At 39.2% G+C, this 238504-nt stretch overlaps 7 protein-coding genes and 1 pseudogene across 20 annotated transcripts; 1 reads left to right on the top strand and 7 right to left on the bottom strand.

Annotated features, from left to right (window-relative positions):
- Positions 1-6356: 6356 nt before the first annotated feature.
- LOC127644882 (uncharacterized) lies at positions 6357-32427 on the bottom strand. Its single transcript, XM_052128306.1, has 16 exons — positions 32002-32427; positions 29456-29535; positions 29267-29363; positions 29081-29173; positions 28438-28511; positions 27023-27232; positions 26693-26855; positions 23314-24258; positions 17575-17657; positions 16959-17168; positions 16664-16826; positions 16467-16559; positions 14774-14815; positions 10013-10080; positions 7977-8023; positions 6357-7711 (listed from the first exon to the last, which is right to left on the bottom strand). The coding sequence occupies exons 1-16, from the start codon at positions 32084-32086 to the stop codon at positions 7666-7668; spliced, it is 2499 nt and encodes an 832-aa protein (XP_051984266.1). The 5' UTR covers positions 32087-32427; the 3' UTR covers positions 6357-7665.
- A 1963-nt stretch (positions 32428-34390) lies between these two features.
- On the bottom strand, positions 34391-40479 carry LOC127644901 (gastrula zinc finger protein XlCGF57.1-like). Its single transcript, XM_052128338.1, has 3 exons — positions 40436-40479; positions 38688-38957; positions 34391-37354 (listed from the first exon to the last, which is right to left on the bottom strand). The coding sequence occupies exons 2-3, from the start codon at positions 38770-38772 to the stop codon at positions 36189-36191; spliced, it is 1251 nt and encodes a 416-aa protein (XP_051984298.1). The 5' UTR covers positions 38773-38957; positions 40436-40479; the 3' UTR covers positions 34391-36188.
- Positions 40480-55350: 14871 nt separating this feature from the next.
- LOC127644891 (gastrula zinc finger protein XlCGF57.1-like) lies at positions 55351-171462 on the bottom strand. 8 transcript variants are annotated; one of them, XM_052128320.1, is made up of 4 exons: positions 171366-171429; positions 81479-81995; positions 75306-75559; positions 72849-75035 (listed from the first exon to the last, which is right to left on the bottom strand). In XM_052128320.1, exons 3-4 carry the CDS (start codon positions 75388-75390, stop codon positions 73663-73665), a joined length of 1458 nt encoding a protein of 485 aa, XP_051984280.1. In that variant the 5' UTR covers positions 75391-75559; positions 81479-81995; positions 171366-171429; the 3' UTR covers positions 72849-73662. The 8 variants fall into 8 exon arrangements, with proteins under 8 accessions (XP_051984283.1, XP_051984284.1, XP_051984286.1 ...); XM_052128321.1 differs by lacking the exon at positions 171366-171429 and adding an exon at positions 103968-104031; XM_052128319.1 differs by lacking the exon at positions 171366-171429 and adding an exon at positions 84554-84641.
- Positions 95846-143957, bottom strand: LOC127645043 (oocyte zinc finger protein XlCOF6-like). The gene is made up of 5 exons (XM_052128558.1): positions 143865-143957; positions 139548-139784; positions 138169-139284; positions 98005-98217; positions 95846-97733 (listed from the first exon to the last, which is right to left on the bottom strand). The coding sequence occupies exons 2-5, from the start codon at positions 139630-139632 to the stop codon at positions 96529-96531; spliced, it is 2619 nt and encodes an 872-aa protein (XP_051984518.1). The 5' UTR covers positions 139633-139784; positions 143865-143957; the 3' UTR covers positions 95846-96528.
- A 4909-nt stretch (positions 171463-176371) lies between the features above and the next one.
- LOC127644902 (gastrula zinc finger protein XlCGF57.1-like) lies at positions 176372-180143 on the bottom strand. The gene is made up of 3 exons (XM_052128339.1): positions 180047-180143; positions 178142-178414; positions 176372-177844 (listed from the first exon to the last, which is right to left on the bottom strand). Exons 2-3 carry the CDS (start codon positions 178236-178238, stop codon positions 176751-176753), a joined length of 1191 nt encoding a protein of 396 aa, XP_051984299.1. The 5' UTR covers positions 178239-178414; positions 180047-180143; the 3' UTR covers positions 176372-176750.
- Positions 180144-185848: 5705 nt separating this feature from the next.
- Positions 185849-199386, bottom strand: LOC127644927 (gastrula zinc finger protein XlCGF49.1-like). The gene is made up of 4 exons (XM_052128383.1): positions 199284-199386; positions 198086-198440; positions 191044-191284; positions 185849-189070 (listed from the first exon to the last, which is right to left on the bottom strand). The coding sequence occupies exons 3-4, from the start codon at positions 191129-191131 to the stop codon at positions 188334-188336; spliced, it is 825 nt and encodes a 274-aa protein (XP_051984343.1). The 5' UTR covers positions 191132-191284; positions 198086-198440; positions 199284-199386; the 3' UTR covers positions 185849-188333.
- Positions 199387-203303: 3917 nt separating this feature from the next.
- Positions 203304-220727, bottom strand: LOC127644913 (gastrula zinc finger protein XlCGF8.2DB-like). Of its 7 annotated transcripts, none has more exons than XR_007970742.1 (6): positions 220685-220727; positions 219410-219582; positions 218551-218824; positions 214504-218305; positions 205672-205777; positions 205071-205172 (listed from the first exon to the last, which is right to left on the bottom strand). XR_007970742.1 is itself a non-coding variant. In XM_052128361.1 (4 exons), the coding sequence occupies exons 3-4, from the start codon at positions 205075-205077 to the stop codon at positions 203464-203466; spliced, it is 1032 nt and encodes a 343-aa protein (XP_051984321.1). In that variant the 5' UTR covers positions 205078-205172; positions 205672-205777; positions 214504-217545; the 3' UTR covers positions 203304-203463. The 7 variants fall into 7 exon arrangements, 5 of the variants coding, with proteins under 5 accessions (XP_051984321.1, XP_051984323.1, XP_051984324.1 ...); XR_007970743.1 differs by lacking the exon at positions 220685-220727 and adding an exon at positions 220544-220584; XM_052128361.1 differs by lacking the exons at positions 218551-218824; positions 219410-219582; positions 220685-220727 and adding an exon at positions 203304-204467 and having other exon boundaries at positions 205050-205172; positions 214504-217545.
- A 4734-nt stretch (positions 220728-225461) lies between these two features.
- On the top strand, positions 225462-232190 carry LOC127644922 (gastrula zinc finger protein XlCGF8.2DB-like; annotated as a pseudogene).
- The last annotated feature ends 6314 nt before the right edge of the window (positions 232191-238504 follow it).

The following is a 238504-nucleotide window of genomic DNA, read 5'->3' as shown; positions in this document are numbered from 1 at the left end:
AGACTGCAGCAGGTAGTTTAATTTTTGAATACAATAAATTATTAACCTTCCTAATCATCAATAAATGTAATGAAGCCCACCTGCCCACATCACTCGAAAACCATTTTATTAAAGGGTCCAAATTAACCAACTAAATCACACAATTATGCTGGGAATAAAATACCCAAATACTTAATGCCCTGTTTGGGCCACTGAAAGGCACCTGGCTGAAACGCCATTATCAGGCAGAGGCAAATCTTCAGATTTAGACCAATTAACTCTGTATCCTGAGAGACTTTAGAAAAGGAATTAATAATTCTGTGGAGGCAAGACATAGATGTAGTAGAGGAATAATAATTTATCATCAGCGTAAAGCAAAATCTTATGAGCCACACCTACCGCCACCACCCCCAGAAAATCATCCTCCTTTGTAATTGCAACTGCTGATGTTTCCAGGGCAAGACAGAACAATAACGGGAAAAGAGGGCAACCCTGCCTGGTGCCCCTATACAGTACAGAGTAAAATAATCTGAAATTAATCCATTTGTTTGTACCGCCTCTACCGGTGTCTATAAAGTAACTTAATCCATCCAATAAATGTATTCCCAAACCTGTATATTTCCAAAATCTTAAAAAGATAATCCCATTCTACCATATCAAACACTTTTCGGCATCAAGTGAGATTGGACCAGGCCAAGTGCCTGGTCATTCGCCACTGACCACATGATATTGATAAAACGCCTAATGTTATCAGAAGAGCTACGGCCCCAAATAAATCACACCTGATCTATATGTATATGAGATGTCATAACTTAATCGGTTAGCCAAAATTTTTGTCAATATTTTAATGTCTAGCTGGATGAGGGAAATTGGATGGTAACTCTTAACACTCGCTGGATCTATGTCCTTTCTAAGAATAAGACTGATCCGGGCTTGTGTCATTGGTTGGCAGAAGATTTCCATACTTCTGTGCTAACCAACTGGCCCCCATCTTCACTCAGATCTTCAATAGATCACTGGAGCAGTGTGAAGTCCCATGTTGCTTCAAACTCTCAATTATTATCCCTGTCCCTAAGAAACCAAAAATCACAGGACTTAATGACCACCAACGATCCCTCTGTCAAGCTCCTGAAGTTTGCAGGTGACACCACTGTCATCGGCCTCATCTGAGATGACGATGAGTCTGCATACAGACAGGAGGTTGAACGGCTGGCTGAACTGTTGCCTTCTGGCCGACAAGCACCAGAACTGTCAGGTACAGGAACAGTTTTTTCCTTCAGGCTATCCATCTCATGAACAGATAAAACTGACCCATTGAGCAATAATTATGTGCAATACACAGTTAAGTCTATTTATGTGTCTGAGTGTATGTACGTATATGTATAATTGTTTATTTTTATTAATATTTTTTTATTTATTTTTTATTTACCTATGTCTTGGTGCAGTTTTTGTATTGCTGTACACTGGAAGCTCCTGTCACCAAAACAAATTATTTGTATGTGTAAGCAAACTTGTCAATAAAGCTCATTCTGATTCTGATGTTTTGCGTGTTAGTTATTAATAATTTCGACATATATGATGATGTCTGCATTTACACTCGTTTACATTTACAAGAGAGAAATAAAACATACTTTTAAGCTCTTCAGCATGAAAACGTTCTAACGGTGCAGTTTTCAGTGTGCGTCGTCCGGTGTCAAGTGTCAACATATACGAAATATAAATATAGGATTATAAAATAATGTCAATTTTTCCAGCCTGTTGTATTAGTATTTATTGATCACCCCTTATTTATTTTAGATACAGTTCTTATATATTGTTATTTACACAAGGCAAATGTACTATTTATTAAATCTACTTTTATTATGTATCATATTTTAATGGGGGATTTAATTTATTACAGCTGACAGTTACGTGAACAAACAAGGTTTGAACATCAACCGCAGTGAGATAAAACTTAAATTCACGGATTTTTAACACTTCTGTGTACAAATTTGAAGACTGTTTATGGGTTAAATACAGGTAATCGTCAAATTATGTGACTACACATAACTTTATGGAGAGTTTACGAACTACTAGTTAAGTCTTGCCTTAAGAACAGGCGGTGCAACCAAATTAAGCACTTTTTACCTCCTAACTTACGTGAGAATTTACACACAGCTGGTGAAAACATGATGAAACTAAATACAGATGATCTTATTTTGACTCAAACATTATTGGCTGCTGTAGATAGACATCAAAAATTATTCAGATGAAGCAGGAAAAGGAAAGCAGAAAGGAGCGATGAGTTTGAGGGAGGGAAGACCTGAAAAACAAACTAAATGTGCATTTCCAATGTTGCTCTATGGTTGTTTGTGTGCTCTAGATTGCTAGCGTGTGGCGGGGCAGTTGCCAGGATAATACTTAAAGACTGCTTGCTACCCCGAGTCAAATAAGTCAACCTTTATGACATTCAGACCAGGAAATATGAGCACTGTGATCACTTTGCAATGTTAACTCTATGGTATTTTTTGGTCTGATTCTTTTCACCTGCCAAGCAAACATTGTACCCCCGATTGCTTATAAAAGCCATAGAACACTTCTCCTGACTAAGCCGGTCGATTTGACACCTCATTCATGGTTGTTCAACAAATGTTGCGAGTTAGACAATTTAAATACAGAAAATTCTATGCGAGGATTTTTGGAAAATCTGAGATAATGAACCACAGTTCATGCTGATGACAGAATACAAAGTTATTATGGTTTTATAAATATTAATGACCAGATCTATACTACAGCTGGGTGTTTTTGTACTTCATTGTTTCACAGAAGTTAAGTCTCCACTTTCCTCATTAATAAACTCCATCTTTACAACAGTGTATTCATGTACAAGTTGCTGTTGTACCCGGAGTTATTCCAGCTTGTCTGAATCCAGAATGGCATTAATTCACTGTTAATTAACATCTTTTAAAATGTTTTGATGTATTTACTTTTTACTCAAGAGGACAAAGAAAATCATTTTCTAAAATTCAGTTTAGAAAACATGCACCAAGTTGTTAGAAATGAGTGTAAATGTTCAAGGAAGGGAGGGAAAGGAGGACACAGGAAACTACATATTGGTGATGTTACTTCTGACGAGAGCTGCCAGAAGTGATCTCTCTCATTTTCTGAATTTTCCTCTACTCAAATACAAACTCACACACACATGCACAAACAAATTACCTCATTACTCCAGTAAAGTCCCAGAGTAAAGCATGGATGAACCAGACTTGTGGAGGTCCACAATTTATTTCTGATGTCTTGGCTGATTTCTTTTCATTTTCCCAAGATGTCAAGCAAAGAGCCACTGAGTTTGAAGGTTGGCCTTCAAATACATCTACAGGTACACCTCCAATTCAGTACCCCTCTTATCAGAAGCTAATTGTCTAAAGGATTTACATAATTTTCTGGAATTTTCCAAGCTGCTTAAAGGTACAGTTAACTTCTGACCCATTGGAATTGTGATATAGTCAGTTAAAAGTGAAACAATCTGCCTGTAAACAATTGTTGCACAAAGTAGATGTCCTAAAAGTCTTGCCAAAACTATAGTTTGCGAATATGAAATCTGTGGGGTGGTTAAAATGAGTTTTAATGACTTCAACCTAAGTGTATATAAACTTCTGACTTCATCTGTATATAGCTCTGTAAAAAATTAAAAGACCACTCCAAATGTTTCTTAAATCAGCAGCTCTACATGTATGGCAGTCATTCTATTCCAGTGTCCATTGAAGTCCTGCTTGAATTTTGAGCCAGGAGTGGCATAAGTAAAATCATTAGTATTGTGTTGTTTAAAAATGAATATGAACTTGTTTTCTTTGCATTATACGAGGTCTGAAAACACAGCATATTTTTTGTTATTTTGACCAGTTGCCATTTTCTGCAAATAAATGCTCTAAATGACAATATTTTATTTGGAATTTGGGAGAAAGGTTGTCATATATATATATATATATATATATATATATATATATATATATATATATATATATATGAAATCTTGTGAAGAGCTGACCGGGGGAACTCTTGCAGTGACTTAAATGAAGCGTTTCCCCTGAGCGCTTCGCCGTACTAGCAGCGGCTACAGCCGGCATACAGCCCATGTTCGCTAGAGCAAGACACCTTGTAAGAGCTGCCAGTACGCAATAATCGCTGAAGGTACAGTGGCGTCATATAATTGGATTCAAGCAAAAGTTCATGAAGTTATATGCATTAAGAGTTCTGGTAGACACCCAACCAGGTATTGGCCAGAGCACCTAAAGGGATAGTTCACCCAAGAATGAAGGTTTTCTTATCATTTACTCATACCATCCCAGATGTGTTTAACTTTCTTTCTTCAGCAGAACACAAACAAAGATTTTTCGAAGAATATCTGAGCTCTGTTGGACCATACAATGCAAGGAAATGGTGATCAGACCTTTGTAGGTTCAAAAATCACATAAAGGAAACATAAAAGTAATTCATATGACTCCAGTGGTTAAATCAATATCTTCAGAAGTGATATATTAGGTGTGGGTGAGAAACAGAACAATATGTAAGTCCTTTTTTACACTAAATCTCCACTTTCAGATGTTAAAGTGAAACTAAACAGGCACCACATGTGACTTTCAGATGTAGAAGTAAAAATGAAAGTGGAGATCATCATTTGTGCTTTGCAGAAGAAAGAAAGTCATACACATCTGGGTTGGCATGAGGGTGAGTAAATTATGAGAGAATTTTTGTTTTGGGGTGAACTATCCCTTTAAGGACAAATAAGAACACTGTTTCTATTTATTTTCGGATTATTTTATCAGAAACAATTTCTTTACTGATTATTTTGTCATGTTTTGGCTTAATTTTGTTGTGCTGTAGCTTATTTCAGTTGTACTGTGGTTTACCCATTGTGTTCTGGCTTATTTCTGTGTGTTTTCAGCTTTTATTTGAAGCTAATATGGTTGTTATGCATATTTCGGCCACCATACAAAACCACCCTCTAGCATGTTTCTCGATGCACGCATCAAATAAGCCCAGGGCAGCCTCATGAGGCAGACGCCATGGTCAATATTTTGGTATTATTACATGTTTGATAGCAATGTTTTATTATAAATTAGGGCTGTTGATTTAACGCGTTAATTCAGGGCGATTAATTTGACAAACAATAACACGTTAAAAAAATTTATGTAATGAATCGCAATGCCCCCGAAAGTAATAAGGAAGATTCCTGAGGAATGCAAGCTTGTAGTACCACCTGTTTACTCCAGAGGGCAGTAAGTGAAACTTCAGCTGTACGGGCAATACGCAGTTTATATAGTGAACAAAACAACCCACAACACAAACATGCGTTACATTCTTGCGTTCAAAACACTTGAAGGAGTGCAAATGCGAACTAAGGGATCTCAAGATGTGTTTAAAGATTGAGTATTAAACTATATTTAACTTGACACAATGACCTAAACATTTTATTTTTATGACGCAACGCACCCGAGATGCTACACAAGCATGTCTGACGAATGTGTACATTGATGTGTCCTTAAACAAGCCCTCATAATAAATCTCCAACTGATTGACAAATTCACTTGTGAAATGGATTACTGTGAACTATATACCAATGATTGACTTATGATCAACAATATGGTAGTAAACAATACATTGTATTCTAAAACCGCTTTTTGTATTGTCTTATCAATGATTAACTCTTCTGTCACAAGAATGTAATGCATATTAATTATTTTTAATATATATATATATATATGTTTAATATCAAGTTAAATATAGTTTAATACTCAATCTTTAAACACATCTTGAGATCCCTTAGTTCGCATTTGCGCTCCTTCATGTGTTTTGAACGCAAGAACATCTGTGTTGTGGGTTGTTTTGTTCACTGTATAGACTGTGTGTTGCTCATACAGCTGAAGTTTCACTTACTGCCCTCTGGAGTAAACAGGTGGTACTACAAGCTTGCATTTCTCAGGAATGTTCCTTATTATGGTCCGTGGGCATTGCGATTAATTGCTTTAATTTTTTTAACACATTATTTTTTGTAAAATGAATCACACTGAATTAACGTGTTAAATTGACAGCCCTAATATATATATATATATATATATATATATATATATATATATATATATATATATATATATATATATAATTTTAAAATGTTTAAAGATAACTATGTATAATTATTTAATTATTATATATTGAGTTATTGTTATATGAGGGGCTTTCTCAGCAAATATTTGTAAATGCGATTAATCACGATTAATTAATCAGGACACCATGTAATTAATTCGATTAAAAATTTTAATCGATTGACAGCCCTATTATAAATATATACGTGTAGTTACTTTATACAATCATATCAATATTTTAGATCCTCTATTCCAACCTCATTCTTAAACCTAACCAATTATCAACAACATAAAACGTTACATAGACAGGTAAATTTAGTCACATAAATTTGATTTGCAATACACTATTTTGTAGATATTTTTAAGCACCCACCCCATGCCTAAACCTAACAAATTCTAAGCAATGTAACAAAAAGATCAAAGTAAAGTCACAATAATTTATATATATAAAAAAAGAAAGTATACAAAAGCACTATAATTGCATTACAAAACATGTGTTAGCTTTGTGTGAGCAACAGAGTGAAACTGAAGGCTTTATTCGCTGAATATCATCCCCTCTATGAAGGAAGTGACATCTAAAGACATCTAAAATACTGCTCATTCAAAATATAAATCCAAACTTGAGCTCGTCACAATTGGTCACAAGACACGTGAAAGCCAAATGCATTTTACACTGCTGATGTCAAACCTGTGTTATAATTCTGGTGTCAGAATATGTGTGGGATGTGTTACAGCAGACATCAGGTTATCGTTAAATAAAAACTTAATTTTAGGTCTGTTCTTCACACAAAGCGATAGTAAAACTAAAAACACACCCAGACGAAATAGGTCACTTGAACTAAAAGTAGAATAATGTGAAGATATTCATTCTAATAGTATTAGACTATTACTCATAACTTTGTGCACATTTCACAATTGTTTTGCAGACAAATTGAACCTAACATTGACATCTCAGTCTGTATACTATTCCTTAAAATCTGTCAGTCTGATTAAAATTTTTGTGAAATCCGACTACAGACATAGATAATGCGATTGTAACTTGGCTTTGTCCAGAATTTATACAGGTTAATCGTAATTGTGTCATTTTCAAGAACAAGTCATTTACGTAACACCATTCCAATAGGTATCAAACTTTTTAATATTTAACACACTTTATATTTTGATAATTCAAATGTCTATTTTTCTGTGGTTTTTAAATGGACGACTATTTATAAGAATGTGTCTTTTATCATGTGTATTTTCTGCTTCATTCATTCCCTGTATTGCGAAGCAAATACAGCAAAATAAATTATGAAATTGGTAATTTCCCTGGAAATATATTTTCCCTGTCAAAAGAGACTGATAAATAATTTCTGCATCAAGTTCCAAAACCAACAAATCATTGGTTCAAAAAAATCCAGTCCTTACTTTAAACCTTGCAATCATGTAAACAACTCCTACTTTGTTCCCAACAGTGAGTTTATTGTTACAAACTATGTTATGACAGTCAATGAAATGAAAAAGACACAAATTCACAGTTTTAAGTGTGTCTGTAAGTGTGTGTATGTGTAGCCTTAGTTATAAGTTACAGGTTGTCCTCTAACTCCCATGAGTCACTCCACTTTAGGCCGCTGGAAAAAAAGAGGGAAACATTCAACATTCAGATTTACACATACAATCAATATACATTTAATTAGGGTAACAATTTACAATGAGTTGCATAGCAATGCAAATATTGCATTCATGAAAATATAAAAGTATGCCGTGTTTATTGTAGGCCACAGACTGGATAAAAAAATGCAGACTACAGGTGAAAAAAGGATAATGTTAAAAAATGTATCTCATTAACTTTATAAGGGACATTATATGGAAAAAAAATTCAAATAATTCACTCACCAACCAGGGCAAGGAGCCCATCTAATCAGCACCTCACACTCACCGTCCTTGAAAATGAAATCAACATGTCACAAAATAATCCAGCTAAAAGAACATTCCTATCCTCTTTAGCTACAGCAACACAAGGCTTTGAGGGTGTGAAATCGTTTCAGACAACGCAATGGACAGGATATGATGTCATGCTCAAGGGCTTCTGGTTTGAATAAATCACAAGTAACTAATACTATAGTATTCCAATAGAAATGTGCTGCTTTGAAATATATATTATGTGTATTTAACCAAAAGGTCAGTATGTGACGTTTCCATCTTTTATTGGCCACATATCGTCTTGTCATCACAGGTCAGAGTTCATCAAACTTGAATCCTTTGTTTGGAATACTTTTTTAATTCTATTATTGTAGTTCATTACCTCATTCAAGACATATGAAGTCTTTGTACTTTTGTCAAATTTTCAAACACTTTTTTTTCTTCAGATTAAAGTTTGTACTGTTGTGATTTACCTCAGAGTTGGTTGGATTAGTATATCTCTTATAATGCTTTAATGAAGGAAGGATTTTTTTGAAATCTCTAAACCAAAAATGAATGGGAAATATGCCTCCAGAACCAAGATGGCTGAAAAAGTGCTGCGCTCTATTCTTGACGTTGACGTCTTTCATTCTGTCTCTCTTCATTTCTGTCCAATTTAATACCCAGACTGCCTAGCTATATGCGTAGACCAAAGATTTAAATGGATAGTTCACCCAAAAATGAAAATTCTCTCATCGTTTACTCACCCTCATGATATCCCAGGTGTGTATGACTTTCTTTAGCAGAACACATTTGAAGAAAAATATGTCAGCTCAGTAGGTCCTTAAAATGCAAGTCGATGGTGATCTGACTTTTGAAGCTCCAAAAAGAACAGACAGTCAGCAAAAGCGTAATCGATACGACTCCAGCGGTTAAATTAACGTTCTTCTAAAGCGGCACGATCACTTTTGCCGAGAAAAATATAAAAATTTAAGTACTTTTTTAACTCTAAATCATTGCTTCCAGTCAGCAGCAGCATGCGCGTGTGATGTACGTGAGACATGTGAGAACTGAGGCATGATCGGAAGAGCAGCGCTGTTTACAAATGAGTAGGAGGAACCCTGTACAGTAGCTTTGTAGGTTTTGGTTTACATCAGTATTTGAATCTGTTTCTTTACTCACAATGTTGTGTTTGTGTGCTTATGCTGGATGTTTCAACTGACTGGAGAATGTAAGATTAGGTTTATAACATGGCAAAACGAATACGTCACACGAGAGACTGCGTGAACTCAGCGCTCTCATGAAGCTTACTGGAAGAGATGGTTTATAGTTCAAAAGTACTTAAATATTGATAGATTTTTACTCCAAAAGCGACCATATCACTTTAGAAGACATCACATTTAACCACTTTGACATTTATGCTGACTGTCTGTGATATTTTACCTTCAAAAGTCGGATCACCATCCCCTTGAACTTCTGAGCTAAGATATTTTTCTATTTTTCTTCTAATGTGTTTTGGTGAAGTAAGAAAGTCATACACATCTGGGATATCATGAGGATGAGTAAATTATGAGAGAATTCCAATTTTTGGGTGAACTATCCCTTTAAAAGCAAACCTACTTTCATGCCATGGTGAAAGCTTTTATCAGGTCATGTATGCACTGTTTCAACTATAGACTCTTAAACTGAAAATCCTAACAGTTTCTACATTTAGTAGAAGAAAAAAAAACTTTTTAAAATAGCTTTCAAATAGAAATCACATTTGAAACAATAAGCAATATTTCCTTCCAAGTGTTTTTTTTTTTGAACTCATATCCAGGGTAGCACTGCACACATGTCTTCCTGACCTGAGACACCCAGTTCAGCTTTGCTAAAAACTAAAAAAGTCAGGTGTGCTTGAATTCATAAAATGTGTAGTGCTGTGGGTCTCCAGGAATGTAGCTCAGGACAACTATCACTATTCAACAATAGTCACCTTTATACTGTGGAATTCCTGATTATAACTGATTAATCTCAACTTTGTATTTTACCTGTCTTATTCTTTTTTCTAGAATTTCTTCATAGGGAAAGACATCCATTGCCGGATGCACCGTGCAATCTGCAAGATTGAGAAAAAGAAAAACATATTACCCACAACTAATTAACATCAGCTTATACCATTAGTTAGGAATAGGGAGACTGTTTTACATTTTTACATAATGACCTTAAGGTAGTAAACTTCTCTAGGTAGTAAACATGTACTGTATAAATTAGCTAATATAGTGTATAGTTCCCTATCTGTTAGTGAGAATTGGTGTGTGGGATTTGCATGCCACTCCTCCAGACATACAGGTATAAGAGAAGTGCCGTTGCAAACAAACACTCAGATTTCTTCTTCAGAGCCGAGCGGGCATATTCACAGAGCTGAATTCCTCCTGGTGTTCCATTCATCTCTCTCTCTGAAAGGCTGTTGGATCTCCGGCGCATTACAGCGGTTCTGATGATTTTGGTAACATTGCGGTCACGACTTTCTCTCGTAAGAGGGAAAGCCACTCTAGCGGCTCTCTGACTCGGTCCTCCTACCCACCGGTAGGAGGAGGGGTCGGTTAGCACTGGGTGCGATTTGGGGACTTCAATGGGAGCTTCTCTGCCGGGAAATTCCCATTCCCCAGCACGCTCGTTTGCCCCAGTGAATTCCACGATGTGACTGCCGGCTCATCTCAAACAAGCGTTCACAATGTCTCGCACCCCTGTCTGTTTGTTGCCCCGTCGTGAGGCCCTGCCCGCTGGTATGTCAGACACAATTTTTCCCCCTCATGTGGGGCTTGGGGGCATGGCTCGCACTCCCCAACCCCCGTGATGGCAGATCACAACTGTCCGACTCGGCTACGTGATTCAGTTCGCTAGGCGCCCCCCAGGTCCAGCGGCGTCCGCTTCACTAAGGTGAGAGGCGAGAACGCCAATGCTCTGTGTGCAGAGATCACCTCCCTCCAACAGAAGGATACGATAGTGCCTATCCCTCCAGCCAAGGTGAAGAAGGGGTCTTACAGCCCCTAATTCATCGTACTCAAAAAAGGCGGCGGGTTGCGATCAATCTTGGACCTGTGAGACTGAATCAGGCTTTGCACAGACTCCTGACGAAGATGCTGATGCAGAAACGCATCTTAGTGAGCGTCCGCCATAAAGGTTGGTTCATGGCGGTAGACCTGAAGGACGCATACTTCCATACCAGTACGAGGTCCTCCCCCTTGGTCTGTCCCTGTCACCTCGTGCCTTCACGAAGGTCGCAGAGACAGCCCTTGCCCCGTTAAGGGAAGTGGGCTTCCGCATTCTCAACTATCTCGACGACTGGCTACTTCTAGCTCACTCGTGGGACACGTTGTGTGCACACAGGGACCTGGTGCTTTGGCACCTCAGCCGGCTGTGGCTTTGGGTCAACTGGGAAAAGAGCAAGCTCCCCCCGGATCAGAGCATCTCTTTCTCAGTTTGGAGTTAGACTCAGTCTCAATGACAGCATGCCTCACTAACAAGCATGCGCAGCCAGTGCTGAACTGTCTGTATACACTCAGACAGAATGCAACGGTCCCACTGAAACCCTTTCATATGCTCCTGGGGCATATGGCGTCCTCAGCGACGATTACGCCACTCGAGTTGATGAATATGAGACCACCTCAGCACTGGCCTCAGACCCGAGTCGAGAGACCTAGCGACCCCTGGCCATATCTAGCATCCCTACGGGCAGGAGTTCCCCTAGGCAAGTTCTCCAGGCACGTCGTGGTTACAACAGATGCCTCCCAGTGTGGCGAGGGTGCCATGTGCAACGGGAACGCTGTTGCTGGCCCTTGGACCGGCACGCAACTGTGTTGGCACATCAACTACCTCGAGTTGACGCTGTACTACTTGCCCCGAGGAGGCTATTGCTGTTGATCCAGGGCAAGCATGTGTTGGTCCGGACAGACAGCACTCGTTGTATGTCACAACTCGCCTGTCGTCTCCTCCTCTGGCTCCGAGCCACTCACATCCCGGGCCACCTCAACAGCACAGCGGACGTGCTGTCGCAGCAGGTCACGCTCAGGGGAGTGTGGAGACTCCACCCTCAGGCAGTCCAGCTGATTTGGAGTCGATTCGGCCAAGCACAGGTAGTCCTGTTCGCTTCCCCAGAATCCTCCCACTGTCCGCTCTGGTACTCTCTGGCTGAGGCTCCCCTCGGCACAGATGCCCTGGCGCACAGCTGGCCCCTGGGGCTACGCAAGAGCGCGTTTCCCCCCAGTGAGCCTACTTGCACAGAAGTTGTGCAATGTCAGGGAGGACAAAGACCAGATCCTTCTAGTGGCCCCTCATTGGCCCCCTCATTGACTTGGTTCTTGGACCTCATGCTCCTCACAACAGCCCCCCCCACCCCCTCCGGCAAATTCCCCTGAGGAAGGACCTTCATCCTCAGGGACGGGGCACCATCTGGAACCCGTGACCAGACCTCTGGAATCTCCAAGCCTGGCCCTTGGATGGGATGCGGAAGACTTAAGTGGTAGACATGGTCACTCAGGCCTGTTGACCTGAAGTGGCGTCTGTTCGCTAAGTGGTGTTCTACCTGATGCGAAGACCCCCAGAGATGCGCAGTCGGATCAGTGCTTTATTTTCTGCAGGAGAGGTTAGAGGGATGGCTGTCCCCCTCCACCTTAAATGTGTGTAGCCGCTACATCAGCACATCACGATGCAGTAGAAGGTAAGTATTTCAGGATGCATGACTTGATCCTCGGGTTCCTGAGAGGTGCGAGGGGGTTAAAATACCATGCCAAGCATGTGCCGCCCCCTGCTGGCCTGCAAGCCTACTCTACCAGGGGTGTTGCAGCTACTTGGGCGTTGTCCCCGGGTGCCTCTATAGCAGACATCTGTAGAGCTGTGGGCTGGACAACACTTAATACCTTTGCAAGGTTCTATAACCTCAGGGTTGAGCCAGTTTCATCCCGTGTGTTATCAGGTGACACAAACAGGTAAGTTTGTGTCAGCTGGCCAGGTGTGCCACTTGCACATAGCACCTTTCCCCTCCCTTGAGATGAAAATGTGCGCTCATCTCTCAGCTGCGTTCGCAAAAAAGTGTGAACCCTGGACGTTCTTCCTCTTTAGTTCGTTAAGCCCTAGCCTTAGGCTCGCCGCCACCCCTGTATGTGCGTCACTTTGGCCCCCGTACTGTGGTAAGTGCTCTACATGTGCTGGTTGTCTCCTTAGGTAACCCCGTGTGATGTATATTCCACAAAATGGTTTCCTCGATGGTAAACCGCATCTTCCTTGGGCAGACGGCCCTCTGTCCTTAGTCACCGTGTTTGTAGTAACTCCTCCACTCCTTGGGTAGGACCTACCACGGTGCCTCCCGTGCTTCTGCTCCGACCCGGTAAGATCATGTGTTGTATTCCACTTAGAAGTCCCCACCCACTTCTCAGGGCCAGGTGTGGTCTCCGCGGTGTCCTCCTCTTTGGAGGGACACCCCTCAAGACCTTATATGGCCCCAGCTGAACAATTTGTTCCTTTTTCTTGGGCAGAATAATAGAGAGAAGGCTACGGCTGGGCCAGACAGTCCTTAAACTTCTGAGCAGTTAGCCGCTCCCCGGGGTGTAGGGGACCACTTCATGCCTGCCAGTGTGTTGGGGTAGTTATGCAATGGATTGCTGTGCTGGCTACGAGGCACACAGAGTTCTGCCCATCTCGCACCGCGAGTCTGCATAACCCGGTTCAGCTCTTGTGGCGTTTTCCATTGGGAACCCTAGTGTCAACTCATCGACACAACGTTGAGTGAGTGACAGATAGGGAACGTCTCAGTTACTGATGTAACCTCCATTCCCTGATGGAGGGAATGAGACGTTGTGTCCCTCTTGCCACAATACTGAACCTACCTCTGAAATGGTCGGGTTTTTGGCTCGGCTCCTCAGAGTGAAACCTGAGTGTGTGTTTGCAATGGCACGCCTTTTATACCCCTTTGTCCGGGGGAGTGGCATGCAAATCCCACACGCCAATACTCATTGGCCTTTTCTAAAAAATCAGAGATGACTGCGCTCCCAAGGATGACCCCTAGTGTCAACTCATCAACACAACGTATCGTTCCTTCCATCAGGGTATGCAGGTTACATCAGTAACCATGATGTTATGTGAAATGGATAGTTCACCACAAAATGCATAGGGGTGTGTACATTTTTTATTTGGGTGAACTATTGATTTCAAGGAAATATATTGAGAGCATATTGAGAGCAGGTTTGATACCAAATATTTGTCACGATTACTGGTAACTATGAGGAAAACAACAACAACCACCAGTAATTATATTTATTGGTGCTACCTTTAAAGGTGCTGTAAGTGATTTAAGCATTCTGAAGCTTTTTAGCCAAGCCCCTCATTCCAAAACCCTGCACTCTAAATTGAGTGAGTGAGTAACAGCAGCACTGTTTGTTCCTGTTGCAGTCAATTCAACATGGCACAATAGTGCCCTCAACTGACAAACATTATGAATTACAGCCTCAATAATCTGCTTTAAATACACCACTGTGAGTACAAGCAAAATTATTGATGAAAAGCATCAACCACTGACACATTTTTGTTTGCTGTTCAAAGTCTACAGCTGCAGCTTTAAGTGGTTCAAAATTCCAGCATTAAATTCTAGAGGTTATTTATTATAAAGCTTAGGTATTAAGTAATCGTTATTTCAAGTAAAACAGGCCCAAAGATTACAAGTCACTTTCAGTTAGACCATAATGGTATACTCACAGAATATATGGACACTTACTTAGACACAATACTTCTACACACACAAATACAAAAAGTACCTTTGTATGAAACAAGTTTTTCACTTTCCTCCTGTTGTGCATCTAGTTGAAGACATAAAAGAGTATTGTGTCAAAAACTTGTACAAATTTGTCACTAAAGCACATTGATTTCAAAAGCACAAAGACTACTTAAAGCTGTTGGTTTCATTTTACTTTTAACGAAAAAGAAAACTTTTGTCTTCATTTGTATTAAATGAACAAAAACTACAACAATCAAAACAATACCAGCAGTGAGCCAATCACTAAATCAAGGCTGGTAAAACAGCCATTTTAACCTTAGCAATGTGATCTCAGTGACTACCACAGTGGATGGTAAAGTCTTCGGATAGCATAGGGATGTTCACTTCTGAACGGAACGCACCCTCAATCAAAGCAACAGCGGAAGGTGCTTCATTCATACTGATTTTAAATGATTAACGTTACTAACGGTAACACAAATATTATTACAAAAATGTGGACGATGTTTTTCAGTGGCTGGAAGCTCCCTGGACACCTCTAACTAACGGAAATCAAAGTGTTTAGATCTATGAAAAAGCTACGGAAAATGGACACATGAAACGCTTCAGTGAAGCAAGAGTTTGATACGTGCAGTAATAACTGCTGTAACACACATCTTATCTCTGGTTGGTGAATAACATTTATGTACAATAATTACAGTTTGATAGGTTGAGGTCTAAAATTGACTACAGATCGTTTGAAGCTGCGGAACTATTACATTTAGTCATTTAGCAGACGCTTTTATCCTAATTAGGAATAGGAAATATTTGTGAACATCTGAACAACAATACAGTTTCATTGCCTCTCTCGAGTAGACGCTCAGTATTAGCAGCAAATCTGGATAAGTCACTTCAGGTTAATGTTTGATGTTATTTGAGGAAAATATGTTATCTCAGAGCCTTATATAAAGTATCTGTTGATGATACCGGAAGTGCTGCAGGAATAGTTGTGTTCTAATTCTTTGTTATTGTTAACATGCTTGAAATGGTCTATACTATGTGTCATTATCATGGCCCCTTTTTTTACCTAAAAAAACTTACTGTATAGTTGCTTTGTTTTTATTGCCTCTTACTAATGAAAATGTAATATTTCCACATTCATTAAAGGAATTTCCCATGTTCAATATAGTTATATCCAATTTTACAACTTCATTGCCATGATGACATAACAACTGATTTAAACAACTTAACAAGTTTTAAAGAAGAATTAATGTAAGTGCATTTATAAAATTATAAGTTTCACATTTCTGCCTTTAAACCCTCCAAAAATTGGCCCCATAGAAAGTCTCACTGTAACCAAGATTTTTGCTTTTATACGTTTAAAACTTTAAAATGTTTTTTAAAGAAAAGGAAGAATATGTTGAAATAAATTTTTGTGGTAATCAACACTGTGGCACAAAGGCTTTGGATTGAGCTTAACTTGTATTGAACCAGGAATATTCCTTTAAGATAAATAAACAAGATCAATTGATTATATGTTAATTGTCTCATATACCTGGATGTTGAAAATGACACAAAACATGGCACAACTGTAACTATATATACTTAATCAGGTAACTGTTCTGCTATTCTCCACTGCATATGAATATACAGTACAGTAGGTGTATATTGTGTCCAGGTAACACCACATACAAAAAAAAAGCCTCCTGTATCATAACATGTTTAAATTATGAGCTGTTTCTCTGAACATAACATACCTTTGGATATAATCAGATTGGGGAGTGTAGAGCAGAGAGACGAGGTGACGGGTTGCTGGACAGCCGGTAGCTCTGCGGTTCGTAACTGGGCGGCTAATAATAATGTACAGTGTCATATTTTTATAAATCAAAACAAGTAATTAGTCTCTCATTTGTGTTCTCTTAATTTGCAAATCAATTACAGCCTTTTGTCTTACCATTTATCAGCCCAACAAAAATCCGCCGTATGACAATCAGTGCCTCTTTACACTGTGGGAGGTCAAATGTGATGGGACACAGGCACTCTGCCACAGTCTTGGACCCTCTTTTCCTACCCAACAAGAAGAGAGGGTACATGCCAACCTGTTGCCACTTGTGAAGCTGAAAGACAGAGCGTCAAACAGGGTTTAAATATATTTATATTCAAGACAATTGGTCTAAGAAGTGGTGAAGCCCTTTCAAAATAAATGACAACATAAATTGACAATGCAAGTGACTTCTGTGATGTCTTACCAGGAGATTTGTTTCATCAAATAATTTACTTATTGACCCATTCTCTCGCTGAGTACTGGCCCACGTCGCATCATATTTTTTCATTTTGTTTTGAAGCTTTTGTTTCATAGGCTGTGCCACCCCACATGCCCTGCAAACCTTGGTAGCAACACCAAAGGACATGTTGCAGTTTATGCAGTTTTTCATGCTCACTTTGATCGAATCCATTTTCTAAAAGAGATGAAAAAAAAAAAGTGGACAAGTAGATTAATGTGTGGTGTAATTAAAAAAGTTGTCATTGACACTAACTGAGGCTGTGGACAGTGTTGCCTATCCATATTATCTAGACCCAGATCACAATGTTGACTGGGTAAAACAACATTAGCTAGCTAACAATTATCAAGATGTTATGATGATGATCAGTAATGGTAACATTATTAGCTACCCGTGTAACAACCCAATGGTCATGTCAGCATTAAAATATTGTGGAAATCCACAGTCCTTGAAATGATCTTGGAAATATTGACCAATTGATTTCATATAGCGATCTAGCTTTTAAGTAGATTTTGGCTGTGCAAGTAAAAATTAGAACTACTGGCTCGACAGTACAAGCAGAAAAGGTCTATATTGTTGAGACCTGTTCATCATCAGGTTTCCGACACTGACGTTTCTCCTCCTCTTCATTCAGCTCTTGATTTTCCTCTCTCACTTCCATTAGGTCTAAAACGAACAAAACATATTGTTATAAATCAATGCAAGAGGGACAAAATACCATGTTCTTCATAAAGAAAGCACAACAACCCATGTAATTTCTGAGACTTGACAAGAAACATTGCCAACATATTCTTTTATAGTTCTACCGAGCATCTTTGAGAGTGTATTCACTTCACATCATTTTCTGGTTTATTGGCTCTGCTAATAAACACAGATGTGCCAAAACAGTCAATGTACCCTATTATCGTGACCGTGCAAGGCACAGCGCAACAACGTGGACTTTGTCTTATCCCATTTTCGTGGGAGCACTAAATCTAAGCACAATTTTCATGCCAACGCAACGCGTAAGTGACCGTACGTGCAAAGAGTGGGTGTATTGCATATTAATGTAGTGGCGAAAAGTGCAATTTGCTATGATGTCTAAAATGCAAGTCTAAATTTGGCTAAAAGTATAAAATAATTTCCTGCATTTGCAGTTTGGGAATTCCACAAGCAGATTCTATTACGTTAAGCTCAACTGATAGCATTTGTGACATAACGTTGATCATTGAAAATGCACAGGTTGTATTGGCAGAGCACAGGAGTTAGCATTCTTGTCAGAGGACAAACGCATTTGGTAATTCTTCATCTGCTCTTCAACCAGGCAGTCAATGCTCAGCCACCAGTACAGTTCTCAAAGATGCTGTTTTGTACGCACACAATTCTTTGTTGGCCTTTGTGAGCCAGCTTCACTAAAGTATGCCACAGTTAGATATGAACAACGAGATGTGCACCTTTGAATACATAATCAATCTGCACACTCAGTTCGTCAAGTAGTTGAAGATATGGGCGCAGACTCACATCCACCACAGCCAAAGAGGAAGGCCAACTGGGAGTGATATGTACACCTAATGCACTCAGTTCAGAATGGGAAGCAAAAGCAGGAGACAGAAACTCAGGAGGAGGCAGAGCGGTCATAGCAAGGGACAAAAATGCAATAAGTTGGCATCAGAACAGTCCTCATCAGGACCAGGCAGACGGGAGACAGTCGGCAGTGTTCTGTGACCCAGGCTGGTAAACAACATTACAAATATAGCACATCAGTTGCATTGCCAAGCTTGCAATGGGGCAGACCTTTTGGAGATGGGGCATGAGTTTAATTTAATTACACGCCATAAGGCCAAGAATATGCAGTGTTGTTTTACTGAAATGTGATTTAGATTTGTGTATTATCCCAGAGAATAACATTTGGCAGTCCCTATAAAATGGTTGTCAGCATTTTCTGGAATGCTGAGGGCACTGAGGCCAACCCATATGGTACCCGGTAGAATCTAAATAGGACCTCATGAGTCATGAAGGCAGTAAGATTGTGGCTCTCTTCGTGTGTTTGGAGCTTAAAAGCAGCACTCTTCATTCTCTTCTCGTAACATTCTCTTAACTGTTCCTCGATGTGGATAGCTGTTTGTAATAACACCCTTGTTGGGCACTCACAAACCTACACACTTAAGTATGCATCCTGAATTTTCTGCACAACAACAACTGAGGAGACCTCTGGTGAGGCCACCCTCTCGATGATGTCTAATGATAGTCCCATGATACGGCACCCCTGGAGCAGATAGGGTCAACGGCCTTGCTCAAGGGCCCAACATTGGCATCTTGGCAGTATAGGGGCCTTCTGGTCAGTAACCCAGAGCCTTAATCGCTGAGCCACCATTGCCACATTAGGAAGGTGTTTTATAGATCCACAGCCCTAACATGCACAGGCCGAAGTAGATGGTGAAACAAAAGTTTCTGAAGATGTTTTTAAAGAACCTGGCGAGGTTGCTGGGGACAGAACGATTGCCAGAAATTGACTTTGCGTGCTCACCAGCAACTTCTGTTTGATTGGCAAAGGTAATGGCCAAAAGGTAAATTAGTATCTAGCAGCAAACTTGAATGAATCCGGTATCTGGTCACGTTCTCTACCAGCTGATCACACAGCATTTCGTCAAGTCGCATGTAGTTGCTAAGTCGGCAGCAATATAAAGTGCTATTGTTCCCCAGGGTGCATAAACATGTGTCTTGAAAGTGTGGCACTCAGCCACTAACTGTCGAGGAGCAAAGTGTGATATCATTGCTGATATTGTAGCCTAGATTGCCTTTTCTTGGTTTGGTAAGGAATAAAATAATCAATGGACTTCGGTCCCCACGCAATGAAGAAGCAGTCACACCAGCCATCTTCCAGTCATAAGTACCTCATCACTTATTTGTTTTGTTGAAGTAATGTAGAGCCTAAAGAAAGGAACTTTAAGAATGGAATAATTGAGGATGCACCCTAGGTGTGCATTATTTTTCAATAATTCAATGGGCCGGAGTCAATGATCCCGCTTATATCACGGTTAACACACCTTAACCCTTGTGCAACCTTCAGGAAATTTTTCTCTTTTTCATTTTAGTTCCTATGAATACTACAACTATAATACACTGTGCAAACAAAATATTTACACACAGGACCTTTTGGACAAAAATGTCCCCATTGAAAACCATTAAAACTGCAATATTTGAAGATATTATGCTTTCATTCCGTAGCTCTGGCTTCAAAATTTCAAATATTTATATTTTCCACCAGATGGCACTATTTTTCTCATGTTTAGCCTATGGAGCAAATACATGCTTTTTTCCTATTTTCTGTTTGCTTTCTAATAGAGCACTGCAGGCCAATTGAATAAATGATACAGCTAAAACATTTCGACACTGATATTTTTGTCCTCTTAAGGACCTCTGTGTAATGTTTTTTTATTGACGCATAAGGGTTAAGACATCTTTCAGAATTTTCTCAAGACATTTTCTGGTTTTCGCCCATAAAATGCTCTTGTTAGTGAAACATCTTTCTTTCGCCAGAGATTCAGCATCTTGTTTTGATACAGCCCCTGCCTGTGTTGCTAGTTCAAAAAAACGTACTTTAGAACTGAGACTTGCGCTGCTTTACTGAAGCTTTTACTAGAGTAGCAAGATGTGTGTGTGTGTGTGAGTGAGCGAGAGAGAGAGAGAGAGATAAACTCAGAAACTGAGAGAGATCACGTGTGGGATTACCTTTGTTTGCTGCAGATCTTGTCAGAAGTAACATCACTTCAAATCACCAAGATGTACGTTTAAGCATACTTCTCAGCAGCAGCGTGAAAATGTAACGATTCTTGTATATAGCTTTTCTGTTGTAAACCTTAACAACTCTTTACAACCCTACTGAGATGCAGATGTATGCTGACAAAAAGGCTCTGCCACTTGTGAGTATGTGTGCGCATATATATGTGTGTGTGCCCATGTGTGTGAGTGTGGGTTAGAGCAAAAGTGGGGAGGGGGAGGGTGATATTTCAGATATTTCAGATAATATAAAACTGCTATATTAATCAAGTCACTGGAGTGTGTTTATGTCTCTATGTGTGTGTTTGTGTGTGTATGTCAGTGTGAGTGTGGGTGAGACAAGAGTGACAGAGAGAAAGAGGGAGCGCTTTGACAGAAATGTAAGTCAATTTAGGAAATTATAGACACTGATTGTAATTCTTGTCCAATTTACTTTGTATTTTGTCTTTGTTTTATATGGTTATTTTGCTGTGGTAGCCTGTATGGCTCTTATCTATGGTGAAGTGATATGGAACCATTACAGTTGAAGTCAGAAGTTTACATACACCTTAGCCAAATACATTTTTAAAAAAAAATCACAATTCCTGAAAATAATAGAAAACATTCCCTCCCTTAGGACAGTTAGGATCCTTCATTTTAAGAATGCAAAATGTCACATAGAGATAATTATTTATTTCAGCTTTTATTCCTTTCATAACATTCCCAGTGGGTCAGAAGTTTACATACACTTTGTTAGTATTTGGCAGCATTGACTTAATTTTTTTTTATCTTGGGTCAAATATTTTGGGAGGCCTTTCAAAAGCTTCTCACAATAAGTTGCTGGAATTTTGGCCCATTCCTCCAGACAGAACTGGTGTAACTGAGTCAGGTTTGTAGGCCTCCTTGCTCTTTTTCAGTTCTGCCCACACATTTTCATCGGACATTAGATTGAGGTCAGAGCTTTGTGATAGCCACTCCAATACCTTGAATTTGTTGTTCTTAAGCCATTTTGCCACAACATTGGAGGTATTCTTGGGGTCATTGTCCATTTGGAAGACCCATTTGTAACCAAGCTTTAACTTCCTGGCTGATATCTTGAGATGTTGCTTCAATATACACATAATTTCCTTCCTCGTAATGCCATCTATTTTGTGAAGTGCACCAGTCCCTCCTGCAGCAAAGCACACCCAAAACATGATGCTGCCACCCCCATGCTTTAAGGTTGGGATGGTGTTCTCCGGTTTGCAAGCCTCACCCTTTTTCCACCACACATAACAATGGTCATTATGGCCAAACAGTGAAATTTTTATTTCATCAGCCCAGAGGACATTTCTCCAAAAAGTAAGATCTTTGTACCCATTTGCACTTGCAAACTGTAGTCTGGCTTTTTTATGGTCGTTTTGGAGCAGTGGCTCCTTCCTTGCTGAGCAGGCTTTCAGGTTATGTTGATATAGGACTCGTTTTACTGTGGATATAGATACTTGTCTACATGTTTCCTCCAGCATCTTCACAAGGTCCTTAGCTGTTGTTCTGGGATTGATTTGCACTTTTTGTACCAAACTATGTTCATCTCTAAGAGACAGAATGCATCTCCTTCCTGAGCAGAATGATGGCTGCATGGTCCCATTGTGTTTATACTTGCGTACTATTGCTTGCACAGATGGACATGGTACCTTCAGGCATTTGGAAATTGCTTCCAAGGATGAACTAGATTTGTGGAGGTCCACAATTTTCTTTCTGAGATCTTGGCTGATTTCTTATGATTTTCCCAAGATGTCAAGCAAAGAGCCACTGAGTTAGAAGTTAGGCCTTAAAATACACCCATAGGTACACCTCCAATTCAGTACCCCTCTTATCAGAAGCTAATTGGCTATTTGTCTAAACGTTTGACATAATTTTCTGGAATTTTCCGAGCTGCTTAATGGTACAGTTAACTTAGTGTATGTAAACTTCTGACCCACTGGAATTGTGAGATAGTCAATTTAAAGAGAAACAATATGTCAGTAAACAAGTTGATGTCCTATACGAATTCCCAAAACATCATTTGCTAATATTAAATCTGTGGAGTGGTTAAAAAATGAACCTAAGTGTATGTAAACTTCTGACTTCAAAGACCTGGACCTACTTCATAGCCGTACGTTTACTAAAAAATAATTGCACACATTATCAACCAATCAGAAGCATTCAACAGACCCGTGGTATAATAACTAAGATAGATCAGAATAAGTAGTAAAAAACATACAAACGTACTGGCTGTTCAAACTCAAAACACAATTTTTTATTAAATACTGTTAAAGTTTAGCAATAAGCAAAATAATATTCACACACTTTACACACCTGTATACTCACAATTTTAATTCTATACTATTTAATACAGAACCTCAGAAGTTACAGTAGTGTCTCCATAAGTTCTGCACATTCATTCACAAATATTTTTCACACACTTTAGATACATGTATACTCTCTATTCCAATTCTGTTCTCTATTTTCTGTAGGTGTGTATTGTGTCCAGGTAACATAATGGTAAAAAACAAGCATACTTTATCATAAAATTACATGTTATTTTATTCTGAACATAACATACCTTTGTAGGGAGTCACAGTGGGGAGTGTAGAGCAGAGAGACTGGTCCACTGGTGGCTGGGTTGTAGACTGGGCGACTAGTGGCTGAGCAGAAGACTGGGCCACTGGCGGCTGGGCTGAAGACATGGTCACTGGTGGCTGTGCCAGAGACTGGCCGACTAGTGGCTGGGCAGAAGACTGGGCCACTGGTGGCTGGGCAGAAGACTGGGACACTGGTGGCTGGGCAGAAGACTGGGCCACTGGTGGCTGGGCTGAAGACTTGGTCACTGATGGCTGTGCCGGAGACTGGGCGACTAGTGGCTGGGCAGAAGGCTGGGCCACTCGTGGCTGAGCCGAAAACTGGACAATGGGTGGCTGGGCAGAGGACAGGGTCACTGGTGGCTGGGCCAAAGACTGGGCGACAGGTGGCATGGCAGAAGTCTTGGTCACTCGTGGCTGAGCTGAATACTGGGCGACAAGTGGCTTGGCAGAAGACTGGATCACTGGGGGCTGGGCCAAAGACTTAAAAACAGGTCGCTGGGCAGATGACTGGGTCACTCGTGGCTGAGTCCAAAACTTGGCAACGGGTGGCTGGGCAGAAGACTGAGTCACACGTGGCTTAGCCAAAAATTGGGCAATGGGTGAATGGGCAGAAGAATGTGTCACTGGTGGTTGGGCCAAAGAATGGGCGACAGGTAGCTTGACAGAAGACTGGGTCACTGGTTTCTGGGCTATAGGCTTAGCGATGGGTGACTGGGCTGCCAGTGGCTGGGCAGAATACTGGGTCAGTTGTGGCTGGGCTAAAGACTTAGTGACTTGTGGCTGGGCAGCCGGTTGCTGGGCAGAATACTGGGTCACTGGTGGCTGTACCGAAGACTGAGTGACTGGTGGCTGTACCGAAGACTCAGTGACTGATGGCTGGGCAGTTGGTGGCTGGGCAACTGGTGACAGGGTCGGTGAGTGGGCCGCTAGTAATGATTAGTAAATAATGTAAGTGTGATATTATAATATCACCAAAAACAGGTAATCAGTCTCTCATTTGTGTTTTCTTAAAGGGGTCATGACACGAGGAATACAATTTTCTTTTGACATACACGAGGTCATTGTACAATAAAAAACATACTGAAAGTTTCATAACTTAAAACTTCCTCCTTAATGAGTAAGTTCACCCAAAAATTAAAATTCTCTAATGATTTACTTGCCTTTAAGCAATGTGTAGGATTTTCCATCTTCAACAGAACAACTGAAGATTTTGATGAGCAGATTTCAGCTCAGTTTTTCCAGACAATGCATGTCATCAGGCTTCTGGCTGTCTGATGATCCAAAAGGCACATTTAGGCAGCATAAAAGCAATTCACACGACTCCAGTCAATCAATTAATGTCTTCTGTAGCAAACTGGTAGGTTGTTGAAAGAAACAAATCAATAATTAAAATGTTAATTATTGATTTAATCAAATAATTAACTAACACTCACGTGACGTTAGTTTCTCTGTTGTATAGAATTTGTCATTCCGCTTCACTGATGTGTTTCAATTTTTTTAAGTTAATAAAGTTTTAATTATCAATTGATTTTTTTCACAAACCTAACAATTTGGTCCAGAAGTCAATAACTGATCAACTGAAGTTGTAAGAATTACATTTATGCTGCATAAATATGCCTTTCGGACCATCAAACAGCCAGCAGCCTAATGGCACCCATTTACAGTACATGCATTGTATGGACAAACTGAGCTGAAACCTGCTTATATAATCTCATCTTTGGTTCTGCTGAAGAAGGTAAGAAGGTACATATCTGGGATGGCTTAAAGGTAAGTAAATCATGACAGAATTTTTATTTTTGGGTGAACTAACCCTTTAATAGAAAAAGAGCATTTATTTAAACCAGGCTGTTGAAACATCCCTTTTGGAATTTGTGGAACTTGTGAAATCACAAGGACTAAATATATCTGCATATGACTGCCTCTTCAGCAAGACATCAGTGCCTTTTTTTGGTCATTACACCCAGCCATTGGTGCTCACTGCTCAGTCTGTAACAGTTGAAGATTCGTCCAAAGGAGACTTACACAGGACACCTTCATGTGCCTATCTGGATTTAAATATTTTTCTACACTAGATGACCGGCTTTGACCATCATCATGCATGTCAAGTAAGATCTCTTAAAAGGAGCACCCCATTATGTTACATTCAGCTGTGCTGTTTCTTGCTGTTTTGAAGGCGTCCTGGACCATTTTTATACCCATCTGTGCTATCTTTGTTGGTCTTTTGTAAACATGCACTACAGGAACGTCTTTAACCATATCAATGCATTTCTGGCAACGTGTGCCGCATTTTAAGACAGGTACAAGGGCAAATTTAAAAGATGAGTCTCATTCTGCTGCTGCCACTGGGAGAAACACATGCAGTCCTGTGTGTAAACAAGCACAGAAGATGTGAGATGTTCTCCTGTGAAGACCAGAATCTTTGCTTTGGCCTGTTGAAACCGGTTTAAGCACCAAACATCACCATGGACTGTAATACGTTTGCATAATCAGAACATTTCTATGTGGATTGTATGATTTTGGCTCATACCAGAGTGACAAGTCACAATATGATTTAAGCTTTGCAAAGGAACTGAAAGATGCAGCAGTTAAACTCTACCAGACCAGCGAGTTAACCGTTTTATTCACGAATGTTTCAAATGTCATGACAGTTTGATAGTTGCTGTGCTTGAGTTAACATTTTGATACATTCAGATGACGTGTTGAGTGTATGTTATGCGTTAACCCTGAAATGTAGATTTATAAATTATAATGTAAAGTTTGTTCATTTTCTTTCAAATGAGTTTCAAATATGGCTGTATTTGAGGGACTGCATGGTTAGCCAATCATAACAGTGGGCGCTTCCACTGAAGTTTTAAAGGGCCAGAGAGCTGAAAACTGTGCGTTCCGGACAGATGGCCAGAGACAGGGTGGAATATTATTGTATATTAATTAAGTAATTATTTAACTTTACTGACATATAAGTGGACCTCAGGGAACATAATAAAATAAAAAAAATAGTATGTTATGACCCCTTTAAGGTGCAGTCACATTTACCTTTGTATGTTGAAATTCTGCAGGCGAAATATACAGTCATCTCAATGGGAATCCACGCAATCGTAAATTTCGATGGACTTCGCAAATTTTGTATGAAGTTCAAGTTTGGTGAATTCTGACATGTTGAACAATAGAAAGTTGCTTGGTTTGGCATTGAGGCAGTTCTTCATACACAACTATACTGAATATTCACAATAGATATACTTTTAACGGCAAGCTTTCACGTTCCCTCAACATCCGCCCACACCTTCTTCTCTGGAATTTCGCCATGCTAAGGTAAATGTGACAGCATTTCAAATACAGACCAATTATTTCTATTTGTCTCACCATTTATCAGCCCAACAAAAATCTGCCGTATAGTGTGCTGTGCCTCCTTACACTGGGGATGGTTAAAAGTGATGGGACACAGGCACTCTGCCACAGTCTTGGACCCTCTTTTCCTACCCAACAAGAACAGAGGGTACATGCCAACCTGTTGCCACTTGTGAAGCTGAAAGACAGAGTTGCAAAAGACTTTTACATTTCATGGCTGCTCAGATTTGTTTCATAATATTGAAGAATTAATCAATGCTACAATAATTCAAGAAAATTGGTGGTGAAGCCCTTTCATAATAAATGACACCACCAATTGGGGAGGTAACTTCTGTGATGTCTTACCAGCAGATTTGTTTCATCAAATAATTTACTTATTGACCGGTTCTCTCGCTGAGTACTGGCCCACGTCGCATCATATTTTTTAATTTTGTTTTGAAGCTTTTGTTTCATAGGCTGTGCCACCCCACATGCCCTGCAAACCTTGGTGGCAACACCAAAGGACATGTTGCAGTTTATGCAGTTTTTCATGCTCACTTTGATCGAATCCATTTTCTAAAAGAGATGAAAGAGAAAAGATGAAATTAGTTGAATGAGAGGTGTAGTGTTATTACCAAATGCTGTCATTGACACTAACTGAGGCTGTGGACAGTGATGCCTATCCATATTATCTAGACCCAGATCAGAATGTTGACTGGGTAATATAACAAATTTGCAATTTAATATTACATTTACGTTTATAATTATGTTCCATTTTTGTTAATACCGTTATGTGAATGTGTGGTGGATGCTGGGTCTTGAGTTTTTGCCTCTTAATTACTTGACATAAGGCCAAAATTGGTGTAAAAAACGTGGGATGTTCCGACTATTACGGAGCAACTGGCAACCCAAGCTAGACCCCGATCAGAATGTTGGTTAGGTAAGATAACTTTCGTTAGCTAACCATTATCAAGATCGTGTGATGATCAGCTATGTTAACATTACTGTGGCATGGGGGGCGTGGTTGTGTGTCGGTCTGCGGGAGAGAGAGAGAGCGGTAAGGCTTGTCACCTGGTTTGTAATTACCTCTAACACCTGTGTCTTGTTATAGTGATACGGAGAGAGACATTTAAGGGACGCCAAGTGTCGAGAGCAAGAGAGAGAGTGTCCCGAAAGCCTCCACCGGCTTTTCTCCGTTTGAACTACTGTATGGGCGCCGGCCACGGGGCGTGCTCAACGTCATACGGGAAGCTTGGGAGGAAGGACCTTCGGATAGCAAAAACCAAATTCAATACGTTCTTGACCTTCGAGCAAAACTCCACACTTTCTGGACACTCTCTCTCTCGCTCTCGACACTTGGCGTCCCTTAAATGTCTCTCTCCGTATCACTATAACAAGACACAGGTGTTAGAGGTAATTACAAACCAGGTGACAAGCCTTACCACTCTCTCTCTCCCGCAGACTGCCACACGACCACGCCCCCCATGCCACAATTACATTTGCATTTTTGAATTGAGCTATTTCTATCTTTTCAATTAAAATGCCATTCTCTTTGAAATCAGAGGTTTATGCTCAGCTTTTAACATCAAAACCTAAACAGTTATGTACATTTGCACAATCTTGACAAGTCTGTATAACTCTGGTAAAGGTTAAACGTGACATCCAACGTGAAATCGATGAAATGGGCAAATATCTACGAGTTGATCATTTTTTTCTTAAGCTGCTAGAACATGCATGCAAACACATTCAGTGTGAAAAGAACAAATATTTTCTGTTGAGACCTGTTCGTCATCAGGTTTCTGGCGTTTCTCCTCTTCATTCAGTTCTTGACTTTCCTCTTTCACTTTCATCAGCTCTAAAATGAGCATACAAAATTGTCAAGAATCAATTCAAGAGGGAAAAAATACCACCTACCTCACAGAAGTTTTAAAAATTTGCTATTCGCAGTCAACCATGTTTAACTTATTAAATGAATATATTCCTCTTTGTATGCAACTCTTGAAGATTACAGACACTATAGTGAGATTAAGATTGTCGGATTAGAATATTTCTGTTTGTTATAAGACGTATTTCAGCCTAAATTTAATGCACTTGCATACTGCACCACAAGTGAAGACACTTAACAGCCATGTGTGCTTAATATGATCAGCAATTGCCTTCTATTCTCTATAGTCAGCAAGATTGCAGACATGCAAGCTTTTATATAAAACAGACACAATTGATATTTCTTATGGGGACACTGGTGATTAAATAGTCTTTTGGAAGGAGCGACAATTCTTGTGTGTTCCTGACATATTGCATTAAGAGAAATAATTAATATTTTACTACAAGTTATTCAGGGAAAAACGTTCATTCAATTTTTAAACAAATTTGAAATGCCCATTTATGCTCTTTTATGTTTATGTAACTATTTGGTAGTCCTACCATGTCCTGGCACACTTTTACTTTCATGCAACATCTCCTGACATGGGAATTCATCCTCTGATCCACAGGAGGAGGTGGGTCTGGGGTTTGGATCTACAATAAATAATCAGAAAATAACACAAGGACATACTAAAAAACAAAACAAAATAGACAGACTTAAGGTAAAATAAAATACAATTAACCTACTTTTTGTCTTCCTCTTAAATTGTGCCACAATATTGCCTTTTTCATCTCTCTCTCTCCAAAACACAGCGGTTGCTTGACTTCTTCTCTTTTTGATTTTCTGTGTGAAAGAACAGCACAAAACTGTTGCTTTATCATGCACAGAGGTATGCAGTCCAATGACAGATGACATATTGTAGTAGTGCACAACACCTTTGGTTGCTGGGCCTCGAACTCTTCTGCCAGATCTTGTCCGTCCATCAACAGTGTGTCCAGATATTCATCCGCCATAGCTTTACAACACACACATGAGCAACGATTATCCCATTACAATATTTGACTAGTAATTAGCTACATTACTATGCTAAATGTATGATGTTTCATATTTGAAATTGTTATCCCAGGGTCACTCTTAACTGGTTTCAAAGTGGGTGAAAAACAGATCAATATTGAAGTTCTTTTTAAATATAAATTCTCCTCCCTGCCCAGTATTGGGTGATATGCAAAAAGAATATGAATTGTATTGTGTGTACTGACAGAGCTGAAATATTCTTTTAAAGATATTTGTTTGTGTTCAGCAGGTTAGGGTGAATAAATAATGAGAGATTTATCATTTTTGGGAGACCTATCCCTTTAAAGTCTAAATATATATATATTTTCTCACATTTTAGTACAACAGTAAAGTCATCAAAACTATGGAATAAAATAAATGGAACTATGGGAATTAAGTTGTGACTAAACAAAATCAATCAAAACTGTTATATTTTAGCATATTCAGAGTAGTCATCCTTTGACTAGAATTTGCAGTGATTTACTCTTGACATTTTCTCAACCAACTTCTTGAGGTTTCACCCTGGGATGCTTTATAAACAACATTGATGGAGTTCCCATCTATGTTGGGCACTTATTGGCTGCTTTTCTTTATTATTTGGTCCAAGTCATCCATTTCAAAAACTGTTTTTAATTACATTTTAGTTTTATAATGAAATAAAAGAATAGGTGGCACAATTATATTTTTGTCCACAAAAGTAATTTCAAACATTTAAGCATACGCCTTCAGATCAAAAGATTTTTAAGATCATGAGAAACATTTCAGTCAAGTGTTTCAAAACTTTTGACAGGTAGTGTACATATACACACTGGCAGCCAAAAGTTTGGAATAATGTACAGATTTTGCTGTTTTGGAAAGAAATTTGAACTTTTATTCACCAAAGTGTCATTCAGCTGATCACAATGTATAGTCATGAAATGTGCAGCAATGACAGCTTTGCAAATCCTTGGCATTCCAGCTGTCATTTTTTCCAGATACTCCACACTTCCTGTAGCACTTGCCATAGATGTGGCTGTCTTGTCGGGCACTTCTCAAGCACCTTACAGTCTCGCTAATTCCACAAAATCTCAATGGGGTTAAGATCCATAACACTCTTTTCCAATTATCTGTTGTCCAATATCTGTGTTTCTTTGCCCACTCTAACCTTTTCTTTTTGTTTTTCTGTTTCAAAAGTGTCTTTTTCTTTGCAATTCTTCCCAGAAGTCCTCCTGAGTCTTCTCTTTACTGTTGTACATGAAACTGGTGTTGAGCGGGTAGAATTCAATGAAGCTGTCAGCGGAGGACATACAAGTCCATTTCTCAAACTAGAGACTCTGATGTACTTATCCTCTTGTTTAGTTGCACATCTGGTCTTCCACATCTCTTTCTGTCCTTGTTAGAGCCAGTTGTCCTTTGTCTTTGAAGACTGTAGTGTACACCTTTGTATGAAATCTTCAGTTTTTTGGCTATTTCAAGCTCTATATACTATAGTCTTCATACCTCAAAACAATGATTGACTGATGAGTTTCTAGAGAAAGCTATTTCTTTTTTGCCATTTTTGACCTAATATTGACCTTAAGACATGCCAGTCTATTGCATACATATACTTTGTTATCAGTTGAATGACACTTTGGTAAAGTATCGGAATTAGAAGTGCACAGTGACGATTTGTTTTATTTTTCTTAAATCACAAAAGCAATGAAACAAATGTTGTTTTAATCTAATAAATATTTGCAACATAATTGCAAATCTTCTCATGAGACAAAGATAAAATAAAAGAGAGGACCCATTTAGACCCTCAAAAACTGTATGAAGTTTGTCAAATCATTAAAATATCAAAACACTTTGTTAATGTCATATGGAGTAACCATGAGATAACTTTCTTGACTCAAATAGTCGAGATATATGTTAAAAAAAAAAAAAAAAAAATTATATATATATATATATAATTTTTTTTATTATTATTTTTTAAATGTTCGTAAACTCTCGTGTATTAAATGTGCAAGGAAAGTATTTTATAAGCTTTACTAGATGGTTACAATGCAATACATTTTTGGTCACACCGTCACATCAGTGTAAAAAATACTTTGTGTTTCTACAATTTCATTTAGTTCAACTCTTCTCAGTAGATTCAATGCAAACTGGTTAAAAGACCAAACCCAGAGGAGCGTAAGAAAGTGACGGGCTGAATTAGGTCATTATTTGGGTCACGGGACAACTCCCACGTCCTCGAATGAAATATGCATGTATTTTATATTACGCACCCGCACACTTAAATAACGTCTTTTATTATCGGCCGAGATGTGCGTTTTTCATTAAATGCAGTCGGACAGTCCGCGAACACGTAACCCACCGAAAGCATCTCTTGGCGAGCCTTTTTTGGTGCACTAATCCTAAAGATTCGGTTCACTTGGATGAATCAAAAGCCCAAAAATGTATTGACACCAACCTCTTTTTCTCTCAGCTTCTTCACTTTTTATTCTGCATGGTTGTGTAATACTGACGTCTTCACTTTCCTCTTTAATAAACTCCATCTTTACAATAGCTTATCACGGAGATCTCAGCGGTTTCAAATGGACATTCTCCTCTTTATCCGTGAACTCTTCTTGTCACATTTAAGATGTTGGGAATAATCAATGGAATGCAAAAGAAATGCAAAGTAAATCACTCTGTTGTTCATGTGTGGATGCGATTTACGCACAGAAAATACACTTAAAATGCTGCGCCGTCAACTATCGCCACATCACATTTGACATTACCATATAATTTTTTTTATAATAATCTACATTAATAATTTCACATTAGTAACGCAAGATGATTTCAGTTTAATATACGGCGTACAAAAACAACAACACAAAAAATTACTTATGGCGCAGCTCTTATGACGTTAAAACAACGGCGCTCTTCGTATCTTCATAATAAAAGTCATTTAAACACGCTGTTTTAAATAAGATAAAAATGCAGAGGATGTAATAATAACTATATATATATATATATATATATATATATATATATATATATATATATATATATATATATAAGCTGTCAGGAGATTTGTCAGTGCAAAGCTTTCCTTAAAGTCCTCTAGCTCTATATAATGACAAAAATAGAAACAATACATATTTATATTTCCAGCTTAGTGTTTACATTTAAATAACATGGAACTATTTTAAACCCTGATAGTACAGGTACATCACCAAGCAGTCCTTTGGATGTGTTTACACAAGACGTGTATTTTTAGGTTGTTTGCTCATCTGCAATAAGTTTCCTCTAAGATTTCAATAAGACAATCAGCAGATGTCTTTGAGATGTTATGATTAAGAATGTTTGTAAATCTGATCTTTTTAAGATGTTTAGCAGATGTTAATTAGAATGTTACACTTTCCAGATTAAACACTCTTAAACAGACGTCTCGGATATGTAAGTGTACTGTCTGGGAAAGTATTATGTACTGATGAGTGGGCTTGGACTGCTTCACCTGTAAACGTTTTGAGTCCTGGAAATCTGTAGTTGAACAAACTGCTCTTAAAGGGATAGATCACCCCAAAATCAAAATTCAGTCATTGTTTAAGCATGCCTGTGTTGTTATAACCCCATATGACTTTCTTTCTATTTCTTAACACAATAGGAGATGTGAAAAATACTGTGCTCAGTGATGTCACACAATTGCCGTTTATGTTGACCACCTCTTCACGCTTCAAAAGGACACAAAAGTATAATTCAGAAGTCTAATAAATGATTCCATTATTTCACGATTGTTATGAAAGCACAGGATGAAGTTTGGTGAGAAACAAACCAAAATCTCATATATTATTTAGTGAAAATGTTGACCGACCATTGCTCTCCTCTGCACGTTCATGAGACTGCACGAGAGCAGTATAAGTTGGGCCGCTCAAGCCCAAAACCGTTTGGTTGATCTAAAAACAGTGATATATATAATAGAACACAAACCAGTCACCATAAAGTGCCATTGTATGACATCACTGAGAATTTTGTTTTTTTTACCATTTCTCCCTTTGTGTTAAGAAAATGAAAGTCATATGGGGTGATGCAAGTGACTAGACTCATTTAAACATTTATATATTTTATACCTTTGCTTATTGATATTATACAAGCATATCCATGTATTCACATTTATGTATTCAACAGTAGTCAGTGCACATTCCTGTAACCAGCTATAATGCATTGTCACTGCATATGTTATTCTTGTATTCCTTTGTTTATGCATGTATGCTCATGGGCTGAGGCCTCACATGTTCAATGTATGTGCTAGGGAATTATTCCACGTTTCTCCTCTATCCTTATAAGGGATTGTAGCATTGCTGTACCAATGTTCCCATGGGAAACTGTAACTTGTGTGCAGCAATGTATATACTTTCAGACTTTTAGTATATGGATAGGTTGCCTTTTTGACCCAATGGGGGTTCAGAGCAGGTGGCAGAGCTTTGCTAAATTTTTAATTGTTATCTTCTCGGGTTTATTTATTGTAAAAGTATAGTACCACCACTGACATATAGGTGGCGCTCTTTCTAGATAAAATGTTACTAAAAAAGCTTGTGCTCAGCATAAGCCTTTATCAATGTTCATGTTTATAATCAAAAGGGAGGTGTGCTGTATACTCTACTATACTCTACTGGGTCTTTTTGGACCCAAACAAAATGTTCTTGCCAAAACCGAAGTATACTTTAGATTTCAAATATTTCCTCTGGTATTTCTGCTGAAATGATGGCAAAGCTGCCTTTATTCAAACTTTAACATGAACAGGATTTCAATAGATTCAATTAATTAATCATGATTTACAATTCATTTTGTTTTCAAGAACTATATATAGTCTTCAATAAAAACAGTTTTTAAAAGGGAGTTAATTTTTTTTATTTTCTCCCAATTTGGAATGCCTAATTCCCAATGCTCGAGGATGAATCTCATTTGCCTCCATGTCTGACACCGTCAGTCTGCGCATCTTATCGTGTGGCTTGTTGAAAACATTACCATGGAGATATAGCGTGTGTGGGGCTTCATGCTATTCTCCTTGGCATCCATGCGCAACTCACCACCCCCTCCATCGAGAGAGAACCCCATTATACCGACCACGAGGAGGTTACCCCATGTGACTCTACCCTCCCTAGCAACCGGGCCAATTTGGTTGCTTAGGAGACCTGGCTGGAGTCACTCAGCATGCCCTGGATTCGAACTTACGACTCCAGGTGTTTTAATTAAAATAAAAAATATTATATCAGTTTACATGTTGTCCAATTTCAATTATTATTGTAAAGGGATTAATGGAAAGGAGGAGGCAAGAACCGGCTTGAAAATATAAATAATATTTTAATTATAAACTGAATCAAAAAAGACAAACACACACACAGCTGTCCGTAAATCTCTCTCTCTATTGCACTGCCGTCTTCGGTCAGCCTTAAGGGTTAATTAGCCTGATTAGGAGCCAGGTGGGCAGAATCACTACCCGGCCCCGCCCTACAATTATATTATAGATTTTTAACTAATTTTAAATTAAATAAGAAATATAATATCAGTTTATATGTTGTCCATCTTGATTTTTAGATAAAATCAAGTTTAATTAATATATTACAGCTTTTTAACAACTTTTTAATGTCTTGAGAACCCTTGGAAGTTTGCTGAGGCCCCCATATGGACCCCCGGTTGAAAGTTATTTCCATATTCAACAATAAACAACCACACATACAAGCGTGACTGGTTTTTGCAAACAAACGCACACATTTGGAATACTGGAATAGCATTATATCCTATATTATGCTTTAAGGTTGATAGAAATTGTGTACTGGTGAAGTTTCAAACACCATATCACTCCTTTTAGGATCTTTTACAAAATACAAATACAACATTTTAGTGTTGTCTTCAGTACCAAGTTGATAAAAAAAAAAAAAAAATCACGATACCAGTGTTTCTGTAGTATCGGTAGTGCACAGACTCAATCTGACACAAATTCAAAGCTTTTGTGCTTCAGTGATATCACTGGGGCATGTAGTGAATTGTTTATCTGGTGAAGTGAAGCTTCTGTCGAAACATGCGTCAAAATAAAAGCTCACATCAAAATAAAAGCATGATTCAAAATAAAAGCTAGATGCCTGCAATTGAAGAAATACTTTTACTATGCTTAACTGTATAGCTAAATGTAATATTCAATGTAGTAATATAAAAAATAATAATAAAAAGCAATATAACACACGGAAGTGTGCTGTTGTACTGAATAAAACTTTGTTAAAAAATGCAATGATATGTTGCAAAGTAATTGTTCTATTTTCACTTGTTAAAAGTTTTACAAATTAATTTAATTAGACACCATTTTAATTATGAAAATAAATTAAACTTTATAACAGGTAATTTTGGCCGTATTTAAAAACACATAGCAATGCATCCTTAATCGAGAAACACTTGAAGGAAACAATCCATATCTTTTCATTCATTATTTACATTAAAATGTAACTTTAAATAGGCTAAAGGAGTGTGTTAAATAACACATTACCACATTAGCATATTTTTGCTGTGGTATCGAAACTGGCATCGAGAACCGTGAAATTTCTCCAGTATGAGTAACCACTACTGAAATGTTGGTATCGTAACAAACCTACAATCTTATATACAAAGTTGATGAGATTCTCAAGAAAAAGTTTGTAGTGACAACTTTGGGCAATGCTTCTTTAAATGTCTCAGTAGAGTACCCGATGTGCTGAAACTCATCTCACATAAAGTGCAGTGGTACGGCCTCTCTCCACTATGCAATCTTTCATGTATTTTCAGGGTTCCTAAAGTAGCAAAACTCTTCCCACATGGCAGGCAGTGGTATGGCTTCTCTCCAGTATGAACTCTCTCATGGGTTTTCAGGGTTCCTAAAGCAGTGAAACTCTTTCCACAATGTGAGCACATGTAACGTTTTTCTCCAGTATGGGTTCTTTGGTGCAGTTTCAAAGAGCTAACTCGAAGAAAAGCTTTACCACACTCTGAGCACACATGAGCTTTCACGCTGAGATGTATCTTCTGGTGCTCTTTAAAGTAGGCCAGCTGAGAAAAACTCTTTCCACAAACAGAACACAAGTACGGCTTTTCATTTGCATGAATTGTCAGGTGTCTTTTTAGTTCAGATGCAAACATAAAAGTTTGACTACACTGATCACAGTTAAATGGCTTTTCTCCAGCGTGATAGCGCAGATGAACTTTGAGATGTGACGCCCGAGTGAAACTCTTGCCACACTGAGAACAATGGTGTATTTTCTCTCCTGAATGAATTTTCATATGACTGTTTAGTGCACTTTGATGTATGAAACTCAGCCCACACTGAGGGCATGTGAAAGGCCTCTCTCCAGAGTGAATTCTCATGTGATCCTTCAGGTGTTCATTTCTTGTAAAACTCTTTCTACAATGAAGGCATGTGAAAGGCCTCTCTCCAGAGTGAGCTCTTAGGTGTCTTATAAGGCTTCCATGTTGAAAAAAACTCTTTCCACACTGAAGACATGCGAAAGAGCTCTCTCCATCGTGAATTCGTCTGTGATCCTTAAGGCATCTCTTTTGCCTGAAACTCTTTCCACATTGAAGGCATGTAAAAGGCTTCTCTCCAGAGTGAATTGTGATGTGATTCTTAAGGTTTATGCTACGTGTGAAACTCCTTCCACATTGAGGGCAGTGGTGACAATTTTTGGCCTTTGTTCCTTCCAAACTTCTTTGTGAGAAATTGCAACTATACAATTTTTCTCCAGTAGTGAAATCAAGAGGTTTCTGATACCGATGTCCGTCCTCCACTTCATTCAGTTCTTGACTTTCCTCTTTCACTTCCAAGTCAAAAACGAAAGAAGAAGAAAAAGTGAACCCCACATTAATGGCAGAAAGCAGAGTATCTCAGATCTGTAGGTCCATAAAATGCAAGTGAATGGTGACCAGACCTTTTTAGCTCCAAATATCACATGTATTTAGTTTCCTGAAGATGTGGATGTAAACACTGAAGTCATGTGGGATTACTTTTAATTTTCCTTTGTGATTTTTGGAGCTTTCTTGCATTGTTAGGACCACTCCATAACAAAGTTCCATCAAATTAAATTGGGTAATCTTCAATCAAATAAAAACTAAATATTTTAATAATTTTTTTATTCATTTCATTTTATTACATATTACGCAATTCAATCCGATGGAATTTTGCATAAATCTTACAAATAGGCAACAAATATTTTTTTTGAGTGGTCCAGTTAATCAGGTCACTGATAAATCAATAAATGCATAAAAATGCACCCATGTTACAGTTTGTTTTTTAATGACTTAAAATGGATTCATGCCAATCTCTCCTATAAAAAATTGGTTATTTGATAGTTCCCAATCTTTTATAACTAAAGCCATCCGATCTAGTGAACTGCCTGATGCTTTGTCTAGTGAACTGCCTGATGCTTTGTTACTTATTGAGTTACTTATTGTTCCTTAGTCGTCTTGACAAGAATCAAGGCCTCTTGCTATTACAAATATTTGGTCCAACTGCGATCATTGGGTGATTCTCATGAAACCTGTCAAGAAAATGTCCTCAGATTTAACCCCAAATAAATAAATACCTTTGAAATTAGATCTTACTTGAAGAACATCAAGCCACAATTTTGGACCATTCATTGTTTTCCATTGTGACGTTATTTTAAGGACACTTAAGCACATTAGTTATCATTACTGTAATGCGTCTGGGTGGTTTGCGTTTAGGATTCCCATGTATTCAATGATTCCAACTGATGGTCTTGAAATAGGCTTCAATTTCTTTATGCAAAATAACATTTTTGTTATTTGTTTCTTTTGAGATTCCATGACATTTTCTTTACAGATTTCAAGAGAATGACACCATTTGTGATCAATATGCACTTTCATAAGCAATATGTTCCTCTTTCTACAGCAGTATGCATTTTATGAGCTCTCGAAACCTCACGTTGTGTTCTGTGTACCTGAACAAAATACATTTCAAAATTCACTGTACTTTCACATTTCTTTCAAACCAAACATTTGGGTCAACACAAGCTAAAGCTTATGCTTAAGGTTTATTAAATGCTTATTTGTAATGTGTTTTAACTTGAACTGTTGCTACAATGAAGAGAAAATAATTAAATTGTTAATTACAATAATGCGTACAATAAATACCTCTTTCTTCCTTATTTCCTTCTTTATTCATTATGCATGGTTCTGGATTACCAATGTCCTCACTCTTCTCTTTAATAACATCCATCACTACAACAGTGTGTCAGACTAATTTCAGTTGTTACAGCTGGAGTTATTCCTGCTTGTTGGAATCTGAGTGTCCTTGACATGAAGGTTGAGGAAAATAATCACAGCATTTATTGGTCAACTGCTGTGGGAGTGGCTGCACTGCAGGGGTGAATCATGATGAATATTGTGATATGGAGTCAATATCTGCCAAAATAAAATAAAAAACAAGTACCAAATTTGTACATAAGCACCATAAAACATTTTTTTTTATTTGCTTAACAGTAATAAAATACTTAACCATAACAGGTCATACCACCGATTTCCTCATTTATATTTTATTCAAGGTTTTTTGGCATATTCTATGTGTTCTAGGTGGCTGCAAGGTGACTGCACTCTAGACATAATTAAAAGAACTACAGTAGATATGACTTGCACTCAAGTAATAATAAAATCATCATCATCTTTTTAAGATTTGTACATTTTAATTTCATAACAAAATGGCACACAACTGAACTGAGTAAGCTTTAACAAAATAGAATGGGGAAAAAACCTAAACATTTTTATTTAGTTTAGTAGAATTTAGTTAAAAATTACACAATTAAATTTGATGAAATTTAGATCAATATTTTTTTTTACTATAATCTCCACTTTCACTTCTATGTTCTGGTGGGGAAGTGACACTCACTTTCCCATTCAGCCACCTTCTGGCTGAGGCTGGTCAAAGCTGGAGATTTCCAGATACAAAGGACTTAAATATTAATCCGTTTCACCCCTATGTGTATCATATCACTTCAGAAAATATAGATTTAACCACTTGAGTCTTTTGGATTACTTTTATGCTGCTTTTATGTGATTTTTGGACCTTCTGAGTTCTGGTCACCATTCACTTTCATTGTGAGGACATACAGATATTCTCCTAAAAATCTTAATTTCTGCCCTGCTGAAGAAAGTAAGTCATACACATCTGGGATGGAATGAGGGCGAGTAAATGATAAGATAACTTTCATTTTTGGGTGAACTATCCCTTTAAATTCTAGACACTGGAATTCCCTAAAATCCTAGAAACAGCACTACAGCACTGAGGAGCACAATTATAAATGCAGATGTTCTAACACTTATTTTATTTTTTTGTCTTGTTACACAAACAATTTCTTTGTGTAATAGTTTTATTATTTTTGTGTGTGCTCGTGCTGTGAGGTGGACCCCGGGGGTCATAATCATTTTCCTCCAGTAGCCCACCACTCAACCAACCAATTCATTATTTGTGTCACATATACTTTCGATACTAAAGGACATTTAATAACAGTTATTTTAATACTTCAACTTGGTTCTTTTCCTCATTTTATTTTAGGCTACATTTTACTTGAGTCAATGTACATCTAAGTTTCTGAAGTTTATTTGTTTGATTTTACGTACTACAGGATATAAAAAAATAAAAGGCCGAGTTCTGCATGTTATGTATCTTTGAATCGGATTATGATAATAGTAGAAGTTCTTCTATTTAACGGATTATCTGAGACATATTTCAATCAAATAGAAATTACATTCGTATCTCGTTTAAGTCGGAACATTAACAGATTATTAGGCTACATGTAAACATAGTACTTTTGTACTTTTTTTTAGAAACGTTTTGCAACGTCTGTTTACCCACATTAAAAGCTGAAATGCTCAAAAACACAAACCTTTCCACAGCCGATGTTTACAACAACATCGCGGCGCAGCTCTTATGACGCAGAGGTTCGGAGATTCAAAATAAAAGTCCTCTTACACGGCCAAAAAGCCTATTCAGCATAATGTGCATATAGATTCAGCCACTATATTTTGTATTTTTGAGGCTTGTGAAGTATTAACTTTGGTTTCACCTTCAAATGTTACTACTTCATTTACATTTACATTTACATTTAGCAGATGCATTTATCCAAAGCTTTAGTGATTCATTTGAATGAGGCAATAACATTAGAATTGCTGCTGGAAAACAAAAATAAAAAAATGTGTTATTGTTGCTTATTGCATGGCTCTCTGGAATACTTGATTCTGATTGGTCAATGGTGCTGTAACAGGTTCAGGATGGACAATGAGTAGACAGTCATCTGTGGGCCTGGCCACGCCCTTCTCCTCATCACAGGTGCCATCCAGTGGTCAGATATTGCTCTGTAACCATCGCACATCCAGGGATTTAGACATTTCAGACCGCTTTTCCGGTTTCTGCGAGACATCTCTCCTGCTTCTCACCTCACTGTGCAATCTCTACAAGTAAGCTAATTAAGTAATTTACGCTCAAATCAATGCTTCATTGTTTCAAAATATTATTGATATATATTAATATTAATATTATTTTTTTTTTTGTACTTTGTAATTGTGGTGAAAAAGTATTGTAGCGAAGTTGAATACTTCATTTTTAATCAACTCAAGTAAAAGTAAAACTACTATTATTTATTTATACTTAAAAAAGTAGAAAAATGTGACAAATGTACTCAAGTACTGTAATGAGAGTAGTTGTAATTTGTTACTTTCCACCTCTGCAAATAATACACATGATACATTTTTAAAATACACATCATCATTCTTACTGAAATATTTCGTAATTTGGAATTCTTTTCTGCATTAAATGGTAACATGTATAGATTTATATTTAGTCTATTAAAGTGAATCTTTAGACTTTATTAACAACTGTAAAAGATTTAAGTAAAAGGTTTAAATTTGTTTAGATTTTTTTAAATTTTTTTTTTAAAGATTGTCTACATAAACATAACCACATTAATGAGGAGCCCTCCATGGTCTTACCTGTGGTAATGGCCGTTTCATTACAAATATCACTGTTAAACAAGGATAGAACAATTATCAACTTACAATCAAAAATGCATTAGAGTTTAACAAATTAACTAATAACATTCTTCTCTCAATTCTTCTTCTTCACTAACAAGAATATATATTATCATCTTATGGAACCCAGATCAGTTCAATTCTGTACTGTACATAAAGAAATGCACACATTTCCAGACTTGTTCAATTGGTCACTCTATTTATTATCTGAAAACATAAATTAGACATGCTGTCAATTATATTAACCTACAGTGCCTTCTTTTAGCTGGTGGTCATGTAATTCAATGAAAAGATCCTTTCTGATACTCAGCCTCCTCTACTCCATTTGGAGCTTTATATCTATTATAGATATAGATCATAATAAAGATAGTAGAGATATCTGTTTAAATCTGCCTTTCAATATGGAGCTTTTACAGCTTCCTTTACAACTAGGAAGAGATGAGAGTAATTTGTATTTGTATAGCACTTTTCACAATACACATTTTTTCAAAGCAGCTTTATAGAACATCATGCCTTAATGTATTAAAGCTCCCAGGGATCAAGCTAAAGTAACTGTAGCAAGTAAAACATCTCTTTCAATATTATTTAGTGGTGAAAAAAAACTAGAGAGTAACCTGACCTCTGGTTTTACAATATGTACACCGATCAGCCACAACATTAAAACCACCTGCCTAATATCATGTAGTTCCCCCTCATGCCACCAAAACAGTGCCAACCTGGATCTCAGAATAGCATTCTGAGCTCCTATTCTTCTTACCACAATTGTACAGAGCGGTTATCTGAGTTACTGTATTCTTTGTCAGTTCGAACCAGTCTGGCTATTCTCTGTTGAACTCTCTCATCAACAAGGCATTTCCATCTGTAGAACATCCTCACTGAATGTTTTTTTGTTTTTGGCACCATTCGGAGTATATTCTAGAGACTGTTATGTGTGTAAATCCCAGGAGATCAGCAGTTACAGAAATACTCAAACCAGCCCATCTGGCACCAACAGTATTTCTGTTGAGTGTTTCTGATCTCCTATATAATACTATACAAAATGTACAGAAATATACAAAAGTTGAATTTGTTTATGCCAATGCACAGGCCCAAAATATCAACAGTTGTAATTAAGGTTCAGCTAGAACAAACACTCTCAAACACTATCTCTACCAAAATTGTATATAAAAAGGAGCCCTCTTATATAGCATGTGGCTCCTCCCCTATTTGGAATCAACCATTAATGAAAAAACGATTAACTGTACCAGGTTTTATACAGACAAGGTTTGGCGGATACAACATGTAGGTATGTATGACCAATAAAAAACCTAAACCTTGTACAGATTGTATTTTATGGCTAATCAGTGAAATGCTATAATGTTATGGACAGGGATTACGTTTGGAGTTAAACAGATGTGAAAATAAATGAAACATTGATCACAGATTCATACAAGCCATTTAACAGCAGTTAACAAACAATAAAAAGCAGAACATGATGCAAACACAAATCTGCATATACTTGATGTTATTTTGATGCCGGCAATCAGACTGTGAGTGTGCAGCTATGATATGTATGTGTGTTTATTATGCATGCATACGGGCACGATATCAGTCTCTTTTTCAAAGTCTCTTGTCACACTGCTCATTCGTGACATTTAACCTCCCTTCTCCAGACACCTCATGAGGTGTCCTCGAGAGGTAATCTGCTGTGCAATTTAAATAACCAGTTATTACAGTACCTCAAAGTCAAAAGGTTCTATGGCTAAAAACCTGGTGATGCAGGCATTAGTGTCCCTCATACGGCCCAGCCAGGCCAATGCCCGATGATCAGTCTCAAGTCTACATTTTTGCCCAAACAGGTAGTATTTAAGGGAGTCCAGTGACCACTTAATTCCCAGGCACTCTTTCTCCATGATGAAACCAGGTCGCGGGGGGAAGAGTTTCTTTATGATTTGCAATTGGCTTAAGCTGTCCTTGCTCTATCTGTAGCAATACTGCCCCAATGCCATGTTCTGATACATCGGCCTCTACAGTAAAAGAGTACTTGAAATCCGGACATTGCAGAATGGGCTCCCTACACAAACATACTGGAAAGCCCTTTCACAGTTCAGTTTATATTATTAGGTTAGTCCTTTTTGGTTAAATCCATTAGGACAATCCAAATCTGCATGACAGCCTCAGTTACCAGTCAGTTTCTTTAAATTTGTATTTTTTTTAAATAATAAAATTGAACTCAGCACCACTTCTATACACGATGGTGTTTGTAAGAAAAGTACCCATTTCCAGTTTAATGTGTGCCTTTCAATGCTGACCATTCTTTTTGTCAGTTGGTATCTTTAGTCAATTGTTATCGGATTAATGCCTACATTATAACTACAGCACCTGATGTAGATATACTGGAAATTGACAAATTGATGCCCGAACAAATTTACAGAGCAGATAGTGAGTCTTGAGGATCAGACTTGGAAAAACAAACCAGGGTTGTGCACAGAATAAAGCCTTAGATGCTCCCCCCCTTCAAGTGAGGAAGACCTTTACAATCCCATTTCGATAAAAATCTATCACACACTGTTCGGCATCAGTGAGTTTTATTCATTCATGTCATAATTGGGCATTTGGAATGACTTAATTTCTAGATATTTATTTTTTATTTTAGGCCGTTCGAAGAAGATCCAAAAGTCACCGAAGCACTTTCCATGTTTCCAAAGCCAAAGGCACTTCTGTCAAGTGTCATTCAGGTGGCCACATCATCCTGTAGAGTCCGAGTAAGTTCTGTAACATCTATTGAAATTTGGGATTGAGCGCCTATACCACCCAAGTTCAAGAAAAGAGCGCACCTGTTTCTTGGTCAGTGGCCGCTCTGCGTTCTTGGTAGCATCAGTGTTCCCAATCTGAGGTTGTATCACCCCATGCTTACTCACTCTGGCTAGAGTGGAAAAAACAAATCAGGCTGAGTGGGGAAAAGGCACAGAGTAGCACATTTGGCCATCGGTGAGCTAGTTTGTCCACACTGAGGGGTGCGTCCTTGGTTCCCCTCAACCGGAGATATGTGCCTGAGTTAAAAATACAGGAAATTCTGTCTGCTCCATACCAAAAGCTTGTGTGCTAGGCAGTGAAGCACATCCCTCCTTTGCAATTGACGTGTGCTACGGCTGTGGTGTATAAATAAGCACACTTGCACGTGATGCCCCTTAAGGCAAGGCAGAATATGTCTTAGAGCCTTCCATACAGTTAAGAGCTCTATGTAATGTTTATGTAAGCTGAGCATAGCTCATTCAGCCACATCCCATTCACTGTTCTGCCCTCCTAGGTGGCATCCAACCCCACCACTTTCTGTAACATAACCACCCCTAAAGGCATCCTGTGTGCTTCTCCAGTGGTGCAATTTTACTATGCATTCAAGGAACACTGTATCATTGTGACTGATATCACACAAGGGACCAAGATAAAGATATCAAATCCACTGCATAGAAGTTCTCATCCTCAAAAGCCCAAATGTCAAGACCTGGATGGCTGATGCCATAAGGCTGTATAGTGTGAGACAAGTGTGATACTGCACGCTGTCCCTCTCTTTGAATTTTGATAGGCAATTCATGAGAGCTCCACTACACTTTGCTGCAACACTTTATCCTTTCAATCAATATTAATAGTGATACTGATTTAGTTTTGATTCTTAAACTGCGCTGGGCGTCCAGAATGTCGAAGAATTCAAAATCCTCAGCCTGTGGGGACATTCATTATAAAGATCAAATCAAAGGAATTCATGGAATTCGAAAAAAACTGATTTCGATACCTGAACTCTCAGAATCGGCCGATCCTGATCCGATACCAGTGTTATTTTTTTCTTAATTGGTTTAGAACATCTATAATTCACTGTGTGGAACTGATTGGGAGTAATCTTTGAGCAAAGAAACAAAAAAAAATAATAATTATAAAATAGGAAAACCAAAAACAATTACATAAGAGCATGTGCAACACTTCATTATTTAATTGTCTGCAGGACATAGCAGCAACAATACCAGTGATTCCATTGAAAGTCTTCAGTAGAAAAGAAGCCAGTTCTCTTTACACATTTTAACATATATCTGGACTTGTACTGTAAATAGTTTCAGATCCCTCTCTCTGTTACTTATTTGTTTCATTTTAGTTGTATTAATATATATCAATCCAATTTTCAGTCACACAGTAATTGTTGGAACCCAATTTATTTGTATTGTAATTTATAACAATCATAATAATAATAATAATTTTAATATACATTGGTAATACATTTCAGTTGTAATTTCTTAAGGCTTTTATTTTGAAAGTCTGGTGCTACATGCACCAGGAAGTCTGTGTTTGAGTGTCTGTTTGTAGGCTGATTCACAGTAGTATAATAGGCTTCTCATTCAACATCTGGTAAAATGCTTGTTCGGTGATGCTCTCAATGCATGAATGTGGACGTACTATTGATCATCTACATCTGAGATTGCATTTGTGTAGAGCAACCACATATTGCGCTGTGCAGCACACCACGAGCCTCTGTGTGTGTTTATGTGTGTGACTGTTGGCAGAGCGGTTCTCATCCAGTAAAGCGTGGTGCCAGAGACTACTTAGATGTGCATGCTGACTGTATATTTATTATTAAACTTTGCATTTCACAAAGCTTTTGGATGACTGTAAGAGCCTGTATGAGATATATGGCCTATTTTGATAGTGATTTGAAGGTTATTATTTCATTCTTTGAGCTTGACATTAACGTCAATGACCAACGTGGTATCGGATTTGGATTGAGCTTGTCGGGCTGATACCCGATCTGGGTAAAAACATTATTATCGGACCCAATACTGATCCATGTATTAGATCGGTGCCATCCCTTATTAAAATTGCTGAAACAGACCTGAAATATAGGTACACTATTTTGTCAAAGAATGTATAGTTTAGCTTATTCAGGGCAAGACAGACATATTTTGAGTAGGGAGACAAGGCAGGGAAACCACTTGCAAGATAATTTTTTTTTTACCATTCCTTCAGTGAAGTCTTCTGGAGGCAATAAAGTTACTTCTGCCACATATATTAATAAAGCCTTTAAATAATTATATTTAGATCTTGACAGTTCCATGTCTTCATCTACCGACAAGTGTGTTAACAGCTTCTTAGAGCCATTAGAACTTCCCAAATTGACGAATGATCAAAATAACTTTCTTGACTCAGATATTAATTTGGAGGAGCTTGTTAAGGTAATTAAAGCTTTGCCAACAGGTAAGGTACAGGGGCCAGATGGTTTTGCCGAATAGTTTTTTTAGATCTTATGTCACAGAACTGGCTCCACTTATGTTAGAAGCATACAGAGTCATTAAAGAAAGGTGAACTACCTCCAATAATGGTGCAAGCACTAATCAGTCTTATTCTTAAAAAGATAAAGACCCAAATTAATGTAGTAGTTATCGTCCAATTTCCATGATCCAGTTAGATATAAAAAAATGTGTCTAAAATTGTGGTTAAAGCAGAGTAATTACGTCTCTTATTCGTGGTTGTAGTTCTTCTGATAATATCAGATGTTTTATTAATATTATGTGGTCATTAGCAAATGATCAGTCCCCGATTGCATTTCACACTTGACACGGAGAAGGCGTTTGAGAGGGTGGAATGGGACTATCTTTTTAAGATTTTGGAAATGTGTGGGTTTAGGAACACTTCTATTGGGCGGATTAAGTTACTCTATAAATATCTATCAGTGGCAGTGAAAACAATATGATTCATTTCAGATTATTTTTTATCTTTGTAGGGGAACCTGGAAAGGATGTCTTCTCTACCCTTTGGGGTTCTGTCTTGCCCTGGAACTATTAGCAGCCGCAATAAGAAACAAGGATGATTTTCCTGGAATTGTAGCAGGAGGTGTGGTGCATAAACCTTTGCTCTACACAGATTATATATTATTATTTGTCTCCAACCCTAGAAGATCTATGCCTAGCCTATATAGAATTATTAATTCTTAATTAATTATTAAGATGTTCTTGATCTGACAGCATATTGCCCTACCACAGCTTTCCAACCTGGCACCTTTCAATGGCCCAAGCAAAGCATTAGGTATTTAGGAATTTTATTTCTGGTAAATTTGAGAGATTTATTTCTCATGTGATGTTGATAGGTAGGTTTCCCTACATTTGTCTATGGCTGTGAAGATCAATGTTATAAAAATGAATTGTATCCCCAAATTAAATTAGTCTCTCCCTCTAGAAGTTTCTCTTTCTTATTTTAAATGATTTGATAGTATATCTCGGTTTTTTATTTGGAATTGTAAATTAGATTTTATTACATTTACATAGACCAACTTACCAAGGAGGTTTGGGTCTCTCCATTCTTTTTCTTTTATTACTATGCTTTTAATCTTAGACACTTCGCCCATGGGTCTATTCCACCTGAGAGAGCCCCTCCCTGCTACAACATTGAACAAGCGGTCCTTGCCACAATTTCACCATTGCAAAGTCTATTAAATTGCCTAGAACATAAAAAAATTCATCCCATTTTTTCACACTTACATTCAATATGGACAAAGGTTTACCATATGTTCAATTTTGATACTTACCTAAATGTGTCCTGAAGTATATGGCTGAACCCCAAATTATGTATTAACAAGTCCCCCATTTGCCGTAACCAGAAACATCTATCATGATCTATAACTCTGCATAAATTTGAATGGCATCTACGCTGATATTATTCTATTTGTTTCCATGTGGGTTGGCAGAGCTTGCCAGATCCAGTTCCATTCCTGCCTGGTGTCAGACTCCACTGCTACGTGTCTCTGAGAGATGATGACAAACTACAGGCAGTGCTAGCCAGACATCACTTCAGTCTTTTGACTTCAGAGGATGAACTGATACCAATTTCAACAATAAGACATTGGATTCTTCATAGGCCACTGCCTGAACATTGGATTTAGGATGGACCCCACTGAACCACACCAAAATGACCTGCATGTTGAACTGTGATGCATCTCATTAATCTCTGCCTGCATAATTGCCAACAATTAACTAAGGGCAATGCATCTATGTGAACTTCAAAGACATACAGTCAGGTCCATAAATATTGGGACATCGACACAATTCTAATCTTTTTGGCTCTATACACCACCACAATGGATTTTAATGAAACGAGCAAGATGTGCTTTAACTGCAGACTTTCAGCTTTAATTTGAGGGTATTTACATCCAAATCAGGTGAACGGTGTAGGAATTACAACAGTTTGTATATGTGCCTCCCACTTTTTAAGGGACCAAAAGTAATGGGACAATTGGCTGCTCAGCTGTTCCATGGCCAGGTGTGTGCTGTTCCCTCATTATCCCATTTACAAGGAGCAGATAAAAGGTCCAGAGTTAATTTCAAGTGTGCTATTTGCATTTGGAATCTGTTGCTGTCAACTCTCAATATGAGATCCAAAGAGCTGTCACTATCAGTGAAGCAAGCCATCATTAGGCTGAAAAATCAAAACAAACCCATCAGAGAGCTAGCAAAAACATTAGGTGTGGCCAAATCAACTGTTTGGAACATTCTTAAAAAGAAAGAACGCACCGGTGAGCTCAGCAACACCAAAAGACCCGGAAGACCACGGAAAACAACTGTGGTGGATGACCGAAGAATTCTTTCCCTGGTGAAGAAAACACCCTTCACAACAGTTGGCCAGATCAAGAACACTCTCCAAGAGGTAGGTGTGTGTGTGTCAAAGTCAACAATCAAAAGAAGACTTCACCAGAGTGAATACAGAGGGTTCACCACAAGATGTAAACCATTGGTGAGCCTCAAGGCAAGATTAGAGTTTGCCAAACAACATCTAAAAAAGCCTTCACAGTTCTGGAACAACATCCTATGGACAGATGAGACAAAGATCAACTTGTACCAGAGTGATGGGAAGAGAAGAGTATGGAGAAGGAAAGGAACTGCTCATGATCCAAAGCATACCACCTCATCAGTGAAGCATGGTGGTGGTAGTGTCATGGCGTGGGCATGTATGGCTGCCAATGGAACTGGTTCTCTTGTACTTATTGATGATGTGACTGCTGACAAAAGCAGCAGGATGAATTCTGAAGTGTTTCGGGCAATATTATCTTCTCATATTCAGCCAAATGCTTCAGAACTCATTGGACGGCGCTTCACAGTACAGATGGACAATGACCCGAAGCATACTGCGAAAGCAACCAAAGAGTTTTTTAAGGGAAAGAAGTGGAATGTTATGCAATGGCCAAGTCAATCACCTGACCTGAATCCAATTGAGCATGCATTTCACTTGCTGAAGACAAAACTGAAGGGAAAATGCCCCAAGAACAAGCAGGAACTGAAGACAGTTGCAGTAGAGGCCTGGCAGAGCATCACCAGGGATGAAACCCAGCGTCTGCTGATGTCTATGCGTTCCAGACTTCAGGCTGTAATTGACTGCAAAGGATTTGCAACCAAGTATTAAAAAGTGAAAGTTTGATTTATGATTGTTAATCTGTCCCATTATTTTTGGTCCCTTAAAAAGTGGGAGGCACATATACAAACTGTTGTAATTCCTACACTGTTCTCCTGATTTTGATGTAAATACCCTCAAATTAAAGCTGAAAGTCTGCAGTTAAAGTACATCTTGTTTGTTTCATTTCAAATCCATTGTGGTGGTGTATAGAGCCAAAAAGATTAGAATTGTGTCGATATCCCAATATTTATGGACCTGACTGTAAGTCATTAATCATACAGTTCTTACAAAATCTTTGTTTAAACGCTGACCCTTAACACTTACTTAGTTTGCTCATTTTAAGCCATGACTTAAACAGTATTGAACACTACACATAATTAAGTAATATTGGCATTATATTCATGATATTACCCAGAAGGGAATTGGCCCCCACAGTGAGGTAAATATCACCAAATCAAGTAACATTAAACATTTTCTGAAGTCTAAGTTTGATGCTGACTTAATAAATAAAATGTATTTTTAATATTACTATGCACTTTTCTCACACCCAAAGCACTACAATACAATACAGATGAATATTAAAAAATTGAAAAAAAAAGAAAATGAAACTCAAACATAGTAGGGGAAAAATACAAGTCAGAAGTCCACATTCAACTTATATATTTAAATTAAGTTTTTTACCGTTCCTGACATTTAATTGTAGAAAACATTCCCTGTCTAGTGTCAGTTTACATTTACGCATTTGGCAGACACTTTTATCCAAAGTGACTTACAGTGCATTATTACAGGGACAATTCCCCCGGAGTAACCTGGAGTTAAGTGCCTTGCTCAAAGACACAATGGTGGTGGATGTGGGGATCAAACCAGCAACCGTCTGATTACCAGTTATGTGCTTTTGCCCACTATGCCACCACCACTCCAGTTAGGGTCACTACTTTTTTTTATAAATGCAAAATGTCAGAATAATAGTAGTGAGAATTATCCCAGTGGGTCAGAAGTTTATATACACTTTGTTAGTATTTAGTAGCATTGCCTTTAAATTGTTTAACTTCAAACCTTTTATGTAGCCTTCCACAAACTTCTCACAATAAGTTGCTGAAATTCTGGCCCATTCCTCCAAACAGAACTGGTGTAACTAAGTTAGGTTTGTAGGCCTCCTTGCTCGCACACTTCTTTTCAGTTCTGCCCACAAATGTTCAATCGGTTTGAGGTCAGGGCTTTGTGATGGCCACTCCAATACCTTGACTTTGTTGTCCTTAATCTATTTTGCCACAACTTTGGAGATATGCTTGGGGTCATTGTCCATTTGGAAGACACATTTTTTACCAAGATTTAATTTCCTGGCTGATGTCTTGAGATGTTCCTTTAATATATCCAAGTAATTTTCCTCCCTCATGATGCCATCTATTTTGTGAAGTGCACCAGTCCCTCCTGCAGCAAAGCACCCCAAAAACACAATGCTGCCACCTAAATGCTTCACGGCTAGGATGGTATTATTCGGCTTGCAAGCCTCACTCTTTTTCCTCCATACATAACGATGATCATTATGACTAAACAATTACATTTTTGTTTCATCAGACCAATCTTGATTGATCCAAGATGGCGGCGTGATAGCAAGCAGTGGCCGCTCCGGATCCAAAATGGTGTTATTTTTGTTACTTAGCCCAACTTTTATGGCACATGGACATCGGAGCAACCGGTGTTTGTGTTTACCATCGGCAGACACTGCTCAAATATAAGATTTATGCAACAACCAATCTGCATGATGATCTGCAGGAGAGGCTACGGAGACCAGGCCTCCAGTCCTCGGTGTCGCCTGATGCCGGTGGCCGGGGGTGAGGACGCTGGAAGCAGTGTGTGAGGAAGCGGAAGCGTGGCAAGAGGGTGGGGGTCCATGCTAGGCTAAAAACAAACCCTAGCCGGCCGGCTCTCCAGTCTATCCTGCTCTCAAATGTTTGCTCCCTGGACAATAAACTGGACTACATCCGACTCCAGCAGACTACACAGCGTGAGTTTAGAGACTGCTGCATCTTTGTTTTCACAGAGACATGGCTCAGCGACAGAGTTCTGTCAGACGCCGCCATTCAGCAAGATGGGCTCGCCTTGTTTCGTGCCGACAGATATGCAGCTCTGTGCGGTAAGACTTGCGGTGGTTGCGTATGCTAGTCTCTAGCTACTGTTCATCATTGGTGGAGCTTGTGACTGTTAGATGTAGACCTTTTTATTTACCATGGGAATTCACCACTGTCATAATAACCAGAGTTTACATTCCCCCCAGTGCTAATGCTAAGGAAGCGCTCGGTGAACTGTATGAGGGTATTAGCGATTTGCAGAACGCTCACCCTGACGGACTGTTTATTGTCGCCGGAGATTTAAACCATGTGAATCTCAAGACAGTGCTCCCTAAATTCCATCAGTATGTGGACTTTGCAACGACAGGGGCGAACATGCTTGATCTTGTTTACACAAACATCCCAGGCGTGTACCGGGCAGAGCCCCGCCCCCACCTCGGCTACTCAGACCACATCTCTGTTATGATAATCCCAGCATACAGACTGCTCGTCAGGCACACAAAACCGCTTCAGAAGCTGTTCCTGCTCTTCAGGACTGTTTTGAGTGTACTGACTGGCACATGTTCAGGGAGGCTGCAACATATGGTGACTCTACCAACTTGGAGGAATACTCAGCATCAGTGATCAGCTACATCAGCAAGTGCATTGATGATGTCACTTTCTCCAAGACCATCACCACACGCTCCAACCAGAATCTGTGGATGACTGCGGAGGTGTGTGCACTGCTGAGGACCCGAGACTCCACCTTCAGAGCAGGTGTATTATGGCCCTAAAGAGCTATCAGAGAGGCAAAGCACGCACACGCCCAGAGAATCCAGTCACTTCCAGGACAGCTGCGACACTAGGCACATATGGCAGGGCATCCAGGCCATCACCAACTACAGGACAACATCAATTGACTGTGACAAAGATGCCTCCCTTCAAGATGCGCTGAATGAATTCTATGCTCGGTTTGAGGCGCAGAACGATGTGGTGGCGAGGAAGGCCACCCCTCCTCCCAACGACCAGTTGCTCTGGCTTACCACAGCTGATGTGAGGAAAACTCTACATAGAGTCAACCCACGGAAGGCTGCTGGACCAGAAAACATTCCTGGCAGAGTGCTCAGAGGATGTGTAGACCAAATGGCAGATGTTCTTACCGACATCTTCAACATCTCTCTGAGCAGCGCCATCGTTTCAACGTACTTCAAGGCCACCATCATCGTCCCCATGCCAAAGAAGTCTTCAGTGTCCTGCCGCAATGACTACCGTCCCATCACACTCACACCCATCATCATGAAGTGCTTCGAGAGGCTTGTCATGAGGCACATTAAGACCCAACTGCCTCCCTCACTAGACCAACAGCAGTTTGCGTCTCGTCCCAACCATTCAACTGACGACGCCATCACCACCAGACTGTGTAACAGCTTCTTCCCCCAAGCCAATGGTTTCCTCAAACCAAACCGAGACTGGACTGACACACAAACGCACCTGTACAACTTTTGCACATGTCCAGAGTTGCTCTTTAATTCATTGTCACTTTATACCTGGCTGCTACCTCAATTACTGCTGTCCATAGAACACTATTTCATAGTATGTTATGTTTATATTTAGCATTTCAGAAAGTGTCATCTTTTTGCACTACTCTGATTTCAAATGTGTACTGGTCGGGGTGGCACTGTCTCTTACTGTGCCTATTGTCCCGTTCCTTTTAGTAATTTATTGTACTGTCCCATACATTTTGCACATATTTGGCTTTTTATGGTGGTTGATGAGCAGCCTTTCAGGTTATGTCGATATAGGACTCGTTTTACTGTGCATATGGACACTAGGCAAAAAAAAAAAGGAAAATCGAAAATCAGACATAATGCTCTTTTTTCAGTTTTATATGTATTTTGTGTAAAAAGACATTAGATACTACGTTAGATTGTTCTCTGATGTGGGTTGATATTGTCAAAGACAGACTTTGAAGAAATGCAGATCTACTCTTCCTCAATTTTCATAAACAATAACCATACATTGCATGATTTTACTTTCAAAGCAAAGTAAATCAAACATATTTGTTAGTTGAGGGTGTGAGTTAAAGGGGTCATGACATGAGAAACCAAATTTGCCTTGATCTTTTGGTATATAAGAGGTCTTTGTATCATTAAAACGTCCTGCAAGTTTAATATTTTAAGACGTCCTCCCCATTCTAAACGAATCATTTATTTAATCAAGCTCAAAATACAGCTCGTTCTGGATTCATGGTTAGAAGTGACGTGACGGTTAGAAGTGACGTACCAGCGTTTGCATATGACCGCCTCCAGCACAAGATAACTACGCTTTAAGCGCAAGACAACTACGCTCATTTCGTATCGCCGTGCGCCTCACAAGTGTTCAGTCGACGGACAGCGAGCTCTGACAGAGACTACTTGTGCACAGGAAGATTACGATGCCACACAGATGTGCTGTTCCTGGCTGTGGTCAAACAAAACCTCTGAATAAGCTGCCGAAAGATCCAGACGTCAGGGAAAAATGGATGCAGTTTATTTTTTGCGGACGTCCCAGTTAAGTGTTAACTTGAGCGTTTGTTCTGTACATTTTAAGGATGACTGTTTTGAGAACAAATCTCAATATGATGCTGGCTTTGCCAGAAAACTGTTGCTCAAAGATAAGTCCGTGCCGACTATTCTGGGAACAACGACGACGCAAACTGTAAGTAATCTATTTTAAACTTTAAACTACTTTTTAAAGCGCAATTTCATTCATTATGAATAATCACAGTGTTTTTACTTAGTTTACTTGCATATTGTTCTGGCTGGAGGCGTCAATAATTGATACATAGGCACTGACGTTAGCCAATCATAACAGTGGGCGTTAACACTAAAGTCTTAAATGGAAAACGCCCCCAAAACAGACTGTTTGAATCAGAGGATGAGAAACAGGGTGGGAAAAGGTCATAAATCACTAGATTTTAAAAGTTTTTCTTAAAAAAAAATATATTAATACTATAATTGCACCTAAGGGAACATAATAATACAATAAAAAAAACCCATGTCATGACCCCTTTAATGTTTGTTCTTCAGCCAGATCAGATGAATTCCATGAATCTATGGCCAGAACATAATTTTTTGTTGTTATATTTAAAATGTAATTTTTATGTAAATAAATGCATATATTAACAGTTTTGTTTTTCATGTTTTGCCCCAGTTCAGTGTTCATTTGAATAATTGAAGAGTCCTGCCAGGAGTATAAAACCACAAGTACATTTACCTATTTTTATGACATAATTAAATCTGGTGCTGAGAAAAAAAAAGAAAAAACAAGTACCAGCACTTTTAATTCTTCCACTTCAAACACTGATGTGAAGTTCTCCATCACTTGATCTTTGACACGGAATCGCTATTGTATTTGTTTGTGGTGTGTACATCAGTGTAATGTCTCCACTGGACACATCACAAAGGTTATGCCCTACACCAACCAGTGTTTAAAACTCACACGGAACAGAATAAAATAAAAAAGAATAAGTCAAATTAATGTGGTAAATATTTTACATTAATTAAATGCATTCCTTTTGACAGATTTAGCTACAACACAAAAAGTGTTGTCCATGGAATTAACTTTGACAACTTTACACAATGCTTTATTAGATGTTTGTGTAGAATACTTAAACGGCTGAAACCACATGAAGTGCAGTGGAATGGCTTCTCTCTAGTATGCACTCTCTCATGTGATTTCAGGATTGATGATGTAATGAAACGCTTTCCACAAAAAGAACACAAGTTATCTCATTTATGTGACTTCTCATGTGAACCTTTAGTTGTGATGCACCCGTAAATGTCTTGCCACACTGATCACAGTTAAATGGCTTAACTCCAGAGTGAGAGCGCAGATGAAGCGTTAGATGGCTTGCTTGTGTGAAACTCTTTCCACACTGAGAGCAGGTGAAAGGCTTTTCTCCAGTGTGAATTCTTATGTGACGCTGAAGATTTCCTTTCTCTATGAAAGTCTTGCCACACTGACAGCAGGTGAAAGGCTTCTCTACAGTGTGAATTCTCATGTGACGCTGAAGATCTTCTTTATGTGCAAAACTCTTTTCACACTGAGAGCAGGTGAAAGGCTTCTCCACTGTGTGAATTCTCATGTGACGGTGAAAATTTCTTTTATGTGCAAAACTCTTTCCACACTGAGAGCAGGTGAAAGGCTTCTCTCCAGTGTGAATTTTCATGTGACGCTGAAGATTTCCTTTAAGTGCAAAACACTTTCCACACTGAGGGCAGGTGAAAGGCTTCTCTCCAGTGTGAAGTTTTAAGTGATTGTTAAGGTTCCTTTTTTTTGTGAAACTCTTTCCACACTGAGAGCAGGTGAAAGGCTTCTCTACAGTGTGAATTCTCATGTGACTCTGAAGATTTTCTTTATGTGCAAAACCCTTTCCACACTCAAGGCATGTGAAAGGCTTCTCTCTGGTGTGAAGTCTCATGTGACGGGGAAGATTTCTTTTCTGTGAAAAACTCTTTCCACAATGAGAACATGTGAAAGGCTTCTCTCCAGTATGAATTCTCATGTGACGCTTAAGATATCCTTTATGTGCAAAACTCTTTCCACAGTGAATGCAGGTGAAAGGCTTCTCTCCAGTGAGAAGTTTTAAATGAGTTTTAAGGCTTCTTTTTTCTGTGAAACTCTTTCCACAGTGAGAGCAGGTGAAAGATTTTTTGGCTCTTGTTCTTCGAGTTCTTTTGTGTGAAAAATTATTTTCAGTCTTTGAGCCACTGAAAGATTCTTCAACAGTGATGAAATGATCAGATTTATGATCATGAATTTTCTCCTCCACATCCTTCAGTTCTTGACTCTCCTCTTTCACTTCTATCAAGTCTAAAATGAACAAAGTAAAAGAAAATCAAATAAACAACAATTTAATGGAAGGTAGTAATCAGCAAAGGCTTAGTATCTATTTTATGTGATGTTTAACAATGTTCTGTAATATTCATGGAGATACTGGTATTATTGGTTTAATTATAATTTTACTACTCCTATGATTTCTAACAACCGCCAGATCTAGTGAACTGTATGAAGCTTTGTTACCTTAACATTCCTCAACAGTCATTATGAAGAATCAAGAATGAACACCAACCTCTTTGTTCCTCAGCATCTTCATTTTCCATTTTGCATGATTCTGTAATACTGATGACTTCACTCTCCTCTTTCAACTCTTCTTTAACTAAGTTCATTTTTTATTAGTATGCCAGTAGTGTTTAATGGTAACACTTTGAGGGTTTTTTTTCTCTTCTTCACTTGTAGGATGATGAAAATAATCGCCACGTGTTGTTGAATTGATGAGGAGGTGGTTTCACTGCAGGGTTGAATAACAATCGCTGTGTGAACTGGAGGAGCAGATCTGCCAAAAAAAAAAAAAAAAAAAAGATTCCTTGATTTATACAATATCCCTTGTTGTAGGAAATGGCATTAATTTAATGTTGATTTTTTTGTAAACAGAGATATGAATCCAGACAGGCCTGGTTCTTTAGTTCTGATGCACCCATAAACGTCTTACAACACAGATCACAGTTAAATGGCTTCAATCCAAAAGAGCGTTGGAGTTTTAAGAGTGGTGAGCTGAAAAACACTATTCAATATGTTCCTGAGATTCACAGTAGAGCCTGGTATTGATGAAGATTTCCCGATTCGATATTGATTCATATGGGTATTTTTTTAATCTTTGATAAACTCCAGCACCACTTCACAGTTAATGATGAGGACTCCTTCACAAAGACCATCAAGGACACTATCTGGAATGAGCTCTCAAAAAGATACCATGTGTAGTGTAATCCTATTGATTTCTCACTTGTTTTCATTAGGATTATTCAGGGACTCATACTATGTTTTTGTCTTGCAGACAGCATCAGACAGTTCTTGTAGGAGGGCACAGCCTTGGATCCAAGATTTATGTCAAAAGTGGCAGATAAAGTGTGGACCAGACTGGAGGAGGAGCTGATGAGAAGGACCTCAGAAGAACAGGTGTTAATTGTTATTGGTAATCTTCTACTTCTCTTTAATTGTAGATCAAAATATATGACCCTCATATTCTATTGAATACAGACTCAAGCCCAGCAAATGGAACAGGGGCTCAAAGAGAGAGCAGGTGACAAAGATGACAGCTCATCTGATGAAGGTAGTGCATCTGCAGTAGCAACACTGGTAAGAAAATATAAAGTCATCCTATTTTTTCCTCATTTAATTTTCAGAAGAAAATGTCAATGGAAGTAAGAACAGAGACCACTGTCAGCAGCACTACAGCGAAGATTCATGCAGAGATAGAGCACTACAGATTACTTCCATCTATGCTGTCCTTAATGGGTCCAGTAACCTGGTGGTGGGACATGAAGGACACTCTGCCAATGCTTTCTGATTTGGCAACAAGGTATCTGCTGTGATCATCCACACACTCAAGAGTGTACATTTTCTACTGCCGGGGACATTATCAGTCAGGAGCGGGCTTGTCTGTCTCCTGAAAAAGCAGAAATGCTTTTTTGAAGAAGAAGAACTGCTGAGTGATTTAAAGATCTTATGTATGCAGTAGTGAACCTTACATACTGACTTGAAACGGTTCATTTTGCACTAAAAAAAATTTGAACTTTATTAAAACTATTTGCACTGATTTTCTGTGTTGGTTACATTTTGTTCCATTGTGATTTTTTGTTCCTTTGTTGGAGCTGCAGTGGGTCAGGAGATGAGTCTTTGAGTCTGTAAAAAAAGTTAAACTGAAAAAATAAAACTAAAGTTTTTTTTGTTTTTTTTTAGGTAATGTGTAATGTTTGTAATCTTGTTAAAACGAATTTCATAAAATTGGTATTGGAACCGGTATCGAAGATGTTTCAACGATACCCAGCCCTAGGCACCACGCACGCTGATGAAAGAACTGTACACATCAACTTCACATGCATTTATCTGATCTGCACTTTCTAGTGTACCTCGTGGCACTCTGTTCTGTTAAGTTTGGATTCCGTGCGGTCTGTGTTGCTCCGCAATCTTTTTTCATTTTAGTTCTATGGGGTTTTGGGTTGTTCTTTATATGTTGTTTTAATATTGGTTTCACGCATGCAAAAAAATGGCACACAAACGCATCATTCATGGCATTTATATATTAGCTGAAAATTCTCCTATTTGGGCATTAAAATGTGATTGGAAATTTAAGTGCACATTAATCGTGGTTATCTCATATATAACTGCGATCAGATCATTATATAATAAATCGCAACAGGCTTAATAAACTGCATTTTTTTTAATAGGAAAGGGGCCCTGAGCAATACACAGTAAGAGGACCCAGAATACCTTGCTACAGCTGAAGTATACTTTGACATTCGGGCAACTCTTGTGAGACAGATGAGCAGGTTTTTATCCATTCATCATGTAACAAAGTTTTGTTTAAACTTTACCAGACTGCAACAATGAGCACCTCAGAAGAACTAGTTTAAAACTTTTTTTATTAGATTTGTCAAAGCTTGCAAAGTTTATGGCATTGAGTCTTTAAAAGATATTAATGAATAGCTATTTTTTTAAGCAGATTAAGTGATTACTTCATTGCCTCCCAACCACCATCCAGCTTAGACCATTGTCATGCCTGTTTGATTTATGGCTTATCGGTTAACTGGTTACTAACCGGTTAATACTGGCAGTAAGTCGATTAAAATAATTTGCATCCATAATCCAGATATTAAACAAATAGCCCAGTCTCAAGTGGCTCATTTAGAGTGGATGCATGAATAGTAGACTGTAGGATGTGAAAGCATCAGCTGATTAATGAAGGCAGGCTTTAAATAGGTTCAAGGAGGAGAGGGTAAAAAGGATGATAATGATGAAAACAAAAAATAGGTCCAGGATATTAAATTAACTTTTTTTTGCCAACCAGCCACAGTGGCTGGGTAAAATTCACCAGACACATTTTTCATATTTTTTCAGATTGTTTTTATTTTTCTACTGTATATACACATGTATAGTAGAGATGAAAAAAAAGGGCATACTGTAAACATGAGAGCATATATAATACATGTTAGGAATAATTATTGACAGCCCCTTGAATTAAAAATAATGCACACCCGAAGTGTTAATGTGGCCACGATGCACAGCAGAGTAATTTTCTGGTTTTCATTCCTAAAACACTCTTGCGAGTAGAACTACTTTCTTCCGCCACGGATTCAGCGTGTAGTTTAAATAAAGTTCGAACTAGCAACGAAGACTTGAGAGGCTTGCACTAGAGCAACAAGGTAGTGTGTTTACGCATGCGTGTGCACTCACATGAATGAAATCGAGTGAAAGAAAGAAAATGTAGAGATCGTGTATTGGATTACGTCAGTAGAAACATTGCTTCAAGTTGTCAAGATGTAAGTTTTAGTATACTTCTCAGAGTTGCCATACTTGTATATCGCATTCCCATTGCTACAAAACTGTTTTATTAAGTTGCGGGGGTCCGTTGACATCACGGGTATGTCTCAGACTCTATGTCTTACACTGAAATGTAAATATATTTAGGATATCGTCTTAAATATAATGTCTTTGTTTTATTGGTAATTTTGCTGTGGTAGCCTGTAGGGCTCTTTGAAATAACTGAAATTATTTGGCGAAGTGATATACAACTGTTATAAGGTCAATACATAATACTTCATAGTAGAGATGGGGATTTTGGTTATTTTGTCTACTCGAGTACACGGACCAAGTACTTGATCCGTACATAACTGTATAATGTACATAACTGTATACATGACTTGTACATAACTGTATAATGACATGCATATGTACCCGTCAACACCCGTTTTGCATAACGCGGCAGCTCGTTTTAGCTTGTCGCGGCCCATTCGGCACGATTGGCAGTAAACCCACCGGCCCGCTCGGTTCTCCCGCTGGCCAGTCCACCCCTGATCAGCCCCAAAATTTGCCGGCCCAGCAGGAAAATACCCTGTATGCCAGATTACCAGTCCAGCCATGCCTCCCATCTACCAATGATGCTTGATTCAACTTCCCTGGTCTACTACCTGTGCAGATATCAACAGCGCAACTGGGTTGTAGGTTGCCAGGTTCAAGTCACAAATAGGTTGAAATTTGTATGTGTCGATTGTGTGAGTTGGATGCATTTCATACAAGATCTGGCAACTTGACAACCTTGGAATAATTTATTGATGTGATTATTCATATAATCAGTTTTGGGCCATACATATTGTGAGAAAGCCCTAACCACGCCCTCTGAGTTTTTTGTATTATATAGCGCTCAGGCAGGTGTGGACATGCAAATCGGCATCTGAGTTACAAATTAGGCCGGCTGGTCTGTTATTCAACGATGTATATGTTTTTTCTCCGTGCGTAAATGATTACGGACCACACATTTGTGAATTAACATATACCAACTCCTTAGAATAAATAAGTTAAACTGGGATTCCATTACGTGTTTCTTTTACCGGAAACACACACCACTGTGCACCATCTTGACTGCATTAATCATGAACCCCTTGAGCGTCCCATACGCTAGTATACATATTATAGGAGTTTCCCAGGATAGAAAAAACAAAACGGGTGTGGGGCGGGAGATGGGTGTGAAATATGGCAGACACCTGGGAAAAAAGTATGATTACATGTCTGACAAACGTCTTTGGTTGCTGCATTGTTCCTTGTTTTTCCAGTGTATTGTCTATTCATTATTATAGGCTGTTATAAAATAGTATGTTACAAAATGTACAAAAGATTGCATAATCAAAATATAATGCATCATATTTTGTCATTATGTGAAGATTCGCTACCCAATTTTGAAATCTGTTCTCCTTCAGGTTACCGTAGTAATCTTAGTAAGTGCGCACCCGTTTTTTGTGACTTTCTGAACCATCCATTTTCAAATAACAGGAGATGCCACAACAATTGTTTTAATACGCGTGTTAAGTTGAAGTTCAGTTTTGAAGATGCTGCACTGTGTTCTATTTAACTGCGCTCTGTCTGTCTGTCTGTCACACTCGCCTGCTGCACACTGCCACCCGCGCATGGGGGGTACGTGTAAGTGTGTGTGTTCAAATGTTTGATCTTGTGAGGAAAGCCGCGATGCTCTGTATTGTTGATGTGATTCATGATGCGTTCCATTCAACTCGGAGATTCTGAATTTCCACCTTTCAACTGAGGAAAGTGCAACGGAATTACACTTTATATCGGATATCAAACTTGGAAATTCGAGCGAAAATCTTCATTCCGTCGAGATGCAGGTGTGTGTTACATCACGCAGGGCAGGGAGGTTTAGTCAGTGACAGTCATTCACTTTTATTAAATAATATCCATTAACGTGTCAAAGTTCTTACATTAAATGATAATAAAGCGTGTTCAGCAAACGTTTTACAGAGACAGGTTTTTCCAAACACTGTTAATTACCCTCTCTTTGTTTTGATATTAAAATGGCATTGCAGCGTCGTATCAGTATGTTTGCCATGAGAAGTTTCTGATAATCAACGTACCCCTCAGTCACAACGTAATCAATTATTTAAAAAAATAATTAATATCCCTATGGTTACTGGAAAATAATTGCACACCTTAAGACCAGGGTGGTAGATACATATATATATATTTTTTAACCAGCCAGTCAGATTTCTTCACATCCATTTTTTTTTTTTTTTTTTTTGCATTTTACAAGTGGATTTTACTGACGAGACAAGCAAACAATACTGTATGCATGTTTAAAAGTTAGCTGCATTTTAAAATAATTATTTTGTTATTTATGAAATATTTAATTGCCAGATAATTTTTCAGATTGTTCACGTATTACAATGAAGGAATGAGCGTTCAAGGAACGTTAACCAAACCGAATGTCATTGTCAACAACAACAGTTAGTTTTATAATGCAATCATTATCAGAAAATGTTTATGTGTGGTTGTGGGTAATTAAAGTTTACTCGCACATCCACTATAAATCCAAGAGTGGTCTTCCCCTCCTCCCGATGGCATGAACGCTCCTGTACATTACTTTTATCTTGCATGGAGATGTACTGCTGACGGCATTACGTGTCCACTGGTACGGAAGAAATCCTCTCAGCACCAGATTTAATTATGTCAACTTAAATATGCATTATTACAATTGGAAAAATGCCAACTTCATTTTCAAATACCCACAGTATACAGTGTTGATTTATTAAAAATGTGTTTACCCAGATACAGAATTGCCACAAAGAATGAGTGCAATCATCATTTGAAGTCTGGATTAAAAGAACTGAATCCACCTTCGCTCACCATGCGCCAGTAGACACACAGCATTTGAGATTATTGATGAGCAGTGGGACAACATACTAATAAGTGCCTTTCTATTGGCAGTTTTCCACTGCATGTTACGATTCGACTCGGCTCGCTTTACTTTTCTGAGCTTGCTTTTCCACTGTAGTTTAGTGCCGCCTCAATCTGGGTGGGATTATAGGCTGATCGTCATAGTTGCGCCGCCTCTACTGCCGTGACCATCTTAAACACGACACAAACATTACTGACTAGGCATGTAACGATTCACTCAACTCGCAATGCGATACGATACGATTCATGATACTGGTTTCACGATACGATTTTCTCAAAATGGGATTTAAGATAAATGAAAAAGTGTCCTTTTATCATTTCTCACTCAGACAAAATGCTGCACATTTCTTTGTGAAACTGAAATATCTTTGTCAAATAACACAATTTAAATTTGAAAACAAATCCCAAATAAAATAATACAAATAAAATAAATCTCTTCATATAAACAAACTAAGGCTTTGCCTGTGCTATTTCCTAGCTTCCTGTTTTTTTTTTTTAAAGAAATATCAGCATATCCACTTTTTCCAGCAGAAGCTGAGATCTCTGCACATTCACAATGCCCCCTGCTGATGAAAAAACCCTTTCACTAGGGACAGAGGTGGCTGGTGGGGAGAGGTATGCTTTTGATACTGGATAGCAGTGGGTATAGCCTAACATTCTCTTTCCACCACTTGAGTGGACAGCTATTGAGGGAAATGGATGTTTCAGCTCTGTACTTATTCATTTCTGCATCAATCTGACTGATGTGCTGTGCAACTGGTTCAACAAAAGTCCCTCCAAGGAGATCTTCCAATGCGGTTTTCTTGGAAGGAGGTTGTTTCACCTCAGCTCCAGCTCTGTCTGGTCAAGAGGCTGCTCTGCTGCAGGGGGGTGGCCGCTGGCACCTTCTTTGCCCTCATCCTTCACAGAGGAATAGCAGAAATAAAAAGACTAAGTAAACTCTTAAGTACAACAGTGACAGGGGTGTCACATTGTTATAAAGGCAAGATTTTAATATAATTTGTTATAATTTGTATCATTACTCTCTCAAGAGTTAACATGAACGCATATAAAAAAAAAAAATGCCATAATAATCAACACATTATTAAAAAATCTATTTAGAGAGAGTAAAATAAATACAATACCTGGCTCTGCAACATCAGCACAGCTTTCTCCTTCAGTCTGTGGAATACATCCTCGCACTGGTCTTAGCCCAAATCTGGGGTCTAATGCGGTGCACTCCAGCAGGTGGTTGTACTCTGAAGTGTATCTGTTGTAAAGGTTGTTCAGTTTAGCTCTCTTCATGTTGCTCACAGTGAGGGAGTCTTCTTCGTTGGATTCAATGTTATGCTCGGTCATATGATTTAAGGGCACAATGAGAGATTTATTTTCATCTCACAGCACAGTGGTGGCCGTTTTTAGTGGCTTTAGAAGCCTAACCATGTCCTCTGCATCACGGATGTCTGAGCCATCCAAATTATCGATGTCACAGACATTTCGTCGAACATCATTGCTCAGAAGAGTTGCTGTCACAGCCGCTTGCTGTTGGAGATAGCGTTCGCTCATATCCAGACTGCTGTTCCAGGGCGCAGCGACATCGATGATTAACTTATGCCCTGGAAGCTCCAGTAGTATCTGTTTGGCTGTGAGCGCAACTGTGGCTGTTGAGCTTCGGTGAATGAAGGCAGCAATACGCCTCCCTCTGCCCAACAAACGGCTCACGCAGGGCACACTCAAACCCACTTGGCTGGCTAAGTTCAAAGTGTGGGCAAAACACCTGACATGGGGGGCCAGCCCAGCCTCTCTGAAAGCAACATCCATATTCCTCATGTTGTCCGTGACCATTCCATGGTTGGCCTTTTGAAGCCCCCATTCACTCACAGCTGATTTTAAAACTTCAGCAATATTAGCTCCGGTGTGTGTTTCGAACAATGGGTGAATTTGGAGAAAAAAAAATTAACCATCTCCCACTCACTGGTTACCACATGGGCTGTGACCGTAAGATAACTCTGGGTAGCCCTGGAGGTCCAGCTGTCGGTTGTAATTTAGACCCTCAGAAAAGCATATGGTATATCAACTACCTTAGATTTTGTTTCCCTGTAATGCGCTGGCATGATAGTCTGGCTAATGTGGGGCCGTGATGGGATGGTGTATTTGAGCTCCAATGTGTTGACCAGTAGCCTAAATCCTTAATTTTCTACGACAGACATGGCCTCATATCTTTTGACATGAAAACACTGTTGCACCTTGTGATCTCCTTGGCTCTCGCACTCGTCGCCGCAAGAGGGGCTGCAAATCTGCCGGTCAGTGTGGTTTGGCCTACTAATAGGTTTTTACATGCAGGCGGCAGTGACTGGAGCTTCTCACTGTGGTGACGGTTTGTATGCTGCATCATGTTTGTTGTGCTATTGGTGTATATTAACATCTTCTTGCAGTACATAGTTTTTGTTTTGTCTGTTACCACCTCACCGCTTTAATTTTTAGCCTTGGGAAAGCCAAAATGCCACTACACCTCCGATTTGAATGAGGATGGGGCATCTTCAACATCAAGAACTACACTTGCCGCCACCATGTTTGCTACTGTTTAATGCTACAACTTGCTCGCTATTAATCGCGAGGTCAAAGTATACTGCTTCAGCGCCCCTGCTGTTTAAAACTTGTATCGTGATTCGTTTAACATCTCAACCAACATGAATTGTTACATATTTTCATCGATTTTCAACCGGCTCGGAGTGCATCGGTACGTCCCTATTACTGACCATAAACAATAACACAACCGCTAGCTGTTAGCTACTAGCTCATTGTGCTGCATAAAGCAGTTATTTCATGGTGATTTTCCACAAGTGTAACAGTTAAATTGGCCTGGTTGTTTTAGAAGCAAGCTTTTCAGTAGCTGGTCAACTAAATAAAGTGAAGCTTTCAAGCAGAATATAGAGTTAACGTAACAAAACATACCATCGTCCATCCTCCAACAACACCGTGGCTGAGTTCAGGGCACTCTCCCTCCCATTGCTCGCTATTTTCTGATTGAATACAAGTATTTCTTCATTGGAACATCCACGCCCAGGATGTGTAACTTAAGTCTATAAAGGAATACAGTCTGCATATTTTCCATCCATCATTTTCAGTCAGTTGTATACTTTTGGAGTCTGTGTGTAGCCCCAGTGTCAGGTGAATTGAAAGTTCACATTGAGTCTGCGACACCTGGCCAAGCACCACACGGCCAACATGCTCTAGCCATCCATGCACAAGAAGGTTTATTTTTTCACATTAGGCTTTCAATATCTTAAGGAAAATTATTTTGTATTATAATTTTATATAATGTGTTAATTAACCAGTTTTATATTGCTTAATTTTATTGGTGTTCAGTGCGTTCAACTCCAGCAGCTCAAGCAAGAAAACACACAACAATATACTGGATATAAATCCATATCTAACATCTTCTAACCAGACATTTATCTAGATATGTATTCTTCTGTTTATACATAACACTGTTAATATCTTGCATGATTATTTTTATTTCATCATATTTTTGTCAAGAGTGTGCTTTCATAAAATAGATTAATACTGATTTTATTCTTATTTATTTATTTGGTGGAGGGAATGTTTTGGCCACTGTCCCTCAATTTGACTGTGCACGTTCCTGCATACATCAAGAATTAAGATTACCATTATTCTCCACAGATGCTCCATAAAGTGTGGTTTCAAATACTTCAGTACACAATATTTGCTCTTGTTTTCCACTGCATTTCATTAATTCTGCACATTTAATTTATTTTAATTATCATTGATGTCCTCCTCTTTATGGTCAAATATTGTGCGCACACAATCAGACTCGAGTGTGTCGTAAAACTTTCTGATAGACATACTGGACTTTATTATATTGATTTTTGCTCATTTCTTTTCAAGTTTGAAATGTCTCATCGCTGCACTTGTGAACTTGGCATCTCTGATCTCCAGAACAAAATCCTATAATCCTAATCCAATTAAATTTTAAGAATAAAAGTCTACAACATTCCAGTCAAAAGAAGAAAAGATATTTCAAATACTCCTGCACCAAACAAACATTTCCATTCTGGAGAAACAAACACTATACAATAAACTGTATCTATACAAGAATATTTAAATATCAACTTACAAAAGTGATGAATAAAAGAATTTCCTCAATCAGGACTTTAGATGGACTGACAAAATCAACATGAACATACAACAATACTTGCGTCTCCTTCACTCTTCTTCTATCACACAATTCTACACAACTCTGTGAAATACTCACTGTTTATCACCCTCTGGAGGCAGGGATGAATATTGCACCCATGAAAAATTTATCATTAACAGGCTTAAGAGTGTTACATGAGTTTGACACCTGTATAAATGTGTGGTCAAGAATGTGTGGCGAATAAGGTTGATGTCAAGCGTGTGTGAGATTCGCAAAAACATAATTGCCTAGAAACCACTTTTCTTTTACTGCACTTTATATTCTAAGAGAGTGAAATTATAATGAAACTCACTGCAACATTTTTTGAGAGGGGGAAAAAATCTTTCCGTGGCAGCTCTCGACCTGTTGCTGCTACAGACAGCTCTCACTGGCTCCGTCACTGTTTTAAGCTTCTTCCTCATGATCCATCACTGTTTGTATGATCAATCATATTTACTACATAACAACAACACCTTGTATTTGGAAGCATGTTAGGCTTATTTAAGTTTGTTCTGTGTTGTCCATAAGAAAAACACGCCGTAGCTGTCAAATGCAAAGTTACTGTGCAGTGTGCACTCAGAGATGTGCACTCAGAGATGTGCTCAAGTAGTCATGCAAGCACACGATAGAGAAAGCAAAAGGCATTTACACACGGATTTTTACATGGATTTATACGGTAGACACTGATATATTTCAGCACTGATATAAAAATGTATACTTAGAGTTCATATGAGTCCATAAATACAGAATCACCCTGCAAATGACCATCACCACAACAAAGGTAAGCTTACGTTATCACAATCTCCAAAACTCACTGCAAGGTGTTCATTAAGTTGGAGCTGCAATTCTAATCTGGAAACATTCGCTTATCTTGGTGTAAATTGAAGGAACTGTATGACGAAAGTGTTTGTTTGGCACACTTGCTGCTGCAGTCATGAACTCGACTCGAGTGACTGCTATAGTATGTCCCATTCAAAAATCTCTAAATAATTTCCGCATTTATTAAAACTTATTTAATTAAAACCATTAATGTAATGAAAGGACTGTTGCCCATTGTAACAAAGTAAAACAATTAAAATTTACTTGAGAAAGAATAAAAAGTACCCACTATTAAACCTACTCTTGAAAGTACATTTCTACAAAAATGTACTCAAGTAAATGTAACATGTTACTACCCACCTCTGTTTGCTAGAGTCATCTTTATAAACAGGTACATCTTTGCACCAAAAACATTAACACCAGAGGAAAGAATGAGTGGATTATTTATACTGAAAGCAGTCTCGCTGTAGTACCATGGGAGTGCAGGCCTCTACTTTAAAGTACTTGTGACACACGCACTCACAAGGGTCTAAATATAAATAAATAATATACATTTTACCAAAGAAATGGGAAAACATATTAACTTGTCAATATAACTGAACACTAAGATTATCTAGCACTAACCTGTAGAATCACTGATAATGCAGTTAATTACTAAATGTGAGTTATACAACGTTACTAATGTTGTTAGTATTTGTGACCACAAAAAGAAAGTCAACTCAAACCACAAAACCATATTGTCAAACGTTCTTTTATCAAGTATATTAATTAAAATACAGTTCCAACCTACCTTTGATCCGTATCTGCCTGAAAAAGAAAATGGCGGACAAGCAGTAGGTGAAAAATCTGGAGACGCAGATGAGCTCATGCATCATGATATCAAACCAAATGACGCGTGATCTATAACATGAAATTATATTTTCACTAAAACTTAAATATTTGATTAGTTATTAAGCTGAGCTTCACTTTTACGTATTTAAGTTGACTGAAAGTACAATGTTGAATTAAAGTTCCCAAAGCAGAAAAATTATATTTACATGATAATGTTACAGCAATGCAACACCCACCCATCTTTCCCTTTAGTGCACACAGTGCATGCTTCATATTACATGTTCTATCAGACTGAGAGGAAGCTAGTGGTTTATGTGTTGTTAGCGTCCACATGTGTACATAACATGCCCTACATGAAAAACCCATCAAACCACATCTATGTAATTTCTTCCGTTAAGCTCTCAGTTAATTTTTAACCAATATTATTAGCCAAACACATAGTTAATGCTGGTCAGGTAACCGTCTACATCCCTAGAATATACAGTCTCCATTTAATAGATTTTGCAGATAGGCCAGAGGTAGCCAGTCTGCCCACAGTGGTAGACCTGTGAAAAGTGCATTGCAATAATCCAACCTTGAAGTAATAAATGCATTAACAAGCCTTTCAGCATCAAGTAACAAGAGGAAATGCCTGAGTCTGGCAATATTTCTAAAATGATCAAATGCAGATTTTGAGATACTCTTGATATATGCATTAAATGTCAAGTGAGCATCAAAAATAATGCCACGGTTGGCATTGCCCACTTGAGTAGAGGGCAATACCAAGTTGTTATCCACAGTCAATTTGACATTTTTACATTTGTGAGTGGCAGCTGGTGTGCCAATGAGGAGAACCTCAGTCTAGGAGCAGTTTAGTTTTAGAAAATTAGACACCGATGAGCCAAAATATTATGACCACCTGCCTAATATGCTGTTGGTCCTGTGTGTGCCGGCAAAACAGCACCAACCCACTGAGGCATGGACTCTACAAGACCCTGGAATCTAACACCAAGACATTAGCAGCAGATCCTTTATGTCCTGTAAGCTGTGAGGTGAAGCTGCCTTGGATTGGACTTGTTGGTCCAGCACATCCCATAAATGCACAATCGGATCAAGATCTGGGGAATTTGGAGGCCAGGGCAACACCTTGAACACTTCATCATGTTCCTCAAACCATTATCGGACAATGTGTGCAGTGTAGTAGGGCGCATAACATTATCCTGCTGAAAGAGGCCACTGCCATCAGTGAATACCATTGCCATGAATGGGTGGTCAGAAAACACCTGATCTGCTACAATGCTTAGGTACAACCCCAATTGAAAAAAGTTGGGACAGTATGAAAAATGCTAATAAAAACAAAAAGGAGTGATTTGTAAATTATATTCACCCTTTGCTATATTGAAAGCACTATAACTACACATTATATTATTTTTTTACCTTGTGAATTTCATTGTTTTTTGTGTGTGAAAATATACAGTAATTTTAAATCATATGATTGCAACATGCGCCAAAAAGTTGAGACAGGAGCAATTTAAGTAGAATAACAATTTGACGTGTTGAAATAAAAAGGTGATGTATAAAAGGAGATGTTAAACAGATGAGGCAATCATGTCAGTATATAAGGAGCCTCCAAATACAGCCTAGTCCTTCAAGAGCAAGGATCATTCGAGACTTGTAAATTTGCCAACAGATAATTCAGCAAATAAGTACAGTCGGGTGAAATTACCGGCCAGGTTGAACTGCGATGCTAACTGATCTCTGCATACATCACCTTGGTCTAATGATGGACTACCTACACTCTTGAAATGGAATACATAGACTATCATTTAATTGTCAACAAAACACTTCATCAGCCAACTAACAAGGACAATTGCATCTATGTGAACTTCTGCAGTAAATCTAGGATGAATTTCAAAGGCATTAGTCATTAATCTTACAGTTCATACAAAACCTTTGTTTTAAACACTGACCCTTAATAATTTTATACCATGACTTGCACTATACATAAGTAATATTGGCATTATATTCATGTCAGAACTGGCCCCCACAGTGAGTCTGGTTTCTCCCAAGATTATATTTCTCCATTAACCAACATCTAATGGAGTTATGTGTTCCTTTCCACAGTCACCTTCAGCTTGCTCACTGGGGTTTTAAATACAATTATTATTGAATTACTTATTTCTAAACAATTCACAATCATAAAATATCAAACTACACAATGATGATTCTAAGACATAACAGTTAATGCCTGATTTTCTGTAAAGCTGATTTGAAACAATGTGTGTTGTGAATGGTGCTATACAAATAAAAATGACTTGACTATTACACAACATACTTAAAAGATTCAAGAAATCTAGTCAAATCTCTGTGCATAAAGGGCAAGACGAAAACCACTTCTGAATGTGTGTGATCTCCGATCCCTAAGATGTCACTGTGGCAGGGCGGAGGGTGGGGCCAGGTCGTGATTCCGAACACCCGACCCCTAATTGGGCTGATTAGCCTGAGAGGGTTTAAGGCCGACTGGAGACGGCAGTGCGACAGAGAGAGAGAGAGATTTACGGGCAGTTGTCCGACACCTGTGTGTGTTTGTGTCTTTTGGTTCAGTTCTTTATTTAACTATTATTTATATTGTCAAGCTGGTTTTCGCCGCCTCCTATCCATTAATCCCTTTACAGTCACCATCATAACAACTTTTTAGACATCTTATGTGTCTGTGACGAGGAGGAGGGCTGGACTGGGCCACGACTATGCACACCTGGCCCCAATCGGGCTAATCAGCCGAAGAGAGGGATGAAGGCAGCCGGGTGTGGCAATTCGGGAGAGAGAGAGCCACACGCAGTTGCCGTGTGCGTGTTTATGTTTTGTCTTTGTATTACCGTAATTTCCGGACTATAAGCCGCAACTTTTTCCCCACGCTTTGAACCTCGCGCCTTATACAATAACGCGGCTAATATATGGATTTTTCCCGCTTTCAAATTTTATAAAAAAAAAAAAAAAAAACATTCTGTGACGTGCTCAGTTTTTTGACAGCGTGAAGCTTTCATTAGACCAATGAAATTGCCGAACGGGTTAAGGTCAAAACAACTTTTTTTGTTTACTGTTTAGATTAAATCGAGCACGCTCAAACTTCCCATCATTCTGATTACGGTAGTCATTTTGTCACCCTCAAGACACGGAGAAATGCATATGATGCTGCTTTCAAGTTGAAGGCGATTGATCTGGCTGTTGAAAAGGAAATAGAGCTGCTGCACGGGAGCTTGGTCTTAATGAGTCGATGATAAGACGCTGGAAACAGCAGCGTGAGGAATTGACTCAGTGCAAAAAGACAACTAATCTGAGGCTATTCAACTCCGACACCGAAAGAGATGACTTCAGTGGTTTCAGTGCACAGGACGAGGAAGATAGTGACCAATGACTTTCTTGGTAGGCTACTATTTACTGCAAATGTTTTATTACAAGCCGTGTGTGGCAGCGGGTGGTCAAGCGCCGTCCGGGAGAGAAAGCTGTAAGGCGCTTACACCTGGGCTAAATTATGTCTAACACTGGTGTCTAATTTCAAGTGCCCTGCTTCACGTGTCCTTCTTGGGAAAACTGTCACACGGTGACAAATTAGACACCGGTGTTAGACATAATTTAGCTCAGGTGTAAGAGCCCTTACCGCTTTTCTCTCCCGGACGGGCGCTTGACCACGCCCCCGCTGCCACACCATGTTTCGTTAAAGCCTATTTATTTTTTGTTACAAGCCGTGTTTCGTTAAAGCCAGAGTAAAGTTTCAATGTACCGGTAGGCACCTGCGGCTTATAGACAGGTGCGGCTTATTTATGTTTAAAATAATATTTTATTTAAAAATCAGTGGGTGCGGCTTATATTCAGGTGCGCTCAATAGTCCGGAAATTACGGTATTTTAAATTAAACATTATTTTGATGGTTTGTCTGGTTCCCGCCTCCTCATATCCCATTTTATCCCCCCTGTTACATTGGTCCCGAAACCAGGGAAGGAGGACGAATGCGCTGTCATGGAGTCATGGCCACTGCCAGCCGACTGAGGAGCATCCGCAGCCATCCGCCCTGGGACGGAGGAGTCACTGCCGGATCTGAGGCATGCTGCGTCCTCCATAGGAAAAAATTATAGAGAAAAAAGAAGAGAGAGAAAGGAGGGGGAGGAGCATGACCGTCTGCTCGGGGTCGGAGGACCCAATACCATCCACCGGGGGAGGAGCGAGCTGTCATCAGCCATTTATTTTGACAGCTTTAGTTACAACAAAAAAGTATTGTCCCTGTCCCTGGAATTAAATTTGTTTAGTTCGACAGCTTTGGACAATGCTTTTTTAGATGGTTGTGTAGATTACTTAAATGGCTAAAACTATTCTCACATGAAGTACAGTGGTATGGCTTCTCTTCAGTATGCACTCGCTCATGTAATTTCAGGATTGCTAATGTAATGAAACTCTTTCCACACAAAAAACACACGTGACGATTCTCATTTATGTGACTTGTCATGTGTAGTTGTGATGCACCCAAAAATGTTTTGCCACACTGATCAGTTAAATGGCTTAAATCCAGAGTGAGAGCGCAGATGAAGTGTTAGATGGCTTGCATGTTTGTAACTCTTTCCACACTGAGAGCAGGTGAAAGGCTTCTCGCCAGTGTGAATTCTTATGTGACGCTGAAGATGTCCTTTCACTCTGAAACTCTTGCCACACTGAGAGCAGGTGAACGGCTTCTCTCCGGTGTGAATTCTCAGGTGACGGTGAAGATTTCTTTTATGTGCAAAACTCTTTCCACACTGAGAGCATGTGAAAGGCTTCTCTCCAGTGTGAATTCTCATGTGATACTGAAGATCTCCTTTATGAGCAAAACTCTTTCCACATTGAAGGCAAGTGAATGGCTTCTCTCCGGTGTGAATTCTCATGTGACGGTGAAGATATTTTTTTTGTGCAAAATTCTTTCCACACTGAAGGCAGGTGAAAGGCTTCTCTCCAGTGTGAAGTTTTAAGTGAGTTTTAAAGTTTCTTTTCTCTATGAAACTCTTGCCACACTGAGAGCAGGTGAAAGGCTTTTCTCCAGTGTGAATTCTCATGTGATACTGAAGATTTCTTATATTTGCAAAACAGTTTCCACACTGAAGGCATGTGAAAGTATTCTCTCCAGTGTGAATTCTCATGTGACGGTCAATATTTCTTTTATGTGCAAAATTGTTTCCACACTGAAGGCAGGTGAAAGGCTTCTCTCCAGTGTGAATTATCATGTGATGGTCAAGATTTATTTTATGTGCAAAACTCTTTTCACATTGAAGGCAGGTGAAAGGCTTCAATCCGGTGTGAATTCTCATGTGACGGTGAATATTTCTTTTATGTGCAAAACTCTTTCCACACTGAAGGCAGGTGAAAGGCTTCTCTTCAGTGTGAAGTTTTAAGTGAGTGTTAAAGTTTATTTTCTCTATGAAACTCTTCCCACACTGAGAGCAGGTGAAAGGCTTCTCTTCAGTGTGAATACTCATATGATGCTGATGATTTATTATATTTGCAATACACTCTCCACACTGAAGGCAGGTAAAAGGCTCTTCTCCGGTGTGAATTCTTATGTGACGGTGAAGACTTCTTTTATGCGCAAAACTCTTTCCACACTGAATGCAGGGGAAAGGCTTCTCTACAGTGTGAAGTTTTAAGTGAGCATTAAGGTTTCTTTTTTCTGTGAAACTCTTTCCACAGTGAGAGCAGGTCAAAGAATCTGTGGCTTTTGTTCTTCGAGTTCTTTTGTGTGAGAAATTATTTTCAGTCTTTGAGTCACTGAAAGATTCTTCAACAGTGACGAAATTAGAAAATGTATGATCATGAATTTTCTCCTCCACATCCTTCAGTTCTTGACTCTCTTCTTTCACTTCTTGACTCTCCTCTTTCACTTCTACAAAGTCTAAAATTAACAAAGTAAATTAGAAGAAAATCAAATAAACCACAATTTAATGGAAGGTAGTATGCAGCAAAGGGTAAGTATCTATTTGATGTGATGTTTAACATGTTGAATGTTCTGTAATATTCATGGATATACTGGTATTATTTGTTTAATTATAATTTTACTACTTCTATGATTTTCTAACAGCTGCCGGATTTAGTGAACTGTATGAAGCTTTATTACCTTAACGTTCCTCAACAGTCATTATGAAAATCAAGAATGGACACCAACCTCTTTGTACCTCAGTATCTTCATTTTCCATTTTGCATGATTCTGTAATACTGATGTCTTCACTCTCCTCTTTAACAAAATTCATTTTTTCCAATAGTAGGCCAGTAGAGTTCAATGGTTACACTTTGAAGGTTTTTTCTCTTCTTCACTTGTAGGGTGATAAAAATAATCACCACATGTGTTGTTGAATCGCTGAGGAGGTGGTTTCACTGCAGGGGTGAATCACAGTTGCTGTGTTATTTGGAGGAGCAGATCTGCCACAAAAATAAAAGAAAAAAAAGATTTCTTAATTTATAGAGTATCCTCATGTTGTAGGAAATGTCATAAATTTAATGTTGGTGATTTGTAACAGAAGCATGAATCCAGACTGGCCCGGGAGTGCATCCTCAAAAGAATGTTTGAGCTAGGGTTGCCACCCGTATCTAATAAATACAGGACGCAATTTGTCTTTTAATTAAGCCTGGCCTGATGTCGTCATGGTAAAAATCATTCCAGATTGCTAATTTAACATTGACATAAGTTGGAAATTTTGCCTAGGGTAGGTAAGCATGAGGAACCACCTGAAAAGTCCACACATTGTGCTAAAACTGTGTTCAATAAGACAGATGGACAGACAGACAGACACACACACACACACTGGCAGCCAAAAGATTAGAATAATGTACAGATTTTGCTCTTAAGGAAAGAAATTGGTACTTTTATTCACCAAAGTGGCATTTAACTGATCACAATGTATAGTCAGGAGCAGAGACATTGCAACGGGGTAGGCAAACCAGGCAATTGCCTGGGGCCCCGAGCTGGAACGGGGCTCCCTGAAGGACGGCTGATTACATTGGACCACAGCAACGGCGACATGGAACCCCCTTAAATTATTTGATGGTACAAGACACTGCAATGACACGTCCGGAACCCCCCTACAGGGGCCCCCATACTACAAGCTTGTTGAAGTTTCGTAGTTTCATTTACCCGTCCGGGCATATTAAAAGGAAACGAAAGCAAGAGGAAGAAGAAAAGAAAATACGAGACACTGGTAAGTGAGAATCTGTTACACTGAATGAAGGAGTAATGCCAAGGGGTATCATTTGTCCCACCACGCATCCGAAAATGTGGCTTCTTCCTGCACTGGCCAGTCCCCACCAGATTTGGCCCAGAGATGAAACAAGAAAGAAAAAAGATGCTCAGTATTCAAAGGCCATTTTCTGGGAGGAATAGATCTCATGGATCAATGAGTCGTGATGTATCCCCACAGACGCAGGAACAAACGGTGGTACATCTGAGTGTTCTTTCACGTTTTGGACATGACCATTGTGAATGCCTGATGTCGCTACATAATGTCTGGATTGGAAAAGAACAATCTTCTCCCTTTCAAGGCATCTGTTGCTTGTGCTCTAATAAATGCAGGTTCCCTCCAGACAAACAAAAGAGGAAGACCCAGTGGGACCCCACCTCCAGGCCAGGTTTGGCCATGGCTACAAAGCAAAAAATGCAAACAGATGCCATTATGCTGAATGCACACGAAAGACCAAGTACATCTGTTTGCAGTGTCTTGTGGCTTAGTGCACTGGGTGCTTTACCAGACCATATTGTAGAGTTGTATCTCAAAAGGCATATTAGGAGACTCGTAGACAATCATTTTCTTTTCTTGTTGTTGGAAATATATTTTGAAACAGTATAGGCAATACAGTTCCACATTGTTGGTCTTTCCATTGGCCTGAATGGTATAAAAACCCAATACATTTTGATGATTTTCACATAATACACAGTTCTATTCATTAGTCTATTAAATACATATTGCTTCAAGTTGAACGCTCAAACACATGCAGTCCAACATGTGAGTGGACATGTGAATAACTTCCTGAAAAATGCATGTAAATCTTTTTTTTTAAATAAATTAAGTAAAGAGGTGTTTTATTTTTTTATGCCTAGAGAAGAATAAGAACACATAGGTAAACAATCCTGAATCAAGTTGTCATAATTCATGCATCAGAGGTTTAATTTCGTTATCAGTAACAGTTATGTTAAATGTTGCACTGTATTTCCTGAAGGAAATTATTGTTATTTTTTATTTTTTAATTTGTATAAGCTTTTAGAAACCAATATAAGAAAATGTTCATTGTTTTCACTAATATGGATTTAATTTGATTCATGTAGACTGGCTGAGAAGAAGAGAGTAGGCAACACATACAGTTCTTTCTTTTTGAATTTTGTGGCTCAGGATGAAAGGCGTCAGCTCAGACAGATAATAAACAATGTAAGATTTCTGGCCATAATGTCAGATGGGTCAACTGACGCTTCTGTCAAAGAGGAAGAGATGGTTTATGCGTGGCTGTAAAAAGCTGGAACTGTGCACGTGAAATTTGCAGGCATCAAAGATGTAGAGAAAGCTAATGCAGAGCACATAACAGATGCAATAATGTCCTCTGTGGTTATTCTAATCAGTGGATAGATATGCTAGTTGGATGTGCCATTGATGGTGCAGCAGTAATGACTAGCGTGAACAGTGGTGTTGTAACAAGGCCTAGAGGGGACAAGTCATTCATCCTGGGCATCGACTGCATGGCCCATCGTCTGGAGCTTGCATTTCAAGATGCCATCAAAAGAAACAATTACTACACCAAAACTGAGGAGCTCCGGACAGGCTTCATACTTTTATTTGTTGATTATTTGAATGTTGTAACATAAAACAATACAAATATTGTGACATTGAAAGGAAGATTTGAGCAGCTGGTTCATTATGACAACCGCTTCCGTCCCTCTCTACTGGAAAACTGCAGCATGAATGCAGATCAAACCAGTTTGATGGTACACATCTGAGGCCAGCCTAGTGTAATCAAACTGGTTTGATCATACATGTAAAATGATTAATGGCATACTGTTCATGCACAGATTATAAATCATTAGTGTAGGTTAAAACAACATATCTTTTTCACAAGTAACATAGTAGGGCCAATGAAGAAGTTAACAATGGGGAGCACTTTTCATGGTGTCACACCAAGTAGAATTGACAGAAAGGCTCTAACTTAATCAGAGGAGAAGCTGCTTGACAGACTGGTAGAGAGCATGAACCACATGTTTCATGAGAGTAGACAAAGATTACAGTGTTCAACCAGATTGGCAAACTTTAAGAACTGGCCAGATTCAGCAAATGTTACAGCAGGTATGTTCAGGATGCTATACTGCATGACTGATGAGTCATTATTTTTAAAAGAATTAAAACATAAGAAAGTTTCTCGTGGGATATTTATGTTGTGATTCCAGATTTTGGTTACAAGGAAATGTAAGTCCTTGTGGAGTACTTTGATGCTGTTCTGAGGTCTTCTGGAGTTGATGTGGACAACATTTCTGACCAATGGACAATCCTCAAGTCCAGAATTGACCAAGACACCAAGGATGTGGAGAAGCTGTCCAGGACAGAAGTGAACAGAATGCATGGGGAGAAGTGCCCAGACGTCCTAGAACTTGTGGATGTTGTCCTCTGTCTTTCTGCATCAACAGCAGACTGTGAAAGCGGCTTTAATATAATTAAACAGGTCAAAAGTGATTGGCAGTCAAACTTGAAGTCTGATACCTTATCAGACCTTATGATGGTGCAGCTCTCTTCACCAGAAATCAGGGAGTATGACCCCTCCAATGCTGTTACATTGTGGCACCAAGAGAATATCCGGTGCAGGAGGCCAAATGTAATGGATAGCCACGAGAAAACCAGTGAAGTTACTGTCCTTAAATAATCCAAAAAATAACTTTTAAGTGTACTATCATTTTATAAATATTTTATAAATAGCATAATAAGAGTTCAAGTTTAAACTTGTTTACTGTATTGTTCATTGTCTTGCATGTCTGCCATTTATACATTTGCTGGTAAGAAATCTGATTGGCTGGTAAATTTTCTCATCCACCAGTCACCTTGGTTAGATAGCAATTCAATTTTTAAACCTGTCTGGGTGCTTCTCAATCAGCTCCCTAGTTCAGTAGTCAAGGCACTGATCGGGCATTCAGTCACTTCTAGGGCTGTCTCAATCGCAAAATCGTTCCAGTGCACAGAAATATTTGTTCCTTAAAAATTCCCACAATGCACTGTAAAAACCAGGGAGCAACCATTTGCTATTGAACAACTGAACGTGTTAGTGGATGCATTTTTTAGGAATATATGGACTGTAGGTGCAGCCATACAACAGGAAAACTGCTAGAAGGTATATAATAAGAGATGCTCCAATGGAACAAAATGATTCACTTAAATTTAATCGGAGTGCTTGGAGTGCATAACTGTGAGATTATTGTGGGTGCACAACATAGTTCATGACATCCAAAAGCTTTTTTTTTCTGCAAGTTTACTAAAGCATTCCAGACACTTTCAGATACACCACCATAAAGAATCCACAACAGATTCCATAGAAATACTGTCCTTTAATCTGTCCAAAACACCTCACAAATAAAACTGTGTACAGTTCATAATAACGAGAACTGTTTAAAGCAGGCTATTTAAAGTCCAATAATGACAAAAATTTACATTTATCGGTGAATGCTTTTTACTCAAGCAATGCTTTAAATGAGGATGATTTAAAATGCAATAGTAACTACACCCAAATGTACCGTGCGCTGTCAGAACCACTGACATATATATAGAACCTGATCGCTGACGCAATGTTAAACTGCCAGCGGGAGGTGAAGCCTCCGGAAATGTTCAAGTGGCCATCTTGGTAGGCCCAAACTCTCACAGAGTGTCAATGACTGACAGTCGAAAACACCCCCGTTTCACCGTCTCCAACCTGCGGATACGACAGTTGCATTTCACCCTCTAGTGATAATCATGTTTAATTTGCTCTTATGGATAACATTCCTGATCATGATATAGGAGCATTCACCTGCCTCTGTGTATCAATGCAGTGCAACAACCACCAAAGGAAGCAGGAAAACTGTCCACAAGTTTAAATGTAAGTAGAAAAAGCTGTAATATCTGTGTGTTTAGGGTAGCAATACATCCATACCCCTCGAACGGGACTTGGGAAAAGTCAGACCAGGATTTCTAAATCAACTTAAATGCCCAGGATTTACTTGTTTTTATAGTGATGTGCTCTTTGTTGTCATACATGGATACATGTCATTAATACACATTCATTTGCATATATATCTAGCGTATCAGTTTAATTTAAACCAGCTTTGCTTTGCGTGTCTCTCTGTGTATGATAGAGGTTGCGTGTCTCACTCGTATTCAAGTGACCTCTTGAAAAGGCACTTTTTGATGAAAACATAAAACGAGTAACTGAACAAACACTTCGATGATCACAATAAATATGTCTGAACATGTCTGTTTGTACCTTACCTCAGTTTCAGTGAACTTGTTTACATTCAGCTGATCTGTTCCCCGATGAAGTTTGTTAGAGGTGAATAATGTTTGATATAGATACATATAACTCGCTTAGGATTTCAAGATTTCTGACTTTAAATAAATTATTAAATGTGTAGGACGTTTGCTTTGTAGGAATGTACATGCAGATTTCAGATATATAATTGGTGATTGAATGACTAATGTTTACTCGCTGAACTTAGATTATTTCTTATTAAGTCAATAGGGATATTGGAATGTTTGGGCATAGTAATATGGTGGCGAAGTGGCTTCACTGATATGACGTCATGAGCAATTCAGTTCTATATAATATATCAGTGGTCAGAATGCTTAAAAACATTACAAAAAGTATCATCTCTCAATTCATCCTTTTATAAGCACTAGGGATGTGTAAAAATATACATTTTCAGATGCATCGCAATCTTCATTTTAATGATCTACCAAATTAGATACCAAATTTTAAATCCCAAGATCAATTTTTTACTCTATCCGCAACCCTCCACTACAATGAGAGGAAATCACTCACATCTGCAGACAAACTTGCTACTACATGTTTACATTTCACTCACTAATTATTGTGCAGTATAGTGGTGGAGATAATTTCATATTCATATAATATTTAAGCAAACATTTTTAGTTTAGTTTTAGTTAAGTTTATCATGTTTTTATTTTTTTTAATTTCAAATTAGACAATTGCAACACGCTCCATAAATGTTGGGACAGTTGAGTGTTTTCCATTGTGAAACATCACCATTTATTCTAATAACACTTATTAAGCCTTTGGGCACTGAAGACAAAAGTTTGTCAAGTTTAGAAAGTGGAATTTTACCCCATTCATCCATTAGGTAGGTCTTTTGCTGCACAAGTGTATGGGGTTTTCGTTGCCGGTGTGCTTCACAATGTGCCAGACTTTCTCAATTGGAGACAGATCAGGACTGCAGGCAGGCCAATTTAGCACCTACACTCTCTGCTCACACAGCCATGAACTTGTAATCCAGACAGTATGTGCTTTGAATTTGTCCTGCTGGAAAATGTGGGGACAACCTTGGAAAAGATGGTGCTCCAAAATATTTACATATCTGTCTGCATTAATGGTGCTCTCACAGATGTGCATGTTGCCATGCCATGGGCACTGATACACCCTTGGCCCATACAGAAACTGGAATTTGGACCTGACGCTAATAATAGCTTGGATGGTCCTTTTCTTCTTTGGCCCGGATCACATGAGTGTTGTGTTTTTCAAAAACCTTTTTTTTAGACATGAACCCAATTGAACATCTCTGGAGAGATCTGAAAACAGCTGTGCACCGACGCTCCCCATCCAACCTGATGGAGCTTGAGAGGTCCTGCAAAGAAGAATGGGAGAAATTGCCCTAAAATAGGTGTGCCAAGCTTGTAGCATCATACTCAAAAAGACTTGAGGCTTTAATTGGTGCCAAAGGTGCTTCAACAAAGTATTGCAAAGGCTGTGAATACTTATGTACATCTGATTTTTTTTTTTTTTTAAATACATTTGAAAAGATTTCAAACTAACTCCTTTCACGTTGTCATTATGGGGTACTGTTTGTAGAATTTTGAGGAATTTTGGAATAAGGCTGTAACATAACAAAATGTGGAAAAAGTGAAGAGCTGTGAATACTTTCCAGATGCACTGTATACTTTTAACTGAGCACAGTTAACAATGTCAGTAGACTCAATCAGCTGAATTGAGAAAAAAGGGCTCTCACGAACACCATCCAGCACCTGTTCTTTTACATCAGATGCCATGTCTGAGATTCAAAGCTGAATGGTATTGTCAGACATTGGGATCGCGTTTAGCTTGGCAGCAGCTGCTTCTCCCATTATTACGGAACACATATCTTTAGCAGCAGGGAGGAGTAATGTTTCACCGATGTTGTGGGATTTAACTGCCTTCGCTATGCGTAAAGCAATGCAATATGATGCTTCAGCTGCCTTAGTAATAGCAGAGCTAAAAGTCTGGATTACTCTCTTTTATGTTTGCAATTCTTTCAGCTTTCTGTAAAACAAATTCCAGTGGCTTGGCCACCAGACTAGATTGCTTGGCCTCAATGTGACGCCAGGGCTTACAGGGTCTCATACTATCATTTGCTAGCACCTCTTTGCAAATAACACACTGTGGCAGCGGCGCATCATTGGGACTGGTCCACGAAAATCACAACTTTAAATATTCCTGATCATACTTTTTGCTTGGCCCAGAATCTGCCTCCTTTCCTGTAGACTTTTGCATTGTAGACACTACAAAGCGATCCATTTTGCAACACGCATATGCATAACATGCACTTTAACACGCAAGCTAGCAGGAAAGATGTGTACAGTTTTGATTTATTTTCCCCGCACTGCGCCTCTCCTGGGGCTCTCTGGCGCCCCCCAGGGGAGGCGTGCCTCACCAATTGAAAACTGGAAATCTGGTATAGAGTACAATGACACAATTGCCTCACCAGGAGGCGGTGGGAACCGGCTGAACTGTCAAAAAATGTAATTTAAACAAAAAGACACACAAACACACACATGGCAACTACATGTGGCTCTCTCTCTCTCCCGAACGAACGCATTCGCTGCACTTATCCCTCTTCTCGATTGATTAGCCTGATTGCGGGCCCAGCGTGCGTAGTTAGGAGCCCCACCCTCCTCCTCGTCACACTCCTGTTTCACATCGTCTTTTTATTTCAACTCGTCAAATTGTTATTAGTCTTAAATTGCCCATCTCAGCTTTTCTGGAGTGTGTTGCAATCATCTGATTTGAAATTACTGCACATTTTCTAAATAAATCTATGAAATTCACATGGTAAAACATCATATAATGTGTAATGGCAGTGTTTTCAATACAGCCAAGTAATTTATGAACCAGTCATTTTTGGATTTATTCAAATTTTTCATACATTATAATCACAGCATCCCTACTGACTAACACACCATTTATTTCAAGTTAACCAGTACATTCATTGGTTTCACTGGCAGTGCAGATGTAGGTTGAAATGGTACATATAAACTGTGGATATAGTGATTAATCTCATGTATAAACGGGATACTGTATGAATGTGGTAATTAACCAGTTTTATAGAGCTTCATTTTGTTGCTGTTCAGCACGTTCAACTCCAGCAGCTCAAGCGGTGAAACACACAACAACATACTGGATATAAATCCATATCTAACATCTTCTAACCAGATGTTTCTCTAGATATGTATTCTTCTGTTTATATCTAACACTGTTAAAATCTTGCAAGGTTATTTTTATTTAGTCATATTTTTGTTAAGAGTGTGCTTAAAATAGTTGCATATTTATTCATAAAATAGATTAATACTGATTATACAGTATAGATTTTATTTGTATTTATTTATTTGGTGGAGGGGATGGTTTGGGCCACTGCCCCTCAATTTGACTGTGCACGTTCCTGCATACATCAAGAATTAAGACCATTATTCTCCACATATGCTCCATAAAGTGTGGTTTCAAATACTTCAGTACACAATATTTGCTCTTGTTTTCACTGCATTTCATTAATTCTGCACATTTAATTTATTTTAATTATCATTGATGTCCTCCTCTTTATGGTCAAATATTGTGTGCACACAATCAGACTCGAGTGTATCGTAAAACTTTCTGATAGACATACTGGACTTTATTATATTGATTTTTGCTCATTTCTTTTCAAGTTTGAAATGTCTCATCGCTGCACTTGTGAACTTGGCATCTCTGATCTCCAGAACAAAATCCTATAATCCTAATCCAATTAAATTTTAAGAATAAAAGTCTACAACAGTCCAGTCAAAAAAAGAAAAGATGTTTCAAACAATCCTGCACCAAACAAACATTTCCATTCTGGAGAAACAAACACTATACAATAAACTGTATCTATACAAGAATATTTAAATATCAACTTACAAAAGTGATGAATAAAAGAATTTCCTCAATCAGGACTTTAGATGGACTGACAAAATCAACATGAAAATACAACAACAATACTTCTTCACTCTTCTTCTATCACACAATTCTACACATCTCTGTGAAATACTCACTGTTTATCATCCTCTGGAGGCAGGGATGAGTATCGCACCCATGAAAAATGAATCATTAACATGCTAGAGACTGTTATATGAGTTTGACTCCTGTATAAATGTGTGGTCAGCTTTACCTTTGCATAGTGAAATTCTGCAGGCGAACAAGGCGGATGTCAAGCAAGTGTGAGATCCGCAAAAACATAATTACCATGAAACCACTTTTTTACTGCACTTTATCTTCTAAGAGAGTGAAGTTAAAAAGAAACTCTTTTGCTCATCCATTGCAACTATTCAGGGCAGCTATTGTTGGTGGTGTCGCTGGAACTCGCACTGCCTAGCCGCTGCTCACCATATACCCCCATCGCCGATGTGTTATTATAATTGTTTGTTGTTATATTAAGCAACTGTTGTATGTATTCAGACTGTTCTTGGCATTAATAAAAAAATGAGATGTCTTGCTGAGCTCAAGGAGATCCTTTATGTAAGTAACATGAAAGTAACTGATGTTATCAGACAGCTACTTTGCTGGTTTTATCAAACCTAGATACAAATATTTCTAATATCTCGTGCTTTAAAATTTACAAGAACATTGTTCCGTTACAATGTACGTGTAGTTATATATACATTTTGAACATATTTCATTGAATAATGTTAATTCTTTTCCCCAAATAATGTCAAAGTTAAAAATCTTTTTGGTTTAATGCCATTGGCATAAATTATGCCAAAGGTGTGTATTTTTGGGGGGAATTTTGATATGTCAACCTTAGTTCCTATAATATATCTATAATCCACAGTTCACACAAAATACTCAGGACCTTCAGGACAAATATGTCCCCATTGAAACCCATTAAAACCGCAATATTTGATTCCAGTGCCATTAAAATAAAAGTCAGATAAAACGGTCCAACACTGAAAAAAGTGAACAGTTGGATCAACTTATTTCAATCTGTAACACCCCAAAAAATTATGTTTTTTCAAACGAATTGACCTCTTTAGACCAAATAAATTTCAATAGGACACATTAATGACTTGAGTTCTGTCAATCCCATAATTCATATTAGTATAATTTAATTTTACTGCAACTCAACTTAAAAATTCTAATTAATGTTTTACTTTACCTGCATGTATAAACCTAATCATTTTCAACTTAATAATATGGTTTGATTGAGTGTATTATTTTCCACTAACTAAAATATAAAGTTTGTACAATTTAATTACATTTAAATTGATTAGCTCAAGTTTAAAAGTAAATATTACTTTTTAAAAACAATTATTTTTTTAACAACTTGGTTTGTTTCTTGTACATTCACCAAGTTTAGTTCCTCACATCACAACAGGCTTAGTATATACTGTAGATACACTAGACAAAAACTCGACACATTAGACATATTCTTACAAACTACTGTAATTACTGCGAGTTCTGTCGTCTACTGTCTTGACTTTGAACTCTGAGAGACATCATGTGCTGTTCAAGCTGCAAGAGTATTTTCAGGAACACTTTGAACACATCAAAACACTGCTACCAAATATTATGCAACATTATTAAATCAATTAATAATGTAATGAACAACAAACTGCCAAAATTATTAAAGGGTAACTTAACCCCTGCTCAGAGTCTGACTCCACCCACTAGCAATATTTCAAAAATGCTGGAAAAGTGGGCAGACACCAGCGGGGATAGAGGGGACGAAACGAGGGCTGGGCTGAGCGGGGGGACGTGCACCTGAGACCCGTAGTGACGGATTAATTGACAGCTGCTGTCAGACTCTACAATGGAGAGTGACTGGAGTGGTAATTTTCTCCAGGAGTATTACTATTATGTTATTATTATTCCTCACACGGTCGCAAGACGACATGTACATGAATCTGATGAGTTTTATCGAGTTGATGTCAATAGCGCGCGCTCTGTAGGCATATTCATATTTTGCCGCTATGTGAAAAAATCCAGCAAATGCGCCGGCGCGTTTGTCTACCCCAGAAGATTAACTTTAGCCTAACCATAAATTGTGATTCAAATATATAGGATCACTCACCTCAAGACGCCGCTGCGGTGGTGGAGTCCATGCAGGAGGAGCAGCGTTTGGCACTGCGTCGCTTTTCAGCGCGAGCTGTTTGGAGAAGCCCATTTCCACCTCCATTGCGTTGGAGAAGCAATCCCGCGTAAAATGCAGTTTGCACACTCCTACAGCTCTAGGCGGGAACTCGTGGTCTTCCAGGCCAAGGACATGCAACCACTGGCGCCTAATTTCCAAGTCTGCTGGAAAACTATACAGTCCAGCAGTGCTGTTGCAACCGGCAAAAACTACACCTACGTACCATCCTGACCACTGTACTAAATACAGATAATCTACGCTAACTTGAAGCTATCCTAACTGACGCAATACTATGCTACTAACTAACTATGCTTCTAACAGTACTACACTAACAAATATGCTAATTAACTACCTAGACTACACTAAATAATCTAAATAACTATATAAATGCTATGCTAAATAGATGCTAAAATACTCTATCCTGATCGTTTTCAATACTCGCAATTCCAACTCCTGACTCGCTACAGTGGTTTTGACGAAACGAGATGGTTTTTATACTGCCATGGGCGTGGTAGCTCGTACCAAGCTGGTACCAAGGGCGTGATGATCTGGAACCTGCTTACGTCAGCTGTCACCGGTTACGTCACGAAGTACCGCAAACAGCCAATAGGAAAATTCAACTGCAGTAGCCACCGTTCAACCTGAAGAGGGCAGCACTCAGACGTTTTTACACCATATATTGTAGAATTAAAACACTTTATACACAAATGTCAAAAAAATTACTTGAATCAATGACCAGTACTAATAAAGCCCCATTCTTACAGATCATGAACTAAAAAAAGTTGGTTTAGGGTTTAGTTACCCTTTAAAGCCTGGCTTAGTTTGTTTGTTATCAGTGTAAATCTATTATTTTCAGTGTATGTTGCTATTGTAATGGATCATGTTCTTGGCTGGCAAAATGTGAGTCCCCACTGCAACAATTTCAGTTCAAACTGAAATCAAAGATTTAAATACCTCCTCTCCCCGTTGAGTTAAGGTGTGAATTACTGAAGCTCTGGTTGTTTCAAGTATGTCTTAAAAAAGCTTCTAGAAAAATGTCTTAATAAAAAGTGTTAATAAGTATCTGTTCTCATGTCCTCTACAGATAAAATAATCATAGTATCATTATGGTATTTTGTAGTAAAATGGTTGTAACCACAAAAAAAAAAAAAAACCCATAGTTAAGGCCTACTATATTAACTGCATATTACTGTAGTATCACCATTGTTAATATCATCAAATCGATGTTTTCTGCCAACAAATCATGGTTACTACAGTATTACTACTTAGTATAACTACCTTTATATTATTTATTATAAATAATAGTAAAGAAAATATTAAGAGTGGAGTCAAGAAACAGAATGGGAACTGGGGACTGTAATTCCCAGTTACAGTCTCTTTCATAGGGGACTGGTTTTGCAAAGGCACAGGCTGACCTGCGCTTAAATCTGCCTCTTTCTCATGACTTAGAGAACTCTCAGTCAGTTAATTCTCCATGGATGGTGTTGATGAATGCTCAGAGAAATGATGGTAGTCCAGCACAATTTCCAGGTAAGGATCTGCCATCAATTGTTCTCCCAAGTCATCACATACATTTGTAGCTAGTAACTGTCTTCCCCAGATGAGATGGTAATCAGCAAGCTCGACAGTGTAAGACACTGGACCGGTCTGTGCAATCACATTTGCATGTAACAACTTGCAGGGGCGTCGGACTGGGGGGGTAAAGGGTACCGAGTACCCAGGGCCCGAGGCAGGGGGGGCCCCTTAGAAGTCAGTTTTCTATACATACATACATATTTTGTACGGGGGCCCAGCAAGATGGTTTGTACCCAGGGCCTAAAATTTGGTGCTACGCCCCTGACAACTTGACATCTTTCCCATAGTTACGAGCCAGTACTTTATCTCCAAATCTGAAACTATGATGTTTTGCTTTTAGATGTTGTTCCACCTGCATATGCTGTTGAGCTTGAACAGTCTGTTTTGTTTTCAGAGGCCTCAACAAGTCCAGGCTGGAGACCGGTAATTAGCGAATCATCAAAGTAACACTGTACCCCTGTCAGCACACTGAGAATTTGATCCATCGCTCTTTGGAACAGTGCTGGGGCTGAGGTAATCACGAAAGGAAATCTCTGATACCGATACATTCCCTTATGGTTTAAAATAGGAAGGAGTTCTTCAGAGCTTGAGTCAACATGATTCTGTAAGTATGCTTGGCACAAGTCTATTTTACTGAACCTTTGACCCCCAGCCAGACCAGAAAAGAGATCCTTAATAAGAGGCAGGGGATATTGCTCTGTGGTCAGAACCGGATTAACAGTCACCTTAAAATCTCAGCAGAGTCGAAGGGACTCATCTTTTTTGTGACTGGCACAATTGGTGTGGCCCATTCACTCACGTGTACTGGTCGCAGTACTCCAGCCTTTACTAGTCTCTCCAATTCAGCTTCAACCTTTGGTTTGATTGTGTACGCTACAGGTCTAGCTTTCAAACAGTTTCCCCTTCAGTTTCACCGTGATGTCCTTCATACTCCCGAGTTCATCACCGAACACATCAGAGTACTTGTTTAGAATCCCATGGAGTTTCGTGTTTTCGCTGACCAGACGCATCTCTTACCAATTAAGCTTAATCATTTTGAGCCAAGTCCTCCCTAACAAAGCTGGGTGGTTGACTTCAATAATGGTAATTTCCTCTTCTGCTTATTTAGTTCAACTGTCACCTCAATTACCCCCCAAAACAGGAACTGTCTCACCTGTATAGTTCATCAATGTAATGTTGAATGGCTGAGGTGTGAGATGCAGAAGCGTTTCTTTGTGTGTTGTCTTTGACACCAGAGATACTGCAGCTCCTGTGTCCACCTGAATTTGCACTGGTTTTCCTTTTAAAAGAGGAGTCACCCAATAGCCCTATTCATCTCCTGAACCAGATAAAGCACATAAGACCTCCTCTCCCTCAGATCCAGAATCAATCTGTGTGTGCTGGGCATTTTCAATTTGGTTCACATGCTTTTGTTTAAATATCTGGTAATTTTTCTTTTTAGATCCAGACGTTTTGCTTGGTTGTGTCTTTTTGTTTTGCAGGCACGTTCAATGTGACCTTACTTGCCACAATTTCTGCAGTTCATGTCCTTACACCAACAATCCCCAGGTTGGTGACCCGCTTTTCAACAGCGATAACACAGCTTATCTGAGGTTGATTTGTTCTTTGAATCAGAATACATCTTGTGTACTTGGGTGGATGCTCTTGGATACTTGGCGGCCATTTCCATTGACGTACTGATCTTGATGGCCTTCTGTAATGTTAAGTTACTTTCAGTTAGCAGTCGCTTTTGTATAGCTTCACTACGGAGGCCACACACAACCCTGTGGAGTATCTCACATTGTTCAGATAATCTTTTCAACACAGCGTCACAAATTCTGAGATTGATTCACCATCTTGCTGATTTATTTTATGGAATCGGAATCTCTCTGCGATAATCAGTGGTTTGGATGAATAGTGATCCATGAGTAAACCCACTATTTCCTGATATGAATTGTTGCCTGGTTTCTCTGGCTGTGTTAAACTCCGCAACAAATTTAATGTTTTCACACCCATGACACTTAAAAATGTTGGCACATTAGCTTCAGCTTTGATTTCGTTTGCCAGCACAAAGTAGTAAAAATGTTTGGTGAAAGCACTCCACTGCACTATTGATTCAACAAATGGTCCAATACAACAGATCAATGCAGCCATTTTTTCTTTTACTCACACCAATCTTTTTTTCCATTCGTCAGCTCTTATGATTTCTCCCTGCACTCAATCCGTGTTTCCGTACTTGTTTTTGTGTCTTTTACTCCATTTCCTTGCAGAGAAGTCGACTTTCACGGTTGTGTATGGAGCCACCGTGCATTCACATGTGCTCTCTCTCTCTCTCATGGGGATAGCGTGGCCGGGCAGAAGATTCACGCAGAGAACATCTATAGTCTAACAATACTGACTATTTTCAAAAACAACAAAGACTAACGTGAGAACAAAAGGTCCTCGTCACCAATTTTGTTATATACTTCTTATATAAGAAATATTTCCTATGAAATACACAGGAGACGAGAGTGTTCATTGACCAGGTACTTGTTGTTTATTCCAAAATAACACTATCAATCTACGGGGTTTCTGTAAATATAACGTAACATAGGAGGGGCGTAAGGGAACACAGAAAGATAAATTCTCCTTTCGTAAATACACAACACCCTGCCACTATGCCATCATAATTACAAAATGCACAAAGAGTCAACTCATAATACATTAACAGTTGGGAGTGCTAGTACTCAGTCATAGGGTACTTTTCCATTTCTTTTTCCAAACAGTTTTGCAAGCTATGAAAGACCAAATCTTTTAAACGATTAAAGCTAATCAGTATGCACTTCTATCAATGAGTGCATTTACATACATGTTCTTGCACTGATTATGCTAAATAAGCCAACAACACGTGTGGTCATGTAAACACAATAAATGGTGTTCCTTTATCAGTGTAATGTCATAAAAGGCATAAGAATAAACCAGTCAATTTGGCCTGAAGGGTGAGGGTCAAAAATCCCTTGTCTCTTCAGTTATATCAATACATATATATATATATATATATATATATATATATATATATATATATATATATATATATATCCTTTTATATCAATATCTATCGATATTCTGTTGCTTAACCTCTTTAATAAAATGATAAATTAACTATATGCATGATCACATAATCAATTCTATTTTCTTATGCATAACTGAAATATACTTTGAATCATATGTGTGTTAAGAGTTAACTTTTTGATTTCATGCACATTACAGAAGCCTTTCTCTCTGCCCTGCACGTAGGCTGAAGGTCGTTTTGGGGATAAGCTTAGCTGTGATGAGAGGGGGCAGGGAGAGTGTTAAACATATGTGTTAGATATGTTTTGTGTTTGACCGTTACCTGTCCATAACTAATTATATGGTTTAAAATCCTATGTAATGCTACCTGAATAGTAGAAGTGTGATTTTCTATTATTAGTTCTTTAGGGAAGAAATATATGCCATCTCCACCCTCTCCTCTGCCCTAGGAGTAAATATTTTATCTCTCTTGTTTTGGCTTAAATGGCCTGATAGTGTGTGCTCTGGCTCTCTTGTGCGCAGAAAAGAACTGTCGTTCGTCAGTGTTTTGTGTGTACGTTTGACCTTCTACCCAGGTTTTGAACCCAGGGATGCACAACAGGCCGACTGGAAGACACCCTGCGACCATCTGCGAGGTCACTTCAGCTGTAAATCTCGGGTGCGGACGACAAGTGCGCTGATTTTGTGTAAGGTACGAGTTGGCTTTCGATCTCCTCGTGAGACTTTGCCGCTGGCTCTACCAATTTCACTGCAAACTATTCTTCAGTAAATTTGGATTCTTTAATTGAATTTCTCGACTCCTGGTTTTTCTTTCTCCATATCTGGTCCGGGTCATAACTGTTATACCCCTAACAGGCCCAATAGCCCGCACATGCTATGCGCATGACTCTTCACAGTTTCATGTCAAAAGCAGACAATAACATGATCATTTAAAATATAATGTAATGCACAGTTTTCTTGCTTTGTCACGTTTTTTTTTTTTTTTTTTTTAAATAAGCTGATGTTTGGGAGTAATCAGTGTATTGGTGTGCATGTTAACAGGCTCAATTATGTCAAACAAATATTGGTAGGCACGGACAAGACCATGGAGAGCTTAAATGAAACCATTGTTGTAGAGTGAAAACTTGTTACTGATATACATAGCCTAATTAAATGTAGAAAATAAGTGTTAAGATCACAATGGTCCAGTTTTATGAAGGCTGATATGACTGCTTTTACTATTTGTCACCAGCCACCGTACACCTGAAACTCATCCTGCAGCATGGAAATACGTCACATAGGGGATTGTGTCAACATTTATTTCCATTAAAATCCATTAATTTTAATTGCATTTTTTCTTACAGGAAACATCAGCTTAGCCTTGTAGGGAATTATAAATAATGGTAGTATAAATATAGATGGGATCAGTTAAAGTGCCCACATTCTCAAACCAATATATGTAGGGAATTTGTCTGTGTGAGCTAGGAATTCATTTAAACTGTCCTTATTCTACATCATTATGTAAGGAAATGTATAATGGAATTAGTCGCCTTCGACAACCATCATAAATTATATAAATTTAAAATAACTAGATTATTTGTCTGAATAAAATAGTTATATCCGCCCACAATTTCAACTGTAAGGAATTAGCTTTAATACGGGAATTATGATGAATTCTCTTATTGGAGTAATATTATTCTCATGGCTCATTGAAAATAATATTACACATATTTAGGTACAGCTTTGAAGCAAAATCTTTTAAAAACAGGAATGAGATTGTTCATCAAAATATACCACAGTCAAATTATCTTTAAATTCAGACAAACTTTATTGCTATTCTAAACATAAAACTAATATAACACATACAATATGAAACAGGTTGGTGAGTAAAGTGACAGAATGGGAAATAAATTATCAATACAGAGAAAATTAACTTTATTGGGTCTGTGGACAATGCCTTAAGAACCACTTATCCTTTTTTGAGTCTATATCGATTTGCAATCAGATTCCCCATAGTATTCAACTAATACACCAGCACTTTGAGCAAAAGTCTGAAGATATACTTGCATGTTGTTGTGTTTCCTTGCGTTGCGGTCTTTGGCGTTTGAAGAAAGTTTGAGCCGTCGATGTTTTGGACTCTGATGATCACGGAAAGTTATGGACTGGATGAAGCAAGGCCTTCTGCAAGGAGGACTCGCAACTCCCACTGGGTGTATGAACTGTAGAGCAGAGAGTGAGAGGCTTCTTCAGGACTTCGAGTCCCTTGCTTCCTTGGACTCTACATGGCACAGAGGATCTGGAAGCGGCAAGCGGCGAGTTCAGTAGAAGAGAGGCATAAGAGCCAGAAGAGCACGAGGGAAGAGAGAAGAGGTTGAGAGTGTTCTTCCTGTTTGGAGACATTTGAACTGAAATTGGCCACATCCCCAAAAGGTGTCCTGCACCAATCAGAAGTGACTTTTCAGAGTCACATGGTCGACTGGTCCGTCCCTTTTCAGTTTTGATTTACGACCCTTTGTTTGGGTGATTCTTGGGACTTCGCTCTCAAAAATAGTGCATGTTTAATCATTAACTTACTCTACTTAACCCAGCAAGCGTTTGCATACTAAATATGTCATTCTTTCATTAATATTATACGTGTTTCAAAACATGAAAATCCCTGGTTACAAATCATACTGGTTAATTCATTAGTTTTACAACATGGATAATACATTACATGCTATGAGAAACCTGAGTGTCGGGTATGATATCCAGTTGAACCTTAAAGTTACCATACAAGATTAAAGATTATGATCATCGATTTGTTAGTTAGAAGTGATTACAAATCATTACATATATTTTAAAAAGATACACCAGGCTATAATCATTAATTTGTCAGTTATAAAAGTATGAGGAATTCTAATTCAAATGTTGTGGGTTTTTCCTAGATTCAAATCATATTGCTACATAGTATCTGAATTTCCATTCAGGTTTTTTTATGCCTAATAAATCAACACTGGCAATTGCACCACTGTGTGTTAGGATATGGAACAATAGGATATGCTGACATCCAACTCACTATTGAAACTTACAAGGCACTCCTTGATGAGGTCATCAGCATTTTCTCCCAGGAAAAAGATCAAAGCCTTCAGGACACTCTGAAGATGAAGGTAAAAACGTCAACAGTGGATGTGAACATCAAGAACGTGTGTGAGGTCAGAGGATACCCGCATTTGATTATCTGGAGTCTGAAGGAATTTAAAGACATCTTTATGGGTCTAAACTTCTGAAGAGAAATAGGCTGATGTCTTAGGGCACTCGTAACATACATGCATACATACAAATATTTACCAATTTATTAAAAATATTTTTTTCAAAAATACACATGTACATAAGTATTCACAGCCTTTGCTCAATACTTTGTTGAAGCACCAATTACAGCCTCAGGTATTTTTGAGTATGATGCTACAAGCATGCCACACCTATTTTTGGGCAGTTTCTCCCATTTTTCTTGTAGGATTTCTCAAGCTCCATCAGGTTGTATGGGGAGCGTCAGTGCACAGCCATTTTCAGATCTCTCCAGAGATGTTCAATTGGGTTCAAGTCTGGACTCTGGCTGGGCCACTCAAGGACATTCACAGAGTTGTCCCGTAGCCACTCCTTTGTATTGGCTGTGTGCTTGGGGTCGTTGTCCTGTTGGAAGATGAACCGTCACCCTAGTCTGAGGTCCTGAGCTCTGGAGCAGGTTTTCATCAAGGATGTCTCTGTACATTGCAGCATTCATCTTTCCCTCGTTCCTGACTAGTCTCCCAGTTCCTGCCGCTGAAAATCATCCCCACAGCATGATGCTGCCACCACTACTCTTCACTGTAGGGATGGTATTGGCCATGTGATGAGTGGTGCCTGGTTTCCTCCAGACATGACGCTTGCCATTCAGGCCAAAGAGTTCAATCCTTGTTTCATCAGACCAGAGAATTTTGTTTCTCATGGTCTGAGAGTCCTTTAGGTGCCTTTTGGCAAACTCCAAGTGGGCTGTCATGTGCCTTTTACTGAGGAGTGGCTTCCGTCTGGCCACTCTACCATACAGGCCTGATTGGTGGAGTGCTGCAGAGATGGTTGTTCTCCTGGAAGTTTCTCCTCTCTCCACAGAGAAATGCTGGAGCTCTGTCAGAGTGACCATCGGGTTCTTGGTCACCTCCCTGACTAAGGCCCTTCTCCCCGATCGCTCATTTACAGCTCCAGGAAGAGTCCTGGTGGTTCCAAACTTCTTCCTTTTACAGATGATGAAGGCCACAGTGCTCATTGGGACCTTCAATGTTGCAGAAATGTTTTTGTACCCTTCCCCAGATCTGTGCCTCGATACAATCCTGTCTCAGAGGTCTACAGACAATTCCTTGGACTTCATGGCTTAGTTTGTGCTCTGACTTTTGAGTGTCATGACAAAGGCAGTGAATACTTATGTACATGTGATTTTTTTAAATTTTTTTCAAACAAACTTCTTTCACATTGTCATTATGGGGTATTGTTAGTAGAATTTTGAGGAATATAATGAATTTAATCCATTTTGGAATAAGGCTGTAACAAGATAATGTGGAAAAAGTGAAGGGCTGTGAATACTTTCCGGATGCACCACATGCTGGCATTCCAGACCGGATGTGTACAGTTGGGTAATGGTCACACAGTGCACCCACAGAACGAAGAACATGTGACCTTTATGTGTCAAGAAAATGCTCCGCCGGAAACTTCGCAAAGGTTTTTCCCTACTCCAACCAGTGTTTAAAACTCACACGGAGCAGAATGAAAAGTCAGTATCTGTGAAAATTGGTTACTCATGATAACTTGGCAACTTGGATACTTTGGTAACAACAGAAGAAAAAATTTCTTAAACATTTTCAATTAATCAAACATATTTATTGTGACAGTATTATTTACAACACAAAAAATGTTGTCCCTGGAATTAACGGTGTTTATTTTGACAACTTTGGAGAATTAGATGGTTATTTAGATTACTTAAATGGCTGAAACTCTTCCCACAAGTACAGCAGTACAGCTTGTCTTCAGTATGCACTCGCTCATGTAATTTCAGGATTGATAATGTAATAAAACTCTTTCCACACAAAAAAAACACACGTGACGTTTCTCATTTATGTGACTTGTCATGTGTATCTTTAGTTGTGATGCACCCGAAAAAGTTTCGCCACACGGATCAGTTAATTGGCTTAAATCCAGAGTGAGAGCGCAAATGAAGTGTTAGATGGCTTGCTTGTGTGAAACTCTTTCCACACTGAGAGCAGGTGAAAGGCTTCTCTCCGGTGTGAATTCTCATGTGACGCTGAAGATTTTGTTTATTTGCAAAACACTTTTCACACTGAAGGCAGGTGAAAGGCTTCTCTCCAGTGTGACATTTTAAGTGAGTGTTAAAGTTTCCTTTCTCTATGAAACTCTTTCCACACTGAGAGCATGTGAAAGGCTTCTCTCCGGTGTGAATTCTCATGTGACGGTGAAGATGTCCTTTCACTCTGAAATTCTTTCCACACTGAAGGCAGGTGAAAGGCTTCTCTCCAGTGTGAATTATCATGTGATGGTGAAGATTTCTTTTATGTGCAAAACTCTTTCCACACTGAGAGCATGTGAAAGGCTTCTCTCCAGTGTGAATTCTCATGTGATACTGAAGATCTTCTTTATGTGCAAAACTCTTTCCACACTGACAGCAGGTGAAAGGCTTCTCTCCAGTGTGAATTCTCATGTGACGGTGAACATTTCTTTTATGTGCAAAACTCTTTCCACACTTAAGGCAGGTGAAAGGCTTCACTCCAGTGTGAAGTTTTAAGTGAGTGTTAAAGTTTCTTTTCTCTATGAAACTCTTTCCACACTCAAGGCAGGTGAAAGGCTTCTCTCCAGTGTGAAGTTTTAAGTGATTGTTAAAGTTTCTTTTCTCTACGAAACTCTTCCCACACTGAGAGCAGGTGAAAGGCTTCTGTCCAGTGTGAATTCTCATGTGACAGTGAAGATTTCTTATATTTGCAAAACTCTTTCCACACTGAGAGCAGGCGAAAGGCTTCTCTCCAGTGTGAATTCTCATGTGACGGTCAATATTTCTTTTATGTGCAATACTTTTTCCACACTGAATGCAGGTGAAAGGCTTCTCTACAGTGTGAAGTTTTAAGTGAGCATTAAGGTTTCTTTTTTGTGTGAATCCCTTTCCAAAGTGAGAGAAGGTCGAAGAATTTTTGGCTCTTGTTCTTCGAGTTCTTTTGTGTGAGAAATTATTTTCAGTCTTTGAGCCACTGAAAGATTCTTCAACAGTGAGGAAATTATAAAATGTATGATCATGAATTTTCTCCTCCACATCCTTCAGTTCTTGACTCTCTTCTTTCACTTCTTGACTCTCCTCTTTCACTTCTACAAAGTCTAAAATGAACAAAGAAAATTTGAAGAAAATCAAATAAACAAACATTTAATGGTAGGTAGTAATCAGCAAAGGCCAAGTATCTTTGTTATGTTATGTTTAACATGCTGAAGGTTCTGTAATATTCATGGATATACTGGTATTATTTGTTTAATTATAATTTTACTACTTCTATGATTTTCTAACAGCCTCCACATTTAGTGAACTGTATGAAGCTTTATTACCTTAATGTTCCTCAACAGTCATTATGAAGAATCAAGAATGGACACCAACCTCTTTGTTCCTCAGTATCTTCATTTTCCATTTTGCATGATTCTGTAATACTGATGTCTTCACTCTCCTCTTTAACAAAATTCATTTTTTTATTAGTATGCCAGTAGTGTTTAATGGTAACACTTTGAGGGTTTTGTTTTTTTTCTTCTTCACTTGTAGGGTGATGAAAATAATCACCACATGTGTTGTTGAATTGCTGAGGAGGTGGTTTCACTGCAGGGGTGAATCACAATTGCTGTGTGATTTGGAGGGCAGATCTGCAAAAAAAAAAAATAAGATTCCTTAATTTACAGATAATCCCCTTGTTGTCGGAAATGCCATTAATTAAATGTTGATGATTTGAATCCAGCATGAATCCAGACAGGCCCGGTTCTATGGGGGTGCACCCTCAAAAGAACATTGGAGCTAAGGTTGCCACCTGTCCCTTAAAATACGTGATTGTCCTGAATTTAAAGATGAAATTATGCATATCTAATTAATATGGGAGTCAATTTGTCTCTGTTTTTAAGCCTGGTCATTCCAGATTGCAACATTGGATAAGTCAGCTGAGGACATGCAAGGCGATGATTTCTCAAACTAGAGTGTCATGTTTAGATGTGTTTTTGTTCATGTTTTCATTCCATGTCTTTTATTTTGAAAAGTTTATTTCCTGATTCCCTAGTCATGTGATGTCCTGCTTTCCCTCCATGTTCATGTGTCTAGTTTTCATTGTTTAATTGTTTCATTAGGTTGTTATCAGTTCTAGTTTGTCATTGGTTTAGTTTAATTGTCTTATCTTGTTTAGTGTTCTGTTTGATCATTGGTTTATGTTTCCCCCATGTCATGTATTTAAGCGCTCATGTTTACCATTGTCCTTTGTGGGTTGCTGATTCTGCATTCACAGTGGGGGAGGCAGATGCCTAGCCAGCGTCTCACATCATGTTCGACGAGCCAGCGTCCCACATCATTGTCAATGAGCCAACGCCCATGCCTGCCACGGCCAATGAGCCAACTCCTATGCCTGCCACGGCCAACACCTGCAACGGCCAACTCATGCGCCTGCCACGGCCAACACGCCAATGCCCGCGCCTGCCACGGCCAACGAGCTGGAAGCCTTGTCCATCCCAGAGCATAGAAATCCCTAAACTGGAGGATAGATTAAAAAATTCTACTCTATGTATACAAAGCTCTATCTGGTCTTGCGCCTTAATATCTGTGACCTTCTTGTCCCTTACTCTGCTACTAGAGCACTTAGGTCAGCTGACTAACTTATGCTGAAAGTTCCTCGTTGTCGCTACAAAATGAAGGGTGATCGTGCATTTGTTATTGTAGGCCCCAAACTCAGGAACAAATTTCCGCTTCATATCAGGACAGCTCCGACGCTCTGCCTTTTTAAATCTGCTTTAAAAACAAATTTATATTAATTAGTTTTAATATATTTTAATTATGGATATACATTTTAGGCTCAGGTATTTATTAGTATTTATATAAGGGTACATTATGCAGATTCTGTTGTGATGGAAATGTGTATTGTAAAGCACTTTGGGTCAACTCCTGTTCTTATAAATACGCTCTATATATAAATGTTGAGTTGAGCTCATGGCTTGGTGGGCTTTGTACAGTCCTTTAGATCAGAATGTTTAGATTCGGCCTGGCTACACAATACCAGTTTCAATCTCATGACATTGCCGAGGGTGAATTTAGTCTGAGAACCAAGGTAAATCATGATCTGAATGTCCAGAATATCTTAAGACTGCATTTTATGACATAAACTGCAGCATTTTCATCCCATCACTGGTTTCCCCCCTGATATTCTTCATAATCTACATGAAAGTATTGTGCCAGTAGAGCTGGCATTATGATTTCAAGAGACATTAATCTCAAGCACTTTACACTTGATTACTTGAACAGGAAAACAGAATAATTTCCATATCAACATACTGACAAAGTTGATAAACCAAAGCCAATATCCAAGACATATGCCACAAAAATGACAATAGATGGTAATGGACATGAAAATGCTGCATTACTATGACTTCCCTTGATGGTTGGTAATTTAGTACCAGAGGAAGATGGACAGTGTTAATCAAAAGCATTTGAAGATATTGTGGAATTAGTACTATCCCCAAAATGAACTGAAGAGATGATTCAGTATTTGCAGACTAAAATTAGAGACCACAGCAGAGCATGTGAGTGAAGCAGAGCGGTGTGACACGTACAATTCCAAAAGGAATATTTGCTAATTCTCACGGTCTCTCCACACTCATTCTTAACTTTGATGTATACTTTGCATTTATTTAAAACAATGTTAGTGCTCCATAACCTCAGGCCTACTTTCATTAGCACATAATGATGTAACATAATTAATTAATTTTGTTATCAGTAACAGTCATGTTAAATGTTGCACTGTATTTCCTGAAGGAACAATTTATTTTGTTTATTGCTACGAAATACTGGTCGTGATGGGTGCTTCGGCTGATTGTTTTTATTTGATTTATTTTTCATTTATATACCTTGCTTTTAGAAACATTAATAGTCCAATTAATCACTAATATGGATTTCATTGTATCCATGTAGACTGGCTGAGAAGAAGAGTGTCCAAGTATGAAAATTCAGCAAGAATATTTTATATTTTGTGGCTGAGGATGAAAGGCGTCAGCTCAGAGAGATAATAAACAATGTAAGATTTCTGGCCATAATGTCAGATGGGTCAACTGACGCTTCTGTCAAAGAGGAAGAGATGGTTTATGTGCGTCTGTAAAAAGCTGGAACTGTGCACGTGAAATTTGCAGGCATCAAAGATGTAGAGAAAGCTAATGCAGAGCACATAACAGAGGCAATTAATGCAATAATGTCCTCTGTGGTTAATTCTAATCAGTGGATAGATATGCTAGTTGGATGTGCCATTGATGGTGCAGCAGTAATGACTAGCGTGAACAGTGGTGTTGTAACAAGGCCTAGAGGGGACAAGTCATTTATCCTGGGCGTTGACTGCATGGCCCATCGTCTGGGAACAATTATATGAAGGTATTTTTGGTGCAAAACAAATGAGCACCTGTGACAGTGGAAATTTATGAAGGTATTTTGGTGCAAAACAAATGAGCACCTGTGACAGTGGAATTTGTAGCCACACATGTGTATCAGTAAATTTGAAGTCACAGAAAACAATGTTTTAAGAGTTGCAAACTTGTAGATTTGTTTTCTCTCCCACAAACACAACACAACTGTTACACCTCAAATTCTTCATTGCAGTTGCACAAATCCTTTTCTACCAATCACAAATTAAGAAACTCATACGCTCACATTTTTGCTACAGTTGTAGCATTGAATATGGTGCAAAACACATTCACACACCACATCAAAAAATGTGAAGTCGCGGACAAATTTTGCTCATCCGCAAATCAGTATGTGAGAGTTGCACACTTGAAGAATATTTTCTCACAAATATTTTATTTTTTCTAGGATATTTTTCTAACATAAACACAAACACAACTCCCTCTCATGCTTAGAGTAACAGAAGTGCTCAGAGTTCGGTTCTGTTTGCTAAACGCTTTATTTACAATAAACTAATGCGTCCTGCTTGAAGCATTTTTTATTATTATCTGCGGTAGCAGCATCTCCGTTTCCGCAAGGCACAGGTATCATAATAACGCGGAATACAAGATGGTGTATAATTCAAACATCTTTATTAAATGATTGCTGAGCAAACAGCATTAACAGAAACACCTGTAAAGTCCAGAAACATCTCTTCATTCTCCTGTCATTTGTTTACCTCACGAGAGTGTGTGTTCCTTATTACACTCCCCGCGGAAACAAGTGAAAGCGGAACTAATATTACCAACATCCAACAAAATGAAAAGGAAGGAATATACGTATAATAAATCAAATATTGTGTTACTATAATATAATGCACTTCTGACAAACAAACCTAAATTTTCACTTTAAATGTAATTCCACCAATGGGTTATCAGTTCAACTTCAGTTTGACATCAAGCCTCATTCTTTAGGACTATCTTATATACGGTAAAGAATAGTTTGTATATGCCTACTGATGATGAAAAGAAAATTGGAGATCGGTATCGGATGTTAAAATCCTGATTGGAGCATCCCTAATATTCAAGTTGACTGTGTTTCAAAAACTAATGATGATGATGATTAGTGGGCTGAGATCTTGTCACAAAATGGACAAAAACAGGTATTCAGTGGATGGTAACATTTGAGTATGAAGAGGACTTTGTTTCACCGTTTATATTTATTTGTTTGTGGTTGAACTGAAAAAAGGTCTCAGTTTGGTTCTTTTTAAAAGGGTTCAAGTGTGAAAACCCCAGCAGCCTTTTTGCAGTTGAACATGTGGAAAACATTACCATCATAATCGCAGCTCAAATCGCAAAATTTTCCAAAATAATCGCAATGTGACTTTTTGTCCAAACCGTGCAGCTCTAGTTAGTGGGGGAGAAAAAAAATCTTGTGGAACTTGTGGATCTTGTCCTCTGTCTGTCTGCATCAACAGCAGACTGTGAAAGCGGCTTTAATATAATTAAACAGGTCAAAAGTGATTGGCAGTCAAACTTGAAGTCTGATACCTTATCAGACCTTATGATGGTGCAGCTCTCTTCACCAGAAATCAGGGAGTATGACCCCTCCAATGCTGTTACATTGTGGCACCAAGAGAATATCCGGTGCAGGAGGCCAAATGTAATGGATAGCCAAGAGAAAACCAGTGAAGTTACTGTCCTTGAATAATCCAAAAAAATAACTTTTAAGTGTACTATCATTTTATAAATATTTTATAAATAGCATAATAAGAGTTCACGTTTAAACTTGTTAACTGTATTGTTCATTGTCTTGCATGTCTGCCATTTATAAAATGCAATCAATACATCTGCTGGTAAGAAATCTGATTGGCTGGTAATTTTTTCATCTACCAGTCACCTTGGCTGGTGGGCTAAAACGGTAAATTCTGAACCCTGTCTGGGTGCATCTCAATCAGCAAAAACTACAATCACACAAAAACAATGATCATGCATGGCACAGAAGATATAAAACCATTCGAGTCTTCACATGTCAACGTGCTCATTTACAGACATGTCTGGAATGTTAAAGAGACAGTACCGGTTTTAGAACCAGTTTAGTGTTAAATCAAATTAAATCAAAGTAAGTTATTTCAAGATGTAGGTTGAAATGGTACATATAAACAGTGGATATAGTGATTAATCTCATGTATAAACGGGATACTGTATGAACTGGTAATTAACCAGTTTTATAGAGCTTCATTTTGTTGCTGTTCAGCACGTTCAACTCCAGCAGCTCAAGCGGTGAAACACACAACAACATACTGGATATAAATCCATATCTAACATCTTCTAACCAGATGTTTCTCTAGATATGTATTCTTCTGTTTATATCTAACACTGTTAAAATCTTGCACGATTATTTTTATTTAGTCATATTTTTTCCAAGGGTGTGCTTTCATAAAAGTTTTATTTTTATTCATAAAATATATTAATACTGATTATACAGTATAGATTTTATTTATTCTTATTTATTTATTCTCCACAGATACTCCTTAGATTGTGGTTTCAAATACTTCAGTACACAATATTTGCTGTTGTTTTCACTGCATTTCATTAATTCTGCACATTTAATTTATTTTAATTATCATTGATGTCCTCTCTTTATGGTCAAATATTGTGTGCACACAATCAGACTCGAGTGTGTCGTAAAACTTTCTGATAAACATACTGGACTTTATCAAGTTTGAAATGTCTCATCGCTGCACTTGTGAACTTGCCATCTCTGATCTCCAAAATAAAATCCTATATTTCATAATCCAATTAAATCTTAAGAATAAAAGTCCAACATTCCAGTCAAAAGAAGAAAAGATGTTTCAAATAATCCTGCACCAAACAAACATTCCCATTCTGGAGAAACAAACACTAAACAATAAACTGTATCTATACAAGAATATTTAAATATCAACTTACAAAAGTGATGAATAAAAGAATTTCCTCAATCAGGACTTTAGATGGACTGACAAAATCAACATGAACATACAACAATACTTGCGTCTCCTTCACTCTTCTTCTATCACACAATTCTACACAACTCTGTGAAATACTCACTGTTTATCACCCTCTGGAGGCAGGGATGAGTACTGCACCCATGAAAAATGTATCATTAACAGGCTTAGAGTGTTACACGAGTTTGACGCCTGTATGTGTTCAGCTTTAACTTTTCGTAGTGAAATTCTGCAGGCGAGGAAGGCGGATGTCAAGCGTGTGTGTGATCCACAAAAACATTATTGCCAATAAACCACTTTTTTACTGCACTTTATATTGTAAGAGATGTGAAGTTATAAAGAAACTCTTGTGCTCGTCTATTGTTGGTAGTGACTGCATATGGAGGAATGGCCGTAGGAAGAACAGTGACTTTTCCCGGTGGGAAAAGTTTTTCCCGGTCATGAAACGGGCCACGACAGGGACACCCCCACCCCCCACTCAATGACTTTTGGGACGGTTTCAATGTGAAATACAGGGCCGAATTCTCTTCTAAGTCTGCCCCTGTGTGACACAGATTCAGGCTTGGATTTTGATGCATCCTAATTCTTTCCTATGCAGCTAATTTCATTCACTACAAACATCCAGTCAAAAGTTCAGTTTTAGGCTGCAGATGATGTTTGGACACCTCAACATGGTTGGCAGACATGGGACAGCGGTAATCAGTACATAGATTCAGAATTAATAATGTATCATTGTAATTATAATATGGTTCTTGGCAGTCATTGGACGATGCTGACCATTACAGTGAATCAGAATTATTTATGCTAATTTCTGATAAGTAAATTGCTTCAGCTGAATCACTTGTTTGTTTGACAGTGCAAAGAGAGAATATTGAAATTTTGTTGCCAAAGTAGAAAATAAAAACATATAAACACAAAAGTCAAATCAAGTCAAATAATTTTAATTTGTATAGTTTTTATTTGTGCATTTCTCAATACACTTTGTTCCAAAGCAGCTTTATTGAAAATCAGCTGTAATGTCGGTAACGCCTCGAAAACATGAATAACCAACACTCCAGGAAACATTATAAACAATTCAATAAGAAAAACTTTGGTATTATTTAAAATTTCTCAACTTATACCCAAATGTATTAATTTATCAATATTTTTGAATAAAACATGTTTGTGTGACGTTAAACACATGCATCTCGGCAAGTATGAGTTCCATTTGCACTTTTCCTGGTAGGAGGTTGGAAAATTTGAAAAATTGGAAAGTTGAATGGAATGCAGCATTAGATGTGGAGGCTTGCAGATGTTTGTTTTTATTTGGTACTGCAATTTACTTGTGCTACTACTAAACTTTAAAGTCCTGTTTTAGAATTTGCTCCAGAACATTTCTTTATGTTACTGTCCAACACTGAAAAAAGTGAACAGTTGGATCAACTTAAATTATTTCAAGCAGTAACACCCCCCAAAAATATGTTTTATCAAATGAATTGACCTCTTTAGACCAACTCAATTTCAATAGGACACTTTAATGACTTGAGTTCTGTCAATCTCATAATTCATATTAGTATAATTTAATTTTACTGCAACTCAAAAATTGTAATGAATGTTTTACATGTATAAACCTGATCATTTCCAACTTAATAATATGGTTTGATTGAGTGTATTATTTTCCACTAACTAAACTATGAAGTTTGTACAATTAGCTTGATTAGCTTAAATTGGGTTTAAACGTCAAATACTTAAAAAACAACTTGGTTTGTTTCTTGTACATTCACCAAGTTTAGTTCCCCACATCACAACAGGCTTAGTGTGTACTGTAGATACACTAGACACAAACTCGACACATTAGACATATTCTTACAAACTACCGTAATTACTGCGAGTTCTGTCGTCTACTGTCTTGACTTTGAACTCTGAGAGACATCAAGTGCTGTTCAAGCTGCAAGAGTATTTTCAGGAACACTTTGGTTTTGGATGGTTGAGTACATGTATCAAACTAAGAAGCAGGGCACAATCAGAGGCAACTGAAGTTTGTTTATTCGAAACCTTCACTCCTTCGAGAACAATGTCAGAGTCGGCAGGTTGTTCTTGTTTTTCTTCCCCATGAATAACGAACACTGCCATAGTGAGCTGCTCCAGGCCACTCAGAGCACCATCTGCCTGGCTATCCTACAGCATACATAAAACAAAAGAACAATCGTTTGCATTGCCCTATGCCACTGGAACTCAACAGGCGGATTCCAGTCCGGATCCAGACTGAATGACAATTAAATCCGGACCGAGCTCTGAATCTTTGTGCTACACTGTTAGACATTTCAAATGTTTTTTACAGTAACTTACTGGCAACACTGTTGCCAGTAAGTTACTGTAATTGAGATTTACAGTACCATAACCGTATTTCAGTTTTACAGTAACTAAATGCTACTGTAATTATATTATACAGTGCCATTACTGTAAAAATCCTAGGTTAACAGTACACTACTGTAATTTATTAATTTAATTATTAATTAATTTGTACAAAATATACATTCGATTTTATAATTTTTTTATAATTACACTAGATTTTCTTTTATAACTACACAAGTACTACTGACATTCAATCAAAACAGACACAATTTTTTCAAAATATCAAAATCTTTATTTAAAACATTGCAAATGTGTGGAAACTTTGCATTTAAAACTGTCAGGCAACGTGAACTATGATGACCCTGTTAGGGGTATAACAGTTATGATCCGGATCAGATATGGAGAAAGAAAACCAGGAGTCAGAAGTTCAATCAAAGAATCCAAAATTTACTGAAGAATAGTTTGCAGTGAAATTGGTACAGCCAGTGGTAAAGTCTCACGAGGAGATCGAAAGCTAACTCATACCTTACACAAAATTTTATATCAATTATACCATTTGCAAGGACGTATATTCTATTATTTAACTCCTGATTGGCTAACAGAGCATAAAGTCACAACATATAGATAGCTATAGCACATCAACATTAATCAGCGCAATTGTCGTCCTGGCTCGAGATTTACATCTGAAGTGACCTCGCAGATGGTCTCGGGCGTCTTCGAGTCTGCCTGCTGTGTCTCCCTGGGTTCAAAACCTGGGTAGAAGGTCAATACGCACACACGAAACACTGATGAACGACAGTGTTTCTCTGCGCACAAGGGAACCAGAGCACACATTTATCAGGTCATTTTAACCAAAACAGTGAGATAAGAAATATTCACCCCTCAGGCAAAGGAGAGGAAAGAAATAATAAGAGAAAATTTACACTTCTACTTATTCAAGTGCTATTACATAGGATTTTAAATCATATAATTAGTCATAGAAAAGTAACGATCAAACACAGAACATATGTTTAACATTCTCCCTGCCCCCTCTCATCACAGCTAAGCTTATCCCCAAAGGACCTTCAGACTACGGGCAGGACAGAGAGAGAGACTCTGGAATGTTCCTTAAATGACACTAGTTAACATTCCAACACACATATGATTCAAAGTATATTTCAGTTATGCATAAGAAAATAGAATTGATTATGTGATCATGCATATAGTTAATTCATCATTTTATTAAAGAAGTTAAGCAACAGAATATCGATAGATATTGATATAAAAGGATATATATATATATGTATTGATATATCTGAAGAGACAAGGGATTTTTGACCCTCACCCTTCAGTCCCCCGTTTTAGACCAATGTGGGGTCCAATACCGCCACGTCTGGTCTACCAAGTGAGGTCAATATGGAAGGTGGAGTGGTAACGCATGCTTCCCTGACGGGTCACACTTGTCTCTTCGCCTCATTGCGGACATGCTGGATACTAAAAATTCCCAGTCCCCACGCAAAGGCTCTCCCCCCTTCCACTCACAACAGGGCATTGATGTTATCCTTCTTAAGTTTCTCTTCCAAGCGTGTCGTCAGTTTTCTCAGTCGGTTCTCCTCCTTGGACGGGTTCAAGTTACTGCAAGCAGACCTGCATACATAAGAAAAAAAGAAACGAACACACATCCACACACACAGACAGAGGACACCCACTCCCAAAAGAGCTCCGAAAGCATATAACACATATTTAACAGCTCCCATGACCAGATCCTCTGACGCAGCCACAAAATCCTCCCAGGCTTCCTCCACATATTCCTCCACTGTTTCCGTCATGTCAGTAAATATTACTCCTACCGAAAAAGCCAACACCAAAGCTGCTGCTATAGCAGACGGAGGTTCCGAATCAGTATACCATGGAGTGCCCTTAGATTTAAGCCATACAGAATTCAAATACTCATAACCTGCAAATGGATCATTAGTTCTCTTACGAGAGGTTCTCTCGTATTGCGTAAGCTAGCTTACGCTACGGGAAAGATTCATCTTTTCTGAGATATTGAAGCCAAAAAATTATCCTTAATTTTTGTATCCATTGTCAACCTAGTGCGGCAGCTGCAGACCTTGAGCGGGCTATCTAGCGAGCTCATAGGTTGCTCTGCGGCAACTGCTGCAGCCTATAGACGAGCTTGGGCGAACTCAAGCATCCAATGAGAGGCGTCCACAAGACTCACTGCATCAAAGCCCGCCAAAATGGGCGTGACTAGAGTGCATATAAGCGTAGTTCGTAGGCTGGAACCCTGATTTTCATCTCTTCAGCGAAGCTCTTCGCATCACTGAACTGGAAGCCGCTGCCGCTCGAGGGGCATCAAGCAAGCGTGGACAGCCGAAGAAGCCGGCCGTCTTCGCCACCTTCAGCCGCCCTGCGAAGCTACGCCATCCGGCGACGTATCCTTTTAAAAGCAAGCTAGTTCTTAAGAACTTCACAAAAGAGTACGAAGCGTCTTTTTAAGATGCCTCGCTCCACTTGCGCCTCATGCCGCGCTCCTCTCAGCACCGGAGACCGCCACATCATCTGCACTCTCTGCCTGGGACTGGGGCATGCAGAGCTCGCCTCGCCAAGGCGGATGCGATTTCTGCGAGGAGCTGCCGATGTCGACCCTGCGGGCTCGACTCAGCGCCAGGACCGAAGCTGCCGCCGCCTTCCGCTCAGCCGCAGAGAAAAAGCGCCGCCTCAAAGGCTGCCGGAAACAATGGTAGAAGCGATTGCCTCGCCGAGCCCATCCCTCGAAAGCATCGCCTTCAAACCTCCCCGCCCACCAGCGTAGTTGCCGCCGAGCCGCTCCTCTGCTGCCATCTCGGACGAAGAAGCGGAGGATAAGGGCTGTTCCATCATGGCTTCGACAGCCAGGAGTGGTCAGGCTCACACGCCTCCTCCTCGGCCCAGGAATCCAGCAGGACCCGCGCCCGAGTCGGCGGGGAACTACTTGAGCAGGCACCCAACAGACTTGATGGCTGCTTTCACAGAGCCGCCGCAGCAGCACCCGCTACCCGGCCGCTCCCTTCCTGCCGGAACTCCACGCCGAGCTTTCCAAATCATGGAACGCCTTTCTCGCCAGGGTCCGATCCCACGTCTCCACCTCTCTTGCTTCGTGGACGGCGCCACTGAGAAGGGCTACGCTTCCATCCCTCCGGTCGAGGATGCGGTAGCAGCACACCATTTGCCCGCCTCCGCGAGATGGCGGTCTAAACCAGTGCTCCCGCCTAAGGCCTGCAGAACAACTTCCGCCTGTGTTGGCGCGCCTATTCCGCCGCCGGCCAAGCTGCATCTGCTCTGCACTCTATGGCCGCCCTACAGATCCTCCAAGCGGACCTTCTGCGGGAGTGGGATGAGGAAAGTAGGCATCCAGAGGCGGTTGCAGACATACGGAGTGCTACGGACCTCGCCCTCCGGCTACCAAAGCTGCAGCCCAAGCTATAGGGAAGTGCATGGCCGCTGCCTGTTACCGAGAGACATCTGTGGTTAACGCTAGCCGACATGGGAGAAGCAGAGCGTCTACGTTCCTCAACGCACCGCCTCTCCATCCGGTCTCTTCGGCTCCGCGGTGAGTGGTATCATTGACCGGTTTTCAGAGGTCCAAAAGCCACACAAGCCATGAATCTCTTTCTGCCTCGTCGCGCTAGCTCCTCTGCAGGCCGCCACGTGATCAGCCTCCTGCACGAGCCTCTTCACAGCTCCAGCTCAACAATCTCAGACTTCTCAGCGTCGACAGGGCGGCCGCCTCGATCGCGCTCAGACAGCCGCCGCAGACCGCCGCCCGCGGGCCTCGATTTAAGGTAACGCTGAAACCAAAGCAATCGAAGTCTTCCTAACTTTGTTGAACAAATGACGGCTCAGTCCCGCCGGCCGGACCACCGTCAAAGCTTTGCCCCTGTCAGTCCCCTTCTCTCAGGCTACTACAGTGGTGAATTTAGCAGCCAACAAGCCGGTGACACTGCCCGCTTGCTCAGCACTCAAACGCCGCTTTCACGGCAATCCAAATAAATCTTGTAAAGAGCAAACATGTCTTATGTGTAGAAAATGTGCCCACAACCCAGTGTTCGCCCTACACACAAGCATAACACATCCCGTGCCCCTATCAGAGCACGCCTCATAAAGCGGTTACTGAACCGCCGAAGGCCAGAGTCAATGAAGGCTCCACAAATGCGTCAGGCGCTCCATTCTCTGCCCGCTCTGTCACACGCACCAGCCCTATGTGTAGAAAATGTGCCCACAATCCAGTGTTCACTTCTGCACACAAGCACTGCATGTCTCGTGTCCCCACCAGAGCACGCTCACATAAAGCGGTTACGAACCGCCGAGCGCTAGAGTCAATAAATGCGCCCACGAATACGCGCGCGCTCCATTCTCTGCCCGCTCTGTTACACGGCCAGCAAACATTCCTCTGTGTGTAAGTCCCGCGTCCATGACTATGCTTAGCGATCACGTAACAGATGTGACTCTTTCCCCATTCATTCCAATCGGAAGTCACTCACAAAACAGCCTGTTCATGCTGTTTAAGCAATCATGCATGAACACACTAAACGCTCACACATTTTGTTCAGCTCTGTGTGCGGCAATCAGAGCGAATTGGCCATTCACCCTCTAGCGCTACGCTTCAAAGCGTGGGAAGCTATTCCAGGGATATCCAAATGGGTGTTAAGCACAATAAAACAGAGCTATTTGCTACAGTTCGATCGCCGCCTCCTCGCTTCAGAGCTGGCTCGAAACCACTGTGAACACGGAAGCAGCGTGCATGCTTCGCTCAGAAATAGCAAGCCTTCTGTGCAAAAGGGCCATAGAGAAAGTGCCACCCTCTCTGAGCGAAGTCGGGCTTTACAGCCGTTATTTTCTTGTTCCCAAGAAAGACGGCGGCCTCAGACCCATATTAGATCTCAGGGTTTTGAACAAGGTGCTTGCAAAAAGACCGCTCAAAATGCTTACAATCAGGAAACTCCTCGCAAGATGTGCCTAGAGGGACTGGTTTATTTCTCTCGATCTGAAAGATGCATACTTTCAGATTCAGATAAATCCCGTCACAGGCCATTCTTGAGATTCGCCGACGGCCAGGTTTATCAATACACCGTCCTCCGCTCGGCCTGTCCTTAGCACCCGTACTTTCACGAGTGCATGGATGCGGCGCCGCACCCCTGTGGAGTCAGGGTTTGCGAATTTTGAACTATTTGGACGACTGGCTGATTATGGCACAGTCACATATGGAGCGTCTGTCTCACAGAGCAGTTCTCCTCAGCCATCTGAACAGTTTGGGTCTTGCAGTCAATTGGATCAAGAGCTCACTACAGCCCAGTCAGACAATTTCCTTCCTTGGAATAGAACTAGACTCCGTGGCAATGACGGCTCACTTATCTACACAGCTGCCGTGTCCAGCTGACTAGCCGCGATCTTTTCAGATGAACAGCCTCACGCCTCTGAAGCAATTCCAGAGAGTGCTAGGTTACATGGCCTCAGCCGCAGCAGTACTTCAGCTGGGTTTACTGCACATGCGCTCGCTTCAGCATTGGCTAAACACCCGCTGCCTCGCCGGGCTTGGGCCACAGGCCGCCAGCCCATCAAGGTGACTCAGACCTGTATATCAGCTCTGCAGCCCTGGACAGTGGCCGAATGGTATCAGCGGGAGTGACAATGGGAGCTGTATCTCGCCGAAAGTCATCTCGACAGACGCCGTCCAACATGGGTTGGGGCGCGGTCCGCGAGGGCTCTCCGGTTTTCGGCCTATGGTCAGTTCAGGAAAAGCTCCTTCACATAAATTGTCTGGAAATGATAGCGGTCGAGTACGCCGCGGCGCTTTCTCCCGGTCATTCAGGGTCACCACGCCCTGGTCCGCTCGGACAACAGATCTGTGGTATCCTACCTAAACCGCCAGGGCGGTGTCAGATCCAGGAACCTCTTCCATCTGACTAAACGCATACTGAGTTGGTCCCAATGCCACCTGCGCCGCTGAGGGCGACGCGACGTGCCAGGCCACCTGAACGACGGCCAGGACAGACTGTCCAGAGACAATATTCCCCAGGGGAATGGTCCCTGCACGCTCAAACAGTCCAGACGTTATGGCACCTATTCGGCAGAGCAGAGATAGACCTCTTTGCATCCAAAGAGAACTCTCACTGCCCAATATTTTTCTCGAAAGCGAGGACGCGCTGGCCCAGGACTGGCCCAGACGCTCGCTTACGCCTTCCCTCCCGTCTCGCTATTGCCACAGGTAATGCAGAGGATCAGGGAAACGCGTCACTCGGTGCTCCTCATAGCCCCGCGTTTGGAGAATCAGACATGGTTCCCGGAGCTTACGCAGCTGTCACTGACAGCGCCGTGGCCCATCCCAGTGAGAGCAGATCTCCTCTCTCAAGCTCACGGCACAATCTGGCATCCCCACCCAGAGCGCTGGGCTGCATGCGTGAGTGATCAACGACTACCCGTCGCTCTGCCAGAAGGAGTAATAAACACCATCATACACACTAGAGCCCCTTCCACGAGAAGACTCTATGCGTCAAAATGGTATGTGTTCTCAAAATGGTGCACCGACAGAGACCTGGACCCGCTGGACATGTGGGGTGTCGTCGCTGCTCAGTATTCCTACAAGAGCTGCTGGATAAGGGCAGATCCCCATCCACGCTCGAAGTGTAGTGGCGGCCGTTGCGGCGTTCACTGAACCCCTGCACGGCCAGTCATGGGGTAAAAACGAGCTGGTCATCCACTTCCTCAGGGGAGCTAGAAGGATGAACCCCCGCACCCCCATCGGTTCCTATCTGGGATCTTTCTATAGTTCTCGAAACTATGAAAGCCCCCTTTCGAACCACTTCAATCCGTGGATTTGAAATACCTTTCACTCAAAACCGCTTTTCTGACTGCCCTGTCATCAGTCAAACGTGTGGGAGACCTTCACGCGCTGTCTGTCAGCGCTGCGTGTCTTGAGTTTGGACCAAGTGACTCCAAGGTCATTTTAAAGCCTAGACACGGCTATGTTCCCAAGGTGATCGGTACTCTTTTCAGAGCACAGGTCATTTCCCTATCGGCGCTACCAACACCCGATAGCTGAACGCGACGCCAATCTCCTTTGCCCGGTCAGAGCACTGAGATTGTATACTGCGCGCTCGCCGCTTTCAGACGCTCTGAGCAGCTTTTTGTTTCGCTCGAGGGCGCACCAAAGGTCTCGCCGCTCGAAACAGACACTATCTAGATGGATAGTGGACGCTATTGCTGCTGCATACGCGCACAAAGACCTGCCATGCCCGTTGGGCATTAGGGCTCACTCCACTAGAGGCATGGCATTCTCGTGGGCATGGTCCAGCGGGATTTCCATTCACGACATATGTGTGGCAGCGGGATGGACTTCCCTCCACCTTTGTCAGATTTTACAATATGGAAGTGCCCGCTCTGCAGGCAAAACTACTAGCGGTTTAATACGCTACAGCTCCCTGGTGAGCTGCACTGATGGGTCACATTCCACACAGACCGGCACCACCGCTCTGTCGCTCCCTTCCCACTATGTGCTTATGTATTACACAATCAATGACCCGCATTCTTGCCGGCCAAATATTATTTCCCCACTCATAAGGGCTCCCCGGTCCCCCTTAATTCCCTGGGGCTCATACAGTGGATGCTTGGCACGCACGGCGTTGACAATGGGTTCCCGTAGCGTAAGCTAGCTTACGTAATACGAGAGAACCTCTCGTAAGAGAACGTATCGGTTACCTAACGTAACCTCGGTTCTCTCTAGATGAGGGAACGAGTATTGCGTAGCCGGCCGTGCTTCGCGCCACGAGCTGACTTTTCGCTTCAGTCAATGAAAACCAGGTTTCCAGCCTACGAACTACGCTTATATGCACTCTAGTCACGCCCATTTTGGCGGGCTTTGATGCAGTGAGTGCGCGGATGCCTCTCATTGGATGCGAGTTCGCCCAAGCTCGTCTATAGGCTGCAGCAGTTGCCGCAGAGCAACCTATGAGCTCGCTAGATAGCCCGCTCAAGGTCTGCAGCTGCCGCACTGCGTTGACAATGGATACAAAAATTAAGGATAATTTTTTGGCTTCAATATCTCAGAAAAGATGAATCTTTCCCGTAGCGTAAGCTAGCTTACGCAATACTCGTTCCCTCATCTAGAGAGAACCGAGGTTACGTTAGGTAACCGATACGTTTTTATCTGTTCCAGAAATGCAGTGATAAATTTCTGCCGAGCTGTTTGCGCCTTCAACCGAGGAAAATATTCAGTCTTCTGCTTCAACTCTGCAACACAAAGAGACAACTCTGCTTCGTTAGTTTTCTTACTCTTATCAACTGGACGCCATGCAGGACCCATGGGGCGTGTCAACCTGTGTTTAGTACAGTCCTTTGATGGAGTCTTAGACTCTAGATCTCTAATTTCCTGTACTGAAGGAATTGGACTCAGAAATTGTCTAAATTGTTTTGCCCTGTCAAACCACTCATCTCCAATAGCTACATCGGACAACTGAGGCCACATCCTCACCTGAAATGATTTATAATTGTCCCACAACAGCTCCTCATACTTTAAAGGTACCAGACGAGTCTTTGCTCGAGTATACACTATTTCAATATTCAGTTTAAACACTTGCAAATGCATCCATGCTGTCACATTATAAGCCATCGATGTAGGACTATAACATTTATCTTCAAGGTAATCATGCAAATAATCCATGTGGAAAACAGTTTTGTTAGCAAGGTTCCTAGCAAACTCATACTGGTGTAACACATCAGAAAAACTAGCTCAAGTGTAACCTGACTTAACAAAAGAAGCATTACACACCTCCCAGGGTATCTCCATCATTTTCACACCGGTGAGCTTCTCAGCAATTTCTTTACATTTATCAACATCTCCAGGAGGAAACATCTTAACAAACCACTTTTTAATTTCTTTACCTAAACAACGCTCAACATGTGCAGTCTCCTTCCAAGGGTCATCGAATCTAGTGTACCTGGGCCAAGAGAGGGACAAAGCATTAATAACAGGCAAACCATTTTACTGCCGTTCAGATCGAACTTGTCCTTGTCAGTTTTATCTATCCGTCCTAACCTATCACAAACTGCACCATAAGCCCTATTGATGTCCCATCGGATCATGTGACATTTAGTTGGGACTAACACTCCCCATCTCATCAAATCCTTATCATTTATTGCTGTTTGATACTCATCAGACCCCGGTTCTTCTCTAATCACAATATTGCTGTATATATAGCTTTGGGCTACATCTTTAACTACTTTGTTGTAACCCAGTTCAGTCTTAGCTTTGGGGAGATAGTATGACATGATGTGGCGAGGATCAGGAGCACTTGGGTATAACGGAAGTTTCACTGCTTTTCCACCTAAAATCATGTGGGAGTCATTCACATCTGCTACCTGACGCCTCCTTCGTTCTGCTCTACTCTCACCTTTCCTAGATTTTAACAAATATCGATTAACCATATCCATTTGTATAGAGCATGCACTCATGTTTTCACGAGCTATGTAGTCAGGAATCCAGCTCATTGAACTGAAATCTCCTTCAAACAGGTCAACGCCTCCACTCCTCATCCACCGACCTTTCTGCATAATGAGGGTAGTATCGGGATAATTTGGGGAGTGACCAAGCCAATATGTCACTGTCTCATTTCCGTCCAGACGATAACAATGATCATTTACCTTTTGGTACGTAGTCGGAATTAAATTTAGACCCTCAGTTGAATTTAGACATGGGTATTGTACCCATGATGGACGGTTATCGATCTCCTCGCAATCCCAATGCGTTGAAAACGCATGGAATCTCCCTGTCCAAATTGAAATTTGAATCCACATCAAAAATGATAAAGCGATCAGAATTAAAAATACCAACGAGAGCGGAAGTACCAATCGGATGAAAGCTCGTTTCACTTTCAGTCGTCTCTCACTACGCACTTCTTCTTGAAGAATTAGCAGCTTCAGTATGTCGTCGGATTCAGCCATCTGTAATGATAAAACATTTGTTCTAGAATTCTAGAATTTTAACATACACGACAGACATTTAATGATCCCGAAGTAGTAAGTTGTTACACTTTTCAAGTGGTTTCACCTGTGACCAATGTCTCCATACTGTACCCAAAACCCCCCTGTCCAGTAGAACAGAGGTGTTAGTGGTCAATACCACCTGGTAAGGCCCATCAAATTTCGGACCTAAGGGGGAAACTATCTCCCGCTGTAACATTACATTGTCACCTATTTCAGGCAAAGCAGGCATGTCTTTTTGCTCAACATTATCTCGATCTGCTTGTCGTGTGCTAACACTAACCCGTGTGTCTCGCAGACTGTCATCCAAAGCTTTCAGATAATTTTGTAAAGCGTCTTTCAAAGGCCCGGATGGCCCCTCATGTTGCAAGGGGGCATCCCAGGGCAGCCGCATGTAGCGACCTGTCATTACCTCAAAATGGCTGAGCTGTGTAGTCTTGTTAGGGCTGGCTCTCATGCTTAACAAAATCGCTGGGACAGCTGCATGCCACCCTTTCCCCCACTCCAACAATCTCTTTCTCAATGAAGTTTTAAGCGTACGATTAGTGCGTTCAATAGATCCGCTAGATTGGGGCCTAAATGGAATGTGAAAGTGTTGCCTCACCCCCATCAACTTCATGACATTTTTCATCACCTTCCCAGTAAAATGTGTACCCTGATCTGAATCAATTTGTAAGGGCAAACCCCATCTTGGGAAAACTTAATTCAACATAATATTGGCGGTTGCATCTGCGGTGCAGTTTCTCAGTGGAAATGCCTCAACCCATCTGGAAAACAGATCAACAATCATTAGAATGTATGTAAAACCTCCACTAGGGGCAGTGGACCTATGAAATCAATTTGGAGGTGTGTCCACGGCCCTTGAGGTCGAGGGGCATGTCCTAAGGGAATTTTCAGCTTAGAAGAAGAATTAACCTTAAGGCATACTAGACATCTCTTACAAAAATCATTGCAAGAAGCCCTCAGTCGTGGCCACCACCAGGTTTTGGAAATCATTGCATGTAGTTTTTCAGGACCTGCATGTGCCAAACCATGATACAAAGACATTAGTTCAGTTCTAGCAGAAACAGGACAAACAAAACGCTCATTAAATTTCCACAGTCCTTCTGCATTTTTCTGAGCTCCTAATTTCGTCCATTGTTCTATCTCTTCCGAGTCATCTTTATTGTAGAGTTTAAAAATGTCTCTGGGGGTCTCACTCTCCTGAGGGGCAAGAGCCATAACACTCACGCAAGTCTCAGTCCGTGTTGCAGCCTCTCTGGCAGCTGTGTCAGCAGCTCAGTTTCCTGTGGCCTCAGGAGATTTGTCCGTTGCATGTCCAGTGACTTTGATAACTGCTCCTGTTGCAGGAAGATCACAGGTATTCATAAGTTCTTTTACCTGCTGTTGATGAGAGATCGGCAGACCGGCAGTGGTTAGAAATCCTCTGCGTCTCCACACAGGGCCGAAGTCATGAACAGCACCATATGCATAACGGCTGTCAGTGTAAACATTAACTCGTTTCCCCTGGCCATACTGCAATGCTCATGTCAATGCGACCAGCTCGGCCACTTGAGCCCCTCCTCCTGAAAGAGAACCACAGTCAACAGTTTCACCATGTTCATTTACAACCGCCCAGCCAGTGAAGCGTTCTCCCTGTTCATGAAAGCTGGAACCATCCACGAACAGCTTCATGGCATCAGAAGGTGGTTCAGATTGAAGAGGGCTCTGACTGTCTGTCTCGATCAGTCGGGCACAGTTGTGTGCAGTTCCTTCTTCTGGAAGTAAGGAAGCAGGGTTGATAGCAGTTTCTATGTCAATATTTATATCCACATTTTTACTCAAGAGAGTGGTCTCCCATTTAGCTCGTCTTTGATTAGAGATAGAGCCTAAACGAGTGTTTGTTAACAGTTTCAAAATCTGGTGTCTAGTGTGCAGTATCACCTTCTGATGAGTCACAATGTCCTCTGTAATCTTTACGGCCCATTCTGCACAGTCGCATATCAACAGGCACGGATGCTGTCCTGCCATTGAAACAGGAATAGGAGCTGAGTAATAGCCTACCATCCCATAGGAGTTTCTTCCTGGAACCCGTTGACCCAGGGCCGCTGAATAGGATTGAGTTCCCACCCATGTCCATAGATGGAACGGCCTGCTGGCATCGGCATGACGTAATGCTGGGGAGGAAGCAAGAGTTTCTTTGATACTCACAAACGCCTCCTCCATCTCTTCAGTCCAGTCGATCAGCTCCGATCCAGGTTTTCCTCCTTTCAGCCTCTGTGAGTGGTTTAGAAAGTTCAGTGTATTCAGAAACATACTGGCGACAGTAATTCAAAAGACCCATTACTTGCCTTAGACCAGTAACCGTGTTTGGTTTTGGAAGTTCAATGATAGCTTTAACTCGTTCAGGAGTGATGCGTCTGCCGTGCACACCCACAATTTGCCCCAAATAAGTCACTTCAGGCAGTGCTAGTTGTGCCTTCTTCAAGTTAACTTTGAATCCCCGTTTTGGAGGACATTCAAAACAGTCTGTACAGCAGTCAAATGTTTAAACTTGGTTGGACTAGCAATTAAAATGTCATCCACATATTGTAGAACAACAGATCCAGTCATATTCAAGTTGTTTTCTTACCGGATCAATGAAGGATGCTAGTACCTGATGAAACAGTGTGGGTGAGTTGCAGAAACCTTGTGGCAAACGACTCCATGTCCATTGGCGACCCCTGCTGGTGAAAGAAAATCTGCCTTGGTCCTCCTTGGCTAGGGGACAAGTCCAAAAACCGTTAGAAATGTCTAAAGCAGTAAAAAGACAATGTTCAGATCCTATCTCATGTAGGATAGTTGCGGGGTTGGCCACCAGAGGGTGCATTTTCTCAGACACTGAATTCAGAGAAGTGTAATCAATGGTCAAACGCCAGCTCCCATCTGGCTTTTTTTGACAGGCCACATAGGAGAGTTAGTGGGAGAGGAACAGGGAATCACAATCCCCAGTTTGCATAGTTCATCAACAACCGTGTCAGCCCCCTCTCGGGCCTCATTTTTCAAAGGATATTGTCTTTTGGCTTCATGCAAAGGACCTGGGATGCTCAGTGGCTGAATCTGTGCTAAACCACAATCATATTTATCTTTTGCCCATACATCAGGAAATTTGGAAATTATAAACTTCCACTCAGAGCGAGTTTCAGTTAGACTAGCAGGTTCAACCACTGCACATCTCTGCTCATGGTGGGGGCCACTCTGAGATAAGTGAATTGTTTCATTGCAGCCAAGCACCCACAGAGAATAATAAAGAGAAATAAACTCAAAATGCCTCCAGTCAACATTCATAATTAAAGAAACAATGAGCCGAATTGTTAAATCTGCACTTATCATCTGCAAAGTATGCAATACAGTGGCTTTTTACACAGTGTTAGAAGTGATCTCAAGATCGAGAGAATAAGTCAATCAAAATAAGGCATCCTTCACACTCATCATCGGCTAGCTGGAATACAAAATGAAATGTTAAGAAGCTTGCTAGAGACTGAACACCTCAGACCACATTCATCTTCATTGTGTTTTTTTTTCAATGAAAGTGAATGGTGACTGAGACTGAATGCTCTTTGGCCTTGATCACTGATAAAAAGTCTCAGTGTTCCCTGCTATCAAAATAGAACTGCATTTGTTTTTCTGTCAGGCAAGCTGAGAGCACACACACTTTTCCCCAGAAAATCTTCTAAAATTTCACACTCTCATTTTTCACAATATTTTCTGCTTTTTCACAAACAGCCTCGAAACCCTTACTCAAACTACACAGATCACAGCCGACTTCCTGCCCAATAATTTTTGCCACTCTATCACGCTGGGCAATCAAACTAGACCATCCGTCCATCACATTTGGAATTGCCTTTTCATGGTTTAACGGTATACCACCCAGTTTACAAATCCATGAATAGGCAAACACGGATAGATATTTGGCCCTATCAGCGTCTTTTTTGTTCTGCAGCCTAAATATAACAACACTTATCTTAAATACACCCTTGGTTTAAAATTCAATAACTTATTTGACTTCAGTTTAACGCAATACACTCAAAGCTTTATTGTTTGTCCAGATAATGTGATTTCCCAAATACAATTCAGTCGCTTTAAAGTGATCACTCCTTTTATGATCTAAATATTCTTACTCATCACTTTGATATAAAAGGAGTTATGATCTGACACATGTCCATTCAACAGCTGCTCCCTCTCAGTTTAGTTAATCTTACATCAGGCTTCATTCATGACATGAAAAGAACAGCCCAAGAATAAACATTGTCCAGTCCGCTAAGGGTTAACTTTTTGATTTCATGCACATTTCTTCGATTTGAGCTCGTCAGAGCAGAGCTGTTTACAGCGCGTGCCCTCCTCGTTTTGGTCAGAACTACTCAGAAAATTCCCTTTATCTGACATTTTTCTTGGTCACAGTTGAAAATCACTACCGAAAAGATTTTAGCAGCAAATATTTTACGCGGATAAATTAACTATAGCAGCAGCAATACTGGATTTCTACCAATTTCACCACAAAGTATTCTTCACAAACATCCTGGTCACATATACTGATCCATACCAATTAGGGTCACAATTTATTTACTTACTTGGGACCACTCCTGATGCATCCCTGGCAAAACAATCCCTATTGTATTTTATTTTATTTTATAACTAATATCTGAATCCCTAACTGCCTGATTCACTAAGCTCGGGGATCCCCTATCTGAGCTGGAGGAAATTGAGCAGGTTTACGGTGCCACTGGACCTCCCGTCCAGGGACACACTTCTGCCGGGGTGGTGCTACACCAATGCCCACCTTAGCCCAATGCCCACCTGAGCCCCCCACAGAGCACGTATCACTTGCGCTGTTTGCTGTTTTAACCCTTAAACAGCTCTCTCAGCGACTTCTCTTCATACGCCTCGTCGGAGTGAAGCTCTCCCGCTCCCCTTCAAAATCTCCTCCAGTCAGACAGCCCTAACAATTAATAAAAGCTTCCTACCTTGTTAGCTGATTTGCCAGAGATGTCACCACGGAGTGATTGCCCGCGAATCCTCCACCAAACTGTTAGGGGTATAACGGTTATGATCCGGATCAGATATGGAGAAAGAAAACCAGGAGTCAGAAGTTCAATCAAAGAATCCAAAATTTACTGAAGAATAGTTTGCAGTGAAATTGGTACAGCCAGTGGTAAAGTCTCACGAGGAGATCGAAAGCTAACTCATACCTTACACAAAATTTTACATCAATTATACCATTTGCAAGGACGTATATTCTATTATTTAACTCCTGATTGGCTAACAGAGCATAAAGTCACAACATATAGATAGCTATAGCACATCAACATTAATCAGCGCAATTGTCGTCCTGGCTCGAGATTTACATCTGAAGTGACCTCGCAGATGGTCTCGGGCGTCTTCGAGTCTGCCTGCTGTGTCTCCCTGGGTTCAAAACCTGGGTAGAAGGTCAATACGCACACACGAAACACTGATGAACGACAGTGTTTCTCTGCGCACAAGGGAACCAGAGCACACATTTATCAGGTCATTTTAACCAAAACAGTGAGATAAGAAATATTCACCCCTCAGGCAAAGGAGAGGAAAGAAATAATAAGAGAAAATTTACACTTCTACTTATTCAAGTGCTATTACATAGGATTTTAAATCATATAATTAGTCATAGAAAAGTAACGATCAAACACAGAACATATGTTTAACATTCTCCCTGCCCCCTCTCATCACAGCTAAGCTTATCCCCAAAGGACCTTCAGACTACGGGCAGGACAGAGAGAGAGACTCTGGAATGTTCCTTAAAAGACACTAGTTAACATTCCAACACACATATGATTCAAAGTATATTTCAGTTATGCATAAGAAAATAGAATTGATTATGCGATCATGCATATAGTTAATTCATCATTTTATTAAAGAAGTTAAGCAACAGAATATCGATAGATATTGATATAAAAGGATATATATATATGTATTGATATATCTGAAGAGACAAGGGATTTTTGACCCTCACCCTTCAACTCAAGCCTTAATTCATGATTCAAAAAATTTGGGAGAACAGGAAGAATATCCGCAAAAAACCAGAAGGGCTTGGGCATATGGAGATTGAGAGAGGCAGAGGTAGGCAACAGCAGAACAGTCCTTATCTTCACAGCCAGGGAATGAGAGGCAAGCTAGGGTCAAAAAAAGGAGGGCAGTACAACACAGTCGGTGGTGTAACGACAATGGAAAAATGAACCAACAGCGACTGGAATAAATAGAAAACAAAATTAATAATGGCAAAAGGAAAGCAGCACAGCAAGACAGGAATACACAGCACAAGGCGGGAAGACGGCACAAAACACTTTGGTAAGGACAGAGAGACAGAAAGGGAAATATAAAGGATGTGCAATCAGAAAAGTGAAGCCACCGGAAGTGTTCCAGCGGCCATCTATTTAGGACTAAACGCAAGTGGGCGTCAATGACTAACATTTTCAGATTCACTGTTAGACATTTCTGTAATTTTTACAGTTATTTACTATATATCACCCAGTATTATACTGCAAATTCTATTTACAGTAAATAACAGTAATTCCAATTGCATTATGGGAATTTTCTGTGACGTCAAACACCATTTACAGCGATTTACTGTCATTTTTGAATTTGAGGTATATTACTGTATTTACCGTAACTTTCTATTTATTCCAGTTTGCTCCAGTCGCTGTTGGTTCATTTTTCCATTGTCGTTACACCACCGACTGTGTTGGACTGCCCTCCTTTTTTTGACCCTAGCTTGCCTCTCATTCCCTGGCTGTGAAGATAAGGACTGTTCTGCTGTTGCCTACCTCCGCCTCTATATACTTATAATTATCTCTAATTAAATGTGAAATTAATAAATGCAATGAATAACTCTCCAATGCTTGGATGTCCTTGTGGACGCTGAATGCTGCAGTAAAGTCTTTATCATGCGTATCCATTGCAGCGTTTAGCCAGTAAATAAATGTGGTGTTTGTTGTTCTTCTTTCTCCTCTTTTTTTTATTTTTATTTTTTTTAATGGTAGTTGGCAAAACAATCTTAACTTGCCTGTACAGCCTCCAACTGAATGGTTGTTAGGTTGGGAGAAAGAGCTCAGAGGCGTTCAGCTCTGGCCTGTTGAAATTCAATGGTTCTAGTGACCCGTAGTGGTTTAGAGCTGCTAATGAGTCATTAAAGTGCTGATCACAGCGGTAGAAAGTCTATTCTGAATGGATACCCACTGTATGTCCCATAGCTACATATTGATTTTAAATGTTAAAATATTTCAACACAAGGACTGCTGTCATTCAACTTTAAAATTAACTGTTGGTCATATCTTTTAATAGTCATATCCAAGTGCCCTCGATAGATGAAATATTTTAATCTTTTCATAGAAAAGGTCTCTCAGACACTATTATTTTAGCTGTATCTGGGCCCCCGATGTCCACATCCCTGTCCAGTTTTTAAGAGAATATTTTGACTGTTTCTATTCTTTCTTCTTCTTTTTACAGTGCTATTGCTGCCACCATGGCAAATTTTAAAAAAACATTATTCAAGAAAAGATTAATAATTTCTTAGCCATATACGTACCTACTGACACCATGTAAGCTACTGTACATATTATTATCCTCTTGGAACTTTAATCGAGTACCCCTGCCCTATGCCAACATAATTTCAAAATGCACAAGAAGTCAAATCATAATACATTAACCGTTGGGAGTGCTAGTACTCAATCATCGGGCACTTTTCCAATACCTTTTTCCAAACAGTTTTACAAGCTATGAAAGGTCAAATTACACAAAATAAGAGCATGAACATTTGATTGAAGAAAATCTTTAAATTAGATTAAAGCTAATCAGTGTGCACTTCTATCAATGAGTGAATTTACATGCACATTCTTACACTGATTATATTCAATAAGCCAACAACGTGTTTGATCATGTAAATGCAAAAAAGTTTGTAATGTCATAAAAGGCTTAAGAAAAAACTGATCGACATAGGTAGATTTTTGCCCAATAGCCCATAATAGCCAATAGCTTTTCGCCTTATCCAATATGCGCATGCCTCGTCACAGTTTGGTGTCAATAGCAGAGAATAAAGCGATAATTTCAAATGTAAAAACACAGTGTATCAAGGTAAAAGGGAAAGGAGGAGGCGAGAACCGGCTTGACAATATAAATGATAATTTAATTATGAACCTAACCAAAATGACAAACACACACACACACACACAGGTGTCGGACAGCTGCCCCGTAAATCTCTCTCTCTCTGTCGCACTACCGTCTCTGGTCGCCTTTATACCTCTCAGAGGCTTAATTGGCCTGATTAGGGGCCGGGTGTGTAGCATCACAACCCGACCACGCCCTCCGCCCTTCCACAAACAGTTTTCTTGCTTCGTCAAGTTTTCTACATAAGCTGATGTTTGGGAGTAATCAATGCATTGGTGTGCATGTTAACAGGCTCAATTATGAGTGTGATTTAATTCTACATAAGCAAATAGTGGCAGACATGGGCAAGACCATGAAGAGCTTATAAAGCTGATTCTGATTCTAATTTTCATTCTGAACACATACTGGCATTGTGTCAACATTTATTTCCATTAAAAACCATAAACTTTAATTGCAATTGTTCTTACAGGAAACATCAGCTCAACCTCCTCAAACAAGCCCATCATTTTTCCATTCAGGCATTTTTATGCCTAATAAATCATCACAGGCAATTGCTCTGCTGTGTGTCCAAAACAAAAGGATATGGACGTTTAATCTCCAATATTCCATTACATAATACACATTTAACATGTATTACATAATAATTTAATAATAATTATTATTATTGGAAATTCTTTCATCATTCACCCTCATGTTGTTCCAAACCTGTTTGACTTTCACTCTATGACACTTTTTCGACGTATCTGTCAATTAGAAGAGAAGTTTGAAAATCAGTTTCTAGTAATTATTACAGTGAAAAATTTTAACAATACTCTCCAGGACCAATCATATCAAATGCAGAATAAAACGAAGCAAGATCATGCTTTAGTAATGCCTACTGTTGTTTTTTCACAGTGTTTTAAAGTCCTGAATGGATTCTTAGTTCAGTTTTCAATTTAGACCATTAGTTCCATAAATACAGAATCACCCTGCAAATGACCATCACCACAACAAAGGTAAGCTCACGTTATCACAATCGCCAAAACTCACTGCAAGGAGTTCATTAAGTTGGAGCTGCAATTCTAATCTGGAAACATTCACTTATCTTGGTGTAAATTGAAGGAACTGTATGATGAAAGGGTTTGTTTGGCACGCTTGCTGCTGCAGTCATGAACTCGACTCGAGTGACTGCTATAGTATGTCCCATTCAAAAATCTCTTAATTACAGATGTATTAAAACATATTTAATTAAAACCAGTAATGTAATGAAAGGAATGTTGCCCATGTCTGCAATTTCTTCAATTAAGCTCTCGGTTCATTTTTAACCAATATTATTATCCAAAGTACAATATTGAATTTAAGACCCCAAAGTAGAAAAATGTATTACATTGATTTAAAATGTTACAGTAATGCAACACCCACCCATGTTCACTTTTTACAATGCACACAGCGCATGCTTCATATTTCATGTTCTATCAGACTGAGAGGAAGCTAGTGGTTTATTTGTTGACCGCGTCCACATGTGTACATAACATGGCCTACATGAAAAACCCATCAAACCACATCTCTGTCATTTCTTCAATTAGGCTCTCGGTTCATATTTAACCAATATTATTTTCCGAACCAATTGTTAAAGCTGGTTAATTGGTTAACCATCTACATCCCTAGAATATACTGTAAATGTTTAAAATATTTTGCAGTTGTTATCCACAGTCAATTTTACATTTTTACATTTGTGAGTGGATTCTGGAATGCCAATAAGGAAAACCTCAGTCTAGGATCAGTTTTGTTTTTTGAAAATTATACACTGATGAGCCAAAATATTATGACCACCTGCCTAATATGCTGTTGGTCCTCTGCATGCAGACAAAACAGAGCCGACCCACCGAGGCATGGACTCTACAAGACCTTGGAAGGTGTCTTGTGGTATCTGGCACCAAGATATTAGCAGCAGATCCTTTAAGTCCTGTAAGTTGTGAGGTGAAGCTGCCGTGGATTGGATTTGTTGGTCCAGCATATCCCATAGATGCACAATCGGATTGAGATCTGGGGAATTTGGAGGCCAGGGCAACACCTTGAACTCTTCGTCATGTCCTTCAAACTATTACCGAACAATGTGTGGTAGGGCGCATAACATTATCCTGCTGAAAGAGGCCACTGCCAACAGGGAATACACTTTCCATGAAGGGGTGGTCAGCAACAATGTTTACAGTAGGTACAGCACAAATTAGGAATAAGTTGTGACACAATGAAAATGCTAATAAAGCTACAACTACACATTATATGATGTTTTACCTTGTGAATTTCATTTTTTGTTTATGTACAGTAAATTCAAATCAGATGATTGCAACACGCTCCAGCAAGTTGAGACAAGAGCAATTTAAGATGAATAACAATTTGACAAGTTGATATTTCAAGGCGATGTGAAACAGGAAAAAGTTGTTAAACAAGTGAGGCAATCATGTCAGTATATAAGGAGCCTCCAAAAACAACCTAGATCTTCAAGAGCAAGGATCGTTCGAGACTTGTCAATTTGCCAACAGATGATTCTTCAAATAATCCAGCACTATGAGAACAACATTCCCCAAAGAAAAATTGGAAGGATTATGGGCATTTCACCTTCTACAGTACACAAAATACTTAAAAGATTCAAGAAATCGAATCAAATCCTGGTGCGTAAAGAGCAAGAACTATTCTGAATGTGTGTTATCACTGATCCCTCAGACATCACTGTCTTAAAAACTCTTATGTGTCTTTAACGAAAATGCATACTTTATCCACAGATGCCTTTTTTTGGTTTAGTTGATATGCTTTTGTATAATTTAATTTGGTGTTAATTGTGAAATTGTCCCTTTTTCTTTTGTATGCCTCTTTGTCAATCTGAGGCACTAGTTTTCCTGATTCTATTAGGGGCCGGAGCTGTGGCAGGAGAGGACACTAACTGCTCTAGGATAACGGGTACCCTAGATCACTGAGTGTTGAAAATGCTATTTTAGTGTGTTACCTGCATATGTGCGTGGTGAAGTGAGTGCACGAGTGTACGTGTGGAATTTATAGTGAAGTGGAAATTTATCAGGTTGTTATTTCTCTCCCTGCCATCGACTGTGTGCTCCTATGTGAACTTGTTTTTTGAATGTGTGTTATTTCTTTGAATAAGTTACCAGACCTGGTTCTATACCCATGACTTGTGTGGGGTTAGTATGTTTTTTATATATTATTAAATCTTAAAATAAAGTATTTTTGTATATTCACGTCTCTGCTCTGTATCTGTGGGAACGGAACTGTGTGCCCTTATTGAGTTTTTATTTCCTTGGGTGAAACTCCCAAGGTGGCGTAATCAGTGTTTAGCAGGGGTTGTCTATATTGACTACTGGGGTACTTGGGTTGGGCCCGTGCCTCCTGACAAGCTGGGAGACTTTGGCTCTTAACCCTGGTAGCTGTAACCCATTTATCATTAATGAACCATATCCCTTCCCCCACTCTGTAGTGCCACATAAGCAAAGCAGAAGCCATACATCAACACCCTCCAGAAGAGCTGCCGACATCTCTGGGCTCAGTGAAGTCCACATTTAAAAAAATATTTTTTTAAAACACAGCCATCGTGTTCTCTGGCTCAACTAGGAAAAGGACCATCCAAGCTGTTATCAACATCAGGTCCAAAATCCACTATCTTTTCCAGGGACGTTCCTACATTTTCCAGCAGGAAAACAGCAAACCACATACTGTCCGGATTACAAGTGTGGGGCTGTGTAAGCAGAGAGAGTGGGTGAAGACTGACCTATCTGCAGTTCTGATCTGTTTTCAACAGAGAATGTGTGGTACATTATGAAGCACATAATATGGCAACAAAGACCCCATACAATTGTGCAGCTGAAGACCTGCATAATGGATGAATAGGGGAAAATTCCACTTTCTAAACTTAAACGTGTGTTTTCAGTGTCCAAATGCTTAAGTGTTCATAGAAGAAATGGTGATGTTTCACAGTGGTAAACACTTGACTATCCCACATTTTTTGGAGAATGTTACAATAGTCTGATTTGAAATTACTGTACATTTAAAAATACACAAGGAAAAACATCATATAATGTGTACACTGCAAAAAATGATTTTCTAGACAAGTATTTTTGTCTTGTATTCCTGTCAAATTATCTAAACTTTCTTAAAACACGATTTATTTACTTGTCAAGCAAAATGGGATAAGATATTAAGTCTTGTTTTAAGATAAATCTGACTAAATTTAGTGAACTTTAGACTCAAAACAAGAAAAAAAATCTGCCAATGTGGTAAGCAAAATAAACTTAATTTAAAAGGAAAACAAGTTTATTTTGCTTATCCCATTGGCAGATTTTTTTTCTTGTTTTGAGTCTAAAGTTCACTAAATTTAGTTAGATTTATCTTAAAACAAGACTTAATATCTTATCCCATTTTGTTGACAAGTAAATAAATCGTGTTTTAAGAAAGTTTAGATAATTTGACAGGAATACAAGACAAAAATACTTGTCTAGAAAATCATTTTTTGCAGTGTAGTAGTTTTTTATTAGCATTTTTCATACTCTCAGTAGGGTGCTACTAGTTGTTTAGATACATTTTACTATCAGAAATAATTCACATTTATTAATTGATTAAATAATAGAATTTAACTCCTTAAATTCTATCCTTGGGGCACCACTCTTTGACAAGAGAAAAATGATAGTAAGTTACTGATCGAGTCTCATAAAAATCTACCGTGAAGGTTGAGTATTTTGATCAAAAAAGTCAAGAAGGGGAGGACCTAGTCAAATTATTGCCATACAAATCCAACAGTAATCGGGTTACAGCTGGCTTCTAACAACAACAAAATCATAATGCACTGAAGAAATATTGGAGTTCTTGACGTGGCAGAAGCTGGCTTAAACACAATATTCAAACAAACAACTATGAGTACTTATTATAGTATAACAAGATTTATTATAATCAAATCGCAATGAACACTGCCAATACTATATGAATATAACACAAAAACATAACATGGAAATCCTAACTAAATAGTGGAGCTATATGCTAGTGTATGTGGGGGTGTGTCTAGATATGGTAACAAAGAAAACAAAATAGTGGATTAAACTCCACATGGAGAACTAAGTTCAAAATGGAGGATCAGGTCCACATGGAGAACTAGATTCAAAATGGCAAACTAAATTCAATGAAGGCTCAGGTCCACCATGGAGAACCAGTTTCAAAATGGAGGACAAGATCAAAAAGGAGGAGCCAACGATCATTGGAATGTGGAGGGAAAGGAGGAAAGAAAGATGGCTTGATCAGATCCAGGGCAAACGGAGCTAATACCACGTATGGGTGGAAATGAGCAGCCACACAAAAGAAGAGACGAAACAGACGGGAGAATTTGAAACACAAGCCTGAGTCGGACATAAACCGCGGGGACGCTCACTCTGTGAATTTCAGTAAGAGAGAGAGAGAGAGAGAGAGAGAGAGAGAGAGAGAGAGCGAACAAACAGCTCGTACCAGTGGGACTGACTCACTAGTTCAGATTACTCAATAAACAGCATTTCACCCAAAATTAACAATCTCGCAAATCAAAAGCAAATGAAAGAGTTATATTCAAAATTATACTCAAAACATCAAACATTTGTCATCAAATATACGATTTAGCTGTACAAGAAAAGTCACAGTTTCTAAACTAAATCTGCCCCAATTGAGCCTTACTTGGGAAATCCTGTGGGATTTCAGCAGGGTTGTCCGTTTGAATTCCTGTTGCGTTGCGCAGTCAGGAGAAAATGATTTGGAATTGGTCCTTGTCAGTGAAAAGACGCGTCTCTGCTTTATTTCTCGGTTCCGGTGATGGAGAGAAATGCAGGAGATAGTCAACATTGATGGAAAAGGAGGGAGAAGGGAAGCTGGTCACCTTTCCGTTTTCTAAATAAATTCACTGTTGTCTTGCAGTGAGAGTGAATGAACCTGTAGTAATAAGTATACTACTAGACTGGAACAAAGCTAAGTTAATCTTACTCTACCGTGGCCAAATGTTGAGGTTCGAAAAATGTGGTTCCTTTGTTGTGTCCAGATGGAGGGAAAACATCTTCCGCATCTGTGCAGATACAGGTCTCTTTTTATCGCTGGCTTAGAAGTTTGGCGCGGAGAAGCGAAACTCACCTCTGTCCACTGGTTTTGTTGACAAGATGACATCATCAGTCATAAGACACTTTTTGACCAGTGACATTTCAGACTGTGGCCATGGGCGGGACTTCACATGTCTCACCTTTGATCATACAAACAAAGGGCCACGCAGTCTCCACTGCCATTTGATTGGGGCAATGCCCTAAATCTCCCAACATTTTGGGAATTGGGGTTGTAGTTGGCATGTGTCAAATTGACATCCACATAATGGCCAGACCCAAGGTTTCCCAGCAGAACATCGCCCAGAGCATCACACTACCTCCATCGGATTATCGCCTTCCCACAGTATATCTTGGTGCTATCACTTCCCCAAGTAAACAGTGCACATGTAAACTGATGTAAAATAAAACGGGACTCTTCAGACCAGGCGACCTTCTTCCGCTGCTCCAAGGTCCAGTTCCGATGCTCGCATGTCCATTGTAGGCACTTTCGATGGGTCATCATGGGCACTCTGACCGGTCTGTGGCTATGCAGCCCCATACGCAGCAGGGTGTGATGCACTGTGTGTTGTGACACATTCCTCTTTTAACCATGATTAAATGTTTGTGACTCGTTTCAGACCAGACAGGATAGCCTTTGTTGCCCTTGCCAATCGATGAGCCTTGGGCCCCCAACACCCTGCCACCAATTTGTGGTTTGTCCATCCTCTGACCACTGTTGGTAAGTACTCCCCACTGCTGACTGGAAGAACCTCAAAAGCCTTGCTGTTTCAGAGATTATCTGACCCAGTCATCTGGCCATAACAATAAAAATGGTCAAAGTTGCTTAGGTCTGTACTCTTAACAAATTGTCCTGAATCCAAAATGTTGATGAAAAGAACTGATTGTTCTGTTACCATCTAATCTACCCAGACCTTGATATGTGCCCTTGTTAGTGGATGAACAAACGTTATTCACTTCACCTGTGAGTGGTCATAATATTTTGGCTCATCAGTGTATTCAATCCATATTTTTATTTTTGCAAACACTCAGTAAGAACTGTTGAGGATGTAATGTCAGACTTTGTGTTGATATCAATTTGGACATCATCATCATCATAATAATGATACCCCAAACCTTATTTCTCTCTTAATAATCTGCCCAAGAGACAGCATGTAAGTACTGAAAAGTATAGAACCCAGGACTGACCCCTGTCACACTGACAAGCCTGTGCAGTTTCATATTTATTGTTTCTCTAGTCAACAAACTGGGAGAGATACGTAAAATAAAATCTGATACATTCGTGCACAGTACCAGAAAATCCAAGACAGCTCTCCTGTCTATCAAGAAGAATAGTATGACACACCGTTTCAGATGCAGCACTCAGGTATAACAAAGCCAGAATATTAAAGGCTCCCAAAACAATCGAGATGGTCACTCATAACTCAAACCAGGGGAGTCTCTGGTCTCAGGGCAGGTACTGTGACCCGATCTGAATACAGACTGAAGGTTCTATTAAGGGAAGGTTCTATAAGCTTGTTAAGGGACAGATGACTGTGTAGTTGTGCCACTTGTATAAGGACCTTAGACAAAAAGGGGAGACTTGAGATAGGCCAGACATATCACACCTATCACACCAAGTTTTTTAAGTGCTGCAGTCTTAAGAGCGAGGGGGCCAATCCCAGTGATAAACGAAGTGTTCACAATTGTCATGACGAGGGGACTGATCGATAACAGACACCCCTTAAGAATGGATGTAGGAAGAGGGTTAAGAATACATGTAGTTGAATTCATTATCATCACTAATTTTGATATATAATCAATGTTAACTGTCGCTAAGCTGAAAAACACAGTTTCAGGGAAATTGAAAGGGTGAATCTCAACAGGATTAGATGAGGGAACAGGAGCAATGGGTTTGCTCAATTTTTTCAACAAATTAAGAAACTTGTTAGACTGCTGAACAGAAGAACAGGTTGGAAAGTTGATAAGCTTAATAAGTTTGTTGATTGTCTTAGACATTATGTTGGGATTTGCACCAGCGTCACTACTAATTTTTGTGTAATGTGATTTTCTTGCAGTTTTAAGCACATCACTGTATTCTGTCAGGTGTTCTTCATACATGAGCTTAAGGACAGTTAGGCCAGATTTTTAACTAGTCCCCATTGGTTATGTATACATTGAAATTGGCATTAAATCTCTAATACCCTCATCCTCCACAATATTAATCAGTACATGATTTGGATATGAAATGCTAATGATTTATGTCAGGATGTCAAGCGCAAAAAGAGCTGAAAACAATAGTATAGTAGTAAGATATTCCAAACACAGCCAAAGTCTTGTTCTGCTTTTAGCACTCGCACTGCCCACATAATGAGAATTTATTTTAATTGTTCAGTAATCATTGACTAGCCTTTCCTTTAGGCACACCAACAGTACAGGTTTTCGATGTCTCCTCAATTAAACACATCTGATTCAACTCATCAGCTCATTTGTAAAGACTCTAAAGACCTGAAATGGATTAATCAAATCAGGGAGATTTCCAAAATGCTTTCTGTTGGTGTGTCCAGAAACAGCGCTGGGAAACACTGCATTAGCTGATGCAGCTCATGCTCAGTTACAAAGGGTACAAAGTTGAAATTATATGAACATTTTGCAGCGCGTTGGCAGATCCTCCAACTCAAACAAACAAACTGGCCAAAGCAGTCCCCAATCCGTGACATATTACATTTGGCTTGTAAAACCTGACGTGCTTCTTTGGTAAAATTACAACTTACAAATGATGTAAAGTACTTTAAATTTGTCAAAAGTACCATATGTCTTTGTTATGTAAGAGGTCCTGTCTCAGTCACTTGATCATTGACACAGAATCGCTGTTAAATTTGTTTGTGGCGTGTACATCAGTGTAATGTATCCGGCGGACACATCGCAAAGAATTTGCCCTACTCCAACCAGTGTTTTAAAACTCACATGGAGCAGAATGAAATGTCAGTATCTGTAAAAAGTGGTAACTCCTGATAACTTGGATTATTAGGTAACATCATGAATAAGAAAATTATCATGGTAAACATTTTCTGATTAACAATTTTTTATTGAGTTACAAATTGAACAGAAAAACTAAACATACATATAAAGAATCAACAATTAACCCCCACTATCACCCAGCCCCCTCCCAATCCCACGCTAGCCCCCAACAACATCCCAGTGGTCATACATGATTATAGACACACACACACAAAAAAAAAATTATAAAAATAAAATAATAATAAATCATACATCCAGCAACGTCAGATATCCGCCCCATTTCTCCATAAATAAATAAAATTTTCCTAGTCTTCTAAATGACCCTTCTTCAAAGGCTGCCACCCTCCCCATCTCCGAGCACCACTCCTGAAATGAGGGTGCAACAGCTGACCTCCAAACCCTTAAAAGAATCTGTCTGGCGATCATAATGCTGGTTAGGACCCAACTCTTTGTGTCTATTCTCAATATCGATGAATGTCCCATCGACCAGAATACAGAGTCAGGGGCAAAATGAAACCCGAGTGGCCAATACATCACACACAAGACTCTGAACCTTCAACCAATACTCCTGGATCTTAGCACACCCCTAAATGACATGGGCTATATCTCCATCCTTTGATTGGCATCGCCAGCAGGTGGGAGTGTCTTTAAGACCAAGCCTATACAATCTAGAGCGGGTCCAATAGAATCTATGTAAAATCTTGAATTGCACAAGGTGCACCCTTGCATTTCTTGATGATGATGTTTTTTTTAGAATCCTAGCCCACTCTCCCTCCTCCAATACCAAGTTTAAATCTTTCTCCCATAATCTCTTGAGAGAAGTTGAAGCTCTTGTAAATATCTAAAGAACTGAGATCTGGGGAGATTTTCAAAGGATCTCAACACTCTGCTCTCATATATGTCACTGAGTGTATTAATCTCCCTCACAATCCACTCTGACCAGCAGAAAGGGGACTTATTAATACATAATTTGGGGTTCAGCCATAAGCTTGAGGCAACATTTAAATAAATGTCAGAATTAAACACTCTGGACACTTGTCCATAGCGAGTGTAAATGTGAGATGACGGGGTGTAAATTAACTTCTATGGTTAGTTTGATAGAAACGCTTTACAATGGCGAAATAGCAGCAGAGAATTTAGAGAACATCCTTTTCAATACAAAACCAGGGAGGGGCTCTCTCTCAGGTGGAAGCGGCCGATGAGCCAAAAGTCTGAGACTGAACGCATAATAATAAAACAAAATCTTGGGTAAGCCTAGCCCACCTTTGTCAATCGGCCTATGTAACATTGAAATGTAATATAGGACACTTACCATTCCAAATGAAGGACTTTGCTATGCCTTCAAATTACTTTAAATAAGAGATGGGGAAATCTATAGGAGTGACTGTAGCAGGTTGTTGAATTTTGGAAAACAATTAATTTTAATAACATTAACCTTTCCCAATCATCGATAAATGTAATGAAGCCCACCTGCCCTTATTAAAGGGTCAAATTTAGCTAACTAAATCAGACAAATTTGATGGGAATAAAATACCCAAATAATGAATGCCCTGTTTGGCAACTGAAAGGAAACTGGCTGAAAAGCTGTTATTGGGCAATACGGTGTCAAAGCTTCGGATTAAAACTGTATCCCAAGAATTTAGAAAAGAAATGAATATTTTGTGGAGCCAAGCCATAGATCTATAAGGGTCAGAGATGAATAATAAAATAACATCTGCATAAAGCAAAAGCTTATGGGTCACACCTCCCGCCATCACCCCTGGAAAATCATCCTCCTTTCTTATCATGGCTGCTAATGATTCCAGGGCAAGACAGAACAATAATGGGGAAAGAGGGCAACCCTGCCAGGTGCCCCTATCCAGAGTAAGATAATTTGAAATGAATCCATATGTTTGTATTGCCGAAGTGTCTATAAAGTAACTTAATCTATCCAATAAAAGTATTCCCGAACCTGTATATTTCTAAAATCTTAAAATAATCCCATTCTACTATATCCAACACCTTTTTGGTGTAAAGTGAAATGGCCATGACCAGAGTCTGATCATTCTCCACTGACCACATAATAATGAGTTTCTCTCAGAATCAAGATGCTCAGTCGTCAGTTTAGGGAGTTCTAATGGTTCCACAAAGTTTCTAATATCTTCATCAGTAGACGAAGATGTGGAACTATAAAGATCAAAATAGAATTCTTTAAAAGCATAATTAATATCAATGGCTAAGGTAAATCCTTCACCACCAGCAGATTTCACAGAAGGAATGGTAGAAAAAGATTCTCTCTGTTTTATATATCTAGCCAAATGCTTCCCTGCTTTGTCCCCCGACTCAAAGCATGACTGTCTTGCACTGAAAAACTAAAACTTCACCTTCCGCGACAAAATAGTATAATATCTGCATTTCAATCATGTCAATTCTCTGAGGCCATCAGATGACATTCGGTGCTTCAGCTCTGCCTCTGCACTTTTAATCTTCCCTTCCAACTCCATGAGTTCTAGTGCTTTGGATTTTTTGATGAATGAGGCATACTGTATTATCGACCTCTAAGAACCGCTTTAAGTGCCTCCCAAGCCACCCCTACAGAGGATACTGAGGACCAGTTGGTCTCCATATAATCATTGATTTCAGCCTTTAACATTTGTTGGAATTCAGGATTTTGCAAACGGGATACATTAAAGCTCCAACTATATGATTTATTTTTCCCCGTATGCGGCAACCCCTCTAAACTGATCAGGGCATGATCTGAGACCAAGATGTTTCCAATTCAGCAATTCACAACAGATGAAATGAGGGACTTGGATATAAAAATAAAAAAAATATAGAATAAATCTTATGGACTGATGAAAAAAATGTATAGTCCTTACCAGATGGGTTCCAAAGTCTACAAATATCTGTAAGACCAAGATTTTTAAACATCCTTTGAAGCTTAAATGTTGCTCTAGGGGGCTTACACACTTTTGCTTCACTATGATCAAGGACTGAGTCCATCAAAAGATTAAAGTCTCCTCCTAATATTATATTATGGGGGGTGCCAGCGGCTTGCAACATCCCTTCAAGATCTATAAAAAGCCCTGATCATCAGTGTTAGGTGCGTATTTATTAGCCAAAATAAGACTTTCCCCTAAATTTCGGCTAAACAATAGTGATTTTTCCTAATGTATCATTAATCTATTTGAGACATTTTAATAGATGTTTACTTATCAATGTAATAACTCCCCTGCTCTTACTTGAGCCAGCATGTAAGAAAACAACATGTCCACCTCCCATATCTTCCCAAAGCTTTCAGCTTCATGTGGGGAAAGATGCATTTCTTACGCACATAACGGTTCTGAAGGTGTGTTCCTCCATAAAACAAACTCCAGCCGCTAGGCGGAACCAGCACAAAAAGAAACAAAGATGGCGCTCAGTTCCTCAGACAAACAAGAGAATTATCAGTGAGAAAGACCCACTCGGCTGCATAAAAAGTCAAACAATGACCTACTCAGTCATTGACTATATGAAGGACATAACTTGCTGAGAGTATGTAATTATTTTGCGGCCATCCTTAGATTCTATTCTCAATTTGGCTGGGAACATAAGTGTAACAGTGGCCTTTCATTGATGTTTCATCGATCACGTTTCTCTCTTGCTGAATTTGCAAAGTCTGGGAACAAGAAAATCTTGTGGTTCTTCAAAGAAAGTCTTCCTTTACTCCTCATCTCACGTAACACAAGATCTTTATCGGATGATCTCAGAAATTAGGCCAGAATTGATCGGGCTGGTCTCACTCAGTGGATCTCCAAGCCGGAACCCTGTTAGCTCGCTCGATTTCCAGCTTATGGGCTGTTATGTTGAGCAGACTCGGGAAGAGCTCCTCTAAGAATTTCACCATATCTCTGCCTTCTTCATTCTCAGGAATTCCAACACTTTGAACGTTGTTTCGCTGATTACAATTCTCCATATCTTCCAACTTTTCCCAAAGGCATTCCAAGTCATTCCAGCGTTGCCGACATGCTCGATAGTTGATGCTGTATCTCTCCCGCCGCACAGTCCAAATTGAATCGCAGGTCTGTGGCCCTGTCAGGGGTATCAGCTTAAGTGTCTTTTAATGTCTCCAGAGCTTGAGGATTTTAAATTCTTTGACATTGTCTTCATAGAACTGTTATAGATCAGGGTGTATAGAATCTCATGGTTTATGACATAAAAAGTATTACAAACTAGCAAAGTGCAGAGCTTGTTCACATGTTCAACCCTCTAATGGCACCACGCGACTCCCATGGTAAACATTTTAAATTAATCAAGCGTATTTATTTTGACAGCTTTAGTTACAACACAAAAAGTGTTGTCCCTAGAATTAACTTAGATCATTTTGACAACATTTGACAATGCTTTTTTTTAGATGTTTGTGTAGATAACCTAAATGGCTAAAACTCTTCCCACATGAAGTACAGTGGTACAGCTTCACTTAAGTATGCACTCTCTAATGTGATTTCAGGATTGATGACGTAATGAAATTCTTCCCACAAAAAGATCACACTGAGGTTTCTCATTTATGTGACTTGTCATGTGTAGCTTTAGTTGTGATGCACCCTAAAATATTTTGCCACACTGATCAGCTAATTGTCTTAAAGCCAGTGTGAGAGCGCAAATGAAGTGTTAGATGGCTTGCTTGCGTGAAACTCTTTCCACACTGACAGCAAGTGAAAGGCTTCTCTCCAGTGTGAATTCTCATGTGACACTGAAGATGTCCTTTCACTCTGAAACTCTTGCCACACTGAGAGCAGGTGAACGGCTTCTCTCCGGTGTGAATTCTCATGTGGCGGTGAAGATTTCTTTTATGTGCAAAACTCTTTGCACACTGAAGGCAGGTAAAAGGCTTCACTCCAGTGTGAATTCTCATGTGATACTGAAGATCTCCTTTATGAGCGAAACATTTTCCACACTGAGAGCAGGTGAAAGGCTTCTCTTCGGTGTGAATTCTCATGTGACACTGAAGATTTCTTTTATGTGCAAAACTCTTTCCACACTGAAGGCATGTGAAAGGCTTCTCTCCAGTGTGAATTCTCATGTGACAGTGAAGATATTTTTTATTTGCAAAACTCTTTCCACATTGAACGCATGTGAAAGGCTTCTCTCCAGTGTGAATTCTCATGTGATACTGAAGATTTCTTATATTTGCAAAACTCTTTCCACACTGAACGCATGTGAAAGGCTTCTCTCCAGTGTGAATTCTCATGTGACGGTCAAGATTTCTTTTATGTGCAAAACTCTTTCCACACTGAAGGCAGGTGAACGGCTTCTCTCCGGTGTGAATTCTCATGTGATGGTGAAGAATTATTTTATGTGCAAAACTCTTTCCACACTGAAGGCAGGTGAAAGGCTTCTCTCCAGTGTGAATTCTCATGTGACGGTGAACATTTCTTTTATGTGCAAAACTCTTTCCACACTGAAGGCAGGTGAAAGGCTTCTCTTCAGTGTGAAGTTTTAAGTGAGCATTAAGGTTTCCTTTTTGTGTGAAACTCTTTCCACAGTGAGGGCATGTGAAAGATTTTTTGTCTCTTGTTCTTAGAGTTCTTTTGTATGAGAAATAAATTTCAGTCTTAGAGCCACTGAAAGATTCTTCAACAGTGATAAAATTAGAAAATATATGATCATGAATTTTCTCCTCCACATCCTTCAGTTCTTGACTCTCTTCTTTCACTTCATGACTCTCCTCTTTCACTTCTATCAAGTCTAAAATTAACAAAGTAAATTAGAAGAAAATCAAATAAACAGCTATTTAAAGGTAGGTAGTATGCAGCAAAGGCTAAGTATCTATTTTATGTGTTCAGTAATGAGATCAGTAATATTCATGGAGATACTGGTATTATTTTTTAAATGATAATTTTGCTACTTCTATGATTTTCTAACAGCCGCTAGATCTAGTGAACTGTATGAAGCTTTGTTACCTTAACATTCCTCAACAGTCATTATGAGAATCAAGAATGGACACCAACCTCTTTGTTCTTCAGTATCTTCATTTTCCATTTTGCATGATTCTGTAATGCTGATGTCTTCACTCTCCTCTTTAACTAAATTCATTTTTTCAAATAGTAGGCCAGTAGAGTTCAATGGTAACACTTTTTTCCTTCACTTGTAGGGTGATGAAAATAATCACCATGTGTTGAATCGCTGAGGAGGTGGTTTCACTACAGGGGTGAATCACAATTGCTGTGTGATTTGAAGGAGCAGATCTGCCAAAAAAAAAAGATTTCTTTCTAATTTATACAGTATCCCATTGTTGTAAGAAATGCCATTCAATTTTTGTAATAAAATTTTTTTTTTATTGATTCAAAGGAAAAACAGAGAAAAACAACATATACGTCCAATCAACATTTAACTTTGAATCCTCACTGATATCCCTCCCCAAACACCCACCCCACCCTAACCTCAACGAACACACCTGTGGTTATATAAAATAATACACACAGTCAAAATACAAAAATAAATAAAATATAAAATAAACATGCATAAATAAACTAAACTTCGCTCTCCTCATCTCTTCCTCGAAAGTCCCCTAAACCTGCCAAATACCTACCTCACTTCCTGAAAAACAAGTCCCCAAATCCCAGCCTTCTACCTGCCATCTCCTCAAAAGCTACCACCATCCACATCTCCACACACCACTCCAGAATCGGTGGTGCTCCGTCCAACTTCCAACCCCTTAAAATTATTTTTAGAATCCTAGTCCACACTCCTTCCTCCAATACCAAGTTCAAATTTTTCTCCCATAATCTCTTGAAAGAGGTTAAAGCTCTGTCCCGCAGACTCTGAATTAACAGGGAGTAATACACTGATGCCTCATGACCATTTCCTAAAGCAGTAATCACCTCTCCCAAAGTATCTGCTGCTTTAGGGGGGTGTGTGCTACTCCCAAAAACAATACAGAGTATGTGGCACAGCTGTAAATACCTATAAAACTGAGATCTGGGAATCCCAAAATGATGAACCAAATTCTCAGAAGATCTCAACCCTCCACTCTCATACAGGTCACAGAGTGTAGTAACCCCCCTTACAATCCACTCTGAACAACAGAGAGGGGACTTATTAATATGTAATTTAGGGTTCAGCCATATGCTTGAGGCAATATTTAAATAAATGTCTGGATTAAAAACTCTGGACAATTTTGTCAAAACCATGTGTAAATGTGAGATAATGGGTTGTAACTTAACTTCTCCAGTTAGTTTGATAGAAAGGCTTTGCAATGGTGAAATAGGGGCAAGTATTTCCTGTTCAATATGAAACCAGGGAGGGGCTCTCTCAGGTGGAAGTGACCAATGAGCAAAATGTCTGAGACCGAACGCATAATAATAAAACAAAATCTTGGATAGGCCTAGCCCACCTTTGTCAACCGGCCTATGTAACTTGTTGAAATGTAATCTGGGACATTTACCATTCCAAATAAAGGACATCGCTATGCTATCAAATAGCTTGAAATAAGAGAGGGGGACATCTACAGGGAGAGATTGTAGCAGGTAGTTGAACTTGGAATACAATTCATTTTAATAACAATAACCTTCCCAATCATAGATAAATGTAATGAAGTCCACCTGCCCACATCACAAGAAAACATTATCTTAAAGGGTCGAAATTAACTCAAATAAAACCACACAAATTAGCTGGGAATAAAATGTCCAAATACTTAATGCCATGTTTGGGCCACTGGAAGGTGCCCGGCTGAAAATCCATAAATGGGTAGTATGCTGTCAGAGCCAAAGCTTCAGATTTAGACCAATTGACTCTGTAACCTGAGAATTTAGAAAAGGAATTAATAATTATGTGGCGGCAAGGCATAGATCTAGTAGGGTCAGAGACGAATAATAAAATATCATCTGCGTAAAGCAAAAGCTTAAGCGCCACACCTACCGCCACCACCCCAAGAAAATCATCTTCCTTTCTTATCACAGCCGTTAATGGTTCCAGGGCAAGACAATAATGAAGAAAAAAAAAAAAGTGAAAGTACAATAATCTGAAATCAAGCCATTTGTTTGTATCGCTGCTACCGGGTGTATATAAAGTAACTTAATCCATTCAATTAAAGTATTCCCGAACCCATACATTTCCAAAATCTTAAAAAGATAATCCCATTCTACCATATCAAATGCCTTTTTGGTGTCAAGTGACATGGCAGCAACCGGAGTCTGATAATTCGCCACTGACCACATGATATTGATGAAATGCTGAATGTTGTCAGAAGAGCCAAGGCCCCGAATAAACCCCACCTGATCTATATGTACAGGAGATGTCCTAACTTTACTCAATCGGCTAGCCAAATTTGTTCTGACAAAATTTAAAATTTGTCTAGCTGGATCAGGGAAATTGGATGGTAACTCTTACACTTAGATCTAAAAAATTCAGTGGCAAAGCAATCTGGCCTCAGAAACTTGCCTGAAGGCAGGGCCCTAATTACCTCGTCAAGCTCCTGCAAGGTTATCTCAGAAACAAATACGGTATAATTGGTAAAAGATCCCGCAGACCCCACTGTGTAGATAATCTCCCGTTAGCTTAGCAGGGGTTTGACTCTCATTAGAGATGTCTCCTAGCAACCCAACTGATAAACAATGCTGCAGAGCTAGGTGCTTCATGTGTATGATTATCAAAAGAGATTCTAATGTTTTATACACCTGTTTCTGCAGGCATTTATTAAACAAGCTAAAATCATGTAATGTGGAAACAAACTCATTTATCGATATTAATTAATAAAGTGAATGTTTATCACTTTGAATATCTCCCTGAGTGTCGAAAAGTTTGTGTGACAAATGCCCCTGCATCTCGGCAAAACCAGAGTTGAGAATTTCTGCACGATCCTACCAGTTGTAATTGTGACTTTAAGATGCATTCCATTACACTTTTCCTGGTAGGAAGTTGTAAAATCAGACTTCCCGAGTTGAAAGGAAGACAGCACTACTTTTCAAAACTTGATCTGAAAGTGAATGCTCAAGCAGCCTAATTTACATTTAGAAAACTCCTGATGTTGCTATAACAATGCAAAAATACTTACCAATTTACTTGAAGTGGAAATCAATCATCTTTTCCTGTTTAATTATTCAATTGCACAATTCATAAGGATCTCTTTCTGAATGGTGATGACAGCCGACTCGTTAGCAAGATTTTGCACCCTTTGCTTTCAAATTACGTCACTTTAAGTGTGATTATGTTACTCAAGGCCATCAGCTAGAAGGCCTCGACATATCTTAAAGATCACACCCACCAAGAACAAATAAATCAATCTGATTGGCTGATGAATCTGACAATCTGACTTTAGTTGCCCATTCATTTGCACTGTTGAGGGATTCTGAAAGCCTGAGGGGGTGGAGCTCAGACTCACAGGTTACTTTGGATTCGGGCATGTGATTTGTGAAACAGTTGTCACACTTTGCTTGTAAGCATCAAGGATTAAATTCTGACTGGATAAACTTTTCGTTTTTCTCTATTTGTTTGTAGATTATTTAAGAGTGGAAAGCGATTAAAAATACATAGGCAAAAATGTGATTGAGAATGAATGGATGATAAATATTTATTTATTTAGCATGTTACGCCAGCAAAGGCGGCTTTGCTGGCCCTGAGAATTCGCCACTGTGTGTGTGTGTGTATGTATGTATATATATATATATATATATATATATATATATATATATAGCAATTTTATGTTTGTTATTTACTATATTAAATTGTGTGATGTATCGGCCTATCGGCCACCCTACTCTCTGGATATCAGCATCGGCCATTCCAAAAAAATATATTGTTTGACCACTAATTGAAATTACTGCACATGGTAATATAATCATATAATGTGTAGTTGCAGTGCTTTCAATATAGCAAAGAGTGAATATAATTTGACTGTGCACCTCCCTGCATACATCAAGATTTAAGACCATTATTCTCCACAGATACCCCATAGATTGTGGTTTCAAATACTTCAGTACACAATATTTGCTCTTGTTTTCACTGCATTTCATTAATTCTGCACATTTAATTTATTTTAATTATCATTGATGTCCTCTTTATGGTAAAATATTGTGTGCACACAATCAGACTCGAGTGTGTCGTAAAACTTTCTGATAGACATACTGGACTTTATTATATTGATTTATGCTCATTTCTTTTCAAGTTTGAAATGTCTCATCGCTGCACTTGTGAACTTGACATCTCTGATCTCCAAAACAGAATCCTATAATCATAATTTTTAGGAATAAAAGTCTACAACAGTCACTAAGAAACAAACACTAAACAATAAACTGTATCTATACAAGAATATTTAAATATCAACTTACAAAAGTGATGAATAAAAGAATTTCCTCAATCAGGACTTTAGATGGACTGACAAAATCAACATGAACATACAACAATACTTGCGTCTCCTTCACTCTTCTTCTATCACACAATTCTACACAACTCTGTGAAATACTCACTGTTTATCACCCTCTGGAGGCAGGGATGAGTACTGCACCCATGAAAAATACCTCATTACATGCTTGAGAGTGTTAGATGAGTTTGACACCTGTATTAACATGTGTTCAACTGTTCATGTGTTCGTAGTGAAATTCTGCAGACGATGAAGGTGAATGTTAAAAGTTTGTGAGATCCACAAAAACATTATTGCCAAGAAACCACTCTTTTACTGCACTTTATCTTCTAAGAGAGAGAAATTATAAAGAAACTCTTGAGCTCGTCCATTGTGACTATTCTGTGTAGCTATTGTTGGTGGTAACTGCATATGGCGGACTGGCAGTAGGAGAACAGGACTTTCCCTGGTAGGCTGGCCATGAAACTGGGCAGAACAGGCCGCGATAAGCTGAAATGGGCCGTGACAGGCTTAATAGGGCCACGGTTTGCAGAAAAGGACAGTGACACCCCCCACCTCCCACTCAACAACTTTTTGGCCAGTTTCAATGTACAATGCGCTGTATATACAAGTGCAGTTTTGGCATGTTTAAGAGATTTAGGTTTTTGGATCAAAGTAATGCTGTACAGTCATGGCAGGTTGAGTCAAATACGGTGGTCTGTGGCATCCTCCGGTATATAGCGCTCAGAATTGCACACGCTCATTTGCGCCTCTGCCTGATCGCCATAATTTCATTAGTGAATCGGGTGCTAAACCAGCTCCTGCGAAATTCTATCCCGCATCGAATGCTCCCGCTGAATTTTACTCCATGTTCAGCCGCTCACTACTCGCAGTGATTTCCTTCCTGACCGCTCCCGTTCCAGCAATCCCTCATTTGTTTTCCACAGAGAGAAATAGCCATACAAATAGTCAACAAGTGTACTCAAAGAACGTTTTATATTTCTGCTATTATCAGATAATAAAATAAAAAACAGATCCACATCAGATTTTTCAGGCTACTCTTTGACCGCCCGCTCCCGTCTACATCTCATGAAAGTACCATCCGCTCCAAACTTCAACTCTGAAATGTAGCACAAGAAATCGAAATGGGTCCCGCGAGAGATCCGCGGGAATGCAGACCTCAACCCCGTTTGATGCCAGAAAATTAAAGATGTAGAGAACTAGGCATTTTTGCAGATAGGTTAAAAAAATGCTCTTTTTCTTCTGGACTAGGTAAGTTTTGAGTTCTGAAAATTACAGTTTTTTATTGTACAATGGACTCATACATGTCAGAATATCAAGGAAATTTGATTTCTCATGACATGACCCCTTTAAACTTGACTAGGAAATTGACTGAACAATAGGACTGACCTCTAAGAACCATTACAGACAAAAGACGAAATAGACGAAACGTCTTCATTTACACAGTCGGAATCTCAGCAAAGAGGACAAATGGATATACAGCTAAACAGTAGGTAGAGGGTCTCACAAAATCATAATGCTTCTTAAATGCTTTAGAATACAGCGTATTTCACATATGTTTTTCATGTGATGTTATGGGACAGTATAATAATAACTGATCTTCTAGTGACCCTTACATTTTCAAACCCACACAACTTACATCAATATTCTTTTCTGCTTATCTGTCTCGTTTGCACTTTATCCTTGTGCCCCTTCGGCGCTAGTGTTAATTTTGTCTGCTATTTTTTAATTTAGTCTTAGTCCTGTGTCAAATGTCCTTGTTTTTTGTCAACCTTATCCTGCTTTTTTTTGTTTAGTTGACTAAAAGTCTGGGCATTTTAGTCTTAGTCAAAGAAAACCGTTGACATTTTATTCATATTTTATTCACATTTAGACAGATGTAACATCAAGAAATCCAAGTGCTTCACTATAAGTAAATCATTGTAAATCATACTCTACACAATCAAAACTGGGTGATATTATGCTCACAAAGTACTTTATGAGGGTTATGCAGGCATATTACTGCAGACACCTTTTCTTAGGTATGTGTTTGTAGGCAATTAGTTTTCATAACACATTGAAATTCATTTTGATGGAAATGTGAAGGACAAATAATCACAACATTGTCACCAAATACAAATGTCATTGGTCTATACTCAATCCTATGTTACCTTTGCTGCTCAATTTCAGCTCCTTCACAACCATTTGCTAGCCTATGTTCGGTTTAGCTATAAAACACAGCCTACATAATGTAACACCACTGCCTTGTCTTAACATAGCTTATTAAGTTGTCTAATATAGTTGTCACTAGTTGTCTTAATATAGCTTAAAAAAACAACCCAACATTACCACCATATTGCTTGCTGATGACGTCAGTGCCATCTCGTCATCGTCTCGTCTCAGTCATTGAAAAAAGGTCGTCGACGAACATTTTTCATCATAGTTTTCGTTAACGAAATTAACACTATTCTGCGCAGACATTGTGTCTTGTCTTCGTTATACGCAAAGCAAAATGTACATTTATTTAAACTAACTGATCTCAGTTCAGATGACACTGGGCTGTCAGCAAAGTGTTCATATTTCAATGTACAGAGTCATGTGACAAAACAACATAGCAGGGGTTTGACTCTCATTAGAGATGTCTCTAGCGTCTGATGAGACTCCGGGCGGCTATGTACCACCACTCCTGGCTCGGTCTCGATGTGGTGCTGGATGATGTTAGTACGACCCAGTAGCGGGGAAAACACACCTTTTGCAGTTCGGAAACCTCTGTGAGTTGACACGGTGAGAGGTGGTCTCCACAAGTGACCGGGGTTATCGCTTGCCCAAACATAAAAAGAAAATAGTTCGGGAGGAATTGGATGCGATGCTTGATATGAGCGTAATAGAGGAATCGCACAGTGATTGGTCCAGCCCAGTTGTTCTTGTTCCCAAGAGTGATGGGGCTGTACGGTTCTGTGTGGATTATTGAAAAGTCAACGCGGTGTCTAAATTTGATGCGTACCCAATGCCCCGTGTTGATGAGTTGCTCGATAGGTTGGGTACTGCTCGGTTTTATTCGACCTTGGATTTAACGAAGGGTTATTGGCAGATCCCCTTGACACCAATTTCCCGTGAGAAAAGAGCCTTCTCCACGCCATTTGGATTACACCAATTCGTGACACTTCCATTCGGTTTGTTTGGGGCCCCGGCCACGTTTCAACGACTCATGGATCGGATCCTCAGACCACACACCGCTTACGCCGCTGCCTATTTAGATTACATCATTATTTATAGTAATGATTGGCAGTGGCACATGCAACATCTGAGGGCGGTTCTGAGGTCGCTGTGGCGGGCGGGGCTGACGGCAAACCCCAAGAAGTGCGCGATTGGGCGTGTGGAGGTACGGTATCTGGGGTTCCACTTGGGTCATGGCCGGGTGCATCCCCAAATTGACAAGACTGCGGCGATTGCGACTTGTCCAAGACCTAAGACCAAAAAGTGGGTGAGGCAGTTCCTGGGGCTGGCTGGCTATTATAGGAGGTTTGTACCCAATTATTCGGACGTCACCAGCCCGCTGACTGACTGACTAAAAAAGGGGCTCCAGACCCGGTCCAATGGTCGGAGCGGTGCCAACAGGCATTTACGCAGGTTAAAGCCGCACTTTGTGGGGGGCCGCTTTTACATGCACCTAACTTCTCTCTCCCTTTCTTATTGCAGATAGACGCTTCAGACAGAGTACTCTCGCAGGTGGTGGAGGGGGAGGAGCGCCCGGTGCTGTACATCAGCCGTAAGCTCTCCTTAAGTGAAACGAAGTACAGCACCGTGGAGAAGGATTGTCTGGCAATCAAGTGGGTGGTCCTCACGCTCCGATACTACCTGCTGGGGCGGGCCTTCACTCTCTGCTCAGATCACGCCCCACTTCAGTGGCTCCACCGCATGAAAGATACTAACGCCCGGATCACCTGTTGGTATCTAGCCCTCCTGCCCTTTAAGTTCAAGGTGGTCCACAGACCGGGGCTGCAGATGGCTGTCGCTGACTTCCTCTCCAGAAATGGGGGGGGGGGGTGGTAGGCAGGCCGGATGGCGCCCCGGCCTGAGTCAGGCGGTGGGGGTATGTGGCAGTCGGGCCGTGGCCAAGCGCCCGTCCGGGAGAGGAAGCGGTAAGGGTGCTTGCACCTGAGCTAAATTATGTCTAACACCTGTCTCTAATAGGTTGGTTTCACGTGACGTCACGCTGCTGCATCGCGAGAGCGCGCAATTCAGATGGAGGGCAGGAAGTGAAATAGCTGAGGATCTGCCGTCTGGCAAAATGCCAATGTTTTGTGTAGTTTACGGCTGCTCCAATCGTTCTAATTGAGAAAAGGGAAAGGGTTTTTATAGAGTACCGAAGATTGTCACTCATAAAGGTGAGAAATGTAAAAAGCTCACAGAACAATGCCGTAAAAAGTGGATTTTTAACGTACGTCTGCGGTCGGGAGGAGCAGAGTCTGTTAATGCCCGTGTATGCAGCGACCACTTTGTCGGAGGTATGTTAGCTAGCCAACGTGTTTTTTGTGTCTGTGTTTATATAGCATTAGGTTGTCATTAAATGCTCATTTACTTAGTAATGCTTATTAAGTTACCGGTAGTCTAATATTGACTTCATTGGGGCTTTTTAGGTTGCCCTAGCGCTTTGGGTGACGTTGAGTCGGTAGATTGGGCTGCGACGGTCAACCTAGGTTACCAAAAAACTAAGCCCAAATCAGAGGCGTCTCTTAAACGAGAGCAAAGCGTGAAGATTAAGGAAGACCAACAAAGATGGTCAGAATGTGCAGGCTATGTTGGATCTCCAACAGACAGATGAGAGCCCGGATCTGACGCAGACAGCCGAAAGCTCAGAACCGAAGCAGCCAGCTGACAACAACCCACAATCAGAGGGGATCAGTGGGAATGGGACATTAAATGATAAAGGTAAATTATTGTACTAAGATGTGTAACCAGCATTATTATTCATTGTTATTAATAATTATTAATTGTTACAAATGTTGACCAGAAAACTTGTATGTTTGTAAAAAAGATTACATCACAACAATTCACATAATTCATATTAACTAAAATCACTCTGTATAATTGGACCAGAGAACTTGCATGTTTGTAAAAAGGTTGTCAAAAAGATAACTAAACAACAATTCACATAATTCATATTCATGAATTAACTAATTATGCTCCCCACTGATATGTTGCAGGCTATGTAGATGCCGGATGCCAGACTGAGCTAAAAATGGATGACATTGAGAAGATGGAGGATGTTCTGAGACAAAACACAACAGAGCTGGGAGATCTTCGAGCCAAAGCACTGGACACACAGTTCAACAAGGAGTCCTTTGAAAAAAACGAAGACAAGACAATGTTCTACACGGGGCTCCCCAACTTCAGATTTTTGAGCTGTGCAAACCCTACATCAGCTGTGGTCCTATGTCTGTGCTGTCTAAATTTGAACATTTCATTTTAGTTTTGATGAAGCTGAGACTAAATCTCCCGCTGAAAGATTTAGCTTTCAGGTTCAAGATCTCTCTGCCAACTGCTTCTAGAGTTTGGCATAAAGTAATTGACATACTTCATGAAAGGTTGGAATTTCAAATTGAGTGGCCAGAGCGACATGTTCTTCAAGCTACAATGCCAATGGGATTCAGACAGGCATTTGGATGTAAAGTTGCTGTGATAGTTGACTGTTTCGTAGTTTTTATTGAGAAGCCCTTTAATTTACTAGCCAAGCACAAACGTGGTCAAACTACAAGCATCACCATACTGTAAAATTTCTGATTGGTGTTGCACCCCAAGGCTATGTCACTTACATATCTTGTGCCTGGGGAGGGAGAGTCAGCGATAAACAGATCACAATAGAGAGTGGCCTCCTAAAAAACCTGTTACCTGGAGATATTGTCCTAGCAGACCGTGGGTGCAATATTGGTGATAGTGTGGGATTTTACAGTGCTTCACTACAGATACCTGCATTTACCAAGGGGAGAAAACAGCTATCAGCATATGAGGTGGCAGACACAAGAAAAATAGCAAATTTGCGTATTCATGTTGAGAGAGTTATCGGTTTAGTCAGAAGAAAATATCAGATTTTTAAGAGGACATGGAGTAGTAGTACCTGAGCCCCGACACATATCAGTCTGTTAATATGTTTTCAACAAGTGTAATACTTTTATCCACTAGTCCAATTGTACTGGCTATATGTATTATATGTAATGAAATGGATTCTAATCTGTTATTGCACACCATGTTCTTGTTATTATAACAATTGTTGAAAAATTTAATCTTGTAAATAAACCACCATGTATAATTCTGTCTTCTCAATGGCATTTAATCTTTTCATTTAAATTATACAACAGCCAGAACTCACAAAGACCACACTCATAACAATAGTCAAAATGTAATCTTGTCTCATACAACCGTATTGATATAACAGCAATATCAGCCCACTTTCAAGAGTGCCTGGATCCTTTCATTACATTACACATGTGAGTTTGTAACTTGCTGTCCCAGTATTTCTGGAAGTATACCGTTTCTAAAAAAGCACTCAACTTTAGGGATAACATCATCCCAAAGTTCAAAATCGGGCAAAATCCTTTCAACAAAAATGTCACTGTGGTTCCACACAACAAAATCACAGTACTCAGCGTCTACAATGTGAAGCCGTTTGGTACCGAGGTTGTGGACCCACCCACTGACAAAAAAGTTGTACGCCTGCAGACTTTTATATGCCTTCATTTGCTGTCTGGTGTAGTACGATGTCTGAAGGACCAGATAGTTGGTGATGTCAACAGCCTCCACTGTCGGCAAATCTTCAAGTTCGACCGAAAACTCACTCATCTTCATGAGGAACGGGTCACGTCCAACATATGCGTTTACTAACTCCTTGTATCTATTTCTTGAAACTGGTTCTAAATTCGTACAATACGGACTCTCCGCAACGGTTTCCTCCATAGACGTATTCTCCATGTTTACTTCCTGCCCTCCATCTGAAATCGCTCCGCCTTCGCGCGTCATCATAATCACGTGACTGAAACCCAAGAATTCCAGTGAGCATGGGGAGAGCGGCATAAAAAAGCAGGCATAGAACCTCCAGAGAGGGAGAGTCGGACCAAGCCTGTCTGAGTAACTTATGAGTTGTTATGTAATGCTGATTGTGAAGAAGTAACTGCACGAATTAAAAGCTTACCGGTGAAGTTGAAGCCTGTTTTCCTGTGTCTTCCTTCCCTCCGTGGAGAAGAGTGTCACAGTCATGTAAACACAATAAATCGTGTTCCTCTATCGTGTCATAATAGGCGTAAGAATAAATCAGTCAACATTGGTAGATTTTTGCCCAACAGCCGATTTTGCTTTTCGCCTTATTCAATGTGCACACGTTATGCTCACATTTGAGCCGTTGTTGTCAAAAGAACTGTAGAAGAAAATGCATTGCGGGTAAATAAGAGGAGACGAAGGTAAAAATGTCAACAGTGGAAATTTAGAACGTGTGTGTGAGGAGGTCAAATGATACCCACATTTGTTTAACTGGAGTCTGAAGGATTTAAAGACATCTTTATGGGTCTAAACTTCTGAAGAGAAATAGTCTGATGTCTTATGGCAGTCATAACATGCATGCTCCAACACCCTGGGTCTGTGTGCACAGTCAGATGGAGTATAATTTGAAAGCCTCACATTGTACTGTACACAGATGCTTAGTGGTCACATCAAAATGTAAGTATACTTTGGGCTTTCCAAGTTTATAATGAATGGAATATTCATGTTATTATTAATGTCACCATGAAATCCCTATAACTTCCATACTGTGATGTTTTTCAGGGTGAAACAGAGATTCAACAGGAATAAAATGTATGACAGGATTCGATTTTATCCAATTGTTACCGTTAAGCATATCATGGCTAAAATGCCAGGCTTGTGTAGTTCATATTAATGTAACAGAATTATCTGATCCAAGAATCACATTATATCAGCAGACTTCTCAGGAGTAGCTCACGAGCTAACTCTGATCAGCGAACTAAAGTACATATACAGTATAACTGGGCCATGATAATTTCTTCCTAGGAAAAAGCCATAAGCCTCTGGAACACTCCATTAATATGAAACAAAATAAGAGCATGTAAAAGATGGAGCAATCCTCTATAATGACTCAGAAATGTTCAACAGTCTCATTTGTTTGTTTGTTTTTTGCACATGTATAACTGCATTATCTCAACCTAATGTATGAAACAAATGTAACAAGTACCTTACTTCAACCACTTCTTTTTTGTTAATACCTCTTCCTGTCTGTACAGCTCAGGCCATCTCACCTTGAAATCTTTTGTGGGGCTCCTGGTAGAGTGCGTTACAGCTGAAATATATTAAATCTATAGTTTATTGTCTATTGAAGAAAATAGCAACTCGGCAGACAACAGTATCCAGGGTTTGCTCACTATCTGCAACAGGTAGGTCACCTGTAAGACATCTCGGAGTGACACATGACAAGAAGTGCTGTTAGTCAAAAAGTTTTGCACTTGAAGAAATACACTTTATTATATTATAAAGAACAGACAAGAAAAGCTGTCAGTGCTCGTCTCTGATTTGCTGTTTGGCATGCAACTGGACCCTGTCTCGTGGAAAAAGTGCATTTGTAAAGTGTTATCACTCCCTTTTTTTGTTTCTTTCATCTGAAAATTGTTTGCAATATCAGTTTATATGTTATCTATGAGAATGCTGCAAATTATCTCTAATCATCTCATGAGGTGCTGTGAGTTTAGTTTGCTTTATTTCCACAGAGCAGTTCGCTCTTACACATTGTGAACGCAACTCTGCAGGTTCACCAGAGCCCGCCCAAGGCATAAGCGAACTAAGCGGCTGCTTAGGGCCCCGGTGGCCACCAGGGGGCCCCCAAGAGCACTTTTTTTTTTTTGTGTGATTATACTGTCAATGGACAATGGTAATTATACAAAACGCAATATTAAATGCAATATTATGTTAACGGGCTACAGGATGCAAGCACATTCAGACAGCAAAACAGCAATGTCACAAAAAAGGACATATCCTCTGGTACAGAGAAAAGGAAAAAGAGAAAGAGCTAACATTAGCTGGCTAGTTAGTTAACATAGCCTTTGTAGCATATCTGCTTTTTTAGGAAAGTTTGATTAAACATCAGTAAATAGCCTTGACATCTCAATATATTATAGTACAACATATTACTTAGCAAGTTTAGATTAAAGTTTTTGTATTCTGTGTAAAAATAACTTTCCTGTGTATATATTTTTTGTAATAAAAATAAGCTTCTGTTCCATAAACTTTGTACTGATAACAGCTTAACGTTATTTACATCAGTCTACCATTTTGGGGTCTTTGCTATTATATTCCAATATCATTATGCCTCAGTTAGCTAGTTATAGATTAAGAGTTGTTGTTTAGGTGTACAGATGGCTTGCTGCTGTGTATAATAATTTGTGTTGAGAAAATAACACATTTTGTCAAATATTCTGTCAAATATGAACTCTTATGAAACTTCTCTAGGAGCACTGTTGAAATATTTTGGACGTGGGGCACAACCAACGCCACCTGCCCCAAGTGCCAGTGCTACAGCTGATGATGATTTTTCAACAATCCCAGATCATTATATTTATATGGATAAACCATGCCTTTGTTTTTGACAGACAGTTGCATTACCTTCTAATATGACATCTAACATGGCTAGCTTTTATTATTATTTTCATCTTTCATCAGGTCCATCCTCTGCATGTGAGGAGCACTTCCCAGCACGTCCACTGATGTGGTCATCTGACTCAGAAAGGACTGATCTGGTAAGCAGAGGGCCACTGCCTATAAAGGAAAACTTCACATTCCCTGAAAAACCTGATGGCCGAAGCTTCCACTACACCTACAGAAAGTTAATTAATGGGGAAAAAATTTAAGTGGAGCCGCTCACTTATTCAAAAAGAAATGATACTGTCTACAGCTTCTGCTGCAAATTGTTCTCTAGGAAGTCCACAAAACTGGTAACAGAGGGACAACAGGATTGGGTAAATATAGGTGTGCTACTGTTACATTTAAAACTGTAGAAGGGTAAAATCATGCCAGCCAGACATTGGTATGTTGTAAGCAATAACATCTACAACTAATAAAATTGATAAGGGGTGTGTTAGATGTATAGTGTGCGAATAATCAAGCATTGACAATATTCAATCATATTGGCAGCACCGAGGGGCCCCCAAATCAAATTCTGCTTAGGGCCCCATAAAGGCTTGGGCCGGCCCTGAGGTTCAGTAATATATACAGGTATCTTTGTTGCTGATGCCGAAAAACTAATTCATGCGTTCATGACCTCAAGACTAGATTATTGTAATTCATTACTGGGAGGATATCCAGCAAGATCAATAAATAAACTTAAATTGGTTCAAAATGCAGCAGCCAGAGTGCTGACGAGAACCAAGAAATATGATCATATTAGCCCCATTTTATCATCGTTACATTGGCTACCTGTTAAATTCCGTATTAATTTTAAAATTCTGTTAACTACGTACAAAGCTTTGAATGGTCTAGCTCCGCAGTACTTAAGTGATCTTCTACCACACTTTATTCCATCACGTTCATTAAGATCTCAGAATTCTGGCCTGTTAATAGTTCCTAGAATATCAAAATCCACAAAAGGAGGTAGATCCTTTTCATATTTGGCTCCTAAACTATGGAATAGTCTCCCAAACACTGTTCGAGATGCAGACACACTCTCTCAGTTTAAGTCTAGACTAAAGACTCATCTATTTAGCCAGGCATACACCTATTTATCCTCCAACCCACATTTAGGCTGCTTTAGTTGGGTCTTCCGGAACCAGAAACCAGAAACATTGATCATGATCTCTAACTCTGCAATAAATTGAATGGCATCTATGCTTACATCTACATTTTATTTGTTTCCCTGTCTCCACCTCGGGACTCCTATCCTGAGGTCACCAGAACCGGCTGGATCCAGCTCCATTCCTGCTTCATGTTGGACTTCACTGCTACATGTTGCTGAATGATGATGATTAAATGCAGACGGTGCCAGCCATATACGTATCACTTCAGTCTATTATGATGGACTTCAGAGGATGAAATGATGCCAACTCCAACCTGCATCACCTCGGTCTATTGATGGACTACGTTCTTGAAATGGAATACATAGATTAACTATTGCCAACAAAAGCCTTCATCAGACAATTAACAAGGACAATAGCATCTATGTGAACTTCTGCAATTAATCAAGATGGACTTCAAAGACATTGGTCATTAATCTTACAGTTCAAACACAATCGTTGTTTAAACACTGACCCTTAACACTTACTTAATTTAATCATTTTAAACCATAATTTAACTATACATAAGTAATATTTACATTACATTCATAATGTTAGCCAGAGCGGAACTGGCCCCATAGTGAGTCTGGTTTCTCCCAAGGTTATTTTTCTCCATTAATCTAATTTTGTGTTTCAATATATCAATTTGATTTTTAAAATAAAATCAATAAAGCAAAAATATTCACCGACCCTTGGCAGGGGGGTTGACCATATAATATCGGATACCGGATATCACAATATTTAAAGGCGATTATCGTAAAAATATTTTTTACATATCATCCAGCCCAATAGGGAAGTTAAATGTTTCATGAATAATTGTAAAATTAAGTAATTTTATAGAGACCCGCACAAACACATGTTCTCAATTCCATATTGCTACATATTACCTATTTTTGCATATTTGTTTGTTGAGTAGTCTATGGGCAATATAAATATTTTATTTGAAAATAGAAATTATTAGTTTGTGACGCATTTAATTAAAACCAGTAATGTAATGAAAGGACTGTTGCCCATTGTAATGAAGTAAAAGTTCATTCGAAATTGACTTGAGTAAGTAAATGTAAGTGTAAGAGTAAATGTAGCATGTTACTACACACCATGTTACTACACACCTCTGGTTGCTAGAGTTGTCTTTATAAACGGGTACGTCTTTGCAACAAAAATATTAACACCCAAGGAAAGAATGAGTGGATTATTTATACTGAAAGCAGTCTCGCTGTAGTACTGTGGGAGTGCAGGCCTCTACTTTAAAGTACTTGTGACACACACACACTCACAAGGGTCTAAATATCCACCTATTTCCTGAAATCAGCTAGACTAACATTACCGGTGATGGCAGCTAAGGGTCTGGATAATTATGCACTGTTTGTTATAGGGTGTTATAACTACAGTTGGCTTAAAAACTATTGGTGTATGAATGTCACAACGATAAGCCCCCAAAAGCTTCCAATGCTGAAACATTCCAAGTCGAACCAGATATAATGATCAGAGGATGCATTAAACTAATTAATAAAAAATAAAAAAAACATTGACAAATAAATCCAAATGATGTCCTTCATTTAGAAAGATAACAAAGATGAAAAACATTTAAACCAAGCTCCTTGTTTTTTTTATTAATCATCTTTACAAGGTTCATATCTCATGTCATGCTCATGTGCCCAACACCCTGTCAGCAGTTCGCGGTTTGCAGACCACTGTCCATAGGTACTCACCACTGCTGACCGGGAGAACCCCAAAAAGCCTTGCTGTTTCACAGATGCTCTGACCCAGCCTTCTGGCCATAACAATATGGCTCTTGTCAAAGTCGCTCAGGTCTGTACTCTTGCCCATTTCTCATGCACCCAAAACATTGACAAAAATAACTGATTGTTCTCTAACCATCTTATCTACCCAGACCTTGATATGTGTCCTTGTTAGGGGATGAATAACATTATTCACTTAACCTGAGAGTGGTCATAATGTTTTGGCTCATTGGTGTATAGCCTGCATATTTTTATTTTCAACTCTTGAGGTGGATGTAATGTCAGACTTTGTGGTGATATCAATGATACCCCAAACCTTATTTCTCTCTTAATAATCTACCCAAGAGACAGCATGTAAATACTGAAAAGTTTAAAACCCAGGACTGATACATGGGACACCCTGACATCCTGAGCAATTTCATATTTATTGTTTCTCAGGTCAACAAACTGGGAGAGATCTGTATGGAGTGGTGGTGGTGTAGTGGTCCAAGCACATAACTGGTAATCTGGTAATCAGAAGGATGCTGGTTCAAGCCCCACAGCCACCACCATTGTGTCCTTGAGCAAGGCACTTAACTCCAGGTTGCTCCAGGGAATTGTCCCTGTAATAAGTGCTCTGTAAGTCGCTTTGGATAAAAGCGTCTGCCAAATGCATAAATGTCAATGTAAGGTCAGATCTGAACCATTCAAGCACAGTACAAGAAAGTTCTCCAGTCTATCAAGAAGAACAGCACCACACACCATATCAGATACAGCACTCAGGTCTAACAAAGCCAGAATATTACAGGCTCCTGAATCAGCTGAGATGAGGTCATTCATAACTCAAGCCACAGCAGACTCAGTACTGTACCGAGATTGAAAAGGTACAATAAGCTTGTTAAGACATGGGATGCCACAGTTATGCCACAATGACATTTAAGGACCTTGCCCAAAAAGAAGAGCCTTGAGATAGGCCTGTAATTTGATAGGTCAGACATATCACACCCAGGCTTTTTAAGAACTACAATCTAAAAGATTGAGTGGGACAATCCCAGTAATAAGGGAAGTGTTCACAATTGTCATGATAAGGGGACTGATCATGACAATTGTGAACACTTCCCTTATTACTGGGAAGTGTTCACAATTGTCATGATAAGGGGACTGATCCATAACAGACAACCCTTAAGAACAGATGTAGAAAGAAGGCTAAGAATAAATGTAGTTGAATTCATAATCATCACTAATTTTGATACATACTCGATGTTAACTGTTGCTAAACTGGCAAGTTGATAGGCTTAAGAAGTTTGATGATCGACTTAAACATGTTGGGATTTGCAGCAGCATCACTACTAATTTTTGTGTAATGTGATTTTCTTACTGTTTTAAGGGCATCACTGTATTCTGACAGGTGTTCTTCATACATGAGTTTATGGACAGTTAGGCCAGATTTTTTTTTTAAACTAGTCCCCATAGGTTGTGTATACATTGAAATGCACATTAAATCTCTAATACCTCATCCTCCACAATATTAATCAGTACATGATTTGTCAGGGTGTCAAGCGCCACTTCGAACTCCATATGAATAGCACTGCAGACAGTAGTATAGTAGTAAGATATTCCGAACATGGCATATGTCTTGTTCTTCTTTTAAAGCTGGCACTGCCCACTTGGGATGCACCAATACCACTTTTTCTCTTCCAATCCGATATCAGAAAAATCAGTATCGGACGATACCGATCCGATACCAGTGTTGTTTTTTTGCATAATCATTTTAGAATATCTTTCCATTATTGTGTGGAACTAATCGGGTGTGCTCTTTAATATATAAAGAAACACAAACCTCAAACTACATATTATTTCAATATAAATGTATAGCTTATTAAGAAACACTTTATTATTAACTAGTATACTGGATAATGTAGCAGCAAAATTAACAGTAATTCCAGTGTAAATCATCAGAAGAAAAGACGACGTTTACTTTTTTGCAAAATGCTTTAAACTTTTATCTGGGCTTTAAAGGATTCAGATCACTTTTTTTGTTCAATTTAGTTGTAAGATATCAGCTCACTTTTCATTTATAGTTATTTTTTGGAAACCATTCAACTTAAATATTATTATCATTTGCAAACAAATAATAATATATTATAGTAGTAATATATTGTAATATATCTCAATCGTGTACCTTTAACTTTAAAACCTCATGCTTTTTTTTTTACAGTCTGAACTCTCCAGAAGTCCTGCAAGTGTGTCTGTTTGTAGCCAAGTTCACAGTAGTTTAATTAGCTTCTTATTCAAATTCTGGTAAAATGCACCTCCGTGCCATTCTAAATGTATCTTATAAGTGAACCGAACTATTGAGCATCTACATCTGAGATGTTGTTTGTGAGTAGCGCCATTCACTGATGCGCTGGAGCTGCACGTGTAATTGTGTGTTTATGGTTCTTTTATGCCATTTTTTGAGCTTGACAGTAAAGAACATGACTAACACACAGTATCGGATTTGGGTCATGCTCGTTGGACCGATACTCGATCGGTCTAAATCAGAGATGCCCAAACTAGGGCCCGCGGGCCAAAGTTGGCCCGTGGTAACCTTTGATTTGGCCCACCATACCTTCGACACAGATCGTCATTTCTAATTTGACATAACATTTTTGTTTGTTTTATTGTTGAACTACAACAGAGTAAACTGAAATTAAATGTTTAAATTAAATGTAAATGAATGTTGCTGTTTTAAAAGAGTACAATATCCGTCGTCATTATGAAACAAAACATTCTGCAGCTTTCTCAAAGTACAGCGGCGAGGCGCGAAAACAGAAGGCTAACGAGCTGCTTGCTGAACTTCGATATGAACAGAGCGCGCTGCTACGTCCTTCATCAGCACAAGAAAGCAGCACACGGGCCAGTTATCAGATTTCCGCTCTAATTGCTAAAAGTGGAAGAGCCTTCGCTACTGGAGAGTTCGTCAAGGAATGTCTTGCAGTGGCTGCAGAAGCAGTTTGTCCTTCTCAGGCACGAATGTTCTCACAAATTAGCCTGTCAAGAAATACTGTTACCCGACGCATAGAGGACATGGCTCAAGACATCGACAATATCTTGTTTTTGTCTGTAAGTCAGCTACAGCCCAATTTTGAAAAATAAGGACCAGCTTCATATCTCTCATTAGGTCACTGACATTGCAACCACATGGTTTTATTATTGCTTGTGGATTTGGCATTGAACTGTATTGTACATTGAACACTTGGGGATTGTTGGTTTTATTGTAATAAGTTCATTAAAATGCAAACCTTTACAAATAAAACTGCATTAGTTAATCAGATTAAAGTTGTTTTATATTTATTTTAAATATTATGAAATAAATAAACCCATAGCAACTTTAATGTAATACAGTTTGATTTATGATGCAAAATTTACTTTTGGCCCACGGCCCTCAATCAAGTTTGATTTATGGCCCTTCATAGGAAAAAGTTTGGGCACCCCTGGTCTAAATGCTATCCAGGTATCGGATCGGTGCATCCCTACTGCCCACATAAGGAGAATTCATTTTAATTGTCCAGTAATCACTGACTCTATGTTTCCCAATCCTTTCCTTAAGACACACCAACATGTTATTGATGCCTCAGTTTTTTTTCCTGATAAACAGTTTTTATTGATTCATACAATTGACAAAGCAAGCAAAACATATATTCACAGAATCAACATTTAACCCCCCACTATTACACCCCAATCCCACCACATATATACATATATATAGAAAATAGCACACACATTTAAAATTATACTTCTCTCTCCACTGCCCCTCTCCAAGAATGCCAAATGGCTGCCTCATTTCCTATTAAATGAATCTAAGTTCCCCAGCCTTCTGCATGACATTTCCTCGAATATCGCCACCCTCCCTATCTCTGTGCACCACTCTTAATAGGAGGGCGCTCCAGCCAACTTCCATCCCCTTAGAACAGTCTGCCTGCCAATCACAACACTGGCTAGGACCCCATTTTTTGTGTGTTTATCCCCTATATTAATGACCACCCCTTCGCCTAAAATACAGAGTCTGGGGCTAAATGAAATTTGAGGGCCGAATACGTCACACATAAAACTGTGAACATTCAACCAAAATTCTTGGATCTTAACACACCACCAAAAAACATGGGTTGTGTCTCCATCTTCCGATTGCCTTCGCCAGCAGGTGGGTGTGTCTTTCAGACCAAGCCTATACAATCTAGAGGGGGTCCAACAGAATCCATGTAAAATCTTAAATCACGCGCTCCCTCCTCCATTACCAAGTTTATATTTTTCTCCAATTATCTCTTCATAGAAGTTAAATTTCCGACCCCCAGACTCTGAATTAGCAGGGAGTAATACACTGATGCCTCATGACCTTTTCCAAAAGTAGTAATCACCACTCCCAGAGTATCTGCCGCTTTAGGGGAGTGTATGCTACTCCTAAAAATAGTACAGATTAGGTGGCACAGCAGTAAATACCTAAAGAATGGAGATCTGGGAATTACAACATGTTGAACCATATTTTCAAAGGATTTCAACACTCCAATCTTACATATTTCACTGAGCGTAACAACCTCCCTCACAATCAACTCTGACCAGCAGAAAGGGAATTTATTAGTACATTTTGGGTTCAGTCATATGCTCGAGGCAATAATTAAATACATTTCCAAATTAAACACTCTTTTGTCCATACAGAGTGCAAATGCGAGATAAAGGCGTGTAATTTAACTTCTCCGATTAGTTTGATAGAAAGGCTTTGCAATGGCGAAATAGGGGCAAGAAATTCCTGTTCAATACAAAACCAGGTAGGGGCTCTCTCAGGTGGAAGTGACCAATGAGCCAAATGTCTGAGACCGAATACATAATAATAAATCAGAATCTTGAGTAGGCCTAGCCCACATTTGTCAATCAGCCTATGCAACTTACTGAAATGTAATCTGGGACATTTACCATTCAAAATGAAGGACTTTTCTATGCTATCAAATTGCTTGAAATAAAAGAGGGGGACATCTATAGGGAGAGATTGTAGCAGGTAGTTGAATTTTGGAATACAATTAATTTTAATAACATTAACATTCCTAATCACAGATAAATGTGATGTAGCCCACCTCCCCACATAGCTCGAAAAACTTTTTATTAAAGGGTAAAAATTAACTAACTAAATCACAAAAATTAGCTGGGAATAAAATACCCAAATACTTAATGCCCTGTTTGGGCCACTGGAAGGCACCCGGCTGAAAAGCAGTTACCAGGGATTACGCAGTCAGAGCCAAAGCTTCGGATTTAGACCAATTAACTCTGTATACTGAGAACTTAGAAAAGAAATGAATAATTCTATGGAGACAAGGCATAGATGTAGTAGGGTCGGAGATGAATAATGAAATATCATCAAAAGCTTATGCACCACACCTCCTGCCATCACCCCTGGAAAATCATTGTCCTTTCTTACACTGGCAGGTGCCCCTATCCAGAGTAATATAATCTGAAATTAATCAATTTGTTTGTACCGCCACTACCGGGTGTAATCCATCCAATAAAAGTATTCCCAAACCTATACATTTCCAAAATCTTAAAAAGATAATCCCATTCTATCATATCAAATGCCTTTCCGACATCAAGTGAGATGCAGCGATCAGAGTCTGATCATTCCCCACTGACCACATGATATTGATGAAATGCCTAATGTTATCAGAAGAGCTACAGCCCCAAATAAACCACACCTGATCTATATGTATAAGAGATGTCATAACTTTACATAAATGGTTAGCCAAAATTTTTGACAATATTTTAACATCTAGCTGGATCAGGGAAATTGGATGGTAGCTCTTACACTTGCTTGGATCCTTGTTCTTTTTAGAATCTGACTGATCCGGGCCTGTGTCCTGGTTGGCGGAACCTTAACATTCTTTAAAGATTCCATATAAACTTCTAGAAAAAGTGTATTTCACCACCAGCATATTTCATGGAGGGAATGTTTGAAAAAGACTCTCTCTGTTTTATATATCTAGCCAGATATCTTCCCTGTCTTGCCCTGAATAGCCAAAACTCCACCTCCCGCGGCAAAATAGTATTATATCTGTATTTCAATCAGGTCAATTCTCTGAGAAAATTAGACAACATTCAATGCTTCAGCTCTGCAATTTTTTTTCTCCTCCTTTCCTCCCAATTTGGAATGACCAATTCCCAATGCATCCTCGTGGTTGTGTAATGACTCGCCTCAATCTGAGTGGCGGAGGATGAATCTCAGTTGACTTGTGTCTGAGACCATCAATCTGTGCATCCCATCACATGGCTTGTTGAGCCCATTACCGCAGGGACATAGCACGTGCGAAGGCTCCACGCACAACTCCCCACAGAGAGCGAGAACTACATAATAGCAACCACGAGGATGTTACTCCATGACTCTAATATTCCTAGCAACTGGGCCAATTTGGTTGTTTGGAGACCTGGCTGAAGTCACACAGCACACCCTGGATTCGAACTCAAGACTCCAGCGGTGGTAGTCAGCGTCTTTACTCGCTGAGCTACCCAGGCCCCTGCCAAGGATCTTTAAATATTCCCTTCCAATTCCACAAGTTCTTGTGCTTTGGATTTTTTTGTGAATGAGGCATACTGTAAGATCCGGCCCCTAAGAACTGCCTTTAGTGCCTCCCAAGTCATGCCCACAGAGGATACTGATGTCTCCATACAGACTTTATAAATGATTTATAAAGTTTTTTTCCGATATCTGGCAACACCTCTGTGACAGGGCGGAGGGCAGGGCCGGGTCGTGATGCTACACACTCGGCCCCTAATCAGGCTAATCAAGCCTCAGAGAGGGATAAAGGCCGACAGGAGACAGAGATATTTACGGGCAGCTGTCCAACACCTTTGTGTATTTGTCTTTTTGTTTAAGTTCCTTATTAAAATATTATTTATATTGTCAAGACGGTTCTTGCCTCCTTCTTTCCATTAATACCTTTACACAGGTGCCGAGACCTGGGAAGGAGGAGGGACGCGCCGTAGTAGAGTCCTCTCCAATACCATCCACCCCAATGGAGCAGCCGCGGCCATCTGTCGGAGGAGCCTGGCCGCCTGAGAGCGGACGAACGGTCACAGACCGTGAAGGGGCTCCTAACCGACCACCTGGAGCAGTCAGGGCCGCTGCCAGGGGTGGAGGAGACCTCTACCAACTGCTGAAATGTTTCAAATTGAGCAATAAACAACAGATGAAATGAGGGACTTGGATATAAAAAAAATAATACTAATAAGTCAATCTTATGGACCGAAGAAAGAATTTATAGTCCCTACCAGATGGGTTCAAATGTCTCCAAATATCTAGAAGACCAAGATTTTTACACATTCTCTAAAGTGCCACTGTTGCTCTTGGGGGCTTGCACACTTTTGCTTCAAAAAGTTATGATCAAGGACGGAGTCCATCAAAAGATGAATGTCTCCTTCCAATATCATATCATGAGGGGTGCCAGCGGCTTGCAACATCCCTTCCATATCATATATAAAAAAGCCCTGATTATTAATGTTAGGTGCATAAATATTTGCCAAAATAAGACTTTGTCCTTATTAGGAAGAGTCTTATTTTGAGACTCTTCCTAATAAGAGTGACTCTTCCTTATTAGGAAGAGTCATTATTAAAATAATAATGACTCTTCCTAATTTATCTTTACACTGTTTGAGACATTTGAATTGTAGATGTTTACTTATAATGCCTCCCCTGCTCTTACTCGAGCCAGCACTATAAATAATAAATGCCACCCCATATCTTCCCAGATTTTTCAGCTTCTTGCAGGGAAAGGTGTGTTTCTTGAACATTGTATCATGTTTCTTACACTTAAGAAGAGAAATAACCTCAACCTATTCACATTCCATGTGGAGAAAGAGACAATCCACTCATATTAACATTTGACATGTAAGAAAAAAGGTATTGTGTGTCTAAAACAGGATTCTAATGACCATAGTCCAACATTAATGCAACAGTCAAACCCCGAACATTCCCCAGAACCAAAAAAACAGAAAAAAGAAAAACATGTGCATTACCCCTGTGCATGACAGCGGCAGCTGGCATCCATCCCTCCAAACTCAAACAGTGTATGTGCGCTTATGAGAACCCCAGCGACAACTTTGCCATCAGATTGCTTAAGTCGGGTGTTTCAATACAAATTTTGTGAGACAGAATTACACAGCAAAAGATCATCTATAAAACAAACTCCAGCCAATAGGCAGAATAAACACAAAGAGCGTGTAGCTTCAGCCATAAAATTGTCCTAAATGTTTATTATTCTACATAAAATAGATAATCTATAAAATATACTCCAGCCACTAGGCAGAACCAGCACAAAAAGAGCGAGCAGAATCTTCAAACATTCAGTTCAAAATGTTCAGTGAGCCGGTCCATTCGGCTGCAACTTGAGTACCACAAGGTGACTTACTCTATTGACTTTATGAAGGACATTGCTTGATGTGGGCATGTGAATGTTTTACAGCCATACTTTCACAATTTGGCCGGGATTATCCGTGCAAACGTGACATTCCATCGATGTAAAAGTTTCTTGCATTCCTTGAATCGATCACATTTCTCTCATCGAGTTTGCAAAGTCTGGGAACAAGAAAATGCTGTGGCTCTTCCAAGAAAGTCTTCCTTTAAACGTTGCCTCACGAAACACAAAATATTTATTGGATGATCTCAGAATTTTGGCCAGAATTGATCGGGGCCTGTCTCCTTCAGCGGATCGCTGAGCCGGAACCCTGAGAGCTTGCTCGATTTCCAATGTATGTCCTGCTATGTCGAGCAGTCTCGGAATGAGCCCATGCAGGAATTCCACCATATCCAGTCCCTCCACTTCCTCCGGGACTCCAACTTCTGCCAGACAAGCTCCAAATCCATCTTGGGTCGTTAGCAGATTAGAAGATAATTCCCTCTCCGATGACTCCAGATATCCGATCGGTTTCTCGACATCGACCACAGTAAATTTCGCCTCCATGGCAGTGATCGATCAATGTATCACAGCAAGATCCTCCAGCATTCCCAATATGTTCAACATCTCTCACTGCATTTCCCGCACTTCAAAGACTAAATCGACTCTCAGGCTCGGGGCCTGCTTTGGAGCGTCAGCTTGAGCACGTCAGTGTCTCCAGAGCCTGAAGATTTTGAATTCTTTGACATACTTCATTGAATTCATTGTCCTCCTAGAACAGTTATTGAACTGTTGTCTCCTTAATTTAACACACCTGATTCAACTCATCAGCTCATTAGTAAAGACTCTAAAGACATGAAATGGATTCATCAGATCGGGGAGATTTCCAAAATGCATTCTGTTGGTGTGTCTCCAGAAACAGCATTGGGAAACACTGCATTAGCTAATGCAGCTCAAGCACAGTTACAAAGTGTACAAAGTTGAAATTATATGAAAATATGGTAAAATTACGACTTAAAAAGGATGTTAAATCCTGTCTCCATCACTTGATCATTGACACGGAATCGCTCTTGTATTTGTTTGTGGTGTGTACATCAGTATAATGTCTCCGCCGCACACATCGCAAAGGTTTTGCCCTACTCCAACCAGTGTTTAAAACTCACACAGAGCAGAATGAAATGTCAGCATCTGTCAAAATTGGTTATGGTAAATTAGCATGGTAAACATTAACTTTAACTTTGTTCATTATGACAACTTTGGACAATACTTTTTTAGATGACTGTGTAGATTACTTAAATGGCTAAAACACTTCCCACATGAAGTACAGTGGGATGTTTTCTTTTCAGTATACACTCTCGTGTGATAACATGATGATGAAATAAAACTCTTTCCACAAACAGAACACATGTGAGGTTTCTCACTTATGTGACTTGTCATGTGTATCTTTAGTTGGAATGCACCGAAAATGTTTTGCCACACTGATCAGTTAAATGGCTTAAAATCTAAAGAGTGAGAACGCAGATGAAGTGTTAGATGGCTTGCTTGTGTGAAACTCTTTCCACACTGAGAGCAGGTGAAAGGCTTCTCGCCAGTGTGAATTCTCATGTGACACTGAAGATGACCTTTCACTCTGAAACTCTTGCCACACTGAGAGCATGTGAAAGGCTTCTCTCCAGTGTGAATTCTCGTGTGACGGTGAAGATTTCTTTTATGTGCAAATCTCTTTCCACACTGAAGGCAGGTGAACGGCTTCTCTCCTGTGTGAATTCTCACGTGATACTGAAGATCTCCTTTATGAGCAAAACTCCTTCCACACTGAAGGCAGGTGAAAGGCTTCTCTTCTGTGTGAATTCTCATGTGACGGTGAAGATTTTTTTTATGTGCAAATCTTTTTCCACACTGAACGCAGGAGAAAGGCTTCTCTCCAGTGTGAAGTTTTAAGTGAGTGTTAAAGTTTCTTTTCTCTATGAAACTCTTGCCACACTGAAGGCAGGTGAAAGGCTTCTCTCCGGTGTGATGTTTTAAGTGAGTGTTAAAGTTTCTTTTCTCTACGAAACTCTTGCCACACTGAAGGCAGGTGAAAGGCTTCTCTCCAGTGTGAATTCTCATGTGACAGTGAAGATTTCTTATATTTGTAAAACTCTTTCCACACTGAAGGCAGGTAAAATTCTTCTCTCCCATGTGAATTCTCATGTGACGGTCAAGATTTCTTTTATGGGCAAAACTGTTTCCACACTGAAGGCAGGTGAAAGGCTTCTCTCCGGAGTGAATTCTAACGTGATGGTCAAGATTTATTTTATGTGCAAACCTTTTTCCACACTGAAGGCAGGTGAAAGGCTTCTCTCCAGTGTGAATTCTCATGTGCCGGTGAATATTTCTTTTATGTGCAAAACTCTTTCCACACTGAAGGCAGGTGAAAGGCTTCTCTCCTGTGTGAAGTTTTAAGTGAGTTTTAAAGTTTATTTCCTCTATGAAACTCTTCCCACACTGAGAGCAGGTGAAAGGCTTCTCTTCAGTGTGAATTCTCATGTGATGTTGAAGATTTATTATATTTGCAATACTCTTTCCACACCGAAGGCAGGTAAAAGGCTCCTCTCCAGTGTGAATTCTTATGTGACGGTGAAGACTTCTTTTATGCGCAAAACTCTTTCCACACTGAAGGCAGGCGAAAGGCTTCTCTCCAGTGTGAAGTTTTAAGTGAGCATTAAGGTTTCTTTTTTGTGTGAAACTCTTTCCACACTGAGAGCATGTGAAAGAATTTTTGTCTCTTATTCTTCGAGTTCTTTTGTGAGAGAAATTAATTTCAGTCTTTGAGTCACTGAAAGATTCTCCAACAGTGAGGAAATTATAAAATGTATGATCATGAATTTTCTCCTCCACATCCTTCAGTTCTTGACTCTCCTCTTTCACTTCTATCAAGTCTAAAATGAACCAAGTAAATGAGAAGCAAATCAAATAAACAGCAATTTAATGGTAGGTAGTAATCAGTAAAACAATATTTTTTATGTGATGTTTAACATGCTGAAGGTTCTGTAACATTCATGGATATACTGGTATTATTTGTTTAATTATAATTTTACTACTTCTATGATTTTCTAACATCCGCCAGATCTAGTGAATTGTATGAAGCTTTATAACCTTAATGTTCCTCAACAGTCATTATGAAAATCAAGAATGGACACCAACCTCTTTTTTCCTCAGTATCTTCATTTTTCATTCTGCATGATTCTGTAATACTGATGTCTTCACTCTCCTCTTTAACTAAATTCATTTTTTTTTAATAGTATGCCAGTAGTGTTAAATGGTAACACTTTGAGTTTCTTCTCCACTTGTAGGGTGATGAAAATAATCACCACATTTGTTGTTCAATTGCTGAGGAGGTGGTTTCACTGCAGGGTTGAATAACAATTGCTGTGTGAACTGGAGGAGCAGATCTGCCAAAAAAAAAAAAAAAGATTCCTTTATATATAGAGTATCCCCTTGTTGTATGAAATGGCATTAAGTGTTGATGAACTGTAATAGAAGCATGAATCCAGACAGGCCAGGTTCTACTGGGGTGCACCCTCAAAAGAATGTTGGAGCATGGGTTACCACTCATCCCATAAAATACAGGATAGTCTCATATTTAAAGATGAAATTATGTGTATCGAATCAATACGGTATGCAATTGGTCCCTTATTTAATCCTGGTCAGATATGGCATCACAGTGAAATCATTCCAGATAGCTAATTTAACATTGACATAATTTGGCAATTTTCCCTAGGGTGGGTAAGCGTAAGGAACCGTCTGAAAAGTCCTTGCATTGTGCAAAAACTGTGTTCAATGTATGTACAGTGCATCCGGAAATTATTCACAGCACTTCACTTTTTCCACATTTTGTTATGTTACAGACTTATTCCAAAATTAATTATTTTCCTAAAAATTCTACAAACAATACCCCATAATGACAATGTGAAAGAAAATGTGCTCAATACTTTGTTGAAGCATCTTTGGCACCAAAGACAGCCTCAAGTCTTTTGTGTATGATGCTACAAGTTTGGCACACCTATTTTTGGTCAGTTTCTCCCATTCTTCTTTGCAGGACCTCTGAAGCTCCATCAGGTTGGATGGGGAGCGTCGATGCACAGCCATTTTCAGATCTCTCCACAGATGTTCAATCGGGTTCAAGTCTGGGTTCTGGCTGGGCCACTCAAGGACATAGCTGTCCCGTAGCCACTCCTTTGTTATCTTGGCTTTGTGCTTAGGGTCGTTGTCCTGTTGGAAGATGAACCTTCACCCCAGTATGAGGTCCAGAGTTCTCTGGAGCAGGTTTTCATCAAGGATTTCTCTGTACATTGCTGCATTCATCTTTCCCTCGATCCTGACTAGTCTCCCAGTTCCTGCCACTGAAAAACATCCCCACAGCATGATGCTGCCACCACCATGCTTCATTGTTGGGATGGTATTGGCCAGGTGATGAATGGTGCCTGGTTCCCTCCAGACATGATGCTTGCCATTCAGACCAAAGAGTTCAATCTTTGTTTCATCAGACCAGAGAATTTTGTTTCTCATGGTCTGAGAGTCCTGCAAGTGACTTTTGCTGAGAAGTGGCTTCCATCTGGCCACTCCACCATAAAGGCCTGATTGGTGGAGTGCTGCAGAGATGGTTGTGCTTCTGGAAGGTTCTCCTCTCTCCACAGAGAAACGCTGGAGCTCTGTCAGAGTGACCATCGGGTTCTTGGTCACCTCCCTGACTAAGGCCCTTCTCCCCTGATCACTCAGTTTGGCCGGGCGGCCAGCTCTAGGAAGAGTCCTGGTGGTTCCAAACTTCTTCCATTTACGGATGATGGAGACCACTGTGCTCATTGGGACCTTCAATGCTGCAGACATTTTTCTGTACCCTTCCCCATATCTGTGCCTCGATACAATCCTGTCTCAGAGGTCTATAGACAATTCCTTGGATTTCATGGCTTGGTTTGTGCTCTGACATGCACTGTTAACTGTGGGACCTTATATAGACAGGTGTGTGCCTTTCCAAATCATGATACAAAAATCATGATCAACTAAAATCAACTAAAATTACCACAGGTGTACTCCAATCAAGTTGTAGAAACATCTCAAGGATGATCAGTGGAAACAGGATGCACCTGAGCTCAATTCTGAGTATCATGGCAAAGGCTGTGATTACTTATGTACATGTGATTTAAAAAAAATTTTTTTTTATACATTTGCAAAGATTTCAAACAAACTTCTTTCACGTTGTCATTATGGGGTATTGTTTGTAGAATTGTTTAGGAAAATAATGAATTTAATCTATTTTGGAATAAGGCTGTAACATAACAAAATGTGGAAAAAGTTAAGTGCTGTGAATACTTTCCGGATGCACTGTAAAATGGAATAGTAACTACACGCAAATGTACCATGCACTGTCAGAACCACTGACATATAACCGGATCGCTGATGCAATGTTAAACCACTAGCAGGAGGTGAAGCCACCGGAAGTGTTTGAGTGGCCATCCTGGTGTGCCCAAACTCTCATAGAGTGTCAATGACTGACGAAAATACCCCAGTTTCTGACCTGCGGATATGACAGTTGTATTTCACCCTCTAGTGACAATCATGTTTCATGTTTAATTTGCTTGTTATGGATAATATTTGTGATCGCGATGTAGGAGCATTCACCCAACAGTTCAGGCTATCAATGCAGCACAACAACCGACAAACGAAGTGGGAAAACTGTCCACAAGTTTTAATTTAAGTAGAAATAGCTGTAATATCTGCTTGTTTATGGTGGCAATACATCCACACCCCTCGAAAGGAACTTCAATAAAGTCAGACTGGGATTTCTAAATCACCTTAAATGCCCGGGATTTACTTGTTTTTATAGTGATGTGCTCTTTGTTGTCATACATGAATACATGCCATAAATATGCATTAGGTTGCCATTTAAATCTATTGTATCAGTTTCATTTGAACCAGCTTTGCATGTCTGCCTCTCTGTGCGTAACAGAGGGAGAGAGAGCGCTCGCTCGTATTCAAGTGACCGCTAGAAAAAGGCGCTTTTCGATGAAAACATAAAAGGAGTAACTGAACAAACACTTCGATGTTTACAATAAATATGTCTGAACATGTCTATTTGTATCTCACCTCAGTTTCAGTGAACTTGTTTACATTCAGCTGATCTGTTCACAGATGAAGTTTGTTAGAGTTGTATAATGTTTGATACAGATATACATAACTCACTCTGGCTTTCAAGATACAAGAATTTCTTTTCAAGTTTGAAATGTCTAATCGCTGCACTTGTGAACTTGACATCTCTGATCTCCAGAACAAAATATATATTGCCTAATCGAATTAAGTCATAATAAAAGTCTACAACAGGCCAGTCGTCGCAAAAAAATAAATAAAAGAATAATAAATAAATAAAAACAAGAAACGAAAATGTCTCTGCACATCAAAAGCTGTCTCAAACACTCCTGCACCAAACAAACATTTCCATTCTGGAGAAACAAACACTAAACTGTATCTATACAAGAATATTTAAATATCAACTTACAAAAGTGATGAATAAAAGAATTTCCTCAATCAGGACTTTAGATGGACTGACAAAATCAACATGAACATACAACAATACTTGCGTCTCCTTCACTCTTCTTCTATCACACAATTCTACACAACTCTGTGAAATACTCACTGTTTATCACCCTCTGGAGGCAGGGATGAATATTGCACCCATGAAAAATGTTCAGGCTTGAGAGTGTTACACGAGTTTGACGCCTGTATGTGTTCAGCTTCAACTTTTCGTAGTGAAATTCTGCAGACAATGAAGGTGAATGTCAAAAGTGTGTGAGATCCACAAAAACATTACTGCCAAGAAACCACTTTTTTACTGCACTTTATATTGTAAGAGATGTGAAGTTATTAAGAAAATCTTGTGCTCGTCCAATTGCGGCGGCCGCCGCGTTATGCTGAACGGACCATGACAGGCTGAAGAGGGCCACGATATGCAGCAAAGGACAGTGAAATCAGCCTGTAATGTGCTAGTGCCCATATAGCAAGGAGACGTGGATTCAACGTCTATTTTTTAGGTTTATCAGTCGGGATCAGTAATCAACTAATTTTAATTTTTTTTCAATAAAAAGTGTAGCGCTGATGGAAATACTATAGCTAAAATGTCACAATTAGTGAATGATTTAAGCTCCAGTGTGCTGTCTGTCTGCACTGGTCTCAGAACAGTTAGTAATGCACCTTATTTTCATCACAACTCCATATAAAGCCTCTGAAAGCAACATTTTTCAGCTTTTGTCACAGTATATTTATATATTGTGGAGTGGTGGTGGTGTAGTGGTCTAAGCACATAATTGGTAATCTGGTGATCAGAAGGACGCTGGTTCGAGCCCCACAGCCACCATTGTGTCCTTGAGCAAGGCACTTAACTCCAATGTACTCCAGGGGGATTGTCCCTGTAATAAGTGCACTGTAAGTCGCTTTGGATAAAAGCGTCTGCCAAATGCATAAATGTAAATGTAAATATTTTTCCGTTTAACTCTGGCGCATAAACTCTATGTCGATTCTTCAAATGTCATGAAAATCTGCTTTAGAAACATTTCTTATCGAGAAAATAGGCATTAACGCAAAAATATAGTGTCACGTGACAGTATTTACGCCAACTGTTGGCCTGTGTTATTCATGACAAGGAATACATCCTTTAAAGTCAATTAATTGACAAGTGCACATTGAACATATGAATGGCCACTCTTTGTGATTAATTTAATCGCAGGATCCGTTTATTTATTAAAGTTATTTTTCCACACCATTCAAAATAATAGATGGCAGTCATGGAATTATCACACAATACAAAAAACATATCATTTCTGTGCACAAAGATGTTTTAAATGAAAAAGAAATACACAATACTAGAGTAAAGAATAAGTGTGCTTTTTTTTTTTTTAACAATTACAATTCTATAAAATTATTGTTTATACTTTAGAAAAAATGCCGGTAAAATTCCCTGTATTAAATTAAATAAATTACGAAACGAAAAAAGCATTAAATTAAAAAATAAATTACCAAACCAACATTTTTTAGACCTATATATGTCTTAACACAAACCGACAAAAAATGTCAGCTGGATGACATTCTCAGAATATTCTGCACTTTTTTCAAGACTATAAACTATCAGAACTATTTGTCCATTGTGGAGTTCAGAAAACGATCTTTTGAACATTTGAAAATGATTAAATATTTTAAATCTTTACCTCGGATTGCATTTACTGCTTCTTCAGAAAATGTATATTCACCATGACACCAAAATCTATTTTAGATGATAATCAAGTTCAGTTGGTCATTAAAAGTTGCTGGACAAATTTGCAGGACATACAGTTATGCAAACATGCAGTTATGATGTCGATGCTTTAGATTAGATGATTGTTCAAAATAGCCTATTGAATATTAGGAATGTATAATATGTAAATCCTGATATAAATGCATCAGTTTTTCTTTAATAGCTGTGCACACAGCACATACACATCGATTGATGATCCTTATTCTGAGACTGAAAGTTTTCGCCACTACTTGGTGCAGGTTGCCAGCTTGAACGGGGCATGACGATCTGCTTTCGGGTCCGAACCGATGACAGCCTGCGATAGGCCCAACATCAGGACCAATATTATAAATATACATTGTTTGTCAAAAACTAAATTATGAAGACCACATTCCAAAATTAGTGCAACAATCAAACCCCCAACTTCCCCCAGAACCAGACAAGCAGAAAAAAGAAAAACTGGCGTCCATCCCTCTAAACTCCATGCATGCCTACGAGAGCCCCCACAACAAATTTGCCATCAGGTTGCTTAAGTCAAATTTTGCGAGACAGAATTACACAAAAGATAATCTATAAAACAAACTCCAGCCAATAGGTGGAATAAACACAAAGAACATGTAGATTCCTCCACATCCCAAAGGTGTGTAACTCCAGCCGCTAGGTGGAACCAGCACAAATGAGTGCAACAGATGACCTAATCACTCCAATGTCTTGCAAGAAATACTCCACAAAACAAACTTCAGCCAATAGGAGGAATAGCACAAAGAACATGCAGATTCATCCACAAATCTATCTCGAAGGAGTGTTACTCCATAAAAGAAATTGCAGCCTCTAGGTGGAACCAGCACAAAAAGAAACGAAAAAGCGCTCAGTTTCCTCGAACAGTCAAGTGAATGTTTAGCGAGTCGGTCCACTCGGCTGCAACGCGAGTACCACAAAATAACTTACTCCATTGACTTTATGAAGGTCATCACTTGCTATGGGTAAGTGAATATTTTGCGGCCATCCTTAGTTTCTATTCTTAATTTGTCTGGGAACATCAGTGTAAAGGCAACCTTCCGTTGATGTAAGAATTTCTTGCATTCCTTGAATCAATCACGTTTCTCTCGTCGAATTTGCAAAGTATAGGGAACAAGAAAATGCTGTGATCCTTCCAAAAAAGGATTCCTTTACTCCTCGCCTCACGTAACACAAGATTTTTATCTGATATCAGAAATTTGGCCAAAATTGATCAGGGCATGTCTCCCTCAGCGGATCGTTGAGCCAGAACCCTGTGAGCTCGATCGCTTTCCATTTTACGGCCTTTTATGTCAAGCAGATACGGTAAGAGCCTGTCCAAGAATTTCATGATATTCTGACCCTCTTCGGCCTCAGGAATTCCATCGAGTCAGATGTTATTCTGCTGGCTATGGTTCTCCATGTCCTCCAACTTCTCACAGACATGCTCCAAATCCATCTAGGTCACTAGCAGATTAGCAGATAATTCCCTCTCCGATGACTCCAGATAATCAATTCATTTCTCGACATCCCCCACTCTTGTAACCATCTCAGTGAATTTCATCTCCATGGCAGTGATCGAGCAACGTATTACAGCAAGATACTCCAAGTCAGCAACGACCTTAGTCAGCATTGGCGACATGTTCAACATTTCTCACCGTATTTCCCTAATTTCTCCGACCAAATCGACTCCTGTTCTCGGGGCTTGCTCAGGGGTGTCAGCTTGTGCACGTAAGTGTCTTTTAATGTCTCCAGAGCAAGAAGTTTTTGAATTATTTGACATATTGTCCTCCTAGAACAGTTTTATATCATTAATAGTGTTATAACTAGCAAAGTGCGCAGAGCTCACTGTTTACACGTCCGAACTGCACATGGCATCATACGACTCCACAAATAATTTTTTTTAGAAGAGTATCTCAGCTCTGTAGGTTCATACAATGCAAGTGAATGATGGTCAGAATTTTGAAGCTGCAAAAAGCAGGTAAAGGCATCATAAAAGTAATCCATATGAGTCTTGTGGTTTAATCAATGTCTTCTGAAGTGATGTAGTTGGTTTTGGGTGAGAACAGACCAATATAACTCCCTTTTCACTGTACATCTTGCCATTGCAGTCTCGGTGCATGATTTCAAGCTTGATTACTGTGAATTTTGAGGTGTCAGTTTTCTAGAACATTTACAGATATTTGTCAATATATTGCTGGACCATTATAAAATTAAAGGCAAACTGATGAAAGGAATGAATTAAACTAAAAAGCCACGAATGTAAATCTAATTGTAAGCCACTGTATATAAAATTAAAGCTACGTCCACACTAATCCGGATACATTATAAAACACGTTTCAGTTTTAAAAATGCACTGTCCACACTGCCGTTTTCAAACATTTTCTAAAAGTTCCTAGTCCACACCAAAATGTAGGAAAACACTTAAATCCACTTAATGCACATTCGAAAAATAGTGGTTCAGTGTCCGTTCTGAAACTCGTCGTCCTCATGTTCCAACGCCATCCAGCAATTTCAAGTAAACTTCCTGTCACATTTGAAGGAACACAATGTGAAGGTTGTACAAAGCAACATTTATCTTAAACAACACTATCAAACTGAATATCAGGCAAACCAACCCAACTACAAAATAGGCCGCCATCTTGATTGTTTTGTGTTGGAAGGATCATAGACTGTGTCGCATGACAACAAATACGGCGTTGTTTTCAGCTATCAATGGGTGTGTTTGAATTCATGCAGCACTGCGCAGTCCAGTCAGCACTGGACTTGAAGCAGTGCGTGACGGTTAGAAATTGTCTGACTTGAACCGGCGCCATTGCCGTGTCACCGTTACGCATGCCATCAAAGTACCGCAAGAGCGATTTGAGAGCAGCCGGCTGATGCAGCCTCTGCAGTTGCTCCAAGGGAGCTGCACAAGATCTAATGATGACATGGCTCATTCATGATTGGCCAGACTCACATGACAATAGTTACACATGTTTTATGGGCTGTGTTCGCAATTGCATACTTCACATACAACTCTTAATACTTCTATATCTGTCTATGCCATAACCATGGTGTTTATTCTAACACCTTCAGTTCGGTGGAAACTCACAACTCCGTGTTTTTATAACAGTACATCATGTTTATATCATGCTATATTATGATTGTCATAGTATTATTGTTTATTCATAAAAAAATCTAAATGATTTAAAATACTGACTCTTATTGATATAAAAATATTACAGGCTTTTATTGGACTTTCTTCTTATACAAACAACTGGCACTGTAAACAGAACATAATCTTTTCAAATAAACAATGTTTCTGGTTATTTTATGTAAAATTCAAACATCTGTCTATCTGAATTCAACTTCGTCTGCAATAAAGCAAACATCACGTGATCTTCCGTGACTGGTGTGGCTTCAGCAGATGATGAGAAGCACAAGTGTTCAACTTCTCAGACTGCAACCGGCAAATCGAGATGCAGTTCAAGTAGAACACTCCATTTGTTTTCCCTGTCCACACTACAACCTGAAGAAGGCATTTTCACATTTATCCACTTGGGAGAGCATTTTTGAAAAGCTCAGTTTTTGCTGGACAAAAATGCATCGATGCCAATATGTAGAGAAAAAGATGTGATTTCAGGTGAAAGGCTGCTCTTCGGTGTGAATTCTGATGTGTTGCTTAAGATATCTTTTATGTGCAAAACTCTTCCCACATGAAGTGCATTTGAACGGCTTCTCTCCAGTATGCACTCTTTCATGGTTTTTCAGGTTCTCTGATGCAACAAAAGTCTGTCCACAAATAGAACACTTGTGAGATCTCTCATTTGCATGAGATGTCAGGTGTAACTTTAGATTTGATGCCCTAGTAAAAGTCTTGCCACACTGATCACAGATAAACGGTTTTAATCCAGAATGATATTGTTGATGACCTCTGAGGTGGCTTGGTTGTGTGAAACTCTTTCCACACTGAAGGCAGGTGAAAGGCTTCTCTCCAGTGTGAATTCTCATGTGACGCTGAAGATCTCCTTTATGTGCAAAACTCTTCCCACATGAAGTACAGTGGAACGGCTTCTCTCCAGTGTGAACTCTCTCATGTGTTTTCAGATTTCCTGATTTCACAAAACTCTTTCCACAAAAAGAACACACGTGAGGCTTCATATTTGTATGAGATGTCAGGTGTACCTTTAGATTTGATGCCCACATAAATGTCTTGCCACACTGATCACAGTTAAAAGGCTTAAATCCAGAATGACATTGTTGATGAATTCTGAGATGGCTTGGTTGCGTGAAACTCTTTCCACATTGAGAGCATGTGAAAGGCTTCTCTCCAGTGTGTATTATCATGTGACGTTGAAGACTTCCTTTATGTGTAAAACTCTTTCCACATTGATGGCAGGTGAAAGGCTTCTCTCCAGTGTGAATTTTCATGTGAACCTCAAGATGTGCTGCTTGTGTGAATCTCTTCCCACACTGCAAGCATATAAACGGCTTTTCTCCAGTGTGAATTCTCATGTGACGCTGAATATCTGCATTACATACAAAACTCTTTCCACAGTGAGAGCAGGTGAAAGATTTTTTGGCTCTTGTTCTTCGAGTTCTTTTTAGTGAGAAATTCGTTTCAGTTTTTGAGCCACTCAATGAATCTTCAACGGTGCTGAAATGATCAGATTTATAATGTTTCTCCTCCACATCATTCAGTTCTTGCCTTTCCTCTTTTACTTCAGTCAAGTCTAAAATAAAATCAGTAAATAGAGACAATAAGTAACTTGATACAAATTTGAAAAAAGAAATGCAATTAAACACCAACCTGTAAGCAGCAAAGGCTGAGTATCACCTTGATGTGATATTTAAAGTGCTGAAGGTTAGTTCTGTCATTCTCATGTAGATTCTGGTATTATTTGTTTAACTATAAATGTGCTGTTTCTATGATTTTCAAACTACAGCTGCCAGATCTAGTGAACTGTATGAAGCTTTGTTACCACAATTTCCTCAACAGTCATTATGAAGAATTAAGAATGGTCACCAACCTCTTTGTTCTTCAGTATCTTCATGTTTCATTCTGCATGATTCTGTAATACTGATGTCTTCACTCTCCTCTTTAAACTCTTCTTTAACACACTGCATTTTTATAATAGTATATCCATAGACTTCAGTGGTTACACTTGGAGTTGTTTCTATACCACGATCTTTCTTTCTTCAATTGTAGGATGATGGAAATAATCACATTATTTATTGGTGAATTCCTGTGAGAGTGTCTTCACTGCAGCAGTGAATCAGGATCGCTGTGTGATGGAGCACATCTGCCAAAAACAAAAAAAGTGACCAGTTACCTTAATTTATACAATATCCCATTGTTGTAGGAAATGCTAAGATAAGAAAATGGGCGAGAAAACAGCTGCAATATTTTCGGCACATGAGCCTGGTGGGATCATTGTAAAAAGTAGTGTATGGAAACATACGGCAGAAATATGAGTAACATGCAATGACATGGTGATGGAAATAATTTGATTAAGGACAGGAGTTGAGTAAATGATCAGTTATGATCAATGGAAAAGGTTTCTTTTCGCATTTACAGACTGATGGAGGACATGGACATTGAGGAAGACATAACAGGTCTAGTATGAACACAATAACCTGTAGTGGGTTATATCTCATTACTAGGAGGGGGCACTCTCCGCATGCGAGGCTTTACCCCTCACCAGAGCCAGTGACTCAACACCCTAAGTAAGGTTGAACAATTAGCCAAAATAAAATCGCGAATCACGACCCAGTGCGATTTTAAAACAGCTAGGGCTGCAGTTTAATTAAATAAATAAAGAGTCTCAACTCGCTGCCTGCTCTGCAGCCCACGTGCACGGCTGTTCTGTCAGTAATGCTTTCTTAGATGCATGTAAATAGGATAATTGAAACCACATGTGTATTACAGAGTGGTTCTGTGCTCCATACACACAAACTCTATCTATCTGGTGCCCTGAGTGACAGATGTAATTTCACCTTCCTCTATGTTTGATCAGAGATTTCAAGAGGAAACATTTTTCTGCTTTTCTTGCAAATGTGCTTAATTATCAATGACAGAGCACCAATATACGAAAGGCAGCAAACCACAGATTGCTCCAACATCAAACACAATGTTAACAGCTTTGTTGATTTTAAACCGGAACAACATAGCTTACGGAGACGTGGTATAACATCATTTGCATGTTGAATTACCAGTTTTAGTCATCTTTAACATCTTATGTTCAGTAACTACGCAACAAAGCACTTTCAAGGTTCAATGTTTCTGGAATTAGTTTGAAACAAGTTTATTGATTTGATCCTCTGTATCAAACCGCATTATGAACGTGGAACTTGCGAGAATGATTAAAATTGTGCGCAATACCCACAATCGCGCTCCAAATTTCAGGCCCTGCAGTGAATGATGCAATACAGTCGGCCTTCCTTCACCCGCAAACTACATATTTGTATATATTGGACTATTTTACAATACACATCAAATATAAGGTTTCTTTACTTTTATTCAACAACCTTAAATAATTGTATATATTTCCATCTGTTCTTATCAGATTAAATCATTCACAATGCTTCATGGGATTGTTGTTCATGCCCTCGTGAAAGATGGTAATGCGCATCAAAAGAATTGATGATATTGATGATGATAAAATAACAAAGGAACAGATCCTATAATCCAAATAAGGCTCAAGAATTAAAGTCTCCAAGAGGCCAGTCATACAAAAAAATGTCCCTATACAAACCACACAAACTCAATTTGACAAGATTCAATAAGTCTCATTTAACATACTTCAAAAGTTCTTTCAAACAACCCTGCACCAAACAAACATTTCCATCCCCCAAGCATTGTTTAAAAAAAAATCTGTATAAACGATCTAAATAGTTACCTGTGCAAGTTAAAACATACTTAAACATCAGCTTACATTAGTATTGAACAAAAGACCTTTTCTCAACCAGGACTAAAGACACTTGGATTTGCAGTCCTCAGGAGCACACAGCAAACCTTTCTGCTGCATCTACTTCACTCTTCTTCTAGTTCACTTCGATGCACAACTCTAAGAACTACTCCATGGTTCCTCTGGAGGGAGGGATGAGTATTGCACCAAACAGAAAAAAATGCAACACAATTAAAACTGTTATAACGCTTTGAAACGTATTTATTAAAAGGGTAGTTCACACAAAAATGCAAATGTTCTCATCATACACACCCTTATGCTGTCTCATATAAGGCATCTAAGTCCTTGGTGCATTCATGTGAGAAACTCGATTACACTTAATGTATGATGCATGAGCAGAGGTTGTGTAGACTACATCGTGTGTAGTGTACATGCTTAGAGCCATTGTATTTGTAGCGACCATTAACCTTCTTGTCACTCAGAGGTGTTTGTAGGGATATCTGACACGTGGCTCCTAAACAAACGCACTTCAGTCCAGTACTGCATTTACATTCTTTATTGGGTTTCAGCTCAGCTGCTCAAACAGATTGCCATCACCAGTTAGCATGTCCTCTCTTGTTCTTGACATGGTCAAAAATTGTTTGCTTCCCTCATTCATTACACCTGGTGTCTCTTACTCATTGGCTACCTTTATACCAAATGAAACCCATACTCCACCCAGTGTTCACCAGTGAAACTACAATAGACATTAAGTGAGCATAATGGCTCTTACAGTATTGCTTCGTATTTTTGCATTTGCACCCCATCTAATCTTACATGAGACCTTTTCACAATATAATATATATTGCGCCATCTTTGGTAACACTTTTTTAAAATGAACAACTCTACAGATTTTACACTACAATTACTTTTAGCTTTCTTCACTAAATTAACACTATTGCTGTGACTTATTAGTGCACTTTACTTGCAAATGTGTCTATCTTGTCTAAACTTGGTAGTTTCACAATGTGCAACAATGCACAGCTCGAATCACATCATCAAGTTTGCCGATGACACGACCGTGGTGGGTCTCATCGGCAAGAACGATGAGTCAGCATACAGAGAGGAGGTGCAGCGGCTAACGGACTGGTGTAGAGCCAACAACCTGTCTCTGAATGTCGACAAAACAAAAGAGATGGTTGTTGACTTTAGGAAAGCACAGAGTGACCACTCTCCGCCGAAGATCGTCGGCTCCTCTGTGGAGATCCTCAAGAGTACCAAAGTCTTTGGTGTTCACCTTGCCGTCTGGCAAGAGGTACCAAAGTATTCAGGCCCTCACGGCCAGACTGTGTAACAGCTTCTTCCCCCAAGCCATCAGACTCCTCAATACTCAAGAGACTGGTTTGACACACACACACACACACACACACACACCCTGAGTTGCACTTTAATTTTGTCACTTTATAACTGGCTGCTACCTCAATAACTGCTATGTGCATAGAACACTATCTCATAGTATGTTATGTTTACTTATTTAGAAACTGTCATCTTTTTGCACTACTGTGTACTAGTCGGCGCTGCACTGTCTCTTACTGTTGTCCTGTTCATTGTTAGTAATTTATTGTACTGTCCCATACTTTTTGCACACGTTTGCACGTGCACTTTATATAGGTATGTTATTTAGTCTGTGTAGTCTCATGTGGTTCTGGGTTTGTCCTATGTTGTTTTATGTAGCACCATGGTCCTGGAGGAACTGAACGGAATTCAGTGCTGGGCATCCAAAGTTAGGGCCTGGCCACGCCCTCCTCCTCGTCACATTCTCCCGAAGTCCTTATACAGGCCGGGGAAACCTCCGGCCCGACTTACTCCTCCAACTTCCAGGAGCACACCCTCCTCCTCGTCATAGCAGCCAACTGTCCATTGTTGCCAAATGTTTCCTGCAGGTTCACTACTAGCAGTGAAGAGCTGCAAACTTCTGGCAAATATTTGTTGCAGATCACAAGCTCATTTGCATGTGAAAATAATGAGTGTCAAATTTGCGACAAGTTTACCAGAACTCTAGATTTTTGTAAGGGAGTTAAATGACACATTTCTAATTTCTAAAACCGTGCACACTTATTTTCTTTCCTAGCACCTCCCTCCTAGGAAACAAGGAAAGGAAACAAGGACAGAGGAATTAGTTAGTTAAATGTTCTACTCACTCAAGCATCACTTCAAAGCGCTTGCCATTGTGTTTTTAACATTTTCATTGGTTAATTCTCAAACATAACACAAAACAAAGCTAAATAAACATTTTGTATCCTGTTCACCTGTAGGATTCAAGCAGACGTTTCTGTGTATTGTGTTCCTGATGAAGATTGCGCCGTTGTGTGTGGCTTGCCGTCGAATTCTTGGTCTAGTCCCTAGTGTGTTTGTTTTACTTCATTTTTTGTTTTACTTAACTTGGTGCTCTTCATCCATTTTGGTCTATGACAAACATTGTTGCCATCTTAGCGACTTTGTCGCTATTTTTAGCGACTTTTAGACCCCTTTAGCGACATTTTTTCAAAAAAGCGACTAGCGACAAATCTAGCGACTTTTTGGACAAACCTTACAACTTTCCAAATTCCAAATATCGCCAGTACTGCAAGCGTGAGGTCTTACTTCCCCGCGGCGTCTGCTCTGTTCAGTGAGCGGATGAGAGGAGCAGCACATTCCGTTGACTGCACGCCAGCGGACATAGACATGAATGAGCTGCGCATGTGCACGCTGTGTTAGCAGGAACCAATCAGTGATCACATAGCAGCTGCCTTCTCCTTTGTTTTAATTCAAAACATTTAATTTCACCGTTTTTTCTTGGCATGCGCTTATATTCACTACTAATCAGAGTTTTAATTCATTCCGGTTCGGTTTCTGAACTCTCCAACTTCAGATCGTATATTTACAGACTCTATACATTTTACTTACCCAAACACAACAATAAACCTTCTTCAAACTCATAAACATGTAACGTTAGCTAAGTTCCGTTCCGTTGTCTAACAGAAAATATGTAATTGAGAACCGTTTTACTGGACATTCGGCTATATACTTATATAAAAACAGTATGAGCACGGTTTAGGGGAGATAACCGTTATTATAAACTAAAGTAGGCTACAGTACCGACAAATTAGGCAGAATGCAAATACGACGTGATGACGTCATTAATATGCTAATGACGCATGACGTCATCTGGCGACATTTAGCTACTTTTCGAGCAGGCTTTAGCTACTTTCCATTGAAAATAGTTGGCAACACTGATGACAAATCAACTCTATTAAGCTTGCAAGCCAGTGCAAACGATCTGCTCCATCAAGTGTGAAATGGCTCGTATCACTCACCTCCTCCTTTTCTGCTGGCGATACCTGGTTACCTGTACTGCTGGCCATGTTCTCTACCGGCGAGGTAGCCTAAGAAAAGAAGCGGGAGACGGGGTGGCCTTGCTGTCAAGCTAAAGCGTATTTGGCTCAACAACGTGAGTCTTGCTCTTCTCTGGGTCTCCATCTTAGGGGCTTTGTTGGCGATTACTTAATTCACTGGCGCTCATTGGATCCAGTATGCGAATGGAATATTTCACTGAATCCGGCTGCAGCTGCTCCGCTCCTTGTATACAGCTAGCCCCGTGTCCACCGTGGAGGAGTTTGTTCGAGCTATCTTCGTACACTTCCTTGGGTACGGCAGTTTGATAACTCGCCTTGGCTAAGTCGACTGATAACTCGCCTTGGCTAAGGATGCTGTTGCTTAATGCCAGATCAGTGGTAAATAAGACATTTATTATTGATTACTTTTTCTCTTCGTGGGAGTTAGATTTTTGATTCATTACTGAAACATGGCTTACTACTGGGGACTTAAGCCCTTTCTCTGAACATCTACACCCAGATTGTTCGTTTTTTAATTCACCTCATACAACGGGCCACGGTGGGAGACTGGTCTCTATTTTTAAAGATACGTTTTCTTGCCACCCACTTATGGATTATGAATATAGGAGGTTTTAGTTGCTGCTGTTTTCATTGGATCTGAATTGCCCACTCTTGGTTGCTCTGATATACCACCCACTCAATTCTATGTTTAACTGTTTCAGACTCACTCGCTCCTGTTAAGACTTTAAAACTTAAACCTAGGTCTGAGCCTTGGATTGACGATAACATACACTCTTTGAGGCAGATCTGTAGCAGAGCGGAGTGTAAGTGGAAAAAGGACAGGCTCCAGATTTCCTTTGAAATACCAGTGATTCTTTATCCAAATTCCAGGTGGCAGTCAGAGTATCAAAGTCCAGGTATTTTGCAGAAATCATTAACAAGAATTACCATAGACCCAAAACTCCTTTTACTATTTTTAATGCTGTTGTTAATCCAACAGTTTGTGAGTACCCAGCTGTGTCAAAAACTGTGTGATTCCCCTGTTTTTGATTCTTCCATTCCCTTTGTTTGTACTGCTGAATGCAGTCAGTTAGATAGGTTAAACCTATCTCTTTTATAAATCTTCAAGAAATTATGGGTCAGTTAAAGCCATCAGGCTCCACCATTGATGTTATTCCTCCAAGTTTTTGATATAGTGGGTCCCTACTTTTTGAATATGATAAATCGATGTTTTGAAACTAGTATTGTACCTGATGTGTTAAAACATGCTACAGTTTATCCTTTGCTGAAGAGACCAATCTTAGATCTTCTTTTAGCACATTTTAGACCTTTTTCTAATCTGTCGTTTATTACAAAGATTTTAGAGAAAATAGTTTTACAACAACTGCAGAGTTTTCTAGATGAAAATAAGATCTTTAAGGTTTTTCAATCAGGTTTTAGAAAACACCACTCGACAGAGACAGCACTTTTGAAGGTTTTAAATGATATTTTACTAACTGGCGACGTTGAGGACTTTGTGCTTGTGCTCCTAGACTTGAGTGCTACATTCGATACAGTGGACCATGCTGTCCTTCTTGCTTGCTTGGAGCACTGTGCTGAAATAAAAGTAAGTGCACTTAAATTATTTAAATCATATCTTTCTGATAGAAGTTTTAAAGTAAACATTGGTAAACATTCATCTGAGTCAGCTCCTCTTTCGTGTGGAGTTCTGATGGCTTGGAAGCACTTATGATATGTTTATCTGATGTGAAGGCTTGGTTGTCCTTACATTTTCTTAATTTTAATGAGAGTAAAACTGAAATAATCGTGTTTGGTCCGTCTGATTCTTTCAGTACTCCCAAAATAAATATTGTGATTTATCATTTTCTGTGAAGCCTTGGGTTAAAAATCAGTGTGTGGTTTTTGATGATGGTCTGAAATTTGACAAACACAGTAGTTAAATCATGTTTCTTTCAGCTTTGACTACTAGCAAGTTTTTCTAGTAAAAATTTTGAAAAAGTAATTCATGCCTTTATTACATCGAAGCTGGATTACTGTAACTGTAACTAGGCAAATCAGCTTTATCCCGCTTGCAGATAGTTCAAAATGCAGCTGCAAGACTTTTAACTAGTACTTAAAAACAAGATCACATTGCGCCGGTGTTACAGTCCTTGTATTAGTTGCCTGCGTGATATAGAGTAAATTTCAAAATTCTTCTTTTAGTTTTTAAATCATTAAATGGTTTGGCTCCTCTTTATCTTTAAATTTTGTACACAATTTTTCCATATTAATATTCATGTAATTTTCTGTCCCTAACCTTTGTGATGATTCTGTGACTTTAAAACTACAGCCACCAGATGTATCGACTAACTGACTGAAGTTGTCACAACTAGTGCTGTCAGGAGATTACATATTTAAACATCACTTTTTGTCGCTAAACACGAATAATCGCAGATTTTGAAAATGCTAAAAATGTACTCAATATATACTTTTCTTGTCAAAATGTATTTATTTCCTTCTTAAGAAAACGAAACAGTAGGTAACAACAATGCTTTATTAATGTTTTCTAAACAAAGCCTTCTACAGAATAAAGATAAAAATACACTAAAATAGCACCAATGCAAGTAACATTAAACATTTGAACTGAAAGAGCAAGTCCTCGGGTTGAATATACATTGCAACTCCCATTAAGGGCGTTTTCACGCCTGGCTCACACGGCAATCGCACTCAAATCTGCACTAAAACAATCGGCCCGAGACTGCCTGAACGAGGTGGTCTCGGACCGATTGCAAATTAACTCTGGAGTGGTTCGCTTGTGGTGAGAATGCAAACCAACCCAATGGACCAAATAATTATATGTATAAACAATTATATAGCTGAGGGATCTTTGGATAAGACATCTGTAGATCAGCACTTCTCAGTAATTCATCAAAATGTGGATATAGCCTTTTGACAACAATATTAGATATAATTGCACATTAAAAATAGGAGATGTTATATAATTCTGAGGTAACTTTAGTACATTTTAGAGGTAATTTCTCTCATTTGGATAGCGGCAGAACATGGGTAGGACAGCATTAGCAAATTTTGACATATAACAAACATTTATATGCAGCTTTACTATGCTGTGTATGTGCGAGAGAGAGACCTGTAAGAACGAGCATGCTTCAATGGAGAAATAAAGCAAAAGCAACTAATGACAGATAAAAATAACCATGAAGGAAACTTTACAAACTCGTATCCATCCTAGTGACAAATATTTTGTATTTGGAGCACAACCTCATATGGCGATACTCAAAAATTCTCAAATTTGTAATGGTTGACATTTTTTACATGCATATTATTTTAACGGTATATCAATGGATGAGCTTAATCCTGGAACAGCAACAAACATAGTGACCAATAAGGGGACAGCTGGCTCACGTTCACTTTTATTGATATAGTTCTGGTCCATTTTGAAATGTTGCCTTGTGAAACCGAACTGAACCAAGAAGAAAATGCAATATTGTAATGATTTAGTCCCCGTTTCGGAACAAAGCAAACGTCTACAGGTCTGAAAAAGCCACAGCCTCCATAATATCAAAGGGATAATTCACCCAAAATTGAAAATTCTCTCATCATTTGCTCACCCTCATGCCATCCCAGATGTGTATGACTTTCTTCCACTGATCACAAACAAAGATTCTTAGAAGATCACCTCTGTATGGCCATACAATGCTAGTGAGTGGCGATCAGAACTCTGAAGGTCCAAATATCACAAAGACAGTCTAAAAGAAATAAATAGGACTCCAATGATTTAATAAATGTCTTCTGAATCAATCCAATCAGTTTTGGGTGAGATCAAACCAAACTTTAACTCCTTTTTCACTATAAATCTTGACTTTGCTCATACATCAAGCACTAGGAACTCCTAGTCTTACTCCTGTCATATCTATGTATAGAAGACACAGTAAGAGAAGTATATCGATATTCCGAACACAGCCATGTAATGACACTTCATTCAAATTGTCCAGTAATCGTAGCTGATGCATTAAAAGCTCAGTAGCAATGGCTACAAAGCTGAAATGATATTAGCTTTGATCAGAGCGTCGAAAGACCCTCAATGAGAGGCTCCAAACAAGCAAGCTGGCCACAGCGGTCCCTCATCATTGCGCTAGTGTGTTAACTTGAAATACTTTGGTAAAATTCCAACTTGCAAAGGATTTGAAGTGCTATAATTTTGTCACAAGTCCCATTTGTTTGTTTGCAAGAGGTCCTTTCTCCACATTATCATTGACACAGAATCGCTGTTGTGTGTACATCCATGTATTGTCTCCGCTGGACACACTACTAAGGTTTTGCCCTATTCCAACCAGTGTTTAGAACACACACACACACACACATAGCTGGGTAAAATGTCAAAATCTAATGTGAAAATTGGTAAATGTGTTTACAAATATGTAAAAACCGTGATTAAGTATAATGAACACTATGAATCATAGGCATTAAAGGCATCGTGACATCCTTTTTTGTTTTTTTATTTGTTCCTTGATGTTCACTTATAATATTAGTGAAGTAGAATGATAATTTTCCACCCTCATTCTGACCATCTGAACCCCTCAGTTTTAGTGCTGCTTCACCTTTAAGACTTGACGGGTAACGCCCACTGTTCTGATTGGCTCTCTGCTCTTGACTGACCTGCTCTCTCTACTTGCCATCTCACTTCTCATCACTACTGGGCAGAGCTTCGAAAATGATTAAAGGTAAAGTAGGCATTGGTGTGTTATTGCGGAGGTGGTCAGATGCAAATGTCTACACCAGTGTCACCACAATGTAAAGGAAGCCGAGAACAAGTCACTTTGGCAGCTTGGTTTCAACAAATTGGTTTTGGGTTCTGAAACTTACAGTATGTTTTTATATTACAATTGTTTTCCCCTGAAATGCATGAATTTTGACAGCTCTAGTTACAACACAAAAAGTGTTGCTCCTGAAATTGAATTTGCTCACTTTGACAACTTTGGACAATGCTTTTTTATATGAATCTGTAGATTACTTAATTGGCTGAAACTCTTCCCACATGAAGTACAGTGGAACGGCTTCTCTCCAGTATGCACTCTCTCATGTGATTTCAGGTGTCCTGATGTAATGAAACTCTTTCCACAAAAAGAACAAACACAAGGCTTCTCGTGTGCATGAGTTATCAGGTGTAACTTCAGCTGTGATGCACACGTATAAGTCTTCCCACACTGATCACAGTTAAATGGCTTTATTCCATAGTGAAAGCGCAGATGAAGTGTGAGATTTCTTGATTGTGTGAAACTCTTTCCACATTGAGAGCATGTAAATGGTTTCTCTCCAGTGTGAATTCTCATGTGACGCTTAAGATCTCCTTTATATGTAAAACACTTGCCACACTGAAGGCAGGTGAAGGGCTTTTCTCCAGTGTGGATTTTCATGTGAGTCTTAAGGTTTCTTTTATATAAGAAATTGTTTCCACATTGGGGGCATGTAAAAGGCTTCTCTCCGGTGTGAATTCTTACGTGAGCGTTCAGGTCTCCATTTCGTGCAAAACTCTTTCCACAGTGAGAGCAACTATAACATTTTTTGTCTCTTGTTCTTGGAGATCTTTTCTGTGAGAAATGATTTTCAGTTTTTGAGCCACTAAAAGATTCTTCACCAGTCTTTCTGTACTGATGTTTCTCGTCCATGTCATTCAGTTCTTCATTTTCCTCTTTCAAGTCTAAAATGAGAAGTAAATAAAGACAAATGAGAAAGAAAAAAATTAAATGACCCTCTATTTAAAAGGCATTAAGCAGCAAAGGCCAACTATCTACTTTGTGACCTCAGATATGCTGAAAGTTCTGCAATTCTCATGATGATACTAGAGTTTCTTAACTATAGGATTACTGTTTCTATGATTTTATAACTACAGCTGCAACATCTAGGTGAACCGTCTTAAGCTTTTTTTTTTTACTTAAGGCATGATTTTTCAATCTCAATTAATTAAGCACACAATTAAGACTTGAAGACATCACAGCATCATTTTCTGTAAAACTGCTTTGAAATGAAAATGTGTTATGAAAAGCACTATTCAATTAAATGTGACTCAACTTCAGTGGTGGTGATTTTATTTTTGTAATCAAGTACTGCTACTGAAGAAATAATATTTCTTAGTACTCAAGTAAATTATGACTCAAGTAAGAGTAAATAAGTAGTTTGCCAAAAAACTACAAGTAATTATGTTTCAAGTTACTTATATATATATATATATATGAGCATATACGCTTCCATTTTTAGAACACAAAGACATTTTTGCTCTTGAAAGAAACGTATGCTTCCTTTCATCACAGATGCATTAAATTGATAAAAAAAATACTGTAAAAATCATTAATTGCCAATATTATTACATTTGAAATAATTGTTTTAAGTCATATTTAATCAATTTCTTCTTTACCCATGATAGCATACATACACTGTTTTATAAGGAATAAGTGACATTCTAAATGGCTAATTTGGTACCCAAGAAAATTGGCATTTAAAATGGTTGCACTACCATGCGGAAATCACAATTCACTGGGTTTTTTCCCCATTTGCTGAGGTATGAGTAACACTTGCTCATAGTGCTGTACTGCACTTATTACAGTTGGAATAATAATTCTTAATTAACATAATGGTTAACATATTGAGATATTATTAAGTAAATTGTAGCATTTTATTACTCATACCTTCTTTATATAACATCCATCCCGTGCGACAAGGCAGGGAAGTACAGTACCATGAGAAAGTGTTATGCGCTAGGACAGTTTATTTTGAACAAGAGTGATGAACGTATTCGGAATTTAACGTGGGAGCACAATTCCGAACTGATGCGGATTGATAGAAGGGAAAGCCCGTCTGTGCACACGATGGTGCGAGAGATCGGATGGTGAGGAACAAAAATTATGTTCAGCGAAAAGTCAAAAGAAGATCGCAATGTATGTAACTGTAACTTTATCAGATATTTATAAAACACAGAAACGCTTTGCGGGAGCATTTTTTGCCCCATATTTTGAATTTCGGGGAGATTTTTGTTTTGAGTCCCTGTTAATTTCCGATACTATTGGCAATGTATCCTTCTAAAGTTTATAAAAATTTGTTTTAGACATATAGTAGCAAGTAAACAAGATATCCCCACATATATGTCAAACTACATTGTGTTAATGTTTGACACAGTTAAAACATTTCCCTACCTTAAAAACAAGTGATGTTTGATCAGTGGTTAAATGCGTTCAGACGGTTCCCTCGTACATAAATGAACAGCTAGTTTCTAGAATAAAATTAAATATGCAGAAAATCACAGTATTACAGTTCTTGTGTAGTGACAGGGCAGAACGTCTTGGAGAAATTAAAGAGAGGACGGCGGCAGTTTATGAGAGCTGTTGTGCTCATGATGCTGTGCCCGGCAGGCTTCCATCGTTTTAGCACGTTTTAGTTTATAAACAGATTTAGCACTTATAACTTCACAAATATGATGTATTTTTTGTACTTCGTAATTGTGGTGAAAAATAACTGTAGCCAAGAATACTTTATCAACTCGAGTAAAAGAACTACTATTTATTCATACTTAAAATTGACTTAAGTACTTTAACAAGATTAGTTGTAATTAGTTACTTTCCACTTCTGCTTGACTTGATTTAATGTTCCTCAAAACGGTCATTATGAAGGAATACCAACCTCTTTGTTCCTCAGTATCTCTCATTCTGCATGGTTCTGTAACACTGATGTCTTCACTCTCCTCTTTAAACTCTTTAACAGTCTTCATTTTTGCAGTATGTCAATAGAGCTCAGTTCTTCCTCTTTATAAACCACCACCTTTCTTCACTTGTAGGATGATGGCATTTATTGGTCAATTGCCGAGGAGGTGGTTTCACTGCAGGGGTGAATCATGGAGATTTGGTGTGATGGAGCACAATATCTGCCAAAAACATATTCATTAATTTATACAATATTACCTTATTTTAGGAAATGTCATTAATTTAAAATGGCGATAATATGCAGCAGAACACATGACACTGTGCCGAAATGGCACATCCCTCCCTCTCGTCATCATTGCCCCGTATCTGAGGGACGTCTTTCAGGCAGGTTCACGACAGGATTGGGCAGTAGAGAGAGAAGAGGTACATTTTAACAAGCCTCTTTTGGGCAGTGGATGATGAGGCACACCTGATGTGAATATAGCCTCATCAACGGTGCCATAAAAATGTAGAATGTAAAATCACTTCTAACCCGCTAATCAAAACCAGATCGAGTTGACATAATAAGCTGAATTAAAAGGTGCACTCAGTAATTGTTTTTTGTATGTCAAAGTAATTTATATTAGAGTACACTGACACCTAGTGACCTGGATGCTGCATGATTCACATTGAAGAGTTGTGTTACAGATGCCATTGTAGAAATTCACTATACACAGTGAATCAGGATTAATTTAATCCACAAATGAAATTGTCCAATAACAGGGTAGTTACTGCGATTAAGCAAGTAGTATTCAGCTGGTCATGTGATTCTAACATGGCTTCCCCCATGAGGCGCCTCTGCTCCATGTAGAATAAAACAGCTTTAAGGTTACCAATGAACTCACATCAGGGTTGTGCCCCATTAAAAAAAAATGAACGAGAAATGCCAATTAAATAACAGAATTTGGTCTGAATTTGAATTGAGGTAGAAAAAGGTAGTAGAATTAAATTGGCATACATTTTAAAGAAATGAATGGCTATTTTTAAGGTTTTTTTTGAATGGGGTATTTCCAGAAACATTACAGTGAGATAAAAAAAAAAGACTTAAGATCAGGTAAATGCAGTAAAAACAATGAAAGATGTATTTGATTACAGTAGATTTTCAGTCCAAGTAATGTAACTAAATGCAGCTTTTTAGTTACAACATACTAAGATTCTTTTTAAGTCGAACCAATAAGCTCAGCAGAGAGTTGGATTAATGCATTTAAATTGGCCTACACACAAAGTTTATAAATGTCATCAGTTTATAACTCCATTTCAACCTCATCCCAGCATGCACTTGGGCATGAAAATGTTTGCAATGTTTGCATTTTTGTTGTTGATTTTGTTGTCATGGTAGGCAACTTGTTTTGTAATATCAGGAGGAGTTTTTTCTCTAATAAAATCATTAATTTGTTGATTGAAGTGTTGAGGTCTGTGCAAGGCATTTTAAAAACAGTTTTTGTTGTTTTTTTCACAGGTGTTCATGTGAGGAGTAAAAATGTGATATTATTGGATTAAGACAGCAAGCACATCTCTATCCATGAAATATAGGTTTATAGAAATGAGATGTTGAGATGCTCAGAATATTGAACAGTTTAAATAAAGGAAACAGCTGTCATAGGACTAAGTTGAGAGTTTAACATTTGTAAAGCATACTTAATTTTAATGTTATTGTTAAATATGTCAAATTAATTTGTACAACTACTATGGAAGTCAGGGCAGATTGACATTTTAAGTTAAGTACATTAATTCAACTTAAAAAAAAAATCAATACAATACAAAAATTGATGTACAAACATCCATTTTTACAGTTTTAATAATCAATAATAAATAATCTATTTTTTGAATATTTTCGGGAAGTATTTTTATAGCAAAAACAAAACTTATTTGATGGCTGTGTTAATTTTAGCTTTATTTTATTTCTTTAGACAAATGTTGTGTCTAAAAAGATCAATTTATTTCTACCTATTAGGGGGAAAATAGGCATACATGGTAAAACATAACATAATTGTTTGCCACAAAATGTGTCTTCGACTAATGAAAGTCCAAGTGGTGAGTGTTTTGACAGAGGAAATGGAATTTATTGAATTGCAATTCAAAGAAATTCAAAACAGTCAGTAATTCCAATTCCAGTTCAAATTTTAACTCATGAATTGAAAGGGAGTCATTTCTGAATTTTGCACAACCCTGTCTCACATGGTGTTTATTACAAATATATGTATAAATTGTGAATTTTATTCATTATAACTTAGATTTGTTGCAATATAAAAGCATACATAATTTACTCGGACCGTTATAAATTATTTTGGATGATTACAAAATATAAGTCTCTTTTTTTCCACATAAAGCTAAAATGGTAAATGGTCTGCACTTATATAGCGCCTTTTTAACCTTAACGGTATTCAAAGCACTTTACACTGTCACTCATTCACCCATTCGACACCAATGGCCGCAGAGCTACCATGCAAGGCGCTAGCCCATTGGGAGCAACTTGGTGTTCAGTGGAGTCATGTGGGCTGGGATTTGAACCACCAACCCTGTGATTAGTGGCCGACCCGCTCTACCAACTGAGCCACAGCCGCCCCAAATATAAAGCCCCCCTATGAACTGCCTTAAGTGCCTCCCATGCCACGCCCACAGAGGACACCAAGCACCAGTTGGTTTCTACATAAACATTGACTTCTGTCTTTAAAAATGTTTTGAAATTCAGGTTCTTGTAGAAGAAATGTATTAAAGCGGCATCTATATAAATGTTATTTTCTCTAATGCGGCAACATCTCTAAATACACCAAAGCATGATCTCAAACTAAAATGTTCTTAATTGAGCAGTCAGTGGTAGATGGAATAAGTGACTTGGATATATATAAAAAAAAAAATCTAGAGTAAATCTTATGAACTGATGAAAAAAAGGTGTAGTCCCTCCCAGATGGATTCAGAGGTCTCCAAATGTCTGTAAAACCAAGATTTGTACACATCTTCTGAAGTGTAAATGTTGCTGTAAAGGATCTACACGGCTTCCTCTCCCAGCGGCTTGTAGCTTCCTCTCAAAATCTATGAAAAAAGTGCTGATCATCAGTGTTGGGTGAAAATACAGTGATGTGAAACTATTTGCCCCTTCCTGATTTCTTCTATTTTTGTGCATTTTTCATACTAAATGATATTAGATCTTCAAATGAGATATAAAACAAAGACAACCTGAATAAGCACAAAATACAGCTAAAGCATCTCAATCAGGCTCAAATCAGAACTTTGACTTGGCCACTCCAAAACTTAATTTAGCTTCTTTGAGCCATCAGATGTGGACTCACTCCTATCCTTTGGATCATTGTCTTGCTGCATAATCCAGTTGCCCTTGAGTTTCAACTCACGGATTGATGACAGGACATTCTCCTTCAGAATTTTCTGGTAGCGAGGATAATTAATGTTTCCCTCAATTATTGCAAGTCGCCTTGGCCCTGAAGCAGCAAAGCATCCCCACACAATCACACGAACACCACAATGCTTGACCGTTGTTATGATGTTCTTTTTGTGGAATTCTGTGTTTGATTTATGCCAGATGTTTTCGCCTCACCACACTTCCATGGATGCTATTTTTGGCCAGTGTCTTTCTGATAGTGGAGTCATGAATAGTGACCTTTATTGATACAAGAGAGGCCTGCAGTTCATTGGATGTTGTCCTTGGCTTTTTTGTGACTTCCTGGATGAGTCGTCGCTGTGCTCTTGGAGGAATTTTGGAAGGTTGGCCATTTCTGGCATGGCTAATTACGGTCAAATTTTCTCCATTTGGAGACGATGGCTCTCACTGTGGCTATTTAGAATCCTAGAACCTTTGAAATAGCTTTTTAACCCTTCCCAGACTGAAGTATTTCAATCACCTTTTCCCCCCCTCACCATTTCTGGAATTTCCTTCACCCATGGCATAGTGTGCTACTGGTTGAGACCTTTTAGCCAACTCCATGCTCCTGAAAAAGTTCTATTAAGGTATTGATTTGATTGAACAGGGCTGACAGTTATCAGGCCATGTGTGTCTAGTCCAGCTGAACCCCATTATGAATGCAGTTTCATAGATTTGTGGACTAAGGGGCCAAATACTTATTTCACACAGGCCCAGTTGGTATTGGATAACTTAAAAACTGTAAATGATTTGTGTTCACTCAGATTGCCTTTATTAAGTTTGAATTTTTGAAAACAATCAGGAGAGGGGAACAGTGAGACAGGTAAGGCTCTTTATTGTCTGCCTTCAGTTCAAAAACTCCCTGTAGCTTCTCAAAACACTAACTTCTCAAACACAGACGCTGCACTCTAGTCTGGCTCTCTCCCCTGGGAGACATAATTTAGCTCAGGTGCAGGCGTCCTTCCCGCCTTCCCTCTCCGGACGGCCTCCTGACCACACCTCTGCTACCACAACTACTTTCCAACATTGATGTAACAATCAAATCCTGAACAACCCACAGAACAAAAAAAAAAAGTTTCAACCCCACGCACAACAGTCCAAACTGGCCTCCCCTGAAATCCGACGGTCAATGCACGCTCACAATATTTTCCACAACACTATTGCTACTAGATTGCTCACGTCCGGTGTTTTGTTTTGCACATAAACTGTGCCATTAAATTGCACAAAAAGGTATTCCATAAAATAAGCCCCAGTAAATAATCACATTGAACCCACAAAGTGAACCAATTAACTCAGCAATAAGTCAATAAATAAAAAATAAGAGCCAGTAGGCAGCCAACACAATAACACACCCTCTCAGACTGCATCAGTGAAATGTACGATGTGAAGTCTGTATTGTTGACTGAGTGCAGGCAAAATTACCCACTCGCACCATTGATTTAATGAAGTCCATAGCTTGTCGTGGGCATGTGAAATCTTGCAACCACCCTTGGCATAAATTCTCAGCTTAACAGGAAAAACCAGTGCGAAACACACCTTCTGTTGATACAATTTTTTTACAGTCTATGACTCAAGCAAAGCGCAACGGATATAATCGGGCAAATTCCGGAAAAACTATGATGTTGTGGTCCTCAAAGCACAACTTGCCTTTATTCCTCACTACTCCTAGAACAAAGTCTCTATCAGCCGACTGCAAGAATCTTGCCAGGATAGATTGGGGTCTGTCACCCACAGGAAGCTGACTGAAAACTCTGTGTGCGTGCTCAATTTCGAGTCGGTGTTGATACAATTCAGAATAAGCCCATCCAAAACTTCACCATATTTTGATCTTCCTTTCCCTATGGGATTCCAACGAAATAAACATGATTACGCCTGCTCCGATTTTCCATATCCTCTTGTTTTTCCCAAAAGCATTGCACATCAGCCTTGGCAGCAAGGCGGGTTAGCCTGTAGCTCTCTTTCAGCCGACTCCAGAAACTACCTGTTTTTCCAACATAGTCCATTCTTGTGATCAGGGTTGAAAATTTCACCTCCATAAAGGTGATTGCTCAAAGAATTTCTGGGTGGCCCTCCAAACCAGTCGAGATTTTCATCAGCGTTGCAAAATGTTGACTGGCTAGGTGTTCCCGCTGATTTATCAACCTGTGGAGTCAATTGCATATAGGTGTAAATCATTCATTTATTATGGGCTGCACCTGGAGGGAGGGAACAGAGATGATCTGTGTGAGGTTACATGCCATCCAGCTTGACGTAGTGGAGTGGAGACTGCGGAAGAGCGGCAGGAGGAGGAACTGAAGCTACCGATTCAACGAGTCTGTGCAGCGCTCTCAAACTAATCCTAAAGTAACGGTGACTTCAATCACTATATGTCTGGTGTTTGGCAATAGTTAACAATTACTCTATTCTCATTTCCTCCCTGGTGACAGTTGCCGAGCATTGGCGATTTGTTTACTTCCTGGATAGCCAGCATTATGGAAGTGATCTCAGCACGGGGGGAGCTGACATTGGTCCAGCGAGTCTGTGCGATTCTGTGCAGCACTCTCAAACTGATCATAAAGGAACGGTAATTTCCAGTGCTAGTTGTTGGCAGGTGGTAATGTGATTGTGTGGTTCAGCGCACTTACTCCAGTTTAACTTCCCTCTTGGAGGTAATTGGTGGTCTCTGGAGGCACTTCCTGGATTGACGGCAAATGGGAGGTGATCTCCTCGCATCACTGGCTCAGCCAGGGGAGGGGACTGAGTTTGAACAAGAGCTAAATGAGGGTTTCTTTTTTAGGTGTTTGTGTATACAACATTGAGTGTGGTGTATTTATAGGGTTTTTCCATTTTTTTATGTGAGGAAGGATTTCACTGGTGTAAGGGACCCTAATTAGCACTGAAATTACTGTATGCCAAGTGCCCATTACCCTTCTCATCAAGGCTCTTTACATTTTAATAATTGTTTATTTTTTTATTGAACTCTCGCTTGTTGTGATGTGTGTCCCGGGATGCCCGAGGCTGTTTTGGCGACATCTGTTCTTCGCCAGAATATAATAGAAAATAATAAACATGAGCAAGGCCTAAATATTACTACAGTACATCTCATGGCTGTCGCCAAAAGACGAAGAACAGATGTCGTTCCGTTACGTTCCGTTATGCATGTGAAATAAAAAAATGTCTGAATGTACTCAAACCTGAATATTATTGATTGAACTGTAAATATGCTTAAAGTAGACAACTGTTAGTAGCAAAATGTGCTAAATACACTGCTGGAAACCAGTGAGCTAAACATTAAAAATGCAAAACAAATGAGGCCCACCAACCCAAAAGTTTCTGCCTACACTACTGGATGGTAATGATGATGATGAAAGCAAACTGGAATTGGTTGAAGCAAGATGGTGCCGGTGTCTGTGCTATACTGTCTGTGGTCCTCCTTAATTTTGCCTCTGTCTTTTGCTATGCTTCTATTTGTCTTTTCTAACCTCCAAATGCAACTGCAACTCTACATTTGTTTACGACAGTCTAAGACTACTTAATATTCGTAGTGTGGTCGCTGCCCTGCCTAAGTTTGAGGTCTGCAGATCGTGTCTCTGCCTCCCACCATTGTCCTCTCACCCCCCCCCCATACCTGTATTGGCTTCTTGTGGAACTGCCTCGACGGAGACGCCGAAGAAGGCGTGAAAGCATGGGGTGTCGCAGTGTGTCTCAGATCGGCTTTGTCGTGGGACTATGGCATGCAACTCTCTTCTTTCATGAGTGGATCTCAGCTCGCCCATCAATGCCGTGCTGGTCAGCGTTCTCAGGATGGCTTGTATCAATGACTGTGCCCTATTGTACCTGGAATCTTTTCAGCACCCCCTCACTGGATGTTTCATCGCTACCACCACGGAGAAGCAAATCTTCAAACCTTCCTCTACTGTGCCGCGAAACAGTATGAGATAGTTTCATCACAGCTGAAGATGGCTCTTATTAATGCCCGGTCTCTGGAAAACAAAACTTTTATTCTTCACATGCACTGGATTTTTTGTGTGTTACGGAGACTTGGATTAAGCCACGCAAATGATATCAATTTCCGGGACTGGTGCCTCATGGCTGTAATTTTTTAAACTCCCTGCATTTGTCTGATCGTGCAGTGGTCTTGTGACTGTTTTTAAAGACACTTTTCATTACAGATCTTATCCCACTGGCTTATTTCATTGTTTTGAGTTGAAACTCTTACAATTAGTCTTAGCAAATCCTATTGTTATTGCTCTAAGCTACTTTCTGTGCTTAGACCTAGACAAAAAAATAAAAGAGGTGATTGTGCATTTATGGTCACCAGTCCGAAACTATGCCCCTTCAATCTCAGCATTCAAGTCCTAAAGACTTACCCGTTTTCTTTGGCTTTTAATATACCATAATCATTGTGAAATTAAAATGTAATATGTTTTTACATTGTTTCCAGTTATCTGCTATAGCAACTTTTTTTTATGTATTTTTTATTTATACTGTACAGCACTTTGGTCAACCTTGGATGTTTTTAAATGTGCTTTATAAATAAATATTGATTGATTGATTGAAAACAAACAGTTCATTTATAATCCAAATAAGCCTCAAGAATAAAAGTCTCCAACAGGCCAGTCAAACACACAAAAAAGTCTCAATACAAGCCATGCAAACATGAAGTTCAACATTTCAAGCTTCAATAGGTCGAAAGGTCTTTAAAACATCAAAAGCTGTTTAAATCAATCCTGCAACCAAATAAACATTTCCATTCCTTAGCACAGTTACTCATATGATCTTGAGAAACAAACACTAAAAAATAAAAGAGTACCTATACAACTTACATGAGTGTTGAACACAAGAATATCCCTCAATCAGGGCTTTAGATTAAATTGAATTGGAAAATTCAGAATGAGCATACAACAATTCTTGCTTGTGCAGCTGCTTCAGTCTTCTTCTAGCTCACATTTATGCACAACTCTAAGAATAACTCCCTGGTTGTCACCTAATAGAGGCAGGGAGGAGTATTGCACCCATGATTTACTGGCTCTTCTTCTTGTTAATGGCCGCTCACTCCTTAGGAGTATTACCGCCACCTACTGAGTAGCTTACACGGGTCACACACACACACAGGTCACACACACAGGTCACACACACACAAGGATATAATGCCCCACCCACCCCAGAGGATCAGAACCCACGCTTCAGCTGGCGCTGCATGTTCAGCTCCTCCAGCTTCCACGTTGGGCTTCTCAACCTCCAGGATTGGCAGAAGCACCACAATCCCCATACATTATTTCCTGTGCTCTAGTCCTGTATTCTTTAAAAACAGCCCTATATGTCTGAGAATCTCTCAAACCCTTTCCCAAGAGGTCCGTGACATTTATTGGTCTATCCTTTATATTAAAAAGACTACTGCGTTGAACATCACATCACCATTTTCATGCTTCCCCATTATTACAAGTGTTGAATTGAATCCTGTGTGTCCCAGTCTTAATCTAGAAATCATTACTTCTTCCTTTCTATACCTTCCATAAAAGTGTTCTTTTCCTACTCATTTTGCAATATTATAATAACAACAGATTCTAAGTGTTCTAGACTGTAAATTATCCAATTCTTCTTCCATTCTGATTTAGATGCAGCCCCATACACTGCACATCCTTAGTCTTTACTAGAACCTATTAAAGCTTGATATACATGTAACAGTGAACTCTTGCTGGCTCCCCATTCATACTTGGCTATTGAATACAATTTATTATGCCTTTACATTTGTTTTCAATTTTCTTAATATGTCTCTTCCATGTTCATTTCTCATCAAATATTAATCCTAGATACTTGAATTCTGTCACTCTTTCTAGTGGTTGATCATGTAATTTCAGAATCATTTGTTCCATTTTCTTTGTAAAATCATATACTGAGTCTTTGGTACTGAAAGTTTGAATCCCCCATTTATTGACCATTCTTCAACTTCACATATTGTTTCTTGTATTCCTTTAACTACATTTCTTAAATTCCTACCTCTTTTCCATACTGCTCCATCATCAGCATATAATGCCTTTCCAATATTTGGATTAACTATTTCATATATATCATTAATCATTAAATTAAATTAAATTGGACTGATGACACTTCCTTGTGGAGTCCCATACGGTGCTGACATTTCTTCCCCTATTCTTACCTGAAATGTACGTTCAAATAGGAAATCTACTATCCAATTATACATTCTCCCCCCTATTACAAGTTTATTTAATTTAATTAAAAGTCCTTCCCTCCATAAAGTGTCGTATGCTTTTTCAATATCAAAGAAAACTGCAACAAGATATTCTTTCATTAGAAGTGCTTTCTTTGCATCATTTTCAAATAATATCAGAGCATCCATTGTAGATCTTTTTTCCTAAAACCACTCTGGTCTGGTGATAATATTTCATTTTTCTCCAAAAAGTTATTCAACCTTCTTACTATCATTTTCTCCATTACTTTGCACAATGTAGATTTGATTGCAGTTGGTCTATAGCTGTTAGATTTTGTTGCATCTTTCCCAGGTTTAACTATTGGTATCACTATTGCACTTTTCCAATCTGGCAAGTTTTTTAACATACTGTAACTGATCATGTTAATCTGTTGATAGCTATTTTTAACTCAAAATAATTCAAATCTTCATCCGCATTGCTAGCTACTCCTTGTTTTTCCATACGGACATTCTTTTTAAAAACGTATCATCCAAGTTTTCAATACTGTGGATTTTAGTGAAGGTTGTAGCTAAGACTTCTGCTTTTTTCCTTATTTGTAATGGCCATTTTCCCTTTCTCTTCTATTACAGGGATCTGCTTATAGTTATTAATACCATTCATTTTCCTAATCATTCTCCAAACCACATGCATTTCAGTCTCTCTCCCAATTGTACTGCAGAACTCTTGCTAAGCTTTTCTTTTTGCAATTGCCCTTTTCTTCTGATACTCTATGATTGTGTCTTGAGTTATTAATCTTATTAAAATTCAAAATGCCTTATTTCTTTCTTTAATTGCCACTGTGCAATTTTCTGACCACCATGGTACACTTTTCTTTTTCTTTCCATTATCTCTTATTAAAGGAATCGACTGTTTTGCAGCAAAGATAATTCCTTCTACTATTTTATTATATTTTTCCTCAACACTTCCTTCCAATTTCATATTATTGATATTTTCTTCACACAATATATAAAATTCCTTCCATTTTGCCCATTTAAATCTCCACCTTACACATTGATTAATATTTTGCTATTGTACTGCATTTTGGATTTCACATATTACTGGCCAATGATCACTGCCCATATTATCTTCATGCACTGTCCAAGTACATTTACCAGCTAATGCTGCTGACATTATTGTGAGATCTAAACATGATGTGCTACCTCTTGTTATATCCATTCTTTTTGGCTTCCCATCGTTCAAACAAACCAGTGAATGCTCTTCTATAAATTCTTCTATTATTTCCCTGTTATTATCAGTGTTTTTACTACCCCATAAACCATTATGTGCTTTAAAATCCCCCATACATAATAATTTTGCCCTGTGTGTCACCCATCACCTCTTTTATTTCTTTACGTGGCAGCTGTGGCTCAGTTGGTAGAGCGGGTTGGCCACTAAACGCGAAATACATGTAACTGAATTATGTACTTAAAATAAAAAATATAAGTAACTGTATTCCACTACAGCTACAATATAAATCATTGGTAATTAGAAAACGGTTACATTCAAAACGTATTTTGATTACTGACGATATTACTTTGCATTTTATTGTCATTTGTTTCATTTAATATTTAGTCCTTTCAGATGGAAAACATTTATATATATAAATGATGCAATCCAAAGTGCATATGAACAGCGGTGAAACACTTTCTTATGAAATGTTACATTCATACGAGCAGACAGAGATGTACGTTTGAAGTTTGGAGCAGAAGACATAGAATTAAACCTTGTGTAAATTGTCAGCTTTATGCTAAGCTAAAATGCTATTTCTAGCCATTTTACAAGCAGATGTTACCAGGCACGATCTTTTTATTTTAATCAAGAAAATTCACATTGGATCATAATTTCTTTTTTTCTTCTTCTAGTAAGTCCTTTGATATTAAGGCAAAAATCATAGTCTTCATAATAATTTTTGTATTGTTTTCCTGTAAAAATATATTAAAATCCTTAAATTAAGATCAGTTTGATTTATCTTGTTTTAGAGACAACAATGCATAAGATATTTAGGTTTTTCAGAGAATGCATTTTTAACATGTGTATTTTGTCTTACTGTACTGGCAGTTTTTATAAACAAGTTAAATAATCTACCAGTGCTGAAGAAGTAATCCAAAGTATTTAGAATACGTTACTGATTTTAAGTAATCTAATGGAATACGTTACAAATTACAGCATGTATTCTGTAATCTGTAGTGGAATACATTTCAAATGTAACCCTCCCAACCCTGGTTACGTATGCCATCAATGTACCACAAGAGCATTTTGAGAGCAGCCGGCTGGTACAGCGTCTGCAGTTGCTCCAAAGCTGCTGCTGCACAAGCTCTGAATGACGACAAGGCTCATTCACAATAGTTACATGTGTTTCATGGGCTGCATTCACAATTGTATACTTCTCATACTATTACTTTTTCTGCCATTTCAGACATAGGAGTTGTGTGGTAGTATGCCATTACTATGGTGTTTATTCTGACACCTTCAGTTCGGCGAAAACTCTCACAAGTCACAATGTTTTTTTATAACCGTACATCATGTTTATATCATGCTATATCACAGTATTTTTGTCATAGTAATATTATGTTTATTATTTAAATCAATTCAAAATACTGACTCCTTTATTGGTATTAAAATAATATAGGCTTTTATTGGACTTTTTTTCTTGTATACACAGCAGGCACTCTATTGAGCAGCACATAACCTTTTCAAATGAACAATGTTTCAGGTTATTTTATGTAAACTTCATGAAATCTGAAATAAAGAAACCAAACATAAAATGTGGCCCTGAAATTAACATTGCAAACTATCACAGTTTTGGACAATGCTTTTTTAAATGAGTTCTTAGATTACTTGTGTGGCTGAAACTCCTCCCACATAAGGTGCATTTGAACGGCTTCTCTCCAGTATGCACTCTCTCATAGTTTTTCAAGTTTCTTGATGAAACAAAACCCTTTCCACAAAAAGAACACACAAAAGGCTTTTCATTTGCATGAGATGTCAGGTGTAACTTCAGCTGTGATGGCAGCGTAAATGTCTTGCCACACTGATCACAGATAAATGGTGTGAATCCAGAGTGATACTGCAGATGAATTTTGAGATTGCTTGATTGGCTGAAACTCTTTCCACATGAAGTACAGTGGTATGGCTTCTCTCCAGTATGAACCCTCTCATGGATTTTCAGGTTTCCTGATGAAACAAAACCCTTTCCACAAAAAGAACACACGTAAGGCTTTTCATTTGCATGAGATGTCAGGTGTAACTTTAGCTGTGATGCACCCATAAATGTCTTGTCACACTGATCACAGTTAAATAGTCTTAAACCAGAGTGATATTGCAGATGAATTTTGAGATTGCTTGTTTGTGTGAAACCCTTTCCACACAGAGAGCATGTGAAAGGCTTCTCTCCAGTGTGAATTCTCATGTGACGCTGAAGATCTCCTTTATGTGCAAAACTCTTTCCACACTGAGAGCAGGTGAAAGGCTTCTCTCCGGAGTGAATTCTCATGTGACGCTGAAGATCTCCTTTATTTGCAAAACTCTTTCCACACTGAGAGCATGTAAAAGGTTTCTCTCCGGTGTGGATTTTCATGTGACGGTGAAAATCTCCCTTATGTGCAAAACTCTTTCCACACTGAGAGCAGGCAAACAGATTTTTGGCTTTTGTTCTTCGAGTTCTTTTCTGTAACAAATTAATTTCAGCATTTGAGCTACTAAAAGGATTTTCACCAGTGATGGAATTTTCAAATTTATGATCATGATGTTTCTCCACTTCATACAGTTCTTGACTTTCCTCATTCATTTCTGTCAAGTCTATAATAAACAAAGTAAATGAAAATGAAGATGTGAAAAAAGAAATACAATTGAACCACTATTTAATGTCAGTAAGCAGCACTGGCAGAGTATATACTTTGTGATCTTTATAAAAAAAATGACTTTGATAGGCAGAAGTTTAGTTCTCTCTTTCTGATGTAAATTCTGGTTATTTATTTAACTGTAATTTTACTGCTTTTATGTTTTTATGACTACAGTTGCAAGACCTAAATCTCAACAATCATTAAGAATAGAGGTCGGACGATATATCGCAGAGACTGATAAAGCAGACGATAATCTGACTTTTTAATGATCGCATTGGGTGATAAATTTGCCCCTTTGGCCGATATGTTTCTTGAGGGCACTGAAAATTGTCTGCTTGCATGTGAAGTGACTGAGACATGTAAATGTCCAGTCACAGTTAATTTTGTTGTAATGTGCCAGAATTTGTTATTTACTATATTACATTTGTTATACATATTGGCATTGCACTGGCCTATCGGCCACCCTGCTTTCTCTATATCGGCCATTAAAACCCCATATTGGTCGATCACTAATTAAGAATCAAGAATGGACACCAACCTCTTTGTTCCTCTTTAACAGACTTCATTTTTGCAATAGTATGCCAGTAGAGTTCCTCTTTATATTCCACCTTTTTTACTGCAGGAGTGAATAAGGATCACTGTGTGGTATGGAGAAGCAGATCTGTCAAAAAAGGGAAGATTCCTTAATTTATACAATATCCCATTGTTGCAGGAAATGTCATCTCCCTGTTTACAATGCATCACCATTTCTTGGCTATAATCATCTTCACGGCATCTAAAATACCCTCGACAATAACATGGATTGTAGGGGGGGGGGGGGGGGGGTTGTTCAATGTTCATTAGATAAAGATAAAGAGATCATAAATATAAAGTAATTTATAAAATTATCAAAAGGTAATTTTGACATTTAGTGATAATTTGCAACAATAACATGAAACAGACTTTAAACAAACACAACACAAAATTGATGTATTGAAGATTACAATATAATCAAGTCCCAAAATTTGGCATTTAAAAAGAGAGTGGTGTCAAATGGCTCATTTAAAGAGGGCACATGAATACAGGCAGGCTTTAATTATCATACTTCAATATAACTTATTTTAAATAATTAAGACATCTTAATGAATTCATCTCAAATGAATCAGAAGTGCGTCATATACTTTGTTATTGCAAAACTGGAATAAAGACTTCAGCATCTTCATTTCAAGATCGCGGCCTGGTCCCGTTTTATTCTTCTTACATTGGCGAGCCAGCCAGGAGGGATTTCTAAAAAGTGGGAAAAAGTAAAAAAATAAATGCAGGTTTCTTCTTATAAGCAGTGTTTGTTTTAGGTAATCCCCTCATTTAAAAAAAATCTAGAAAAGAAATTAAGGACAGGAATAATTTCAGCTTTGTTCAGTGTAGCAATATGAATTTTAAGACATATGCTTAATTCTTTACAATTCTATTAAGGTTCTAAAGAAATTGAATTAGCCCGTAGAAATTTGGTGGCAGAGTTGTATCGGAATTGATGTTTCTAAAGTAACTTATACTTGCTGTGGATTAATAAAAGTTCTGTTAAAGATTGACTGAATCAGCCTAATGTAGTGTGGCACAGAATTAAGGTTTAAATAATAAACATATTTTAACTTGTTATAAACTTATTGAGAGTCGCTAAACCTGATGTACCATGGCTGGGTAGACTGTTTAGATGTATAACCATAACCTGACGTATTGTGATATTGCTAGACGTAGTGTGGAAGTGTTATATTTTAAACTTAATAACAATAGAGTGATTGTTATTGAAGTTGAACTCAGAGGCCCGTAGCGGTGTCCAAATCCGTGAGACATTTACAAGTTCAAAAGCCAGACATATTCATTTACATCCAAAGCACCGGAGCTGTGAATAATGAGATTAATGAATATTTTCAAGTAATTAGAAAAGATTTAGTCAGTGAATAAATAATTGTGAATAAAATAGCCAATTGAATTAATACAAGAATTCAATATGATTTCTAAAATGGAAGAGTAGATTTTGAAATACATGCTAAGCAATGCTATGGGGAGTGTATGAAGGGATAGAGAACATTGCAGATAAGCCCTATGAGTGGGCTATATCACTGTTTAAAAACTATCCTAAAATGCCAAAGACTAAAAAGAAAGGTTGCTAATTCACTTCAAGTATTCTTTTTTTGCTACATATAAAGAGATTAGGAGAAGATCAGAATTGGAGGCAGAAAATGCACTGCTCCACTCCAGAATCAGTGATGGGGTAATTTCAACAAAGACTATTATAAGAGGAAAAGATACAAATGCAGAATGAGATTGCTGCACTTAGAACAAACAATTGCTTGCTCAGACCATCTGTTGAAGAGCTGTCCAATTATCTAGATGAAGTACGGTCTGCTTGTCAATTTATAATGAAAAATATGGCAATGAAAAGAAAGGCCAGCTACAGGTCCTTAGGTGCCTTGTTTTATAATCCTTGTTTTATAACCCAGTGTCTGACACACAAGTTCTCTGGTAGACAGGGAGATGGTGAGGACAATTGGGAGAAAGATTCTCAATCGCTTTGCAGCAGAAGTCAATATTGATTGCAATGTAAGGAGGAGAAGGGGCAAATGACTACTACTAGTTTTAATCCCAGAGTGAATTAAAACCATTGGCATTTTGATCCCTCCAAATAAGACTGTGTCGAGCAGGGTGCGGCCAGGCCGAGAGGATGCACATCCAGCGCCGAGTTGCCCAATCAGTGGGAGAGATATAAAGGAGGAGATGTTGAAGCCAGAGAGAGAAAGACTAATGTGGCTGCTGTGTGTGTGTGTGTCAATATGTTATGTTTCAGTTCACCGTTTGTGTTGATTAAAGTCTTGTTAATTGTTCATTTTGTACCCGCTTCCTCCTTTCCCCAACCTTATTACACTGGTGCCGAAACCAGGGAAGGGAGGAAGTGTCTGCCTCCTGCTGCCATCTGCCAGGAGGTGGAGGAGTCCGCTGTCATCCACCAAGGGGGGAGGGGCGGCTGAAGACCGAGTGGGTGGTGTGACCATGGGACCTGAAGAAGAGCCTTTTCTTTTCCCTCTCTCGGTCTCTCCCACTCTTTCTCCCTCCCCTCATCATACCCAGGTTCCAAGTAAGCCAGCCTGAATCAGGCGGTAGGGGTATGATGAAGAGGAGGGCGTGGCCAGGCCTAGGAGGATGCACGCTCAGTGCTGAGCTGCCCAATCAGTTGGAGAGATATAGAGGAGCCGGGGACTCCAGAAATAGACACACATAGCAGCTGTGTGTGTGTGTGTGTGTCAATCTGTTGGCATGTTTCAGTTCAGCGTTTGTGCTGATTAAAGTCTTGTTAATTGGTTCCCACTTCCTCTATCTCTCTCCCGCTGATTGGGCAACTCAGCACCGGGAGTGCATACTCTCGGCCCAGCCATGCCCTCCTACTCTTCACATTTTTTTTTTTTACAATTAACAAGCCTTTAAACAACACAACAGCAGAGGAACCCGATGTGGTCTACTGCTGATTTAGGGCATTCGCCTCAATGTTGTTCATTCTAAGATAATTTTCTGCTCACTACAAATTTACAGAGTGATTATCTCAGTTACCATAGCCTTTCTGTCAGCTCAGACCAGTCAGGCCATTCTCTGCTGATCTCTCTTATCAAAAGGCATTTTAGTCTGCAGAACTGACACTCACTAGATGTTTTTTGTTTTTGGCGTAAACTCGAGACTGTTGTGTATGAATATACCAGGACATCAACAGTTACAGATATACTCAAACCAGCCCTTCTGGCACCAAAAACCAGGCCAAGGTTGAAATCACCAAGATAACGTTTTCCCCATTCTGATGGTGGATGAGAACACTAAAGCTGCGTACACACTGCCAGCGACTTTGTCGCTGCAGGTCGCCAGTGGCTGGCGGTGAAGTCGCTAGTGGGCGTTCCCACTACTGGTTGCCTAGTAACGTTTATAAATGACATTCACGGATGTCATTCCATTGCTGTTGACAGCGAATCGCTTTTCTTGCCGCTAAAAACAAACATTTTGGAGGGAAAAGACTAAATATAAATGGAATCAGTACATAAAAGGCTTCATCTCAAAGATGAATGAGAAACAAGGCGTGCTCTTTGCCATAGCGGCTGTTTATCTGCGGCGAAAACGCAAATGACAGGCAAATGCCTGTCTGGGTCCACAAAATCCCTGCGATCTCAGATACACCTTTCCACGCAGTATTTTTCTTAAAAATGTCCTTGTACGTGGGAAGAGACATATCATAGAGCACTGGAAAATTGCTAACAGCAAGAATTAGCCTTTCATCCATCTTTCTGTCACTGCAGGAGCTGAGAAAGAGAGAGAGAAGGATCACGTGAGCTCTCCCGTCTTCTCTCCTATTGGCTGTCGCTTCCGTTAGTCGCTCTTCATTTGAATAAAGTTGAACTTGTCTCAACTTTGGCGTCGCTGGACACGCCCACATCTAGTCGCCAACGGTCGCCGGAAGTCACTGTGCTCTCATTGAAAATGAATGGGATGGAGTCGCTGTCGCTGCGCGATGTCGCTGGCAGTGTGTACGCAGCTTAACTGAAGCTCCTGACCTGTATCTGAATGATTGTATGCATTGCACTGCTGCTTGTTAGATAAATCGCATGAATAAGTAGTTGTACAGGTTTACCTAATAAAGTGATTGCTGAGTGTATGAGGATAATTTTTTGTTGCAGACTGCCACTAGAGATGAACATATCTCATTACTTTCAGAACTGATTCAGCTGTTGGAAGGGCAGGACTAAAGCTGAATCCAAAAAAGCGCAGTTGCTTAAATCAGAAGTCACTTATTTAGGCATCAAGATAAGTGGGGGAGGAAGACCACCTGATCCACACAAAAAGTGGAAATAATTCAGAGACTTCCAGTTCCTGTGTTAATCACTACTCTTGAGATTATTTTTGGGCATAGTTGGATTTTGTCGAGAATTCACTGAAGGCTTTGCAGACATTAAACTCTATCCTCACAGTAAAGGAATGATTCTTTAGACTGGGGTCCAGAGCATCAGACTGCATTTGAGAAACTGAAAGCATCTTTGATTAAAGCTCCAGCATTGCGTAACCCAGAAAGTTCACAACCATTTATTTTAAACATGGCCGCAACAGAGAAAGCTCTATCAGTTGTCCTCCTCCAGGAAGTGCAGGGAATTTTGCATTCAACTGCTTATGTTTCTTGTGTACTGTCCCTTTGACTCATGGACAAGACATCTTTGTCATTTCACTGGTTAATGTCACACTTAGAACAGATTTATAGCTTCAATAAGGTGACTCCACGTACACCCTTGCAGCTTTTACTGAATGGTATGGTTTATCTAATGCCAGGCTTGCCAGGTGGACCCTACATTTAGGATATAAAATCTTTCTACAAACCCAAATGTATGTTACCAAAAACACTTCTATTTGAAGGATTTCAGCATACACAGTATGTGAAAATGAACATGTCAGACCTCCAGAGTGTGTTACTGAAGTTAGGCCCATTGAAGGTGCAACTGATGTGTATGTTGATGGATCCAGGTATTGGCATGAGGGTCCGTATCATACAGGTTTTGCTTTTGGAGAAATCAGGTGATGATTTCTTGTATAAATGTCAGTTACATTTTTCAGCACAGAATGCAGAAGTCACAGCCATGCTTCAAACAAAGTTTATTCCCAATTCTGACTTTATTCAGATACTACATATGTGGTTAACTCTATAACAAATTACTTACCACTTTGGCAGAAAAGGGGTTTTACCAGTGTAGATGGTCAACCCCTTGTTCACTGTGGTCCAATACAGGTTTTTTTGTCTCTTTGGGTGGCCAGCGGATTCACCAGCTGACATTTAAGGCATGCCACACAACACCTGCGAACATCTTGTTGAATGCCCGGCCAATAGAAATGGGCCATTAGACTGCGTAGTGTTTTTTCTCACCCTAAGTGCCCCGCCATTGATGATGAGTCGTCTGTAATAACAGCTCTTCCCGAGACAGCTCTTCAGTATCAACAACTGTGTTGTATCCTCTTGTTTGAGTGTCCTGCATCACTTGACACAACTGATCATTTATAACAGAAAAGTACAGATATGCAAGTGCAATGTCTGGCCGGAGCGTTGGCCATTAATCGTTTTCACTTGATCCTCAGAGTCTCGTCTTGTGTCTGCTCATCCTGATGCAGTACTGACACAGATGGCCCCGGCTCTGCCTCCTCTGCCAGCAAATCGCATATCACACACAGAGACCCCCCCCCCCCCCAAATATAATGACTGAAATGCTGGCCAATCCATCCCAAAATCAGTGGTTGGGTGAGATCAAGACTAACCGCCTTTATTCTATATTTGTGATTGAATAGACACAGGCACTAAGGGATATTCACGAATGTAAAATCATAATTTTATGCAAAAATGTTTTTTGAAAATCGCCCCAAATTATTTTTATCCTGCTGATCAAGGCGGCTATTTTCAATGATGTACAGACAGCTCAACTTGTTAAAACAGGTGTGCTCATTACATCGAAAGCAATTGACTGGTCGATTGCAAGACAACAACTGATCAATCTCATTAATAGGTCAAACGGTAAAGGAAGTAGAGAGAGAGAAACTACTGTAAGAATTATATTCAATAAAGATCACTATTAATTTCCCCATTTTTCCCTTCCACTGCCATCCTCCTTTTTAGAATCTCTGACAGATACCGGTCTCGGCAAGATACAGTCAGTTATGTCTGCAGTAAGCGTAAACACTGGGGGGGAAAAAAGCAGATTTGTTTTAAAATATTGGATCTGTGCAGAAGGACTTGTGGTGTAAATGCAGCATGATAGACCTGCCATGTTTTATATCATTAATATTAATAACAACAATAAGAAAAACATTCATTACCCTTGGCTGGATACCTTTAGTAGCTTTAAAATCAAATATGAATGTATTCTAATCATATAGTGAAGACCTGTAATCCATGAGGAAGAAAGAATGTTTACTTGAATAATTGACACTGCTGTTAGAAATGTTAAGCACTGTTATCTTTATTTCTTTCTGTGTTCTAATATTATAACTGACTGTTTTGTTGTCTTGAATTATTACTTGAGAACTTGAAACAATGTTTACCCAATTAACAAATTAGTCCGTATAGTTTTTGAATCGTGAATCATAACATTTCCCTGGTATTGGTTCTGACACTGCTTACATCGTATATTTTTATATCCTAACCATCCACCTTTTTTTTGGGGGGTCTTACTGGGGAAACAAATGTGGGTGAGACTTCCACTGGAAGTTGTTCTACAGCAGGGGTTCTCAACCTTTTGCAAGCTGGGCCCCCCCAAAGCTGGTTCATTGCAGTTGGGGCCCCAGTGCCCCCGCCCGCCCATGCTTTATTGTTGTTGTTATTATTATCATCATCATCAGTAGGTTTATTATCATTACTAGGCTATTGCTATAATTGGGAATTGGCACCAGACCTCTGATATTAATTTATGCTTTATTATTGTTATTATTACTAGGCCTAATAGTAGGCATCATCTGCATTTTTACAGAAGCTTGCTGGTAGGTGATGTTAATGTGAGACCTGAGCCTGCTTTGCCTTGCAAAGATCCTCAATTCTTGGCTCAATGTTTGATAAACATAGCCTCAAATCATCCTCGATTTGTGCACGATTGCGGTATTTCGTTTTGAGTGCAGTCATTTTTGAGAATCCTGCCTCACACAAATATGTCGACGCGAAAGGAAGGAGAATCTTCAAGGCGACGTCACAGAGTTCAGGGTATTCCTGCATCAATGCTGCCCAGAATGACGAAAGAGGGCAGGAGCTAAAGAGTTCCTTCAGTCTACTGTCACTCTTCAGCTCAATAAGCTGTTCCTGCATATTAATTGATAGCTCGTTTGCTGTGCACACAAACGGATCTCAAACCCACGCAAAAATAATCCTCTTTAAAGTACGTCGCAAATTGTTTTCTCGTTGCTGACAGGTGCTCAGACGCTGATTGAAATAGGGAGGAGAAATCGTGTGACGTGCCTGCATCAGTGATAAAGTCTGCAAGGCTGGGGAACATGTCGCAGTTCCCTCGACTGATGCGGCCATGCCAGAGGTCTAGTTTTTGTGTGAAGGCGTGCACTTTGTCTGCAAGGAGCAAAATATGAGTTTCGTGGCCTTGCAAAGACAGGTTGAAATCAAACAAATGAGCGCCGTTTTCTAAAGTCTATGAGCACAGCACACACAAATAAACTAAATTGACATACTGCAGTTAAATTTCAAAATGTGGTGTTTTTATATTTATAACATTTGAATACAGTTCAGCAACATACATCACACGACCTGACGACCAAGAGAGCTGACACTTGACCATCACTTAATTTGGTAAAAAGCTGGTAAAAAGACGAGTTTCGGATTATCCGATCGCAAAGGTCAGCGCTAAATATAGTTGTAAACAGGGAGCAAAATATTTTGTGATTGGATCACAAAAAACACAAACAGAGGTAGTCAGAAACCACATGTTATCTAAGGTTTAAAACGGCGTCCCGGACAGCAGTGTAGCACCAATCGAAGTCAATCACCCACTGAACAAAAGTTAAACTTATGTGCTGATTTAAAAGGAAATAGAACTTCATGGCTCTTCCTCAGTGTGTCTGTCTGATTTGAACATGTAGGGTGACCAGATGACAAGCACACACGTCTGAAACTGAACTTACACAGGTACACCACTAAAACAACCAAGAATTTTGCACGAAATGTTGCGTTTGTGCTTAGATTAAATCTCAACTGAATCTGAGGGAAACGGCGCGCAGGTTTTGTTCACGCTTCTTCGTCTTTATGACTTTTTGCAGTTTATTATCGTTCAGTAACACACTAATATAATGATTGATATATGTCCATATGAAATCACACACCGCAACAAAAGAATGAATGGACGAATGCCACAACAACATCTGTGTTTACTTGACAACGGAAATAACACCCATATTTCTCGCTAAGCATCACGGGATGTAGGAAAAGGTTGGATTTTTCACAGACTGTGATGACATATTTTCGCCTTATTTATCAGCGTAAATCTCTGAATTTGTTATGTTATACATTTTTTAAATATTGAGTGTACATTTATAACATTATGCTTTGTGTTATATTACCCTGGAATTAGTTTTAAAAACGAATTGCCACAGCTGTGAGGGGGTTTCTATGACAGCTGCGAGATAGTTACAGTAAATTTGGCATATTCTCCATATGACTTGCTTAATCCACCGCTCTCTATTTGTTATTCTTCTGGAAAGTCGTTCAAATTTAATAGATTTTTTCTTTTGGCCTTAGAGCAAATGGGTAAGTGAAAATAATATTTGCTGTCATCTCCCATTCACCGCTGTCGATGTGTACCCGGCAAACGTTTACAAAACGTTGCGTTAACGCGTTCCAAAACCCCGAGTGTGAAAACGGTCTATTGGTTAACGTTCTTAAACGAACAGCGGTCATATAATCATTGGCAAATGCACGTCGTGAAATACGTGCAAACCTTTCAGCACATTGTTCTCTCTCATGGATGGCTAATTATTTTTAACAATGTTCTGTTTTAAAATGTTAAGTTTAGAACAGGCTATTAGGGTTGCTCAATTGGTCCTAAACCAATCATTCAATTGTTTTCAATAAATACTTCTGTATTTGTTAAGGTTTGTAAAGGTCCGTTGGAATAGATTAAGTATTTTCAATGGGCCGCATAAACACAATGTTTTCTGAGGGTTTCTTACTTTTTAGACTTCCAAATTTAAGTTTAAACGTCAGTTAAATTAGTCGTTCCGAAGAACCCTACTTTATAATCCAAATAAGCCTACAAAATAAGTCTCCAAAAGGCCAGTAACACACACACAAATACAATCTACACTAATCAATTTAACAGACATCAAAAGCTGTTTCAAACAATCCTGAACCAAACAATCATTTAGTTACTCACAAGATCTGGAGAAACAGAGATTAAACAATACAGAAAAGGTCCTCAAACGAGTATTACCACATTTAAATATCAACTTACATACATGTTGAACAAAAGAACTTTCCACAGTCAGGACTTTAGATGAATTGACAAAATCAACATGAACATAAAACAACAATACTTGCATCTTCTTCCAGTTCACATTTCTACACATCTCTGTGAAATACTTCATGTTTATCACCCTCTGGAGGTGGGTATGAGTATTGCACCTGTTTGAAACGTCAGTCTTCTTTTTTTATTTGTTTTACTTCCAAATATGAATCACAATAAGATATACATTTGTAATGGCAATTCAAGCAGAATTAATAAACAATAAAGCAAACACACGCATTAAAATATGCAATATCACAGTTGGTACAATTACAATACAAATGTAACTAAACTAAAATAACAAAAAGTCACTCAAAGAGGGGTCTTTTTATTCATCTAACAAATTAAATTTGCATGCCCATTTTCTTTTAATCAGTGTTGGGCGTTCCAACAATCATCCATGTGATTATCTAATCAGTCGATCTTGTGGCAGCAGTGCAGTGCATAAAATCATGCAGATATGGGTCAGGAGCTTCAGATAATGTTCACATCAACCATCAGAATAGGGAAAAAAGATCTCAGTGATTTGGACCATGGCAAGATTGTTGGTGCCAGATGGGCTGGTTTGAGTATTTCTTTCACTGTTTTTCTCCTGGGATTTTCACACACAACAGTCTCTAGAATTTACTCAGAATGGTGCGAAACTCAGAGAACCACTCTGTAGAATTGTGGTGAGAAAAATCTCCTCTCAGAATGCTATTTTAAGATGCGTGTTGGCGTTGTTAGAAATACACAATACTTTAAAACAGCTCTAGTAAAAGTTGACTATTACTGCATTTTACACTGATAATTATAAAACATCTCTAAAGTAAAAAAGTTTCTCATCAATTCTTTCATATAAAATTGCTGTTTATAAGAAAAGACATTGACAATTTTGCGACAGGTAGGTGTCAGTTTACGGCTTTTCCCATTCATGTGTATGGTATGCGCAAACGGTGACTTAACTGTGGTAACACGCTAGTTGACTGTTACGCTCTCTCCTATAATAGAGCCGCAGTGGTTATCTAAGTAAATAAAATAATCTCTGGTTACATTTTTCTCTGGCAGCTATTGGACTTGCACTGCATCTATAATGGTAACATGTTAGAACAAATGAACACAGTGTACCTATAGCATCACCTACTGGTCACTCCAGGAAGTATTTTTCATTAAACAACCGGCTACCCTTACGCACACGTTATATGTTATTCAATTATTGTTTGATCTACCATTGGTGGCATTTGTAATAATCACTCACTCGGATCTGATCAACAGTGATAGACAGGAGTATGAAATATCGACATGTTTTAGTCCTTCGCAGCTGCAAGCCAAATCTTAAAGTTGGACTAAACAGCGCTAGTCAGCAGAAGCGCTCGGCCTGGACAAACCCTTCAATCCACCACTGCTCATCACGAGCCGCTCAAAGCACGACACACATCAGGTTCCGCAGCACTATGGTGGAGGGTCGCGCGAGTAAATGCCTCTGCTTTGCATGGGTTGCGCAATGCGGTTGAGCAGATGACAGCCTACAGTTTCTTTTATTATTAGTTTTTATTATTTCAATGGCTTTGTAATGTAAACATCATGAAGTATACATACAATAATTTGGTAGCCTACCATCCACGTTTTTATAGGCATAAAATGCAACACTCAATTTTATACAATATGTAACGGGGGTCCCGGCTCCATCTCTCTACCCACCAAGGGGTCCTTGGCCTGAAAATTGTTGAAAATGGTCTCATGTGCTTTCAGTTGTCCTGATGTAATAAAACTGCTTCCACAAAAAGAACACACGTAAAGACGGGTGTACATGGTACAATTTTCAGATGTCGTACAAACCCCCGAACAATTTTTTCAGTTTGGATAAATAACGTGGCAATCATTGGTGCTTGTGTGGAGGAAATACATGCAGAGCCAAGCGGGCTACGAGCAGCGTATGACCTGCTGATCATTTTTAAAATCTCTAAAATTATTTGTGCACTGTCAGCTTGTGAGGGGTGTGTGTGGTTGAATGAGCCGATTTGGCGATCTACCTGAAGTTGACCAATCAGAAGAACTCACACGATCAATGAATGAGTGTTGATGAAGCGTTTAGACATTTGGAGAAAATGGTTGTTTAAAACTGTGTTTTCTCCATACTACTCACTACCACATCACTAAGAAGGACTCTATTATAATTGTATATAGCCTACATGATAGTGGATATGTGAGATGTTTTAAACCCCCATGCCGGAGTCTGCTGAAACCAAGGACTTTTAGGTTGAAAGTTCTACCTGTTAAAAAAAAAAAAGTTTACATTTCAGAAGAGTCCTACATTTCAATCAACCACTGCACTAAAAAACTATTTGTTTTTTACTTTGCTACATGCAGCTTTAAAGCACATTCACATGGACAATAAGACCTCACTTCAGTATGTCTGCTATCAACATGCAAGCAGTGAAACAGATGAGAAGCCTACTCCACCAAAATAACTATGAATTCTGCACTAAACGTCATGTATCCTCTTAGATTAAATCAAAGTATTAACCAGCAGAAACGTTGCACGAATTTTGCACAATTTCTTTTAAATCTTGTACATTTTGTACACTTTATTATCATGCAGTAACTCGCAGCAACACACTGAAGTTGATTGATGTATGCAGTCATGAATTCAGACAGCCTGCCATCGAAATCTGAATCTGTCAAATGTTGGAAAGCATTTTTAATAATCATCCATCATTTTTACTTATTTTTTGTAATCGGTAGATTCAATTTCAGCTAATGTACGTCATGACATGCCAGTCTTTTTATTTTTATTTTTTCTAAATTGCAAGCTAAGTGGAATTAAAGCAATCTCCTTCTCTGGCTTTGTTTTAAAATTAAAAAGTGCGGAAATTCATGCGATTGCTTCGGAATTCACCAGGTCATAAATTTGTGCCGTGCACCACTGCATCTGTACAATTATCAGATAAATTGACTCATAACGTGTGGAGGGGCTCACGACCTCTTGAGTGTCAAAACTTGCACTTTGTACTCCCGGCCTAAGGCTTTTCATTTGCGTGAGATGTCAGGTGTCTCTTTAGATGTGATGCCTGCCTAAATTGCTTGCCACACTGATCACAGTTAAATGGCTTAAATCCAGAATGATAGTGCAGATGAATTGTGAGATTGCATGCTTGTGAGAAATGTTTCCCACACTGAGAGCAGGTGAAAGGCTTTTCTCCAGTGTGGATTCTCATGTGGCGCTGAAGATTTCCTTTCTCTCTGAAACTTGTTCCACACTGATGGCATGTAAAAGGTTTCTCTCCGGTGTGAATTTTCATGTGACCATCAAGCCGTCCTTTCTGTGTGAAACTTTTTCCACACTGAAGGCATGTAAAAGGCTTCTCTCCAGTGTGAATTCTTAGGTGATTCTTAAGGCTTCCCCTCTCTCTGAAACTGTTGCCACACTGGGAACATGTGAAAGGCTTCTCTCCAGTGTGAATTTTGATGTGTTTTTTAAGGTCTCTTTTAATTATGAAACTCTTTCCACACTGATGGCATGTGAACGGTCTTTCTCCAGTGTGAATTCTTAAGTGAGCATTAAGGTTTCCTTTTTCTGTGAATCTCTTTCCACACTGAGAGCAGCTGAAAGAATTTTTGGCTCTTGTTCTTGGAGTTCTTTTCTGTGAGAAATTAATTTCAGTCTTTGAGCCACTAAAATGTTCTTCACCAGTCATGAAATGATCAAATTTATGATGTTTCTCCTCCACATCATTCAGTCCTTGACTTTCTTCTTTCACTTCTATCAAGTCTAAAATGAACATAGTAAAATTAAGACAAATGTGAGGAAAAAAATACAATAAGCAGCAAAGTCCAACTATCTACTTTATGTGATCTCTGACATGCGGAAGGTTGGTTCTGTAATTTTCATGTAGACTCTGGAATTATTTGTTTAACTTTATGTTTACTGCTACTATGGTTTTCTAACTAGCTGCTAGATCTAGTGAACTGTCATAAGTGTTGTTAACTTGATGTTACTCAAGATTGAACACCAACCTCTTTGTTCTTCAGTATCTTCATGATTCATTCTGCATGATTCTGTAATACTGATGTCTTCACACTCCTCTTTAAACTCTTCTTTAACACACTGCATTTTTATAATAGTATGCCAGTAAACTTCAGTGGTTACATAAAGTTGTTTCTCTTGACCACGTTCTTTCTTCACTCGCCAGATGATGGAAATAATCACAGCATTTATTGGTGAATTCCTGTGGGAGTGTCTTCACTGCACTGGTGAATCATGATCGCAGTGTAATATGGAGGAGCAGATCTGCCAGAAAAGGGGACAAAATTCTATAATTATTAAAATAACCCCTTGTTGTAGAAAATGCCCCTGTTTACCATCTATAACCATAGCTAGACTATAACTGTCAGTGAAATACCTTTAACTATTATATGATTTAAATGGGGGATTACTCAACATTCATTATAAAAATAATTTAACACAAGCAAAATTAGTTCTTTATAGGCCTATATTTAGTGATAATTTACACACACACACACAAAACAAAGAACCCATATCTAACACAAATGTGAAACACTGAAAATTACAACACAGTTAAGTTGCAAAATTAGGCAGTCAAAAATAGTCCAGTCTCAAATGGCTCATTTAGGGTGTGTTCACATTTGGCAGGTTTGGCTAGATTAAAACGAACTCTGGTGCGATTGCTCTGTTAGTGCGGTTCATCTGAACAAGTGTGAACGCTGTCACACAAACCTTGGTGTGCACTAAACAAGCAAACTGAGACCTACTGAAAAGTGGGTCTCGGCCCGCTTCCAAACAAACTCTGGTGCGGTTCAATTGATATATGAATGCAACATGGACCAAAGACGTCAGTATTTGCCTAATACTGACCTCAAGCATACCCGTTTCTTCTCATCATAGGAGCTATGTTGCCCATTATAGTTCAGTACATGTGTCGGAACCACCGTCCTTGCAGCATATCTTCATTTATGTGTGCAATGGAGGAATTCCTGGCACTGTTTTGACTCCTTTACACAATTTATTAGCTCTTCGTTTGTTCTCACCTGGTAAAAATACCAACATATATACATAAGTCCAATGAGCATATTTAGCCCAGCAGCCAGCATTGTTCTGGGTGTTTGACAAGTTCCATCACAATATATACATCATAAAAGCTGTCCAATCAGGTTGTAACCTTATCATTATGCCTTTTGTTTTGTCTCTATAGGTTTGGTGTTAAAAATGCCAGCGTGAACGCAAAGCAAACCAAGACTGAATGTATCATTTTCTTTTTTGGTTTGGACCAAGAGAACCAAACTACAAGTGTGAAGATACATGAAAAGTGTCTGTAGGATGTAAAAGCATCGGCTGAAGAATGAAGGCAGGTTTTAAATAGGTTCAAGGAGGAGATGATAAAAATGATGATGAAAACAAGGAACAGGTCCAATATAATTCAAATGAGCTGCAAGAATAAGTCTTCAACAGGCCAGTCATATGCAATTAAAGTCCATTTACAAAATATATAAGTAAAACATCACAAAATTGTATTTCTTATTTAACACCAAAAGCTGTTACAAACAATAGAGCTGTTCAGTTTATGGTCCAAAAACCCAGAAATGTATTCACAATGGGTTCCCTCTAGATTCTCTTATGGGTTTTAAGAATGGCAGTTTTGGATGTATCAGTAAAATATGGTCTGTGGTAAACATTGTTTGACGATACATGGATGTTTTGTTCTACGACATAAATTACACACGGTCATAACTCAAATGTGAATATCAAAGCTGTATTGAATTGCATACTTTAAAATTAATGTTTGAGGAATTAAAGTGTAATTTATGTAGTAGAACAAAACGTCCACATATCTTCAAGTAATGTTTACCACAGACCTTATTTTACTCATAAGATGAAAATCCCATTCTAAAAACCCATAGGAAAATCCAGAGGATCCATAGCAAATTAGATTGGTTTGCCTACAAATTTGTCACAGATGAACAACTCAATCCTGCACAACACAAACATTACCATTCCACAGTATTATTACAAGGTCTGGAAAAATAAACACTGAACAATCCAAAAAAGTTTACATAAGTGTTGAAAAAAATACATTTCCTAAATCAGGACTTTAGATGGATTGATCAAATCAGCATGAATATAAAACAATACTTGCTAGTGCTTTTTCTTCCCTCTTCTTCTAGTTCACATTTCTACACAACTCTGTGAAGTACCATTTGGTTATCGCCCTCTGGAGACAAGGATGAGTATTGCACCCAAGTGTAAAAGAAAACTAAAAATATTAACAGGCACTGATGGATCATTAAAATACTTTCCATCACTTTAACAGACAGTTTTCCCTTAACGGCCGCCCAAGCTCAAATTCGGGTCAGCAAAGCTGAATGATATTCATCTCGTGTTCTTTGTATATGCTTCTTATTTGAAATGAGTGAGTGAAGACTGGTTTCATGTGAGTGTCACAAGTGATTCGAAAACCAGAGAGAGATGCAAGCGAGTGGGGTTTTGAGTAGAGAGACGAGATGTTCCAAGTGTATTCCAATGGCATAATTCATGGAATATTGTTCATTCTTTGGGTTTACATCTTTTTTTAATCAGAATGAAATCAATCCAATCTATGATTATGAACGTACTGTTTACATGAACACTAAATAAAGTGATCGGGTTCATGTGTGGGTTTATATGTAAAAAATATAAACTCTGAATTGATCTTGGGATGTGTGTACACTGCACAATAATACAGCATTCCCTTGCCGTTTGAAGGGGCTGTCAACGCAACAAATGAGGATATGATGTTGCGTGAGGGCTTCTGGTTTAAATAAACAATACATAAAAAATTAAATAATAATTAAAAATGTTCAAATATACCATCTATATACTATCCAGCAACTATACAAATCATCTAGCTTTGAATTGTTAGAGGTCAATAGTGTGTGATGTTTCGATCTTCTACTGGTCACACATCTTCTCAGAGTTCAGCATTCCCTCGTCATCATGACACAATTACTGAGTCAGTAATGGACATGTGCACAATGTCACAGTTTCAAAAAGCAACCCGATCAAGCCTTTACATGGCAAATATTTTCTTCTCTAACAGATTATAAAAGGTTTACACCACCTCATACAATCTGAATTAAGTTTACATTGGAATTAGCCAATTCATTCCGATTGACATGGTTACATGAGACTTTTATTTGGACTGTGCTACTAGTCTGATCACAAACAGATTACTAGGGTATATGTAAACGCACCTAGTGTCTGGTCAGAATTTGATCTATATATGGTCATTCAAGATGTAGTTCAGGTGTTTCATACACAGTGATGCATCATCAGTGAAAACTCATTCACCTACTGAGGTCTGCCTAGAAGACCGCCACTGGAGCTGGCAGAGTATTCAGATCATCATCAAAGGGAAGGTTCCACTAGAAGCAAGTGTTTCTCCATGATGTATCAACACATTCAATGAACAAGCCGCAAAGGTCTTGATGTACTTGATGATGGACTTGAACTGAACACATGGGTTAAACTCAACCAGACACAGACAGAGACAAACCCAAACCCAATGATCCACCTGCTGAACCCAAGCTACATACACCTGTTTAGACAAGGTGTTCTGCAGATGCATACAAAGCTCTCTGAACAGCCCACACTGGAAAGACCAAAATGATAAAGAAGATCCAAATGGACTTGAACACCCAATAGTTGCTACACAGAAACTATTATGAGTTGCCCACTTGGCCAGAGATCGGACTGTAAGGTGGTGCCAAGCTGTCTGGATTCCTATTTGGTCCAGGTTTGAGTCTGTGTGTTGCATTATTTTTCACATTCTGTTTCCTGTCTCCACTCTTAATATTATCTTTAATACTACTAAATGAATATAAAGGTAGTTTTACTATAGCGATATTGTATTAACCATTTTTTTGGGCAGAAAACATAGATTTGATGCAATTAACAATGCATGGTGTTACTACAGTAATATGGTTTTACTATATTAGCTATTAACCATGTTTAATTTTGAGGTTACAATTAAGGGGCAGTGGTGGCTCAGCAGTAGAGGCTCTGGGTTACTGGCCAAAAGGTTGGGGATTCAAGCCTGGACTGTGCTACTAGTCTGATCACAAACAGATTACTAGGGTATATGTAAACGCACCTAGTGTCTGGTCAGACTTTGATCAATATATGGTCATTCAAGATGCTGTTCAGGTGTTTCACACACAGTGATGCATCACCAGTGAAAACTCATTCACCTACTGAGGTCTGCCTAGAAGACCGCCACTGGAGCTGGCAGAGACAAGATGCCACTGTTAGGTCCAATTTGCCCAGGGGCACTGTATAATGGCTGACCCTGCACTCTGACCCCAGCTTATCTGGGATATGTGAAAACAAATACATTTCACTGTGTGTATGTAAAATGTGTGACCAAAATAAAGGCTTCTGTTCAATTTTACTATAAAGTAATATGACGATACTATGGTTACTGTATCTGTAGAGGACGTTAGGACAGATCTGTGTTTCATCCCCATTTCATGTCATTGAAGACACATTTAATTAAACGTCCACAAATTATTTTATACGTTGAAATAAAATGTCTGAAGGGAGTGAGATTTTGTTCTCAAGGTGATCAGAGGCCTGGAGTGCGGAAGGCGTTTTCACTGGCTCTGGATCTCAGTTGTCTTGGTCAAATTTATTAATTATCTTAGACAATGCGTGATCAGTAGTGTGTCGGTTTATGGTGCTAATTATGATTAAGCAGGTTCAAATTTGGCTTTTCCCAAACCACTTTTCTTCCCATGTCATGACATGAGCAGCAAAGACAGACTCTTCCTTTGATAAACATTAACATGAAATATGGGTTAAAAATAAAATTAAAACCTTTATATGCTGAAAATATTGTTAGGGGTAACAGCTGGGTCCCCAAATATGAATTTTTGGAAATAAAAATTCAGGTTTGCAATCAACTGAGAGAAAGAGTTTACTGATTGTTCTTTGCAGTTCCAATTTACATCACAAGACAATAAGATCCAGTGGTTCCGTAATACAGAAGAAAAAGATATAGCAGCTCAAAACCAAAAGAGAAAGAAACACAAAACTGAAGAGGAAAAGAAAGAAGAGAGTAACCATTCTAAAACAGTCACAAGCAATTGTAGTCAATTGCAAATTGAATTAGAGGTGTCACAGTACAACACTTTCTGAAATTCTTAGGTCAATTACATCAAACATCTTAGTACTTTACAAATATGGTCAATTTCTACATTTGTGCACACAGTAATTCGTTAAACATAACACATCTCAAGTTATCATCTAGGTTTACAGAACTGTCAAGGTATGGAGATGTCAAGGTATGGAGATAAGTTATGACTACCCCTTCGTTCACTATCCAGAAGATACCAAGGAAAGTAATAAAATGTCCTTGAGGGATTTGATTATGGCAGTCACGTGTCATAGGTCACCATAAACAAAATCCAAACACTGAATAATTTCAACATGGAAATAGACATTGTTATGTGGAATTCAGACAAAGGGGTTGTGGGGGGCTTTGAGATGCTTCAAAATATTAAAGGAGATTTGTCTGTTTAGATTTTCATCTGGATCTTTGGAAAAATTCAGGTGAACTACCCTCATGCTTTTGTTTTTATTAATGTAATTAAGTTGAATAATTATCTTTATCATGTAACCATGAACACTGCTGTCCTATTGTATCTACTGCTTATGGTTTTACCTTTTAAAATACAATTGTGGTGACAAATATAAGACTAATCAAGCTCTGCAATGAATTTTTTAGTCAGGATTTAGGCATTCCACCTTTTCAGCCGTCATCACAGCAAGAAGTCGATCTGTAACCTGACAATTTTCTTTAACAAACCAAACGATGATGGAAAATTGTTTCATTCCAGCTAGGTCACAGAAAACAAAATGCAGCATGTGATTGCACCAAATATTTCAACCACATCCTTGAGTTATACCATGACGCAACAAATGGCCGTTGCGGATTGTTGCACAATTGAGAAGGAAAATGTTGTAACTTAACCTGATTCAGTTTATACTCACCAAGGTTGGCAGGGTCTCTGGGGGGGGACCAGATGTGCTCGAGCTGGAGGAAGAGGGCAGAGATACAGGCACTGGTGTGACGACGCCCAGCGAGTCACTGTAGTTGGGTGGTTGCACTGTCGCATCTGGCAATCCACCACTTGACAGATTTGTAACTGTTCCTGATGAAAATATATGATCTGATATCAATGTTTAACACGCAGTTATTGTCATCGACAAGTTAACTTATTTGACCTAGCCAGCTCTCTGTTACAGCATTCATTTGCATTACATTGCAAGCCAGAGTCACTGATATTCGTCAAATTGTCCGCCCACCATGTGCAAGTTCTGTCAGTTTTTTCCTGATTTGTTTTTATAGGCTATTTTATGATTAAATACTCAATCAAATTAATATATATAACAATGTATATATGTTAAAATATCCATCAAGCTTTGTACATATTTATTTGAACAATTAATTATGCTTCTACCTCCTCTCAACATGCTTTGCTAGGGGCTTTGACCATTGACAAAATAATCGTTTTATTCTCTGCTTTGGATGTCAAACCGTGCAGAGGCATGAGCACAACACATTGGACACACTGGATAAGTAACATCGGTTAAGGAGTTTACATGCAATGCAAAGGAAAGCATTTCAATGCGTTTATATGACCACACACATTGTCAGTTTATTAAGCAAAATCGGTGTGAGAAAGAGTGCTTCAGGGTTAAGCATAAACAGGATATTTTTTGTAATATGTGGAAGAGTTTTATGTAACTGCCTCAAGCCTGTACGTTTTTTTTTTTTTTTTTCCATGGATGCAATACTCATCCCTGCCTCCAGGGAGTATTTCACAGAGTTGTGTAGAAATGTGTGATAGAAGAAGAGTGAAGAAGACGCACAAGCAAGTATTGTTGTATGTTCATGCTGATTTTGTCAGTTCATTTAAAGTCCAGAGGGCTGTTTCACAAAAGCAGAATTTAGAAATCCAGGATAAGAGATAAAGCTGGGCTTGACCTAGTGTGATCAGTGCATCCTGGCTTTATCAGTTTCACAAAGGCCAAACCAGGCTCAGGAGGAGCGGCTATGTCAAGCCAGGTGTAAGTAATTCAGATAAGTGGGTGTCAACAGCTTTCTTCAAGAGACCATACGGTCCATCACAGATTCATTGATGCTACAATGGATAAGTTGCGTGCGCCATACTTCACAGCAAATGAGCAACATCTTTTAATGGAGACTTACGACGAATTGAAGCACATCATACTCAGAAAAGGAAACACTGCCGCTATTATAAAGGAGCGAGAAAGGGCATGGCAAACAATAGCGGATCGACTGAATGCGTAAGTAGCTACTGAAAACGTCATAATTATACATTCAAGGAGTTACTTGTCATTTGCTCAAATGAACAACTGTAAACTTAAAAATGAACAGTGGAAGTCAATGTTGTAACATGTGTGAATCTGACAGCTGATTAATTTATGTTACTCTTTTTGTTACACATCCTATCAATATTTATACAGAACAAACATGACTGGACCAAAGAGGACCTGGCAACAGGTCAAGATCAAGACTCGGGAGTCATGGACTGAGCCAGGCCACTTTGCCTCGATATTGCTGAAGATGCAGTCAGCATCACAGATCATCTGAAGCAATAAGTGTTGAGGTCATTTAATGCACATAATAAATGTATGTAGTTGATAGTAGGTCTAATCATAACCCACTCTTACCTGAACATTGATACTATGAAAGGATTTTCTGTTAACAAAATCACCTTCATGTGCACCAGAGGGGCGTTTTATCCTAATGTGTGTGCAGTCCAGCGCACCAATAACATTAGGGAATCCTGTATCAAAAAAGGAAAGAAAAGTATTCCACCTGTTCTAAAGTTTATTTTGTGATGTGTAGCCTAATTCATGTTACCTGCAATGTTGTAGAATCCCTCCTTGATATAGTTCATTCTTCTGTGGCCGGGGAAGGTTATGAAGATGTGCGTATATCCTTTTAATGCCAAATACACACTTCTGACGGTGCGGCAAATAGTGGCTTTGCTAAGATTTTCAGCATCTCCTACTGCATATAGGAACATACCACTAGCGAAAAATCTGAGCCCAATACAGATCATCTGTGAAATGGTCAAGGCATGGCTCCATGCGGTGCGGTGCTGAATTTTGGGACCCAACAGTCTGCACAGGTAGCGGATGCCATCCCCAGAAAAGCGGTAACGCTCTTGCAGGTAATTGTCGGGAAAAGCCAATGGGTCGGACCTGTCCCGAAACACTTTTTCACGTCTGAAAGCCCTTCTCAATATAAGTGCTTCATCTTCTACGATGTCATCCAAAAATGGGCATGCCATTGTAAAGGACGAAACATGTGTTTAGAGCTACTTATATTGCCTGACTTGATTGACAACACTTTTGCTTCTTTATCAGCCATTTCTCTAATTCCCTCATCACATACAATAGCCTATTAAAGACCTATCTGTCAAACTTAGAACAACAGCAGTCTTCAAAAACACAATTGAACAGTAACAATGCCCATATGGATAATTATTATTAATAATGGTAGGCTACCATCATAATGTTACAATAATAATAGTACTTGACTGAATGCCAATATGTATCTGAGGTATTTTAATGCAGGCTGATAAAAATTGCGCTGAACACATAGATGACAAAACGGAATAACTGACAAAACACATTGGTTTCTGATCGGCGAGACCACTGACTGAACAGATAAGGCACCAGGATTGACTAAGCCTGGCTGTTAGCCTGGTCTGGAGCAGGCTAGCTGCACAGAATAAATCGCCATGGTAACTTATGTGCTACTGCTTTCGTGAAACCGAGTCCCGGCTTAATTCAGCCAGGATATCTGGAAAATCCCGGCTTAATCCGCTATCTTGGTTTTGTGAAACAGCCCTCTGATTGAGTAAAGTTATTTGTTCAACACTTATGTAAGTTGATAGTAAATATGTTCAAATTCGTTTGAGGACCTTTTTTGTATTGTTTAATCTCTGTTTCTCCAGATCTTTTGAGTAACTGCTGTATAATGGAAATGTTTGTTTGATGCAGGATTGTTTTCACAGCTTTTGATGATTGTTAAATTGACTTGTATAGTTTGTATTGGGAGTTTTTTGTGTATGACTGGCTTGTTGGAGAAATATTACAATAATACCAAGCTATAGAAAGTCAGATTTCTTATCAAATTGTTTGTTTCCAGGAGGGTTGGTTATTCAAGTTTTTGAGATGTTACAAACAGTAAAGCTGCTTTGGAACCATATGTGTAGGGAAAAGCACAAGTAAGCGAGAACCACATATTATAGCTACCACAAGGAGATTAACCCAACGTGACTCTACCCTCCCTAGCAACCTGGGCCAATTGGTTGTTTTGGAAGCCAAACTTGAGTCACTCAGCATGCCCTGGATTCAAACTTGCGACTCCAGGTGTGGTACTCCCTGTCTTTAATTGGTGAGCTACCCAGGCTACCCATTTTAATGCCAAATACTGGGACTTGATTTTATTCTAATCTTAAATATGTACATTTTGTGTTGTTTGTTTAAAGTCTGGATTCATGTTTTGGTTGCAAATTATCAACACTAATGTCTAAAAAACTAAGTTTTTGTTGCATGTTATATTCTTTTTAAAACGAATGTTGAATAATCCCCCCTCTGCTGACAACGCTCATCTTAGGACAGGAGCTGCTCTGGTTGAGATCTGCGGTGTGGCTCGGAGTTCAACTGAATGACACACAAACGCACCATTAATGGCATTTATATATACTTTAAAGTCTCTTATTTGGGCATTCAAATGTTGTTGGAATTTGAAGTGCAAAATAATCATGATTATTTAGATCAAATAACGGCCAATGAGATGATTATTTAATAGTTGCGACAGGAGTAGTGATGGCATTTACTGCAACAATGGGATATAGTATAAATTAAGGAATCTGGTTGTTTTTTTTTTGGCAGATCTGCTTCTACATACCACACAGCGATCCTGATTCACACCTGCAGTGATACAGTTGGAATATAAAGAGGAACAACACCCAGTGTAACCACTGAAGTCTACTGACACACTATTACAGAGATGAAGTCCGTTAAAGAGGAACAAAGAGGTTGGTGTCCATTCTTGTTTCTTGCAAGCCAGAGTCTGAGCTGTTGAGATCTATATCTAGATCCGGCAGCTGTAGTTATAAAAACATAGAAGCAGTAAAATCACAGTTAAATAAACAAATAATACCTGAATCAACATATGACAGAGAGGATGATCTTCAGCCAGTCAAAGATCACATTAAGTAGATTCTTGTCCTTTGCTTACTGGCATTAAATAGGGGTTTAATTGTATTTCTTTTTTTAACATTTTCTCAATTTACTATGTTCATTTTAGACTCAATAGAAGTGAATGAGAAAAGTCAAGAACTGAATAACGTGGAGGAGAAACATCAAGATCAAAAATGTTATCATTTCATGACTAGTGAAGAACCTTTTACTGTCTCAAAGACTGAAATTAATTTCTCACAGAAAAGAACTCCAAGAACAAGAGACAAAAGTTCTTTCAGCTGCTCTCACTGTGGAAAGAGTTTTGCATGTAATGCAGATATTAAGCGTCACATGAAAATCCATACTGGAGAGAAGCCGTTCACATGCCTTCAATGTGGAAAGAGTTTTACACATAAGGGAGATCTTAAGCGCCACATGAGAATTCACACTGGAGAGAAGCCTTTCACGTGCTCTCAATGTGGAAAGAGTTTTACACAAAAAGGAAACCTTAACACTCACTTAACATTTCACTCTGGAGAGAAGCCGTTCAACTGCCTTCAATGTGGAAAGAGTTTTGCACATAAAGGAGATCTTCAGCATCACATGAGAATTCACACTGGAGAGAAACCTTTCATCTGTTCTCACTGTGGAAAGAGTTTTGCAAATAAAGGAGATCTTACGCGTCACATGAGAATACACACTGGAGAGAAGCCTTACACATGCCTTCAATGTGGAAAGAGTTTTGCACAAACAAGCCATCTCAAAATTCATCTGCACTATCACTCTGGAATGAAGCCATTTAACTGTGATCAGTGTGGCAAGACATTTCCGCTGGCATCACAGCTAAAGGTACACCTGATAACTCCATGCAAATGAGAAACCTCACGTGTGTTCTTTTTGTGGAAAGAGTTTCGTTACATCATCAATCCTGAAAGCACATGAGAGAGTGCATACTGGAGAGAAGCCATACCACTGTACTTCATGTGGAAAAAGTTTTAGCCAATCAAGCAACTTCAAACTTCATCTGCGCTTGCATTCTAGATAAAGCAATTTAACTGTGATCAGTGTGGCAAGACAATTACTGGTGGAGCACAGCTAAAGTTACACCTGATATCTCATGCAAATTAAAAGCAAAGTGTTCTTTTTGTTGAGTTTTGTTGCATCAAGAAACATGAAAAACCATGAGAAAGTATACTTCAGAGTAGCTGTTCAAATGCACTTCATGTGGGAAGAGTTCTAGCCTCTCAAGTAACCTAAGAATTCCAAAATCGTGAGTGAGCAATGTTACTTTCAGGGCCAAATTTAATTAAATGTAATACAATGTCAATCAATTCACTAGGTCCTGTTTTGAGTACATAATACGATTTCTTTCACACATAGTTCAGTTATATATGAGAGTGACAACCGCATTCTGTAACCAAACTGACACCTGCCAATTTTCAGGACTCACAACCACGTTCTCGGCAAACACACGCTGTGTGAATGGAACCATACTGGACAACTTGTTGTTAATTACGTGATTTCATGTGAGAGAGCCAGGCTGCACTGTACACGTGTGTGTCTTGTTTGTTTCATTTGGAGTTTAGTTTTTAAATTCAAATTGCACTTTAAACTAAAAAAGCAATCAAAAAATATTATAACCACCTCCCCAATTCCAAACATGTATTTTTTTATTTCTTTTATTTGATAGGGACAAAGCATGTTGATGAACATTTGTACAGAATACAAGATGTAAACAAGCCGGATTATAGCATGTCATTGTAACAAACAGCATTTCTTGTCATGTGTCACTCCGAGATTTCTTACAGGTCGCCAGCCTGTTGCTGGTAGATGAGCAAAATTACCCGCGCATGAAATACATGCATTTGGACGAGGAGCTTGCGAATTCATCCTCTTTGCATTTGCGGCTGGCAGTGATAGTTTCACAACCTGGGCTACTGTTTAATATATTTGCTGGCTTCCCAGATCCATGGATTTGCCATTTCCCGATATTGTCGATCATTGTCTCTCAATTGAGTGTTGCAAGTGGCATCGAGATCTTTGCAAGATATCGTCGATATCCGATAACATCATACGGTCCCAGACCTAGAGGACAGTAAGTAGACTTACTTATACTTAATTGTGTTTCCACCATTCCAGTGACAGACCAGTTTTTCTGTCAGTCAGTAGCTTCTGGAAATAATGGTCCAGTTTGTCAGAGATGTTAACTCTGTCTTCAACAAAAGTTCCACGATGAGCTCCAAGAATGTCTGCATAAATTTGATCAACAAGTCCAGGGGATTCCTCTGCCTCTCTCCTTACTGTTTAGGACTATATCTCCTGTATGTGCTGTGGTGGTTTGTGATTGTTCTGAGGCAGTAGCATGTTCTTCCATTAACCATTGTTTGGCCTTATTCAGTGTTTCTGCTGTTGTGAAGATATAGCCCTTATAGCGAGGATCCAGCAGTGTTGCAAGCACCAAACATTTGCTGTCCTCATTTTTGGTGTATCTCTTTTCCAAGCTCTGCAACATTGCCTGCCATAGTGTTTTGATTCACTGGTTGTGGGACCCTCATTTGAAATGATATCCCATTGCTCCACAGTTGGGCATGTCATTTTCCCATGTTCCCCTACATACCCAAAGGTAGATTGGGGCCAGCATTTTCAGGTGCAATAAGTGTTTTGTTCTTGTCTGTAACTTTTTTGTGCACACTGTCAAGCATGTCTGTGTGGTAGTATTTGTTATGCCTACATCCAACAGCGCTGAAAGCCAACATTTGAAACTATTGAACAGAGATAATTGTCTGTGGCAGTCATCTCTGTTATTAAAATGTTGATAACTTTGGACCTAGAATCAAAGTTTTGCCATTTTATTTGAGTATAAAATATTTAAGTCAAAGTTATATGGACTCTTCCCAGTGAGGCAAAGCTAGCAGCATCATCTTCAAAAAGATGTGTGTCGAGTCTGTGGGTGACCCCACATGTTTGTTGTGACTGTACATGGTGCTGGCTCAGTGATGTCTTTCTGTCCAGCCGTTTAGCTGATTAAAACAAGAAAATTCTAAATGCATCATTTACATGACTGCCCTGTGATTTTTGTGATGATAAATTCAACATGGCCATGAAAGTGATGCCCACTTTCAGTAAATCTGGAAATGTACCATCTGAAATACTGGACAAATGATTTGGGGATCTAAAAAATGATGTCCTCATATGTGGACAGCAGGAATAAGTTGTTAAATATTAAGATAATACCAAGCTATAGAAAGTCAGATTTCTTATCAAATTGTTTGTTTCCAGGAGTGTTGGTTATTCATATTTTTGAGATGTTACAAACATTATAGCTGATTTTCTGTAAAGATGCTTTGGAAACATATGTATTGGGAAAAGCACAAATAAAAACTATACAAATAAAAATGACTAATTATTTGATGTCTATGTTTTTACATTGGCAACAAAATCTCAATGTTCTCTCTTTGCATTGTCAAACAAACAAATGGTAGCCAGCATTTTACCAATCAGAAATTAGCATAAATGTAATTATTGTAAGGAATGGCCATCATCATCCAATCACTGCCAACCATGTTCGAATAAAATTAAGCACAATAAATGATGTAGCTAAGTGCTTATTACCATTGTCTGTGTCTGCCAAACATGTTGAGTGGTCCAAACATCATCAGCAGCCTGACACTGAACTTTTGGATGGGAGTGAAATCACTTGGCTGCATAGGAAAGCTCTAGGATGCTCCCTTGCTCCATATTTAGTGAATTACTTCAGTGTGTTGTCTGCTTGCACTAGTCTCAAAACAGTTCAAAATGCACCTTATTTTCATCCACAACCCTTATAAAGCCTCTGAAAGCAAATTGTTTCAGCTTTTGGATGAACCCATTGATTCTCAAAGTGATAATGCACTGGGATGCTGAGGCCGAGAATCTTTGACATCCTGCTCATGACATCTGACCAAAAGTGTTGTATATGGACAAAGCCAAAGCGCATATAAATAATCATCGGTGGTGGTTGGACAATGTGGACTGATGTTATTTTGTGTATAACCCAAGCGGTGAAGTATGAATGTTGTGATGTGTGTTCTATGGATGATGCTGTATTGGATCAGTTGAATTTTGTGATTGCAGGACATGGAATAAATGTTGTTACAGACTGCTTGCCAGTTGATATTATGGTCCTTACTGTCAGTAATCCATTGTTGAATTTATAGCTGCTATGTGTTTGTCTGTGGATGTTATTAATTTATACTATGTAGTTGGGACAGCAATCGTGTGTCTTTCACCAAGCATTTATGTAGTAATGTTTATATTGTCTTATTGTAGTAATGGGTATATAGTTTTATGGATTTGTCTGTAAATGGGAGATGTTTTATATCTAAATGTTGAACCAGATCATTTTCTATATCTAACCAGGGAAGGTTTGAGTTATAGATGTAAATTAGTTGTTGAGAAAGTAGAGAGAGATGTTTAAGGCTCCAAGACTGTTAACAAGTTAACAAGACACATGAACAAGAGGGAAAAAGGATAATCACACGACTAGACAAGGAAGTGAACTAATTTCAAAATAAAAGACCTGAAAACATAAACAAAAACACATTTAAACATGACAATACTTTTCCTATTTGGCTCCTAAACTATGGAATATTCTCCCTAACACTGTTCGGGACACAGACGCACTCACTCTGTTTAAGTCTAGACCAGGGATGGGCAACTTTGAAGGTTGCAAGGCCCAACATTTTTTCTCCTTTCTATCAAGGGGCCGGATTACAAATCTGCACTCTAACAATGTTCACCCCCTTACTAATAATAATAATTTCCTCATTATTGTAGGTTATCTATGCATGATTAATGGAATGTGCTTTTAAAGATTTTTTTAACTATATTAACATTTTTATTTAACAATATTTATAAAAACATTATATGTATGTTAAAATCTAAATATTATCACCAAAATCCAAATATTATCATCAATAACAATACTGGATACAAGAGCATAACATTTCAGGGCATTAATACAAAACATTTCAGCACCACAACACACACGCACCGAACAGTCCCGTTCGACATGAGCGAAACCGCATTAGATGTCTTTGGTGATTCTCGCGCTGTCATGGATTTCGTAAAAAGTTTTGATTACTTATACCCTTGTATTTTACCCTCTACATCTGTGAGGAGAAAATATATATACATAAACAATAGCGTGCATTAGCTCACTGACAATCTGAGGTAAAATTTAGCTCAACTGAACTTATAAATTAAGAACAAGTGTTAGTTGTTGCATGCTAGAATCCTACAGTGACCAGGAGGTCTGTTAAGAACAATATTTATAATAACATCATATCCTGAATGCAATCTTTACATAATCCCTTTTTCAAATAATTATAATCAATCCTCATTTTTGACCTAGGGGCCGTATTCAACGATACTGCAGGCTGCATATGGCCCGTGGGCCGCCAGTTGCCCATCCTTGGTCTAGACTAAAGACTCATCTATTTAGCCAGGCATACACCTAATGTATCCATCAACTCCCAATTAGGCTGCATTAGTTGGGTCTGCTGGAACCAGAAACATTTCTCATCATCTATAACACTGCAATAAACTGAATGGCATCTACGCTAATATTATTCTGTTTAATAGAATTTTTGGAGACCTTTTCAGAGCACCAGCTTAATTGTGAGAGTTCACACAGACAGCCCCCTGTAACAAACACAAAACCTTCTTCACTCAGCTGGTTTATCTGACCATTAATTCCATGTGCCTCCTTTTGTATCAACAGTCATCAGATTGGTTAGATTAGATTCAACTTTATTGTCATTGAACAAAGTAACAGGTACTTGGACAACAAAATGTAATTCATCTTCTGTAAATTATTTACAAATGGCCATCTCTAACATATCTGGTTGCACGCCTGTCTGAACTTTCATAAACCAGTATAAGTCATCAATAAATAATAATAAAACAAGCTTCACATCAAGAGCAAAAAAAAAAAAAAAAAAAGAAAAAAAAAGAAGGTAAAACCAAAAAGTCCAAAATATCCAGATTATTTACAGAGGTCTTGAAAATACTTAGAAAGTAAAGATATAAAAAAAAGAAAGAGAGGGAAATCTTTGAAGTACTTCCCCTGAATCCCCATTTGGCTCTACTTTGGGAGAGTTAATCTATGTCGCCGCACTTTGAGGGTGGCAAACCTGTCAATGACCCTTTGGTGTTCAATAGACATCACAGCTAGGTGCTGGCGTCTGCTTTGGCCTGTGGTCCTCCTGAGCCATGTATGGAGCCGACGCAAGGCACTAAAAGACCGCTCACATGTACAGCTGCTAACTGGTATCGTCAAGGCAACCTGCATAATGGCGTTCAGTGAAGGGAACATTTCCGAATCTAGGAGTTTGTACACTGCTAGCATGTCCTGAAACTGTACCAGCCTCACTCTTGCGCTTCAGAAAGTTTTTTGCAACAATCATTTCCTCTGACTTAAGTTCAATATGGTAATGCAGAGCCAGTGCTGTCAGATGAGGCTCAGACAAGAAATGGCCTGAGGTTGGACTGCATGCCTGAATTCCATTGAGCACATCCTCATTCACACCAGAAAAACGCCTCTCAAGTTCACAGATCATTCGGTCCAGACAAGGAAACAAAAGTTTCCTCTTGAGATCTTCAGACTCTGAAGAGCCACAGGTTTCACTGCCTGCCCCACAGGTTGACTCAACAACATATTCATCCATTCTCTTTGTCTTCCGCCTCTGTCCTGAGGATGATTCTACTGCTGTCTGGTTTGCCTCACACATAGCTATTGTTCTGGAGTACAGATCTGCAGCAGTGGTATCACTGCGTTTCTGCTTCATGGTGTCAGTCACTGCATTTTTGTATGTCACTGCTTGGGCAATGTCAATGGTCTCCTTCTGTAGGTATCAGTGTAAACCTGCTGTTACAGACAGGAGAGTGTGGAAAACCATCAGCAAATACACTGAGGAGAATTTACTGAGTTTTGCCCTCAATCCAACTGCTGTAGGTGTCTTGATTGTGGAGAGGCACTCAATGATAGCAGGGAAATTATCAATCACTGTAGTCACTGAATGAAGCTGGCATGCCCAGTGTTCTGGCTCTCTATGCCCTCTGGTATTGCATTAGTTTGCCGCTGTATTTATTTATCCTACCCTCTAGGGGTCATTATCTTCTTTAGCGGGTTTGGGTTTTTCTTCTATGTTTTTTACGTGCTCAAGTTCAACGCGTTAGTGATGAGCGGAAGCAACAGGCAGAAAAGTTTGTCTCACGAGGTGTTAGGAAAATGTTCCTGAGGCGTTTACATTTCTACTCTCCTCTCAAACCCCCGTATATCTTCGAGAAGCGTTGATATGACATAATCTGTAAGTAGCCTAATTTATTGCCCATATTGTTTTTCTAAATAATCTGTTATTTGAGAGGTTATGTTAACTCTTCCTAGCTGAACGTTACTAGCTTCGCGTTTAGTATGTGATCGCGCAATATACTATAAGTCGATGCTATATATAACTCTGTTGTTTTTTTGTCATCCCGGTCGTCAGATTGTACTTATAGGTTGTTAAAATTGAACGAATAGTCTCGGGTGTTTCCGGTATAGCTTTGATGAATGACTGGCTGAGTTCGCGTTCGACTAAATGTAATTAAAAGAGAAAATCCTGTTATGCTTTTACAAAATAATGTAGAAAGAACAAATTTATAGCTTTATTATTCAGTAGCGGGAATGTATGTCGGTATCTCAGACACGTTGATTAATATTCTGAACTGATTGTGAATTTGTGTACAATTATCTGCAGTATATTCAGCAGCCTGCATTATAGCTTCTTGATGCAGGCTGTATTGTTTTATCACTGTAATCTGGTGATTCTTATGTTTTGTATTCTAATTATTTCCAATATGTAAAGGCACAACAATGTGTTTTGATTTGTTAAATGTATCGTTAATAGTATTTTTTTGTATGTTCACAGTTTTACAGTAAAAAGGCAAGAAGGAAAGATAGTGAGAAGAATACAGAGTCTTGTCATTCCTGGAACCTCCTATCCTTGTTGAATTGTTTAGCTCGCTGCATAGGCTGAGTAGCTACACACTCAGTTGAGGGCAGAAGAGTAAAAAGATTATCCATCTAGCAAGCATTCGAGATGTCTCAGTCAGGAACTACACCACCTATGTCCCAGATGGTAGCCCGGTCGGAGTGCCACTCACGTTCTTCACGCCGTTCGTCCACCAGCCAAGCTGCAGCACGAGCCCGAGCAGACGCAGAAGCTGCCCGCACCAGAGCACGGTACGCCAAACGCCAGATCGATATGGAGGTTGAGAAGGCGCGCATCGAGGCAACGCTAAACGCTCTGAAGAAGGAGGGTGAGGCTGAAGCAGCGCTTGCTGCAGCTCATGTCCTGGAAGCGGTGGCTGACGAGGAGCACCACGCCATCGACCTCACTGATCAGGGCATCTCCCCTAAAACGCCTCCTTCCATCAGACGTGCTCGAGACTATGTAAACGCTCACTTCACCAACTTCAGTTCGGAGGTCAAAGAAGAAAGGCCTGACACAGGACAACTGGTCAGTCATGACGTCTCTCGCCATTTACAACAGAGCCAAACACCAGTCGCTTCCTCTCCAGATGAACATCTCACTGATTTTGTAGGCAGAGAGCAGCTGATGTCCCCTCCTACACACATAAAAATGGACATTACATCCCAGCCTAGACCTTCAATGACTTCACAGACTGAACTGTCGGATCTAGCAGCCTACCTAGCACGCCGTGATCTGCTCACAGCCGGATTCAAGGTTTTCGACAACCGTCCTGAGTCCTACTTGTCCTGGAAGTCCATCTTCGGCAACGCCATAGTAGGCCTCAACCTCAAGCCCAGCGAAGAACTTGACCTTCTAACCAAGTGGCTCAGTGGGGAGTCACTTCAACACGCTCTGAGGATCAGGGCGGTCCATATGAACAACCCACAAGCAGGCCTCCAACGTTTGTGGCAGCGTCTAGATAAGAGTTATGGCTCCCCAGAGGTAGTGGAAGCGTCACTCTTCCAACGCTTACAGACTTTTCCAAAGATATCCAATAAAGACGCTCATCTGCTGCAGGAGCTTGCAGATCTTCTGCTAGAGTTAGAGTATGCTCAAAGTGAAAATTATCTGCCAGGCCTTAGCTTTCTTGACACCCCAAGGGGATAAACCCGATTGTTGAAAAGCTCCCTTATGGACTCCAGGAGTCATGGGTGAAACAAGGGACAAAATACAAAAAAGACAATGGTGCCGTATACCCACCTTTCTCATATTTTGTTCAGTTTGTAAATGACTATGCCGAAATGAAAACAGACCCTAGCTTTATGTTACAAAGTTCAAATATAGTAGCTCCAAAGGTTGACAAGACACTGGTAAAACCAACCAGATACAGAGTTCCTGTTGCAGTGAACAAAACAGATATCAGTCAAACAAACGGCACAGCTCAAACATTCATTTTCAATCCGGACAAGCAATGTCCTATTCACCACAAGCCCCATTCACTCGCTAAATGCAGGGGATTTAGGTCAAAAACACTAGATGAAAGGAAAGGTATTCTCAAAGAACACGCTATTTGTTATAAGTGTTGTTCTTCCACAAGTCACAGAGCTAAAGACTGTAAAGCCATCATCCAATGCTCAGAATGTAATAGTGATGTGCACGTCTCCGCCATGCATGCTGGTCCACCTCCGTGGACACC

This window comes from Xyrauchen texanus, chromosome 6 (genome assembly GCF_025860055.1).
Source record: "Xyrauchen texanus isolate HMW12.3.18 chromosome 6, RBS_HiC_50CHRs, whole genome shotgun sequence".
Taxonomy (NCBI): domain Eukaryota; kingdom Metazoa; phylum Chordata; class Actinopteri; order Cypriniformes; family Catostomidae; genus Xyrauchen; species Xyrauchen texanus.
The sequence above is the reverse complement of the archived record's forward strand: the minus strand, read 5'-3'. Positions and strand labels throughout refer to the sequence as shown.

Excerpts from the sequence above, each read along its gene's own strand:
- LOC127644882 (XM_052128306.1), bottom strand. The coding sequence starts at position 32,086 with ATGGAGTTTATTAAAGAGGAAAGTGAAGACGTCAGTATTACACAACCA. Across the intron at positions 28,512-29,080 it reads TAAAAGTGTGCCAGGACATG|AGCTGATGAAAGTGAAAGAG; the intron begins GTAGGACTACCA and ends TGCTCATTTTAG. Across the intron at positions 26,856-27,022 it reads TTGATGAAACAAATCTGCTG|CTTCACAAGTGGCAACAGGT; the intron begins GTAAGACATCAC and ends TCTGTCTTTCAG.
- LOC127644901 (XM_052128338.1), bottom strand. The coding sequence starts at position 38,772 with ATGGATGTTATTAAAGAGAAGAGTGAGGACATTGGTAATCCAGAACCA. Across the intron at positions 37,355-38,687 it reads AGGAAATAAGGAAGAAAGAG|TGAAAGAGGAAAGTCAAGAA; the intron begins GTATTTATTGTA and ends TTGACTTGGAAG.
- LOC127644891 (XM_052128320.1), bottom strand. The coding sequence starts at position 75,390 with ATGAATTTTGTTAAAGAGGAGAGTGAAGACATCAGTATTACAGAATCA. Across the intron at positions 75,036-75,305 it reads AGATACTGAGGTACAAAGAG|ACTTTGTAGAAGTGAAAGAG; the intron begins GTTGGTGTCCAT and ends TGTTAATTTTAG.
- LOC127645043 (XM_052128558.1), bottom strand. The coding sequence starts at position 139,632 with ATGAATTTAGTTAAAGAGGAGAGTGAAGACATCAGCATTACAGAATCA. Across the intron at positions 139,285-139,547 it reads AGATACTGAAGAACAAAGAG|ACTTGATAGAAGTGAAAGAG; the intron begins GTTGGTGTCCAT and ends TGTTAATTTTAG. Across the intron at positions 97,734-98,004 it reads AGATACTGAGGAACAAAGAG|ACTTTGTAGAAGTGAAAGAG; the intron begins GTTGGTGTCCAT and ends TGTTCATTTTAG.
- LOC127644902 (XM_052128339.1), bottom strand. The coding sequence starts at position 178,238 with ATGCAGTGTGTTAAAGAAGAGTTTAAAGAGGAGAGTGAAGACATCAGT. Across the intron at positions 177,845-178,141 it reads AGATACTGAAGAACAAAGAG|ACTTGACTGAAGTAAAAGAG; the intron begins GTTGGTGACCAT and ends ATTTTATTTTAG.
- LOC127644927 (XM_052128383.1), bottom strand. The coding sequence starts at position 191,131 with ATGAAGACTGTTAAAGAGTTTAAAGAGGAGAGTGAAGACATCAGTGTT. Across the intron at positions 189,071-191,043 it reads AGATACTGAGGAACAAAGAG|ACTTGAAAGAGGAAAATGAA; the intron begins GTTGGTATTCCT and ends TTCTCATTTTAG.
- LOC127644913 (XM_052128361.1), bottom strand. The coding sequence starts at position 205,077 with ATGAAGTCTGTTAAAGAGGAACAAAGAG. Across the intron at positions 204,468-205,049 it reads TGTTAAAGAGGAACAAAGAG|ACTTGACAGAAATGAATGAG; the intron begins GTTGGTGTCCAT and ends TGTTTATTATAG.